Source organism: Harpia harpyja, chromosome 8 (genome assembly GCF_026419915.1).
Source record: "Harpia harpyja isolate bHarHar1 chromosome 8, bHarHar1 primary haplotype, whole genome shotgun sequence".
Taxonomy (NCBI): Eukaryota; Metazoa; Chordata; class Aves; order Accipitriformes; family Accipitridae; genus Harpia; species Harpia harpyja.
Genome location: NC_068947.1, coordinates 15,858,066 through 16,125,238, shown reverse-complemented (window position 1 = coordinate 16,125,238; position 267,173 = coordinate 15,858,066). Strand labels below are relative to the sequence as shown.

The 267,173-nt window shown below is 44.8% G+C and overlaps 2 protein-coding genes and 1 long non-coding RNA gene across 6 annotated transcripts; 2 read left to right on the top strand and 1 right to left on the bottom strand.

Annotated features, from left to right (window-relative positions):
- Positions 1-10,822: 10,822 nt before the first annotated feature.
- Positions 10,823-42,311, top strand: CLIC6 (chloride intracellular channel 6). 3 transcript variants are annotated; one of them, XM_052794832.1, is made up of 7 exons: positions 10,823-11,388; positions 11,419-12,312; positions 36,878-36,987; positions 37,434-37,559; positions 38,794-38,900; positions 39,883-40,064; positions 41,471-42,311. In XM_052794832.1, the coding sequence occupies exons 1-7, from the start codon at positions 10,942-10,944 to the stop codon at positions 41,630-41,632; spliced, it is 2,028 nt and encodes a 675-aa protein (XP_052650792.1). In that variant the 5' UTR covers positions 10,823-10,941; the 3' UTR covers positions 41,633-42,311. The 3 variants fall into 3 exon arrangements, with proteins under 3 accessions (XP_052650792.1, XP_052650793.1, XP_052650791.1); XM_052794833.1 differs by having other exon boundaries at positions 10,823-11,640; positions 11,806-12,312; XM_052794831.1 differs by having other exon boundaries at positions 10,823-12,312.
- Positions 42,312-69,522: 27,211 nt separating this feature from the next.
- RUNX1 (RUNX family transcription factor 1) lies at positions 69,523-244,575 on the bottom strand. Of its 2 annotated transcripts, XM_052795208.1 has the most exons (8): positions 244,383-244,575; positions 244,082-244,195; positions 146,364-146,617; positions 140,967-141,123; positions 123,594-123,698; positions 105,412-105,603; positions 78,633-78,794; positions 69,523-75,073 (listed from the first exon to the last, which is right to left on the bottom strand). In XM_052795208.1, the coding sequence occupies exons 2-8, from the start codon at positions 244,134-244,136 to the stop codon at positions 74,580-74,582; spliced, it is 1,419 nt and encodes a 472-aa protein (XP_052651168.1). In that variant the 5' UTR covers positions 244,137-244,195; positions 244,383-244,575; the 3' UTR covers positions 69,523-74,579. The 2 variants fall into 2 exon arrangements, with proteins under 2 accessions (XP_052651168.1, XP_052651169.1); XM_052795209.1 differs by lacking the exon at positions 105,412-105,603.
- On the top strand, positions 242,485-258,000 carry LOC128145313 (uncharacterized). Its single transcript, XR_008236422.1, has 3 exons — positions 242,485-243,514; positions 256,754-256,909; positions 257,613-258,000. It is a non-coding gene; the product is annotated as an uncharacterized LOC128145313 (long non-coding RNA).
- The last annotated feature ends 9,173 nt before the right edge of the window (positions 258,001-267,173 follow it).

Sequence of the window (267,173 nt, the reverse complement as noted above, 5' to 3'; positions counted from 1 at the left end):
TATCTTTAAACATGAGTGATAATGATTAACGATAATGATTTCTTTACACGCAGGAAAAAAAAAGATTCCTGGGGTAAATCACTAAACGCACGCTAGAACAGTGCCATTCAAATATTTTAAACAACGCACACTACCATCTAGTGGTAGAAAGAAAAGCACGAAGGATCTCAAAAGGGCTACTTTTATTACAAGCATCTGCAACAAAAATCCTCACTTCTCAGGTGAAAAGTAGCTAACCAGAACGAAAAAAAAAAATCAAACTATACAGAACTTGATTATGACTAAATGGGAAATGTTTGGAGAAAGACCAAACATGCGGCCCTATCGGCAACTTTACTTCCTAAACGCTCATTTAAACCACTGGCTTATTTAATATTCCTCAGAATAGATTTTCACTGCACCTATTTAATGGCTACGCATAGGCAGATATAGTTAGCAGTTTAAACACATGGCATTGGTATCAGTGACAATGCTTCAGAAGACTTTGGGTTTTTTCCTGCATAGAAGCCTATTCACAAGACAGTACTGCAATCATTCTTTGGCTGTAGACTGTAACAAAGGATATGTGTATCAAAAAATTGCATATATTAATATTGAAGATTAATTTTAGCTATCAATAACACAGTTTTATTTTCATTAAAATAATTTTTCTTTCATTATTGTCATATCCTGCAAGTACAAAAGCACGTGTCCTCAGTTGCTTTCTTACATTGACAACGAAATGTTTGTACTATCAGTTATTTGTGTATATATGTAACAGAAAATTTTGATTTCTTAAACCTTAACCAAATAACCACCTAGATTTACAATAACAAGTGTCCAACACATTCACAGACTTAAAAGCTCAAAGCAACACAACCATCCAGTTGAATCTAAAAGATGGTCAAAAGAACTTGATCCATACTCATGCATGCTTTCCCCACAGTCAGGTATGGCAAACCAATGTATGATACGGCATTTTAGATAGTTACTTCATTTCTCTTGTTAGATCATACAAACTTCATGAAAGCCTGACTGGTTCAACAACACTGACTTGTGGGGATCTTCTTTATTAAGAAGGTTCACTTGTGGGGATCTTCTTTATTAAGAAGGTTTAAGGGAGGGGTTCTCAAACTCCCATGTGGAAGGGCATACCTTAAGTGTGCCAGTCCCTTTTCAATCCATTTCTTTAGTTGGAGGGGAAATGCCCATCCTTGATTCCTTCCCAGAGCCAGGAGGACCCTTCCACACAGTTGTGGCTCCTTCATGGGCTGCCCAAAGAGCTTTACCTCCTACATTTCTGACAGCCATCCTGAAGGCCTTGTTTTCTAGGAGGTTTCACTAAAAATCCTACTCAGTAAAGTCTTTGATTTACCTCTTTCATGTACTTATTATCTGCTAAGCAGCCCCTCTAGGTTAATTTCTCACAGATAGACTTGTTCCCCTTAAAACAGCCTGCCATAGACAGAGAGAGGTCTGACCCTCTTTAAAGCAAGCCAGTCATCTTAAAGTGAATATATAACGTACACAAAATCTCACTATTTTTACTTTAAACTCAGTTTGAGCAAAATACATGCCCCCAAAAGAAAATAGGTATAAAGAAGATCCCCAGCCTTATTTAACAGTTTGTTCTGATGTTAAATGTTGTTAAAGTTATGTTTTATTTCTAGCTTAAATTTGTCTGGTTCTCATAGCCATTTGTTCTTGTTATGTTTTTCTCCACTGCAATAAAAAATCTCCCAGTGCTTGATGTTTTATGTTGGAGTCCCTCCTCACTATTCTTTTTGTTCAGCTAAGCAGATCCAGTCCTGCAAATTTCTCAAGAGTGTTTTTCCTCTTAGAGCTGCTGGAAGCAGTTTCACACTTGGTCCATACTTCTCCCCATCGTGTTTCCTTTCCTTTCCTTGACTTAATCCAGACATCCCAAGGGATTCCCTTTTCAGAGTATCATCACACTTGCCCTCTGAGGGTCTGGGTGCCATCCAGTGCTGATTGCCAAGCTCCTGCCGTACTTCTGCAGCATCATGCCCCCACCCTGCCTTTCCTCCTGGATGACTGCGATCTTCACAGCTGCTTGCTTAGCTCGGCCTCTGTCTACTGGTAGCTGCAGCAACCACAGTAACCAGGTGTCCTGAGCCCACTTACTCCAGTTCGATAGCATTTCCCAAGCCTTACTAAGGCAAACATACATCTTAAAACACCATTATCACGGGTTTGATTTTTTGTTGGCTTAGAACAATTTGTAGATTACTTTTCTATATATTTTTTATCTTTGTAGCCAACAGCAGTCAAGGAATTGCTACAGCCTGTATCATATCAACCATCTAAATCATTAGCTATTTCCAGCTCATTGACTGAAAATATCTCATGACTGTGGCTCTCATAGCAAAACGTCTTTAACAGCACAACCTTAAAAGTTATTTCTGATAGCAGTTTGGTGCATTGCATTTGCCAGTACAATACGCCATCTTTTTTTTTTTCTTTAACTTGTGCAGACTGATCCTCTTTGTCTCAAAACCACAGTAGTAAGAACAAGAAAGCAGAGTCATAGCTTCTCTGTCCGTTATTGTGTAGATGGGTCTTTTGCAGAAGGACCCAGCACCCACAGGAGACAGGATTAGCTGGAGTGTTTTTCAGTATCTGGAAGAGTAGAAGTTGTCCCAGGGCAGAGAAGAAACATACAAATAAAATGCTGTTAATTAAAATAAATACAGTGAAGCTAAGGTTTCTTTACCTTGGTATTGGTAGGAGGCTAAAAAAAATCTTGAGGTTCAGAAGCTAAGGCTTGTTGGGGAGTCTTTAAAGTGGTAGGTAATGTACAAAGCTCATGTAACTGTTTCAGATCGGTTGCTTTGTTAAATGTCTATCAGCACAATCTCTTCTCTTTTATACATATCTCCCCCTTCTCCCATGGTTCACTGTGCTCCTTCCCTGCTGCTGTTCTCAGACGGTTAAGTTGCTCTGGAATGTGTCTTCCTATATTTGCATTGTGCCTGGCAGGGTTGGACTCCCAAGGTCACTGCCACCGTTGGATGCCACCCCAGATCTCACAACGATACGCTTTTCATTATAGTAATGCAGCAGGTTACCGTATACCTCTTACTCATATTTAAACTATGCTCTGGTAAGTCAGCTCCTAAATTAAGTAGAAAAGAGTAATACATAGTAGAGGTAAAAGAGCCATTTATTTCAGGAGCAATCAGTAATAAGCCTGGTTACTGATTTACTGTAGAGCTCATTTACAAGTGCTGCAGAACAAATGGGTTTTGTCAGTAAGCACTTCTGAAAAGGAACAATAAATATTATACAATTTCAACTAAAACTGTGTCAAAGCTGTTAATAGAAAGAGTAAGGTTGGATTCATAATCCTGAGGAAAAGAAAAAGAAAAATAAATAAAAGAAAAAAGAGAAAGATAAAAAGAGAAAAAGAAAAAAAAGAAAAATTGTGGCATAACCTGCATGCAAATAAAATAAAATGACCATTAGTGAAAAATGGACCTGGGCCCATACAGAACAAACTGTGTGTAATTCTATCCCAAGGCAGATAGTGCTTGTCTTTTTCTACAGTTTCCTACCGTTTATCATCACTTCTAGAGCATTATGCACCAAAACCAGCTTCATGAAACACCCTCACAAAAAAAAAAAAAAAGAAAAAAAGACTCAGGTGCATAGATGTTTTGGGAATTCCACATTTGAATTAAGCAAAAGGAAAGTAGGGCTGAAGAGACCTCTGGAGATCACCTATTCCAGCCTCTCACTACAAGGCTGCAAAAACATTGATTTCTTTGCTGATGATATGAAAAGCTATTTTTAAGGCTATTATTACAGTGTATAAAGTATTTCAGAAAACTCTGCTTAAGTGAAAGCTATATATTAATTTATAGAGAACTACGTAGAGATGTGATCTGTTTTTCTAATGAGTTGAGTAATTTAACAGTAAGTGTAACAGTCAATCTGCAAATACTGCAACACTGGTAATAAAAGACAAATGATCACTGTATCTCTTGATTGCATGTGTAACTTCTATATCAGCTAGGTATTAACTCAAATAATTTTATGACTATTTTGAAATATTCTAAGTTTTATTCTCAAAATCTATTATTATTTTAAAAGCTATAATAATTTAGAAATTTCTCTGAGTTTTGTAAAGAATAATTGTATTAAAAGCCAAGTTCAAGTGGAAATGGTACAAAATGTGACTTTGTTTTACAAGGGGGAAAAAAAAGCTGTTAAGAGCTATGAAAAGTAAACTGAAATTTAAAACACAAGCAAGAGTATGAAAAGATCAAATGAACTGCAATTAGGGAATATATTTTAAGAAATTATTTCAACGTGCTACAGGCACAATAAAATAGGAAACTAATTTAAAATAAATGACAGTTTAATGTAACAGGAATTAAAATAATAGAGGAGTTCAAGAAAATCTAGACACTTTATTAAAAGTGAAGAAAATCTCTTGGACCTTAGAAAAAGCTTTGGGTTATTTCCAGGTTCCACACTAAAATGCCCTGATGGATCTAATTAAGACTTCATACACAATTTTGTAAACCAGGTCAATGTGAGAAAAGCAGCATTTATAACACAGAAAACATGAAACACCATATGTAGTTTATACATTTAGTTTTGAGTATAAATATGTCCTGGGCATTTTGCAAAACAAGTAAAGGCATGTTTTCTTCTCCAAAGAGCTCTTATTTTAAGGGCTAGTTTTCAGATGCCTGGAGCGGATGAAATTCAGCTGAAGTTGGAGCAGTTCATCACTTCTGAAAACTCACGCCCCAAATTCAGTGCCACAGTATGTGTCAGAAAATAGAGGGAGTAACGATGAGGATGACAATAATGAAATCACAGTTACTTAATAAGACCCAGATCCTTGCAAAGACTCTTAGCTTTAAACATATCAGTAATCCTATTGAATCATGTGCAAATCAAGATGGTCCTTTAAATAGTGTTTGTTGTGTGCATGCCCTTCCCTAAGCAATGGTGCATGAGGTCGGAACAGGAATATTTGAAAGGCATTTGAAAGTGATGGAGAGGAGGGAGCTCAGTGAAGTAAGTTTGACAAGGATTTCCCAAGCAGAATCAAAAGTCTGGGCAGAGTCCTGGAGTTGTCCAAAATGAGAGCAGGTCCAGACTTCAAGCCAGACATACTGTTAAGACAAGATTAGTGCTGAGCTGGCCTTATTTAGCTAGGAAATGAGTCCACACGAGGGTCCAGGACAGTCACCAGACATTCTAGGACCTTGATGATTCTGGGGCACTTTCAAGGTTAATTCCAAACCGCTGTTTTATTGAATTAGATATGATACTCGACAATAAAAAACTACATGTAAGGTCTGTTTGTTATCTTGCATGCAGCACATGGAGGTCATTACTGCTTCATTAAAATAGTACTGCTTAACAAAAATAAAAGTAAAAGATAAGAATAGGAAAGTCAAAGACTCTTTTGGAGAATTAACAGATTTTAAGTACTTAAAAAAAATAGTAAGCAGTAAAGAGTTTACTTTTTGGAAAGCTTCTTTATTGATATTCTTCTATTTCTTCACCACACTGCAGAACAATTCATTCAGAATATAAGTGTGGGGTGCTTTGACGCCTGCAGCTTTGTGGGATGCCAGGAATTCGGGGAACTGAGTAACAAACAGAAGGAAGCAAGGGACTGGTGGTACCTGGCAAGAAGGTGTGCCTACTCTTCCTCGCTGCTTTTTCAGCCTTGGTTAGAAGTAGCTTGGCTTTCTGTGCTTCCTAGCCCAGCAACCAGGCTTTTTCCCCTTTGCATGTCTACATACCTACCTTCTTCCCAAGCAGACTGTCTCTAAGCAGCTGGGAAGGGAGCCGATTGCCCCTAATCAGCTTAATGCTGGGAAGCTCAGAACACTAAATACAGATGGCATCACCCCCCCAGCACGCGGCATGCTGCTGTGATTTTCAGCGAGGCATCTCTTCCTCTTAATTTTGTTTGGGTGGACCGAATACCCTCTCAACTGCGAAGCAGCACAATGCCACACTGACTTCTTGACAGAAGTTTAAGAAACCAGGGACAAGCATAGCAAACATACATGTATTTTGAAAGTAGTAAAAATTATAGTTCTCCAATACCATTTTTTCACTTGCAACTTTGTCTTTTCCATAGTTGAAATAACTTATTTTACATGGGAGAATACAGAACTGGCTTACATACAAATGTTAATACAGTTTTGGGTTTCTTTTTTTCCATGACAAAGGACTAGGCAGTCATATTCTTACATGGGATAATGTTTTATACCACAAGTAATTTGTGGAAATTCCAGTTAAACCACCAGCTGCAATAAAAATAATGCAGAGTGGGGGAAAAAGTAATTGGGCTTTGGCCCACATTTTGCTGACTGTCCATTTTCAAATTTCAGACTGTAAGGGAATCACCTGGGACAGGATTCATCTCACATGAGTTTAGATGTGTTCAGCGAAGACATCTCCCCCTGAGCCAGTCACCCTCAGGTCCTTGTACAGCCAGTGTATAGAAATAGGTACTTTTCTGTCAAGGACCATCTGGTCCGCTTTAGACAACTACCTTGAGATGAGAAGAATCATTTCACTGACTGCTCACTGGATCTCATCTGGCTCTAGGGTCTGCAGACATGCAGTTTGTACCTGTCTATGTTTACTCTGACAAATCCCTCCCTCCATCCCATGGTGGGGAACCCAAGCAAATGACACCCAACTTCTGGAGGGTCTGCTTACCCCTATTTCCCACTGAGTTTAGTGCGAAATAGCAGTTACTCAGCATCTGGCAGAAACAAGCAGAATTCAAATTATGTGCAGGCAGCTTTTGGCCTGGGGATATGTAGCTTCACTTCTGAAACGTGGCAAACCCTGGGAAGAGCAGATGCACATGCTTGATGAAACAGCACAACTTCAGCCAGAGCAGGCACCAGGGAATAGGCAGAGCAGGCTTCTGTGGGAGGCAGCAGCTTGCACAGAGAGGCAAAAAAGCCTTGCTGACTCTGTTACCCCAGTTCACTGTTCAGTGTATTAGGATGAATCGTTAAATATTTGGCATTTATGCCTTTGGCACTGCACAGGACTGTGAATTGAAGTTGCAGAGGCATAAACAAATACCCCAGCCTGCTCCTTTTGCAGTGGGGCTGACCTGCCCCAGGAGATAGGCAGGCTGGTGGGGAGGGCTCTCTCCGAGACCTTTGTAATGCAAGACTCATTTTTTCCCTTACCTCGGGCTGCAAAACCTACAACCTTGATCTGCAACTCCCTGTACAGTTAGGGAAGGAAAAGAAGTTACAATAATCCAAGCAAGTACAGCCTAATTGATAACCCCCAGGGATATAACTTGTTCACTAACAGACTATAAGGGGATCTTCATGTTGTCCACTAATGTCTAACATCTGTGATATTTAATTACCTGCACTCATCTTTTAAATGAAGAAGGTGTGCCATAATCCTTCCTGAAGCCAAACTGAGAAAATAATATTTATTAGCTGAGGACCTATTTTAGAAACAGATGGGGTGTAAAGAGCTTGAACATAGTGTACAGGAGGAGTGTGAAGCAAGAGAGATTAATTGTTAAGTAATTGAGATAGAGAGGAAGAATGTTGAAGGCAGACAGCACAGAACAACAAATATCCAAAGCTCTGGGATCTCACTGGGACAGATCTAATTTTAATGGTATATTTCCAAAACTGCCTGTGTGAAACCACGTTGCTGAAGAGTGACAAGAAGCAATGTCGGGCTGACTGGCCAGCTCTCCCGTGAACTGTGCGCACCCTGTCCCTTTTTTCTCTGTCCCCTGGCTCTTTGACTTCCTACTTTGTCTGTCTTGCTTGCACAGGGACCTCATGGCATAAGCAGCAGCAGGGTGACCTGGTAGAGCAGCAACATTAACCCAGTGCCTGCATAGGTCATTGCTAGGTCTCAACTCCAGCAGAATTAGAAAATGTCTGTTCCTATACTTGAGGAAAAACACAGCAAGATCTGTTACAAACTATTCAATCATTACTCCATAAAAATGGTAACTGTATCAAACACTATACCTTAAACTTTTCTTTATCCCACAAAGATAATTAACAATGTGGCTATGTCAGCTGTTAGTGCTTTTCTGCTCTGCCTTTGTCAGTCTTCCATGGGTATTTAAAAAGCTAATCTTCTGTTATGCTTAAACATTGCCCAATGTTAATAATCAGGCAGTGTTTATCACTGAAAGGGGTTTTTTTGCCGGCCTTGAAATCCTTGCCTTGTTTTGTACTAAGAGCTACAGAGCAGGGAATAGGCAAGTAAAGAAAAATAGGATGATGGTGTTAATGAATAAGCTCTCCAGTGAATAAGTATAGGTGAGAGACAATCATCTCTCATGTAGTTCCATCAGCTCAGCAGGTTGCAAGTCCCATGTCAAACTCACAATCTGAGCAAAACCTGAATCTGATACCAAAAGAGGTGTGTAGAGAAGTAGTGCACATCCAAGGGACAGATAAAAAGAAGGAACCCTCCAGAGCGGCCAGCTCCAATGAGCCAGAGGAGGCTGTGCCAAATGGGGCTGCAGAGGGAAGGAAACCCAACTGTTGGGGCCCATCAGCCACCAAAGATGAGCAAAGCTGAGCTCATGGGGACTGGGAGCTGGAGAGAGCTTCTCAAGGGGTGCAGCCAAACACAGCATTCATATGAACATAGCCAGCTGACTTCAGTGGTTGTATCTATAATGTGCAACCATTTCTCCTGCAAAATTCCCATCACTTTTATGCCATGGGTGTTACTTTGCTATTCATTCCCACTGTGAAAACCTGAGGTGAGGCTTCTTCCTTCCAGCCAGTGTCCTATCCACCATTGGACAGGAGACAACATGGCAGTGCTTGTGGATGGTGTGCACAGATGTCTGTGCTCTGTCTCACATCAGAAAGCTTTGTAAAATGGGATTTGTATTGCACCTGGGGGGATGTGGCCTGCCTTCAGGCGAAGGGTTAGGAACCATTCAGCAAGGGTTAGGATGAGTAAACTGATATTATCTTTGTAGAAATAGAAATAGAGATGACTGAAATGTGTCCTTCTACTGATATCAGTATCCATAACAAAGAAGTGAAATAATTGCCTTATGATGGTCCAGCTGGAAGACCTCCATTCCTAAATCTTCAAGAAATATCCCTTCTGACCATGACTGCCCCAGTTCTTTTGTCTCACTGGCAATGCACCTCTGGGCAAGCATAAATTCTATGAAAAATACCTGCAGGATTGTTTATTTATTTGTGTTTGTTTATTTTTATCAGAGCAGGTATTTGACCTGACAGAATGATTTACTCTGTAGTATTTCCTGTCTCATGTTGGCTGCATCTTCTCCCTTCACACCCATTGCAAAACCCTGTGTGCAGTCTCTCCCTGCTCTTTCCACTCTCAAATATAAAAGTGTTTTTATATACACATACATAAAAATGTTCAACTGCATGTTTTTTAAATATGATACCTCACTCCTGTCAGCTTACTTTTCTGCCCACTGTTCTCTCTGCACCTAGAAAACCAGGACTATTTTTCATTCAAATAGCATAAGTAATACTTTCATATAAATCACTTTTGAGAAGAGTGGGCTACTAGAGCAGGCTGCATCTCCTAGAAAATGACTTCTTGCCTACAAGCAAAACTACTGAAGCTTATCCTCACACCACAACCTGCTAATTGTCGTCTTCTCTGTAAAGTGCCTCCATAAGCCAGAGAAATTACTAAAAGTGTGAAAATATGTCTTTCATCTGGAACAGAAGGCAGCCTGCGGGATGAATCTGCAGCCGCCTTACCCAAACTAAAAGTTATCACTTCTTTCACACCAGCTGTCTGCTCTGCACAGAACACGGTATTTCTCATCACATTTAAATGCAAACTCTCGCCGTTTGCACATAGCACTTGACATGGTCACATATGAAGGAAAACTACTTAAAAGTATGCAAATCTAGGTTTTTTTACACAGAGTGTTTCCGTGTTCCCTCTTACAACTCTTGCAAGTTGTTAAGGATACATTTTTCTTCTTAACAATGTTTGGCGCAGCCGGCTTGGGAATACGTTTCAGGTACTATGTAGCTACTGAGATGAGGTATTGGTTCATCTGTACTTTTAAGATACTGTGCAAGACTGTCAGGGCTCTGCCAGTTTCAGTGCATCAGCACCGCTGGGGGTTTTAGTGGTTCCCTTTGTAAGCCTGGGTTTGGAAAATGGCATCCCTCTCCTTGTTCTGGCAGCCAGCAAACCCTCAGCCCCTGGGTGGCTGTCAGCCCCACCTGCCAGCGAGCCCAGGGCTTGTGGGTGCCGGGCTGGTGGCTGGGGAGAGCAGCAGGGCATCTGGGGGGCTGCAAGAGACACTGCACCTGAGGCCCTGAGCAGCAGCGAAGGGGAAAAGCAAGGGCAGAAATGGGGATCGGAGGGCTTTGGGGTGGGAGGCGAGGCCCGGGCAGGGCAGGCAGCAGGTGCTCGGCAGGCCTGCCCAGCGAGCCCCGGTGGGGCTGCTGGAGGTGGGGGGGCAAGCTTTTTGACCACTTTTTGCAAAAGCTCCAGTCCCGCTGAGCACCTGAAAGCAGCCGCTGGGTCGGGAGGAGATGGCCGAGGGGAGGTCTGGCAGCGCATGGTGCCACCACGGTCACGCTCTCGCCACCTCCTCCTGTGCCAGCTGCAGCCAAAATCAGCGGAGAAGAGATTTACCGGGGCGGAGAGGTCTGGGGCGGGCGGAGGGGGAGACGGGGAGGGCGAGGGACTTGCTGGTCTTGCCCCGTGCGGGAGAGGCGCGGGAGGAGGAGCGCGGGCACCCGTGGCTGCCGCCCCCACGCACGCACACACACACGCGCGGCCCCGGGGGCGGCCGTGCGCAGGCGCCGCCGTCCCCCCCGTCGGTGCGCGACGCTGATCCCCGGCGGCGGCGGCTCCGCTGGTCCCCGCTCGTCCCGGCGGCAGGACGCGCCCGCCCTGCTGCGCTCTCGGGCGGCGGCCCCGGGGGAGGCCGGCATGGCGGAGAGCCCGGGGCGGCCTGACGCCCCGCCGCCGGAGGGGAGCGACGTCCCGCGCGAAGGAGGCGACGAGGAAGGGGCGGCGGCGGGGGACCCGCAGCCCGGGGTGTCCCTCGAGGGGTTGGCGGAGCCCCCGGACGGGTCTCCCGCCGGGGAGGCGCCGCGACTGAGCGGGGAGGGGGCGGCTGGGCAGGAGCCGGCCGAGGCGGCGGTGGCCCCCGAGGGCAGCGGCGGGACGGGGAACGGCTCCCCCGAGGGAGCGGCGGAGACCCCGGGTGGGCCGGGCGCGGGGCGGCAGGCTCCGGCGGGGTCTGAGCAGCGAGACCCCGACGGGGGCGGCCCGCGGGGCGAGGGTCTGCCAGGAGGGGAGCCGGTGGCGGCGGCCGCAGGGGTAGACGCGCCCGAGGGCTCCGCGCCGGCGAGGGCAGACCCCGAGGACGCGGCAGTGGCCCCAGCGGGGACGGAGCCCGAGGAGGCAGCCCCGGCGGGAACGGAGCCCGAGGACACGGCCATGGCCCCTACGGGGAGGGAGCCCGAAGAGGCGGAGGCGGCCCTGGCGGTGCCAGACCCCGAGGAGGCAGAGCGGGAGGCAGCCCCGACGGAGACAGACCCCGAGGAAGTGGTGGCGACAGCCCCGGCCGGGACAGACCCCGAGGAGGCGGTGAGGGAGGAAGCCCCGTCGGAGCCAGACCCTGAGGTGGTGGTGAGGGAGGAAGCCCTGTCGGGGCCAGACCCCGAAGAGGCTGTGAGGGAGGAAGACCCTGTGAGGGAGGAAGCCCTGTCAGGGCCAGACCCTGAGGCGGTGGTGAGGGGGGAAGCCCCTGTGAGGGAGGAAGCCCCGTTGGAGCCAGACCCTGAGGAGGTGGTGAGGGAGGAAGCCTCTGTGAGGGAGGAAGCCCCGTCGGGGCCAGACCCCGAGGATGCGGTGCGGGAGGCAGCCACGGCAGGAACAGTCCCCGAGGAGGCGGCGGCACCGGCGAGGGTCGAGGTGGCTCCCGAGAGCCGCGGAGAAGCGGAGGTGGCATTGCCGGCCGGAGGGGAGGCTGACGGCGGATGCCGGTCGCCGGGCGGCCCCGACGGCGAGGACGGAGCAGAGAGGCCAGGGGCGGAGCGGGGAGCCGGTGCCCCGCCGGTGGCAGGAGCGGGGCCCGCGGCCCCAGGGGCAGGGGAAGGCGGCGCAGCGGCAGCGGGGCAGCGCGGCGGGTCCCCGGGCCCTGAGGGCAGCGAGTGGGACGCGGCCGGTCAGAGCCTGAACGGCGTGCGGGGCCGGGCCGAGGACGAGGAGGACGAGACGGGCTCACCAGCCGCCCTGGAGGAAGAAGAGGAGGATGAGGAGAAGCAGGAACACGACATCTCCCTCTTTGTCAAGGTAGGGTGTGAGGGGCTGCTGGGGAAACCTGCGTTCGCGAGCCTCCCCTCCTCCAGGAGCCCCAGGTGGCTTCTGTGATGAGGGGCGTTTAAATCTGGCAGGCAGAAGTCTAGCCTGGCTAAAGTGATTTGGTTATTAATGCCCAAAAGAAACTTGCCTCTGGCTCCTCATTCCTTCAGCAGACGGCAGGCAGGACGGGACAGGGCTTCCCGTGCAGTGGCTGAAGGCCAGCGCTGCCCGTCCCCTCGGCCCTGGGAGCTGGTGGTAACACTCAACACACAAAAGCACAGACCTGACCTGCAAGGTGCTCTCCCCAATAATTTCTCCTGATGGGCCCTATGCTGGGTTACTTGAGGTTTCTCTAGGTTTAAATGAAATGGGTATGCAGGGATCTCGGTTTCCGTGGGCTCAGGTGCCCTTCTCACCATGGGGCTGGGACCCAGGGCAGGAGTGGGAATGTACCCAGCAGCATCTGTTTGGAATCGCTAGCTGTGACTTGTGACATAAGGAGTTCTCAAGGGATTTTAAGATCTTCAGAATGCAGTAAGAAGGGTACACATCACATCATGGGGGCTGAGGTAAAAGAAATTGGAAAATATAATTTAAAATGTGATACTGGGATTTTCCAACATGAACTATGGTCAACATTTAGATAGTTGCCCCAAAGTTTGGGAAGGCTGGATTCAGAGAGTCAGTAAACTGCCCAGCAGTGTAGCATCTCTTGTAGTTGTCCAGTCTGTGTACGTTTGGGCAGGGAAGGTTTTGGTTAGAGTGAAATGGACAAAAAAGAAAAATTTTAATGGTCTTAAAATTAGTTTCTGGTATTTTATAGTTTAGCACTTTAGAGCTGCTTTCTAGCCTATGCCTGGAATCTCACTAAAATCAGTGGGACTTGGTGTGGAAACAGCGTCCGTCCACAGAGATGAAATATCAGATGTGAAATTCTGTGTGTAGAAACCATCCTGAAGTGTTTTTCTTCCCTCTTCTCTTCCCTCCCTCACTAAATTAAGTGTGGAGCAGGGTGGGATATTTTTCTTAGAGTAGACCCAAAACTAAGGAACTAAATCTAGGGAAGCAGAAGGCATTTGGGACCTTCTCCACTACAAGCCATACCTCCCATGCAAATACTGTACCTCCTGAGTTGGCTGAAGCTGCTTCTGTAGCAGACGGAATTAACTGTGAAAGAAAAACTCATTGCCATCTCTCTGGGTGAGGGGGGTTAGGGCTGAAGCAATGTTTATGCCTTGATTTATCCCACCTCAGTGCACACTCCTTTTTTTCAAGGCTGAGCCTCCTTTGAAGTATTGTTACTTGAAAAAGGCTGAGGAATGCTCTGAGGCTTACACACAGTAGTGTCGGATGTGCTGGACGATGCCATACTGGAAAGATGAATGATAATAATGGCTGATTTTGGTGAATGCTCCCCAGCCACTCCCCAGTTTAAGCAATTTCTTAGCACGCAGGCTGGGACAGATTCTGTGGTCTAAAGGCAACTCTGTACATCAGGTTGGTGTACAGTAGCTAGACGGCAACACTGGAGCTGAAATCTGATTTTGTGTCAAACAGCAAGAGCTATTACTGTTAAGCCTGGCAGAGGTGATTTACAGACTTTCTGGCTCACAGATAGACAGCCCCCTTTGCAGGCACACTTTTGTAACTTTTTTTATTCTTGTTTTACACTCTTATATCCATCAGGGAATGCCGGAGAGTGGCAGAGGCTAAAGTCATAAAGGCTACATGTGCATTATGGCACTTGGGTACATGCTTTATGGAAGAACAACATGGCCAAAATAAGAAAGCAGCCTATAATAAGAATAAGAGCATCTGTTGTGACTCTGTAGTCCCCAAATATTAGGATTAAGCATGGTTTTTGAAAATATTTGTGAATTAATAAAGACAGAAGAAAGAGCATTTTTATGATTGACTTAGCATAAGTAACTTAGAAATGCCTAGAAAATAATACAGCTGCTTTTCTAATGATTTCAGTGGAGAAGTATTGCAAAGCTTGAATATTTTACCTCACCTGGAGCATTACACTAGACCTGTCTAACATTAAAGTGCTTCGTAGTCTTTCAGTAATAATGTTTTAAGAATAACAAACAGAAGCATCACCATCAGAAAGAAACTTTTCAGATATAACTCTATGGTGTGTAGTGTTTCTGGTTTTTACTGTTGTTGATCAAGCTTGTTCTTTTTAGAGGGTTTGTTGTTTTCTTTTATCTTCTGCTTCCTGCTGCTTTGCATTGGTTCGTTTAATTTTGCATATATGTATTTGAATGTTGTGAATATCATGTCACCTTGTGTCTCCCAGTGTGAGGTGGGTGGCAAAGTTCCTGCTAGCTCCACAAGCGTGGGTAGCAGCAATTGTGCTTTTGGGCTGATTTGGGTTGCTATGCAGTGCAATTTAGTTTGAACTCAGACACTCAGGGTCCAACGTTGATACCTCATCCTATCTGAGATACTCTAGCACTTAGCAGGGTTAGCAGCATCTATGGGAGATAATGTCCTGGACCAGCAGCTTGATGCCAGACGGGCTATACAAAGGTGTCTCCAGAGACAGCAGACCTCTGTGTTTTGGCAAATGAACTTAATGAAGCTGAACTACATAAGACTCCTTGGCTATAAGAGCAAGACCATATCAGAATTGCTTTAAGAGTTTCATTAGGTGCTAACTTGATTAACATCTATCATATTTCCTTTAGATAGTAATACTTGATGTTTCTGGTGTTTCAAAGTCAAATGTTTGCAAAGGTCATCCAGATATACTTTCCAATTGGTCTTTGGTAATTCAACTAAGTGTATCTGGCACATTGGGTAGGACACCTTGTGGATGTTGAAGCTTGCTAGCTGGTCTTCTAAGGTCAATGGCGTATGTATGCCTTTTTTTTTTTCCTCCCCTTCTGTGGCAAAAGCCCTTTATTTGTCAGAAAACTTGTGTAAATGTCATAAATTTATCTTACCATTTGAATATAGTGGAACTCTCACTAAAATTATTCAGTTAATTTTAAGCAATTTAAACATTTAGGTAAGACTTAAGAGTTTATTTCTAAATTTAAAAAAACCCAAAACCACAAACCTCCAAGGTTACCTACCAATAAATTTTAAATTTTCTTACAGATAGAAGTTAAACACCAGAATCAAAACTGCAGATTTCATCATTCCAAAGATTTCTAGGGATAGTGATTTATCTGTAAGTGCTGAACGCAAACAGTCGGCCAAACAACCCAGCTTGAGCACAAGGCCGCCTCTGAGATTGCTCATCTTCCAAAACATTTCGTGCTTAGTTTCTGGGTTAAATGGTGTACAGTAAAAGCTGACCATGAGCCTAAGGTAATAGATTTTATGTAGTGAAAAGTACTAGGCTTTATTCAGTTTTGTGACATTCTTGGTCTCTAAATCAAAGTAATTTATTTTCACTCAGAGAGTTATTTCATTCCTACCAGGGACCGAGGTTACTTTACTGAAACAGAATTTCCTTGCACCATTCCTGAGATGTGCTTGACTGACTTGACATAATTAGACCTGTGCTGAATTATCAAAAGTGCTAATAAACAAGAAAGTAAAAGCCTTACTGTGAGTAGAGACATAGGCATAAGAAGTGCTTGCATCTGTGCCTCCAAACACCACAGTTAATGTATCCAACTTAAATGGTAATGTGTGTTTCATACTAGAGCACAAAAAACTATCTCCTTTTCTGTGATGTGATGTGTCTGTGGTTTAGATATAACTTACACTTAAAGTATAAACTGAACTTCTGGGCTTTAAGTGCTGTAGGTAAGAAGTCCATGGGCAGCAGGAGCTCAGATCCCTGGAAAAACCTCCTAGCTTTATGCCCATTCAGTGGACTCTGTGCTGTACCTGATGCTTGATGTGTGAAAATAAAGATTTATTATGTGCAGAGTTACACTAGCTTCATATTTATGGATTAAAAGAGGTTTTGGGGGAAGTTTAGTTACTGGGTATTTATGCAAGCAAAGGGAACTACCCAGAGCTTGCCAAAGGTGAGCACATTGGATTTGTGTGATGCTACAGAAGGACAGATGGCCGTGAAATGAGCAGGGGAGCATTTGGTATGGTTTGGGCAATGGTAGAAAACAGTTAGTTTCTCTTTCTCCCATCCAAACCAGCGCTGCTGCATTTCACTTTCTGTCAAAACCATGCTGTATTTTCCCTGAGGCACATGTCTGCTCCTTTCTCCTTACTCTCTGTTTTTATGCTTCTCAAGCTCTGTTTTGTCTACCTTCTTCAGAAAGCATTACCTTTTCTCAGGTGCCACACTGCTGCCACTAAAATCCTATCATTTTTTTGTACGTTGTTTTCCTCCACCATTCTTTTGGATATTCTGTTTTACAGTTGGCTATGAGACTTGTCTGCTTTTGTAACTGAGTAGTTATGAAAGCTACCCCAGAACAAGGAAAAAATCATTCTGGAGAAAGCCCCTCCCCTGGAGTAGAGCACAAGCACTGTGTAGGCTAGATCTGCTGAAACCCGAATCAAACCAAAGCTGGTCAGGACTGAGCCTTGTGGGGCTGCCCAGCCAAACCAGCATAGCCCTGCTTTTCTGGCTGCTGGTTAATTAGCTGTTTGTATGGTGATTTTGATTCTTTCACTACACACAGCTGTACAAAAAGTACCGAATCAGCAGAGGTGTGCTTGTTTGAAGACATTTTGCGGTTCTGTTCCCAAGACTGTTGTACAAAGCAAGAAGCTGGCTCCCTTCCCATGGGTATTTGCCCTTTCTCAGCTACTTTTTTTCAGCTGGAATATGGCAATTTCAGGTTCCCTAATGCAGCTTAAGAGGAACTGGCATTACAAATTCCTTTCATAACTCTACAGGTTATTGTGCGTGCTGGGTGCACCTGCAGCAGTTTTTCTGGGGGTTGAGTGCTCTTCCAGCAGTCTTCAATAAAACTGTGCTTGGGAGACTTTGCTTTGAAAGGCAATGATACCAATCTTTTTCCTGAAAGAGCTATGCAAATTTTTTGAATGTGCAATCTTTTTCATTTTTACTTCTCATGCTTTCCTTTCTGGCCATTCAGGTTGTCACTTTTTTAGAGCTTAGACTGCTAAAAAGAAGCAAGGTTCCTTGGAGCTGCTGACTCCAAGCTTTGAAAACTACACCAAAATCAGTTTTGGTGGGATGCTTAACGGAGCAGCAGTGTGCTCTGTTTGCTTATGCCAGTGTCAGTTCTGACAACTGACAGGCCAAGTCCCATTCCAGAAAGACACAAACCAACAGATAGACATATGCGATCAGAAATATGAAGTTGCATCTAATTTTTTTTTTTTTGGTATGATCTAGTCATACTTCTTGGAGGCATCTTTTTGTCCATGCTTTGGAAGTCCTAAAACTGCATGTGCACATAGGATTGTACAAGCCTTAAGCATCTATTTATTCTCAGTGTGACTGCAGATCTCTGTACTTTGCAGGCTTGTTTTAGGCAAAAAAAAAGTATTGAAATGAAGTAAATGTCTTCAAAGCTACATTCCTAGACCTTTTCCTATTTTTATTTACTCTCAGCTCACTGCTTCCATAAGCACCTCACCATGTGTTTTACTTTAAGCACAAGCTTAAAGTCACGTGCTATTTAAGCCCTTTGCTAAACAGGGGACACTTCCCTGGTTCAGTCCTAGGGAATGGCCTGAATTTCTTGCTGGCTGAAACCAGCAGAAACTTCTGAAGAGATCAGCCTGCTGCTCAAAACTCAACCATACTGCCTCTGCTCCTTGAGTTTTGTCTTCATTAAAAGGCTGATCTTACCTGTGATCATCACAGACGGAGGGCAAGGATGGAAGTTTTCCTTGTTTGCTTTCTGCCTTCAGTCCTTGGTTGTCTGAAGTGAACCTTCATTTCATAAATCCTGTTGGAGAGCTGCAGCCTTCTTCAGAAACATTGATGATTGCTGCATGAGGTGATCATCATGCAGCTGTGCCTGGGAATTTTCATGCTGTCTGTTTAATTTGAGGCTTGATCCATGTTTGTATATAAATAAATAACAAACCAGTCTACAGGACTCACGGCATTCACGAATATAAAACATTAGAGTGTGGTGAATGATTTTCTGGAAGAGGGGAGGAAAGGGATTTGGCCAATTAGTTGAAAAATATAACTGTACTAAAATTACATTATTAATAAATTCAGGTGAAATTTTGCAAATGGTCTTCATTAAATAAAAATTAAGAGCTTTTTTTGAGAAAATATTACATGTCTGTTAGCTCTAGAATCATTCACAAGGGGTTTAGGCACAGTTGCCAAAATGAAGGAGGCAGCAGTAGCTGCATCATTAGCCCTGTACTTAGGATACTGATGTGGGATGCGGGTGATTGAGGTTGTGATGTTGCCTGGAGCATAAGTGGAAGATTAATGTGCATCCCTCTACCAAGTCAGTGCCATAGACACAGAGTTACAGATTTATTCCTGCTTTCTCTTTGACACCATCAACATATAATAATTACCTGCAAAGTAGAGACAGCATCAGAAAGATAAAATGCAAGTAGCCAGGAATATCCAGCAACCTTATGGTTAGGCAATGAATGGCTTATTTGCTGTTATTTCCTATTGTAGCAGTATGTAGATTTTAAATGGTATTCAGTAGCCTCTGGTTCCCATGGATTTTGGGATTGCTTGTGGAATAAGAAATGTGTTATTCACGTGCTTTGAGAAACCAGAATGTGGTAGGCATTAAAAAGATGAAAAGGTATCATGTCCTCTTCCCAGCATGGGTGTAACAAATCATGCCCAGTCCACTTGAGAATCTGGATTTTGGTTTTATTAGCATCCCTAAGAGTAAAAATAAACCATTTTTTGTTGATTAAAAAAAATCTAATTCTATTTATTAGATATCTTTAATACTAACCCAACTTTTTCTTCCATGTCTTTTTCCATTTGAAATCAGTTCTCTCCAGCACTTTGCTACCCTGTTCACAGGAAGAGGATTAGGCAACCTTGTGATCGCTCCACTTCCAGAAACAATTCTGCCTTTTGGGGCTTTTCAGCTTGACGGGTACAAGCCAGGGTTAGCCACCTCAGGGACTTTGCATTTTGGCCTTTCTTACAGTCTCGTATGGATCCATGCAAAATTATATTTATGGCTCTTTTTTAGAAGTTAGTTTAAATATTGTGAAGCAGAAGTGATAATGGAAATTATTAATATGACCACGCTGTTTTAGGATGCTTATCTCTGGTGAAGTCACTTTGATTTGGCAGTGGCTGTATACTTTTCGGCAAGACACAGACCCCTCCTCTTCAGGGGTAGTAAAGGGAGTAAGGTAGTGAAAGGAAATATTATACATATTTTATGGAAGGGGAAGTGAAGCATGGAGACTTACTCCTGTGCCATCGCTGACTGTATTCTCTGTGTGTTCCCTAACAAGTCCTACTGCTTCTTTTAAAAAGTAAGAAATCGCATGTTCCTCGGACTCTGCCCAAGGAGCTTAAGTAAATGCCATCTGAAGGTTACATGATTATTTTCTCGCTCAGATAATAAAATGTCACGCCGTGATAAGGACTTGTATGCATTTCCATTTGCAATGTCTGATTATTTACTGATAAAAGCCTGAACAAGTCGAGTGACTCGGTTCCAGTTGCTTTCAATAACACCTGCCTTGTCAGCACTAAAGGAAAGCATTTTAATTCCTTCATAAAAATATTTAGCTTCTCAAAGCAAACAGTGGCAGCTTGTACAACCTGCCACCGACACCGCTGTCAGAGTTTTTCCCCAGGAGGAGGGCACCGTTGCAGCCTCCTCCCTGCGAGGAGCCTGGGGCTGGCGCGCCAGCCTGCTGCGGGATGTGCCATGCGAAGGAAGATGGTTATTGTGAAGCCTCACAGACAGGCAGAGATGCAAAGGTGGTATTTCCCATCTTGTTCTTTGCCTCTTCATACGCTGCAATTTTAGCACATATATAGACTAGAAATATAATTGTTACAGAACCAAGTAAACTACAGCAGGACTGGAGTCGCAAATGCATGCCCTTTTCCAAGTTATTCAAATGGGGTAGTTACAGAGAAGTTAAACATTTACTCAGATTTCAGAAAAATTCTCATCTGTATCTTGGAGAATCATTGACATTTACCTGGTAGTAATTTCTGAAATTATTTTTAAAAGCTATTGCAGAACCTGAGCGTTTTGTAAAAAATCAAGTCTCTTTCCATAATGGTGGCAGATGAAGCTCGAAACAGGATCCAAATATACCCTAAAGACTTAAAAAATTTGGGGCCTATGCTGCCTGCAGAAACTAGCATGCTACCAACCCCTCAGCAAAACCATTAGCCTCTTTTTTGCCAGGAGCACCGCAGGGGCCAGGGGCTCCCCGGGGGCCGGGACCACAGCAACGGTCCTTGTTTTGAGGAATATCAGTGTTATAGCTGATTGGTTTGCAGTATGTTTTGTGCACTATATCTTTATTTTAAAACTATATTTTAATTGGATATACTGTGTTTCTCATAGTTTACTAAAGCCTGTGAATGGAAGTGAGGTGGTGAGGAGGACAGGATGAAGAATAGCCTTGAATTTGAATTTACACTGGAGAGGGAAGGAATAGAGTTCAGTCCCCCTTCTCTGTCAAGCTAATGGGTTTTTGCTGGTGCTTGTGTCCAGTTTTTAACTGCTCTTTCAGAACACGTCTTTGCCAGTTCCCACTGGAGCTGACAGTTTTTTTTATGTAATACTTTACCTGGTCATTTGAATTATTTTCTATGTGGACCAAAATATCACATACTGTTGGAGGGGAAAAAACCATACACTCTTTTCATCTTTCACTTTCACCTCTTGATTTAAACATCAGAATTAGGAATACCATTGGCAAATTATTTTCTGAAGCCTTCAGCAACCTACTCCCTGAAGCTGCCTGAAGCTGCATAAAATAGCTTATTTATAGGGGTATTTCTTATTTATTTACTTATTAATTTGCAACACATCACAGATATTCTATATATGTGTATAGTTTTTGCATTTAGATTGAAACAGCACAGCTGTGTGTCGCAGGTTAAGTATCATATGGTGAAGTGTAAAACAGGATGTGTCACTGAAATACCAGTTAATCTGTTTTTCCCAGACCTATAACGTGTTCAAGAATATAATGCTCTTTTGTTGAAGTAATTCCCTGTAAGAATTTAAAAAGGGTATAAGATTTTTGTCTCCATGTAGAATGTTCAGCTGGCATCTTGCCATGTTATTAAATACGGATTAGAAATAGCATTGAGGTATTTAAACATAATTCTTGTAACAGGATAAATAGCTAATAGCATTTGGTTTGCTGCTTGTGACCTGGTAATGTTCCCTTTAACACAAACACAGACAGCATGAACTCTGTAGGCAGAATTCACAGCAGAAGGAAATTCAGTTCTTTAACTAGTTGGTATAAGATTAAAGCCAGTGATCTGTAACTGGGTGGCATTTCCCAGCTCTGATTTTCACCTGTGTTCAGTTAAAAGGCTCTCAGTTTTCTTAGACTACTGGCAGGTTTTTGAAAATAATCTTGAATCTTAAAATTAAGAATGGATAAGGATTAGGGGAAGTGATCTTTTTGAGGGCTGTGTATTTTTACTAATTAGCTGGCACATTTCTGTTGTGGTTAAAGTGGACGATGGCATTCCCTCTCCTCACTTCAGGGGGAATGGAGAGGGGGCATCTCTGCAGCCATTTCCCTTTGCCTCTGCTTAAAACCTTCTCTTCTGAATGAACCACTTGATTTTTTTTTTTTTTTTTTACAAGCAATGGAGGTTTTGTCACATCTCCCATTAAAATTAAATGGCTTCCGTTTTGGAGGAGGGGCAATGATTACTTACGCTGCTTTGAAAAGTCTCAGTCACTGTTTGTAATACACATATAATTCATTATAATCCTCTACTAAAAAAGTAAACAAATAGCAATGACTGAAAGTAATGCTATTTTGAGTGAGACATAAAAGAAGTATAATTCATGCAATATGACAATTACTTGTGTAAGAGAACAACATTCCTAAATTGGGCAAGATTAATTTAAACCCTACTAAATTGTAGATGAAGTTTTTCAGTCTTCGCTAGCCACAAGTTAATTTTCCTATTTATTTTTGCATTTCATTTTCTTTGCCTTGCCTCTGTTCTCCTTGCCATGCACAGTTCCTAGAAGCTTGCTTGTCACCATCATCTAAGTAAGCCTTGTAAAATAAGAGATAAAGAAGTAATAATGCATTGGTAATTATGATGGGATAAAGTACTATTTGTTGAAATAATTTTCCAAGCTGTTTTAGGTAAAAGTAAACCATCACAAAGGGTTACTGTATTCATGTATTGGTGCTGGGGGCTAGGCATCCAAAAAAGAGTAGAAAGGACGTTCGCTTTGCTTTAAAGCATTTAGTATCTGGCCAAGAAGAGGCTGTACGTGATTGCTGCACTATGACCCAGAGATAGAAACCAGAGAAAATGCTGAATTTTGCCCAGCTCTCTACCAGGGCTTGCTGGCCCCCCTCCCTCAGTGCCCGGCTGCACGAGATGTGGCACGGGAAGCACCGCAGGTCTCTTCCCAGGTGGGCATCTCTGAGCAACAGGAGCGTGAGACAAAGATCTCCCCTCAAAGCTGAAGCAGCCCCAGGGACACGTCTTTCTGATGCCCCCCAAATGCTGGTGTTACAACAGGAGCATCTGATTTCCCTTTCCCCCTCCCCACAGCGCGGCATGAGAGAATCTGCTCATGCAAGGAGCCTCCATCAGACATCTCTGCTTGGGATGGCCAGGCCTTATTATTTAAACTATTTATTAATTATTTAAGAAAATTATTGTTGAGCTCAGGAAGCAGTGGATTCCTGGTTACTGATTGCTTTTGCATTATTACCACATACTTACTGTGCTGTGGATGACAGGTAGCTAGATGCAAGCATCCTCTGTGTTCAATTAGTTGCCTTCCCATCATGAGAGGCAGCAATGGTTTTGCTCTGAAACCGGGCTCATCACTGTCCCAGGTCATACGAAATACTGTAGCTGCCAGAGTGGTTTTATTTGCAGACCTGGTATAGGTAGCTGTAAGATATCTGAGAAAATAAACCTGTATTTTGCATTTTTCCTTTGTAAACTCATTTGATTTTAGGAATTTTTTTAAGAGCACCTGTTGACTGCCTTTAACTGTCCTGTAGAGAGCTGCAGCTGTAGTTGAAAATACCTGTGAAACCGTGAAGGGCCTGGCCCAAGGCTAGCAACAGCAGTGTGTGTAAAATCACAGAATTGGTTTACTTTTCTCTTTGTAAGAGTGCATACACACATAAGTTTAATCTTTAATCTCTTTAATGTAAATAAGAGTGAATATTAGTAAAACGACAGCCTCTATAAATGTATTACAAGACATTGCACATTTTAATTTTCACCTGTACTGTCTTGTGTTTTGTTCGCTTTACAGAATTATCGTTTAATGGTTCATTTATTTATAATCTTTGTCAGAACTGGAAGGGCACGGTGCGGCAGACCCACTGTTCAGTAGAAGTACTGGTCAGACTGTAATATCAAAATCAAAAGTAAATGGATATTTCATCTAAGTAACAGGAGTGAGTTTGGGCCTTTTGTTTCACATTTATAAAGTAACTGGACACAAGTAAAAAGTTTATTGCCACAAAGTTGCTTCTTAATGAAGGAAAATTTCTTCCTATGCATCCAAAGCATTTAATTACTTACTAAGTAATTAAGTTAATTTCAGCAATAATTACTTACCCAGCAGACCGTGAGTAAGTAAATAATGCAGCGAAAGTTAGAATAAAGGAGACTTTATCTGCTCTGAAATGGCTGCTGGCATGTAGGGGAGAGAGAGAACAGAAACCAGAGGAAATTACAGCTTCAGACTTCTTTTCCTTTCTGTCATCTAGAGAGGATTAGAATTTCCAGATGTATATAACCCCTTTAAGCTGTGACCACTGCTCACTACATAAAAACAGAGTCGAGAGAAATATCCCATAAAGAAACTCCAACACACTGTTAATCCCTCAACAAGAACTGAGGACCAAGAGCATTCAAAGAACCATTTCTAGCAAAGAGCCTTACTGAATATATGAATTATGAAATCTAATAAAACAAAATAATCATAGTAAGTTAATGCAAACACTGCATTAAAGAAAGTATAGTGTAATTTCAGAAACATAACAGAATGAGAAAAGCCTTAATAATGAAATTGTTAGAAGATGATATGAAATGCTAATAGGTGGCCAGTCCAGGAGACGTAAACCTTGCCCAAGCTTCAGATGTTAAAATGTGAGGTAGCAAGGGTTTCGTTATTTCTGCAGGTGGGAGCTCAGCCTGAACTCACATTCAGTACTGGAAGAGCCCTGCTCCAGGACAGACCCCATCTTTTATTATCAGTAATAATAGCTAAATAACTAATAATGAGATAACCACTAATGTACAGCTGCATCATTAAAAACACAGTAGACAGGTACATCTAAATTGTTGTCCTGTTTGTAGGTAGACTCAACCTTTAGCCTACTACCTATAATCCATGGTCACACAAAAACCAGTTTAATGGTGTTCTGTGGTCGGTTGAAGCTGTGCAGGTGAAAAGTTGATTCCTTCTACTGCCTTGCACCTACACTCATTTCCTTTCATTCTCTTTCCCTCGGCATCTCTTTTTGGCCTAGCTTTGGCTAAAAGCCTTAATCTACACAGAGTTTTATAAAAAGACTTCCAAAAATCCTTTGGCATTCCCACATCCCCACTAATGGTCTACATATAAGTTATCTATCTGTTTTTTAAGTTAGGAGCAGTCTTTTCATTCTGTATTTGTCCAGTACTTAATTTATAGTGCCTAGATGCTACTACAAAGGTCTAGATTTTCCTGCCTCTATGAGGAAAAAAGGAAAGCTGGGCTAAGAAATCCTCCTGTCTGAGGATCCCAGCCACAACTTTTCCAAAGGTCTGTATTTGCATCAGTTTGGCAGCTGTATTGTGCCCTGGAGCTCCACATCCTGACAGCACTTTAAGGCAGGACCCCTAAGTTATAATCTTTGTAGCCTGTTTTGTGGATAAGCATTAACATCTGATGGGTACAAACAACTGCTGAAGGGTTTCAGCAGTTGATCTGGCTCTTTGTCAAGAGGATTGGCTATGTGTGGGCTGTGCCCCAGCAGCAGCGTCCTGATGTCTGGTCCAGACACTCAGCGACTTAGACCTGTCTGAAAGTTAACACTCCTTATCACCAATCTTTGGTGGCTCATAATTTTCCAGGTATGCTCATCTTTGAATCAACATCCCACCCTTTGATGGTATTGCTTTTACAGGTGGGAGACTTTCCCCCTATCCATTGCTGCTGCTGTTCTGCCAGGTGACGTTCTGGTACCATGTATGCCTTTACCTTGTTTTGATGATTATCCACAATCAGGCCAGCTGGTGGCTGAGATACCTCCTGAGCCCTCCTGTACTCCATTAGGCCTTGCTGGACATCCTCGAGGATGTCCTCGCTGTCGGAGAGGATGCTGCTGCTGCAGCCATCCTGGGTTGCATTTGGATCCTGTAGCTGCCTCAAGACTTGTGCCCCATTGCAGCTCAGTCTCTGTTGCCTTTTGCCAATGCTGTGTGAGGCTACTGGGCTGAGGAGAGTGTTTTTTCAGTTGCCATCCGTGGGATCCTTGCATTGCTCCTTGTATTCTGCAAGTTGAGCAGTTATACCTGGCCAGTAGATGAATACTAGCCCATACTAGCATGTGTCCACCCCTAGTTGTAAGCATGCATAAAACATACAGCATCAGCAGTTAGATTTGCAGTGATTGGCTGAAGCCACTTTAAATAAAATGCCATTTTGTGCTAACTGCTCTTCTGTTCTTCCTCAGAAGAGGATAATCTCTGGCACCATTTACTTTTTGCTATCTGGCTAATCTTAACACATGGACTCTCTTCATTGCCAACAGCATCCTACCCTGTCTGGTGTCTAGCTGGAGCTCGCTGTCAGAGATACTATAACCACCATCTATTTCCTTTTCCAAGGAATCATTCAATTATTTTAGAGTGTAAACTCTAGGATAGCTGCTGCTGTTTACTGAGCATTACCTTTCCCTTCCATCATTGCCCCGGAGTTTGCTACATGCGTTATTTTCACTTGGACACATTCAGTGGCATGGAATAAAAAAGCATGGCACTTGCCATTGTCTTGTCCTTGGAGTGATGTCCATGTCGTGTGCAAAGAAACAGTGGGCAGCAAGGAACCTTCCAGTGGAGAAGTAAGTCCAAGTTCCTGCTGAAAGGGATCAAATCTCATCTTGAGACAAAAAGGTTTTTTTCCTCTTGTGCTGTCACATATGCACGTACATATTGATGTACCTGCTAATCCTACCAGAAACCTGGTTCCAAACCTCATGCTGTGGTGGTTAGGAACCCTTCTAATTGTCAGCTAGAAACATTCGTGGCCAGTTTGTCCCCGTTTGTTTTTGTTTCAGCATCACCCCCAACTATCAGGGAAAAAATAATATTTGCACTGAGTAATCACACCTTCCCTCAGTCTTTGGTTTCCAATTTTAAACAAGAATAGATTTTCCTGCCCTCTGTTGTAAAATAGGTTCCTCATTTTCATCATCTTAGTAATGCTTGACTGAGTTTGATTTAATCTTTCGTGGGGGCAGAGGACCAGATTTTTGCAGAGACCTCTTCAGGACCATGTACTGTGTCTTGTGCTGTGGCTTGAATGCTGCTCTGCCTCTGTGGAAGAGCCAGCTTTGATGTAACCTAAGGCAACATCACCTTTTCCCTACAGCTCCATCAGGCAGTTGGGTCAGAGACGCTGGGAATAATGCACTCAGGTCTTTTTTTTTTCCAGCAGTTCTCTCTAGCTGATGAGTAGTCTCCAAGGGTGGGATTGAGCTCACTTAAGTTAAAATAGATGCCTAAACTCTATAGGGCTATTTAGCACTGTATTCGGATAAAGCAACATTACCAGAGAGCACATCATCCAAAGTGGATGGGTGGGTGAGACAGGCAAGATGATGAATCCTCAAGGAGTGGCTTGCTCTCTCTCTGTATATATCTGTCTCTACTAACCTGTTTTTTCTGGCTGACTCTATGCGAGGTAGTTTCCAGCTTCACTGTGTAACGTAACAGTTTGTAACCACTTTTATTGCTTTTCCATTATCCCAGCACTCGGGGTTATCAGTTTGTGGGGTATTCAGTCTGTTCCAAAAAGCACTGGTGGTGCTGCTGCTGTTCCTGCCTCCTGGGTTGCAGGCTCCATCTGCAGGTCTGGCTGTCATCATTAGATAATTCTCCAGGATCTCTCTGAAACTTGCCCTTATGTTCTGCTGAAATGCCAGACAGGACCTCCAATGCTCCCTCCTGGACCAGTGCGTGTTTTCATTTTTGTGAGGGGGAGGAAGGGAACAGGAAAGCCAACATACCCAGTGATTTGAACCACTTCCAGCTACCCTGGTGCTCTAGAAGACATACGCTTTTTGGTTAATCACATTCTGTTCTGTGCAGTAGGACTCTCTGCACTGCTGCCTCTCTCTGTAGCACATGGCATCCATTGGCCTGGATGGAGAGGGCTTCATGTTCCCATAACAAAACCAGGCTTTTCCCTCCGGGGTACTAGCAGGTCACAGTCAAGCGAAGTGCACACAAATTGAGTTGTTAATTCCTCCTCCAGGTTTTCTTCCTGCAATTCTGCCTGTACCTGTCTTCAGGTTTTATGCAGCTTGCTAATCTGGACACCTACCCTTTCTAACACACTCTCTTCCCAAAGCACCTCAATTTGCAGATTGGATCATTGAGATGTAAAGTCAACTGATGGTCTAATTTGTCATTTCTCCTCCCCTACTGAGTGCACAGGACTTAAAATGAAAGTCTGCTTTATTCTCACAACAAAATTAAATCCACTTGAGCCAACATAACTAGCTGCATTTCAGGTTGTCATTCAAGAGGATATTTAGCAGATACAAAACTTAAAGGACCTGTCCTTCTATTTGCAGTTGTGAGCCAACTTGCTTGTTTAAAAGTTATAGGCACACATAAATGCATTGACTGATTGTGACGTGAAAGAGAGGTAGGAGAAAGGGGAGAAAGTGGAAGACAGGGCCCATTTTTCAGGTGATCATTCAGATTACTAATTTTGCATGCCCTGTAAGATCTATGGCAACACGTTAGCATGGTTTAGTTTGGATGGGTGGTCATGGGGATCCTTTCAGTCTTGCACTGAATGATCTCACTACTGAGACCGTATCTTGAACCACCCAAACACATGCTCGAGGAGGGGTGTGTAGAGTGAGAACTTGTCTATGATGTAGCTGAAGGCTGGAGCTGTGATAGTCTTTGCAGCCCTAACTTGGTCCTTCTTAGGTATTGGGTGGTGGGTAGAGAAGGGGATCATTCCTGCTCAGGTGGAAAAGGGCCATGCTTCCTACAGGTGTGGAGTTCAACATGGACACTCTTCTGATCAAAGACTCAGCTACTCAACTACTAGAAGCTGTTTGCATTGCAAGGAGAGCACTCAGGGTTTGTCCCCAGTTGCATTTGAGTCAGCAGGGGCAAACTTCCAGCTTCAGCAGGAAAAAGGGGCCTTACAAGTGACATCTTGGGAGAGGACCCCTTCATTCCTTAGAGAAAACATTTTAGTATACTTGCTCCCTTCTTCCCCTGCATGCTTTTTTGTCTTAGCACCTTAAAAAGAGAAAGAAGCTATTTTTAGCAGAAAGTTTGTGGTTACGTACACTGTTGCTTCCATAACCTGAAAGCTTAATTAGGGTTTAGGACAAAAAGTGTGTTATTGAACTTGCGTGTTCAAAGTTGTAATCCTTTAAGTATGTTTGGTGTTCTCTGAACTCTGTAATACTGTTCAAGATAAAAGATAGATGTTATTAATATTTCTAAATATAAGATAAGGTACATTTCTATTTAAAACAAAAATCCTTACAGCACACTTTCAATATCAAGGTGCATATTTTGCTCTTAAAAAAGAGAGAAAGGGAAGGGTAAATTAATTTTTTTTTTACCTGAAGGACTGTCCAATTGCCGTTTAACACAGCTTTCTCATTGAACTTCACTGTTGAGGATGTCACACACAGCAGGAGCCTGGCAAGTACCAAAAATACAATTTATGTGCAGTAATCTCAACTACCGTCCACATTTTAAATATGAATATTTCTGCTATTTAGCTGAGAAATTAAACAGCAGCTGGAAACATCTGTTTTAAGAGTTGGATATTAGCAGATAGGCAGAGCTACATGACTGTTTAGAAGTATTTGAATAGTAAGTGGCAAAATTTTTACTTTGTCCATTAAAATGTATTTTAAATTACAGATGCTTTATCTTGAAACTTAGCCTGGAAGTACAATTTCTGCATCTCAAGTACTCTCAAGAGTGCCATTAGCAAAAGGCAAGGCATCTTGCTCTGGAGGTGGTTCCGAGGCAGAACCTCTCACAGTGAGATGTGCTAACGCCTGCTCGTTGCTCCGAGAGCAGAAGTCAAGAGTTCCATTTCAAGCCCAGTAGGTGGCATCCAAAGAGTTCTCTAAAATTCAGCGTTTGGGTGTTCGTGCCCTAGCTCTAGGCCACAAAATGAAAACAGTGCTTAGAGAGAGAAAATTCCAGGTAATATGTCTCTTCCTCGCAAAAAGCTTTGGTTTGAACGTGATCTGACCCAAATGACATGCCTGCGGTGCTTCTGTGCCTATCACAGAATATCATATGTTATTAAGTGCATTATAGTTGCCTTCAGTGAACCAGGATGACTTGTAACTGTATTTTTATTGCATTCATAACAGAAGTAATATTGCCAATTTTGGGTTTTTTCAGTGTTGTGACACTATAAGAATCTGCATGAATACTGTAGCAGGTATCAAGAATGTAAAACACACTTTGTATCCTCAAGGAGTAGATGCCTTTTTTTAATTAAAACAATATATCTATCACAGCACACTAACAGAACATGGTTATGTCTAGAAAATAGACATTTTCTAGTGTAGCTGCAGTCAAATCCATGTGCTTCTCAGAACCTATTACCAAGGCTGAAGGAGGTCTTTGAGCTAGCGGGAGTACGGGCGTGAAGTCATACTGCTTCCCTCTGTCTTTCTGCCTATGATCTTAAAAAAGTGCTCTTAAAAAAAATGGCTTGGGTACTTCATGGTAAACCAGAGGGCAGTGGGATTTCCTCTCAGGGATGAGGCGGAGAGGGGAGGCACTGGGAGCTCCCCTCCCCTTTCTCCTTGGCCATGGTGCAGCCAAGTTCAGCAGCTGGTCACAGTGGTGCAGCAAGGCAGGAAGCAAAGCTCTCTACCACAGAGGCTTCTCTTGCATTGCCGCTACATGTGCAGAGCTGGTGGTAGCTACTCACAGCAGCTACTGCCATCAGGCTGGCATTGCAGGGCTTAGTTCAGGGCAAGAGTCAGTGCTAGGAATGCAGTGGGCTCAGTTAATCCATGCCAGTGCAGACCAAATGAGTCTCTAGAAGGAATTAAAGCAAAATAGCTGTTGGTCTTGAAAGTCGCACCCAGCCTTAAAGTTGCTTCCCACAGGCGGCCCAAACTTGCGAACTCCTTGTAGTTTTCCAGGCAGTAGTTTTGAGCTGGTTGCTGTGGTTCCTGTTCTTTGACAGGAGATCAAATGCGTTGTGAAAAAGGAGAGGGGAGCTGTTGGTATGGTATGAGAAGGAAAAGCACACAAAAACTGCCTGATAGCTGAGGATCAAGTAAGGAAACTTGGAGGAAAGTCCCAGTTCAGCCTGAGACAGCTAGCTCAGCAGAACAGGCAGGGGCAGATCCACAATGCTGGTCCCAGCTGGACGGTTTGTTGTCTCCCAGTAGGCAGCGGTTCTGCTCCACTTGCCGGATAAACCTGCCTCTTAGCCAGCATAAATATGGGAAAGGAGGTAACTTAGCTCCCTCGTGTCGAAGAAAGAAAATGGAATTGCAGTTCAGCTTTTGGTAAAAAAAGAAAGTTATGCTCCTTGTTCTCCTTTTTATTGTAGCTTCAAAGGGATTATATAATTATATGAAAACAAATAAAAAAGTCTTTTCTGCTCCCTCTGAACTGTTTCTTCCATGCTTAACCTTGAAAAGGAAACAAAAAGTCCAGGAAAAACAAATTCCACTCATCACAGTTTTGAAGGCACAGAACATTTGAGGTCAGTAGAAGAACCTTCAAAAACCTGGTTCCTGATATGTTTGGACAGAAACAGTTACAAAACAAATTCTTACAACAGCTTCAGGGGCAGAGCAACTCCAGCTCAGGGAGGGCCCAAACTACTGGCTTAAGAATGACGTACAGTGTGTGACTCCTGGGTAAAGTCACTATAATTATCCCCTTGCGGTGGATGAGGATGTGGAGGCAAGTAACCTCTTCAAGACCACTCGGGAAAGCAGAGCTGCTGAATCAAGGTGATAGCAGCAGCAGCTCCATGAGGATGTGGAGGCAAGTAACCTCTTCAAGACCACTCGGGAAAGCAGAGCTGCTGAATCAAGGTGGTAGCAGGAGCAGCTCCAGAAACTGAATATAGATCTTTTGGGACCCTCTTTAATATCTTGCTGCCTATTGAAATTAGCCTAAGGCATGGTGGTGCTCCTACCCCTGAGCTTAAGCAGTAGTGGAAAGAAAGGTACGGAGAGCTTTTCCCTTTCCCAGCATCTTTGAGTAAGACCCAGAACAACAGCAACAACAAAAAAAAGATGGAAGAGAGTGTGGAACACTGAAAAATGAATGAAAACAGGGAGTGTAGGCAAATAATCCCATTAAGTAATGGCACATGATTACAGAGAGCTGTCATAAGTTGATACTGTCACAGTATATGATCGCTGCCTAAGGCTCTGAATGAAAGCTTCTATGGACAGCCTGACATTTTTCTCCTCTGCAGCAACAGCTGTCTTAATTGTTTGATTAATGAACTCATTAAATCCCAGTATTACTAGAAAAAGCATATTGCCCTCCTGACCAATCACAATTAAAACGTAAATGCCACCTATTCAAGACACTGGTTAGCCTTCTATTTAAGCAGCAGAAGAGCATAAAAACCAGCTTTGTGTTTTGGGGATTGGCCCACTTCACCCACAAGATCTGGATGTTAATGTCACAACAATTGCAGGTGGAGGCCAACTTGCAGCATTACCTACAATTACAGCAGCATTTGCCTAGTTATTAAGATTATAACCAGTCTGGAAACACAATCATCCATTGAATCAACAGCAAGAGACTCCGACTGACTTCACCTGAGTTAAGATTTCACCCTGCATCATCACTAAGCACAACAGTGAGGAAGTGTAATTAAATTCTGTGCGTGTACCAAGCACAGCTCAAAGTTACACATCCCTGAGTGGTGGTGTGGAGAAAAATGCAGGGAGTTTTGCTCCCAGTCTGCAATGCCCCTAGCTGTGCTGTCTTCCTGGGTGTATTAATATGGGACAGGCAGGTCTTTTCTGGTTCTCTTACTGCTGCATTGTGTCCCTGCAAGGTAAGATGTTGACACACGCTTCTGTAAAATGGCCACCCTTGCTTTGTTGGAAAGTACATTATCATATGATGATGGCATACTTCAGCTATTGTCATGTTGCTCGATACACAGCTATAAAGCTATTTCAGTGTCCCAGCTCATGATCTTTGAGTGGCTGGTGTCATCATGGCAGACACTGTTTGGAAACTTGAACAAACACCTTTGGCATGTGTCATTGATGCTTTTATGTCCAGTAGGAATTGTAGCTCCCCGGATTAGATGAGCTGAGTTAGGAGAACAGAGTTGTCTCCTGTAAGCCAAAATGCAAGTTGACATATCTGAAGGCATTTTATCTAGCTGTATTCACCCTATTTTCTGCAGCAGGCCAAAATATCCATGTTCTGGGCTTTCAGCAAAGGTTATAGGAAACTAGTGTCTTTGAGCTGCCAGGTCAAACTGTGGCAAGGTCTGAATCAGATTTGGTGTGCAAGGTCTTGCAGTCACTTCAGACTACTGGTCACTGTTACAGTAGGGAAAGTTTAATCACTGCTTGTGCTGTTGTGTGGGCTACTGTAATTTGCCTCCAGCTCTGCAGAACTGAAGGAAACCTGGATGTATCCATCACCAGCCCTGGCGTGGCAAGTCTAGAGATTTGTCCTCTTACCCAGAGCTCAAGTCCCTGGGGACTAACTGGCTTTGAGCTTCCTAAAGCTCGATGTGGTTCACCAGCTTCCCAGTTGTCCCTACCTGAATGGCTGCTGCCTCCTTTACCATAGAACCTCAGCAGCCAAGGCTTTTGGCTGAGTAACTCCTGAAGACCTGCCTGTTGTTCTCAGTCCAGGCACAGCAACCCTAGAGGACATGGCCCTGTCTTAGATGTTGGGGTGTACTACACAGCCTGGATAGCGTGGGCTTTTAGAATAGATTTATATTAATAAAGTGCACCAATGATTTCACAAGGAAACTGCTCAGGAGATTAACTCCTTAGCCTGTGCGAAGGATCATGGCCACATCAGAAATGGGGAAACATCCTAGTCTCTGTGAATTTATTTTCTGCTGTAAAAGCTAAGTGCTTACCATAACCACTGGGGACAGCAAAGCTGGGCAAACACTGCAGCTCTTCACTAGAGATTGTGGTACCTGCATTGCACAGAACACAGCTAAGATAGCAGTACACTATTAATGTCCCTTGTAGGCAACATGGGAGGGGAGACAGTACAGTATGTGAAGGTCAGATGCCTTTCAGACTTCATCGGCATGTTTAACACCATCAGAACTAGCTCACAGAAGTAGTCAAAAAAGTCATTACACTTGGCAGAGCATTGCTGTAATCAGCGATGCTTAATCCCCCGTTTTATTCAATTCCTCAGTGTTCAAATGATTTCTTTTAGTCTCTGTGAAAGGTTTCTAGCAGGCCGAGAGGTGTGAAGGTAAAAGGCTGAGAGATTCGCTGTTTGCTATTTTAACCATTGCAAAATAGAAAAACAGTAGTGCTGTAGTAAATTTTCCTCCCAAGTAGGTATGGACATAAAAAGTTTGAACTTAGAAACAAGACAGGAGGTTGCTTCTGTAACATGTCCAGGGCTGCCAGTCCCTTAACTTCCTTGTTGCCTATATGTCATCCCAGTTAAGGACAACCCGGGACTCAGTGCCTGCTTCGTGCCTGTGTTTGTCACAGTAACACGTCTGTCCTGACCTGGATCTCTGACTCTACCTATGGACGTTTCCCCAGAAGAGCAGGCTGGGGCTGCTGCATCTGGCTCTCTGAAATGCACTGTCACCAAGCTGTGGTGGGGGACAAAATGAAGCAACAACCATGTTTCCTTAGCTTCATCAGTAAAAGTTAGAGGAAGCCAAAATTTTAGTATTTAATGCCAGCTGATCAGGAAAAGTTCACCCTGCTGTCACTCTTGATCACATAGCTCTTCTTGACCACAGAGCTATCTGGAATGTTCTCCAAATGGTACATGAACCCTGCTGAGATAACTTATTATTTCCTATCAAAGGCTGAATGAAAATATCAAATGAGTTGTAGGAACTGTTTTTCTTGACACTTCTTTCTTCCCCCAGACCACAGCAGTTAGTGTAGGATTATTTCATCACTGACTTAGCTTAATGGTTGAAATTCCTCTATAATCAACCATTTAAGACACCAAAGCACAGGTTGGTACCAGGTTGGGCTGCTGTCCCCTCAGTGTCCCACTCAAGGGGTTTACCTGAGAGCCCACTTTGGGTGAACAGCTGGCTGTTGGCAGCACAGCTTATGCGAGGGCAGCAGGCTGGGAAGCGGTTGCAGCAGCACCCCCATGGCCAGAGAGCGAGGAGCAGCTGGAAAGGAGACAGCGGGAGCTAAATCATCGCCAGAGATACTGGCCTGCCTCCTCCAGACATGGCACATCTGAAACGATGTCCCCTGGCTGCTGCTTGTCCCCTCAGTGCAGCCTGGCAGAGGGTGGAGGTGCCCATTGCTAGCACCGAGGGTTCATAGTAATACCCTTCACCCCCCTTTTTCCTTGGGGGGTGGGTAAAACTTGACATAAGAGGCAGGTTGAGAAAAAATGGTGGTGTCATGTATTTAGCTCTGTTTTAAGCACATGCTAGCAACATTTGTAGTCTCGTTTTTACAAAATACACAGTAGTTTTCTATCTTGTCGCTGTAAACTGTACAGCACTGGAAAGCAGTGCTCTGAGTAGGAGGAAAAATACAATTGTAGCTTTTGAACAGCTTTCATTTTTGCCCCCTACAAAACAAGACTTTTCTAACACAGCAGTCCAGCTGTTTTGGCATTTCTAAAAGTTTTCATCCCCTGGCAGTTTTTAAGGCAATAGGCTGTTCTGGTTTTCACTACCAAGAAAGCCAGTGGTTGTCACAGTACCAGAGGCAGAAAGCAACAGAGAGTTATCAGAGGAGAATCCTTCAGGTTGATAGGGAGAATAAGACAGTTTATCAAGCCGCAGGAACGTCCCTCCTCATCTGTCCCTTATCTCCATGGCAGAAACCTGCCTGCTCCAGACCAGGTGCTCGTTTCCAGACATAGAGCTCTTTGTGAAGGTGAGCGTTGTAAAGCAATCCAATGGCAATGTTTGTTTATGGAGAGCTTTTTACTATATTTGAGATTCATTTGATAACGTTGAGGAAGGTAAAAGAGCAAGCAGAACTGGTTTCATTAATGTGTGTTGTTTGTATGTAAGGTCTGCAAACCTTAATGAACTAACCTATTAACTAAGTAAATGATACACCTGTTTTTTTCTTCTGCGCCTTTACATATAATCTAAGTTTTAAAACTGTGCTTTAGGAGAATCATATGAAGAGCTTAAGAATTAGACCTCTGATCTCTTCCAACAATGTTGCATGAAGCCTAACTTAACCAATAGCAACTATGCAAGACTTCACCTGATTTTAACTAAGCCTTTTAAGAAAATGCAATACAAAGTACATGAGAGCAACACTTCTGTGGCCACACGTACAGTGAGTTGCACCTATAATGCTTTACACTGACACCTGATGGTTCGTTCAGCCAAAAAGGAAAGACCATCATTACAGGGGCACAGAGAAAGAGAGGTTACGTGACTTGGATACAGCCACACTTCAGTCTTAAAAGTGGGAGCCTTGGGTCTATAACAAGGAGGGATTACCCGGGGGGATGCAGCACTTGTGTTTCATTAGTCCTCAGTTCAGCAAAGCACAGAGATGGGTGGGTTCAGCTGGAGCAAGGCTACTGCCGAACTTCTCTCCTCTGGGGCCCCACAGTTGCTTAGTTTGAAATTCTTAATTATTTGATTTGTTCTGTTTATTCCCTTAAGTGCTTTAGACATTACATCACAATTTATGCTGGTAAATCTTTATTTGTTTCCTGTGATCATAAACTGATTTAACTTGTTTTAATCTTGCAGTGACTTAGGTAGATTTATGTTCACATAGACAAATGAGGTGGAGACTATTTCCTTTGGAAGGACTGCTGTGATTTCAATTTTGTTTTCTAACTTATGGCAATATTCATTATGCATTTTAATGAAAAACTACATCTCCAGGGTGACAGGATTCTTCATCATATCTAACTTTGCATGAAAATACGTATTAGTAGAGATGAGTAACATGCTATATGTACTCGTAGCAGATCTGGGTTTTCTGCTTTCCTACTGCATCTGCTATCAAAATGTGCTATCATCAGAGATGTATGTATGCCTTTTTTTTTTTTTAATTGTAGGCTGGCAGTGATGGGGAAAGTATTGGAAATTGCCCGTTCTCTCAGCGTCTCTTTATGATTCTGTGGCTAAAAGGTGTCATATTTAATGTTACAACCGTGGATTTGAAAAGGTGAGATTGTAACCAGAGTTCTCCTTTCAGAACAACTCTTCCAAAACAGTGATTTTAAAGGGTGACTCTCTTCTGATAGATTTGAAATGTGCACCGTGCCTTGGCATTACATTAACAGTCCGGATGCCTAATTCCTCTTTAGGGTTCACTAGTATAAAGTGGACTAAGTCCTTTGAAGCTGTTGAGATTTTAATCTGTTTTGCAGTAGGTCTCTGTAACATAACACAGAAGTTCTGGGGTTTTTTTTTAAGCATTTCAGAGCATATTCAGCAATGGGCTAGCGAATTCTCACACCACCAGTGTGAGGTAGCTGGCTAAGTTTTATTTTGTAAGAAAGATGTAGAGCAGCCTGCTATTTTAAAGGTGAAACAGTTAGTTGCAATTAAGGATAGAAATTGCAAATGTGGTTCCTGTTGTGATTAACCCCATCTCTTTCCTCCCATCAGAAAGCCTGCTGACCTGCAGAACCTCGCCCCGGGAACAAACCCCCCCTTCATGACATTTGATGGTGAAGTGAAAACCGATGTCAATAAGATCGAGGAGTTCTTGGAAGAAAAGCTAGCTCCACCTCGGTACCGTATTCCTGGCCGCTTCGCTTGCTTTCAGCCCCTCACGGCCCTCGACAGGGGTCAGCGACCAAACCCCTTTGGTTTCGGCGGGTCAGGCTCTCAATGAGCTGCACATGTTATAATTGCATGCAGGAGGCTCGGGAGGGCTGGTCTGGCCGCTGCAGTGGAGCTTGCAGGGAGGGGTAACTTCAACTGGCGTGAAGCAGTGCTGAAGCCTGGCACCGTGCAGGGGGTGTCCCTGGGGTGTCCCCGAGACGCTGGCTGTGCTCCTCCCGCTGCCCTCGCCTTTGCCCTGAGTTCCCTGCTCTGCCACCACAGTCACTCCCAAGGCACGAAATCCACCCCGCTGCAGCAAGCGTGTGCAGAAACCTGCGTGCCGCTGCAGAAACCTGACCTCTTTTCCTCTGCTTGTGTGTGTTTGAGGTTTCTCTCTTCACACTGTACAAATAATTACACTTACTGGGAGCAGGTAGTTGGAAGAAAAAGGGCAGTGAAAGCCTCCCACATGGTAGACATGCTGGGGCTCATTTTGAGTGGCCAGGTGGGCCCATCTTAGCACACAGACTGGTCTGGGTTTCGGACTTGTCGTTCCCCACCCCAGCAGCTCTTCCCACCTCTACTCGAACCCCGCTGTCCCACCATCATGACCAGCAGCATCATGTCCCCCACCCACACACCTTCTCTCCCCTGGGACAGCAGCCCTGCTCCGCAGTGCTCCCTTCTCAAGCAGCCGAACCTGACTTAAATGAGGCAAGCAGCTGCTCCCCTCTACTTTTCCCTTCCTATCTGCCCCTGGCAACAACAGCTGCTGGACTGGCCGCTCCGAGCTTGCTCACGCACAAGCGAGCGGGCCAGGCACGGAGGCTGGGAGGAGCAGCAGCAGCTGTTGCCAATAGGGACTTTCCCTCTGCTCCTTCTCATGGCAGGAGCCACGCTCCACGCGGCCTCGCCTCCAGTGAAGGAGGCCTGGGAGAGGCACTGGGCTGTCTGGGCGGTGTTTGCAGTGTGAACAGTCATTTCCCCATCTCCCTCAGGAAAAGGAGGTCATCCACATGGTTTAACTATGGTTTAAATTTGCACTTGCTAAGTGATTTTTAGTTCAGGATAGTTCCCTTTGAAAGTCCTGTGTGGCTGTATATTGTGACACTGCAGTGTAAATAATGTATATTAAATAATTAGTGGAGATGGAAATAAAGGCTAGTCATATAACTTCTTTTTGTTTCTTTTAACTCCTCAGGTATCCCAAACTTGCACCAAACCACCCGGAGTCTAACTCTGCAGGAAATGATGTCTTCGCAAAATTCTCTGCGTTCATAAAGAACCCGAGAAAAGATGCTAACGAAAGTATGTGCTGCAGTCCTTATGTCAGCCCTGATAGTTAGTGGAAGAAATTAGAGCTGTACAATTCTGGCACACTGTGCTGGAGATATCCCATTTACAGCTTAGGTTAAACAGTCATTTTCCAGAGCATAAAGGCTGTGGAAATCTGTGCCTATTCACTTTCTTCTTTGAGGATTCCCAAAGTTAGTTTACACAGATACCACTGTCAGCAGGGGAGCACCAACTCCAGCTCCTCCTCGTTTCGTCAGCTCTCAAACTCCTAACACTGCACCTTGCCCACAGCTCTGCTAAAAGCACAGCCGACTTGAACTGAGACCTTACCTTTCTACTCTATTTCTGTAAATAATGAGGACTCTAGACCCATGGCACATGTCTCTAGAGCAGAACCCTCACAACCACCATGGATTAGCTCATCTCTGTCCTCCAGCTGTCAGCCCTGTTCTCTTTGCTCTTCCCTTCTCCCCTCTTCACAGTGGCACAGGGGCACCACCAGACCACGAAAAGCCCAGCCAACCTTTGCCAGCCTCTGCTGCCCTGACCCCACTCCTGTGTGCTCAGCCAAAAGCACGGGACTCACGGTCCAGTTTCCTGTACACCCCAAAGTGGCATCCCAGTGGCTTGCTGTTGTAGCTCCCAGCCTTGCTGTCCTGCCTGTGAGCAGGCACTTGCCCCGTGGCTCCCAAGACGAGAGTCAAGGTGAAGGCAGAGCCACTCTGCAAAAACACACTCTGCAAAGTTGTTTGAGGAGCCATTTCTGGTAACACAGCCCCAGTCTGATTTTTCTCAGAACCCCCTTTAGCTACTTAAAGCTCTTATCCCAGCATTAACTTTTAAGCTTAGGATAAAGGAATTGCAGGAGTTGGCATGGCCGGGTGTCTGTGAGCTGGGTTGGTGCCAGGAGACAGGATGCAGGAGTTGCCTTTCTGCTCGGTGTCAGAGAGACCTTGGTACAAGCTTGAATGACCTTTTTATTGTCTTAACCTAGATTTGGAAAAATCTTTGCTTAAAGCCCTGAGGAAGCTGGACAACTATTTAAATAGCCCCTTGCCTGATGAAATTGATGCTTACAGCACTGAGGAGATCACTGTTTCCAGCCGGAAATTCCTGGATGGAGATGAGCTCACCTTAGCAGATTGCAACCTCCTACCAAAGCTCCATATAATCAAGGTTTGCATTTGCTTTTTAGCTTCCTGAAAAGAAGGGTGTCAGAGAAGCTCAAGTCCTTTTCTAAAAGGCAGAGGAATCCTTTATCTATTCTGAGGCCACACAGTAGCTGTGTAGGGACACTGAACACTAATGCACAAGGCCATTTCATTACAGCATGGCTAGGCAGGTCCTCACATTGGTGACTCTGGAGCTGGAATATCTGGTTTCATATCTGGACTGTGACTGCACTCGCTAAGACTCTCACAAGTATGAAATAAGTGCTATGTTCAGTGCTGTAGAGAAGTGTTTTCATTTGCATTTCATATGCAAAGTGCATATGACCATGGACCAGTAAGGTTAAATTATTTTGCCCATGCCAATTCAACAAGCCAGCAAAAGCTGAAATTTGAACCTGTCTCTCCCACCTTTAATCCAAAACTCTTTCTTTGCTGAATACCACCACTAGTACCAATAATGCTGGCAAGGTAGCCACCACCCACTGCCTTCCAGCCAAGGCTCCTAGCCTCTTCTTGCAGGGCTGTGGAGCATCTACACAGACCTAACAGTCCTGGTGACCAAGATGTTTGGGTGTTGTCACAGCCTGTTCCTAGGCTACTCTGGAGCCAACCAGGCTCTGGAAGAGAAATGGCCGTACTGGAAATTCATTGGTTTTCAAACAAACGAGGTGACTTCAGAAAGTTTCCTTTTTGACTACTATTTTGTCAGAGGATGAGTGGATTGAATTGCTTTCTGACACCTCCACAAGTGAAACCTTTCCCCAGAGATGTTCTGGTTGAACCTATTCCAGAGCACAGCAAGGGAATGAGCCCTTTCCCATGCCCATGCAAAGCTCATGCACAGCAAAGCTCGAGAGTTAGCAAGGGTCAGCAGAGCCAATACAGGGAGAATCACCTTATGTCAGGTGAATGTCTGAAGGATGATGAAGGATGAACATCACACCATCCTTGCTGGCCAACACGGAGAGGTTAGGTATTGGCCAATAGTTGTTTTGCCTACCCATTTGAAATTTAGTATTTTAATTCAAGTTTTTCCTTTCTGTTTCAGTCAAAGTATCCAAGTATGGGCCAGTTTATTACTGTAAGATTATTCTGTTAATTCTGGTTTATGCTAGCTCCCTTGCTGTTTTAAGCTGTATCTCTTCCAGGTGTGGTCTACTGGTCCACATAGCTCTGCATAGCTCTAGCAAAATATTTATACCAAATGAATCCTTTTAAGTGAGTTAGCTTCTTAGCTAGCTTTCTTCATCCCATGTCTTCTCTTTTTTTGTCTTTCCTTCTCCTTTCCCCCTACGTTGCATATAATGACAGACTTACGCATTGAAAATTTGAAATGGGCATAAAGAATAGATTTGGGGTTTTTGCAGATCATGTGTGTAATGATATTTTTCTTTTTTCTTTTAATAAAAGGTTGTTGCAAAAAAATATAGAAATTTTGATTTTCCACCTGAAATGACAGGGATTTCAAGATACTTGAACAATGCATATGCAAGAGATGAATTTACAAACACTTGTCCCGCTGATCAAGAAATTGAGTATGCATATTTGGATGTTGCAAAGAGAATGAAGTAAACAGAAGATGCCTCCATTCTTTATTGCTTCTGAGATTTAGATGGGCACGAGCCAAGATGGAAAAAACAAAAGCCAGCATACATTCTGCAGTGTAATTTTAAGTTCTGCTATTGGCCAATCCTTCTTTTATAATGATTGTATAGCATTATTTGCTCATTCTTAAATTATGTATGTATATGTTTGTGTGTCTGTACAGATGTCTGCACACATGAATGTCTGTTGTGCATCCCAAGTTAAAGGCATCAGTCAATATTAAAGCATTTGTTGAAGTTAGGGAAACAGTGTAGGTCACACAATTATAGCAATACTACAGACTAGTGACTTATGCTAAATTGCTGAATTTTGAGACGAAATAGCCCTGTTTCTAACACACATTTAACTTGTCATTATTGCTGCCTCTGATCTCTGTTTCACAGTTGTTGCCAAACTTCACAGTTACTGGGAGGGTGTCTGTTTGCTTCTCTGCAAGCCTCGGAGGGCCACAAGCCAGCAGCTGGTGCCCATGCAGCACCCTGGTTAACCCAGGAGAGAGGCCAGCCTGTTGGTGGGACCACATCTGACGTCCCAGAAGCCCTCTCCTCTGTGCTAGACACCTGCAAGGCAGGTCAATGAAGAACAACTCCTTTTCATTTTGCATGAGTCTTCTTTGGTATTAAAAATAAATAAATAACTTAAAAAATTCCTGCCTTCTCCTCTCTCAGGGCTGCAGAACCCATTGAACTTCCCTCCTGGTGCTCCCAAAGAGAGGAACGCAGACTGTCACTGGCCTATGGACTATCTGATAATAGATATTTGGCAAGGGAGGAGGGAGAGAAATGGGTGAACATCTGTCCCCAGCAAGTGATGTAGGATTTCTTTGTCATCCTTCCATGACTCTCATTTGGTTTTGGAAAGCAAAGAGGAGGAGAGGGTCTAAGAAAGAAACAGTCCTTCTGTACTTCCTTTTCCTGGTTCAGCTCCAGCATACTGGCTTTCCCAGGGCAGCTGTTAGGACTTCATTGCTGAGAGCTTTACAGCTGATCAGGCAGGTATCTATCAGGAATGAGGTAGACCTACCTCCTGCCTTAGGCGGGGCATGGATTAGATGAACCCCTCCAGCCTCGCATGAGTCTGTGTTCAAGACAGTCAGTACTGGTGAGAAACACCCTTTAGCCTGGCATCAGGGAGCACACTATTAGAGCTCTATGGACTACGAAAAGTGATGTCCACAGCTGCTTTCTGCTGAGCAGGCCCTCAGCAAGCACATAGGAGTAGAGGGTGCGATGCTTTAGTCATAGGGTCACCTGGAAGTTTCCTTCTGATGGATTTTGCCTGTGTGTACAAAATAGCTATATCCACAAAAAGACTCTTACAGACTAGTCATTCATCCTTGCCCATGTCAAACATACAATTGAATCCTAACAAAGCATTACTTAACAGTAAGTCAGTGTCAGACATATTGTGTCTGTGGTGTCTTCATCTTACACACTACACAGTTCTGATGCAAACGTGCTATCATCACAATTATTTGCAAGCAGTGTTAAATGTGCAGTTTTAGTTTGCCTTTAGAGAAAACAGACACAATACCTTTCCCCTCCCAGACTCAACTGTGAACTCCCATACACAGGTTGATAGCTGAGCAGTCACTCATCACGTATTACTAACTGTTACTTTGTATTTTCAAATACATACATATATATATATATAAAAAAAATATATAAAAAATGAAATCTGTATACTCTTTTCATATGCCTTACAAATTTAAATAGAAAATATGCAAATTCATAAGTAATTTGAACAGTGTTCTGTCTTTATTTCCTTGGTAATTTCCTGGTAAGCTGCATTGCAACAGTGGCCTAGATTTTAAGGAATACAAGGCAAAATTTAACCCAACTTTCATTTGTTTTGGAGCAATCGTGTATGTCGTAGACCTGCAGTGAGATCTTGGGAGCAATACGTACTGGCTGTGCGCATTACTGACGAATAAAAAAACCAAAGGGCCAGCGTGTAATCCTTGACCTAGACGAGCCACCTACCACAAACTGTCCCACATCCACGCGGGTTTGGTGCTGGACACATTTGTAACTGTTTGGTCTTGGGGAGATCCACTTGGGATGATCCAAAACAGCCAGGGACTGCCCACACTGCTCGGCAGCTCTTGCAGCAATCCAAATGCATGAGATGGCTCCTGGCCCTCTCTTGCTTCTCGCCCTACATACGATTATGGCTGTTTATCATCAATAAAAGAGCCTGGGCTATTCCCTGGCCCTGAGAGCATGTAGCAATGTGTGGTTCACACCTGAACGGCTCTTTTCTACCTCCTGGAAACAGGGTGGCCATGCTGGTTGTGGGGAAGAGTACCTATCTCCAAATCACGCCTGGACGTTGGTGAAAGCAATGCTCTTTGGCACAGGTCAGGGTATTTGTAAAAGAAGTCTTGAGGTTGGTGAAGATGAATGAAAATGTGCGTGTGAAACCACTAAAAGAAACAGAAAAGCAAGGGTTGAAAAAATGAATAGGTTAATCGCTACAGGGCATTGTAGAAGTAAATTCATTCAAAGGATGTGGTAGCAAGAAAGCAAAGAACAAACTGAAGCCTCAAGCCAAGGTAAAGAGATGAGGAGGAGCAGGAGGGCTGCCATAAAACATCCTGATAAAGAAAACAGAACAATGGGAAGCAGGAATTTTGCCTTTGACTTAAAGATCCTGACAGATCCCTAGGGGGTATAAAATGCACCTCCAGAAAACAGTTTGTTGTCACCAGCGAAGAACCCAAGAGCTGTTGCAGGACCCGATAGCTGGTGGCACTGGCCTGCCACCTCACACACAGACTGTCTGGGTGGGTGTCTGGGTGCAGATGGGGACACCGAAAGTGAGTAAAATACGTGCCATTTAGAATAAATATCACCCTTTTATTCCATAAGGTCCCACGCTGGCTTCCTTTCCCTGGCCCCACGGTAACAACCACCCCGTAGCCAGGCCCTGCCTGCTTTCCAAACCCAAACACAGCACCCGTGTCTGTGTCCGGGGTTGGCTGCAGCTCAGGAGAGCTGGTGTGCCAGGGCTCAGCCGCAGCCCATCACCGTTCACCCTTACTGACTGAAAAGGGCAAGAGCCCTATCTGCCTGAAACACCATGCTGCTTTGTGTTATGCCCATGTTTATGGTTTATAGACACCATGAAACTTCTTTTTGCTCCAGATCATTCATTTAACCTCCTCACCCTGTTCTCTTTTTCTAAGGCTTCATCAGAATCATATGCCTGCACTTCTAGTACTGTCAGGTGAAGGGAAAAAAAGCCTCAGACACTTAGCAAACAGAGGTGGGTTTTTTTTCCTTAAAATCTGACATTGCTTGGAAGGATATTTGATTAAATGCTTGTGGCCAGTGATAGTTTTGAAACCTAATGTTTTCTGGTTTCCTTATTCCTCTTAGTCATGCAAAAGAAGTCTATGGCTCCAGCCCTCCGCAATGGATTGTTGGGCACACATGATGCTACCTAAACCAGCATGTTATGGTTGGTGTTTGCATATATCTGGCAACACAGGGAGCAGATGTGGGTAGAGAAGCCATAGAAATGACCCAGTGTATCAGAAAACTGCAGTTACTTCATTTGTCCTGGGATGGGGTGAGCTAAAGTGTCCTCACAATTCCACAGTAAATGAATCTGTATCTTCTACACATATTGAGTGTCTGAGTCTGGCCCTTCTTAAAATACATTATTTTAAGAAAATACCTTTGTCCACATTAGAGTTATTCTATTTTCAAAAGACCATTGAAAGATTTTTTTAAACAATTTACTGGAGAAGAAATTAGATGAGATAAAGGGAGAGAGAAAACAAGCTGTGGTGTTAACAGTATCACCAGCTGTCTGAGTGGCCTTGACATGCAGTAAGATATAATATCTAGACAGAGATTTGTAGTGCTTGATCCCATGCCAGGGCAGGGGTCATATTCCATTATTTAAAGGCATGTTTGCGGAGATAGAGCTACTGATTTCCATGTAGTTATTAGCACAAGTAGTCTTCTGTGTGGTGTTGCTTGTACAAAAAATGTTTTTATTATCATTTTAAATACAATATTTTACATGTCCCTTTTAAACACCTATAATACGCAAGGCAAATATGATTAGACAGTTACTTTATTAATTGCTCTTGTGTAATTCTACTTGTGTAGAAAACTCCTCAAAGTTTGAAGGTTTCTTTCTCAGCTTCAGTATCTTAGTCTTCAGCATGACCCATCAGCTTGAAGGTTAAACACTATTTACGCTCAACACAGTATTTCCAAAAGCAAGCTGAAATAAAATCAAATGCAGGGTAACTAACTAATGCATTTCCCCCAATGCATTTTTAAAAAAAAATAGCTTCAAAGCAATGAAAAAATAAACCTCATGAAAGAAAGTTAGTATTCCTCATCCATATCAACATGCTATTTGTTTAAGTATAAGCAAATATCTAAATTTCACAAGCCCCTTAAAACTGGCTGAAGTTTAGTTTAACAGCCATTTTTTTTCTAGGTTATTAGGAAGGTTATTTCTAAGCTGTCAAGAACCTGTAATCAACTGCTAAGGTGAGGCATGACCCTGAAAGTTCAAGTCAACAGAAACTATCCACAGCATGGTAGAGCCAAAGCTAGGTTAGCAAACATCCCTTTCAACCAGCCACTCCAAGTGCTAGTATCACCCAATCGCTGCCAGCCCCCCAGTTGCCCCCCATGGACCCTTAAAAGCTACTTAAAGGTTCATAGTGGTTCTGTGGACACTCACTGTGACTTTACTGACCACGCATGGGAGCTGCTGCCCTACAAACTGAGTTTCCTAGTGAGAGATCCTGAACACCTGACAGGGCTAGGAGAGCAGAAGTTTGCCACACGGCTCACTGCTATGTTCTCCCGTCAGCAGCCTTAACTAGCATCGTATCCCTGAACTACTCTTAGTTGTCTCATGTGACAAAGACCCAAATGCAGGCCCTGCTCATGAGCGATGGGGTAAAGCAAGCTGGTTGCTAACGCACGGCTCAGACCAGCATTCAGTTTTCCTTCACTAGAAAACTGCAAAGAAGTGAAGGAGCAAGGTTTTTCCAGGTCCTGGTCTAAATTGGACTCCTGCTGATTAAGATGTTTTTATTGATGAGCAGAATGCAAACAGAAAAATCTCTTCTGGAAATGAACTAAAGGAAACAAGAGCCTTATTTCAAAATTTGAAAATTGTTCAACTTTTTGATTAAATCAAACCAGTGAACTGAAATCAAAATAAATGTTCCTTTTCAAAAAACGAGGGCATTTGTTTTTCCTGGGTTTCTTCTTTCTGTGATTCCCTTTCCTTTTATTTTATTTTTTTTCAGTGATGAAAGGGGAAAAATGAGAGGTAGAAGTGCTGGAGAAGAAAAGAAAAAAGACAACAGAATACCAAACCTTGGTTTTCAACTCAAGATTAAAAAGTAAAACAAGACCTAAACTAAACCTGTATCTTCTTTTGTAGAAAAATATTTGAAAAGTTGCTTTCATCCAACTTCTTGTTCTTAATTTTGAAAACATTAGGATCAGCACCAAGCTACTAAAATTTTCACTCCTCTCAAGTGATCTGCAGTGAGGACAAAGGGTCTCTAGAGGTGAAAACTCTGCTGTTCCTTTGCCTATAGGAATGATCACAGAACAGATCTTCCAGCTCACTCTACTGCAGGACACTGAAATAGTTGTAAATTGCTCCAGGTGATGAAGCCATACTCATGTGAGAGGCTACAAGGAGTCGGACCTTACACAGGTTTCAAGGAGGATGCTGCATATCAAATCACTCTGACACAATATACAGGCTCTGTGTGCCTCGCACGTAACTGTACTGTAGCAGGCAGCGTGTTACGAGTCCCTCTGTGCCTAAGGATGCCTGAGCTAACAGGCTGCAAGGCGACGTGTCTATACAGTAAGAGTGTTTGTTATACCTTGTGATGTGGATGGGAAATCCTACCACTGCATCAGTGTGAGCCCTCCTGAAGGTTGCTCCTCTGCTCACATCAGCAAAATCTCCTCTGATAGAGCTCACATCACTGTGGATGTAATTTCAGCTAAACTGAAGGCCTCTTCCCACCTCCTCCCTCCCTCCCTCTCCCATCTCATTCTACGTAAAGCCTGTGCGTTGGGAAATGCGGTAGCAAAGGCATACCCAGATAACTGCATCAATGAACTGATAAAACAGGCAGCCTGCTGAACCACAGCTGCTGCAGGGGTGAGAGCAGCTGTAGCAGCTAACCATGTTCCCGCATCCTCATGAAGACAATTAGTCACCTCGGCTCTGCAGGCTTGTGCGACAGCACTCTAACCTGGTTCAGCTGTCCAAAGTGCCCAAGTTACCCTGATTTCTTCACCAAGATGACACTGTCCAGGTTAGAATACCTGGCTTCACAGTGGAGCGGGGGTATCCACAATAGCCTGCTTGTATCATGTAGGCACACCTCTAATACCACAGCAAGGTGGTTCTCACCGAGTTAAGAGTTGTTTCTAGATAAACGTGGGAAGGCGCTGAAATGCTTTAGTCTCCACCCTCATTTTCCTTATTCAAAGAGCAGGTTTCTTGCCCCTGGCATAAGCAGCACAGAGTCTCTCCCTCAGGCATGCAGAGGAGCTGCTCACTCAGGTCGCATGCCAGCTGGGGCTGAGTGCACACCTTGAGCTAGAAGCTCTCCCAGGGCCCACAGAAGATGGAACAGAGGGGACGCAAATTCAGTTGGCCTTACAGTGTGATAAGCAACGGAGGTGAATGGCTCACGTTATGCTTGAACTCTGCTGTAAGAGGGGCAGAATCAGGAGATCCCACCCAAGGGCAGCTTCAGGCAGCACTGAGGGGTACTCAGTGCAAAAAGAGGGACCAAGATGTTACAAGCTCCAAAATATTACTCTGCCCGCTTTAACTTACACAACTGTTTTTTACTTGTTGCTTGGCTTTTTAAATCTTCCACTACATCAAACATGTTATACAGTGTTGAAGTTCAGCTGAAGTGAAATACATCTACCACTATCAACATTCTCAGCTGCAAAAATCATGAATTAGAACTTTGGAACAATGAACTGACTTAAAAAGTGTGACAGACCAAAGAGGTAAGTATTCCTTCTTCTGTTTTGCCTGCTTTTCTGTACTAGCAGAAGGCTAGTAATTAGTTACAAATCACAAAAAAGAAAAATGTGACTTGGGATTTTCACTGCCAGTCAGGGCTATGAACTGCTAGTTAGGTACTAAATTACTGATTTACATATCTACTGGGAATATAAATCCGAAGTGCAGGAACTAGAAGGGGCAAGAAGAAAAGAGAGAAGTAGAAAAGGAGAAGATGAAAGAAAAAAAAATTTTAAAAGAGGCAAACTGAGACAAGGGAAGGGAGATTTCATTCTGAGTAATAGGCAGTGTTTGTACTGCATGTACCTGGTATAAATAATGTTTTACACACACACACACACACACAGTGCCTTTAAGGTTTTGTGCTCCTTCTCTCAGTCAGAATGCAAACTGCATCTATCCATCTGTATCTCTGAAGAATATGCCTATAAGCATTCAGGAACAATACTTTGTAAGAAATTACATGACCAAAATAGGAGTGGGAGAAGTTGTAAATGGAATACCCTTCTCCTCTGAATTTAAGAACTTGCCATGAAATTATATTATAAAATCCAATGGAGGATCAATCAAAATCATTCATCTGGATTAAAAAGTTGACATTTTAAAAGGTTTGAAAGCCAGTTAAAAATGAGATGTCTTTTAAAAAATAATCCCAACAGATTTCATGCCAAAAAATGTTGAAACACTTAATTTCTAGCCAGCTTCCTATCTCATCCCTATTGCTGTAGTGTTTGAATGCCTCAGAAGTATACTCACTTCCACAACACCCTTTTTAAAAAAGGAAAGCTGTTATTCTCATTTCATACCCACAGAACTGCAGGAGGCACAAAGAAAATGCTTCCAGTCCAGAGACATGAGGCAAACTGTGGCGAATTGAGGTCTTTCACACTCCAACTCCAACCACCGGAGAGCTTTCCTGAGAGGCACTTTGTTACATGGGGACCTGTGCATCTGTTCTCTTTGGCAATATAAGGTCAGATCTGATTCAACTGGATAATGGCTAAAATGTTTACTCTCTGGTTACTGTTCAATGGTTTTCATGGCCCAGACAGATTCCTCTTTGTCGTGGGCCTCATCAACACTTGGCATGATTAGCATGAATCCAGAGTTTGGATGGCCCTAGAAACTGAACTGTTGTCTCACCTGTGAATATATGTCAGGGGAAAGCGTTTCAGTGAGAAAACTATGGTTTACACCAGACATTTTTTTAGTCAGACACTTCTAGCACCTTCTACAACACTAGCTATGGTACCGAAATTACCCAGTAACTAGCTAGACAAGGTACAGCATCACTCTTTAAGTCCTACCTCTCTTAATTTTCCAGGAAGTTGGCAGTGAAGGCTTCCAGAAGTTCTTCCCAGGTAAAGGATTTATTTCCAGGAGGTCCTTGCTCAGTTCAGATGGAGGATCAGATGGACTTTCATTCACACCTTCCTGTCCAAAACCGTACAAATGTAGGACAATGTCAGTGAAGCAGTCTCTAGAAACTGAGAACACCAGCAATCCAGGAAACACAAAACATAGAATTGTGTACTTTACTGAATAATGATGAGAGTTATATGGGTATTAGGCAACAGTAAGAGAAAACACAGAGATGCCTGTTCTCACCGTTTCAACTTTATTTCCATATGTCTTGGCGTAAGCTGAAATGCAGAAAGGGAACACAGTTAGAAGCTGTTCTGGAAGACAATGATTCTGCTTCCTGCACACTTCAGCATGATCTGTCATTTAACATTTACGCATCCATAAGAAAAATTAGGAGAGCTGGCTCTTCCCACAGCTCGGCTTTCCGTAAATGTAGCATTGCCATGTGTCCCTCAAAGGTCAGCTTCACCTCCAGCATCACTTCTATCCCTGATTAGGGTATGAACAACTGAGTTGTTGAAACTTTCTAAAGTGGATAGGAAGCTGCTTTGACTTCTTGACAGTACAATGAACATTTTACTACTGGTATGACGGTTAAGACTGACAGAGATCTTGGTAACTGGATGCTTTTTGGAGATTCACAACACCATTGTGGCTCAGATAAGAGACAGATTTGACCCTGAAAACTCTTTTCTTGAACAAGTGCTGAAACCACTACCCACTGCTACACACAAGCAATGAGAGTCCCCGTGTTTTTTAACCAACAGAAACACCAGGTCTGTAAGTGCCTAGCTGCAGTTAAGGTGTTACAGCTTGATACTGGGGCTCTCATTTGCCTGAGACACCAGCACAGAAGGCTTATTTTCAGTCTGAGGCACTTACTGCTTATGTAGGTAGCTCCCTGCTCACATAAGTTTCCACGCATGTAACTTTTTGCAGGCCTTACAAAGAGCCTGAGCCCTAACTGGGGAGCAGTAGGCAACAGAGTAGCCCAGAGAAAGGCACTGAAGCACGTACATATATTTGAGGCTCTTGGTCAATGGCTATGCTTATGGACAGTGGACCTAAGAAAAGCCGTATCAGGCATGTGCTGGATGAATGCATCCCTACTCCTGCTCTGCCTAGAGAAGCATGGCCACCCAAATCTGGGTTAGCCAGTGTAGTGGATATACACTGTCTTGCCACTTTCAGCCAGAACCAGCAAGATAAGCAGCAGACCACAAAGGACTGAAGGAAACCATATCAGACATGCAGAGGCAAATTTATCTTTAGAGCCTTAAACTCCTTTTTACCCCGTCACAATCATGTAGACACAAAATTACGCACATAGGCACAAAATACAATGCCTTTAAATGACAGGCGGAGGGTAAAAATGATGTTTGCTAGAATAAATGTCTAGCAAAGCCAGTGTAAGCAGTCCCAGAATGTATCTACTTGTTGATGGCTGGGTGGAGAGAGCTCAGACTTGGAAACCTCAGTGGTCCATGCTATATGTGTGCCTAGGAGAGTGATGAGGAGACTTCCAGATCCAACACATGCTTGATATGTTTGAGATTTCAAATTCCAAAGGCACTGAGAGAGAAGAATATTCAGTCTCAGTGCCATGCAGCACCTGTTGAGTTACTTTCACATGACAGTTTCAGGTGGTGCTCCCTGTTTCAGCATGCTCCAGGCTTTACAGAAACTGCACAATTTGAAACAGGATGCTTAGTTTCTACCCCAAAGTTAGTTTAATGACAACATTTTAGCCGAATCCTCAAGGAATCCTTGAGGAGATGGAAATCCCAGTTTAGAAAACAGTTACAACTTTCCCTTTTCCTGAAGATAATTCAAAGGGCACCAAAGCTGGGAACAGGAAGCAAATAATATAATAGTATATAACCATCTTTTGAAATTCACTAGACAGTGGAGTGTACTCACTGTTTACTTACCAGTACCTCACGTGGGAGTAAACAGTCTGTGCAGTGAGCACATGATGGTCCAGTTCCACAAAAAATATTACTTAAAATGCAGCTTTTGAAACAACATAGATGCACCTGACAGAAAACTGCCCACAGTATACTCCAAAGCAAATACTAAATCAGAGGGCAATTAACTGAAGGTAGAGTCAGGGGCAGGGTGGTAACTGTATTATTCTGTGCTGAATCAGTTGTTTTGCAACTGTAAAACCCCACCCATTTTTTCCACTTATGCAAAAGCTGCCTTTCAAGATACACATGGCTGTCTTGAGTCTCCAGGAAGGCAGTTCTATGCTCTGATGGGATCTTTGAAATTGTCCTTGTACAGAAATACCTAGGTCAGACAACCTGGGTCACACAAGCATAAACCCAGATCGATTCAGAGTGAGCTGTCCACTCATGATAAATACCGCTGTTGGAAAACCCTACTGGGCACCATGGCAGCTCTAGCAGTGAAAAGTATCATTGCAGTCTAATTCAGCTGACTGCAGAGTGGACAGCCTTTTTAGACGCCTACAGGCAAGGCATGAAATTCAGACAAAATTATCTTGTGCTGAGACATCTACCAAACTTGACCTGACAAAGCTGCAAATCTCTCTCTTTTTGGTTTGGGTTTAGCTGGGTGGGTTTTTTGCACAGAATTTGTGTTGTTTATGGACTACTAAAATTTAATGCTGGTTCTCATAGCAGGAAGTTCATTCCATGATTTGGAGCAGCATTCAGCGCTCACAGGCTTACGTTCTTCATTTAAACATGTCCAGTTAATAACAAGTTTAACATCAACTGTGCGCATAAATCCTGTTCTTTGTTTCCATTTGCACACTTTTAGGTCTCATTAAGTTAAAATGGATTCCCTGTTACTTTGTGGAAAAGTTTTAGAGAGGACTATGGACAAATATTGAACCTACACTAAGTTTATGATTGAAGTGAGATCCTTGTTTAACAAGGCAGATGGTAGATCTCACACACTAGAATATAGTGAGGAAACTCTCATTTATAGCACAATACTATGGTGTACATGAATCAGGTTATATAGTGTTCACCTTCTGAAGCTGGAACATGACCTAGAAGTGTTAGTAAAAGAATTTAGCCTCTTCTAAGATTTGAAAGCAAAAGATCACTGGTCCAAATAGAAGTCAAGGAAATTCTATGGCTTGTGGGTTTGTTTGTTGTTTAAATCCCTCCACCTCCCTGAGTGAGTTTTGCTTCCAGTTATACTGAAACATGACCTCTGCCCTGCAGATGTGATCATTATCTCTTCAGTATTTGACTCATGCTGTGTCACTAGTGCTGAATGACATGGCAAGTTGTACTACAATTAAAACATACAGAACCACTATTAATGAATGAGGTGCCCTAAAAATACTCAAAAAACATCTGCAGTGACATATTGCTTGCAGTAAGGTTTTTCACATCTTGCTCTCCTCTCCATTTTGGATTTCATCACAGAGAAATATCTCCAACACTCTGAAAACTTGCATGCCTATAAGACGTTTTAGTGGAGACAATTTTCTTGCTTCACCTCTCCTTCCCAGAAAGTCTTCCCATAACACACAGACAAACGTACCAGTACCCCCTTAGAAAAACACATTTAAAAACAACAGTCAAGGAAATAAGGAAGAATCGTACCTCATTCAGAAAGGTGCCTGGCACTTTTTGTTACCCGGCTTTTACATGCATTATAGAAAAAGGCATACACAGAATCAGCTATATAAACCACCTTGACTCTGCAAAACCAGTAGCAGATTTGCAAATTTCCAGACCAATTACTTTTTGGCAGTTACCTTTCATTCCACTGATTTTAGGGTCTGCTATGGGAATGGCACTTTTTTGTGCTTCATCAAACAACGTCAAAAATTTCAGGATCCCTTCTTGTTGATCTGCTACAGGGATCTCCAATGACATCTGCCTCTGAGCTTGGTTGGGGAAAAAAGGAAAAAGAAGCGTTACTATCTTCTTCAATGTCACATGTAAAACTGTATCTACAGTTTGTCTGGATTCACACCTAATTTTTCTTCTTAGGTCTGTTTACTTCAAAAAGGTAGCCTTGCACTTACTGAAAATGCAGATCTCTAGTACAGTTCAGCTCAATGGTAAAGTTTACTGTAAAGTACACAGCTTTAATACACAAAATAAAAATTAATTATTAAATAATAATTAAAATTAAATCTAATTATATAATTAGATTATTAAAGTATAATAAATAATTACATTATTTAATTTAAAAGAAAAATACTAAATAATAAAAAGGATTTATTAAAAGGAATGCAAAATCTTTGGCAAGCCAGTTTCTTCAGTGGGGCTATGAGAGTTACTCCACCTGAGAATATCTTGCTTTGTATCTTAGTAATCCCTACCATAATACAAAAATCTTCTCTTCATTCTTTTTACTTACATCTGTCAACTCATCTTTCCAACCAGCACACTTAGCAATTACACCCATGATAGGAGACTGGTATCCTACTGAGACATACCACAGGACAGCACTGGGATCTTGCACTAAAGCAGACCTTACCTGTTGGATGCTGTGGTTTTGCAGGCATGGCTGAAGAAGCAGCTGCTAGAAAGCTATTTGAAATAACTGCAGTGACAAGAATATTAGCCAACATGTTGGTTGCCATTGTGGTCTAACAGGATCTTCTAGGTGCTGAAGCCTCTATCTACAAACCTTGTCAAAACTCCATGTGCAATTTCTCTCTGCTTGAATGAGCCATCACATCCCCTGCTTTATAAATCCTTGGCCTTTCTTCATTACCTGGAGAAAAAATTCCACACCAAATTTCACTTTAGCGATCTGCATTTTGACATTTGGCGATGCGTCTTTTTCTGGTTTTTGTGGTTTGCTTTGTGCCACGCTAATAATAGAGTCACTAACGTCAGAAGCCTTTTCTCTGCCTGAGTAAAGACATCAACAGCATGCTATCACTGCTTGAACAGGAGAATCTCAAACATGTATGCAAACTTTGGGATTGAGCGCAGTCACTGCTAACAGCAGCACAGGGGTGATCTCCTGGATTCACATTGTCAAGGCACAGAATAAAAACAGGGCTACTACTTCAGGAGCCAAGATTTCAAACACGGCAGTGACGCTAGCTGTCAGCACAGCAAACAGTGAGGAACTGAATAAATAGCAAGGCCTCCAAACTCCGTCATGTGCTCCCGGGGACTAAATGAAAATGTGAGCTAGGGGTGAAACCAGCCTGGTTTCAGATGTAGGGCTGTCTGATGTAGGCATCTGTCAGATGCAGGGCTAAATCACTCGACTGCTGGCAGCCAAAGGTGGAGTGGTAGTGATATACCTCTGGTTCAAGAGCTTGCCTCAGCTTGCAGCGAGTGATAGCCAAGAGCTTTCCTCCTGTGTGTCAGAGGCATTTGGTGTTGGAGGAAAGGCTACAAGGGGCATTCTCAATACCAGAATGGTGGCTGAACTTCACAGTACACCCTAGGCTGTACTTTCCCACCATTGTGGCAGTGTAACACTGGGAAAAGGAGTCCCAGAACCGCGCTGGGGAGAGAGAGGCAGCTTGGAGTGAGCACTGCCATGTGAACGGGCAAAAGGCTGCTTTTTGGTCCTGGCACCAGACTGCACTGCCCACTGCAACGCGGTTTATGTAGCTAACTCCATACGCCCACTTATTGAGCTCCCCCATGGACTAATGGGGCTTCTCTGCTTCACAAACTGCAGCTTTCCTGCAGGGAAAGCCTTGCTGAGACTGGAATCCAAGCGAGGTTGCCCAAGCACAGCAAGAGGGCTGAGAGCAATGCTGGGAACAAAGCAGCTCTCTTCTCCCATACCTTCACTACAAAATTTTTCTTTTTTTCCAGCACATGTACAATGTGTTGCAAGTGCACTGCTGGGGGAGAAGATTGGTCTTCTTACTGAAAGAGAAAATACTAAGCCATTCTGAAAGGATGCACTTGACATCCTCCCTGAGGAGGACACCTGGTAGCTTCGTTCTGAAGAATTCCCCCAGCCCAACACCTCCTCACCCAAAATTCATTCATACTGAGTAAATAGTACCCTATCTGGCCTTGTTCCAAATGCTTCCCATGGCTATTTTGTCAGCCTTTTGTTGGTCACTCGTGGCTGGTCTCAGGTGAGCCGACATTTCAGTGTGACACTGCCTCCTGTTTGTTGGCGGTTCCTTGAAACCAAAGCTTGGGCGAGCAGTCAGAGCTGAGTATGGACAGATTTTTGCTGTGCTTTTGGCTAAGGAAACCACAAGAAAGAGACTAGTGAATTGTTTTGACAGGATCCCACATAGCTTGGATGCAAAAAAGAAGCTGAAACTGCTGTTTGAGGCCTTGGGCGGGGAAAGGACAGATAAACTTCATTTACTTGTATAACCTTTCTGTCAGGATTTGACTGGCAACAAGAGCTGAGTTGAAATCCTAGGGGTCAATTCTAAACCCAGATGCCCATCCAGAAGCTTGGGAAAATTAAAACTAAACTTACTGGTGCTCAGCAAGGTAATTTTCTTCATTTGCAAACATGACTCAGTTGACTTAAACAACAATGTTTTATTAATGGAAGAAAAAGTAGATAAACAGCATAGCAGACAATATTTAACTCCTGGTGTATTACTATTCGACAGTCGTCTTTTTGGGGGAAGCTGGTTAGCTCAGCTTTCAGTTGCTTCCTTACATCCTGCAGTAACGTCCCACTTCTAGCTTGGGTTGGTCAAGTCTTGCTGACCAGCAAGGTCTCATTCAGGCTGTGGGCTCCCTCACCATTCCTTCTTGCCAGTCCTCAAGCTCCAAGCTAGTGTTGGAGACAATATCTGTTTCTCCAGCTCTTCACCAAGACTGCATGCAATGTCTCAGATTACCCCTGTCCCTGTGCATTCAGGAAACCCTTCACCCCATTCCTGTCTCTCCCTTTGGAGAAGACTTCTGAATGGATTCTGCCCTGGTTTACTCTTTAAAGAAAACTTTTAATCAAAGCCTTTTTCTTTTGCCTCTCTGCCATTTTGGTTTTGGTTTTTTGTTTTATTTTTTTGAGGCTATAACTTTTGCATTCCAGTTCTGGAAGCTATTGCCCTGGTGAGGGTGACCAACTCACCCTAGGGACACTGAAGTGTAGCTCCTTGGCCCAGACTTCTATCCCTAGTTACAATTACAAACATTCCTCTGCTTAATTATGCTCCTCTTTTTACCAGAAATGCCTCCCAAACATAATAAAATAATATGTGCAAAGTAAACACGTCTCAGGCCTGCCCATCAGTTCCTTTCATTTATCTCCCCTCTTCTCTACCAGAAGTCAATGGAGTACTCTTTATTTTTTTGCATTTCCTTCGGGTAGTGAGACCACTGCTCTCTTTTAGGCCGCTTGTAAAAGCAAAGCTGACAATTGTCAAAAGGAAAAAAAAAAGTCTCCTGACAACACATTTGCAAACAGGACTGCACAGGCAGGGGCCATTTTCACTACTGGGCAGATAGATAGCTCAGGTCAGCAGCATTTCCATTGTAGAAACCTCAGCACTTCTGGAACCTCCTGAAGAAGAAGCTGCCCAGGCCTGCATCTTGTATGGCTCTGGCCAGTAGTAAGAGTTGCTCCTAGTTATTATGCAGCTGTCTGAACTCACAGCGCTTAAAATTGTGGTTCATGCATATCTAACTTCAGGACAGCAATGAAAATAAATGCATTCATGACTCTGAGATACTTAGTTTAGTATATGTTAAAGACAGGCATATCTAAGCGACTGACAGAAGGAATTTCAGTATGCAGTAGGTATGTAAATCTTTGCCTGTTATTTTTTTTCTACCATAAAAAATACATTCTCCTGTGAAAACATGTGGACTTGAGAAAATGCACTTGTTTTATACTTTATTGCACAGTTTCTTCTTCAAGGCCTGGAACAAGCCAAAGAACACACACCTACTTTCATGCTCCCACAATTAGTCAGACCGTGCCTATGTTTGGAAATGGTTAGTGTTAAAAATTAAGCATGGCAATGAAACACAGCATCCCAGCTTAATGCTACCAAAAGAAATGCAGTCTACCTTATGGTACTGGCTGGCAGGGTACCGGCATGCTGCTGTGGAGGATTAGATGTCCACCAGGGTTTCAGACAAGGGGCATAAGGGATTCAGTAAGAACCTCCACAGTTTTAAATTTTTTTTCTGTAGACAGAAAACCAGGAATATAAGTAGTAGGTCCTGCCTTTCCTTAGTGCAATGCTTATCAGAAACAACACTGATGGCTAGCTCTGAGCATACTTCAAACCAAATGGCAAAGCAAGGCTCTTGGGAAATTGGGTGGCAAGATCTCAGAGTGCTTGTTTTACTTAGGTTGCTCTGAGTACTACAGGCTAACCTCATGGGTCTTTCCACTGCATTATATAAACATTAACACGTAATTTGGGATACGCGGGTATTACCTCCATTTCCCACTCCAACCTGTCAAACCATGTTGTATTAAGATCACAACTTTCTTTCATTACAATGTTATGATTCTCACCGTGTAGCTCTATTAACTTCTTCAGGATTTCATAAATCTTATTTCAAATTGAATTTTAACCCTTGGGAGAGGAAATGCTTGATGACTCTGGAGACAAGCAAGCTCCTGAGAAGAACCTGGTCAACAGCAGCAGAGGCTTCCCTCACTCAGTACCGTTACCCTGCCTCAGAAGGATGTCCCAAGTTATGAACAGTTTAACTTCTACATCTGGTGAGCCGTTGACCTCTCTGCAGAAGCAATCAACAGCAGAGCCTATTAGTGCTAATTGTGGTGCATTTTCAGTGAAAAACTCCCACATATCCATGCCAGGAAAGATAACTTGTCTTGGACACAAATGCCTTTTGTTGACATAACATTGTTTGCTGCTCTTTTTTAACTATTAATTGTGATTTTTGTTATTCAGGGTATCTGTCAGGGTGCAGCAAGGGCTAGGTGATCCCCAAGGAATGCGGAGCCAGGAGAAAAGGGTGACTCAGTGCAGGCAGTGCCCTCACTGACAGGCACCATCCTGCAAGTTCTGAAGGCAGCAAGCAGAGCTAGGGGCTGGTAGCAGGGTCCATCGACAGCCTCTGATATAGTGAGGGAGTGAGCCAAGGCCGGGATCAATGCAGGGCCAGCAGCAGGGCTAGAGATGAGCACACCTACAAGCACAGCTGAGGCAGGACTGGGAGCCCAGGCCAGTACTGAAATGGGGCTCCCAGCCCTTGGGTCAGGGTAGGGGCAGGCCTAGTGGAGGCTGGGCAGGGACACTCAACCCTGTTAGTGCCAGACAGTATCAAAATCAAAATTTCTGATTTTGATCAGCAAAACAATGTGCTCTTCTTTTGAGAATGCTCATCAGAAATAAATATTGTCACTGAGCCTCTCCCTTTGATTAGCCTCTTAGAGAGACAACCCAGCCTCTGTGTCTGAACTTGTAGAATGGGATATGGGATATGTTCAGATCTAGGCCAAAGTTTTATCAAAAAGACTGCTTGCCAGATTGTTTGTAAAAACAGCTTAACATTTACAGATCCTGGTTTTGCCAAAAGGACTACTCCAGTGAACCTCTTTGATACCTGCTATAGTCACAGTGAAGTGGTAACTCATTTACTCTTGAAGTGAAACCAAACATGTAGATGATACAATACCAATAAAGCAGAGAAACACATCTGAACAATCTGTTTTGTTATCTGGTACCTTCTTATGATTTTTGGATCAGTTCAGATTCTACTGAAAAAAGCCATAAATCTCAGGGACAGCTCATCAGATGTGACTGGAAACATGCTGCCACAGGGCTCAAGCCGTCTTGCAGATCCAGGATGACAAAGTATTTGGCACTCCAAAAGTCTGGATGTGAAAGAATGGAAGGCAAGCAATGAGTACTAATATTCTGCATATTGTTGAAGAAGTAGGAATTGGCCTGCCTCGGGAGTCGAAGTCTTCCTATCAGCCAGCCAGGACGCCTGATGCATTGCTGAGATTACAGCCATAATACAATACTGCAGACAACTCAGCCTATTAGCTTTGAACCTCATATTACAGTCAACTTTCAACATTTTCCAAGCTTCCAGGTCTCTGATGTGGCAATGGGAGGTTCTTCTGAACTATTTCCCATCTGGATGCATTTATGGCTCCTGACAGTTTTGATCAAGACTTCTTGAAATTTATTCCCCATAAGCATTTATGGATCTGTCTGGTTGTCTGATCAGTGCATTTGCAGCTAGCCCATCTGTCTGGGAACGTCAGGACTTCTCTCTGAATGGGCCATAATTACAAGGCCCAAGCCCAGAGATAAAATACTCTTTACCTTCCTGCCAGGTTTGGATTTAGTTAATTAGAAAAGCCTCTTATAGGAAAACTGTTAAGAATTTTTTCCTTCAGATTTAGAGGTCTGCAATTGTCAGAAGCTTTAAAATAATTCATCTCATCTCAGCTGTATGCCTCAGCCTTTTCTTCCTCGGATTTCACTGCTCCTACTCCTTGCAATGCTGCACTTCGGGCTGCTCCAGGCCATCCTTCGAGTCGTACTGCTCAAGTCCCCCACGCGGTGACAGAGTGGGTGACAAGACTTCTTCCCTGATGAAGGCAGCGAGGAAAGGATCTGTGGCTAAAACTTGGAAAGAAACACCAGATGGATGTATTCCCTTCATTTTCACAGGAGATATATAGCTACATGCACCCTTGGCACAGCTTTGAAAGTCTCATCCAGCAGCAATGAACATGGTAGGCGAAAATGTCTTGCAGACAAGGTCAACGGCTTTTTAAAATTTCCCTTCTGTCAGGAGGCAAAGCATGATGTTATCCTTCCTACAGCTAATGCTAATGTATATCCATTCCTCCTGGTAGTGCCTGGTTGCAGCCTTGCTGAAGGGCTACACAGGCTCTACTGCGAGACCCAGTGAACGGCAGAGGCCTTTCACTCTCCTGCCTACGGTGCTCCCCTCAAGCCCGGCACCTAGTTACTACTTCATGTAATGACCTTTCCCATTTAAACACAGCAAGCCAGCACCATGTGAACGGAGAAACTATTTGCTAAGCTCACAGATGCCCAACAAATTTTGCAAACACTCCCCTCTCCCTTTATTGGTTTAACAGTGTATCAAACAGCTTTCAGATTCTGGCAAACAGTAGAGCCCTGTTGTGGGGGGCTCAGCCTTCAGGTAGTTAGATTTAATGCCTGACAATTACCTATATTTGTTTAATTCCAGTTTCTTGTTGCTCTGAGGGGCCATCACGCTGCAGCTCCCTGTGGAGGGTGGTAACCCTTCGAAAGCGCAGCCTAAGAATAAATCATAAACCCCGACGCCGCGGTGCCTTCCAGACCCGCTGACCACGGAGTGCTTCCCGGCTGTGCAGGGAGGGAGCGAAGCGTCGGGGAGGTCGGTGGGTACCGGCTTTGGGGAAAATCTCACCTATGGATGCAGGGCTCTGCTAACACCCAGGCTAGACAAGACTCCAGTTTTATAAAGCTTTGTTTCCTCACGCAGCGCACTACTAGGCACGCACAACGCCAGGCTCGGCGAGGAAGGGCTGAGGCACCAGCGCTTGGAGCGGAGCCCCGTCTGCCGGGTACCTTACCCGTCCGCAGCAGACAGGGTGCCCCTGAGGCACTCCTTATCTGCCGCCCTATCCTCATCTCACCCGCCTCGTCGGGGCACCGCGGCACTGGCTTCTCCCCGGAGCAGGCCCCGCTCCCGCCAGGCTGGGAAGCGCTACTGTCAGCCGCCTGCGCCTGGCGGTTCGCTGCCCCCCTGGGCCTGCCCTCTGCTCGCTCAGCCGCCCGGCTGGCCCGCCCCGGCTAGCCCGCCGAGCACCGGGGCTCCTCCGGCCCCTCAGCAGCGCTACGGGACCCTCCCGCCCCCAGCTGCCCGGGGCGGCCCGTCGCCAGCAGCTCCGCCGCCCGCGCTCCCAGCGGCGCCGCCGCGGCCTCGGCTGCCGGCGGGGCCGCCCGCAGTTAGCCGCGGTGGCCCTCTAGCGGCCTCTGCCCCGGCTGCGAGGCGAGGGCTGCCTCGGGCCGGGGCCCGCTGGGGACCCTGATGAGGACGGCGGGAGAGGCGCCTCGGCGCCTGCCGGGCGGCCAGCCCACGCGGGTGCACAGGCGTGGGTCGCGGTGGGGGGAGCTTCCCCCTCGCAGCAAGGGTCTGCCTGCCCCACAACCCCGCGGTCCCAGCTCGGGCCTCCGTCTTTGAGGAGCCTCTCAGGAGCTAGAGGCCTTGCTCTGGCAGGACAACTGAGGCCGGGCACTGACCAACCCCTTGGCACGTCGGAGCCTCTCAAAACCAAAGCGAACAAGAAGCAGCTGTGGTGTTCCTGGTGGGGATCAAGTTCTGTGGGCCCCACCATGATAAACGCACGTGTGTAACTAACCGGAGGCAGTATTAGCTGTGAGTGACCTGCTGCTTTCCAAGAAGCTTCCCTTCCCCTCCCTGCCCTGAAAGGCGGGCATCGCAGCCTCGTAGCTCGTAAAGCTTAGAAGGACCCATTACAATTCTCTGACCCGAACATGTTTAGCACAGGCCATCCGTACAGTTTGCATTTAACATTTCATCAAGAGGCCAAATGGGTGTGGTAACAGCCTAGATTTTTTATGTTCCCAGGGCCCGTGTCCATGAGAGTCATGGCCTCCGCCTCCTTCCCCCGTTAAGTCCCTCCACTCACCAACAGGGAAAAATAATTCCTTCTTCCATCCACCCCTGCTCAGCCATTCTCCAGGAAGACCTGAGTCAGATGTTTGGTACCTAAACCAAATACCTGAGGAAGGTGGGGAAGAAGGAGACAATTGCTGGAGGGAGACACACGGTTACTAAACCAGCCTAATGTAAACAAGATCTAAAGCAAGAGTTCAAAGTTATTAAAACTAGGGGAAAATGCCAAAGAAGGAAATTCTTCTCTGTTCAGTCACCCAGCTCCAGAGCCAATGAAACCTGCTTCACCATCCCTGAAAGATGATTTATGAGCATGTTTTTAAACTGCAGACAACAATAACAACAACCTCCTCTCTGTGGACCTTTTCATCAATGGAGCTCAAAGTGCTTCTCAAAGAAGGTCAGTGACACTACCTATTTGCAGATGAGGAAACCAAGGCACAGGATGGAAGGGATTTTGCTACAGTCATCAGCAAGTGAAGAACCCAAGGCCAGATCCTTAGTCAAGTACATTCTGTGCTAAGACATGTCACTCAGCAAACACAAGTCTAAATTTACAAACGGCACCCAAGATGGGGCACATCTTACTGCAGCAGCAGGGGCTTACCCCCTTCTCATGCTCTCAGGTGTCTGTACAGCCCATGGACTCATCTGAGAGACACATGTGATGAGAATGCACAGGGGTGGATACAAACCAGAGGTGATGGAAGAGTACAGTTGAGCTGGACAAATGGAGAGAGAGACGTTCGGATGGACAGGAAAGGGGGAAAAGTACAGGAATAGCTGCATTTTATATAGCACCGTAACAACCGGCAAGGAGATAAGTAACTTGTGGGAGGCATGTTAGTTTCTAATGGTGGGTTATTACCAGCAGCTGAGAGTACTGGATCATAACGCTCCACAGTGTGTGTGAGTGGTGGTACAAATGAGAAAAGAGACACTTGAGGAATTTAATTCTGAGAGATTCTGAGCAATCACTGTGAGAAGATGAGGTTATTCTCCTCCTTGCAGCATCCATCCCCATTAGCATCACAGAGGAGAACCTGGTTCCTAGGATGGTTTAGCTCTAACATATGTTTGTTTTATCAAGGATAGGAAGAAAAACCTTCAAGTTTTCCTTTTTTTCAGCTATTTACAGCTTCCTGCACTGGAAGGAAAAAAAAAAAAATCACTCTTTCGGGATTGTTCTTGCACCTCTTTAACAGACAATGAAAAACCTCATTCTCTTTAACAGAACTTGTTTTTTCTGCTAGAACTTTTTTCTCTTTCCTAGTTGCAAAATCCAGGTGGGAGGGATAACAGACAGGAAACATAATTTTTGCTTACTTAAAGAATTGGAATTAATTTGACCTCACACTCGCCCCTCTTCTCCCCCACAAGACAGACCAAACACAACTCACTCTTCCGTCATATGTAGCTGTGTTACCAAAACCACCAAGCTTCTTGTGGTAGGCAAATCTCAATATGCCTGTAGATATTGTTGTGAACAGGGCACAAAAATATCCCTCACAGAAGTGACTGAAGGGCTCACTCTCTTCTACCCACTCATGTCTCAGTACACTGTTATACCAAAAGCCTTGAAAAGTGGCAAATTTCACCGCTCCCAAGGAGGGGACTCAGCAATGAGTGACTCCTTTTTCATCTTCAATGGAAACACACTGGCTGAATGGACACTTGGAAACTTCTTGACCATACCACGTAACTGTATATATGCTACAGCAAGGTGTGGATGAATGATGCATCTTAAGACTTTAAAATCTGATAAGCAGACATTGGAGAGTCAAAGAATAGTCACCTCCTGTGAGACAGACAGCAATTGAGACATGGCAACAAAGATTGCCCCAAAGACCGTTGCTTGAGACATGTATGGAGAACAAACATGCTTTGCAAAGTGACTACATACTTGTAGTTATATCTTCCAAATCATGCTCCATGATTTTCATAATTTTTCTTCCTTTCATTCCTCTCCCATCTCCTGTCCTCTCTGGTTGCTGGCTATGGACTGACATAACCTTCTTTGAGGAACGAGTGCAAGCAAACATAAGTGAGAAGAAGCCAGTTCTTTAAGGGTGAGGAAGAACACTGGCAGGTATTTGCTCTGGAGGCAGCAGCTGAAGCCAAATACCAATTCAACTATAGGCTACTCATTGAAACAGAGTAGCCTGCCAGCCTTTAAAGTCTGTTATGTTCTGTTTGTGGCTAAAAGGCACCTCTGCTTTGCTGGATTCACTCCTCATTTATTAACTTTACCCTTGGGAGAACTAAGAGAACTGCAAGCCAAACACTTTGTGTCTTAATGAGAATTAAGGTGCGTGTAAGACTTCAGAAAGCAGAAAATGTCAAGCTTGGTTACAGGAAGCTGAGAAAGGACACAAATATTTTCCAACAGGTGATGTGCTTAAAGACCCAGGGAGGTTAGGAAGTACACAGGGCATTACAAAGTGGTCTTACTAATTAAGTCAAACTAAAGGGATCACATTTGGAAAGGCAGAACTACAAGGCGAAATATCTGCCCCTTTAACACCTTAGGTCTGCAAGGTCACCCAAGTGAGTCCATGGGATCACAGCCACAGTCCTGACAGCACTGAAAAGTAGCCAATATGCCTGTGTAGGAAGAGCTTGCTTTTGGCCACTCATACCTGGGGCTGGTTAGAAATATTTCTGATAAACTGTGGTGCAACATGCTGACTCACCCCAACCATGTCACCGTTGCTGCTGATCAGCAGTGTTGCCTGCTTCCCACAGAGTGAGGAGCCTGGAAGGCCCAGGATTCCCAGCTAAGCTGGCAGGCTCCAACCTTTGGCAACCAAGATCATTTTGGTTTCAGCAGTTTCAGAAGGATACTACTGAACATTATTTCAGGACCACATGGACAGATGTTTGCCGTGTGCAGAAAGTTTTGGAAACATGACTTTCTGTTCCAAAATAGAACAACTGTTCTTCCTTTCATCCAGCCCCAGAATCATAATGCCCATGGGATGGACATGCTGGCATTTGACCGGCTGTGATTATACATCCCCCAAAGTTACATGTGTTGGACTGACATCACCGAGCTCCCAGTTCTGCAGGAGGCTGGAGAAATGTGAGAGACGCGTGTGTTAGAGGAGGGAGCAGAAGAGAAAAAGAAAGGGAGGAGGGCAGTAGCTTTCCCCCTCTGCAAATTTCACTACTGCTTTACACAGCAACAGTGAAACAGGAAACATTCCCCATGTAAAATAACCCATATTGCCTTGTTTCAGAGCAACTCTTTATCACAGACGTTTAAGAGAGGAAGGGTGAAGTTTGCCACAGGGGCTTCATGCAGGGATTTTACTATTTCAGTGAAAATCAGCTGATTTTCAGCCAATTTTGAAGGACTTCCATGCCTGTGATGTGCACCCAGTGCAAAGACATAGTGTAGTTTGACCACTGGGCTCCTTTGAAGAAGGCCATATAAAAAAGCTGAGTGGCTGTTGGTATCAGAGGACACTGCAATAACCCGGGCTGGGCTCTGTGGCATGGGGTTCAGTGCTTCTCAGGCACGCACCTGCTGAGCTGCTAAGGCTGGGAAACCTGCACCCTCATACCTGTGCTATCCCTGCAGGTGGCAACAGAGCTGCCTTCTGAGCTGGGAGGTCTTGGTCCTGAGGGATTCTGGTGTGAGAAAACCAGGGAAATGGGACTAAGCAGCCAGCAGGCATAAGCCTGGTGGCCACATGAAGCACACCCAGATGTCAGAGACCTCCTGAGGAACTTAACTGCAGGCTGCCCTGAATACAGGCTCTCTTCTCTGCTTACAGGACATATCAAGTGTAGCAGCAGATAATGGTAAGATTGCCATCTAAGCTTCCCCAGAAAAGCTACAGATGTTCCTGTGTTTGGGGCATTTGAAAGTAAAACAGCCGGAGGCATTTTTTTACATGCTACAGGAAACAATTCTGCATCAGCAGGGAGCAGGTTCTCTTTCTTTTGACAGCCTTTCTACCCTTAGGAGCCAGTGTTTTATAAAGCCCACAAATCAGACCTAACCCCCTCCCTGCTCTGAAAGCAGGCTATGTTTTAAATCTGTGTATTAGATTTTCTTTCTAAATTGTTTTATCCTCCTCTTGCAAACCCAAACAATTCCCAGACAGTGACTCGTGCTGACTAATCCAGTCTGGGAGACTTCTAGGTGTCCCTGTAACTTAAAACCAGAAAACAAGCTTCCTAATTCAGTAGCTAGACATTCCAATGAAGACCTGCAGGTTCTGAGCTTTTATTTTCCTTCTCCTCAGGGTTAAACATGCTTTTATCTACACTGTGCCTCCCTCCCCCAGCAGGCAAGAGTTGAGATGAGCTGTAATTCGGACATTCCTTCCCTGAGATCCTGCCTATGTTAGAAGTTCTGCTCCACGGGGCATCCCAGTGGCAAAGTTATTGTGAGCCTTCAATGAAGGTAAACAGTGAAAAAAGGTGCTGTCTTCCAGGGAGAAGAATGGGGTGTCTGAAGTAATAGTTGAGACATGTTCCTAAATCATCTTACAGAACTGTAAGAAGCCCAGTGTTGTAAAAAGATATGGGGCCACAGATAAATTGTATTTTTGGCCCATTTACAATGCTGGACTGAGTCACATTTTAGTCATGTCTAGAAACCACAGTGCCATTACAAGGTCTTCTAGTATCGTAGCAGTTGCAGTGGTGATAGGCTTCTAAGCTATGAATGCTGTGAACAAGGTCTGTCTCAGAGCAGATAATACAGAGTTTATTGTCCATTCTGTGACCACACATGCTTTGCCAGTAACCAGCATTTCCATACCTGCTCAGGAAAAGGAATATCACTTCTGGGCACAGTACACTGCACCACTAATCCAAGCCTGTTGTCTTGTGAGACACGCCACTGAAAAGAGGGAAAAAGCCATGTACACCGAAGGTAACACACCTGTGTTGTCTTTCCAGGACATCTGTGTTGAGTTGTATGGTGCCTTGCAGGCTGATAGTATTTAATAAGCTGCTTTTGCTCCGGAGCCTGGCTTACGGCTGTTTCCTCATTGCGCAAGTCAAACAAAGCAGTGTGGGAGAACACCCATGACAATGGCCTTTATAATTAAAGGTCATTAAAACTGTCAGTCAGGGTGTGAGGTGCACCAAGAAGTCAACAACCTTTTGCCTTCACCCTTGCCAGCTCCTCCTCTCACAAACAGCAGCCTCCAGCCTTAGTCTTCATCACCTTCTTTGCCCTTTCCTCTTCCTCCCCCTCAAGCAGCCAGAGGGGGGGGTTGAGCTGGCCTTTCTCAGCTGCCAAAACAGGCATGGCGGGGCCACCTCCAGTGCCCAGGGATCCCAGAGGGCTGCTCTGACCGCACACTGCCTGCTCATCAGCTCTAGGCTCCCCCCTTTGCCAGCTCCCCTGGGCAGGGAGGAGGGCAGAGGGGCAGGAGAGGGCAACTGCCCATGCTTCCTCCCTTCACCCTGCAGAGAGCGGGTGCCACCGATCTGGAATGGCACAACCACTGTGAAAGCTGGCAGGCTTGGGGCTAGGAGGGACTCACCTCAGTCCAGCTGGCCTGTGCAAATGACTGAGCTGCTGCTGTCAAGAAAGAAAGACGTGGCCTTTCTCACAAGGACAGGCAGCCTCATGTGCATCCGGTTAAAATGGCCATGGCAGTCTGATAACTTACCCTCCTACACAAAATGAGAACTCTGCTGGTATGTCCTCTACATAGTCTTCAAAATCTAGCAACAAATATTTCTGTTGAGATGCCCTTGGGTGTAATATTTTTGTTTTTGTTTTGACTGTCGCTATTTGTAGCTTCTTTTCCTGTAGTGTTAAAGTAAGAAACAAAATAAATATGTGCTGTACTTCATCATCCACCCCTAAAGAAGCACTCTTGGGTTTCATAGGGTAAGGAGAAGAATCTGTAGGGTAGACCCTTGCAAAAATATAAGGGCAATATTGTTAGGATAACATGGGATTGTGCCAGAAAGAAATGTCAGATGGTCATACTGAGCAGGGTAACCAGTAACCACATCAGAGGTGTGTGTTAGTGTTTCTAACCTCTAAAGAGGTACCTGGAATTCAGTAACTGTTTTCTTTTAGTGTCTTGGCCCTAATTTTAAAAAGATAATATGAATTATCAGTTGAGAGATGGAGTGCTACCTGACAAGTTGTCAGAAAAAAAATACACCTCTAATAGTTTACTTTGTAGCTTGTTTTTCACTTCGCTGAGAGTAGTAGATGAAAGTTAATCTTTGTATATATACATTAATCTGTAGAAGGATACTACTGAAAGCTTCTTTAATATAATGCAATATGTTGTATAGGGCGAATATTAGAAGATTATATATATATCTACATATGCATAGATACAGAGGCCTTCAGATTGAACTTTCAATATTGACTCTGGGGTTTTTTTTTCATTTTGAAAGCTTGGTTTCCCCCATATTAATGTTTCATTAACACTACTGTTTCATTATTTATTTAAAGAGAAAAACAAACAACATATCTTATAAGAAATATGACCTCAAACTATCTGTTTTGGTGCTTCTGAAGTAAGGTTCAACTCATCAATATCAAAAAGGATCCAATCCAAGGAACAAAAGATTAAGGGAGAAAAATAAGAGCTGTAGATGACCTTGGAATATTGAAATTTAATTGAGAAGCCAGAGATATAATGCAATTACTAGGCTTCTTTATCTGCAAAGTCTCATTTCAGTTCTATTTTGATGATCCTATTGGATTCCCCACCTTTTGCCAGGTCACTCCACAGCAGGAAAATGCCTTTTTTTGTTAAAAAAGAATGAAATCAGTTAAAAAAAAAAAGTATGGAAACATATTTTTGATGTGAGTGATACACGGTCAATACCCTTTTTCTGATGGTTACTTTTTCTCTGAGACAGTTGTTTTCTCCCTGATGAAAGAACACACCAGGCCAATGTGCATACTTGTCAAACATTTTATTTGTCATTCACACTAATTATGATACTGAATTTACAGAGGAAACTGTGGTACAAAGAAAGAAAGAAAGAAAGAAAGAAAGTAAGAAGGAAAGTCTTCATTAGAACTAACGCAGCAGTCCAGCTGCTCTGTGTGCTAGTTGTAATGAATTCTCCCGTGGCGCTGGACACAGCCATCCCTATGTACAGCAAGAGTCTACTCTGACGTGGTATCTAGAGACTTCCTGTAGTGGGGGAAAAAACTACTCTATTCTCTTTTCCCATCTGGTTCCAAAAAAACAGCAGCCCCCTCTCCCTTCCCACCCCCCCAAAAGAAAAATCCCCTGCAATCAAAAACAAAAAAGCAAACTTCCAGAACCTGGTAGTTTCCCCTTCTGGAAATGTTCAGCATGACAGTGTCAAGGGAAAATGTGACTGTTGCAGGATGCTGCAGCATCTGTTTTGTAAACATAGCCAGTAAATGCTGAACAAATACACTTTGATGCCATTCTGATAGGAGTGTGTCTCCCACTGTGTCCTCCTCTCAGACTTGCCATACGGCCACCTCAGACTGAAAGTTTAGTTTTTGTTTTAAAGAAAGATGTAACTGTCAAACCCAGAATACCACAAATAACCCACAGATTTTTGCACATTCATTTCTCCCCTACCACAAAAAAGTGAAGAATGTTGAACAGAGACCATGCTATAACTGTTTACAAAAGTGAATAAAATGTAGTTAATCTTGAAGCCTAAAATAACTAATTCCGAAAGAAACAAGTCTCACTACAGTATTTAAGCAAACACAAAGGTAAGTTCATTAAAAACACAGAAAAATGAAAAAAATGCCGAGTAATTACAAGCACTAAATATTTTGCTATGAAGCTTTTGAAATCTATTTACATACATAAATACAAGTAACTCTGATGATGCAACCCTTTTAGGACAAAGAGAAAAATGCCAAGTGATCGGTACTGACCAAGCAAGGTTAACAAAAATAAAATACGAAAATATTACGATGCAGGAAAACAAGCGTTTTGCTCAAATAGAAGAATGATCCACTTCTCCTGAATCTTCAAATACACCAATGGAAAAGGTCACCCAGAAAGCAGTAATGAATGTTTCAAGAGTGCAGGCAATTCGGAACACTCTGACAAAGACTGTGGGCCATTCGGAGGAAAGGGGTTTTGTCCTTTCCAGCAGATAATTTGGCATAATTCTACAAATCAAATCCTTCGTAGCAGGGATGCACGCTGCATCCGCCTCCCCCTTGTACTAAAGCTCCTGTACATTGCCCTGGAAGCGTAGCAGGAACTCTTGAAGTGAGCATAAATGTTGTTTGAGAGCAAAGTAATGGGCCTTAGAGCAAGTGAGAGCCAGGCCCTATATTTACTTTGAAGTTGTTTGATATGGCTGCATCTGGACAACGAGTTGTGTCTTGTGAAAGGAACACACAAGCTGATAGTAAGGACTGCCATTAACTGTATTTCAGTAGGGGATGATGTCTAAGGCACTCTGCTGACTGCAACTTGTGAACAGAAGCACAACAGTTCTTTTTTTATTCCATTCAGCTACCGGGATGATAAAACTATATAAATATATGTGTATTTTATAGATATATAAAAAAATATACTCATACACTGTAATTTGGAGATGTGTGAATGGGGGGAATGTTTTATCCAAATGTCCTCTTTCTGCGTGCTAATTGCTCTTAAGATACAAGAGGAATAACATGAGAGCATTTTTACAGCCTTGAAGATCTTTGCTGTCCTTAGCGGGACCGGGGATCACTACAAAACTATAGATTTGAGTAAACTGTGGTTTCTTATAAGCACTAGTGTGAATACACTGAAACCTACAGTGATTAAACAGACTAATTACAAGGGACAATGAACTTAGCTTTTCCTCTGTAAAGAGGATGCTGCTGTGTTCTGTGCTTGACATACACAGGGAGGTCAGACTCAGAAGTGCAGTTGCTGGCAATTATCACAAGTGGGACACTGGGAAAGCCCAGGGTTTTGTTACGTGTCAGTAAAGACACAGGGTAAGTGTGGTGACCAGTTCTGCAGTTTCTCATCCTGTTCACACCAGGGAGAGTAAAATTAAACTTCACCTTTAGGACAAGTGTAAAGAAAGTAGATGTATGGACATAACAAATATTCAACGTAGGCTCTAATCTCCAGGCTAAGAAATGCCAACTCCCCGTTCCTGTGAATCCCTGATCTTTAAGTTTCAAAAGTGGGTAGTACAATACTATGGGCTAAAAGGGGCACAGGGCTTTAGCAGAAAGCGGGCTGTGGTGACAGACAGGCCTGGGAGCATACTGCCCACATCAACCTCCCTTCTGCCACTGGGCTGAAGTCACCCAGCCACGGCAGCCCTGCCCTCTGCGGTGAGGCACCTGGCTCCTCTGAGGTCCTCTCCTCTCCCTCACTTCTGGGTTCACACTCACAGTACTATGCACTTGGGTGGTCCAGTCACAAGGCAGATGTGAGAGCTGTAGTAAATGATGATTTAATTGCACAGTGACAGAGAATGTGTAAGATGGATTCTGCAACAGAGCTACTGTTTAGTGATGAAGGACTTTTTTTTAGGCTACTGAAGAGGTGAGATTCCAACTATGTAAATGTCACAATAGGTAGGGTCTCTGTATTTCTGTATTCAGCAAGGTCTCCATACTTCCAAAATATATTTTTAACTGTTCAGATATAACTTTGATGTTTCCTGCCTTTTTTGTTCAGAGCAAACTCTAGAAAATGATAAAGAATATTATACTAAATGAAAAGCACAAGGCCATGCAAGTATTTTAACAGAAACATTTTGAACTTTTGCTGAGATCTCTTGAAACACTCCCTATTTTCTGCACAAAAATGACCTTATTGACAATGTAAATTCTTCAGTTTGTAACTTTTCAATACCAAAGTGCTACTGCATCTGACTTAAACAAAGAAGCAAAATCATATTAAAAAAAAGAAAAATTGAAAAACAAATGGTTTTAAATAAGTCCAGCTGTTTTGCTGCCTGCAGCCAAGGATCTTTTTAACTTGAATCCTTTTAATTTTTTTTAAACATCAAACACTGATCTGAAGTCCTGCTTTCAAATACTCTCTGAGTTGACCTGCAATTGTTTCACTCATTTAAGAGGTACATTAAATAATAATCAGCTAATTTGGAACTCACACGTGTCAACATCAGCAGTTTGTAATTAATGAGTAGTACAACAACTGCATTCAGACCAAACCCTCAAATAAAATAGTGCCATAAACTTTACAGTGACATCTGATATGTTTGTGCTGTAACGATGGGCAACGATGACGACTCTGTATTAAAAATGCTGTTAGTATAAGCCTTGCATATTTGCTACAGGACAGAATATTGTATGCACCAGTTTTAAATACTCTTCCTCTTCTCTCAGAAGACAGTGACAGGAGAACCATTAAGGCCCCTTCTTTGCTAGCCTGCTTTCCAGATGAGCTTGACAAGCCTGTTCAGTTCAAGTTATTTTGTGATGCGTGAACTGATCTATTTTCCAGCGCACTGGAACGTGGCTTTTGTACTGCGCAGAAATCTTGGCTCCGCTGAGCTGGGAGCAAATCTCACACCGATTCCATCGGAGCCAGGGCTTCACCCTTGCCATGCTAACTGTGTGTTGGCTTTCACTTTTGAAAGACTAGGAGGCCTCTACCGGTGCTGTTAGGAAGCCCAGGCAAGCTCAGGAGCAGAATGGGGCCATATAGGGATGTATTTAGTTAGGGAATATTTAGTCTGCCTTACGAAATATGTACATCCTGATTACTGATCCTGAGGGTCACCACTGGTGATGAAGGAAAAGCGAGGAAGGAGTAGGGAGAGATGACTCCACTGGATGGGAAGGCACAGAAATTCACAGGGATTTTGGTGCCTAAATAATTTCAGCGGGAGTTGGGCACCTAAATTCCTTTGAGGATCTGAGCCCAGTTAGCTGAGTAAAATAAGAGTGAGATAATTGTAAACAATATTTCTAGGTAATTAGGATGTCACTTTACCCATCGTTATTCCAGCCTTTTTCAATGTGATAAATTTGACTTTGGCTGCTACCAAAAAAGGCAATTGCTGATCTTTTTTAATATAGGCATATTTAAATAATAATAGTATCAACAAATAAGAAAAGTCTAAATATCAAGCATAAATATCAATGAACTCATCAAAGTAGTACAGTAGTTGAAAATGACCCAAGGCTGTAGCCGTTGTATTAAAAAAAAAGTCCAAGAGGAAAAAGTTAAATTAACTCATTGAAAAAGGGGCTGATTCTTTCAGTTGACAAAGCAAGAAAGAAGCAAGCATGATTAAAACAAAAAAAAGAGCAAAATCTTTTTTTTTTGCAATTTATAAGGTGCCAAGAGAAATAAAACAAATTAGATGCAAAGCAGGATGAGCTGCATCCTAAAAAAAAAACCAAAAAAACAAACCCAAAACAAAACAAAAAAACCCCAGCAATAAAAAATTCCATATTCTTTGGAATATACAACATGGTTAAAAAAAAAAAAAAAGAAAGAATGAAGTCCAACATATAAAACCTCTCATTCACAGCATTGCTAAAACAGAAGCGTTCACAGTTTCCCTCTGGGAATCTTCCTATACTTCCTTACAGTTAATATGTCCATAAGATGCAGTAAACTCACTAAGTTTGTTTTAGATTTTAAGTCTTAAAAATAGAAGTGAACCAAAACTCTCTTTAGGGCTGTGGAGACCTTCAAGCCCAGGCACGTTAGAAAGCCACAGGCCTGGAAACAGACTGGGTACTTTTCTACCCACCCTCGCTACCTCCGGACCACCAACTCAGGCGTCCTCCTTTCCAGAAGCTCAGCCCCCTGCGAGGGATGCTTTGCTGGAGCGACGTCGCTTCGCCAGGGGCTGGCTAATACACGCCACCACTCCTGGGAGCGCTGACTTCTGGAGGGTTTGCTTCTGAAAGTGATGTATGAACATGGCAGGGCCCATAAGCAAGACGGGTGTTTATGGGATACCTATGGGCACCGGGAAACGGAAAGCACATTAGTCCTGACCCATAACTACTTAAAATTCATTCAGTATGGTCGCCACACCGCTTCCTCTAGCCTTGCTGTGGTTGCCATGTTAGTGGGAGAGTTGCTGTGGCTCCCTTCTGCCTCGACCACATCACTTTGGTTGGGTAGGTTGGGGTTGAGGAGTGTCGATCCCGTGGAGGCGTTGGTGCAGGGGGGGTGGATGCGTGGGGGGGACCGGTCTCCCCCCGAGATCATGGAGAACTGATAGGAGCCGGCAGAGGTTCCGTAGTAGAGGTGGTAGGAGGGCGAGGTGGTCTGGAACGGGCTGCCCTGAGCCTGCGATGAGCCGGGGTAGGGAGGTGGGAGGTAAGTGTGGTATCTCGTGGCTGTGGACATGGCAGACATACCGATTCCTATCCCTGAACTGACGGGCGTCGGCGTGTAGGTGAACGCTCCTGGGTAGTGCATCCGAGGGTCAGAGATGGAGGGGAGTGCGGAGAAGGAGCGGTCGATTCCCACCCGGGGGTCACTGAATGCAGTCAAGTCAGAAGCACCTGGGTGGTGGGAAAGGGAGACAGAGAACTGTTGAGCTGGCAGAATGGAGGTTCAACTATTTGAGGCGATAACCAACATCCAAACTCTGGTCTACGGTTAATCGAAGTGGCCAGAACAGAGCTATCCCTCATCAGCTCTCTAATGCAGTCATTGTAATGCTCATAGATCTGGATGTTTTGGATTAATTTCAGTAAAGCAGCAATTAAAGAGGAGTGCCAAGCTCTTGCCCTGTTTTGTATGTGTATGTGTTCGCTCTTAGAGACCTTACAGCACATGCAATTATGTACACTTCTAGAGTGTCCTTGTCCTCAACGGGTGGGTGGGGAAGTGGGACACAGATCTCAAGCTCCTTGCCCAGCATCACTTGACTCACCAGGGACCCTGATGGGACCTAAATATAAATTGTCCAGTTTCTGCCTAATCTCTCCTTGCACCCAGTTTTATTTGCCAACTCAAATGGGAAGCTCTGTGGAGCTGAGATTGTCCTTCGGGTACACGAACGTGCACAGGCAGGGTTTACACACACAGGCTCAGTCCAGCTCTCAGCACTTAGAAGCACAGTTCCCCATTGACTCTCAACACTACCGAAGTCAAGATAAATCAGGTTCACTTAAGGTCTTCCTATCTGTGTCCTCATATAATGTCTACGTAACTGTTACTAACTTCTGAAAATTTTGGCTCTAATCAGTATGTAAAAAAGGACAACAATAGTACTGCCTTTTTAAAGGAGAATGATATATTTAGAGGTTGGCCTTTTTTCTTCCTTTCATGTGTGCTAGAAGCCTTTCTCATCCTGCTAAGTGAAATGTTTTATAGGACAGTCAAATTCTGCTCTGCTTTGGCTGACATCAGTGGAAGTATGCCTGGTCCCATCGCCTCCTTCCCTGATGTGCAAGCAGAGCAGATAATGGCCTCTTTAGGAAGGATCTTCATCATGACTCAGATTAATGGAAGGTGTCAGTCCCTAGAGTTGGCAGCTATGCGTGATTAAAATAACAACAATAATAATTAAGAAAAAATCTTTCCAGAAGACAACTTCTTCTGTCAGACAAGGCGTGGAGTCTGCAGAAGAGGAGCCATGTGCTGAAGGAAATAATCATGAGAAGAAGCAGAGAGAAAACAAAGCTCTTGGCTCTGACTGGATTTAAAGCTAGAGCAGACACACTCCAGCGCCAAGTTGTGAAAGCTCGTCAACGACACAGCCAGCACACTTTGATGAATTTCTATAAATTTCTTAGAAAAGCTCTGACGCATGCTGTATGCTTCCTTTTTGAGTTTGTGTTCCATTTTTTTCTAGAAGATTAATGGGACCCCTGAACATATTTCCTTCCCCTAGACCCCAGCACCTTTAGATTTAACAGGGCAAGATACACTACGATATGGAATGGCAGGAGCTTCAGAGTAGCTAAGCTTGAAGATGGCATCTGACAACCTGCCAGATTTTAAACGGTACTTCCACACCTCATTCCTGAGAAAGTAATCAAACTTCTTGAAACTGCCTGGACACATCACTTACCAGATGAGAGTTTCTTCTGCCCAGTTTGGCAAAAAGCAGAATAATGAGACTTAATGTCAAGGTATTTCAAGGATGTCCCATATCTTTGCTTTTTCTTTTGAGGCACTGTGTCTTTAGATGGTAGGGGGTAAAAAACTCCTCAAATTTGCTCTTTGTTCTGACAAGGAGAAATTTCTTAGATAGACAGCAAGTGTATGTGACAGTAATGGGATTAGGGAGAAAATATTGTGAAAGATTTTTCTGGGAATACTGAATGACGTTTAATATAGAAGTAACATTTTGGAAGCATTATAAAAACCACTTAAGATGGGTAGAGATGAGCCCCCATGTACAGAATTAAGACAGGAAAGAAAGAATGCTGGCATGGGAATGAAGCTCTTCTAGGTTTCTTCACAAGTCATGGAGAAACTATGCCTGCCCCAAGGTAAATCACTTTGACCACAGGCACAAAAAGCACCGACAAGCCCTAGAACCGGTGCTCTACCTCCATGCTCACCATGTGCCACAAAAGAAAGACAGTATGCAGTTACTCCATGCATACGTGGCTATCTTCTGTTAAGACTGTGCACTCTTGGGGGCAGCCACCATGGAAGCCTTTGGTGCTCATACCATGCGCAGCACAGTAAGGGCCCTGGTACACAATGATGACATTTGGGCACTATGGCAATGCAAAAAATATTGCATTTCAATACTGAGTGCATTCACTCATTTGAAGGCAACCTCAGTTGCCATACTGGTAAAGGTAAAATCTGATTAACATCTCCATTCAGCCCGATTCACGTATCTACACCTACAAGTACACATGCAACAGGCACCCCTGTATAGGGTTTGAAAATCAAAATAGCTGGTAAATATTGATTTCAAACAATTCTGTCAAGAAAAATCACTTTTCTAAGTAAAAAACTTGATGAAATTATTTGTTTTATTTGAAATTTTCTGGTTGTTATGAAGATCTTTTTTCACCCTTTTCCGTTTTCTCCGCTTCTGCATTTTGCCAGTGGAAAGGTGTCCAAAGGGAGGGAAACACAGGGGAGAAAGTAAAAAGGAGTCTTTTCATTTTAAAAGAAGAGCGTGTCAAAGAAGAATGAGAATTTTTATAGACTTCTTTTAAAACAAGAAATTGCCTTTTTTATTTTTCTTCTGAAAGGTTTCCTGTATTTTCAGCTATCTCTAAGATGTAATTAGCACCCAGGCCTAACAAAAAATTTACTTTTGGTAGGCATCGTCCCTGTGACTCTTTCAAAGCAGGCTCTACATGACAACAATAGGACAGGCTGGCGCACGTTCAAGTGATTCTCTCTGATCTTAGAAGAAGCTCTGAGTATTCAAATGAGAGCAATATGTGCGGCCAAAGAAGATATTTTTGTAAAAGCCGTGTGCAAATTTGAATTATATGGCTTTCATTCATTTTAAGAAAATTCCTGCTATTGAACACACACATATTGGTTCAATATGTGTGGGTTAGAGTCAGCAGATGGTCAGTTGAGTATGGTGGAAACCAGGGGGGTAGCTTTCACTTCCATGCTATATTTTTATGTTGGCTTGTAAAGCTCTGCAGTACAATTTGACGAAGATGTAACAAGACAATCCAGTGCAACACTTAAAATGTCAAACCCGACCATCCTGCAGTCAGTGTGTCCACCCATAACCTGCTGTGCTCTGGTCTGAATTTAGAGTGAGGGAAGGAAACAGAACTGAAATATCTGTGGCATTCATTTCTTGGCACATACGATAGGTCTTCAGCACTCTATTTTTATAGTTCCATACATCTTCAAAGGGCTGCTTTCTCCTCTTTTTTTTTTTTTTTTTTTCTTTTTTGACAATGATATGTTGGGCCCCTAACCGTATTTCTTTACTCTTTGCACAAATCCCAGCGAAGTGTTGGAGAAGGCTTGCTGCAGAGGGCCTGCAATAGGCTTCCGGGCCTGCAACTGGAGAAAAGCTGCGGCATCACCCTAGGATATTGCAACCAGTTTGCATTGGAGTCAGCCTCGTGGCTTTGGTGAGGCCTGGTGCGGGGGGACTAACTTTTAGATACTTACTTGACAGCCGGCTTGAAAGCTCTGCAGTGAGGGATGTCATGCCACTAGCCCTGCCGGGTGATATTGGCGTGGCGGGGTGCACGGAGGGGGTGGCAATGGAGCCCAGGTACTGGTAGGACTGGTCGTAGGACCATGGTGGAGATGGCTGTACTTGCCTTGTGTCTGCAATGAAAAAGAGACCTATAGGATGTTTTGAATGATAAAACTTTGCAATCAAATATGTGAACCAAACCACATGGTGGAAAGAGAAACTTAAATGCCAAGATAATTACATTTCAGTTCCATAATCCCTTTTGTCAAGAGACCTTCAGATGAATTGCTTTCTAAAATATTATTTGTGCATCTGTGAGTTTTGATCGGTTGATTTTTTCTTGTGAAGCTTTTTGATATTTCACATTGACGGTGGGCAGGGAAAAGCTATCAAGGAAAAGCAGATTAAGCTTTCCAAGGTGAAAGACTATTCACTGCTGAGATGCATCAGTATTTCAGGCTGTGTGTTTCCAGCCGTGTTAGCCAAAAAGGCATGTCTTGCATGGCACCAAGGAGACAAAAATACTGAACTGTGTTTCTTTGCAAGCACGTAAAGAGAGAAAAACAAGATGAACATTTTGTGTGCGGGGGGGGTGGCGGGGAGAGAGAAAGACAGAGATTGAGAGTGAAACTAGTGTCCTCCAGAAGGCAGCCTCCTCAGTGGATGAATAGGACTGGGGAATTTGACTTCCTCAATCTTTTGACAATCCCAGACTTAATGAAATGAACAGGTATTTTGTACATCTATTTTGTATATGCTACAATACAGAAATACAATTCAGAGTGATGGGTACATCTACTAGCAGTGGTTGAACTTCAGAAACAGAAAGCCTTACACAAACTCTATGGCACTGCTAAGCTGAAAATGCAGACACCCTAGGAGTACAGGCTTTCTGTAGAAACTGCTGCTTCTTGGAAGCAAAATCTCAAAATGCACAGATGCATAAAACATTTATGGAAAAACACTAACCTATTATTTTCTAGCCACACGACTAGTTTGGCTGACATTTGAAACCAGAAATGCATGGCAGGGAGTTTGACCAAACCAGTTGCACCAACTCTTTTCTGCTTATTTCATCTTTGCATATGAAGCTGGCATTTTTCAGTGTATAGAAAAGTCTGATTTTTGTGTAAAAAATCAAAGTGAGAAAGATTCCTCCCCCCCTTACCTACCCAGATTTTTTAAACTATTTTTAGTAAAATCTTTTCTATTTTCTTCAGCTCTAAGAGCATTCTCCTGCAGCTTTATCTAGCTAATTGCCTTTTTGAAAAAAGCAAATGTTGGATGAACTGCATTCAGATAAAACTGATACCAGCATGGAAGGGAAATTTCCCAAGTCTGAGATGAAGGACTTTGATCTTCCATCAGAAAGCCCATCTGGAAATTATTATTTTGTTGTGCTTTATGGAGATGAGTTTTACATTTTGTTTGTTTCATGTGTTTAGAAGGGAAGATTTATACAAAACTCCAAGCTTTTAAAAAATAACTAGTGAAATCACTTGCAGAATAAACTAAAGTGTTGTAAAGATTTTTCTGCTGAGTAACATATTCAAATTCAGATATTATTAATATTTAATTTTTTTTCAGGCAGACTACCTTAAAAATAAATTCAGTTGACTCATGCTGTTTTAAAAGCAACATCCAATCAGATTAAATGGACTTCAGCAGAAACAAACAAAAAGACATAGGCACAAAGCCTGTCTTATTCTGAATTACAACATCATCTCATTGTTAATGTATGGTCAGTGTTTATTAAAGATGACAGGGAGACAGATGAGGGAATTCAGTCTCCAGGGATAGCATTAGGATAAATACCACAAAGCATTGGCAGAGCAAGTGTTGCAATGGTACGACGCTGTGTGTTCCAGTTCTAAAATGGGGTTAGTTAAATCATTACTCCCTTATTTCAGTACTCAATCCCATTGATTTCAGTTCAGCAATGCGGCCGAGTACTAGAATCATATGTGCGTTGGAGAGATCCCGGCCCGGGGATGGAAACTCCCTCGGCCGGTCCTCCTGCCTGGGGAGCCCTCGATGTGCTCTGCCAAGGCTGACGCCACTGGTGACAGAGCCTCCCCTCTGTCACCTCTCTCAAGGGCTCTATGCAACACTGTCACTGCAGAAGCCACTGAACCCCTTTGGCTGGAAATGTTTTACCACCTGCTTCCAGGTGCTCTGTCCTTAGGTCAGCACCGCAGAGAAGAAGGGAAAAGTCTGTCTTCAGAGTGATCTGAGTATGTGCGAAGGGGGTGCTGCCACCCATCCTTGTTTTTCAGGCTGAAAGGAGGGAACGTCCTGTCTGTTTTCTCCTCCTACAAACTGTCATTGCGTGGTTGGGCAGCTCTGTCTGCCACTTTTCTCCTGTTTCTTACATTGCTGGCTCTTCAGGACAAGGGACATGGTTTTTGTCCTGTACCTTGCCCAGCATGCATGGGATCCTGGTCCGTAAAACAGTGCCAAGTGCAATAAACAAATAAACAACAGTAAGAAGATGCAGAAAAAGCTGCAGCAGCTGCCTCAGTGGCAGAAGAGGAAGCAAGACGTTGTCACAGATTTGCTAAACACTGACAAGACTAAATTGAAGTACGGTTTCTTCCTTTTAGTGCTACTAGAATTAGCTTTGTGCTGTGTCCCAACTGGAAACCGGATAACGGACCACATATGTGTCTAGTAACATCCGGAAAGAGACTACCAAGGTATCTGACCTGCCTCATCCATTTGCTGTTATTACTGACCTCTGGGGTACTTGAAACAGTGACAGACAGCCCAAGAGACCCCCCATTATTAATCTCCTCATCCCATTAAGTCTTTCGTAAGTGAAAGTTCAAACTACCAATCAATTTTCCATCTTGGTACCTGTATTCCCAATCACTGTATTTGCTCTTAAAGATTGGCTTTTTGACATCGGACTGGTTAGCAAGTTGCAATCTATTCAGTGAAGTTAATATAGCGCATTATATTATATACACATATTAAAGCAAGTTGTGCTGACTAACCCCAGGCATCACCTTCACGGTTTTTTAATAACAAGTGGAGAAAAGTATCACTGTAATAGCATTTTTATGGCATCATTCAGTATCAAGAGGCAGACGCAGCTCCCAGTAAAGGCAAGGTTTGCATTTTCAGCAGCTTCAGTAGGATCTGGATCAGGGGTCTCAAATAGCATTTTTTTTTTTTTTTTTTTGGTGCTATCTGCTTTTCTTCAGCTTTCGGGTTACCCAAAATTAAACTGGAATGGGTTCAAATTTGCCACAGGACTAGGCTACACAAAAAGGCAGCAAACTCTTTCTGAATCCATCTCTTTTCTGCTTTCAAAATAAAGAGGTGCATATCTCAGAAGTTAGTAGCTTGGCGTGGGGAACTGAATGTGTGGCTTTGTGTGGCTGAAGTTAATTTGGTGAAAACATGCTGCAAATAAATGGGAGTTGCTTGCCAACTCAGAATGTCTGTGAAGAGGTTTGCAGGGAGAGCTACTTCAACAAAGGGAAGTAACAGGGTTTTGGGTCCATACAGTTTTAAAACCAAACAGGATTCCAAAATCATTTAGAGGCAGATCAAAATAGCATGAAACCAAGGAAGTTGCTCCAGTTGGTGATCTGTGCTGAATCCTCCCGGTATTTCTCCCATTAGCAAGTACTTTCCATTTCTGCTTTTTATGGTGTGAGAAAATGTATTTAAAACATGAAAACAGTTATTAATTGCAATAAAGCACTCCAGGGCGAGAATTATGGTGCAATAATTCACACCTTGCTGTGTAGTCACGAGCTCTCGGCCTCTAGCTTCATGCCTAACAAGCTATTAAGCAGAAAGTATTGAACCATCTTTCATGCCTCGTCATGTTTTATTGCCGCGAAAAAGGTTGCGTTCGGCTTGTTTTAAAAAGTTGTAATTAAGCTGTACAAATGTTGCATAATGTTTAACAGTTTAATGAAACCAGCTTTGGTTAGAGACTCGGCGAAAAAAGAAAGCCGGTCTCCCCTTTCCACGACGCTCCCTCTGGTCCTAGCATTTAGCATTTTTTCCAGCCATTTTCGCCGTGGAAAATTAAAAGCCTAACCCGAAGGAGGCGGAGGGCGGTGGGTCGCTCCTCTCGCCGAGAGATGCCACGGCCAGCGGGGTCTATCAGTAGGTGGCAGTGGAGACCGTGCAGAAAGCGGCGGCCGCCCGGCTCCGCGCCCCGGGCTCCCCGCGCCGGGCGGGCAGCGCGGCGGCCCCGCTGCCGCCGGGACCCGCGCTGTAAGAGACCCAGCTGGAGCGAGCATCTTCGCGGAGCCGTCGCAGCCCTTCGTGCGACCTTTGCTAACACCTATTAGTCATTAGCCTCGCTGCAGCTCTGCGCTGCGCAGTCACCGCACAGAAGTAGCATCTCTCCTAGGAGCAGCTCGGGGCTCGGTGCTTATCCAAGAGCACGGGAGAGATGTATACGCCCAGACCCGAAGGTACCCTTGCTCAGCAGAACCGGCACGGTTAAGCAGGGCAAACAAACACCTGCCAGGCAATGGAGTTGTCCTACTGTGACACCGGGCATATTTTGGCTTCCAAAGTTGTTACTGATAGTCAAGTACAAAAAGAGAAGAACTCCCTTCGTGCTCAGAGCACAAGAGGATGGGTCAAGACCTCAGTCGAAACCACAGCATATCTCCTGAGCTCGCACACAACATCCTTTCGTCTGTAGAACTGATCCTGAGCATACGGGATGCAGAAATCACTGGGACATAATAAACATGAAGTCCTGGGATGCTGCTTTGACGTGATTCTTTTTCAGTGGGGGCACACGCTTTAAAATGTAAAACAACACGCCCCTTCTCCCTCCAAAAGAAAACACTGTGATGCTGTCAGGGCACTTGGAAGGTACAAATCAGCAAGTTTCAGTGGAAATGCAGTGATTCATAGTACCATGTCAGGACGTTGCTTGAGATGACAGCAAAAATATCTTTCACCTCATCATTTCTATATAACAAATATAACAATCCATACCAGGCTGCCTAAAAGAAAACCCCTGCAAGATTTTATATTCCGATCAGAAAATACTTCAGTTTAGCCATATTAAAAGGTTTAAGCTTCGAATTCAAATCAGATAAGAGGTCCCACTGCACCTATGAGCCGAAAGGGAAAATACTTATGTGGATGCACCTGGCTTGTGCTGAGCTGGATCCCGTGCACCTCTGAATCTGTTTTATGCCCTTGGAGCGCAGAGAGAGACGGTTCTACGTGTGTCACTGCAGGTCAGACATTGCTGCCTGCACCCAGCCAAGAGGCGCTGCGTGGCCAAATCTCAGTATGATACAGCATGTTCCTGGAAGCTTCAGAAAGGAGCAGCAGGATGTGAGTCAGTACGCCGTGGCGCAAGGCGGGATGGCGGTGAAGCCGGCAGCAGCCCGGGAGGGAGCAGGTATGCCTTTGACTCAGCCAGGCTGCCCGCTTTCCACCTTCCCCTTTCTGCTGGACTGCACTTGCACATGGGCTGCCTGCATGTTCTCTCTCCTCCCTCGCCCCTCTGCCTCAGAAATGGCACCTGCCTGCTTGAAAATATGATTACCTGGACAAACTACCTTCTACAAGTGATTTTTCCCAAGGCAGGGTCCGGGGAGACGAAGGAGTCAGCCCCGAGTACTGAGCAGCTAGTTAGCCACTATCCATGTCAGTGAAAATCCCCCCATCCTCAGCATAGCGAGATGAAGATGAATTGCGAAATAGCCGCTGCCGTTGCCAGACTTTTTTTCTCAAGTTGCAAAAATTTCTGTCAGTCATACGCAACAAACCCCAAAAGTCACATAGCATCGAGCTTTGCAATTCCTCTACCATCCTGGCAAGCACTTTAAAGGCAGCAACTGGCAGAAGACATGGGGTGAATGAAAGCTGGGATTAGTTTACTGGTGTCAAACTCGGAGGCAGACAAGGAGAGAGTTGGATCCTTAACTGCTTTGAAAGGCTTTTCCGAGTCTGGAATTTGTCCACCGCCCCCCCCCCCCGCCCCGAGTCTGATTTGCTAATCTTTCCAAAGGGAAACACTTTTTATAGTGTGACTTTCCTTTCCTTTGAGTGTAAGGCAGGAATGGTCTTGATGAGACTTGTTCATTCAGAGAGGTGTCTTGCTTAATAGAGGAAATGGACTATGAGCACAGAAATACTCTGGGTAGTTTTGTGCTCAAGAGAAAGATGCCTAAAAACTTCAACGCAGTCTTTCCTCCTTCCCCGCTTTGCCAACATCTCTTACATGCCTGTCTCTGCCTCTTCTTCCTGCTTGCTTTCTTGCATTACCTCCTACCCCCAGCAGCTGCAGGTGAAGGTGTGAGAAGCACAAGGGACCGTGATATGGTCCTGCATGAGTCTGACCTAGTCTCTCTCTGAAGCAAGGCATCTGAAATGACTCAATCTCCCTCCCTCACTCGGGACCCAGCAAATCCTCAGCCCAATGCAGCACCGTGAAAAGGTGTGTCATCTCCCGGCAGCTGAAGGAATTAGTCAGTAGCTTAAATAAGGGGGACTTTCCAAAGGACAAGTTCATCACTGGCAGTGGCAGCAGCCGCACAAGGCTGGTATTCTCATACCTCTCAGCACTGGAACAGGAGGAGCTGGAAAATTACAGCACAAACTGTAAAATTCCACCAGCAGCTACTTCACCCTGCAGGGTGGTTTCCCTCTGTGTGCCAGGCTGTGGAAACCACTGTCACACCACAGAGCCACCTCCCAGCGCAACAGCTGGGAGACCTGCAGGTTTCACAGAGGTGGGTGCGAGCTCTGATTTGCCTGCGGGGAAAGTTTTTCAAAGTCTTCTAATTTCCACTGGAAATTTATAGGAGATGAGCATTCACTCCACGGCCTTGAAAAGCCCCTTTTAGATTGCTAACAGGTGACAGGACTTATTCTGGTTGAGAACGACAGTGACAGATATGTCGCGTGTCTGGAAATTTTTAAGGTGGGGAGGGGGTGGAAAAGCCACCCAAATCCCCAGCTATTCTCTGGGAGAGAGATCTTTGGCAGCGACCTCCTGCCTCAATGTTTGCTTTCATTTTATTTCAGTATTACTGTGGTTTTGTGGAGCATTGCAAAGGCTAGAGAAGTTCTAGAGGCATTTGAGCCTCTCAAAATCTGCCTGTGAGCTAGAAGAATGAGGCAGTTTCTCCACACTGAGGCATCGCACTCTTGAGAATAAAGAAGAAAAAAATCAGCCTCAAGCAGAAACCTTTCAAAATCCAGTTGCTGAGGCTGTTTGCTCTAGCTGCGGTGCTTAGAGTTGATGCAGAAATTCCTAAAGCATGCTAGGTGCTGCATGGATATACAGGAGGGTACCAGCCCCTGAGAAGGATTGAGCATATAGTAAAGATCATGGCAAACCACAGACAAAGAGTGGTGTGATTAGGTGCTGGGGTGCAGAGCACCATTTCTACTGTTCATTCAGTACTTTGCATTCAGTTTCTGTGCATCATCTACCCCTGACTCATCTTCTGTGTTAGCTCATTTCTTTTCAGCACTGCACTAGAAAGGGTCTTGAGGACAAAAATTATGCAAATCTGCCAGTGCCTCTGAGGATATCAGTCCTCCAGTGCTGAATGTAGTGAAAGACTGAGGTCTTACATGAAGATGTTTTGCTAGCTTTTCTTTAGAAACAGATGGCAGGGAAGGGAGAAAACCAAACAATACATCCTAATGGTTTGTTTGAATTTCTTTCATTCTTTTCATGTCCATGTCAAGAAAGTCAGTGCTCCAATGATAGTAAGATACCTGGAAATGATACCAAAGGCAGCAGGAGAAAGGACCTGTTCTAGCTGTGTATATTTTGGATATAGAAGAAGTGTGTATTCCATCCAGTTTAAAGCTGCCTGAATTAGCTGCCTAGACTAGCAGAACCATATATGCATAATGCTATGTAAATAAACAAGTAGCATTTTAGTTAATGGCAACTGGCTGTGGGGTGGGGGTCGCCTAAAAAAACTCTCAGGTCTCATTGCTAACTTGGTGCCAGAATCAGGATGTGCAGACAACTCCAAATACCAAACTGTGAAAACTCTGATTTCACAATCAACGTTATGTGCTGCCCTAGCAGGTTAGTACATAAGCTGCTCAAATGAAATATAAACCATCTCTCCTCCTGAGTAAGCACACTCCTTCTGGGCTGGCGTCACTGCTGCTTTGAAGAACGTGATGGCATTATGGGCAAACTGCAAAGTCTCTGGGTGCCAGTGACATGCAGGAGTTGGAAAGCTGAGTTTTGCAAATTAAAGATGCATTGTTCTTTGTCTTCAGAGGTATGAGTCACCCCGGAGAGCTGCAGTTATTTGTTCAAGAGGGAGACTCCATTCCACCACCCATCCTCCTCTTCCCTCCCTCTTCGCATCAATAAGGAATGAAGTAAAAGAATTCAACCTTGACCTTCCACTCTTTTGGCTCCCCTGGAGGAGACATGCCGCCAGACTTGATGCTGCTGCAGTGTTCTTCCCTATCTCTAAGCGTACTGCTAAAGCACAAACTGAAACAGTGAGGAAATCAGGGACAGATATCGCGTGGATGTTGGCGGTGAGCAGACTTCACCCTTCATCACATTGTGCCCAGCCTGAGGTGACGCGATGCAGAGAGCCCCATGGCTTGGGCAGAAGGATGCCAGTACAAGCACGTACACACGTGTATGTACACATACACATGTGTACATGCACACACACTTGTCTACTTGCTGCATGGCACTGTGGTTTCCTCTCACTTCTGAGGCACTAGGGAGAGAGCGGGTTGTGTGCTGCTGCTGGGAGGGCATATAATCTATGGTGACCTGTACAGGCACCAGGGGGTGGGACCTATGGGGGGTGTTACTGCTCCCTTGTCCATCTTGGTAAATTCACCTAGAAATCACATCTCTCCAAGTCTGGAGGGGAATCGTATGGGGACTGTGGCAGCTTCCCCTGACCTGCTGCCAGGGTCCGTATGACAAACCCTGCCAGACAACAGAGCACCTCTGTTCCTATCCCACTTGTCCTCTCCCCAGCTTCTCCCTTCTGCTGCTCTAGGTCCCAGCTACTGCTCTCCTCTTCGCCTTTCCCTGAACCACACTAGTACGTGATCGCCTCTCAGCTAATTAATTCCTTGATCCTCACTCTGCCCCCTGAGGAAGGGTGTTATTGCAATCCTCATTTTAGCAGACGGAGAATTGATGCATGCAGAAAGCACGGCTCCAGCTCAGCAGAGCACTCAGGGCACAGAGCTCAGTGCTTGGCTGAGTCAGAGCACATGTGAATTACCTGATGTCACCCCGGCAGGGAAAGTTCACCTATAAAAACAGCTTGGGGTAGATGTATCCACTTTGTCCTAGTTAGCTCACATCTTGAAAGTGGTCTACCTGAAGCGTAGGGCTCAGGTGGGTGCAATGTTCACTGAGAAGCAGGTCAATTAGCCCATCTCACTACCTTGCTGCTGGTGAGAGCAGCTGCTTTCAGCCTGCCTTGGGCAGGTATATCATGCCCTGGAAATGCAAACACAGAACTATGGTGCTAATTGTGTACAAAGTGTAATGCCCTCTCCTGGTGTCCTGGCTCTCGGGGGAGGATTCATCCCACCTGAGAGATCTACAATGTAGGTGTCTACCTCTGAGCTACTTGTCTAGACTCTAGACTTTATTGCCAACAAGGTAAAAGAGACCCTTGTGGGTGCAAGTCATTTCATCCGAAGGGAGACATCTAAGCCAAGGCAGGCGGGTGAATCACACCCGAAGAACAGCTGTTTCTCTCCCCGATCGCAAGGATACCAGATGACTGTGTCACACAGAGACACACGAAACGCGGATGTCTAAAGTTAGGTGAAATGAATCCCAGCCTGGTTATACCTCCAAAGTTTCTCTTTCATGGGGTGGAGCAAGACCAAAGGAAGTGGAGAGATATCTCCTGGGCCAGGACCTGGAAGTCACATTGAGTCACTACTTGCAGACAGGATTATCCGCACCTTCCTCTCTAGGGCAATACCCTCCATGCCTGTGGGCTGGACCTGACCCTGCTGGTCCTGCGAGGGGATTGCTGATACCCTGGTGCCCAGCCCCAGAGCCATTGCCTGAGCGGGACTCTGCCTTAGGATGTTCGAGAAGGCAGTCATGAGGTCATGTTACAGTGAAACATTTCCTAGCTTTGTGTCTACATTTTGAGACAAATATGAGGCTGAAAGTTCCTTGGCTGGATTATTCCCACTGGAAAACCTACGCCATTAAAAAAAGAGCAGAGTTGAATGAGGAAGTCTCTGCAGTCCACTGGGAGCCACAGTGATAAAGGGATGACTACAATGTGGCTTCAAGTATCTTACAGGTTGCTCCTGATGATGTGAACTAATTACTCCATATTAAAGTTCTTTAGCCTACAGATAAACAAAAAGTCCTCATCAATCTCTTCTTTTACACTTTCAGTGCTCCCTCCTCTTTTTCAACATGAAAGTAGTGGAAGAAAAAACTTACTCTCTGGAGCTTACAGTCATTTTATCCACCACAAAACACTGACCTTGATGTGAACTAATTAGGACTGCAATAGATTATTAATACAAGTCGGTAAGGTGGAGTTTTGTCAGTATAAAAGAGGCCTTTGAAGATAACAGTCATTTACACTTTCATGATCTCATCCCAAGTGCTCAGAAGAAAGCCTATAAACTAATAAAGTAGAATTCATCCAGGGGCACTCTGCACACACAGCGGAGTATCACCCTCCAAACCCTTGTTCAGGATGGAAAATGAAATCTGCTTGGATTCTTTTAAATTCCAACACAAATCAGGATTAAAACAACTTTTGGTAATAAGCAGATCTCTGATGATCTAAAGACACACTGGTTCATTTTATTGACTTAGAGAAAGTAAGTGATATATCAAATGCAACCTTCATACTTTAACAACTGAGGTCACCTTGAGAAAAATGATACTGAGCCCAGTGGTATGAAACCTCTCTCCAGAGTGCAGCTTTGATTTACAAGGTGAAATAAGGTCTTCTTCATGTGAACATATATTCGTAAAGTCAGTTTGACTTAGAAAGATGCATGGATTTTTTTTAAAAAGGAGGTAACTAAGAAACTGTTGCTCATTATAGTACTAAACTAAAATGGACTTGTTGAAAACTCTATTAAATGATCCACTCCTCTAAACTGTCAAGCTGGTTTTGAGGAGATCTGCAAAACTGAAATGGAAAATGAGTCAAGCCCAGAAGTATGTGCTGAAAGCCCCAACTCACTGGGTTGTCAGGGGCATTCAGTCCAGAAATACATTTAAAATACCGTTTAAGAAATGCTTTGCTTCCTTTACGAAATCCCTTGGCACTTGCTGTGTAGCCGAGGAATGCAGCATCCTGCCGCGCTGCGGCCATCACCAATTCCACCCAACCTATGGCCCCAGAGGGTGGCAGCAGGACATCTCCCTGACTCCCCCCCTGAATCAGAGAGGCTGGAGAAGTACAGACAGAGGAAGAAGGAATAAAAGGAAGGTAAAGACTCATCTCTGTGTTCAACCCTTTGCCACTCTTGCGGGAGCAGAAGTGCTCAAGACATGCACTAGGTCCAGCTCAGCTTGCATGTTCGTTCTGCTGGCCATATTTAAATGTTACACTGATTGATTTCAGAGCAAGCTAGATCTAAATCTGAAGGGCACAAGATAGAGGCAGCATAAGCTTTGAAGTTAAAAGTGCTTCTCTCTTTAGTGCTACTGAAGATGCCAAGCAGAAACTCAGCAAATCCACACACAGAGAAGCTGTTGCAGGGCTGAAGCCCCTCGGTAGTCCTTCCAAAGCAAGGTGCCAAACCCGAGACCCTTGAATAAGCAGGTGCAGGGCTTTGAACATGCAGGGCTCAGCCAGCAATGTCCTGGACACAGACTCTCCATCAGGGCGGCCGGAGAGGGGTCTGCCCCCAACAGGGAGGATACGCCTGTGCCACCTATCAGGGCAGTGATGCCTGGAGGAGACCTGGGGGGAGCCTGCTGATGCCCCAACTCCCGTACACCACCCTGCCCCTTCTCCTGGAGTTCCTCCTGCAGGGGACCCAGGACAACCAGGCTACTTGGAAGTGTGCGCTGCAGCCCCAAATTTTGTGTACCTACGTCCCAATCATAATTTCTGGTTTGTGTGCACGTAGGTGCTACCAGAATGGGTGGAGTAAGGAATAACAGTGTTGAAGGAAAATTGTAATCCAGTATAGAAAAGAAGTGTCAACACATGTCAAATGTTGCAAAATGTCCCAGTGTGGAAGAAATAAAGTAATTCCCAGTATTAACCAACAAACAGCTGTTGTGTTGCTAGACTGAGGAAGATTTCTTTTTGGAATAGGAAATGTGTGATGTTTTACACAAATAACAGTTTTGTTTCACTTTCTGTATTAAACACCTTAAAAATTAACTTTTAATATACTAAACACTTCTGAACGGCTTGAAAAGTCTAGCTGGCTACAACCTCTTTTCAAATTACACCCTGTGACTAGCCTCTCTGATCAGAAATATGTAAAATTATTGTTGTCTGTTAGCAGTTACAAACCTATGAAACACTGACACATCAAAAACTTTTTAGAAACTTAGCTAAACACAGCTAAACTCCACTGAATGTGCTGAACTGAGCAGTTTTAGACAACTGTGGCATGGAGAGTAAGTTCGCAAGTAATCATTATAAGCAAGAGGAACTTTTTCCCGTTTAAAAAACTATCTCAAAGCTAAACATAATCGTAATATGTAAGCAAATATTAAATAATTATTTAAGTAACAGTAAAAGTAAGACCAAACAAGGCATTTACATTAATGTAAAATTTCAATGTGATGGCAAGAAACAAGGTTATTGTAGGTTACAGATTGTTGGCTTGGTCAGGGGAAAAAAAAACAACTTCAGAAATTGCCCTAATTGAAATATTTTTTGTCTACATTTTCACAATTTAAAAAATTGGCAACATTTTGAAACAATTCATTGAAATTCAACCAGAAATTATATATTTGCTGTTGTTGTTTTGCAGTTGTTGGTATTTTGGGACTGCCAGAGAAATAAAACAAAACCCCCTTCATTTATTTGTGCAGCTCTTTAATCTGTTTAAATTAATATGCTGTATTACTCATTTTTTCCCCAACGTGATCCTAAAATGATCGCTTAGCTGCACTCACATTAGTGTCTCCTGCCAGTGAATTAAATATGAAATGGTTTATTCCCCCATCCTCCAGCAGCTCTTCCCCATCCTCACATGCTCATTTAGCCAGTCTGAATTTACAGATAAGCTGATGATGAGACACTAGAAGGCAAAAACAGACAATTACCTAGGCAAATGTTTGAAGGATTTGGGCCCTGCGGCAAAAATGCTGTTTACTGAAGACTGAAAGCGCCATTTCTACTTAGTACAAGCCAGTGTGTCTGAACTCAGCAGTTCTGGATAGTGGCCACCAGTGGACTCAGAGCAAGGTTTATAGGTGCAAGATAACATCACGCTCCCGTCTACATTTCATCACCGCAGGGCCTTTTTCTGTATTCTTAAACAAAGGCATGCAAGTACCAACAGAAGTATACTTTACCATCTGTCTTTATATTCACTCATTACATAGCTAATCATTTATTTTTATGCTGAAGACCACCCCAACAAGGTGCAAGGGCAGATCCTCAGCTGTCCTAGTTAGTAGAGCAAGGCCAATTTACATTGGCTGAAGAGCTGCCTTTTGGTCTAATTCTGCACCTTTCAAAACTCACTGGATACGAGCAGGGTTGCAGTACCTCACTCTCTCCTTTTTTCCTTCCCATGTTCCTCTTCGAAAGATGTTTTGGGGTAAAGAATGGAGACTGCAAAAGTCAAGATGAGGAGGAACGAGAACACAAGACTGTGTTGCATTTCATGCCGCCCCTTCTACCCAGCCCTCCATCTACCCACTCCCATCTGCACAGCCCTGGTAACGCAACCAGTGATGGGGCTGGCAAAAATGGAGGAGATTGGGCTAGAAAGTGTAGAAAAAGGACATAGGAAAGCCTCTGAACTGCACAACCAGTCTTTCCCCTGGACAGGTGGACCCAGTCACTAACAGCGCTGCAGCAGTTCTGCTGAATCAGCAGGCTCAGTTAGCCTTTCCTGGTACATGACAAACAGGTGTGTGGGGAGAGTCTGGAAGGCCACTCTGCATTTTCAGGCTGTTTCAGCAGTAGGGAGCGAACTCCCACTCCAAGGAAATGCTCAGCCACATGTGTCCTGTCTGAGTTGGTGAAAAATTGCCATTAACATAGTAAATGGAAAAAAACCTGCAAGGGCAGGAAAAGGCTCTAAAACATTACAGTTTCCAGAGGATTGCACATCTAAGACATCTGTGCAACAGAACTGGAGGAGGAAGAGTGGATGAAGGGAGACTACAAGGGCAAAGATGGACAACCAAGACAAAGACAAGACTCCTGCCTTCAACTCAGGAGCGAATGGTGTCTGGACCCAGGCTGATCCTCCACCCAGGCTGAACTGCTTCAGTGCCAGGAAGCAGAGGATCTCACCCACGCTGGCATCCGAGCCCAGCACCTTTCACAACCTCTGAGATGTCAAGAAATTGCCCCCAAATGCTAGGTAAATGGCACAGATGCTAGGAACACTGATAAGAAGCTACTAATAGCACTAACACAGCTGGAAGTAAACTTTCCAGTAAGAGTGTGACAAACTAGGTGCCTATCTCCCATGCTTAATCCACCAGGCAAGGTCCTACAGTGTAAGTCCCTGGACACCAACCCTTAGTCACATTGAACTGCCAGGATTAAGCTATACTTTCCATAAGCACTCCACTGGCTTTGTTTTGTAAATATGTTTTCCCATAAAGAAATGAAGGGCATGCTGCATCCACGCATGGGGAACGTGTCTTGTGAGGAGACAGCATTTCCTCAGTCTTCCCCTTATTTTTTTTTCCTTCTTCTTCAAATGTGAAAAATAAGTTATATGACAGCCTTTGGTGGAGATGTGTGCAACAAGGCCTTCATTGTCTCAGACAGGTGTGAGATTGGAATTGATTCAGTGCCAACAACCCCAGTATCAGAGCCAGCTCTGTGAGCTGAAAACATACACCAACCATCCAGTAATACCACTGCAGCCAGCCAGAGACTCAACAATTTAAGGCTTAACACACACACAACATAAATCAGATGAGGATGTACCAGCCAACCGTCAGCTTCTTGGGCAAATGCCTGCAGACCGTCTGTGCAGATCAGACCTTGCCTGTTTCGGTTATTGGAAACATTTTTTTTTTTTTTTTTCATGTAAAGATGAGAGGCTGGGTGGAGCAGCTAGCTCAGACACATTTACATTTGCCCTATCTTGCCCCAACAGCCCTCCTTTGCTTGCTGTTTGGAGGCAGTCCTTCTTGTAAAGTCACTTTATTCCAAGTGCAGGAGGGAAGGAATTACATCTTGGGGAAATGTTTAATGTACAAATACAAAAATCACATGGACATGCACTCAGTATGCACCACCCTCATGAAACAAAACCGTTCCCTTCCATGGGAGTTTAGGAGGCTCTGAACATGATCAAACAAGCACAAGAATTAGCACAGCTGTTTTTTGTTTCTTTCTTTCTTTCTTTCTTTTTTTCCATGGATATATTTCCTTCCCTTTTCCAGGAAAACCTGTTTTCACACTCTCTCCTCTCTGCCTTTATTTTCTTTCTACCTGCTTCAACCTAGTCCCTGCTCTATGTTTGGCCGCATTAGTCACCACGGTGAGGGCAAGAGAGGGCAATGCTGGTGGCCTCCCGCTCCTCCCCCAGGCTCCGACACATGCATGGGGAGGTCCCATGTGGCACCCTGCCACCTTGGACTCGGTCACCTGTGGGCGACCCACAGATGCGCTAGTGATGGCCAGGCCCTCCAGTGGGCCCGAGGCATCTGGCGAACCCCACTCCACCTGGTTTCTCCCTATGCCCCGGCAGCTCAGTTTTAGCTGCCCTTGACCCCAGCTGCAAGTCCTTTTCCCTTCTCCAGTTCCTCCGTCCTCGGGGAGCACACGGGGCTCTTGCATTTCATAAGGTGGACAGGCAGCGCTCACGGTCCCTTGCTGAGAAAAAAGGGGGACTTGCAGGAGGCTTCCCTGGGCCAGGGCTGGCTCCTGCGGGTCCCAGGCTGGTCCCCTACTGCATCCACCTGCAGGGCTTATCTGCTGGCCGGGCAATAGGAGAGGGCTTGCAAGGGTGGAGGCTGGGGAGCACCATCAGCACAAGAGCCTGGCACAAACACCCAGGTATGTGCTTAAAAGCTGAAGGAAGCTGAAAGAGAGCTTTTCAAAAAAGTATTTGCAGAGGAGGGGTAAAAATGACAATACGCTAGCGATCCATTTGTATCTAGGTGAGCGTTAGCTGGCAAATCTTGGTTTACACTCACTTGAAATGCCTCATTCCCTTTTGTGTGGTTCCTTTTCAAGTTAACACAAGTGTTCACTTTTATAACATATGGCAGAGCAGCACTGTTTTCTGGTGGATGCCTACCATGAACTAATTAATACCGAGTTCGAATTTGCAAATGGTTTTGCATGTAAAATTGCTCATGTATATATAGGTCTCAAGAATATCAAAGAGACTATTCTTTTGAGCAGTTATTCACATGCTTTACTGGAGAATGAGGATCATCATTTGGACCTGGGATTTTTAAAATTAAATATACTTCTGTAACCTTATGCAATGAGAACTGAAATCATCATAAATGCTACACTTGCTCAGCTAGCTGTAAATCATGACTACACTAATAAAACAAAGAATCACTTCTGACAAAACGTTGTCTTTCCTATGGGCCAAAGGATGTAGCAGTTTACAGCAACTTCTCTGGATGCTGGAAACTTATCAATAAATAAAGCGGTGAATATATAACTTTTTGCTATGCAAAGAATTTTTTGTTTCATTGCTTTTTGTTGGTAATTATCACCTGAATTTCATCTGCCAGAAGCTAAGGGAACCTAAACTGGCCAAGTCATATCTAAAAGCTCTGATAATTATAATTATTTAAAAAAGCAAAGGATGCAAACTACAATGGTTTATATTCTAAAGTGCGCCTAGTGATCCAGTTCCATTTTTGGGTACCTAAACAAAGACATTCAAAACACCTCTTTTTGCAGATATCCAGCCTCTGTGATACTGCCTGGCGTTGAACACCAAATCCTGGAAGCTCGCAGAATCACTGATCTTGAACTGAGTATCTTGCCCAACATAGATAAACCCCTGAAACAGACCTGAGCATTTATTCTTGGAAATCAAGCTGACCCTGACAGCGAGCCCACAATTTTTTAATGGATCTATTTCATATGCTTTTGTTTTTCAGTGCTTTTAAGAGAAGAGTTGTACAAATAGAATGGAAATGGTCATACAGAGACGATCGTCTGTTTGACTGTATAATGTGCACTTCCCCACATAATTGATTGCTTTACTGAGCATGTCCAAGCCCATTGTTCTTTGCATGTGAACAATCTCCATTTATAGGGGTCGTAATATACTGAATACACAGGGAAAACTTATAAATAAGTTTGCTAAGGGCGTACTGTGTACTCAGTCATGTAAAAGGAGCCCTGTGAACCCTCTAACCACGTGGGATCATTACAGAAGATCTGCTTGACGCAACATCTTGTTAAAGGCATGGCAGCAGAAGAGATGAGGGCATGTCTGCGCTTGATGCTTCGAAAGGAGCCCCCCGCCCCATGGATAAATCCCCCTGGTGAAGAAAGCAGAGATTGTGCCAGTCCTCCTGAATGCAAAGCCCCTTGGCTGCTATGAGCACAGGTAGCTGCTGCAGCCTCCTGCAGAGCTCGAGGGGTTGATTTCACTCCATCTAAATGTAGCTGTCTGCACCAACCCAGACCATGCGGGCTCTGTATACTGAGGTGGGGTTTTCACCTCAGAAACAAACATTTGAATACTAACTGGTGTGCTGGTCTCCTCGTTTCCTCCTCCTTTGTTTTCTAGATGGCAAATAGTATGGGTGTCTGTGGTCACTCTGCTCTAACCCCTCAGCATTTCAAGTTTGGAGAGGCTCAATTCAGTATTTGAGGGAAAAGAATACATTCAATTACAAAATCGAAGTGGTATCTTTTGGCACATGGGCAGCATCAGCTGCATAATAAGCTGGTTTCAGTGGGTGTTTGTTTTTAGGGTAAGGAGCTGTTATTTATTTTTTGTTTGTTTTATTTACCATGGAAGGTAATTTGAGCTCTGGTATCAAAACATGTCATGTTCTGCCAAGAGGGGATTAAAGAGGAGAATGCTATGGAAAGAAACTGGGTTTGTCAGTAAAGAACTGAGAGAGATTTTATTTACTGGAGTTTTGCAATCAGCGCTTTTAATCTTCCTCACAATTGGGCCATTCAAAGGCCAAGAATATGCTTCAAGGGCCAGTGAGGAATAACCCAAAAACCAAGGAGTAGCTGCCTCAAATGCTGAAATGCTATCAAACACATGGCCATGCGTTGCCATCCAAAGTTCAGGACAGTGGAAGCACCTGCCTCTGGGGCAGGCAGGGATATTTGCTTTGGACATCTCTAGCACGCCAATGCCATAGGTGAGATTTAGTGTGGGGCAAGTGAAGCAGTGAGCCAGAAAAAGGTGTTTCCATGGAAAAGTAAGAGAGCCTAGTGACCCAGCTATTCTCAACAGCAGATAGAAATGTCCCCTGAGGTACACTGCATTTAAGCTGCCATTCTGAAAGATGCTGAGCCTTCTTGGTTGCCCCAGAAATGAGGAAGAGAGAAGAACAGGCAGAGGCTCCACCTTGGAGGGCTGACTCCAGCACTGCTGTACCACGAGAGAGCTAAAGGAGCAAGAAGTGAGCCTGAGCAATTCACTCTTTTCTCTGGCAATCACAGGGACCGCCGAGAGCACTAACACTAGGCTGGTAGCATGAATGCAGGCACAAGATTCCTGCACTGGGTTAGAGAGCAGCTCCACTTTTGCAATGACATAACGGAGAAGGGACTTTGGCATACTCAGTAGCAGATGACAAACCAAAACAAACCAGAGAGGATTGCTGTGCAAGTTAAAAACTGAACCGGGGATACTTGTCCCTACCTGCAAGCTCTGTTTCTCTTAGCAGTATCCATCAGCTCAGTGTTGTTCTCATGTGGTAAAAGACATGGACTGCTTAATGAAAAATAAAACTGTGTCTGGGCACGAGCTGCCACATTTTATAGCTGCCTAAACATTCAGCTAGACAGCTAAAGGGATTTCCAACGGCATCTCCACAGCTGTCACTGATTTCTCTGTGGCTTAGGTGCTTGGGCACTATCAAAAATCTTACTAAGACACCTTTCTGGTGTGCTAAGTTTTCCTAAATACACTGTAAAAAATCAAGCTCTAAATAGCTTGCCAAAAGATAAGCAGAATGACTTTGACAAATCTTAGAAGGAAATACAGATCTCTCAACTTCTTGATTTCTGCTTTAAAACCAAGATTTCCTTTTCTTTAGTTAAAATCATCCTTTAGGATGCTCTGTGTGGAGGACAAAAGGGAAAAAAAAAAAGCAGAAGAAAACTTTGCATAAGTGGAGATGTTGCTTGGGGACTGAGAACATATTTGTTGCCTTATCTTCTGCTTTTTTAATCTCAGGAAGTGCCAGGCAATTGGAATATGAAGATTGGTATCTTTTAAATATATCGACACTTGGAAATCTTCTGGATTAAACACCATTACATAACTCTTTCCATTAGTGCCTTAAGTTGATGAAAAAGCTAAACAATTTCAAGCCCTTTTTTTTCCTAGAGCTGAATGTGAGGAGGCAGGGGAGGCTCTTGAGCAAGGCTTATGCCCTGGAGCTGGGCGTGCTGCCTGCAATGCGGGCAGGTGTTGAGGAACTGGCTTCCTCACCTCGCTCTGCCCCGAGTGGGAACAGAGAGAGGAGGCACAAATCTGTGGCTGAAGGGGAGGAATCCTTGAGGTGCATGGAGGGGGCAGCAGGACGGATTCCTGCCACCCTCAAATGAGAAAAGTCTTCCCCTTAGCAGGCAAAGCACGAGGTCTCCGGCACTGGTGCCAGAGAGATGGCTGAGCCTGCATCCCAGGTGGGATTTATGCAGAGAACTGCTGAAGAGCTGGTGGTCCACGTGGGAGTAAGGAGTGCACTGGGAGTTTGCAGGCAAAGGTTTTATCTTCTCACTGAGAACCGACAGAGCAAAAAGTTGAGAAGATCCCTGAGCATCCTTCTGCCTGTGCCAGAGAATGAAATGTCCCTTGTTTCGCCTTGCTGAAGCCACAGGTGCAGAGAATTGATCAAATGGAAGAAAATATGGGCCCGGAGAGCATCCCCTGGGCCCTGCAGCCCAGCCACATCTTGTGTTCTGCACTTACATAACATAGCAAGATCCATCTTAAATTATGTCTTTCTGTCTCTGATAGCCCCCTGGAAGGCTGCCAGGGCTGCTCTGATACCTAGGAACCATCTGATTTCCAGCCTAAATTCATTGATAGTCAGTTTACAGAATAACCACTTGTTCTTGAGCCAACACTGTCCTTCTGAAAGTTCCTGCTGAACCTCTCTGCTGTGTTTATTGACTGTAATTATCTTCCCTCTCGGCCTCTGTTTTGGCATGCTGAATAAACCCGGCTCTGCTAACCTCTTCTTTAAAGTAAGGTCTTTATTCATCTTATCATACTAACAGCCCCGCTCTGCACCCGCTGCCACTTGAATTAAATTTTTCTTGAACACTGGATTATCGTTACTTCATCTGGACCTCAGATGAGATTTTTCTCAAACTTTCTATGCTGCTACTAATACAGTATCCCACCTATGGTGTCTCAAAATGGCAAAACTAGTGGCCTGCTTCTGGCAGGGGAGGAGGGAAGAGAGGAGATTTCTAACACTGGATGGAGGGAATTCCTCAGGACCGCTCTCGTTCCTGGGCTCCTGCTGGGTATCACCACCCCTCTTGTGTGTCACAGCACAACCAGCCCTGCAGATAAGCAAAGTCTTGGCAGAGATAACGTGTCACAGTAACAAAATCTTATCCCTGTCAAAATTAGAATTTGGAGAGGACCCAAATGGCATTACGAACTTTACAAATCAAATGGGCGACATGCCTCTTGCTTTCAGAAGCCTATTTGCACACGGGATGAAATGACTGAGTAAAAGACGATGTTGAGAGCTGAAGCCAAGAAAAAATGGACACTATGAAGCAGCAGGTTATTTAGTTATATTATGTACATCTTGTGTGTATCTTTACCAGACTGATATTTTCTAGTCTATACAATATATTCTGTATATACTATAGCCTCACAAACATTCTCCAAGATACAAATATGGAGCATGTTATTTTCACAGCAAAATGAGAAGTCTCATTTGGCCAGAAATGCTGCACAACTTAATTTTGTGCTTCTGCAGATGGCAAGAGTCACATTGCTGCTGCTCCCTTTTTGTTTATGCTTTAGAGCAACCTTCCTAAGACATACTCCAGTCTGGTCGACACAAGAAACTCTGGACAAAAATGGGAGCACCTGTGCCTGCAGAGCTACAGGATGGATTCAGACAGCCTTAAATGGGAGGTTTATATATATTTGTTAGTAGGGGGTGTGAAAAAGGAGGGATTTTTCCCAGAGTGGACTTCTATTAGACTGAATGAAAGAAGAATTGTTTTGCACATGCTAATCTGGTTCACATGCTTCTGTGCTCATCTCTTCAGATGCAAGTTGGTTTATGACACAATAAATAGACAGCAGGGTGAGTCTGCTGCTAATGACTCTGTACCCCTTAAAAAGAAAAACTGAGGAGGTTACTCATGGCATTATATAAAAGTACTCTCTGCTGAGCAATAACTGCAAATCAAAGAAACATATTGTACTTTCAGTAAAAAGATATTTCTCTCTGTAAAATTTCCTTTTTGATAGAGCCACTTGGAACCCTTCCACCTAAACAGATTTAGTTTGCAAAATATTTTTGGAAAACATCACTATTTCAACAAACTTCCTGCAACCTCCTGGTGGCTGTGGCACTTGAGCTCTGGGTCCATGTCACCAGGGTGGCTTCACCTCCTTCCTTTTCCCCATGCAGGAGATATTTGGTGGCTGCTGGCACTGAAAAGAGGGGAAAGGAGAAAGACCATCTCTCCCCCTCGCCTGGAGTGGGCTCCCGGCATGCATTCGCCATGTTGGCTGCCCACCCCAGGAGACGTGCGATGGAGGGGAGCTCCCTCGAAGGGGATCTCCCCTGGCTGCTAGCAAAACATTCGCAACCTGGCTCATGGTGGGGAAACTGTACTCTGGGGCTGGGGAGGAGGGCTCCCGCACATCCAGGAGAAGCGCCAGAGCCAGGAAGCTTGGCAGCCCTGGCCACGCTGATTGGAAATGATGTACCCACTGCCAGCTCCCACGCTGCCCGTGCTGCCTGCCGGCGTGCTGGCGCGACTCACTCCCCGCTACTCCACCGGCCGGGGGGAGGCAGGAGTGACGCTGATAGGAAGGGTGCCAAGCTCAGGCGGCAGTCGCTCGACATGCCGGGAGTGTATTTTGGGATGGAGAGGTCAGGTGGTTAATCAAGTGGAAACGGGATGATACGCTGTTAAAGCACCATGTACTCGCTCTGTGAGCACGCTGAGTTAAGGGAAGATGGGGAGACGCAGACGCGTACGGAGAGAGCATAAAAATATCGGCATTTAGCGTATTGCACAACGGAAAGAGTTGGCGAGTCCCTAATCTTGAGAGCCTGTTTATCTGTTTTGGCAGGCAGCTATGAGCACGTCAATCCGGATTCTCAAAAGCGCCTGAAAACTGCATTTTGCAGCAGCAAAACGCAGAGGCAGAATGACAGCCCTGTCGAAGCCCACTCAGAAACGCTGTGCTGTGAATGCTTCTAACTCTATTAACCTACAGCCTATTAAGCTGGTTTAAAAGTGGAAATATTAAAAATCGGGACAGGATACAGCCGTAGTAGGGACAAAGCCATTTTAATTCCCCAGGCTTAAACGTTGCCCTTGACTCCACTCCTGTGTTTCACTGGTTCATGGGAACCCTGATAAACTTGGGCTGTTTTTGGTGGAACAAGATTACGATAGCAAGGACCTTGAAATGTCTCTTAAAACAAAGCGTATTGCACCTGGAGGAAGACAAAAGACTGGCTTGTAACAAAATAATCTCTCAGTCGTTATGTTTCATGCTAATTCAAAGAGCTGATCTTTAAATGATCTCTCTTGCTTTGCTATCGGTGCTAATTCTGCTGCTTCGCTTGAAGATCTGTCAGTAATTTTATTACAGCCTCTTGTTTCCAGGGATTTTAGACTTGGTCATAAAAGCGTGGTCCCAGCTGAAACTTAACATATAAGGTTACAAAATTAAAAAAAAGAAAAAAAAAATATGCGCAACCAAACTCAGATATTTTTAAGGCTATAAAAGCATAAAAAGAACCAGAAGCATGTAGCTTAAAGTGATTACAATGATTATTTGTTTTCCCTAGACAGGAGAAATAGCTTTATTTTATTTATTTTTTTAACCTATGGGTAATTAATAAATCACCAGTTGGAAACATTGTTTGGGCTAATTTGGAAAAAAAAAATTGAAGTTATTTAATTGCACATGGTTTTGGATTATATTCCTTACTCCACTAGTTAGAAATTTATTTATGCAATTTATTAACTCAGCATTAATGCCTGCAAAAGAATACCTTCTTGGCCTGATGACTTACTCATTTAAAATATTTCTATTGGCCCTGAAAAAAATTATACTGTAAAGGAACCATATAAATTTGTATTTATGTAAAACTCTTGAATTACAGATCTACCTACTCTGGTTAACATTAACCACTGTAACATTAGTAATTATGTATTTAGTATCTGGTTCAGGCTGGTGTTAGAAGAAACTCAACCATAATATATAGGTAGATATATTTATAGTTATTATATATAAAAACTTAAATGCTCATCAAGGGTCTTACCTAAACTTTCCTAAACAACACCCCAGCACAGCTCACATGGCTCTATTTTCTTTTTCCCTCTGTACAAAGGAAGGGGTGAGTTAAGGTTGAAGTGTTGGCTGGGTTTGGAGCTTTAACTGAATATCCTTACTCTGTGCGTGTAGGTCAAATCCTCTGACATTATACGCTTGGTACTGGCACAAAGTAATCTTTCAACTTAAACCATGTGTGATGTGGTGGAAGCTTTTTCTCCCCTTCTGTTCCCCTTTGGTCTGTGAATTGGCTATGGTTAGATCTTTTAAAAGAACAGGTGTACTTTCTCCCTCCTTGTGATATGAAAGAAGCATAAAACTCGATTATAGCAATTTATGGTCTCTTAACTTGCTTGGACTTGTATACATGACACAAGCAGCTTTATGCTTAAATTCAAGACTTGGTAAAATAGGAAGTTAAAATTAACCTCAATCCTTTTATAGATGAAAACCTCAACAAATAAACAGTGGTTTAGTGGCATGGCAACCTGCCCCTTTAAATCCAAGAAGTAGTCTGAGATGTCTATTTTGAGTTAGTTTTCTTTTCAAAAAAAGATAATTGGACTTGGATGAACAGAGAAGTAGTCTGTGATTCATACTGGTGTGAGTTAAAGCAAAGTTTAATGCTACTACTTGGAAATTAGCAATGTATGGGGTTTTATGCCTTATTGTATGCCTATACAAAAAGCCCTCCGTGCTCTCTTCAGTGAGAGAGTTTCAACAGAAGTGTTTCAGGATGCAAAGATGTGCGGCTAGGTATAGCAGTACTATGGAGCAGGTCAGAAGTGTTTTGTTTTTGGACGTCTGTGTTCTGAAATGTAGCGCTGTTTATTAAAAATAGAAAACATTTTAAAAATTCCAACTCCCTAGAGGTCACACAGGAGATCAGCCCAAAACCCAGTCATACTTTGAACACAGAGGAAAAAATAATGGTGCTGGAGCTCCTTCCCACCCTAGCCCTTTTCCCCCACTGTGATAGCATGACCTGGAAAAGACGAGCCCTAGAAATTAAAAGGCATCTGCAGCAGAGACAGTCCCAAATGAGGAAGGCTTCAGTTTGGGGCTTATTTTACTGATAGTGACTGCAAGCTTCAACAAGTTGCTCAATGGATAATGCACACATTTTGGAGACAGAGGGAAAGGGGAACTGGGAGAAAGCAGCTCTATAGGTGAAGAGGAGGGTATCAATGAGGAAATGTTAGCAGCTCCATTGCTATCATTTTCTGAGCTACGTCCGCAGGCGAAACGCATTAAAATCTTGTTTGCAAGGAGCAAAGTGGAGCAATGTACTAAAACTATTTCTGGAGAGAGCAGCTGAATCCCTGGCCGAGCGTGAAAAGCCTATCGCTCTGAAGTTGTACAAGCGAGGGACTTTCACAGGGAACCAGGGAAGAGGGATACTTGATGTTAAACCTGATACTCTGCTAAGCATATAGTGTTCCCAAGAAGCTGAAGAATGCAAGTCTGCGACTGATACCTCCACCCACGTAGCCGCTGGCTGCTGAGTAGCCATAATAATATGTGCGTTTTCTTTTATAGGAACGGAGCTGTGCGCAGGAGAAACCCAACGTGGTTTGCTCTGCAAATCAGAAAACTAAGTGAGGGGACTGCCAGGGGCTGGGAGAGGTTCAGGACTGGATCCTTCACCTGAGCTGACCTGGCACGGGTCCAGGGAGGGAAGGAGCTGGGTGGTCCTTCCAGCTGTCTTTTTGCCTGCCTCTTTCTACAGTACGGCACATGACAATGCGTTGATTTATTTCCCATGCTTCTCAAAAATGCCTGCTTCTGCTCACAGCAAAGTCAACAGCAGATTTGCAGTATATTTCACTAAGCCAAAGACCTTCCTAGCCCTGGGAATAAAAGGATGTAACAAGCGTTTGCCTTAGGTAAGCGATAACCTTTTCTGCATGCAACAAAGGGTACCCTGGTTTTAAAAATAAATGCTGAAAAAAGAATTTATTCTGATTCACGGTAACTATTTCTCCCCCAAACCCCAGCAGAGAACCTTGACTAAGGCCATTTCATTCTGGCTGGAAGAATAAAGGAAAACTCCATCAGGAACAGCACTTCCTAAAATTAATACGGTCCCGCACCCTCCCTTTAGGTGCATCTCACTATCAATCTGCATTTTGGTATGAGTTTTGCAGAACACGTATCAGCTGATGGTTTAGTGACCTGATTCACTGCTCACCAAGTTCCAGTTGACACGAGGGACAGAGTTGGTTTCAGCAGGGACAGACTCAGCTCTAGTGGTGGCAGATAAAATTTCAAGCCAGATGACTTCGTTTCACTTGCATCACCTGAGCCTGAGCCTCAGAGGAAATCAGACTCCTGAGTCACCATTTTGCAGGTTTTCATTCAAATAAAATGCACTGGATAACCACTAGCCACAGAAATATGCTCAAACCAGCCTGCCCATAGTAATGTCTTAGCACTGAGAGGTCGTCTTCAGGAGACAAAGCACTTTGCGAAGCTTTCTTTACTGCTGCCTTCCTGGGAAAGGTCAAAGCAAGGCATTGATGGTATTTCTCATTCAAGCACACAATGTAATTGATAAACAGCCATTGAGAAATACACCTACACAAAGAAAAGTGCCTGGCATAATGCATCTTTGCAAGGAAACAACGGCTTTCAAGACGTTATGGTTCTAGCACAGATGAGGTTAACAAACACCATGAGCTGTGCTGACACCAGGAAGACGAGACAGTATGGACCCCTTAAAATCTGTCAGGTCTTTAGAAATACAGACATATGTTAGGAAGCCCCTCCTTTCACTCGTTAAAGGCTCTCACTTGTTAAAGGCTGCCAAGGAGAGTCTAGAAGAGATGGAGGGACAGGGGGTAGTGCCTGCAAGCCCCCATGTTCCACACGCTGGGGGGGTGGAGGTGGGCGAGCGGGGGGAGGATTTCAGGTACTTACCCTGAATCTGACTCTGAGGCTGAGGGTTAAAAGCAGTGGTGTGGTTCAAGGAGGCTCGTGGGTTGGGTGTGGGGGCTGGGTGGTGTGGGCTGACCCTCATGGCTGTACGACGCAACTGCTCCAGTTCACTCAGGCGCTCTGAAAAGGACAAGCTCCCGGGCTTTGTCTGCTCATCTATTTTCTGACGATGTCCTATTGTGGGAGGGGGGGGAAAAAGATCAGAAAATCTCACTGATACATGAGGTCTGTTGACTTATTTTCTTTTTTAATAATTTTTTCTTTTTTTTTTAACCCCTCATCCACTGGCAAAGTACCTAACCAGCTAGTGGCCATCTGAAATTAAACTGAAACCACCTCTCTGCAAGAACAGGAGACACAAGCAAGTCATTCATTGTAACCGTATTGTGGGGCAGCCCGAGACATGGCCTAGTCTGAAGAACCAGGTCCTCTGAAAATTGCAGTGCCTTCTTACAACTTGCACTGGGAGAGAAGACGTTTCTAAAAGGAGGACTGTCTGCAGGGTTGCATAAAATGAGTAAACATTGAGTGGCCCCTGTGCTAAACCTGCACTGGAATAAGTCCTCAAAAATTCAATCCCAGATTGTCATAAGGTACATAATTAGACAAGTACTTTGGGGCTATAAAATAACAAGCTCAAACAAATCCCATTTTTGGACCCTTTTGCAATGGATTTACAGACAGAAATAGGAAAGAAACACCAGAAACTGGCAGAATTGAAACTGGAGTAATGAAGTCTCTCTTAGTGGCATCGGGAGCTTCAGAAACATGAGGTCTCGCCAGACATCCGACCATAAGAGAGTGGATGCTGACATTACAGCATCAGCCAGTGCACAGCGGACACGGTTATGGCCATGTAGGAGTTAGAGGGTGCAGCACTCCCCAGGGCAGCCCTCGGGAGCATGGTCCCCATGAAGCTCCGGTGCTGTGGCCCTGTGGGGCCGCGAGGGGAAAGAGAAGGTGCTGGAGAGGCCCAGCTCCAGTGCAGCATCAGGGCACGTCCAGATTCAGCTGGAAGGGCAGAGACGTATCTCATCACTGGTTTCAAGATAAGCCTTAGCTAGCAGCAGTGAGCGGTACGCAAGGTCTAAGGTAATGCATTTCTAACTGTTGCCTGTGGCTGCTCTCTGCGCTGGGATCCTTTGTGTGTCAACCTGTAACCACAAAGAGAGCACACAGAGCATACAAGAGGGATGCCTCGTCTGCTGGAGCACTTCCTCTGCAGTAGGCAATGACAAAAGCAGAAATTTTAAATTCTTTTTCCACCCTCTTAACAGCTAACCTATTGTCACAACTTTGCAAACCACTTCTGTGTCCATTGGTTTCCAGTCTTATGAGATATCCCTCAAAAGTGGGGTATCTTATCCTGGAAGGCTGCTGACACCACGCTTTGGGGCTGAAATGGAAACCTCCCTAGCAGACTTGTGTTTGTTGAAATGTCTGAAATGGGATAGTTCAGCCATGTTCCCAACCAGGTGGAATCAAAACTTTCCTTTGTAATTTTCCCCCATCCCCCAATAGGTCTTTTTCTTCTTAAAGAGCACAGAAAACAGTCCTTCAGCAGAAAGCCCAAAAGCAGACTGTCTCTGGCACACAAGTTGTCCTTTCAAAGACAGTCTCTCCAAATGGAGGGCAAGATACTGACTGCAATGAGTCTCTGAGGACATACCCTAACCCCACCTGTATTTAGTCAATGGAGTAGGATCCCCAGCTCCAAAAATGTCACTTTCATACCATCTGCTTGGGGACCTTCTTGTGGAGCACTGGATGTCATCGTTCCTCCTTTTCCCCCACACCCAATCCCATTTCAGCATGTTGCATTTGTCTCAGGAAATCAGCTGCCTCGTGAATCTTTGTGGCTTATCCCTTCCCCTTCTTCCCATAGGACACTGTTACCCTGACAGGAATGCATGTCAAATCTCTAGTCCAGAGGTCAAACATCTTTTTTTCTACTTGTTCCCTTGAAGAAGGTGGCATTATCCTTGGTTTCTGCTGAACACCGTAGTTTGCTGTCTATCTGCTCCCGATTTTCATTTTCTTGTCATGAAGAGTTGCCTTCTGCATCTTTCTTTGCATCTCTATCCTCCCCGCGAGGAGGTGGCCCGTGCTGTTCCTATGGTGAGTCCTCTCGCGACTCGGCTACAGCAGTGAAACAGACCGGCACAAACCTCCTCAAAATAATCCACCGTGCCCTATTCCACACATCCCCATAGTATTTAATACATAAACATGCAAAAACATCCAGCTTCCAATTTTGAGTATCAGTGAATAAGCAGCAAAAGATCTCTGAAGAGCTCTGTATGTCCCTTACTCTACAGAGCACTCTTTCAAGCCACCCTAACAGCTCAACCAAGACACAGGACCATTTTATGCACTGGAAGGAAAATGTGCATTTAAAAGCAGTTCCCAGTAGCTGCATTTCTAAAATTAAATTTTATAACTTGTATTATGGTTCCAAATCGCAGTGGCTCTGCATTTCTTCCTGTTGCCAGGTCCTTTGGCACAGCTTGAACTGTCTCAGATTCCACACTGTGCTGTAAATTATCCCAAGGGGGGGGGAAATTAAAATATAAAAAGACATATAGTAGTGGTTTCATCATTAAAGAGATCCATTAGAGCTTCCAAAAAAAAAAAAAAAAAAGGAGGGGAGAAGCAAAGAAAGATGAAAAAGACTTTTATCTGACATTCTGGTTGGTCAAGAGCAAATGCTTCCTTTGTCAGCAGTGCAAAGCTGGATGCTTCCTCAAGCCTTGGGCTCCTGACCCTGGACTTGAACGCAAACACGCGGAGTCATACAAGATGTGTAAAACACCTCATACATTTGGATTTTTTTAAGCTTCAGCAGGCTGAACCCAGGGCTTGCAGAGCCAAGAGCCAGATCCTTCCAAATCCATCCCCCCGATGTTACTTATTCCTAATTTCAAATTCCGCTCAGGTATCTTCTGCTTGTAAGTGAGTGCACCAATGCCAAGTCTGACCCCCTGCTACCCTACCTTCTCCTCCTGCCTCCCTGGTGCTGCCCTCTCAGCATCTGGAGTTTTGCCTGCCTGGCGCGAAACCAAATGTCCCGGCAGCACAAGGCTGTGTGCTAGCAGCATTGCACAGAGGTGAGCAGTTCCTCTGAAGCCAACAGGTCAAGGGCTGCATTAAGGCCGCTGAGGCAGGAATTAACTTCCCTGCTTTGAATCTAGCTCAGGCACTAAATTTGTGTCGAGCTGGCACACGACGCCGGGCAGGGCGGACAAACCTGAGCTCGCTCTGAACAAACCAGCGAGCAGGCGGCGAGCAGAGCAAATTAACTCAGGCACAGCATCCTCCCGAGGTCACCGTGGGGCACCTCGTTCCCAGGCCAGCTCCCTCCAAGCTGATGGGAATATCTCTGCCCGTCTCTGCGCCACACATCCACCAAGTGAAACTCCTGGACCCCACCACCCAGTCCTGCGCTGCTCCAGATCATCCTGCTGAATTTTGGGCATTGAAGGGGGGTGTCTCAGCTAGCAGCCTCCTGCACGGGGCCTCCTCCGTAGCCTAGGGGTACCAGTGGTGCATCGGCACACCCAAGATCTGTCTCATCCCTTGGGCTTGTGGAAATTCCACTCGTTTCAATGCATTCAGGGAAGAAAGACCAGCACCAACAGGTTCCTTCTCAGGGGAACTCTGCTGTTGTTTTGGTCCGTATCTTGTAATTTTTGGTGGGAACTACCTAGAATCAACGCCAGGCAACTGTCACCTCAAGATGTAGCTCCAAAAGCGGCTGTCCTGCCCCCCCCAATCAGAAGAGCTATTTAACCTTTTCTTCCTTGCTGACTGCTGCAGGTAGCAACACAGAACCTGTTTTGCATGAAGGTCTGCAGCAGGAAAGTGAAGAACTGTGTCAGAAAAATGTAACAAATATAAATGGTTTTCCCAAGCCACTATAAATGCAGAGGCAAAGCTTTGCTAGGGTGACTTGTATTTTCGTGTTTATTAGCTTTACTTTGAAGTTACCGTCTAAACACCTTCCTTAAAGAGCAGGCAAGTTATCCTCAGTTCACCCCGTAAAGCCCAGGACTATTATTATCCCCCTTTTATAGGTGGAAAACTGAATGACAGAGAAATGAGGTGACTTGCCCGTGGTCAGGCAGTGACCCTGTGGCAGACGCTTGCCTCCCAGCTCAGCACGGTGACCACAAGCCCAGGCTTCCCCTTTCCAGGAGAGCAGCGTGATGCAGGATGAAAAAGAGTGGCAGAAAGGTGCTTGGAAACTGGTGCAGCTCTGCTGAGCCGGCAGTTTGGCCATGAGGATCTGCCACTTTTGCAAATCAGATGGGACTTTATGGAAGTTAGTCAAACATCCAGCTGTTGAATGAAGACGACCTTGGCCCAGAGCTCACAGAGAGAGCCGGCTTGCCACAAAATGGCATCGCTGTCCTCTTTCCCTCCCTATGTCCCCATAGTTTTTAACAAGCATCAATTTGCAGGTACTAGCACAGGAAAGAAAAGGGCAGCATTTTTTTCCCTTGGGACACTGGAAGAAATAGGACATACAGCCTGCTTGGCTAAACAACAAGGTTTGGGGGCTTTGGGACTTTTTTCCTTATCTGTTTCAAATACTGTCTCAGTGAGGTCAGGTGGATTTTTTTTTACACAGAATATTAAACAAGGAGGGCAGAGAAAACACTACCTTTTCTGATACTTTTACAGCAACACAACATGAAAGTGCTTTCCCTCTTAATGGGAGGGAAATGCAGTTTTACAGACTTTAAGAGACTGTGGAGCACTCAGCTTGGCCTGTGGCCATCTGGTTGGGGCTCTGGATGTGGAAGCAACAAGAACAAAGTGCCTTGGCAACCCCCATTTTTGTGCACATCGGGCACTTGTTGGGAATGGTTGCTCAGTCTGGGTTTCACACCGGAGCCAGCCCCATGCAGATGACAGCAGTGCTCCTGGCTGCCTCCAGGTGCAGAAATAGAAACAGGTCTCCTATTACCTTCCTTTTAACCTCGTTTTTAAAAGTGTCACTAGGTGTCTTTCAGGTTCAGAGGGGGAGAAGCAGGTAAAACAGAGGCTAAGGAAAGGCATCGCTACTCATTCTGCCAGCTGAAGCTACCAAAATTCCTGTGGGTACCCAGGAGCGTTTTACAAGTAAACACTGTTGGAATGGATTAATGGACATGTTTTTTTTTCTCTTTTAATCAAGTCACAGGACAAGTACACTTTTCTGTCTCTTGCTCTCATTCACTCACAAATCTGACTATTTGGAGTTGGTGCATCGGGAGGTACAAATGCCTGCAAAAGGTTTGGGCTTAGGGGACCAGGTGTCTGGCAGAGACTCGCTGGTTCATGCCTGCTGAGCATCCTGGCCAGAGGCAGACCTGAGCAGAAACGCCACAGTTTTTTGTGTGTATTATCCACAAGTTTTCTGCCTCAAATCAGCAGGTTAGACTTGCATGGAGATGGTGTAAGGGGAGTTTAATTAAGTGGAGCCCTTTCTCCCTGAGGGGAGCAGAATACCTCCCCCTCTCTCCTCTTCCACCCCTTTCCCAGGTGGAAATGGAAACTTTTCACAGCCAAAAAGTGGATTATACACAGGAAAATACAGCATCTGGCCAGACTTTGCTGAAGTAGGGAGTGACTGATGAGATGCAACACTTTGGTTTAACGAAAGCTGGCTGCTTTGGAGCCATGTTGGACCTTGATCCAAGCATCTCCTCTTTTCAGGGCTGTTTGTGTTCAGGGCTTTGGTCTGGCTCCAGCTCTAGTGGGGTAGAAAATAAGCCATGTTTCATTGTGTCCGGTTAGTAAAGTGGTAAACATTGTTTTGTGCCATGGAGCTAAAATAAATCCAATTATTTTGTACATAGTGAAGGATGAGAAGAAAATATACTCTTTCATGTTATTGCAGGAAGCGAGCACATTATCTTTAGTGCAAAAATTAATATATTCTTGTAAACAAAAGTGAATTAAAATATAGTGCTTCTATATTACTACCAAGCTGGGAAATGCAAATGCTTGAAAATCAGCTATCCTGCTCACAAAAAAGCATATTTTTTTTTGCTAACAATAGAAATAGTGTCTTAAGTGCATAAACCAGTAATATTTTGCTACATGCCAGGTATCCCAGATATAAAATACTTTGCACACTCTTTTCCCCTGATTTCCTATCTGCACAGAAAGAGCAAGTAGTATAACTTTGCTAGGACACCATTTGCTGTGTTTTCAAACAGACCTGACCTGATCCTGCAGAGATGAATGTACGTGTAGCGTAAGGCACTAACCGTTGTTACATGGCAGCCCATGGGGCTCTAGGAAATCAGGCTTGAAAATAAAACCAATCTGTAGAGTGGTTTCCTCTCTAGCCTCCATCACTTGGAAAAGACTTATACTGCACTCAGGCATTAGAAGGATCAGTATGGGACAGCATCAGAGCTCACCAACATCTTGCACAGTGTTAAAAATATAATGTAGAAAGTTCCTAAAAAAGGAATTAGACACACTGTAGGATATTTTCTCTTTCCTCAGTGAAAAATATTATTGCTGTGGTGAGGAAAAATAATGGTGATACTAGTTAGAACTTCGAGTAGACTCATCAACAATTATGTTTTTTTGCTGTTTTTTCCTAAGCACTGTACAATGCAAGCCTTCTTTCCAGACAGAAGGAACATCGTGGTAGACAGGATGTTATGCTCAACATTTTCATGCCATGTCTGTAATTACCAGCAGAATCAGTGTTGGTCATCAGACCCAACCTGACCGTAGGCACAAGGTGCTGGGAAATGTGTGAATGGGGCTGGATATTACGCAACTCGATGACCAGGCTGACATCCAGCTGCCCTTCAGAAGCAGAATGCTGAGCAATGCCAAGCACAGACAGACTAACACTGGGAAGCCCTTCCAGATGCAAGTCTATCAGCTCGCTGGCAAACCTCACCCTTTCTGTGTCTCTATGGAAAAATCTGCTTGTTACTCCGAGTAACTGCAGACAGACTAGATGTTTCAGGTACGATCCTTTGCTAAGCATTTAATTTTTCCACCAGGTGATCCAATTTGGCTGTATGTTGAACGAGTGTCCAGTGATACCAGCAAAGTGAAAAAAGATTTACACAGCAGGTTCCCTGCTCTCTGGTAACTCCCTAGTTTGCCTGGGGGAAACCCCAGGTACCTTCTTGCACCTCTGTTGGGGGGTTAGTTGCCCTACTGTAACAACATGTACCCTAAGCAGCTGGTGCTTTTTTTTCCTACATGTTTTAACAGTAGTTAAACAATATTTTGGCAATATTTTTTTTCTTACCTCTTCTTTTTTAAATCAATGCTTTTCAAAAAACCCACACAAACAGATGCTATAGGTAGAGAGAATTTGCCATGAGAGGGAGTCCTGCCCTGGAACAAATGAGTGCAGGCAGGAGAGTCCGGATCAAGCCCCTCTTGCCTGGTCTATACTAGAAAACAAACTTTGGTTTCCTGTTTTCCAGATGAGTGCCCTAATTCCAGGCTGAGAGCCCTTTTCATCACCGATTCACTGTCCAGCTGCATCAGGAGAGCTCCAGCAGGGAATGTCCCCAGGAAAAGGGATAAGCGGCGGCTGCTGGTCTCCTTCACTCCAGCCGGCACACTGACTGCGAGACTGCGGGCTCCTCCGGGCTGGGTCCCTCCAGCTCTCTCCCTACCTCCTGACGAACATATGAAAAGCCTCACGTCCACCCTGAGGTACCACAGCCAGAAAAAGCAATCTTGACAATTTTTGTGAGGCAGGAAATATGCTTCCTCTCCCCCCAGCTCTGCTGGTGAGGCCTGTGCTGTACTAACAAATAGCAATGCAGAAACGTATTTCCACTTAAAACACAATTATTTTGCTTGCCATGGATCCACCAAAACTTCCGATGAATCTGACACATGTGTGTTCTCTATTTCTGTCATGGAAGTGCAATTATTCTGTGGGTTCACCTCAGGAATTAGGTCATCACAGCGAAGTAAAAGTAAGGGAACTGAGCATTAGGGATTTGGAGAGAAGTTGTTCATGAAAGTTAAGTTAGTCTGCAAAATTATACCCTTTGCTTTCTTTTCCCTTTCCCCCATGTCAATATATATACTTTAAAATCCTGACTCCTTGACAAAGTTTGAATGACTCCCAACTTAAGCATCGCATTGCCAAAAGCCTCTTTTGTTTCTTTATAGTTTGCATCTTCCCACACGTACAAACCGCCATAAGAATACCCTCTAGCCGTGGGCTGAGACATCATAGTTGAAGATATGTATGAAAGAGTAGGTGCAGAATGAGACACAACCAGCCAACCAACAGCTCAGCAAGCAACCAAGAAAAATACAGGCACAAAAAGACACTTCTGTCCAAAGAAAAGCTGCAGAAACACAAGGCTCGGGCAGCAAGGACTGAGCTGCCATTTGAGCAGCCCTTGGGAGAAAGTTGTCTCTCTGCTGAATACAGGGGACCAGGCTCCTAATTCAGGCACCTTACTCAAATGTGTAAGCTTAGGTGGAGTGAATCTGGACCCCCTCCCTCAGTCTGAGTGGGAAAAGTGAGGGATGATAGCATTTGCCACCTTTGCAGTGCCTCCAAGGGGACAAATGAATGGGAAAGTGAGTTACACAAACATCATGGTATTGGAGGTCAGAGAAATAGCTTAGACAGAAACCTATTTCATCAGTCCACTGAAATAACTCTAGACAGTAAAAGATCTCCATCATTCAGCCTCAGACAGAGTTGAACAAGGGACCTGCAACTTAAAGGTCAAGTCCTGTGGCTCACCGTTTATGTAAACCAGGGGAATTTGGCAACACAAAAGTAAATTTACTCCCCATGGATACTGACCATTCAGACTTTAACGACTTGTAAAAAACTTTGCTCCTGTCCAAAAAAAGTATATAGCTGGGCTACGTGCTTCGCTTGAACTAAAGACTTTTGCTTTTACCAAGTCCGGTGACTGGTGTTTCCACACAATAGTTGAAAATACCTGTTTTTCCAAAGAAATGAGTTTAGATATTGTAATCTGTAGGTTACTAAGCAGTCCCTCCTCTGTACTAATACTCCATTGTGCCTACACAGAACTGGAGTTCACTGAAAGCTTATAAATCTCATCTGGTTCTGCCTAGTCTTTATTTTAGGTTCTTGAACCACTTTTTGCTTTCCTCATTTTCTTTGCAGCTGCAGAGAGATATAGTAAGCTACTGTATAGCATTTTGAAAGCAGGGCCTCTGAGAAGTTTCCAAACTGCATACAAGCAGGTTATTCTTTGGCTTGTTTTCTTTGGCTTGGTGTTAGCAGTACAGAATGAGTCAAACAGTATTAACTTTCAAGAGGGAAGTGGTGTGGTCAACCAAAACTGTTTGCGGCTAGATTGCAAAGATAGGTAGAGCAGGTAATGAAGAACAGCCCATAATGCAGGGTGTAGGTAGCAGAGGCAGACAGACTCAGACAAACAGAATCCTTAATAATTAAATCAACACTGTCGCCTAAATTTTTCTGCAGCTTTATGTGCTAAGGTTATGACACAGCCTGGCTTTTCTGGACTGGTCAGCCTTGAGAAGATGGCCTGGTGCATGTCGTGCTTGATGGGCTGAAACTACAACACTCTGCAAAGGAAGAATAAAGGTCAGGTGCTATTAAAAAAAAAGAGAAATATATCAACTTTTCATTTATGGCTGGTTAAATGCTTTCTTGTGCCTCTTCCCATTTTTACAGGCTGTTTCTTATCTGTTCCATGATTAAAGAAGGCAAGGGAGATGTTTCCATCCTTCCCTCTCTTTAGGATGTGTTTCAGTTATTAACAAGCGTATTGTGCCCTCACACAACAGCCAGCTCCTCTTACGATTCAGAAGCAGAGTCGAGATGGCCTCCTCCAAGCATTGCTCTCCCTCATGCTTTGCACAGACCCATGCAGCCTTGACACAGGACCAGTCTGACCAAGATTTATCATTAACACTAATAGAAAATGCATTTACTCATTACAATTCCCAATTGCAGCGGACGAGCAAAGAGCAACGGCACAAATGGAGATGCAGAGCAAAAGGCCCTTCTGCATTCTTCACATCGGGTGACAGAGAATGAAGCAAAAGCCTGCAGTGGTTTTGTATGGGCCTGCAAGGAGGAAACTGCTGCACCTTCTGATAATCCAGGGCAGGCGGAGCTGGGAGGGACTGCAACACAGATGCATTTTCACCCCTTCCAGTCATATTCCAAGAAGAAAACAGGGCTGTTCACTGAAAGTGCCGCACAGCTTCATCCAGCCTTTCTCTTAAACACGTGCTGTTTTGGTAAACCCGTAAGTAAGGCAACTCCTCAAGAACAGAGGCTTCAGAAAAGGTCCTGCACTGCCAAAAGCTTGTTTGGCAAACGGGAGTGTCTGACCACTCCACGCAGGGTGAAAGTTTCCCTCCCCCTTCTCCCAGCTCCCCTTAGGAGCCTGAGGAGGAGAAGGCCCTCTCTCCAACCTCCTGTGGAGAGCAGGGTGAAGGAAGCAAGTTGCAGAGATTGTGTGCAGTCAGGTCCTGCTGCCTTCCAGTGCATCCCTGAAGGAAACTTTCTTGTCTGCCAGCGGTGCGGTAGGCATTCGGTGGCCAGCCCTGGAGGGACAGCGGGATTGCCGACTGATGCAAGCCCAGCTTTGCTAGCTAACCTCCTTCTAGGAAGGGTAGGGGCTATATGACACCCTTAAAACCACAGTAGGCAGCTCCACTGTGGGGTTTCAACTACAAGTCCACCCTTCCCCAGCTCATTCAAAGCCCCAACAACTGCTTCAAACCTTTCATTTGCTCACGTTTAACGACTGCCGTTCAAAAGCCGTTCTTTCCTGAAGAAACATGATGGATGAAGGACCAGACTCAGAAATCCTTGATTCAGAGCATCACCAACTAACTTCACTGGAAAGACACTTGGCATGTCAGTGAACTAGGGACTTCAGTGGAGACCAGTGTATACTCATATCCCCTACGGCCAACCTACTTGCCAGGGTGCTGCATATTAATGCTTTTCTTTACATATACACACACACACAAAAAATACAAGTGGCATCTATGCAGTCTTTTTTCATATTTCTATGGAAAATGTCCCCCTCCCAAAGACTTGTTCACCAATGTTAACAGCTATAAATTCTTTGTAGGTCTGTGCAGTTGACAGGAGAAAGTCAGACCTACTGACTGCTTAGGAAGCATTTTCAGCAGTAATATACATTCACCAAATTCTGCTTTTGTCACAGTTACAGAGTACTTGCCCACTGATTTCAGCAGAGCTAGACCAAGACTGTATATCCTTTGAAAATCCTACCATGCAAATATAGGTAAACACTTAAAAATATTCACCACACTCTTTGTAGCCATTCAACCACTAGGCAATAAAATAATGAATATTAAGTGCAAAAAAAAATGTTGACAAAGACAAAAAAAGTAAAAGAAATGAAAAATAACTACCTACCTGTTCTCAATTTAAAATCACTCTAATTCAAGGCGGGGTGGAAAAAGAGCTGTGTGGGATTAAGTGACTCAAAAAAGGAGTTGAAATAATTTCTGTAGGACTGGGCCAGTCTTACCGCTGTTCCTAGCCCACACCACAGCAACTCTGGTTTCCTGTTTACCTGCTTTATGCGAGGAAGGAGCTTGTCCTGTCAACACTTCTGTGTATCTTTAAAAAACAGCCACATAACTAGGCAAGCAAATATATATGAGCTACTGCACTGCCAGAAAAGCAGTCTTTACACAAGATTTCGTGTTGTACATATTTGACAATTTTATTGAACTAAAATGACAAATTCCCTGCCTCACGTCACCCAACATCAACGTTTCTAACTGACTCAGCAGCGAGACTGATAAATGCCAGGGAAAATAATCTTGTTCCATCTCCTCCATATAGAAAAGAAGTGTCCGCACCATGAAACTTCAAGGATGCTGGTATTAAAAACCTATTGAGGTCCCACCTATTAAGTAGGACAAAAAGGATCCCTCCCTATCACTATTACACCAGGGAGTGCCAAGCATTCATATGAATTTCATAATCCGTTGCACATCTGATGGAGAACAACCAGCACTCTTTTTAGGAGCTGCTAGCCAGTTAAAGTCCGTATGAGGCAGGTCTTGCCTGGATCTCGTCTGCACTGAGGGATCTTTGCACTGGGTAGTTACACCAACTACTGGTCTTTGCTTTTACTGGTCTTTTCAGCTTGTGGGCAGCATGCCTGCTGGTGTGTCTGTATGATTTCCATTCTGAAACCAACTGCTTGAGAGTATGGGCTTTTCTTCAGGTTCCTGCTGCCTGTGAAAGCTCCCTGGGGTGGCCAGGCGAGGGGACTCCGGGATCTCAGACCAAAGGCTGGTGCTGTGCCAGCCCTGCCAGCTGCTGTGAGGGGGCCAACCCCCGCCTGGAGCTGCCCCTGCCCCAAGGAGGCTGCTCTGCCATCCCCTCACAGAGGAGAAGGGGCTTGCTGAGCAGCCGGGATGTGGGGCGCAGAGAGGTCTTTCTGGGGCACGGGGGACCCGAGAGCTGCAGAGGTGCCCGTGGATGCTCTGCAGAGCTGACTGCATCCAGACATGCGACATCGGGTCCCGTTCTGCAGCCAAACTTTTAACATCCAGTGTCAAGTGGTCCTGTGCTATGTGATGCTCCTGTGCTATGTGATGCTCCTGTGCTATACAGTCCTGTGCTAAGCCAGAAGGCCCAATGCTGTATCACTGGAGTTACTCGGGCTGGTTGTGTGAAAGTGCGTGCATAATGGAAATAGGCCGATTTCCCCCTCACTCTTCACTTTTCTTCAGAAAACACAAGTCACAAAGGGACAAACTGCTCTCTGCTCTTTCGCTCTTTGTGTACTTTCATTATGAAAAATGGGCTGGTGGCATGCACAGCTTTCACAGTGGTGGGAGACGTGCCCAACCGCAGGACGTACATTTTAGGCTGTTGTTCCCTTGCCACCCTGGGGGACTGCAGAGCTGGCCTGGCTTCTGGTGGGCTGCTAGGACTGTCCTGCCTGTTCAGAAACAGCTCCTTCGGTCTGCAAGCATGCCCTTGCAACAATATACCTCTTTATTTAAATGGATTTAATTGCCCTTCTTTGTCCATCCTTTGATGAGACACACACACACAGAAAGGAAAGAAAACCAACAGCGATCCCCTACCTACCAGTAACCATTTAGAGACAGTAACGCATCAAGTCACATTGTGTGAATTTGAGCTAGCTATGTTTTGTAATTTCCCCCAGCTGCTGCATGCTTGCACAGAACCATTGCACAAGCCAACTACAAATGTCCCCAGAGTGCACCCATAATTTAAGCACTAGTCCACCCACGTCAGTGTCACCCAGACAATAGGATGCAGGGACACAAACACACAGGCACAGACCCGGCAGTGCGCAACTGTCAGCTTTTCTTGCAGCCCATCCCTTTCTTTTGTCTGTACACGGTCTATTTAGATTGGAAGCTCTCAGGGGCAAGTACCTTAGCCAAGATTTTTTAAAAAGCAATTAGCAAAGCTGGGTTATGATACTGAGAGGGTGATGTGCTGTGGAGCACGCAGCTCTGTTAGCAGAGGAAGAAAGGGTCCCTGTTGCGTTTCTGTTATACGGACAATCAACTTGTAAGCACCACCTTTTCCTCTACATGTTTTCTGCTAAGTAATTTGTACGCACTGTAAGTCTCTGGATGAATGGAAGTATCTGATAAGCCATCACTGAAATTTATATGGTGGGTCTATTCCAATGACACAATGATTCATTTTTTCATGTTTTCTAAACTGTTCATTGGTAAATGTTAGTCTCAGTTTCCAATGGATGGAGGCACTTGCACCAGAATGCAAGCAAGAAATGAAGGCATTTAATATTATTTCAACTCACTGAGATGAAAAGGTTTTTTGGAGAACGGTTTGGCTTTTCCTTGCATGAAAGGCTGAAGGTGGAAGTGACGTGAAACCCTCAGAGGAATCATCCCTCCCCAGCCTGACATGTGCAGAGTCTTCCTCGCTTCTGCCACGGGACGGGCGATGGCCGGCCCCTCGCAGGCTCTGCTGACTCTCCTCCCAGAAGCTGCTCTGGGAGACTGAGGTCTGTGGACAAAGGTTGGATGGGGCAGGGGAAAGGATAAGCAGATCAGGTGCACTTGCCACCACCAGCCCTTGGGAATTCCCTAAAAAAGACCTAAGGCCGGGCAAGGGGGCTCTTGAAGAATTCCTTCAGAACAGCTACAGGCCATGGCCTTTCCTTGAACCTTACAAGTGAGACGGAATCACTTCAGATCAGGGTCTAAGGGTGTCCTTAACTGTGCTTGACCAAAGTTAACCTCCCCCCCAGCTAGCTTTGCCAGGAGGCAAAAGGAACTTTCCATTCTTAAAAAGGCGCTTCTTGGGCCAGCAGCTTTTTAAGCTCCTTCTCAAATCCTGCTCAGCAATATAATTCTCTCTCTCTCTGGTCCTCAGCATCCTGCCCTTTGATATAAGGATGCCAAAAAAGTATTTGGGAAAACCACATATCCAATACAGGATAATCACATTTAATGCCCAGCTTAACCTTGGACATCTCAGGCCCACTGGGGCTAAATCCATGTAGCCTTTTCATTTTGCACCATTTTCAGGCACCTGGTCCATTAGTGAATTTTTCAGAGCTATGTAGGTTAAACCAATTCAATGAGAAAAACAGAAAGAAGCAGTCAAAAGAAGAAAAACCTAATTTTTCAGCAGACGTACACAGTAGGTCAAATGGCCTAAGGGAAATATTTAATTTAAGAGTCATACTATTTCTACCAAGTTTCCTAACCAAAAGTATTTTCATCAGGAGCACTACTCTTGATCTGGTTACTGCTAATGATTTTCCCCGTGGACTTAGCTCATAAAAACATAAATTGCTTTATGAATCATAGAATCATAGAAGTTGGAGAAGAAAATGATGGGTTAGGTCATCTTGCCCTTCTCCCTGACAGTGCAGTATTATTTCTTTTTATAAAAAAATTTGAAAATAAGCATTTATTCAGAGCCGGAGAATGAAAATGCTAAGTTCAAAAGAGACTTCAAAAATACATAATGAAAGCAGTGGAGGAAGAGCCAGATTCTTAAGTACCTTGGCTCTCTCTACAAGCCATGACAACTTGATGAGAAGTATCATCTGGATAGGCACAGCCAGAAATTCAACGGCAAAAAAAGCACAATAGTGTAAGTCCTGCACACAAGTAATTATCATAGTTGTAAATGCAAATCTGGTAGTTACATAGGCAAATACACTGCTAAGCGAAGACCTGGCCATCACAATAACCATGACCAAAGGTACAATGGGACATGCAAGAACCCAAAGTCTGCAGGCCTTTGTGCAGAGTGAAGGTGGCACGTGTGATAATACACACCATGTTATTGTCACCTGTCGTGACACCTCCACACATCCCAGTAAGCCAAAAAAGTCTGTGCTTTGCATATTTGCTTTTGGAGCCTTTGGTTTGAGTATTTTCCTGTTTTCCAAATATGGTTTCAAATCCTGCTTTGTATTACTTTTTGACGTTTCTTCCCCAAGCATGCCTACTTGAAGAGGCTGTCCTTTTGCGTTAAAAAAAAATCACTTTGAGAACCTGTCTAATTCTGGCTCAGAAACTGCTCTTGATCTGACATTCTCTGAAGACAAAAGAAAATATTTCTGTTATTTCTTAGGTTAATCAATCTTAAAGATTTCACAAAAAAGGTATTTCTATGTCCCATAAAGTTAACTAAAAATCATCCTGGTGTGAAGTTCTGACTTTTGTCTCAAATGGCCTCCATCCTCAGAAATGGCCCCTTACTTTCCAGCATTTTTCACAGAGAATGCAGGCTCTCACTAGAATTCAGACTGTCTGTTATAAAGTAAATGAATCAAAAACTGTTGCTGGAGTTGGTTTTGGACTTCGGCATGTTTTTTATAGATCTCTGTAAGAGAGCAGTATCTAATTTTGTTCCCATTACTGTCTTCCACGGATTTGTTTTGAATCGGGACATCTTAGAAAATACATCTCAGTATTTCTGTAATTCCTTTAGCTGAAGCAAGTGAGTCATGGATCTGTAATCATGAACATTCCCGAATATCAATTACTGAAACTAGAAACACTCTAATCTAGCAATTTTTATTTTGATTCTAGTCTCAATACAAGAAGGCCAATATAATTTTAAATCCCTTCAGTACACAGCATGCATGTTTTGATACGTCTAACCGTGAATCTTGTACATGAGTTTGTGCAGGTAACAGCCCTGCAATCTACTTTTGTACAGGCTACTCATGTAACTGATCTAATTGAACCAATGCAAAATAGAGCGAGAGTATAGAAAAATAAACGTATAGCCCAAACTCGCCAGAACTGTCTCAGAATGGAGAATGAACTTCTTTTTTCCTCCACAGCCTGTGGTGTATCTCGTCAGGCCAGTTTGTATCTCAGTCAAACGTATGAAGAGGAGAAGGGATACCAGACCGATGGCAAGAGCCACTGCGATTCAGAAACCCTTGGTGCGAAGTCAAACTGAAGGACTTTGCAGCCCTCTTAAAAATGAAAGGAGCATAATCCCTTCTATGCCGCATCATGAATGACTTAGCGATAAAAGGAGCTGTACATTCCTACTGAGGGGGGGAGTCTGACCTCTTCTCCTGACACGCATAAAGCCTCCTCCACTATGGAACTAATTTGCCTGCAACAAAGTGAAATTATTTACAAGGAAGCTTTTACATACATTTGAGTCGGGAAGATACGTATGTTGCTTCAGTATGTATTATATCTCTACTTCCTTTTTAAAATGTAGAATCTTATTAAATATTAACTATTATACCAACTGAAGAATTGATTTAAAACAGTAGGTATGCCTGCAGGATGATTTTCTTTCTTACTGTGCTAGCAGTCTCATATTCAAAAAACTGAAGCTTATTTGTTATCTGCAAACTATGAACATGCCCAGGTAATTGCATATTCAAATCTGGAACTTGCATATACAAATACCTTTTTTTATGTGCACAGCTGCCTGGTTCACCGGGGATATTTTTCAGGGACAATTCAACCACAATTTTCAAAAAAACACCAAGCAAACTAAATAAGAAGCCTTACCCCAACAACAGTATTTGTTTTAAAGTCTGGCCTCAAATCCAAAAAATATAGATCAGATTTTTCCACTAAATGCATGCAGCATCATGATGCAACTCAGACAAATGAAGGCTTGAGAAGAAAACTCACAGGCAAGACGTGAGTTTTCTAAGCTACTTTAGTTGAAGTTTCAAACCTTTCTTTTCTCCCTGCCAGTTAAGCAACCCCGAGCTGCGAGTCTCATTCTCTAGTGGGTGTTTGAATCCTGCTGCTCTCTTCTCCCAGGACAATTCCACTTAAACAGCAGCCAGAACTTCTGCCAAGCATGCGGAAGGAGTGCAAGAAACTAACCACAAACCTCAATTTCCATCAGGGCATTTTGATAAAAACATGAAAATGCCCCATTTGGGCTAGTGACTGAGGTTAACAATTGCCTCTGGTAACAGGCAGCGCATGTGCTGCAGAAGCATCTGTACCTGCAGATCTGCTCCACCCTCACTTCACTTCACCCCGCAGACAAAACAGCCTGCCCTCACCACCCGAACAAAACAACCGCCTATGTGAAAGGTGCAGGTATTCCCCTGGAGATATCAAACCATTCCTCTCCTCCGTGTACTTAATTCTTAAAAAAAGGAAGGAAAAAAAAAAGAGGAAAGATTGGCCGTCTGTGAAAATGGGTGCTCCTAAGCTATACGACAGCATGAGGTCCAGTGAACTCCACAAGGCAGCAACCAGGTGTCATCTCTCAGGCATTTATTTATTTTTGCAGGGTGGCTGAGCTTGAAAAGTTAGATCAATGACATATTGGTTTCCAATGCTTTAAAATCCTCTTAACATCTGAAAGGCAAGACTAGCAAGAAATGATGCGTAAGGTATACTCTGCCCACCTTTTACCAGCATCCCTTCTGTCAGCTTTTGGGTATGATCCAAGTCATCCCTGGGTAGATACTTTAGAAATGCAATGCAAGTCATATTCTAGATCAGCTGGACACCCATGAGAAATAAGGCTTCGGGAAGGCATAATTAAAACCATCCGTAGAACAGCCTTGGCTTAAAACATACCCACTGCTCCACATGCATTGGACATTGCTGCGTTTCATGAGGCTGGTGATGATCCCCTATACTAAACCGCCAACTTGGCCTTCTGCAAATGCTGTCATTAGCTCACTTACTTCTGGGTTCACGAGGTCCGTCCACTGTTATCTTGATGGCTCTGTGGTATGTGGCTACTTGTGGCGGATTTGTGAAGACCGTGATAGTCAGTGTGAAGCTCTTCCCTGCAACAGGAAAAAAATGTTACTGAGCATACGTGTTGAGAAAAGGTGTACTCCTCATTTCAGATAGCACTCGAACACACCAAATGGCACTAAAACACTTTAGCTGTCCATATCTGAAGATAGATATGTGCCCAGAGAGCGGGGTGTATAACCTCACAACTGCCTGGTGCTGGATGCATTCCCTCTGTGGCAACTGCTCAAAGCTTTCCGAAAAAAAATTAATTTATATTTAAATGATCTACACTTTGTTTGTAAAAAAAGGAGGTTACCCCTAACAGTTACAGTTTATCTGATCTACATGACTGCTAGTACATTATCTGTACTTTTTAAAGGGTGTTAGTTCAGAGAGGCTTAGAAGTTGTGGCTGACTCTTCCAAAGCTGCCACGGGAATCTGATCAACAGTGCTTGTTAAAATTAAAGAGAACTGGGTGCTCAGATCCCCTAGGCAGATCGTAAAATCCCATGTTTTGTGGTTGAAGCTAGCATTAGATCAATTCCATATTGCAAACCAGAACCCTTTAAAAATAATCTGCTACTGCAATGCCAAGAAACAAGGGAACGGAAAAAATAAAAAAATCCCTACAGCTTGTCCACAGAGAATTAAAACATTTTATGAAGACATAGCAGAGCATTATGCTTAGTTTCTCTATTATTCAGTAAGAAAACCGTGAAGGTCTTTTCAAAATTGTTATGTGCATGCCACGGCTCTAAGTTGGGAAAAGTACTCGTTTTGATGGCTGCTGGGGAGGGTTTCGTATCCCCTTGTGACTGCAATGCCTTCAGATCCTTCTACCCCTAGATTTGCTTTTGGCCAATGCCAGCATTTACTTCAGGCATTTTTTAAACAACAAAAGTAACGTTCTGAATCTTTGATAAGACCTCATATATGCATTCATTATGGCTTTGGCCTGGACAACAATAAAAACATTGCCTGTCAGCAGGTTTAGCATAGTTATCTCAGCATCACGGAGGACTCGGATACTGACAGGAGTCTTCGTTATCAATAAGAGACATCAAGGGACATTACCCCAAGTTAGATAACCAGGAACTGTTGTAAGAAAATTGAGGTTCTCCTCCTCTGGGCACATGCTGTGTGAGCTTTCCCATACAGATCTGCCTGCTTCATTTTACCACTTGGCTTCAGCCCCCCTGAGTGTTGAGTTTCTTCCCTTCTATGACTTCCCATTTTAATTGTTTGCTTCGTTTCTCTATATAAATAAATATAAATTTAAATACAAATGTAAATATAAATGCCTGCCTCTAAGAGCAATATTCTCCCCCTCCCTATGCACATTCACTTGCAATTCAATACTTCTCTTAATGCAGTTTCTACTTTGGTGCTAATGGTCTGCATCAACATCATGGTGAGCACACACACATAGCTGTTACTGGAAACTGTCCTCATCACATCCCTGTGAATTAGGGAGGTATTCTCCCCACTCTACAGATGAGGAACTGTGGGGAGATAAAGTGTGTTGGCCACGATCTCACAGGAAGCCTGTGGCCAGCGATGCTAACCACTTTGGCTGCTGCAACTAAATCCAACTATAATCCTGAATCACAGCCCTGACAAAACAGAAGCTGAAACGCAAGCCTTGCAAATCCCAGGCCAGTGCCTTCCCACCTCCACATCCTTGCTAGAAAGCAGTGCCTGAGATCGAAAGAATTGCAACAGAAGCAAAAGTAATTTCAGATCCCTGTCTCAGGGCCTTTGGCCCTCAACTCTTGAGTCCTACATCTACCCAGACCAAGGATGGCTGTGCTCTTGACATTCTTTACATACCAAATTACATGATAAAGCTTTACAGCTGTGTTACTCTTTCTCTGCCAGCACAACAGATCTTTCTATGAGGCACCAGTAATGAAGTTCAATAAACTTCCTTCCAAAAAACTTTACCAGCCATAGCATTAGACTTACAAATATTAGGGGCACCTGTAGATCTTCCTTCTTTCCAAAACCAGTTTCCCTTTATCATTATATACAACACCTAGATCACTAAGACTGAAAGAGACTTTGAAAATGTACTTTATTCTCTTTACTAATTTGGAGTATTTCCATCTTGCATCCCATTTGTTGGGGTTTTTTTTGACAGCTGTTGATGCCTTAGGTAAGGCACCCCTGCTGTTCTGCTAGAATACATAGTCAATGTGTTTCTTTAGAAGGGTCTTGTGGGTTTTCCAGATGGAAAAGAAACACAGAAAAAAAAAAAATAGTGAAATGGAGTAAAATGTGGCCAGATTACCAGTCTACAAGACCAGAATAAAGAAGAAGAGAGACGTGAAGTTACTTTCAAGATTTTCTACAGACCAGAAGAGATCTCAGAGCCTGTATAGGGTTGTGACACAAGTTGCCAAAAGCAGGAAGATACTTAGCCTACTTCTTGTTGACAGAAGACTATTCATTAACCACATACTGGTTAACCACAGGACTATATAACCATAAACCTACGTGTCACTCATTGCTGCTTACCAATAATTCTGTCTGTGTTTTTTCTCTGGTTATTCTGTGTCATTTACATTTAGCTTTATTAAGTGGTTTTATCACTTTTATTCATAGCTTCTACATTATTCATCATTTATGTGTTTGGTTGACAAAGGTAGATTTAGATTGGAGGTATTGTTAGTGAAATCTGTGTTTTATGAATATTCCTGTTTTGGGATGACAGCAGGACTATAAATGTCTCCTCCTTGCTTTTATGTATTATGATACAGCCATGATACAGATTTTTATTTTCGACATACAATTGCATAATACACTTACACAATACACTTACACACAAGCGCATGCACATACACACACACATACATATGCAACATGCAGCAGACTAAACTGGTAGAAATAATACTAGATTAGTCAGTGGAGGCTGTATTCAGACTCCTTAGCACCGGAGCCTGTATTAGATGCCATGACTTCTGATGCCTAAGTGGACCTCCTAACTATTGGTAGAAGACCTACACTGAGCACTTAGTGTCTCTGCTCAACTTAGAAATGGGTGGGTGCCACCAAAACTGAGTTAGACAGCTTAAGTGATGGACTGAACTCTCTAGTGACAGTAAAGAGGGGCCAAACACCCAAAGAAGGCATTCTGAAACATTGGTTTGGATGCCTCCAATAGTCATGATGACAATTTGATGATGTCCTAGCAGCCACAGCAAGCTGGCACGTAGCCCTTCATTAGCTAACATCAAAATCCGAGACCCTCTGGGTTAAACAGTTCCATAAAACTATAGAAAATCACACTCAAAGTAGCTCAGGTCTATAATGCATGCCTCAGTATACTGAAGCCAATTGCTACTGTGTCATCACGGGAGGCTTTGCCGATGGCGGAAGGGCTGAAGGGTGACGTCAATGTCAAGTTGTGCCTCTCTGGGGTGCAAGAGTAACTTCAGAGACTGTTGCTCTCTCTGTAACTATCCCTGGCAGTTCCTAATATTAGGCACACAGCACCTCATGAGCACAAGGATTAAATTCTCCAGATGCGAGACAGGGCTCTGCCTTTGGAAACCCTTCCCACAGACACCAGGCAGACCCTCATGTGCGTAAGAGCACAAGAGTCACTGCTTCCACCAAGTCTTCCCTCACAACTAGGGTAGGAAAAATTGCTTGGTAATGATTGTTTTTGCAAGAGCATTAAGGCCAGAACCCTTCTACGAAAAATAATGGAAACAGTAGCATTTCTGGCCAAAATACAATACAGACTTTTGAAATTATACCTAGAGGCTCTGTTGATGGGTTTGCTAGAGACTGTACTACCAAAAGTGCCCTCAAGAGTCACTGCTGATTTGACAGCCAAAGTCAGATGGATTAAACCGGTTGCTTGTGAGATCCCCTGACGCTGTGCAAAGCTGCGAGAACTTAAGAAGAAGCACAAAGCTTAATATTGTCCACCAGCCCCTGCTCAGCAATACCGTTCCTGGACCAGCAAAAGGTGAAGATCAGCCTCCAAGACCCAAGCATGTGAAGGTGGTGTGCCCGTGCTCTACACTGCAATACAGGAACTTGAAGTCTGCATCCCACCTGACAGAGGCTGGAAGCAAAATGAGCAGTGAGCTCACATCTAGCATGATGAGAGATTATTTAAGTGGTCCCCCAGAACAGCACTGAAGGGCTCTAGAGGGAGCAATAGGCTTGTAAGCTACAGCCCCTGGGAATGTTTGAGAGGAACCAAGGGGGAAAAAATGAATCCCAAGTGACAACATGGTCACATGAAGCTCCTGTGTGCTGCTTTACTCATCTCTGAGCAGTGTCATGACCAGATGGGTCTGGAGGTGGGAAGGCAGACTTAAAATGTAAGTTGCTGCATGGGCAGATGCAAAGGGGAATGAGAGCAGACACAGGGAAGAGAGGCCACATCTTGAACCTATCACTTCATTTTAATCCACCTCTTTCTCAGGCAAAAAGAGCCGTTGATTCCATTGATGAAGGTTCATCCAAATAAGGACATAAAAAAAATGGAGTTAAAGCCCAGAAGTTTGCCTGTGGTGGAGGAGGAGGAAAGGGAGGCCAACGGATGATGTGGTTACAATTACTATCTTTTGCTTTTGGGATTTATTCTGATGATCACAGATGTGTCATTACAGTTTTGTGGTTTTTTTTTTAATTGTTACAGTAAGTTATTAGATAAAAAGAAGAAGAAAAAAGGGAAAGGAGTCAAGAATGGTTGTGCTGACAAGGACAAAAGGTATAGATGGAAAAATATGAAATGTAATACACAAATGCAATACAAATTATATTACAAACATTTCTATTATATTAGTGGGAGACTTCCAGGTTCTAGCAAGAAAGATTGTGATACTTTTTTTTTTATCCAGCTTCTACTTTTTAGTGCTTATGTACTTACTTTTATTAAACCATGCTAAATGATCAATTTTATACATCTTTACAATTTCTCACAACATCTTGCTGGGTATCTGCCAAAGTGAAGATGTCTACTGCATTTTAATAACATATCTGACTGTATCTCTGGGCAGCATGTAATACACACACACACACTCACGTATTCATTCTCAAATGTTGACTATTATACACCGGGGCCAAATTTTGCCATTCTTATCACTTAAGTGCCTGAGTACTCCCAGTGTAAACAATGGGATGAGAAGGGCCAACATAATATGACCCTTCATTAGTTAACTGCTGCTTATTAAACAAGTGAAATATTTTTGTAGGTGTTCAAGTCGCATGTCCAATTGCAAAAAACCTGCACAAGTCCAAATTCTGTGCTCAGATGGTGACTCTTTTCTCCTGCCTCTGGTGACAGTTTCACACAGTCAGAATATAATTTTGCCTGTTATGTTTGGTCCAGTGGTTATTTCATCAGAAAAAAGCTGCAGCTGAAGTAAGCGGCATCAAAAAAATAACATAATTTGTTTATCATCAGCACCACGGTACCACTGAATTTAAATACAAGAAAAAACTGTTATTCACCTCATCTGCTACCATGCTGTAAATGGTTTACAAAGTCTGACTGCCACAGACCAACGGTCCAAACAGATAAATGCGAACATGGGGAGATGTCAGCAAGTCGGGGTGATTGCCCAACGAAATGCAAGAACTGCCCATGCAAATCAGTTGCACGGGCAACGGATCTGTTTGTGTATTTATATGGATGTTTTGTGGGTGTAAGTGTGTGTCAAGTTGGAGATTTGGGAAATACACCCACTTGTCTCCTGCCAAATCAGCCTGGGTCAGCATAAAGGTATACTTTTGAACATTTCTGTTGAGTGTCTCACTCCAGGAAGTTCTTACATCTGTGTTTACATAGTATCTACTTACCCAGAATGAAATCTCCATCGCATTAAATCAATAGGTGTTTTGTTCTGGATTTATATGGGTCCAAGTTGCCATGCAAATGGCCAAAAATGGCCTTGCTGCAAACTTGGACCCAGCTATGAACTATTGAATTTGCTTTGCAATAAGTTGTGGAAAAGCAACTCGCTGCTGCGGGAGCGTGGCTGGCGCTGGCTTCTCCCCGTCCCTTTCCTTCCCAGCTCCCTGAAGCACCACCGAGTGCTTAACCAAGACGTGCACCTCACTCTCTTTTCCTCCCTGCCCATTCTCCAAGCTTTTTTCTGGCTAACAAGTCAAATGCTGTGGTGGAGAGCAGCAGAGCCACCTGCCTCTCCTGCCGCGGCTCTGGGGATTCCAGGAGTGAGAAGGCTAGAAGAAGGTTGTGTCTGGGGTGGAATTGTTTCAAGGTGTTATTTTGGTGAAGTGTATGTACATTTAACCTAAGGCAACACAGGAACTGTATTAAGCAACCAAAATTACATAACTGAAATCAAGTAACATTAATAGAGACACTGTCAACCTAAGCAGGCACTAAAATTAATTTTTACCTTAAGCCCATTATCTGGGTGATAAGGATAGTCCCTGACACTCTTCTGGAAATTGTCCCTGACAATCTTCTTATTTCGTAAGTCAAAAACATAACCCAAAGTCTGCAAGCTGTGGACATGAAATATTTAAGTAAAAACAGATGCAGATGCTGGTTCTATACTTGGTGTAACTTACAGCTGTTAAAACACAGCTCTCTCGGGCCCTCAGCAGCTATTCCAGCAGACACATATTGGTGTCGCACAGCAATGTTTTGTGCATGCCCCTTGTCATCAGGTGTACCAGGCATGCTACAAGACCTGTCCCCTACACTACACATTTCTCTTTGCACTAGAGAATGTCCATGCAGGTAGCAGGTCCTAAAGTCGTTTTCCCCTGCTTTGCTGTGCTACAGTGGTACCAATACTCAAATCCCTTTCCTCAGGAAAAAGGACATCTTCCTGCTGGCATAAACAAAAAAATGCTAACACGCTGCATCCCAGAAACGTGTCACCATCAACTCAAAAATCACATCTTTGGCTGAACGCTGCTTTTTATCCATTATTGTAGCAACTAACACCTTTAGTATTTGATCTGAAACCCCCAGAAGAGTGATTCTCCACTGCACAAACAGGGATCGCTCAGATTTTCAAGTGTTGCAAGGGTGGGACTCAGCTCACTAAAACAGCCACAATTTTTCTCTCTTTTTTTGGCCAGATGTTTACATTTTAATTTGACAAGAGTTTGTGCGCAGCCAGTTTCACTTCTGCGCTGATGAGCGGTTTCACTTCCCAGTCCAATGTGCTGTCATGATGATACCATCCACCGCCTCCTCCAGCCTTGCAGGGGCCTCTGTGCTAATCCCTTCCCTGTCAGCCTGACAATGTGTGTAAAAGTGCAGCCGCCGCTGCCGCTGCTGCTCCACTCTTTGCCTGCGAGGCACCCGATGGCCCTTCTCTGCTTAAGAAACTTGGATTTGAAATGCACTCATTTGAAATGTTCATGTCGAAAACGTTAGACGCAAGGCATCAGTCTCAATTGGATTCCTTCAGGTTCCTTCCCTCAGGTTACTACTTCTACTACTTTCATGTTATTTTTCCTGTGAATGTGCTTCAGCAGAGATGCCACAAAAGCACAACTTATTCTGTTTAGAGCAGTTGAGTAGCAGGAGATACCAGGTGTGGGTATTAATGGTCATGGCCATATATCAGGAAGGGAGCTGCAGGAGGGGACAAGTAGGAGAATAACTCTGAGCTTATGGGAAAGGACATAAATGAACTGAGGAGAAGAGGCATAGGGTCAAGAGATTTGGGACCGAGGTGGCAAGAAGGAGGTCTCTGAAGACAGGGTGTCCTACAATAGTCAGCTTAGGGTGACACCCAGTAGTTAACATAGACATTAGTCACTTTTCTATGCCAACGTCAACAATCCACAAACACACAAAACCACCAGGAATCCCCTATATTGTGATGTTGCCTAAGTTCAGAAGAGAGACTATTTCAAGCTGTGGTAGGAATTTGGCTGGCAGGAGCATTATTTGCACTTTAGCATCCTTAGGTCTAAGTCCTATGTAAATACCAGCTTTTAGGCTTTGTGATGGAGGTGGTATATTCATATGTGTGTGTGAGCGTGTGCACCAGAGCTGCAAAAATATTTGACAACATAAAAAAAAAGTGTTTTTCCATTCTGTTCTGAAAGACAACCCAAGTGACCTGTTTTAACTGAATTTTTTGGGTGGGATGCCTTCTTAGCCTGAAAGCCTGCAGATCAAGTTTGCAAAGTGGATTAAAGCATTAAAAGACCTGGATGGGGGGAAGACCTTTTAATGGAAAAGCCAAGCAGCCTCTAACTATAAGTGGAGTTGCTGCAGTAACCACTATAAAACTCTTATGAACTTGGGTGGAGACAATAATTACAGCACAGGAAGAATGAGATGCTATGGGGTGCCCAGCCTCCGCAGCAGAGTGGCAGCACAAGGAGATTACAGTTTGCGTCTTAAAATGCAATCCTTACTGTTAAAATATTTTAAAGACTTGAAAAGTATATATGCAATTTATACAAATGTACATGTCACTAATGTTTGAACACAGATTTTTGAGTGGGTGGAATTATTTTTTCCCCAAAGATGACTCCAATGGAAATCTCTGATGCTCCTGTGAGTGGCCTACCCCAAAACCTGAACCTCTGCTGTCAAGCTGTGACCTACTACGTATCAGGAATTTTTGATTTTTTTTCCTCAGGGCAATATCATTTTAGTTTTAAATTAAGTGCTTCTCTATACCAGAGCTTGGGCTGTTTGTGAATAAGTGTTCAGAAATGACTTAGCCTCCACGAAGTGCATCCGGCTCTAGGGTAGAACGAAGAAACGATCGTTCAGCAGACTGCTGTGTCACTGCTGAATGGTTCAGAGAAAGGGAAAAACAGCAACAGGAACACCAGATGGCAAGGACAGTTCGAAACGAAATGGCTTAAATGCAAAGCTACCACCTTCTCACAGAAAATGCCTTGGGATCCTTAAGCCTAATAATAGTCCTTAACCAGCTATAATTTCAAACCATTAATAGGCTTTTTGAGGTAGAAATTATCACCTTCACTTTATAGGCGATGAGAGAGACATGAAAATGTTAAGGCCCAGATTCACAAGAGGATTTAGCTGCCTGAAGTGGGATTCAGGTTTGATTTAAACGCTTAAGTCCAAAATTACATCCCACACCCCTCCCACCCCCCCCCATCCAGGTGGTGCCTAGCAGCAGCCCTGGTGGATATATGAGGGGGCTTCCCCTGCCAAACAGCCCCGTGCCCTCAAGGCTGCAAGCTCAGCCTCCAGGAAGGAGCATCTCAGCGTGGTCAGCTGGCCCCAACCCACAACCTGAGCCCTCCTCTGCCCCTTGTCCTCAGGGAGGTTTGGCTCGGGAGCTGCTGCTCAGGGCTCACCCACTGACAGCCTCTCATGGAGGCCCCTATCCCCGCTTTAAGCATTATGGCACTTCCCCAGGGAAGGTCCCTGCTTCGTAGGATGCACCTCAGACGTACACCTCACACCTCCCTGAAGGGCACTGTGGCCAGATGGCTGCGGTGGGGTGGCAGAGTCCTCAATGCTGGTGGCTCCAGCGGCTGGAGGTCCTCTGGGAGAAGAGGTCCTTCAGGCAGAGGGGTGGTGCACGCATGGCTCTTGGGGCTGGTAGCTGCAGCGTTTGGGGTGAGCGGAGCACCTCGTTCCACTCTCTTCTCCAAGGACTGCTTTTGTATTTGAACCCATGATTTCTTCACCCCTCAAAGCCCTGTTCTCATCCTTTGCCTAATCGTCAGACTGGGAAAACCTCGGTATAATGGGTGTTGTGGCTTTTGGCAGATCCTATTCTGAGGCACCTTCATTTCATGGTGCATTGTCCTGTGAACCTAGAAAAAGCCCTTTGAGACGTGGATTTTGTCTCAGTCCCTCTCCCTTTTTCCAGCATTGGCTTTCATTTGGGACCAGCCCAAGTCTGGCTACCTGTCCGGCCAGATGCTGACATACCTCAGTGCTCTGGCACGGTGCAGGAGCTGGGGACAAACATGTTCCTTGCCCTGTGGAACGATGAAGATGATGGCCTCTCGGCATGGCTGCAGGCAGAGGCACCAGGTACAGGGAACAAGGAAGGTGTGGGTTCACTGGGAGAGCAACGCGTTGCTCTGAATATGAAAGGCAAGGAGCATCAGCACCATTTTAGCAAGCGATGGACTTCCGCCTGCAGTGGCCTAAAGCAGGTGAACGCCGAAAGACAACCTGACAAGTCACTTCTTCAGTAGCTAGCTAAGCATGGGAGTGTGCACTGGGACTGTTTACTCTTGAGTTCATTTTCTTAGAGGAAGGACTCCTCTGTGCTGTCATTACACTAATGCAATGTGCATTGATTTCAGAGCTTGGAAGAGGTCTGGGGTCACTCGATGGATATCCATGCAGTCAGTGATGGGGGAGATAACACTGCCATTATGAACTTGGAACCTGCCAAGTTCCACCAGAGACAACTTTCAAACGTAGAGCAACCTCTGTGGCCTTAGATACGGACACAGCTTTGCTAGCGTTGTGGTGCATAAAGTCTAGCCTGTGGAAACTTTGTGGCCTTGCCAAAGCGTTTCCTTCAGTTCCTCCCTAAACTTCAGGGAACTGATGTGCATACACATCGCTCCAAGCACCGCCCCAAGCACCGCCCCACTGAAGAGCTCTTAGGGCACCAAGCCTTCAGAGCAGCTGCTGCCCTCCTCCTCGCCTCGGTCTCTAGAACTTCCTCCCTCTGCCCCACGTGCTGCCTGCTCTGTCCCCGCGCCACACAGCAGGTAGCTCCTCGTCCTCGGAGGGAATGGTAGGAAAGGGTGGAAGGACTTTAGGATAGTTCCTAGCAGCACACTTTGAGGCCAAAACCTGCTCCTGTGATAAAGGCTCACACAGGAATCCCAACCTGTGCTGAGAGGCAGCAGCTCTCAGAGGGGACGGGCAGGAGGAGAATCAATAGAGGAAGGAGGACAAGAGGCAGAGATTGACGCAGGACAGAGATGAAGGGAATGAGGTTGATTTGGAGAGGCTGAGAAAGCGGCGTTGAAATAATATAATTGGAAAAACAGGGGAGAAGTAGGATGGGAGCAAAAGAGGTGGGGAGTCACATGGCATTCAGGTAATAGAAAAAGAATGTCTATCTTTTTACTGCTGCTAAAGGTTTTTTAGAAGGGAACAGAGACTGATTCAGACTGATGAGTGTTTATGCACATGACTATGCTGGAAAAGACTCTCCTGACAGCAGTTGTAAGCCACTGATTTGCAGCATCCTCACTCCTGCTAATCCTGAGTGAGCTGACAAGAACTGCATGCCATAGGCTAGTTAGCTGAAGTTCACTAGCCAGCCCTGAAGCCAGGGTCCTAATTTGTCTCTCAGAATGATTCTATTTTGATGACAAAATAGCAGCTGTTATTTAAGTTGTAATACAGGTACATACATATATAGCTATATAGGTACACACAAAAATAAGTATTTCTTTACCAGAACTCAAGCAGCCTCTGACGGAGGGCACACTAAAATAAAAAGCAAAATAAAAACAAAGAAAAAAAAAAAAGGGCAAACAGATCTCTTGAAACTATGTAACCTTTTCATCTAGAGAGGTACTTTGTTTTCCCTAAGTAGTATCCTGGTAAGCCCAACTCCTTTTATCACGGCAAAAAAAATAAGAAAATGCTCAGAGGATAGCGTCTGCCTCATCCTCATCATTAGCCCGAGTTTCAAAAATGTACAAGCAGAGCTCTGCAGAACCAAAAAATAGATTTATTGTTATTGGACTGAGGGCAGTGGTTCAGCACTTGGCATGGCCACTGTTTACAGCAGTAATGCTCCCGGAGACAGGAAGTTCTCCAAATCGCTCTGCCATTATTTTTCTCCTGTTGACGCTTTCTGATCGAGAGTTTTTTTGCCCAGACGAAATTTTAAGTAACCCAGCAGAGAGTATTTGGGAGCTGGCAAAGCCAGCCGCAGTCATGCTCAGCCTCACGGACCACATGATGTTTTCCGAGTCAAACCCCCGCGCAGAGCTGCATCATACATATACTTTCTTACACAATCAGCGATTCATGCAAACCCGGCTGCACGTAGCGAGTGTGTGCCGAAGACGACTCGGGCGGCACTGGCGTAATGAGAAAGTCTTCTCCCCTCCCCTCCTCCTGCCACTACGGCCCTGCCAAAGGCCAGCACAGAGGCAGCCGTCGTCCTGAAAGGGCTGGGTTTGCTGATCAATCTAACGTCGACACAGGCTATTTGGCTTGAAATAGGCATCAGCTCCTCTGTACCAGTGCGGGGACTCTGCACGCTGAATTCTTCCACGGCTACTTGGTTTACACAGAAATCTCAATTAAAAGTAATGACACGACTAAGCAACCCTAAGTCACTTAAAAATAAAATTACTGCTCCTGGCCTCTGTCTTTTAGAGAAAAAATCATCATTCAGGCCAGACTGGAGGGAGGAGAGTCCTGTGATAAACACTGACCCCCTAATACACACTCAGGGTGAGGACCAGCGGTGTGGCCCCTTCCTTCAGCCGCTGCCCACGGACAGCAGGACCAGCAGCAGCAGCCCCGGGCAAGCAGCGCTGCAGATGCCCAGTTGTCCCACCCCAAAGGCCATGCCAGCCTTGGTGGTGCCCGACGCGATGGCAGGGCTGCAGGACATCTCAAAGGGGCTACCCATTTCTCTACGGCCAAACCACCCACCCGCTGGCCATAGCATCCTGCTAGTGCTGCATACTTATCAATCCAAAGTATAAATAAGTGGTTGTTTTTAAACTCTATCAATTGACTCTTTTTTTTTCAGTTTTCATTGCTGTTGGATTTCTTCTATTTTTGTCCAGTCTGGCAAGCGCGGCTCATTGTTACTCCAGTATCTGATACCGCATCCCCTGAAGCATTCCAATGGCTTGGACCAGGACCCAGCCAGCTGCTTAATACTGATTTTACAATCCTGTTGAATAGCATCCTCCTCTGTTTTGCACATACTTTTATAATTTTGAATGCGTTTCAGTAAAAAATAAAACAAATTTTAACAAAGTGCTCAAATAATGCAACCACAAGCTGAAGCTGCACAGAAGGAGCAAAATTCTGACTTCAGAAGACCAATAAAAGTAATTGGACTCAGAATCCAGGCCAGTAATTTCTGGGTTTGAAGTATTTTTGAGATTCCAGCTTAAACTGATTTTTCTTCCCCAAAATTATATCCAGAAGGAAGAGTTCTGATGGCAGAAATTTCTGATTATGCTTGGTAATATCTCTCTCTTGTGTTCTCCTACCAGCTACACCTGTGAAAAAGGAGTACTTCTTTGGCTCTGTGGAAATTGAAAACTATTGCAAAACTTATTTGTGACTCTAATCCTGATAGCTAGTAGGAAATACATACGTAGGCTTAATTTTCAGTCCTTTCCAAGATGCAGTTTTTAAAAAGGCCTTGCTGGAAAGCTATCACGAAGCTCCAGCTCCAGCTCTCAGCTTTAGATTGAGATCTTATGCAGCAAGCCAAGACACTTCCCCATTAGCTACTATTATGATAACCTATTAATAATTATTTTCATCTGGAAAACATGTTTATTTGTTGGGGTTTTTTTAATGTTACGTTCTACAAAGAAGATAGTTACTGGGATTAATGATTCCATGAGGAAAATATGTAATGCTTACCGAGCCACGAAGCTTTCCCTCTCCAAAATAACTATTTATTTTTAATTTTATCCAATGAACTTCTATGGTGTCAGGCTTTTTGCATCAGATTTATTTCATCATAGTAACCTAAACCAGTTCATTATGCATTAAGAAAACAGGGTACTTTGCAGTAGTAGCATTTTGAAGTTTGAAGTGTTTATGAAGAGAGGGGGAAAAATAAAGATTAATTTTTTTTTAACCAGGTAATCAGGCAAGGGGGGCTGAGATTGGCTGAAGTTTTAAACTACATTTTTCTTTCAGAAATTACTTATTTGAGCTTACAAGCCAGACAGGCAGGTTTTCCCAGTAGCATTCTCAAACTAGGGTGAGGAATAGTAACTCTGGAGCCCAGCCAATTCCAATGTAAATCTGTTTTGTTCAGGAAAGCGAGCCAAATTGCTTTTATACAACATCTCGATGTTTTGGGCGACCTGTAATATTCTCAGCTCCCATTCCGGGTGTCAAGAAAATCAAGTGCTTTTTTTTTTTTGTAATTCTGAATGACAGGCACAGGCAGAGCAACATGGGGCAACCGCTTGCTGTTAGATACGAAACGAACGCTGAAACACAGTTTAGTTCTTTAAGCTTTGGCCAATGTTTGGTTGGCGCATCGGCTCTGACCAACAGGCAGGATGAGACCTCCGAATGGGGGGAATTGCTGTAACTCTCCCACGGTCAGCACAGAGACACTTATTCACTGAGATGAAAATGTGGGCAATAATCTTACATTTGAAACAGCCATCAGACTGTCTTGCTAGATTTCATTTAAAGCCCACAGAAGAAAATTTAAACTATTTATTAGGAATGCCAGGAATGACAATTTCCTGCTCTCTTAGAAGGGAGAGAGCGGTGGCTTGCCATCAGTTCGGCAAGGCTTTTAATGGGGATGGTCACACCTGGGCGATAATCAATGCGCAGGGAACTGTCACTGGTTGAAGCCGTTCCTTATTCTCCGGCAGGGATTTTAAATCACCCGAGGTACACAAAGAGCGTCCACTCTCACTGTAACCAACGTGAACTTTCAATCACTGTTCACATAATACTCCTGGCATTGCATTATCACTGGTGGCAACTGAACTTACTCAAACTCAAATATTACACAGCAAACAAAGTTTCGGTTAATTTTCCTCTAGTGAAGTATCAAAGGAAGCAATGCCCTTTGAAGCAGCTACCTTATGCTTTAGGCTTTATACAAATTCAACAGAACAGCACCTCAGAAATCCTGTACCAAATGCAAACAATCCCCACCTTTGGAAAACAATCCCCTGTTCAAGAAGTAAACAAAAGCATACATTAGTCACTTGCTCCAAAGATGGGCAGCCAATCGAGGTGATGAGATTTAACCTCGAAGACTGACTAATAGCATGCAGCGTTCCTAAATCACTCCATCGCTTAAAGGATCCCGAGCACCCGAATATCATACGACATACAAGGTTTATGTCTGTGCACGAGTGACTGGCCAGTAGCAACCGCTTATAGCAGGGTAAGGGGCTCAATGACGCTCCCCACCAAGCTTTTTGTATGAATAGGGACTATTCTCTCTCAGCCACTGGATTTTGACCTTGAAACTCACACACTTCACTGTTATGATTTCTAGCTTCATTACCATGGCCAGGAACTGAACTACAGGTTTGTTTTTATTAGCTTCTCTGCCACTTTGCCAGCTATTCATTTGAATCTTCTAAACAGTCATCTCTGAATCATAATGCAAATTCCATTTACTGAAAAGGTGGTACCTTTAATATAACAAATGAACATGTTTAATGACTGATACTTTTAGACATTACAGCATCTCTCATGTTTTCAGTAAATGGATATAATTTTCTCTGCATTACCCTATTATTATTCTTTGCTAGCATTACGAAGCTACGTTCTCAGCTGCGGGTGTTTTCCACCAAGTGCATTTTGAAGACAGCCCAAACAACATGATTTAAAAGACATCTCCCTCTGTATCCTCAGCTAAAAATGCTGCAGGATACAGAGGGACTGGATTGGTATTTTATTCTTAAAACATATTTACTGCTTGCACGTATGTTTCAACAGGGCCATGCTCTTCCACAATTGCTGACTGTATTTATACTGGAAGAATATCTACAGATGCATTTCACTTCAAAGGCAAATAAAGGCCGTTGTGTATAATCAGGGTAACTTCCTCGGTCTGAAGCCTGACCCATCTCCCGTTTGGAATAAAACATTTTGAGAGTGAGCGAGTGAGTGAGCAGAAGTGGCTCAGCTTTGTAACTCTCCCGAAGCATGCTCATAACTCTGTTCATGTTCGTAAGAACCATGCATGCAACCACGCATCAGGAGATGGCTCGGATGCTCACATGGGGAGAGGGGGAGGGGAAAATGGTGAGGAGGGGTCAGCGAGCCCTGCGTACTCAATTTGGTTCAGAGAGACACCATTGCACAAATTGTTCAAAAAGGTCGTAAATGGAAACCTACTTAAGTGCAGTAGACACTATCATTTTGATTTGCGAGTGTTACAGCACTGAATCGTTCCTAAATAACGCTGCTGTGTTTGGAACACCGTAATGTTACGTTCCGATTTTACTTAAGGATATGAACGAAACAGAAAAAAAATACATAAGTTAAGTAAATATCACATGAAGTCACATGGAAGATGCCACCGCTTTTCATTCTTGACCTTAAAAGAGAGAGGCTGATCTTTTTTCCGAGCTTTTTCTAAGCAACAGTTCACCGGCTTCTCTTCTGTGGGTTTTACTGAACCTCCCCGAACCACGCAAAGGGACTCCACTCACAGCAGCAAGGGTAGTAATGCAAAAGGAGTGCTTAAAATAATCTTATAATAGAAAGGTAAACATGATTGCTTGGAATTTATGGGGTTTAAGATTATGGACTGGAGCCAAAGAGTGAAGTTGTGAAGGGTCCTTCTGTTGATTTTAGGGGCTTTTGGATCAAGCTTTGTACACCTGCCCACTCACATGCGACGTGAGCTGCACGTGTCAGGTACTACTTGCAGGTTCCTAAGAACATTTTTATATAGGTCTAGTCTAAGTCAACTTTGACTCTTATTTGTTATTTACACTCATAAGGCCTTTTTATTTACATACTAGTAATTACTGGTTAGCACAGAGATACAGCAAGTCAGATATTAAGCTCATCTGTTCTGTTCTGGTCTATTCTATCCACTTTGCAGGAGCACATTAAATAACAGGACTATTGCATATTGTTCTACATCTATTTCAGAGAAAGAAAGGTCAGAAAAAGTGCCCTGTGCCTTCACCAGGTCATGATGAACCCGGAAAATTTTTAGATCTATGCAGGAATTACTTGTAATTTCAGGTTGACTCGCTCTGTTACAGGGACCAACTCTTGCCGAGAGCCCTGGGAGCTCCAAGACGGTCATGAGTCTTTACACAAGCTGAAAATTCTCATTTTAAATTGAAAATATGCTATTTAAACTTAAATGTGGGTAATATTGTGCTGCTATAAATTTGATGGGGCAGCTTCCAGAGTCAAAATGTGACTTGCTGTCTATGTGATTTTTTTTTTAAAATGAGATTTTACTGTTTAAAAACTGAAGTAACAGGGAGGACGGGCTAGGATAAAACAAGGAAAAACATATAGCTAATCCTGTGCCTTTGGAATCGGCCTACGCCAGTTTTTGCAGCATTCCCTGCTGCAGAAAACTTGATAGATGTTGTCTTCAAATTCCCTTCACGCAACCAGAACTTGACATAACTGGTGAACGTGACCAAAGTGTAGTTGAGAACAAACACATACCTCTTCCACTTCTACCCACGAATCGGAGGTCGTTGAACCTTGCTACTTGGTTTTTCATGGCAGCTGTGGCGTTTCTGAGTTCTGCAGAGTAGTTTTCATCGTTCCCAGCCATCACTGTTACCAGCGTCCCATCGGGCACGTCTCCCAAGGCCACCACCTATGAAATCAAGGAGCAGAAGCCTTAGCTTCCTTAGGTGGCATTTAATTTGGGGCACAGAAGATCAACAAGTAATGTGATAAAATAGGAAAAAGCAGCAACAGCAAAAATCTATGTAGACTAAGAAGCTGTTTGGGGAAAACAGGAATTGCTTCCATTCCTAGTTTGCAGAGCGACAGAAAAATTTTTACATGGATGCACCTCTGAAATACACAGCATAATGTGTACTCTGACATGAAAAATACATGAAATAAGCTTTCCAAAATATACTTCTGTATTTGTCAATAAATAAATTCAAATAACAGGAACTGATTCTGGCCTGATGTACATCAGTAGCATTATGTTTAAGCTACAGTGGTGTCAGCACAATGATGGAAATGTAAAATTCAAGAGAAAACAAAACCGAGCCAATCATCTCATGGACGCAGAGGGTCAGAGTCCCCACAGCTGCACCAGTTCCCTATCTTTTCCTCCCACCGCTCCACACAGAGCTGTCCCAGCATAAATTCAGAGTAAGTCCATGGAAAAGCAGGCCTCAATCGAATGTTTAATCACAACTTACTGAACAATTTCTTTTTTTCCTTTAGAAGCACGGAAGCAAATCATTGACTTAAGACCTCACCCGCAACCTGATGGATGGAAATTGTGATCTGAACTAATGAAATCTGCAATCGCTCAGACAAAGCCTTCACCTGGTCCGAAATGTTTGCGCTGTAGCTCCTTGGTGCCAGCATCTACCAAACAAATATTTAGGAACACAGGATCGCTGCGTTTTTGATGCAAAGTGCTGAGAGTTACATAGATTTCTAACCTTAAATTTTCTGACTCGTATCTACAATGTTCACACTGGTTAAATGACAAAAAAATTCATTTTATCTTATCTTCTTGAGCAGGACTGAATTCTCAAAGCAATTTTACCCTGCTACAATCGAATGGATGTCTGCTGTGTCTCTTGGCTTACTCTGGAAAAAGTAAGATCTTGAATTAGGTCCCCTATTATGCTTTTTTAGATCCCGTTGCTGTTCCCCCAATCGAGTCTACAGTAGCAACCTCAGGACTACTACCAAAGAGAAAGAAAAGAGAGAAAAAAAAAAAATCTAGCTAGTTTTTATTTCCTCTTTTACACATTCTAAGAGGAAGTAGTCCTGCATCATGTCCTCTGAGTTGCAGCTCGCTATTTTTCCTTCCTGTTAGCATTTTCTAGCTTATGTCCATGCAGTTATAATTGTCTGAAACTTGTCACAGCCCAGTCTTATTTCTATTAGTTCCTAATCACATTTGTTCTTTCCAAACAGGATCAGTGGCTCCTTTATTTGATCTGTCTCTGATGCTTATTCCCCAGCCATAGCTGCCTCCCATAATATGAGAGAGGTCTCTTGTCTCAGGTATTTCACAGCCTTTCCTTCTATAGGAGGCTGCGTTTCTCACTTCAGTCCTCTCCCGTTTGTCACTGATAACCCTTATTTTCACTTCCACATGCAAAGTTAAGATCACTGTGTCAAAATTCCCTCTTTACGTATCTTTTTCAACTTCCTCTTTCCCACTCCTCTGCGGCCCAGGCTTTTGGTTTTTTGTTCTCCTCTGTGTGCCGTAATGCATTTCTGTGGCCTGCGCTACGCTCAGCATTGCACTTTTCAAATTTCCCTGATCTTGGCATAAATTAGTCCCTGCTTGAAACATTTAAGCTAGGAAGTCTTCTTGCACAGCTTTGTGTCATGAGGCACGCTGGCTCACAAGATCAACAACTGTGAACCCAGCACGCTCACCCAGTTCTTAAAAAGTTACCGTAAAACCTTAATGCATGCAGATAAATTAAAGGCACAAGAAAAGGAAAGGGGAAAATTGGGGCATTACCCTCCCCTCCCTGCGATGCAAATGTTTGCACGTTCATTTAAGGAAATACATGCTAGCATTTTAAGGGATGAAAAACCTTTGTGAATCCAGGGTCAGTTGTCTCTTACAGGACAAATATTTTAAATCACCATTTTCAAATTACACTGAAGGTAACCTCAGTGATAAGACAGGTGAAGAAAATATTAGAAACAAGTATAAAAATTACACAGCCCAGAAAAGAAACTAGAGTTAAAAGTCACACACAATAGAAACAGAAATACAAACATTTACATTAGAAAAAAGACTAAACAGATAAGTTGGGACTTGCTGACTAGAGTTATCTAGTACTTTGTTGTACTCTTCAGCTCTTAAAAATATGTATTTCCAGAGAAGTGGGAAGAGTATCAGAGTGCAGTGCTGCCAGGTATCTAAATTACCTACTTCTGCTGCATCAATCAAACAAAATTGGCCTTTTAAATTAAGATCTAGATCCTTTCTTAACAGCGTTTCGACAACGAATCTATACGGCACCTTATTAGAGTTATTAGGTATTATTTTCTAAGTTTCTCCGAATCATTCTTTATTTTAGAAAAGAAAAAATGCATGGAAATGACAATTTTGGTTTGAAACAATATCCTGGTCCTAAAGATCAAACATCATGAGTAAATTTTTCTAAGGAAACATGAAGAGAAAACTCTCTGTCTCTCTCTTTTTATTGATGCAACGGTTGTTAGCAAATACTTGCTAAAACTCCACTCTTTTTTGTCAGATGCAAATAAAATATTGGCAGCATAGGAATGATCTGAACTGAAATTTCTAGCTCCTGGTCCAAATGATCTTAAAAATTATGACTTTAAAAAATGCCTTTGCGAATATTCAATATTTAGTATAAAACCAGTGAGATTGTTCTATAGGTAGCAAGCTATTTCAGGACTCATTTCTAAGCAGTCCACAGAGGGACTGTTTGGGGGGGGACGAGGAGCACCGAGCCCCCCGGCAAGCAGGTGCCTCCCAGCACAACATTTCAGGAGCTCATCAGGAAACCCTCTCCTGGTTTGTGGTTTGGGTTTTTGGGGGTTTGGTTTTTTTTTTTTTTTCTGCTCGCGTATTTCTAGGTTAAACTATCTCAGTGTTACAAACACTTGCTTTCGTCTGTTTGGAGAACCTGACCCTTTACTCTGTTTGCAGAAGTTGGGAGAGGGCTTGCTCGTTAAAACGGAGGGCTGCTCTACCTGCGGCCGGGGGGGCCGGGGGGGACCGGGGAACGAGAGCGGCGTTGGGTATCTCTCGAAACCAGCCCCCGGGGTTTGTTTTCCGCGGGCGGTTTTCACATAACCAGGACAGCCGCCTGCCGCCAGAAGCCCCCCCTGCCCGGGGAGGCGAGGGGGGAGCGGGGCCCCGGTCGCTGCCGGACCCCGCGGCTGCCGGCGTCTCGGCACCGGGGCGAGCCGGGGCCGGGCGGCGGCACCGCTCTCTGCCGGCGGCTTGGGCGGCCGGGCAGGAGCGGGAAGAGCCGCCTCTTGTCGTGTGGTGCCCCCCCCCCCCGCCCTCCCGCCGCTCCCCGCCGGGAGATGAGCGGGGCTGAGAGCACGCCCCGGGCACGGTCACGCGTGGCACGGCGGGGAGCCGCCGCGGTGGCCACCGGCCGCAGGGGACCCCCAGGAGAAACACCGGCCGCGTTTGGGGACTCCGCTTATCTCCCTTGCCGGCGGGGCGGAGCGGGTTTTCACGCCTGTTCCACACCGTAACTCTGCCTTCCAGGAGAGCTTCCCGAGTAATTAGCAGCAGTTGCCTAGTGCGTGGGTGACAGTATAATAATTAATCTAAATGTGCGAATTTAGGAACTGACCCCGCCGATTAGTTCCTCCTTTTCCCCAGACTCATATATGCGTAAATCAAGACGACTCTCCAGACATCATAAAACTTTTCCCTAAAGCCGCCTCCTCGGCAGGATTTCCCAAAGCTCTGGGAGCTGAACTGATTCCCTTCTCCCTCTTTTCTCTTCCCCCAAAAAGCCATCGGAAAGACTCGGGTCTGGTCGCCTTCCAAAAAGTTGTACTGAGGCCGTCGGACTCTAGCAGTGACCGAACTTTACAGATCCCGATCCTGAATCTAACCCCGGGGCTCCTAGGGAGCCGCATGTCTCCGCGGCTCCCGCCTCGGAGAAGAGGATAACGAGAATAATTACCTTTTCCTTTCCTTTCCCTGCTCGGAAGCGTATCTACATCAGTAGCAAGAAAAACCAGCGCATTCAAGAAGTCAGCGACAGACCCAGGTCAAAAAAGAGCGTGCCCAAGGCGGGGGGGATGAATTTCGCTTGAACCCGGGTAACGGGAAGGTAGGCCGGCTAAGGGAGAAAAGCGCAGCTTGCTTTCTGCAGGGCTCTGGAAACAGGACAAGTCCAAGCGGCCGCAGGGTCTGCCCAGGGTAGGCCCCGACATTTACTATTATCAAAAACAGCCCCCCAAAAAGGAAAAATGTGGGGTTTTTTCCGAAGAGCCCCTGGCAGCCTGGCGGGGGGAAGCCCGACACCTCCGGAGCGGGGCCGGCCGGTGCCGCCGGGCGCTGGCTGCGGCGGGTTCGCGGCGGCGGGCGGGTGTTCCCCGGACGTGGCAGCCCCGGCGGGGCGCTCCGCCGCGGGGCTGCCTGCAGAGGGACTCGCTCTGGGCGGCTTCTGGGGGAGCCCGGGGCTCCTGCGGTGCCGGGACGCCTGCATCCGTCTGCAACGGGCTGCGCCGGCATCTGGTCCCCAGGGCAGCCAAACTCCTCGGGTCTGGCCTTTTTTTTTTCCTCTTTCTTTTTTTTTCCTCTTTCTTTTTTTTCTTTTTTTTTTTTTTTTCCCTTGAGCAGAGCCGCCTCTCACTACCAGAGTTCTGAACGGGCCGAAGAGGGAGGCAGCGGCTGGAGGGAGCCTGCCCGGCCCATCGCATGCCCCAGCTGCCGCCGCTCGCTCCTGCCCGGAGCCCGGGCGAGAGCCGCGCCCGCTCGCCCCGCGCCCTCCCACGCCGTCGCCAGTGGCAGCGACCGCGGAGGGAAGGATGGAAGGAGGGACGGAAGGAGGCGCGGGGTCGGCTGCGACGCACCGCCGGCCCCGACGCGGCCTCCCCGCCGGGGCGAGCCGGGGCCCGGTCCGGGCGCGGGTCGGAGCCCGGGGGTCGGCGCCCCGTTCCCCCCCCGCCCCCCTCCGCCGGCGGCGGGGCGCGCAGCCCGCCCTCCCTTCCCTTCCCTTCCCTTCCCTTCCCTTCCCTTCCCTTCCCTTCCCTTCCCTTCCCTTCCCTTCCCTTCCCTTCCCTTCCCTTCCCTTCCCTTCCCTTCCCCTCCCCTCCCCTTCCCTTGCCCTGCCTGCCGGGCCAGCCCGCCGCCCCTGCCCCCCAAGAAGCGCGATTTTCGGGAGCCGGCAGACGTACCTTGAAGGCGATGGGCAGCGTCTTGTTGCAGCGCCAGTGGGTGGGCAGCACGGAGCAGAGGAAGTTGGGGCTGTCGGTGCGCACCAGCTCCCCGGGGTGATCCGCCAGGACCTCCACCATGCTGCGGTCGGCGCTGCGCAGCTTCCCCGGCAGGGCGCCGCTGTGCTCGGCGCCGGGCAGCGGCAGCGGCTCGGTCATCTTCCCCGGGCTCAGCGTGGTGGAGGGCGGCGTGAAGCGGCGGCTGGTGCTGGTATCTACGGGGATACGCATCACAACAAGCCTTTTGAGTGAAAGACCTCCACAGAGTTTTTACAAAACAGCGAAACGAGCGTAACTCTTCAGCGATCTGCTCTCTGGGGACCAACATAAACGGATACAGGCTGAGGACCCGGGGGAAACTTGTTTCTACGCCAGTCCCCAAAGTTAATTTTTTGCTGAAGGCGGCTGAGATAGCGAGCACGCCGAGACTTAACTCTTGGCTTCCTGGCGCGGCGGAACAGATCACGTTAATCCGATAAGCGAAAGGGTCGTCCGTGCGGGGCTTTACCGCGACGCCTGTGCATCTAGTCTGCGGCCGTGACGCCAAAAGTTACCGGGGGGGAAAGCTCCTTCCAAACTCCCAAGCACGGTGTCAAAAATTAGGCAAATCAAATACAAGACGCGGTCAGAAACGCATGCAAAGCCTGGGCTTCCCAGAGAGTCAGTTGCCTATCAGTTTCTTCCAGGTGATTTCTCTACAGTCCCAAGAGAAAACAAAATACATCAGCGTCTTCCGTAGGCAAAAATCGCTCTTTAAGAGAGGGAAATTCGGGGTCAGTCTTCAGAGAAGGCAGTACGCGAGCTAGACTTTCTGATCAAAGGTCAGCTGGCTACAACTGTATATATATATTCACGTACACACACGCACGCACACACACATATACTGTACTTCATAAAATATTTACAATATAATCTGTAGAGAATTTAAACACAACAGGAATCCATTAATGTTCTCTGCGAGATTTTTTTTAAGCAGCCTTGAAAATCAGCTTCAGTAGTTTGGTTCGCGTTGCTCTAAGTACTCGTGTCATGACCTTTCAATCATTCTTGCGCAAAAAGAAAAAAAGAAAAGAAAAAAGAAAAGCTCAGTGCATGGCATTCAAGCTTTAAACCTCTATCTTTGTACTTGTCTTTGGTATAACGTCTTTCATCAACTTAGAGAAAGGTCACAGCCGATCGCAAGCTCTGAGGCTAAGAGGTCCACAGCTGAAAACTTGGGTTTGGGGATGTTGGTTAAATTGTGGGTTCTCTCTGTGGTTTTGCGTGTGCAACAGCGCTCTCTCTCTCTCACTCACGTCCTCCTCAGCAGTCAAACCAACAGTCTGCAACAACTTCGGCAGTCATTGCCAATTCTTTTTTTTTTTTTTTTTTTTTCGGTATCTGAGGCAGTCTTCCTCTAATTCGGCCACAGGAACCGGCTGCTTAACAATATTTTAACCGCAGCAGGTGGAAGCCTGCTTTCGGAAACATGACTTTTCTCTCGGCCGCCTCCAGCCAGCGGGATGGATACTGCCAGCCTGTGCGGAGAGCCCCCACGCACACGCACACACTGAAAACCAAAAGCAACCAACCAGCATCAATAAAAAAAAAACGATTAAGAAAAAAAAAACCCACAACCCAAAACCCACTACTTTTGAACGAGTGAAAGCTTTCCTTCCGCAAAAGAGGAGGTGGCGGCGGGCGCGGGTGGAGGAGCCGCTGACCCCCACGGAGAGAGACGGAAAGGACCGGGGAAGATCAAACCCCCGAAGTTGCCAGCCAGGGTTAGAAGTGACAGCCTCCAGCCCAGACGACCGCTCAGAGACAGCGCATTTCCACAGCGGAGAGCTCTCCGGTCTTCACGTGAGCCGCGGGGAACGTAGGCTTCCTGCCGGCCGGCCGCCCACGGCGCCGGGGCTCCACCGGGCCGGGCCGGGCCAGGCCCTGCCGCTCCGCTCCGCGCCCCGCCGCGCCGCGCTGGGCTGGGCTGGGGTCCGCGCCGCCCGTCCGGCGCCCCGCCGCCCCGCGCCCGCCGCCGCCGCCGCCGCCGGGATGAATGGAGGTGGCCGGGAGCGGGTTGGCTGCGGCGGGCGGAGTGCGGAGGAATGTCATTCCCCCGGCTGCTTTGCATACGGGGAGGGCGCCGGCCAATCACAGCCCTTTCCGGGAGCAGCCAGGGCGCGGCCGCGGGCCAGGGGCTCCTGGAATTGGCGCGCCCGCCGCCGCCGCCGCTACTGTGGGGCGCGGGGGGTGAGCGCCGGGTCGGCGGGACGCCGCGGACACCGCAACCGCGCACAGGCGCACCCAGGGGAGGACCGCGGGCTGCCGCTGCCCGAGCCCACCGCAAAGGCGCTGGCGGCGGGGCCCGCCGCAGCCATGTGCAGGGCGCTCCGCGCCTGCGGTTTGCCGGGGGGTGGTTAGGGCAGACCGAGCGGCGCGACCCCCGGCTCTGCCTGCCTCCGGTGCAGGTCCCGCTTGCCCTTCACTTAGGGACCGCCCGCCCCCGAGGAGCGGCTGGTGCCCGCAAGGTGACCGCAGCGCCGCGGACGCCGCCCCGGCACACACCGGCGGCCTCCCCCCCCTCCCCCAATCCCCTCCCCGGGGCGAGCTCCCGGCGGCGTTCGCTCCGGGGCGTTTCCTCCCTGCAGAGGGGGTCGCAGCCGTACAGCCGGCCGCCGCCCGGACCGGCAGCCCCCGAGGCAACCGCCGCCGGGCTAGCGTCTCCCGCCTGCCCGCCCCGCTGCTTCCCGCCCCCGCGGACAAGGACGAGGCCCCGAGGGGCGCCCATCGCCGCTCGACAGGTCGGGGCGGCCGCCGGGACCCCAGCCGGGGGACATTGCCACCCCCCCGCCCCCGGCACAGCCCGGCCACCGGCCGGGCCTGCCGGCAGCACCGCCGGGGTCAAGGCCGGGCCGGCGGGCGGGCAGCGCCGCACGGGCAGCCGCGGGCCGCCGGCGCCTGCCCCGCCAGCCGGCCTGGGCCCGCGGAGCCGGTAGCGAGAATGCTGGGTGGAGGCGTGGCTGTCTTTTCGGGCTGGGTTGGGGTTGGTTTTTTTGGGTTTGGTGGTTTTCTTTCTTTTTTCTTTTATTTTTTTGGTGCTGGTCGCGAATGTCGTGGGCTCGCCGCTGGCGTAACCCAGGCTGGGAACGTGGCGATCACGACTCGCTGCCGCCGTCGCGGCGGAGCCGCCGCCCGTCCCCGCCGCGCTCTCGGCACGGGCTTGGGGTTCCTCCGTGAAATTTCACCCCCCTCGTTCGCCCGTGTCTCCTCTCCCGGCCGCGGTCCCGCCGTGTGCCCGCCGCCTCCCCGCCGGCACGGCCGCTCCTCCCCACGGCCATCCGCGGGACGCCGCCTCCTCCGCCGCCCCCGCCAGCTCAGCAGCCGCGGCGGCGGCCGGCCGCGCTCCCCCGGGGCCGGGCGGGCTTTGAAGGGGAGCGACAGCAGCTGCGGCGGGCTGGGTGGGAGTGCGTGCGTGGGGTGGGCGCGGCCGCGGAGGGGACACCAACCGGGACCGCCTCCCGCCGCAGGCAGCCGGGCTCGGGAAGGGCCGCGGGGAGCGGGCCGGAGCCGCTGCCCGCCGCCGGGCCTTACGCAAGGCGGCGGCGGCGGCCCCGGGGGCGGCCCTCGGTGCAGCTCCGCGGCGGGGCCGGCAGAGGGGGCCCGCCGCCCGCCGTCGGCCCGGCGGAGGGGAGCCGGGGCGGGCGGAGGGGCCGCGGGGCGACCCCCGGGGAGGACGGCAGCTGCCTGCTAGGCCCGCGGCGGCCAGCGCCGCCCGTCCCTGCCAGAGCGCACGGGGGGCTGCGGTCCCGCGGGGGACGCGACCCGCCGCATCCCCTGGGACGCGGTTCCGCGGGAAGAGCCGCCTTGCGCGGCCGCTGGCCGGGAGCCCCCGGCACCCACCCCCCGCCGCCGGCGACTTTCCCCCACCCCGGGACGCCCAGGGCGGGGAGCGAGGACAGGACAGAGAGGATCCTCGGTTTTGCCGACACCCGCTTTGGAAGCGCTCCGGAGTTGGGAAAGTAACTGTCGGTACGCGTTCGGGCACACCGCGACCTGCGGGGACCGGAGCAGAGCGCGAGCTCCCGCCACTGAACGCTACCTGCTTTACACGCAATTAAACCGAAAGCAGGCTGAGTGCCCTGGGTGGGAGAAACCGGCTTTTGCCTCCCCGGAGCCTGCTGCCGGGGAGAGAGACGCGCCGGGTGCCCCGCGGGGCAGGGCTCCTTGCGCGGGGAGCCGCGCAGCGCAACTGAGTTCAGGAACCTGCCACCACATTCACGATACAAGCGCCGGGTGTGGGTTTCCTCGCACCCCTCCAGTGCGGGGCAGGAGCGCCTTCCCCTCTGGGGGGGGTGGGTTGCAAGGCTCCGGCTGCGCCCCTTTGCCCCTCCGTCCCTTTGCCGGGGGGGACCGGTGAGGCTGCCTACCCCGGGGTTGCCCATCCGCGCCCGGGGCTGCCCCGGGGCGCGTCCCCGCCGGAGGGTTACGGCTTCATCTTCGCATGACCTGCCCCCTTGCCTCCTTCCCCTCCTTCCCCTCTGCCAAAGGAGGTTTTCCGTGCCCCGCCACCCCGCCCCCCCCCGCCAAAGCGCTGCGGTGGGAGCGCAGCCCGGGCAGGGGGGCTCCGCGGGGGCGGCAGCGGCAGGGCGCGGCTCAGCCCGCCCTCCCGCCGCGCTTGCAACAGGTCCCTCTTTTAAGCAGGCGAGTTTGGTGCAGCAAGCTCTCTATTTCGCACCAAGTTTCTATGGTTTGCGTGTGGTTCCCCCCCCCTTTTTTTTTAATTCCGACTTTTACACGGTTACTTCTTTCTTGTATGAAATTATCCCGAATTTAAATTATTAGGGAGAGGTTTCCTTCTGTTTTAAGGAAAAAAAAATTATACAGGCAAATGGCTGTTAAACTACAGCTTAAAAGCCATCTGGGGTGTATTATGGCTGATAACTTTTTACGGGCATTGCAGAGATAAGAAGAGTTATTTTACTGATGTACATACATCTACATCCATCGCCTAAAATGTGAAAATATGCATGTAGCGTTTGGGGGTTTTTGTAGTCGAGAGGAAGGGAGTATTTTATATTGAAATTGATGAATATGTTGAGCTGAATTTCACTCGCTGCTTTGCATCCCGTCTTAATCTGAACTCCTTATTATAAATACAAAATAAACCTGATCTATTACACACGTGGACAGTCAGATACAAAATGCCACGATTTAAGAGAAGACGCAAAAATACTAGATGCTTACAGTTTTATATAACTTAGCGGCATTATCAATGCTGAGATGAGGGACATTAATGTACACTAAAGGTGACAGTATTCTTTTTTAACTGCACAGAAGCCAAGCTTTTGCAAGGTAGGCTGAGGAGTTAAGTAAGAGAGGGTAGATAGGGAAAATACTGTAGTGAGGGTATTTTGATACAGATCGAGCTATATATTTTACATGCCCATTAACACTAACTACACAAGAGTTGTTTGGTTTTTGTTTCAGGGTTTTTTTTTTTTAGTTTGTTTAGCTAATTTAATTTATCGTCTTCCTTATAATTTTATTTTTGCATGACAAGGAGAGGAACTCATAGGAATTTACTGTCCCCTTAGTATATCTCGTGCGGGTAGTCTGGAAGAATAAGAATTAATGAGTCAAGCAGCTTGCGGGAATATCACTGACAAGGCAAAGTAAGGAAACGATGCAGGGTATTTAAAGCTGATGTTTCTTCTCACATGGTAAGACTTTTTAGCATCCCTAATGCTAAGACTTGCGCTCGGACAGTCAGTCTTTTGTGCAGGAATTCTTTTGAAGCGGGAAGCGCAACTGGTGTTATAACTTTACCAATTCACATTCAGCACTGCTTACATTTGTATTTTGACATCAATTTATTACAGCCGTAAACAAACCACAAGTGAATCTCTATCTACCATGCCTTGCCTTTGTCGTACAGGATTACTCGACCACAAAGCACCGAGCTTTTTACATAATACAGTTAAGTAAAAGCTTCGGAAATACGAGAGAGGGAGCAACAATTTAGGGATGAATTTTAAACAGCCAAAATTGCGAAGGGTGAATTAGAGCCTGAATGCAATGCAAGTTCCCACTGCACAGGTAAATATCGCCTGGCCAAACAGGCAGCAATGGACACTTGTTTGCAAAGGTTTGGATTTGTGCGGGACAGGAGAAAACTTGGTCAAGGCAGCCAACAAAACATTTTGTGAAAGGACAAAAAAAATGCACACCTTAACAGAGCTGGCATACGTATCATATGAGCACAAACTGAGAGAACTGGCTCCAGACCCTCATCTTGCCAACACTTAGAAACATGCCCAACCTCATTCTTAGTGGCGTTTCTGCCGAATGAAATAAAAATCTCTTTGGGGAATGCAATTACACATGCACTTAATTCTTTGGAGCGTGTGGGCTTAACGTGGCATTATTCAGTGGGTCACCTCCTACCACTTGCACCTGAATTCATTTAATATATGTATTAAGACCTTCTTAAAGACGTTTATAATGGTGTAAGCGTGCCTTGCTTCTACTAGTGATGAATCAGTGGGTTAATGCCTGTGAAGGAAATTTGTAGGATCAGGCTTCTGAATTGCTCCTGCAAATATTTATTGCATAGCAGTTACCATCATGGGTGATTTACTGACTGACCTGAAAAAAATTGCTAGTGATATATTAAATTATTTTTGGGCTATGGGAATAATGAAACATTGCACAGAGAAAAGCAGCAGCCAGTAAAGAAAAAGTCAGGATTCTCCTTACTTCCTGCAGTGATCTCTCACACACAATGAAATATGCATATTTCATCCTGGCATGTAAACTGCGCACATGATGCCACCAAGAATGAGATGTGAGATGGCCAGCATGATGCAGGGGAAATGTGGCCAGGACTACACAGGTGTATGGTGTCTAACTTTTCTCTGTTTCAGGGAGGGGAAAGTGCCTAAACCCTTCCACCTTGCCTTTGATCTCTGTTAACTGATACAAGGTTATTCACTCTGGAAGCAGGGAAACTGGCTGCAGCTCAGTTTATGCAAAGAAGAGGGGTTGTGAGGAAAGATGGAATAACACATATTCATTCAATATCTTTACCCCAGACATCTAATTACTTGTGACCCGACTTTACCGCTGCAAAAGTTCCCAAGGACCTCCGTCCACTTTAGGACCTCCAGGTCATAACGGTGGCCAAAAGCCTGTCTTGTTCTTCCGGGGCGGAAGCTGAGAGCCTTTTTCTTTTCAAATAGGGCAGACCAATCCATGTTCTTGTCACTCAAAATATTATAGAAGGTAGGCATGACTCCTGTTTTGAGGATGTGGGGAATGATTCACCTGAATAGTTGGCATGTTTTCAAAGACATAGATGGCAAGGACACGGACCTACATACGAAGGGAGCTACCTTTTACCATTTCACCTCCTTCATTGTTCAGAAACTGCAACCCAGAGAGTTGCATCTCTCTTGACTCAAACTATCAACTGGTGGCAGCGATGGGCAGGGAGTGGGGTACACCCAGGAAAGGACAATTTTCAGGAGAGGTTAAACTGTGCATTTGCATCCAGCGTTAACCCCAGCTTTGCAGGTCCTCCTCGGGCTTTACCAGCTGAAGGAGTGAGTCAAACCAACAGCCAAAGGAGGAGTTCAGACTGGGCAGAGCCCTGAAAGAATGGGTGGTGAAACGCGATTTGGCTGACCCTTCCTACTGGCATGGATGCAATCGCAATGCCCAGCAACGCAGTGCATCCAACTGTGTGACCAATGCAGCACCTCACCAGTGCCACCACCCCTGGAGACATTTGTCCATGGCACTCTTCCTCCCCATCTCAAGGGGGAGATTTAATAGTCATGAAGTTCCTGCAGCAGCAGCCTGTGTTGATGCCCCCCTTCCCTTATCCAGCTTAGTCAGGCCGGCTCAGCTTTGCTGGGAGGTTTGTTAAGGGCCAAAGCCAGGGCTGGGCTCATTCTTGTGCTCACCTGCTGCAGGTGTGTGTCAGTGTGCAGGTGTGCGGCGTGTGCTTGCTGCTAGCGCCTGGAGCCAGGGGCAGCAGGGCCAGGCAGAGGGCAGGGGGTGCCTCTCTCCTCTCTACTTCACAAGAAGCATCCCAACCTGGCTCTAAAAATACTCACTAGAATATCACCAGTGAGACACTTTTCTCCTTGGTCTTACACAGCTGTTGATAAATGTGTGAGTAGGAGTGGAGACTGGGTTAAAGTTTCCACTGCAAAAATACCTTTTGGTGGTTTGTCTTGTGTACGCTCCTCATACCTCTGAACCAGACATGTGAAATGCATCACTGTGCAATTTTGATGCAATGCATTTTGCCTTCCTCAAAGTGGAATTCGGGTAATTGGTGCACGATAAGCAGGGATAGGCTATCTGGAGGTGCAGAAGCAGTGGGGTCACGTCTAGAGCCGAGGGAGCATCCAGTCTTGTTTTCCCAGCACTCAAATCCCAGGGAGAGCAACGGGTTTACTCCTGGCCACTGTGTTACTGGCTATGTATCAGTGAATGAGAGATTACAGAGAAGGGCAACTACAGTGATTAAAGGTCTGGAAGGAACTACCTATAAGGAAAGATTAAAGGAATTAAATACATACATATAATTTGGGGCAAAAGGGATGCCAAGGGGACAGCGTGACTGCGGTTTACAAGTACATAAAAGACAACTATGAAGAGGAAGGGGAGGGACTGTTTTCATTAGTTAAAAATGATAAGACAAGAAATAACAGATGCCAACTGAAGTAAAACGAGTTCAGTTTTAAGAGCAGGGGCAACGTTGATCCTAAGATCAAATAGGCAGGAGAATACGCTCCCAGGGAAGATGCAGATTCAACATCACTTGAACTTTTCAAGTCAGAGCTTGACAAGCACCTTGGAGGGGAAAGTTTAAGAAATAGTAGAAGTGAAGCCAAAAATCACCGGGATGTACCACATGACCTAGGAGCCCAGATGATTTTGAGGCCATTCTAGAGGGCTGTGGAAAACAAACACGTGCAAACACTTGGAGCTTTTGGATGATTTCTTTCTCTGCGCAGTTCAAAATTGAAAGGCGGTTGGGGGAAGGCTAAGGGAGGAAAATCAGTCATTTAGTATGATCCTACTGTGGCTAATCCCTAGAGGAGAAGCCAGTTACTTGAAATACTGGGGAGTGTGGGGTGGAGAAGGGAATGGAAATTGTTGAAAAGCTGCCATCTGGTATAAGTACTTGCTGGTTTGGAAACTTAAAAAAATACGCATTGTGTGCCATTATACTATGCTCATTACATGCCTAGATTAATGCAGATAACATCACCCACACCTAGTATTTTCTGTGGCATTTATGTACTCAGGTTCACATCATAACAACCTCCAGGACTAATTGTAACATTTGGGCTTTTGATCTTCTGCTCTGGTAGGAACACTATGGATGCCTTGTACCAGCAAGAGGAGTGGGGAGGGGAAGAAAAAGGTTCGGCTCCTTTGGTTCCAGGACATTTAAAGGGAGAAGTAAATCTGACCCACCTGGACAGCAGGGAACAACTCTGGTATAAGGAGGATTCTGCAGATGGCACAGAATTAATATAACTACTTTATTCCCCCCTCAAGCCCCTCTGAGGGCAAGGGCATGCTGGCAGAGCAGGAACTGCAGCTCAGCTGTCAGCTGGCCCTGAGTGCTCAGTGAGCTCAATTCATATTGGAGAAGCCCTGATAATATTTTGATTTATGCTAGGAGCTGTGCAGGTAGATTTCTCTCCTGTGCCCCAGACTTTGCTCCTGCAGTTAGCAGGACTGATGGGACAGAGATTCAGGTCACTGAATGTACTCCGTTGAGGAAAAATAATTCACTATAGCCATGGTGCTAATAGGCAAAATGTAACGGTAGCATTCACACTGCATCATACCAAATTACTTGGTATGGGTTTGCCTTTCTCAGGGTTGTTTTGCTTGGTTTTCAGTCAAAATTAAGTATGAATTATAAATGATTGCAAAAGTTCCTATAGGGTCATAAGCAGGAGATTGAAAGCCTCAGTGTATTCTTGGGACAGAGCTCCTTCCCTAGGCACCCCCATTGCACTTTACTGCTGACCTGGGAAGTTGTAGGACATCATCCATGGCCTCTTGACTGGGAGACTTTCACTCTGCCAGTAAAAAAACCTCAATTACAGGGGAGTTTTATGACATAAGTGTTGTTTTTCAGCAAATAAATAAGAGATATCAAAACTTTCTACAGAAGCCTAAATCAGTACTAACTTTAGCCCAAATTTGAGACAGTGAAATTAGGACAGAAAGATTTCTAAATCCCAAAATATCCTTCCATTATCCCTCTACATAAGGGATTCATTGTTCAGGTCAACAAGATGCGGAGATACTTCAATCCTAAGGAAAAGGAGCTCCTGACAGCATAACAGAAAGGAAGACAGACGGTTTCCAGAGGAGGCTCCCTCCCTCCCTCCCAGGCTTGCCAGAAGGAAAGTTGTGGTCTTGCAATGCTTTGGACTGGAGTTAACAGCTGGGAGAAATAAGGATGCTAACTGCATCCTTTTTCTTCTTCCTGTGTTACTTTCACCATTTAGAAACTCTGACAGACTAGAATGATGAAACAGGAAGTGTTCAGAAGAAAATGATGACGTTATTCCCAGTATGACATTGTGATGCTCATATCAATAGGTGATATTATTAGGAAAGGCACTCAGTGAATGGATGGCTTCTCTGCTCCTTCTGTCCCTTCCTGCCCTTCATCTCCTGTTTTTAAGAGTCAGGACGGGTTTTATTTCTCTCACTCCATTTCCCCTTGTTCCATCACCCATTCAAGCGTGATGGGGTAAATGATGGTAGCTTGTTCATTGCCCATGTGGGGGTGCTCCACGCAGTGAGTTTGCAGAGCTACCCAACAAACTGGCAGCAAAGGAACGACTGGGGTCTCTTTCTCAGCGGGCTTGCAGAGGGGACACAGCGAGAGGCTATTGCAGCTGGAGCTTTGTGTTTAATTTGACTGGATGAGACAGGAACTGCCTTTCAGTCTCGAATCCAGTCCAGTTTGCTACTTCAAATACATCACATGGCATGAAATAGAACTAGTTTACTTTCATATTTTTGCAGCCCTCCAGGAAAAGCAGGCAGTACCCTTGCCATGTGAGCCTCAGCAGGAATTGCTTTGGTTAGAGAGGGATTCTCGGGGGGCACACAGACACTGCTGTCCCAGAGAGCCCCCTTACTCTCGGCTAACATGAAACCTCTCCTGGTGTGTGAATCTCAGTGAGATTAGGAGTAGTAAATCCCAGATACTTCATTTCTGTAGGAGGCACAGACAGAGATTTGGTTAGAAGCTGTTCCTCGCCCTGAAGTAGGCTTCTCCCAGTGTCTGTCTCAGATGATAGGGCTGGTCTCAGCTGCACGAGGCCCTGCAAGTGCCTTCAGCCAGCAGCTGAGCCTGTTCCACATCTGTCTGCTCTCCACTGCCCAGCACACTTTATATTTAACCCTCCTCAGCACAGCAATGATTTCGTGCACACAGCAATGATTTAATGCACAAAAGGGTTTTGCTTCTGAGCTGTTAGGGGGATCATGCTTGGGACTTTCACCGCAACATCCTTTGATCGAACTGGGGATGGAGGAAGAAAAGCCTGACTGAGATGCGAAGGCGCTATTAACCACGCTCGGCACCACTAATGCGTTCTCACAGCCACAGACGAAGCCACAAGTTAATCTCCTAAATTGTTTCTTCTCCACTTAACATCCCACCTGTGCCTGACTCTGCCTGAGCAGGTCTGAGCCTGGGTATGCTGGTGTCAGCCTTGTGCCAGCCACCCTGTACTCACCAGGGAGCATCCTCCCTGTACAGGCCAGCTCATCAGCTGTGGGATGCGTGGGCTAGCAATTAGAGAAGTTTCAGGAAGACATGTTGTCAAACTCTCTAGATATAGGCCTTAATGGCAGTAATATGAGGAGAAAAATATTTGGATAATTTTGATCCTGATTAATAATAAAAACTCTAGCTAAAAAGCCACTTACTTCTACGGTAGCACCAGCATTTGCCACAGACACATATAATCTTCTGCTGAACTTCACCCAGTAAGACGCATTTGCAGTTTTAGGCTGAGCATGTGCTTAAGGGACAAAGCCTAGGAAAGCGCAGGATGTACTAGGACTAGTCTTATCTCTGTGTAAGGTTATAATTCTTCTTTTGCTTTGATAATAAGAATTTACTAGAAAAATCTAGTACAAGTGTGTGTGTGTGTGACATGCTTTATGTAGGATACACACATCCAGTGTTGTAAGACCTCTCCATGTTAATGATGCTTCAGTATCAGCTGCTCAGGACTGTATGTAGATGCTGCCGGTTACTTGCTTTTAGTGATTCTGCAGTGAGAGGACCTGATGCTCAGCTGGTCTCATTGGCAAAGCAATGCCTGTGCCGACCAACTGACAGTGACGCCTGTGTATAATAGATGAAATTCTGTACTGGGATCTTTCCGTGTATGTCTTCCCCGGGATGTCCTGGGGTTTGTAAATGACAGGTACAGCTAGATATATTGCCCTTCACTAAAATCTTAGGTGACTAATCCCACAGTGGCACAAGCAGGGGAATCAGGAGGTCCGCAGGCCGGATTCTGCACTCCTTTCAAAACGTGCCCCTCCCCGAGTCAAAAGGCACCAAAGTTACTCAGAAGGTTTATTCTTTGTGGTACTCTCCATGGCATGTTGCTTTCCCCTGGGTTTTATTTTTGTTAGTCTAAGGACAAGTATATTTTCCAAATTGTTTCATTCCTTTTTATATGTTTTTTTTCAGTGTTACTTTCTTTTGATGCTACAATTACAGTTTAACCTATAAAACTGTTTTACACTTTGATTATTTTAGGGGACTTCCACAATTTGATTATTTTGGGGGGACTCCTAAGCTGATGCAAATGTTTACAGGAACCGTCTGTGTCAGTCGGTTAAACAAGGACTTTCCAAGACATTCGTGTCCATGACAGGCTATTCTGAGCTCTTAAATTTTGCCCTTTCACAGGCCAATTTGAGGATCTTCTGGTGGCACTGGACCTACCCTCAATTTCCCAAGAATAACTCAAAACAGGTCCAGATACCTTAGCACAGCGGTACTAGAGATGGGCTCATTTTTAGTTTTTAGGAAAGGCAGCAAATTCTTTAGTCTCAGTGTCACTCTCGGTGTCACTCTTCGTCTCAGTGTCACTCTCACTGGGACTGAAGAGTTATCTGTTTTCAGCACTGTCTCTGCTTAAGGTGTGACAAACCCTTCAGCTCTCCATAGACTAAATCCTCATTTAACTGCAGTGCAAATTTCTGCTTTAAAAAATAGCCTCCGGGCAAGGTATGACAGTACATCTCCACTCAGACTGGTGGGCCCACACCAATCCACACTGGGCAAACCCCAGTCCATTTCCAGTGTTGATCAATACTATGCCAAGGCTTCACTCTATGTCAGCACCTTTTGTGGGACACAGGAGGTTCACAGCATTTGGGGGCATGGGGCAAAATGACTGCTTAACTTGTAGGGGAAAAAAAGGTGAGGGCAGGGGAGGTGGGGAAAGGCTTCCTGGAGAAGACCTGGGGCTCCCTCCTACAAGTCCTAGGATGTGGCTGGACTGAGCTCATGCATGGCTGGTGTAGGGTACCTGGGCTCTGCTGGGCACGGAGGAATGGCCTCTGTTCATTAATCATGAAGATCTTCCCTCTGGCAGCCACTAAAACAGAGGGGACGTCAGAGGCCACCCCTGAACTGTGTGGCCTGCAAGCACTGCAGGTGTGACAGGGATGTGACAGGGATGTGACAGGGCGCGAACCACCTCCCTCCCCATGCTTTGCCTTCCCTTGGAACAAAACCAGTGTGCAAGCGCACAGAGGCAGGTCTGCGGGGTGTTGCGACAGTCCCAACCGCCTGTGTGACCCAGGGAGCAGGTCATCGTGAGCGTCAGGTTGGGCAAAGCCAGACCCCCTGGATCTGCCCTGGGGACCCGTGGGTGGTCCTGGAGCAGCGTGCAGGATGGCCGTGCACCGGCACTGCTGCTCCCGCGGAGGCAGAAGGTAGCACTTCCAGGGCTGTCAGTTTGGCATCCCTCACCACCAGCAATTGGACTTAAAACACGTAAATAATTGCTACAAAAGTGTTACTTTGTTTTAATGGAAATCATCGCTACTCCTCTTGGGTGGTTTTTTCTTAAGTGTTTTTAATTTACCAGGTATGTCATCTATTATCTTTGATCTCAACCACAGATCTCCCCCAGGTCATAATGAGGCACAACTTCGTATCAAAGCCTCCGCCCTCATTTGTCCAAGATGAGATCTGTGTGTGTGCCAGCAAGGGAACAGAGTGTGGTCCAGGGAGAGGGAGGGAGCAGGCGAGATGAGTCAGGTCCCCCTGCACATTCCGAGTGGGGTTGCTGAGGCAGCCTGCCGTCCCTTGCCTCTTCCTTTCTGATGCCTCCTTGTCTCTGGACAGTGATGCTGGGCTTGGACCACCTTAGGACTGTCCTCCTGTGGCCTGGAAATGCCATGCAGTAGGATGACAATCTAGCAAGGCTTAACAAAACCCAATGACTCCCATCTCCCCCGAGCAACAAAGTCCTCCACGGGCCTGGTTCTCTGCTTACTCCATTCTAATTGTGAGGCCCTGATTTGTGTCAGGGTAGGTGAGAAGAAAAGCTGTAATTCCAGACCTTTAACTTCAGTCTTGCTACAAATCTGCTCTGAAATATACCCTAACCTTATAGAATATTCAAGAGCATGAAATACTCTTGTCAGCAAGTCATAATAAATGGCTCCCTGAATACCAACTACAATACACAACTCTTTTAAAAGGAAATTTGCTGTAGAGTGAACAAAGCTTAGCAAGATTAGCTCAAGATCATATTCACCTACTGCTTTCCAGTTACAGATGTTGCACACAATACCCAGTGGCACAATGTGCTGTCTATAAATTGGCAAGTTCATTTTAAAAGGCAACAGGATGTTTTAATCTGTTTTTCCTCTAGCTCATTTGCACAATTATGAAATTAGGGACTGCAAATGCCTTAGTTTTAGCTTTGTTAGGCAACAGACATATGTAGCAATATGTTTTAGCCTTTCTTAGCCAACACACAGCATCCTTGCATGATTTTTAGGTGTGAATTATCACCACCATATCAAACCTACACAGGACAATATTAAACAAAGGTAGTTGCTCATTTGGTTTATGCACTACGCAAACCATCTCTTGTGACAGCCACTAAACATTCTATTTATCTACAGTATCTTCAGTGTCTTGCAGAGCAAGAATTACGTGCATCTGCTAAAACCAGAATCTAAAATACAACAAATGTTTCTAACTTGATGCTCACATTTGTCCTGGGCAACCAGCTCTAGGTGGCCCTTCTTGAGCAGAGGGGCTGGACCAGATGCCCTCCAGAGGTCCCTTCCAACCTTAACCCTTCTGGGATTCTGTGGTCCTTCTTTAAATTGCTTCTTATTCCACACTCTAAAGTGAGCATGAAATTAAGAGGCTAATTTCTCAGATGCTATGAAAAAGATAACTACCAAGAATCCTCATACCTTACAAAGCAGAAAGCATCCCACAAACACCAAGATTTATTCTAGGCATGGGTCATAATACCCCGGACAAGTCAGAAAAATAATGTCTCACTGGTTTGCCTGCTTTTGAAAAACCTAATAAATCACCCAGCTGCGTGGCAGGCTTTTTCAGCACTTGCACTGTGTGTGAAGCTCTGTGGAAGCAAACCAGGGAAAGGCCAGACTTGTCCCAGGGGCATGGCACACGGCTGCTCCTCTGGCAGTCACAGCTTGCACATCACCTTTTAGCGCTGGGATGGCAAGTCCTTAGTGTCAGGCTTTATCTAGCACTTAGGTATATTGCAAAATGACTCAATGCCATCTTCTCAAGTGCTCTGCAACAGAAACAAATGGTGATCCTCTCAATTTGGCACTGATTTAGAATGAATGGAATTCAGAGTTCAAGGGATTCATGGTCTATAAATCAGAAGAATATTTGTCCCCTTGTCTAACTGCAAACAGAAACTTTGCTGCAGTTGATGTTAACAGCAGCCCCCTAAGGAAGGTGCCATATAGACTTGATAAAACACGGGGTGGGAGAGGAAAAGTGAAGGAATCTTTGAGTGGGAATGAAAAATAATAGATTTTCCTTTCTTCATTCCCAACTTTCATTCCTTTGTCTTGATGGGATCTTTTAAAACAAAAACCATAAAAATATTTAAAATCTTGCTATAAAACCCTTTTGCACACAGATATCCACTTGTTTAGTTCAGTAAATATTTAGCAGAAAAATAGTCACTAAGAACAAAACTAGCCCCAGGATTATAGAAAAGAAACAAATTTTGCAGTATGCCAAATATTAAACAAAACGCATGATGTCTTTCTGGCACACTGCCTGGCAAGAGGTACCGGTGACGCTGGAAAAGGCAGTCTTATTCTCTACAGATACACAGCAAAATGGACCATGGCAGGGTCTACATAATTTGTCAATGTTTTCTTAAAATTTTTATTATTTTATCTAAAATATCATGGTGATAAAAAGTTATCTTTGGTGCTCTGATGGGAGAATTTTTACTCCATTGTCATTTTTGAGGGATTAAAAACTCATCAAGCATATAGGCTGAGCCTTTAGCTTGTATAAGACAGCATCATTAGTGATCATAACCCTGGGACTCAAATCAACTGACAACGACCATTTGCACTACCTGGTCCTCTGTGATCACTTTGCTATTGCAAAGTTGCAAACCATCAAACATTAAGTGCCATCGGACGGACATCGCCTTCCACTGCCACGCTCAGCAGCACAATTCCCTGCGGCTTCAGTGGCACCCCTGTCCCAAGCATTTGAAATAATAAAAACTATTTTGAAGTATTTCCTCTGAAGAAACTGATTCAGTTAAAAAGGCTTGCAACACGCTTAACAGATTAGCGAAAGCCCCCATATGTATTCAACTGTCTTGTGGAAGTTAACGCACACACATGCACAGAGTGAGAGATTTCCTTATTTTGCTCCAACAGAAATTATATTACTTTAAAGAGTTTTTTAACCCAATACTTTCTATTACTTTACAGTCAAGATTTCTATTTCATGACAATGCAAACAAAAACTTTTAAAAAGGAAGATAAAGAAGTCTTTACCAAAAAAGCCAGTGGCTGCTCTGTTTTTCCTCATCAGGTACATGGTCCAGGATAGAGGAGAAGACATGCCAAACTGCCCGTGGTTCATGTTTAAGTTTATATGATAGCCAGGCAATGGCCAGACACTGCAAAAGACCAGCAGAAACTAAACAAGATGAGGGGAGAGCTCTTCCTTTTCACTCCACTCTTTCTCTGCCCTAGAGATCATTATTTAACATGAGCAAATTGAAAAATGACATGCAGCCATACTTAGTACGTGTTTTTTTTTTTTTTTTCCACTAACCAAACTCACATGAGACTTCCCATCTTTCTCTCTCTCCTCTCCCTCCCTCTCGCTTTTTTTTTTTTTTTTTGCCTCAGGCATTTATAGGCTAGTAATTTTCATTTAGCTTCTCAGATGATTTTTCTCTGCCCGATTAGAGTGGAAGTGGATGAAGATTTAAGTTCAGAGTTTTGCTGTTAGAAACCAGGTTGTTGTTCCTGTTGTTTCAGCTGATGCACTGTTTCGACAGTGCAAGGGTCTACTACCAGTAAATAGAGTAATGATACAGATAACGATTCTTTCTGCAGACTTCCCCTGCTCAGAGTATTTTATAGTCACTAACACCAGACAGTGGTATCATGAGAATGCCTCTGACTATGAAGAGGAGATTTTTTTTTCCAGTAGATACACAGGACAGTTTAAGACCAACTCTTTCCCCCTGTACATCGGAATAATTCCAGTGACGTCCCTGGGATGGGAATTTTGTATGAGAAACAGTAACAGAAGTTGGCCACTGTGTTCTGATAAATCCATAAATATGAATCAGTATCTGCAAAACTTGAAATTTCTTCTGCAGGCGAAGTGATCTATATCTCAGTTCTCTGGTGTTTAAGAGGAAATAATCCTTCCTAGAAGTGTACAAGTGTCCAAGTGCTGCCCCAGAGGCTGTCACATTTGTCATCAAGTGTGAAATTCAGCAATTTCATAGGAATTCATAGATTAATAGGTACATAGATGAATGGAGGAAAGGATAGATAGACAGGTAGAGAGATTTTCAAAAGTGTTAAACCAGACTCCAAGGTTCAGTCCAGCTGTTTTGCAAAGCATGCCAAAATGCTGCAGTCACTGAAAGAGTGCAAAAGGCAGTTGGAGGACAACCAGAACCTAGCTTGCAAGGGAGATTTACAGAGCATCTCTTGTACCACAGCAGCATAAAACCCCTGTGCAGTTAGTGGCTCACATGATGATCCCCTCCCTCTCTTTGTTTTTAACTTAAGGAGGGGAATGTTGGCTTGGATACCAAATGTATTCCCTGTACTTTTTCACCTTATCTTTTGTAATCCATTTCTCCTCCTAGAAAATGGAGAGATGGCCATAGACAGTGATAAGAAGAAACAAAATCGAGTAGGAACAGTTGCATCTGGGTAGACAGAAAGAAACGTTACCAAATGCATAGCTGATATGGGTTTTTTTGTTTGGGTTTTTTTGGTTTGTGTTTTCCAGATTCCAGGATGGGATGTTTCTAATGAAATCAGGGAATGCGTGTGGAAACAAAAGGCTGTAAGATCTACTAGGGATTTGCTGCTGGCCGAATTTCACATTTCGAGTTGAGACCACTGTTAGCATTTTAAATATTATATTCTATAAAAATGCTAAAATCTCACTTGTCAGCATATGGCCACAAACCTATAGGCCCTACAAACACTTCAACACATGCAACGTTGCCTATGAGGAAAATTGTGCATGTGCTTGAGCTATTCCAGGAATGGCCGAAGCTGTCGGTCTGTGAGAGCAGGTTCCAATTCCCGTGGAGTCACAGGAACTCTTGCCCCACAGCCAGTATAAAAGGGACAATGAAATAAATGTACTTCTGGGAAAGGCTAATACTGAAACTTTTGGGGGCTGTTTGGCTGTTGTTCTTGTACTGAACAGGAAAACAAGAAGTGGTACATTGTTTTCCTTTCTTTTGAACTTTGTCTTAACACTGTCTGAGTAAAGGAGAGACCTGCACAAGAAACATACTCCCTTTCCCAAGGAAAAGAATGGAAAGAGGAAAAAAAAGGAGAACCCAACAGAAAGCCCAGTGACATGAAATGAAACAGCAGAATCTCTACCACTCTAGCAACTCTTACACAATCCTGGCTTATGACATTATTCAACTGCCACAGGAGGACTGTGAGAGACCTCAGGCAAATGTTTCATCAACTGCACAGCAAGATGTTTCCTGGGCTTTGCCGACAGTGGTTCGGCAAAGATGCAATAGCCCCTCTGTTACAGGGCAGATAAAGTACCCCCTGCTAGCTGCTATCTTCAGATGCTAACTCTACAGAAAAGGTTCCTTCTTTCCATCCCTGTGTATAGTGTTAGGTTTGAGCTTTTGAAAGGTACAGACCTTTAGTCCTCGGCGCTCTCATGGTTTTTTTTATTATCAGTTTTCACCTTCCTTTTCCTATTGCTTGTTGCCCATCTATCAGAGTGTGAGCACCTTCTGGACATTTACATAAAGATAAGGAATGATGGGGCTATGCAAGATACATGTATGTTGACATCAGAGAGGATGGATCTCCAGGGAAAACTAAACTACAGACCTGGGATGGATTTGGGTTTCATACTTTTCTTCCCTAATATAAAGCCTTAGTTGATAGAGGATTGAAGAGATTGTAAAAGACTTTCTTTACCACTTATTTTAGTCTGGTTATTTTGGGATCCTAGGAAAAAGCTATCAGTCCTTTCTGATGAATGCTTTTTACTTACAGTGCATGTGTTCAACAGTGCAAAGGAACGTGCAAGTGAAACCGCAGCTAAATTTTTATTGCATCAGCTGCACCCACTGTCCCACTGGCTACTTTTCACCTGTGACACTTTTCAGCCTGGAGGTGGTAGGGGGCAGAGAGGAGGATATGAGAGCCAAGAAAAGAGGTATTCTTAATGTATATATATATACTGCAAGCATTGCTCCAGCAGCAGGTTTTGACCCAATACTTATTGAAGGAAGACATACATTTTGGCAAGGCATTAGCTTAAAAAATGGAAATCTGTTTTTCTGGAGGTGCTAAAGACCTGCAACTCTCATGGACTTTCAGTGAAGCTCTTGGTGTTCAGATCATCTGGAAGTCAGGACTGTGATAACTTTTTAATCTCAGTAATCTGGAGCATTGCACAAATTTTAAGATTAGTCCCTGCGGAACTTTATAATCTGTTTTGTAAAGCAAAAGTAAACATCAGTCTGAAATAAAATGGAAGTAGCTGGGAACACTGTGCCATTTGATGGTGTCCCATTAGCAGGTAATATGAAAAGTGAAAGTGGATTAATGGCTTCTCTTTTCAGACTGAAGGGACATTAGCCATGCAGATTTCCAAAACTATAAAAATAGCCCTGTTACCAAAAGCAAGTTTCCTCAATTTATGCAGCATTTTGTCTTCTTATATATGGCTCTTAATATCCCCGCACATACTGCAGGACACCTGTCCAAACCAGCTTTATGTTGACGATAAAACCTTTACTTCACTGAATATGCACGATGGGAACACTGTGAAATGACTGGGTTCCCACACGCATCCCTTTATGTACCTTGCAATGTTTTGATAAACTTAAATTTCTCAAACACAAGGGTCTGGGCTCCCTATACAAACGATGGGCTTCTGTGGCCTGTGCTATACAAAAAAAACATGCAAGGAAAGGAATGTAATCTGATGTTCCTTTCCCTTCTTAACATCCAGCCTCTGTCAATCTTTTTTTAAAGACTGTGCAGAGATTACCCAATAAAGCACAGAGAGTTTCATTTTATGAACAGAAGTATTCTTAGGGTTCTCTGAACTGAGCTAAATGACTGACATATTTTAAAAAAGCATAATGCAAACCAAAAAAACCCAAAGAGGCAAGTAAGAATGAAACAGGATGGAGCACACGTCCTGTTTTTGACATGCAACACCATCTTTAACTAGCTTTGAAGCACTACATCCTCTTTGCAGAGCATTTAGCAACCCTCTTCTGAAGCAGGTTGTTTTTCTGGAAGCGGGATGTCACGGGCATTTGCCCACGTCTCTGAGAGGATTGCCAAACTTGTGGATGAGGGTGGATTTCACTGAAAAATACACATGGCTACTGGGAAAATTCAAATGCCAGGGCTTTTTTGGATAGGGATAATATTTATGTGCACTTTCACCATGGTGAAGCTGGATGCATTCTCCAGTGAAACCGAACTCTGTGAGACATTTGCAGCAACAGCTAAAATTTCATTTGTTTTGGAGCTGCCTACTAGACATTTGAAAGCGATCAAAAGCATGTTTATCCTTTTTTTTTTTTTGACATGACCTGTCCTTCCATCACTATCTCCTTTAAATAAAGTCAAAGAATTGTGAAATGGTTACTTTTAGAAAAAGACGGAGCCTTGCAACCTAGGAATAGGTTTGCTGACTTGCCGCTCTGCCAGCATCGACGTCTGCGTCTCTCAGAGGAGGTAGCGACGCACACCCTACACAGCGCTTGGGGTTTTTCTGCATTGCGGCCATCCCTGTGCTGAGCTCTGCTGCAGGTTTGCAGGCTCAGGGAAGCACAAGGTCTCAGATTGGTGCTGGCCAGGAGAGGGAGCTTTGCAATGACCTGGCCAAGCAACGATGCCAACCCAGCTAGCCTGTGCCATAGCCAAATGCCAATTCTCTGTCCACCCCCAGTGCCAGGGTCTCTGCCCTGCTACATCTGCAGCAGCTGTATCTGCACTGATGAGCAGTTTTCATCTCTCTCTCCTCTGCTGAGAGCCACTCCAGCCTGTAATTACATGGCCACAGGGAAGAGGTGAGAGTGCCCATTACCTCCCCCACCTCAAGCCACCCACCCACGTGCTTTAGGCAAAATTTAAGTTCATTACTGCTAGACGCAGTCAGAGTCACTGCAGAACCGACACATTTTCTGTCAGCTTAGCTTGCCTCCTCTCCCTGGCCTTGTACCAGCACAGAAGCTAGCCCATGGACCCAGACTGGTGTAGACTAACCTGGTTTGAAATACATGACTGGAAACAACATCAGGCAGATGTGTCGCCGTACAGCTAAAATGCCAAAATGCCAAACAAAACCACACCTAGAAGCCTGGCAGAGCTCTTCCCATGCAGATTTCAACAAGCCACCAACATCTGTGTCACCATCTTGACAACCTTGCACTTCTTGGTTGCTTGAGGTTTGCCAAGAGACCTGACGCAGGGCTAGCTGGGAGCTCGTGTCCTGTCTGAGTGTGAAACTTCAGAAAGTTTTCCTCTTGTGTGGGGCTTCAAACCTTCCCAGAGGGTAGGGGGCTTGCCTGCATGGCCAGGGTGAGCCATACTCAGGAGGTGAAGCTTGCAGAGCGCTAGCTTCCAAGTGCCTGGCTCTCCCAGCTTCTCCTGTTGGAGCGGGTCAGGAATAGCTGAGTACAACTGGAGTAGGGACAGGACTGGGGCCTCCCACATCCAGGCAGCTCTGCAGAGGCAGTCTCTAGTTTGACCCGACATCCCATCCCAGGAGCTGAAGGATGTTTTCCGGTCAAAACCAGTACATATGTTTTTGTGAAAAGCTTTAGTTTTGATGAACTGACATTTTCTGACAAAAAAAAAAAAAAGTATGTGTGTGCAAAATTACCTATCATTTCTCTTCTTAGCCAGAAGGACAGATGTGAGCCAAAGAAGCACTATCAGAGAGGGCCCTGACAAGCATGGGACATGAATTTGAGTCATTTATTAGACTTTTCCAGTGCCGGGCAGCTGCGTGGAAAGCACCAAACCCGGCACCTCTGTATCTGAACCCTGCAAAGCCAGAATTCCTACACGCCACACAGACAAGAAAAAACAGGCACCACAGATACACCATGACTCATTAGCTTTTGGAGCAAAATCTTTCCCAGATCTTCATTTAGCAATCTGTCAGGCCTCAAGCGCTGTTGGAGATTTGGTGAGTAGTTTAAAGGTAGGACTGAAACCCCCAGGAAGCAAACCACAGTGTCTGCTCTACAGCTGCTGCTGCAATGACGTGGAGCCTGAACCCACCATGAGCTGAGGTATTTGGGTAGTGGTAGCACCCCAGCACTACAGACACATTGCTCTATCCTCCCCTCCAGCATGCCACCCAACGGGAGCTCCCTGGCTATGGTGATGGAGAGGACAAACCCCAGAAAACCAGGCTGAGCATGGGGTAGCTCTTTGCCCCTACTCCAATCCTTCTCACAGCTCCTGGCAGAAAGAAGAAGAGAAGGCTGGGAGGGAGAAGAGTGAAGGCCATCTTTCACAGACCTGGATGGGACACTTCTGCTTGTGGCCAAGCTGAACCAGGAGCATCACATTTTTTCCAGATGTGAAAGGAATGCCACAACAAATACTATCAACTTTCCGTTACCCCAGGGCATGCTCCCACCCTGCAGAGCAGGGACCATGACACAGCCTGCCCAGCCTCACTGGTGCTGGCACTGATGGGATAACTTTCCAGATGCACTCACTCTAACAAGACCTACTTGAGCCCTCCAGACTCTACTCCATGAAGCTTTCCCACCACAAGAAGAGAAAAAATCAGAAGCCCAAGCCAAATCCCACCTCACGGTCACCTCTCCACCTTCACTCATTTATTCACCCATGTAGCACCTCCAACAGACTAAGGCATGAAGAAAGCAGACAGCTTCATGACGATGATGTCCCACTAAGGCTATGTTTCCCTTCAGCATGCCAGGGGAGAGTCCCAGGCGAAAATCTATAACAGACAGTGACAGGGGGTGCTCAAAGTCTGAGCAGGTCCCTTGGTGAAGCTATAGAAGGATACAGAACATCCTTTCTGCCCTTCTCCTGCTGCTCTGCTCGCTAGTCTCTCAGAGCCATGTCTGCCATTATTCCCATTTGGAGGTTGTTGTACCTCCGAAGAAGGGAAGGTTTATCATTCAGGCTTCTTAAGAGCTGTAGCCATTACAGATTGCTGGTGCCTTTGCTTTTGGAGGCAGCATCCTTCCTGTTTTGTACCCTCCACCACTCTTTTGGTTCCTGTTGCCTGCCCTGTAATGTTGATCAGGCTTCAGGGCAGAAGCAGCATTTTGCACTTTCTTCTAAGGCAGGGTTTCAATTGCGGAGAAAACTCAACCTTGCTTTCTTTAATAATTCACATAGCAGTATTGTGTGGATACTCTTAACTGCTACTTAAAAGTAATTAATTGATTTTCTGACATATCAGTTAACAATGTATTGCACTGACATGAAGTTGTGATTCTGCTGTTGATTGGGCTGGATGACAAGATGCATCATACTCAGTTCAGGAGCTGAGCTTAAAAGACTCTAAATATATTCTGCTATAAAAGGAAAGGGATTTTACATGTAGTGTTGTCTAAAACTTGAATCCATATGCTGCCTCCAATGCTGTCAGAGTAAAGTATTTCATTGTTATTTACAGTAGAGCAATAGTATTTAAATTTAGAACATCCGGTAGGTATGAAAACACAATTTCTGTCAGCTGGAGACAATAGCACATGTTGAACTGCAGAAAGAAGGGAGTCTGCAGAAGGTCTTTATGTGTGTATATATAGCCGAACTGGGAGAGGTCACTGGAGCATCTCCTTTCTCCATACTAAGTTGCCTACCCTGTTTGAAACCCAGGAGCCCTACAGATGTATATATGGATGATTCTGAAGCAGGAAGACAAAAAGACAGAACCCGTTTCTGGAGATTAAGGGTGGTTTACACAGCTTTTTATCTTTACAGTAAGTCACCAGTTCTAATAAACTCCAGGGCTGGGTGGCAACAGCAGGTTAAATAAATTACTGTGGTCAAAATGTTCAAACCAGCCATATTCTGTTAGATAACTAAATAAAAGAAGACCATCTTTTTCTGGCTTTAATGAAATTATCTGAGGAACTTATGAGCATTTATTATGCTCCACAATCACAAATTCAGAAATCTACTGTTTAATTACTTAAGCTTGAAAACTCTGACCTGTATAGTGTGTGTGGATCACTACTGGAAATATTTTCATTCATTACAGAGGATATGAGCTTACTTGCTTGTGATCTCCGCTTTGATATAGGTAATCCCATCATGGATAACTTAGAAGGTCAAATCCCCAACTTTTATGCGTTCCAGAATACTTCACATGTTGAACACTGTTTTGCTTCTGTTCTCAAAGAGTCTTTTTTCTCCTTCCTTCCCTTGCTATGAAACACCACAGAAACATAAGTTGAGGAACAGACCAATTCTCCTCTAAAAGTGTTTTTTTTAATAGATATTTTATAGATATTTTATGGATATTTTATGTTAAAGTGTTTCTGGGGAGAAGTAAGTACTTTTATTGTATCAGCTGTAAAAACAGGGAAAAAACCAAGAAGCTTTCTGGTGCACAAACCCTTCTTCAGCTATTTATATCCATATTTACCTCAAGAAAGCCTGCCATTTTTATCTTTCATGTGTCAAGAACATGAGAACATTTCTTATACACACTCAGCCTTGTCACAAAATCTAGAAGCCGCTACAGGAAATTAACTTCACCAAGACCATCCTGTTTATGCAGTTACAGTATTAGCTGACTTGACTGTGCGTACATGGCACAGAACATAGTCCCACACTGCGAAACAATCTCCACCCTCAGAATTATTTATTGCCAACCCTCTCCTGAGATTTGGCCATTAAAAATACCTGCAACCCTGTTATGACTTATTTTAACTTCAGAAGAAGAGCAATAGAAGAACGGTGGCAGATTCAGCAATGAGCATTTTGTGGGGTGTTTAGCCTCAGAATAAATGAGTTTTGAAAAAGAAGAGAGGTCATGAATTATTAACGGTCCCCTCTGTAGATGGGAGAAAGTGTCAAGATTTTGCTGAAGTCATGGATTGATTTTCTGACACAACAATTGAAAAGACGTGAAAGCAGCCACTTGGACGGTAGTGTCAGATATATAATCCATCGGTAAATGGGATTCCTCCTCTCACTTACCAGCGCTGCTCATGCGCCATTAATTATGCCGTATTATATAGCCCCCAATAATACTTATGGGGAAGAAAGAGTGGGAAAAGTAGGCAACAAATTGTAGGGAGGATGGATGAGTAAAGGAAAACAGAGTAAAGAAATCTTGCTTTATAGAGCTGGATAAAATGTTATGGCCAAAATATTTTTTTGCCCACTGAAGTAATGTAGATTTAGGCTAAAATGACATTCCATGAATTTATGCCTATTTTTTTAATGTATTTTACTCAAAGAGGAGTGAAAAATATAAAACCAAAATACTTTACAACTGTTAGCACAATGAAATTTTTAAGCAAATGTTTTTTCTGGAAATAATACTTTGCATTTACTTTTATTTTGAAATTGTTCTAAAAGCCTTGGCAGCTGAAAACATTACTCTTAGGGGTGTTTTTTTGGTTCTAGATTAATTTTTAAAGTATTTTGCCAAAATTCTTAATGATTTGCTTTGAGTCAACTCAAAACAGAGTATTTCCTGAGGTTTTCTACAATTTTTCTTTTTTTCTTTTTTTTTTTTTTTACACAGCTAGCACTGACAGAACAGTTACAGTCATTCTATCTAGAAACAATTCACCTTTCTGAAATACCTGATTTTGTATGTCTCTCTGACCATTCCTGTCAGCCAGAACAGGGATGTTGGACACCACTGGTCTCATCTTTTCCAAGTGCCACTTTATTCTCTCCTCTTAAATTATAAATGTAGATGCAGAAGAAACAGCATAAACTGAAGGGCTTCCTCACCAGCCTGACCAAAAGTCAGAATGAAACCCAAGCATCTTTCAAGCCTCTACCTCAGTTCTTTTAAAAAAACCCCAACCATATTATTTGTCATCTTCTTGGTGATCTTCCACTTTATGATTCAGTAACAGTTTGAAGTTACTTTTAGTGGATACAGTGGGAATGATGATCCATACTGCAGTCAGTTGTCAATTTTTCAATGCAATACATTTTTCACATGCTGATTTATCAAGTTTGATCTTTTCATGACAAAAAGGACCTGCTTCAAACAATTTTTTTGAAAATATTTTGCAAATAGTCTGAAATTTTGTTTTAGTAGTTGACATTGTGTTTCCTTATTTCACAAGGGAAAACAACACTTTCTGGTTTGAAATATTTTGAAATTGAGTTCATGATGGTATTTTCTGTGGTTTAAGTTTAAACACAGTATGTAAGTATGAGTGGCATTTTATATTTATTTTTGTTTTATGAAATATTTCACTGGGAATTTTGTTTCACTGGAAACTGTGTGCCTATGCATGTGTGTGAGGAGGAAGATCTTTTCACCCAGCTGTGCCCTAAACACCTTGACTGCCTTCAGAATCATGTTAAAATGGTTCCTGGCATTAGACGGTGCAAACCACTGTCATAATTTGCCTTGAATTAGATCAGGTGAGAACAGCAAGGAATAGCATCCCTTTGCTTACGCTGCCATTTCTCTTGAGGACTGATTATTGCTTTTCTTCCACCCAGAGTGTGAAGCAGAAAATTATACAAGGACATATATAGGCTATACTAGTAGCGTTTCAGCACTGCAGGTTTGGTGAAGAAGGATCCACAAATTCGGTGAGTTTGTTCCTGAGCAATGGTGAGAAGAAACCCAGGATGCGAGGTGGCAGCACGCTGTGGCTGGCAATGGGAAGGTGAGGCACCAGCTCCTGCAGCCAAGACCCCTGCCCGTAGCGGGGAGGGCCCCCCGGGAAGCCATTTCCCAGCCCAGCCAAGTGCCGGGGCTCCCTTCTGCAAAGCCTCAAGCAGGGACAGTGCTGACCTCTTTGTGTAAAAAGGGATTTGCGGATCCAGGCGCCGGGACAGGGGTTTAAAACAATGGTGAGCTTATCTGCAACACAGAAAGCCAAAGAGTTTAGCATGGTTCTGATGGCAGATAAAAGCAAGGCAGAGCCTGGCAATAAAAGGTGACATGAAGAGATGGTCAAGAAAAATTTAGTGCACATTGGAAGGATTGATTAATACCAATTTTACAAGGAAATCTGCTGTATAAGAGCAAGGCAATGATAGGTACCTTAGCACTGAGTGGAAGATGAGGAACCCAGTGCAGTATTGTTCAAATTGTGTTGCTGAATGCCAGCAACAGTTTCACGTTGCGGGGAAGGCAGCCTGCTTTGTGTTTTTGTATGTTGCTGATGCGTTGCCTGTAGAAGAGTGTATCTGGTGGCCTTTGTTGAGTTCTTAGTGGTTTGTATCCCACTACACATCTGGCTCCTGTCCAGTGGAGCCTGAGTACTGAAAAAAATCATTTAACCATTAGCATGGAGATAACAAGATTTCCTTCTCCAATTGGGTGGTCTATTTTATAGCCAAAATGAAATTAGATCCAGGAAGTTACAGGTATTTCTAAGCCTAAAGCTTGGTAGCGCTGAACAGAAAATTCAGAAGGATGTGTCACACAGTTCCCAGGAAGACAGACGCTAGAAGTTTGCAAACACATGCAAAGTAATGAAGGGAGTAGCACAGAGGAGTATTGTAGCTCTGGAGAAAACACAGGGTGCTGATGTGTATTTCCATAGCATTTCTGCCAATTTTCATTTCCCCAGTACAAGGTGTAACCTGGACATAAATATGTATTGCACACATGCAGAAAAGATGCAGGGAAAACCTAATACCAGAATATGAAAGATACATATTTCAAATTGCTTAACTACCTCCATAACCATGAAACACACCATGAAATCCACAGTCATCAAGAACTGCACTGATACTTCTTTTCAAATAAGGGAACCAGGCAGTATAGAGGCTATACTGCTGCCTGACGCGAGGACAGTTGTACGCAAGCACGCAGAAGGATGCACTCTGGTGTCAAGTATGCCACGGACCTGAATTCTGCCTCCGGACATTGTCACTGTTTGGTACCTGCTACACAGGTATAACCACTCGGAGCAACAAAGTGTTACAAAAGCTACATAAGTCTCAGAAAAGAATACTTCCCTGCCTCTAGCCCCTCTCCTTTCCCTGCTGCACTAGACGCAGGCAGTGCAGCCCCTGTTCAGAAGCTGGTGCACATTTTGATGGTAATTCTTCATTAGGCAGCTGGCACTCTGCAATACAGGTGATGCTCCACGCAGAACAACAATTAGTATTGCTAGATGTTTAAAGAGCGCCTGCTAAGGGAGACTGAAGATGACTCCCCTCCACTAAAAGCCCTTGCCCCTGAAATCTTGGAGTCTTTCAGCAAAGTCTAAGTGATGGCGGAAGGCAGATGGTTAAAGCTGTTGAATCCCTGAAGAATCAGTGAAACTTAAAAGTAAAAAAAAAAAAAAAAAAGTGTGCAGGCTACAAGTGCACAGAGCACATGATCCTTTCTTGTCAAAACAGTAGTAATGGTATTAAGAAAAAGACCACCAAGCAAGTGACCCAGTGGCAGCACTGATCTTTACAGAGTTTCACAGGCCCCAGAAATGCACCTCCTGGGCTGTGGCCTCCTGAAACTCCCCTGAATAACTAAAAGGCCCCGCATTTGGGCACTGGGCTTGATATCCCCGTCTGCAGCGGCTGAGTGCTGGGGGAGCTGTGTGCACGGGCATCAGTGGGAATCCTGCGCCCGAGTCAGGGTCACCTCTGAGCCACCTGTCAGGGAGAACTCCAGCACGGCGAGATCCTGCCATGAGTCACAGGAGGGACACAAAGCGTTAGCTGCCATTTTGATGAGCTTTCCCCTGGCTCTTTTGCTTCAAGCAAATTTAGCCCTCCCTTTTTTTTCTTTTATTCTTACCTCTCCTCATGAGCTTGCTGGGAACATTTGTGCAAAATCCAGCATGAGTGGGAAAACACAGTGCCAAGATCCAGCACGACCCTGCCTGCTTTTCACATGCTGCATTTTGCTGTTGCTGTGACCACCTTAAGGGTTTTGCTTTCTCCAGCAAACGAGGGGAGGCCGTGTTCGGTATGCTCAGGGCCCAAGAGGCACATCTTTCTCTGCTAGTTCATGTAAATGCCACACAATTTTTCTGAGCTCCTTCCTTGCTAGGAGGCGGTGGGACGTCCTGCAGAGCAGCAGCAGCAAGGTAACAGCTGCTGCACTGCCATGCAAACCTAGCAGGGTGGTTGTTTGGTTTCCCTTATGGGGAAGCACCCCATGCTCAGTGTGAGGTAGAGCAGTCCAGAAATCTATGGATACCAAACCAGGTAGCCAGATACAACCTCCCTGCCATTATGCATGGGACGGCGGCAGGAAGATCCACACTGGCTGAGCACAGCTCCTCCTCCATGCAGGGTTTTCAGGTTATACGTAGCCGTGAGCTTCCCACAGTTTTCCATGCAAACACTCCCCATTTATGTTTTGCTGGAGGTCGGTATGAAAAGCACATGAAGATTGGTAATGAGAGTACTTGAGTTTCTGCTTCTTGAACGTAGCGCTGTGTGGTCTGACCAACAAGGCAGTAGTTCAATCAAAGGGAGTGTAAGGAGGAAGAAATGGCACCTTGATGGAGCTGAAGTACAGGGAAGCACATTTCATTTGCTAAAAGTGGTTGCTGTCCATTTCATCATCCTAGAGATGATGGAGGCATTAAATTGTATCTATACACAGAGGGAAAAATGAAAAGATATAAAATATATAGGAGTCAGCTTAAGATACAGATGCTGAACGTTTGGAAAAGCTGGCGACCTGTTTTATGCATACTCACTACAGACTGATTTCTCAGCAGTTTCTTGTAAACAGACTCTATCTTTTGGTTTGATAAAAGTTGAGGGGCAGATAAGTAAGACTGCCAGCGTTCTTGGCAATATTTTATACGTTTGTCCCTGCATTTCATGTCCCTATGGTAAACGGGTATGTTTTGGCTGAAATCCTGACACCACTCGAATGAATGGCAAAACTCCTCCCTCCCTTAGGTGATCCTCTGGCATCAGAGATGTGCTGTGTATGTTCAGGATTGCTCTGCCCACTCTGATTAGTGTCTCCCACTCCGCTGGCACTGCTCCGTGCCCAGCAGCTACCGGGATGCACTCCAGGGTGCACACAAAGCATACAGGTGGCTGCAAGACAGCAGCAAACCCTCGCTACAGCAGAGATCAGCTGTGCAATCTCCCGTACAGGATATTTCCATGGACTAGTTTCAAAAACACTCCTCAGCAATAATATAGATGAGGCTGATCTTTCTAGGGACAGGGAATGGATGGAGTGACCTCTTGAGGTCTCTTCCAGCCCTGCTCTTTGAAGATATTAGAAATTTTCTTATAAATCCCATCAGCTGGGTTGTGATCCCTCTCTTTGAGCTCAGAGAATCAGGGACCGGTTGCTGCCAGCCGCATATAAACCACTGTGTGTGTGTGTGCGCGCGTGTCCATTCGCGTGTGTGTGAGTGTACTAGTACATACGTGTATGTGTAGTAGGCTACTTGAACTCCATTTATAACAGCCTTTGCCCATACTCATCAAAGATGGAGTGGTGAACAGGGATACGATGTAAAGGGGACTGTGCTCACTTATTTTATATATTTGTAATCTCTACCCAGAATGCTTTTTTTAACAACACTGTCATTTCCATAAAATGTTTCAGATTAGAGAAGATCTTGGCTAAATTTAGCTTTTATGGAAGAAAGAATAAAACATAATTAACTGTTTAAAGAACAAAACACAAACCACATGAAGCAATGAAACTTGTTGGCGAGAAATCTAACAGTAGTGCTTGGTAGCAAACCCATCTCCTGTGAAACAGATGTTTGGGATTTTACACAAAAATAGAAACTACACCAATGTCAAATGCTTTACTGCCTGAAAAACTGACAAACACTGAGTGTTGCAGTTTGGGCACCACAAATTTCCAGGTTGTACAGAGACACCACAGAAAATGGAATGAAATTAAAGCAAAACAGCAGCAAAGAAATATTGATGGATTTTTTTTTTAAAGCAACTCCCCAAACTAGCAATGTCTCTCCGCCTTCAGGCAGCTTTTAGTGCAGTCTGAATGGCTAATTATTGCCAGCAGTGGTGGAAAAGCTGGTTTGCAGGCACTTGATTACCCTTGAAGTATCAGGCTCTGTTTTCAGCATAGCTGTGTACAACTTTCTATAAATTCTGCTTAAATAGGCTTTTTAGCCCCCCGCCACCTTATTTTATAAACAAATATTGGGACTGTTAATATGGAGACAGTAGAAACAGCAACAACAACAAATCCCTTGGGTTGTTGTCTCATTTCTCATCATGAGAAGAGAAGATCCGTGGCCTGATTTCCAGGGGTGACTCAAACGAGGAGCTGTAAGATGGCAGTGCCTCTGCCAATCACTCATGTCACGGCTTTTAGGGTAAGTAGCAGACTGGGATAGGAAGCTACATTAACTGGAGGACCATCCTTTGATGCCTGTTGTAATATTTATTCAGAGCCTGGATGAATGTGTTCGGATGGATTCATCATAAAGAAGCTTTAAAAAAATCCCACAGTTTTGGACCATTGATTCACAAGACATCACCGGTGTAAAGCTTTCTTAGACATTATATTGACTATGAAAAAAACTTTGTGCATGTGCCCTGTGAGTTAAACCCACCAGAATAGAGATTAAATACCCCAACAGACTCTGCATGAATTTTCTAAGTGGGTGTTCATGTTTTATATCACCATATGAAACAGTGCAGCTTCATACAAAAAAAGACATCAGTCCCCGCCACACACACGCACACACACACGGACATGTACACACTCCCCAAAGCTAAACAGATGACACACCAAGCCCACATCTCACCAAAATTTTCCAACAGTCAAAATAGAAAACATCAGGCCAAACTTAGCCTTCTCCGATGTGCACACACACACCACTTTCACTTTGATTCAGTCTTCTTGACATATGGTTTCCTCTCTCCTCCCGCCTCATCTCTCCTTCATGTTTTAAACTTGAGAAGATATAATAAACTGAATTTAAATATTACGTCTGCAGTGGACACCAAGGGAAGGCGGGAAACCCAAAACCAGAGCTACGAAGTTTCGAAGGGCTGACCCAGAACCCAGAACCTGAGGTGAGCAGGAGTTTCCCAGGGCTGGGAGGCAGCGTGGGAGCCGTGGTGTACACCAAGCCCCGCGCTGTGCCGTGGTCTGACGCTGGACCCGGGTGAGGGGGACGAGGTCCAGATGCACACCTCTCTCCTGGGCAGCTCCTGCCCGCAGAGGCTGTCGCTTCGCTTCTCTTTGCCAGGCTTGCACAGCGTGCCGCGCTTGCGAAGTCTACACTGAACTGAGGTTTCCTCTCCTCCTTCCTATTCTTCTGTTTGGGATGCTCTTTTAATGCTATTTGGGTAAACGTTTGCAAAAAAACCCAGCACCCCCCATGCCCCCGAAAGTCAAAGACTTTTTTTTTAATAGAATTGAAGTGGAGGATTAATTTAGGGCACTGGTTTACTTATTCACATGACCAGGGTGCTTTCATGGGTGCTATCACACACACTGATATCTTTTCCTTTGTTTACCTGGACACCTGGAACAGCAAAGAGAGCCACAGGCACGATGCCCGTTACCCCAGAAATCCCTGAGACCTCCGTGGAGGGCAAACGCCGTGCGCTTTCCAGGAGACATTCAGCATTTTATCATGCTTTATAGGATTACAGCGTAGGAACCAAACAAAAAGCTGAGGCACTTTTGAAAGTAAATGCTTCTTGAGTGTATGAAGGGAAGTAGGATTTGTTCACATTGCAAAGCTGAAACTCTCTTACTGCTGCTTTCGGGCTAGGAGATGTTTTTTGAAAAGCGCCATTCTCAGCCCTTTTTAAGCCTGGAGAAGAACCAGGCAAAAATTGGGAATTTGCCTCTCACTAGCTTAGTGTAGCTTTTCAGATTCACTCCACACCAGCTTTTAATATTATGATGGGGGAAAAAAAGTGCAGCCAAACCCAGCCCTTTCAGCAAGTAGGTAGAATTAATGAAGGCAAGTTTGTACATACCAAGGCTGAATTTGGTTCATGTTCTGTCTAATATCTAAGCAATTAGATTTTATTATTAAATCATTTAGGATTCAATTTCTGTTTGGAAAATTATTCTTATTTAGCTGTACGAGTGAAAAAAAAAAAAAAAAAAAAAAGAAAAGCCAGGAGCCAATAATCTATTTTGCACTCATATTCCACTTTGGATCCAGCAGATTTTTGTTGAATGGAGAAAAAAAAAAGTGATTCCTTCATAGTCTGAGTTCTCATTTCCTTAGCCTGGAATGAAGCTGTGCATGTCCATCTTCTTTCCCAAATTAATGAATAAATTAAAAAAAGCTGACAGTGCTAAACTGTACTTCTCTGGAACTGCATCTTATAATAATATTGGCTCCAAAACACTGCTGTAAATTCTTGCATATTTTGTTCAACTTTGCTTCTTCCCATATGCAAATTTTATACTGGTATGCAAGTTTGTTATTGCTTTATGTCCCATGAACACACAATCAAAAGAAAAAACTTAGGCCAATATAAGTGGGATTTTCAACACCTCATTTGTAAATGTAAAGATCCTTTGTCCCCTATTTTAGCAGTATACACAATACTATTTTTCCTTTACGTAGCTCTTTTCATCCCAAAGAATTTTGTGGAGTGTTTCTGATCACAGACGATTTGGAAGCACCAAATAGGTGCAACCACATCTGAGGTAGAACGTGGGAGCTTTTTAACTTGAAGAGGAATAAATTACCTGGCAGCCTGCAGGGACAAGCCAGGAGCAGGGACCCTATGAGCCCAGTGCGATGTCCCATTGCAGATTTATGGTTTCTCCACAATCTGTGTTGAAGCACTAGCAAAACGTCATGCCGCACGTCTAACCCTGAGGACTCTTCCATGGGTACAGTCTTTGCCTGGCTTATGTGAATGGATGAAATCTTGGTTGCATGTAACAAAACCATCTACCCGCCACGGTGTGTGTATGCTAAACCTTCTCAGTCACGTTCATGTACGCCACTGTTTCTGCAGTGTCCCCCCCAGCTCGAGGCGATGGACAGCAGAGCATTCCCATCTAGGGAGTCCCCCGCAGAAGACTCCTCTTGGCTTTCACTGCTATCCCCCCAACACCAAATAGCTGGGTGCACCCAGGGTAGCGTGGGTGTCTGGAAAGGATGTCTGAGAAAGCCAATGAATTGGGAGTGCTCAATGGACTTTAATGATCTGGGCTATAATTAATAATAGTAGGATCCACTCTAGCTTAAGCTCCAAATACTTCAGATGAAAGGAAAAAATAACTTGTGGTCTGCCATGTGCTAAGTATTCGCCTGTCCTTGAATGTCCTTGTTAAATGTGTTCCGAATTAGAGATATCTAAACACCACAAATAACTGTATTTTATTGTATATATCCATTAGTAACTAAAAATAATCAGAAGCACCAAGTAATAAAGTTAGAAATAAAACCAAGGGCAGCCCAGTGGAAGTTGTTTGCGCTAAGTTCAGACGTGCTGATGTACCCTGCCTGGGGCCTTTCAGAGGGACTGGGTCCAGCCACCCTCCTGCTCAGGGTCTGTGGGCTTTGCTGTCGCCCTTGGGCACAGGGGTGGCACGCCTGCCCCCTCCTCGGCGTTCTCCTCGCCACCCGTCCTCCTGGGGGCCAAACCAAGGTGATTACAAGAGGGAAGAGCCACCTCCACAGCAGCCGTGTGGCTTTTTAAGACTTTCCACTTTCCTGGCAGCACAGGCTGTTGTCCAAGTGTGGCACCTGAGCCCCTTGGGGTTGCTGCTGGCTTCTCAGTGAGGGCGACGAGAGCTGATGCACGGGCTCTGCCTCACTGCCGCACGCTCCTTTGCCCCTTTGCCATTGGATAAATGATTCCTCTTTCCCCACCCTGCAGCATCTCCAGCCAGAAGTAGCTCCTTTTTGTATTTTAAACATTTCACTTGGGAAAATCCTCAGAGCCTGTTTCCTGCAGGTGACTTGTAAAGGAATTATTTTTATTCACAGAGCTCTACCTGTATGCTCTTCACATATCAATTTTGCCAATATGCTTTTATTTGGTGACTTCCCTGTCTTAAGATGATCCTATATGGTTTCCATTACAGTCTGGACATTTTCTAAAATGTTTTCAAGGTCTTTCCCTTAAGCAACAGACCTTTTTATCTCCCAGACTTAGTTTTAAAGTCATTGCTTCTGCATGTGTGATGTTATGTTGATTACAGTAAAACTGGAGAATTCTCTTAAATGTCAGGCTGTCTGCTCCACTGCAAATGCCTTACTGCTTTATTCACCCCAACTCTTTTTGAAGGTCCCGTTACTAAAACCAAATAACAGTAAGATTAATGTAGGGATTCTCATTTTGTAATGGTCTAGAAAGCTAATGATAATTTTATTGTTTGATGTTTTCTTATAGACAACGATTTTTGGTGGTTTTTCAAGAAGATCAGGGATTGGATTCTTTAATGAAAAACATATGCTGTAACTTAAGCTTAGTAAGCTAAGACTGTCTCTGTGTCCTACAAAACTATGCTAAATCCTTTGATTTATGTTTGGTATTTTGAACCACACAATACAATTATCTTTTATCCATTCTAGAGATACCAGAAGGAGAGAGAGAAAAGCTTTAGACTTCATACACCAAATAGACTCAAATATTTTCCTTACAAGTATGACCAAGCCTTCACTCCTTGCATTATTGTTAGGGAGATTTGCAAACTTTCCTTCTAAGGGTGACAAAAACGTGAACTAATTACCATGGTAACCACACTCCATTCACTTGTCCATACTGCTTTTACCATAAATGAAGCAATTTCACCTTCACCATCTCATTCGCTTGCTTTCTGTTTTAGTGAAGAGAAACTCCTCAGTATTGAAGACCTATGATCTAAGCAGAGCAAGTGGAGACTGAAAGTAGGGGCTTAGGGCTACATAGGGAGTGAAAGCTTAGTAACCAGGACTGTTATTATGCAGAAAATACAGTAGGATTGAATTACATGAGTTATATTTTCAAATGAGTTTATTAACGTGAAATAGATGAGGTGTATATGTATCGATGTAATTTTTTTCAGCCATAGTTTTAGCGTATTCATTTTAAATGCTGTGCATGTGGCATGCTTAGTGTATATACATTTTCCTGATAAAGCCTGGACTGTCTGGCTGGATTCCACAGTTCAGTTTAATCTGTAGGATGTGTTTTTTCTGGCATCAAAAATCAACCAGATTTTTATTACATTACCTTTCTGAATAGAAATACTTCCTCTTTTTGTTTCTATCGAAATATATGTTAGTGTTAAGATTACTGATTTACAGAAAATTAGAGATTGCAGAAAATTTGTGCAGAAGAAAAAAGAACAGAATAAATAACTGAAGTAAAAAATGTTTGAGGGAATAACAGTAAATACTATTCTGTAATTATTCAATGCAAAAAAACCCTACCCAAGTCTTTAAAAATTGCAAATGCACCTATAATCAGAGCAGAATAAAAATGCTGACTGCAGCAGAAAATGCACAAAACCACATTAGCCAAATTACTGCAAGTTCAAACTTCAACTTCATTGGCAAAAGCCTCAGCTTCCACTACCCTCGTTAGGAGTGTTTGCAGTTTGTCACTTGTGGTACATTCTTTCTTATTTTTAGGCTTGATCCAAAGCCCATTAACATCAATCAAAATTTTCCTGTTTACATCCATGGGTTTCTTTGGGCCATATTTAGCATACTGAAGCACAAGACCGTGTTTTAAGCTATCACTTACAGGAATGACACCAAAGGAGCAAAACATTAGCAGTACACGCTCCCTATATTTCTGTATATTTTGTTAAACCTTAAGCAGTAAGGGCTTTTGATTGCCTCTGTCTACAATGTTAACTTTCCTAACTAACTGCACCCAGGAATAATAATAATAACAGTCTAATAAGTCCTCTCTTATGGAGAGTGGTTCATAAGGTTGTGGTTCACACCTCAAGACTTGCAGAGAAACTGGCAGGGGCTCTGGCTGAAACATAGCAAAGCACTTAAATGTGAAAATTAATAAGGTGCTAAGGTTTTGCAGAGGTGATATGGCTCAAGAACGTGCTTAAAATCTGGAAAGTTCTTAAGTGCTGAGCTGGAAGGTGCTGTCCTGTGAAGGAGAACCCAGGCGAGAATGTACACGCATGATGCTACCCTTGGGTCGCTCTGGTTTCTGGCAGCTCCTCCGTCATTTCAGGAGTGTGTGCTGGTGAAAGCCTGGGAGCCTAGCACAGGGGGTCTGGGAAGAATAACTCACTGCTGGTGACCTTTCCTTTCAGGACACGTCACTGTGCGGGGGCATTTTTTTCTGCCTGACACTGCAGCTATGTTTCCGCTCCGTCTCCAAAAGCACCGTACCGCTCCATCGCTGGGAAGCCGCAGGACTGTGCGACACATGAACCCTCACCGTGCTCAGACCCTGCCCAGAAGCCCTCCCTCTTTGATGTCTTTTTTTTTTTCTTTTTTTTTTCTTCTTTTTTTAAGTTCTGGTTTAGAAGGTGGTAAGTTTCTAATGTTTGAAAAGCAATTGTCACACCGCCGTGCACGTGAGAGGAAACAGCGCAGACCACCCGAGTCCAATCCTTTATGTGGACATTTAATCTCCTCCGTCAACATCAAAGTCCTTGCTCTGACATCCAATTGCATTGCCTCATGTGAGCTTTCCAGTTTGTTTTCTCTCCCCTCTCCCCCCTATTCTTTCTCTCCTCACTTGCTCCACTTAATAATGCTACCCAAAGGGATAGATTTTTTTCTCCTTCCTCCTCCTCAAATGGCAATCCCCCTCCTAGAGATATATATATATACAGTAGAGCAGCCTGAGCTGGGGAGAGCACCCAGCCTCCCCTAGCCCGGTGGCCGTGGCGGGGCGAGGAGGTGCAGGGGGGCTACAGGGGATGTGGGGGGACAGGGCGGCTGAGGAAGAGGCAGGGGGATGCCAACACTTGAGGCCAGCGGTGTGCTGGCCACCCTCACCCGGGTTTCTTGGAGGCATCAGGGCAGGCAGCGGGGGCAGCCGGAGGAGGTGTGCACCCCGTGGTCCGTGTTTGGAGATACCCCCATGTGCCCACTGGTTAAAAGGCGGCGGTTAAAGCCGCCTAAATGGGAATGGGCTGGGCGCACCAGGCGCAGCACTTCAAAAGCATCGATCGCACCGTGGGCTGCCTGGGGAGGAGAGGTCTCCCCGCACAGCCACTGCCCGCAGCAGGGGACCAGGCAGACGTAACGGAGCCAAACGGCACTGCCCCAAAGACCCCCAGCTTCAGAAACTGAGGGGCTGTTCCTTCAGAAAAATATCATTTAAAAAAAACCCCAAAAGCATATTTTTGTTCACAAAAGGAATAGTTTTCCACCTTACAACCAGCTTTATATTCCAGTGCTTCTAATGCTCTGTCACTGTGCTGTTGCAATGTGTAGTATCTAGGTATGGGACTTGGAAAGTAAGCATCTCTCCTCACATTTGCTACCATGACACACTTCATATTTGCAGTTGAAATGGCTGAGAAAGTATGTAAGATACAGAAATGTGGAATTCAGGCTCCCAGGGTATAGTTTCCTCTTACACAAAATAAGAATCCTTGTGGCGGTTGTGTTTTATCATTTCAGATGAAAAAGGGATTGCGTTGCGCACAGTTAGTTTTGTGTACACAAACTTACACAAGCACACGTTAAATATATATGTATTTATACACAAAAACACGCATATATACGGATATGCACACACCCAGAAAGATAGAAAAAGAAACACTGAAGCCTATGATAACACTGTAGAACTTCTAAAAAGATTAAGAGGAAAAAATATCACACAAGCTTAAACTCCCTGCTGGTTTCATATGAAGTGTGGCACTCAGTGATGAATGCAAGATAGGAGTTTGATATCATAAAAATCTACATATGAGAGCAAACTCGGAGAAATTACTCATGCAAGTAAATTACTTGCAGGTCCAGGAACTGGACAGATAAAAAACGAGACACTTTGCTACCAACGCAATATCTGACTCTGGAGTATCAAATGCAAGGGCTACTATCCAGTCTCAGCAGGCCACTCAGCTCAGTGCAGTAGCATTTTGTAGCCAGAACTGCAATTACAAACATGACTTTTCTAGAGAAATGAGTGCTGTGTTAATTTGTTTGCAAACTGCTACAAACACACAGAATTTTTCTCAGCTATAGGTCGCAAGCATTACTGTTGTATACATGTGTGTAAGGGCTGCAGCCTGAAAATGCAAACAATAAATACAGGATCTTTTTTTCCTTTTGATCTATGCTCAGGATCAGAAAGGAGAGAGAATTTTGCCCTCGATACACCAAGTAGGAGAATGAACAACACATCAAGGAAAGCACTTCTGGATTCTGTTTCTCCCCAACTATGGTAATACATACGCTCAAATTCCTTTTGAAGTAAAATTAGAAAGCAACTCCTGTGTGTGGTAAGGTAACGGGTGCGTGTGCTGGGCCACACCAGAGGCTGACTGGGGGCTGAGCAGTTACAATGGTGGGGATTTTCCTTCTGTTCCCGCAGAGGGGATTTTGCCTTTCCATGTCTAACCGTTGCACAACCACCCCCCCCCCCCCCACTCATTAGCACCTGCTCTGTCAGCACGCTGAACGCAACAGAGCTGCTCCCGATTTCCTTGTGTCATGCTGGATCTGAACCCAATTTGTAATAATTCAGTCGCTGATAAAAGAGAGGCAGGAGAATGAAAAGCAGGGGCAGAGAAATCAGCTGTAGTACCACCAACTCTCTGCTGATGGATGCTGGCTTCCTGCATGCAGCTGCATGCTAACAATCTTACAAACTAGGTTAGCAAGTGTATTACCAATAATCTGTGAACAGATGCCTTCTCAATTTCACATCTCTCTAAAATGCATGAAGTAGTCCTAACATTGAAAACCTCCCAGTTCTTAGCAAAAGCTAAACTGTATCGTGTACATTGGCTTGGCCAAGAAAAGCTCTACTTTAAAAGTATCTAAAGGGGAGTTGACTCAAAACCTCAATACCTGAGAGACATGGCAAAGGGAAAAAAATTGATCTCAGTGTAGACGTGCAGCAGGATGCAGGAAATGCCCCCAATTCTGAAATCATCATAGAAAAGTTCTGAGCACAGCTGAAGATTTTTTTTTCAGTGAAAGTTGATATTTCAGGGGAATGAACTTTGTTCAGGAATTTGAATAAAATCTGCATATAGATCCACTCCAGAAAAATGGGGAAATTGTTTTGAAGCAGTTAATTTCATTTTGACATTTTCAAAATGAGATTTTTTTTTTTTTTTAAATTGCACTAAGGTACTTTTAAAATGAATATTTTGATGCCTCATTTTGGTAATTTTTGTTTGCTTGTTTGTTTGAAGACTGGTCTACATTTAAAAAATAGAAATAAAAAATTATAAAACAATGCTAAACCAAACCCAAAGTGAAACAGTGAAACACTTACATTCAGGTTGAACAAAAATATTTTGCACCAACTTAAATTGATATTTTTTAAAGGTTTATTTTTCCACAATATTTTTTCTCTCTTTTTTTGGGGGGGGAGGCAGGGGTCGGGTTTTGGTTTTTTTTTTTTTTACACATGGAAATTAACCCCCAAATTCATAAGTCATCCAGCTGCTTTGGATGAATGACTTCAGTTGTGATAGAGTTCAGCAAGGTGGAGAGTTTACAGCAGAGCTGGCTATTTCCTCCTGCATCGTGTGACCTGGAGCTTGAGAGGGGATGAGGAAAAACCTGCCTTTAATTCTGTCCCATCCTCTCAATAAATTCATGCATCATGTATCACTCAAGTCAGGAACTAGCCCCCTAAAAGGAAGCATTATTATTTATACCATAAATGAGTTTAAAGGTGTGAATATAAAGCTGAGGAATGACAACGTGGCAGACAATATTTATGTACAACAGAACACTATGAGTTCACACTTACAATTTTGAACACATGGTCAAGACGTCTCCTTTAGTAACACAGAATGTATTTATAAATATGACTGAAGTAAGACTGATGAACGAGGGAAACTATTCCACCTTTTATGGAAACAAAAATGCTCCTGCCTTTCAGGCTATGGACTACACAGCCCTGCCACCCCATAGTTGCCTATGAAGCCTGGTTTTAAGCAAAGCGATGTCACCATTTTCATGTGTGCATGTTTTTGTAGGCACATGGACTTTGGCTCTTCACAGCACAGATGACCCTAACTGTGGGGCTACCAGCACCTAGCTCTGGTGCTGGATTGGGCTGCACATGCTGTGACTGAAAGAAAAGTGGGGAGCATTTTTACTGTGGCCCACCACCATACACTGCTCCAGCAGCTCTTGAACTTGGGAGGCATACACTCTGGCTGTGCTCGCAGTACAAGTAGTGCTGAGCAACAGGGGCAGGTCTGCAGAGAGAAACCACTAGTGCTGTAAACCTCACAGCCACACTATTTGTGTTTGAGACGTGCTTTCTTGAGGCTAGCCTGGGCTCTTCAGTGGCCAGGGCATGTACCTGAACCCCCTGGCCCCTGCCTTTCAGTTTTATTTCAGCAGAAAGGGAGCCAGCATGGTGGGGGCTGGCTGGGAGATGCCCTTCAGAGGTGCAATCCTGATCACATTAAAATGCAAAGAAAGACCCAGTCTTGCCCACTAGTAGACATTACGGGGGATGAGAAGCTGTCTTTTTGGGATGGAGTCAGTTTTGCCCTCAGAACTGTATAAGTGAGTCGGGAATGGATCAACATTGCCCCAGGAGCTGAGCACCATGCCGTCTGATTGACCACCACCTCTCCCTTTGTCACTGGCTGCAACTTTAGTCACAGAAAAGACAAATCCCTCTTATCCTGACAGAATATATATTTTGTACAAGCACTACCACCTACAACATCTTGCAGCCCATTGATGGTGCTTTCTGCGAGGGAACCACCCCATTTACACATCAACCCTTTAATGCAAAAGGCAGCCAAGATCATAGGCTGTCTCAAAATAACATGATACGACTTAAATGGAGGATTGATGTAAAACATTATGATGTGCTGCATATTCAGTAATGAAAAACATCCTGGAAACTGATGAAGGAAAAGGTCATTCGCATACTGCTGAAATCCCTTAAGAATCTTAAGGCTTTGCTGGGTGCATTGATGGACATGTGTTAATGACCATGCAAAGATGTGGTCTAAGGCTGACCACCAGCCCTCACCCCTCACTGCAAAATTATTGACAGCTATATTGCTTATTCTTGTAGCGGTTAGGAAATGAAATGCCTTTCTCTAATCAAGTAATTGCATTAAGCAACTGCTGGGAACATTTTGCTGCTCTTGTTTAATAGCCTAGAAGTCAAGTGTATTTCATATTTGTTAACTGTCAGGAGTAGTTTTGTTCACATTTATTTTTGAACTGAAACAACACTGCTTCTGCCCTTTCAAGTAAAACTTTTTTTTTTTAAAGTCAACTAGTAAACAGAGGCAAGTGAAAAGTTTGGGCAATCTTCAGCCAGTGTGCAAGAAGGAACCAAACAAAGGAAGTTCTGGGTAGAATTAAATGCTGAACCAGTGAATCTGGAATAATAATAATAATTAAAAAAAAGATAGGAAAAACCCCCAACACCACAAACTGGTTATAATTGAAGCCGTGTAATTCCTGGCAGACTTCGTACGGCTAAGACTTTTTGTTGTCTCTCTTCCTTTCTCTCTCTGCGGCCGCTGGTGGAGTGGTTGCAGCCCAGCCGACTGCTGCTGGATGGAAGGAGCCACAGCGGTGTTGCCCCTCTGGCTCACCACCCAGGCACTTTTCATTTCAGTGAACACCGGGAGAGACTGTGGGCTTGAGCGATCGATATCCATGTGACAGAGGGAGAAGCCACTGTCCGGCTCCAGCCCATGGTATCCTCAAAGGCTCCCTTGAGCCACAAAGCCCCGCGACGTGGTCACAGAGAAAAAAAGCAAGCAGCTGATGCTTAGGCACAAGTGGCTCTGGGCATCCCACACAACTCCTGGGGAGCTGTGCTGCAAAGAGAGGGGAGCATGTCCTGAGGAAAGCAGCTCCCCAAAGGGTTGTTCTGGTCTACAGCATTGGCCTTGGTGCTTGAGGATCACTGGGGTCGCCTGCTGGGTCTGGCCTGAGCTCACCAGTGACGTTCCTTGCCTATAAGTGCGTGCTGCTCTTAGTACAGATCTGTTTGCTTTGGCAATATGCTGCTCTTCTTGCCAATAATGTTACAGCTATTTTAACCTGAAGCAGTTCTCTCTAAATTGAGGAGACATTAATAATAGAGCAATAACCCCAAATGACAAAAGACAAGATAATTGTCAAAGATAAGGACACAGGAATTTGCAAAGCAGCACAAGCATCTTTTGCCACCCTCATGAATTCATTCATTTCTCATAGAGGCCTATTTGGAAACGTTCAGTTTGTAAAATGACTACAAAGGCACACTTGTTATCGGTATACACATGGCTCATCACTTGAATTGTACGCTACTTTAGATGGGATGTGAAGTAATTAATGACAATAAAAGTAGGAATGGAAACAACTTAGGGTGTAAAATAGGGGCCAATAAAGACACATAATGTACATGACATCTGACCGCCCCGTCCCTGTTCAGTAGTGTGCGAGGCTGAGGTTTGACGGTGGATCAACACAGCTGCCTGTCATGCTGATACATGAGGAAAATTGACACTGTTAGCTGGCCCCTGGCTCAAATATTCAAACCGGCAAAAGGTCTAAGTCATCACACAAAACAGACTAGGAGGCAAGCCCTCTTATGTCTGCCAAAAATAAAAATAACCCAGAAGCCCTGCTGACAGTCCTTGCTTGTGTTCTTATCGCCTCGCTGTATGAGTTTGTTTAATCTTCTCCAAACGAGAAATGCAGGAAAAAAATGTTTTGGGAACAAGTTAAAATTACTCTGAACCCCTTGCATTATTGTTCTGCTACCTTATTTAACAACTGCAAAACCTGATATTCTTCCTGAGTTCCAATTTCAGCACGTATCTTGAGGGTGCCTTACAGCTTTTTAATTTTATTTTTCTGCTCACGTATTCTGTACTTGCTGGCTCTGATGTTTTCTTCTATGAAATTGCCCAGCTGCTCAAGTGTCCGTACTACAGACCAAGATGCAGTATTTAAGGCTGAACTTGGAATGCACAGTGAAAATGTAGCACGGCTGATCTTTGCTAAAAATATCGTCTTCCAATACACATTATTTAGTACATGTTTTCTAAAGGGTTTTGCTTTGTTTTGTGGGTTGGGTTTTTTTATCAGCTAAGTTTCTGTCCTGAGCAAGGAGTTACTTAAGAATTCTCAACCAGCAAGCCAATTTGGTTTGTAAGGACTCCAGGTGGGCAACTGCTCCCATAAACACACCAGCCAGGATGCAGTTTTGAGAGTAGGCACAGCTATACCTGTAAAACCTCTCCTGCTCTGTACCTAACTGGCTAGAGTCAAACAGCTTTTGAAGTATTGTTCCTCATCATAGCTGGGGAGCTTCTGTGTTTGTCGTCAATACTTGAGGAGAAAAATATCTATTTTGGTCCTTCACCAAACATCAAATCTGTTTTCTGCCTTGAGAACTCCCAAGCCTCCCAGAGGGGAGATGTGGAGGAAAGTCATGGGTCCAAGAGCGTAGTAAATTTGAACGAGAGTTCGTATTGTAGTAAACCTGATCATTTTCATAGGTCTGGGAGCCCTGCTGGGCTTCCTGTGTGCTAAGCGTGCTACAGCTGGGGCGTAGCAATCAATTAAAATGCTCTTAGTCACTCCTGGCCAACAACTGCCAGCTCCTGCAACCCTCTCCCGTGTGATCTAAAAGCCCTTCTGCAGCAGTCGTGCCAGGCTGATGGATCCGCAGCCCCGGCCACTCGGCAGATGAAGCTGCAGGCAGAGCCCTCACGTGCTGGCTGCCTGCTTGCTGCAGAGGTGGGGGTTGCAGGCGTTCAGTTGCTTCAGAAGCTCGAGGGCTTTTTCAAAGTGTGTAGGCTGATTTTTCAAAATTCAGATTTCATATTTTTTGAGGAAATTTAGGCAAAATCATGGGGGGAAAGTACAGCCAAACTAATTACATGGGCAACCATCAAGTATCTAATTCTATTAATTAAACCGACCATGAAATGTTCCTGCTGTGCTATTCCTAGCAGAGAACAGAAGAAGCAGAGAAGCAGCTATTGCTGCTTAAAAAATCACTCAGCTGAGTGAGTGCTCAGGTCTTAGCTTATATTATGGAGACATTCAGTTTGCAAAGAAAGTTCCGTATCTATTTAGCTTGTGTACCCTTGGGAGTACAAACCTCTGCCTTTGTTAAAAATATCATGAAAGAGATTCCTAGCTGAAAAAGATGATTTTTGTTTTAAAGAGGTGATGATTTTGGAAAATGTTTACCACGCATTCAACAATTCAGGTTTTGTAAAGACTGAGATATTTCTGAGAAAACATTCAAAGCAACTCCAGGAGAGCAAGAGAATCCACTGGCAGAACAGCGTATGCTGAAGGCTGACAGACGGAAAGGGATTTTGGGGAGAAGATGAAATTCCATAAGCCGAGCTCCACTGCTAACCCTTTTGCTAACAGCTGATTCCAGCTCCTCGGACCAACCAAGAAAGGGAGAAAGAAAAGATGAAAAGAGGAAATATAGGAAAAGGAAATGAAAAGAGCTTTATTAGTAAGGTTCTTCTCCTGCCTGACCCAATTATCAGATTTTGCATTTAAGTTTAAGACAGTAGATCAAACAACAAGAGCCACTTTGTACTTTTGCCAGGAGACCATATGATATCTCTCAGTGACTCTCCTGCATGCCAGGAATAAGAAACTGTGCCTCTAAGTTAGTTTGTCTTACATATGGTGCAATGTGCAAAAAATAGCAAAATTCATAAATGACTGCACTCATGGATGATTTCCAGGATTTATGGCACTTTATCAGCTGGGGTGGGGGGAGAAGGAGGAAAAGGAAAATCTAATTATAAGTTTCCACAAATAAGCTAAAAAGGAATGAGAACTGAAAGAAAGTCCAAAGGTTGGTGTCATGCTAAGTTAGCAAAAGCAATCCATTAGAGTTATTTTGAATGGGCAGTTTACAATGTTCAGATCCAAATCTACTCTGGATATTTGGATATTTTTGCAGGGATGAACAATCTGTTACAGAAATTAATCTGAAAAAACCTAAGATGAACTATAGCAGCTATAGCACTGTGATATCTTACAAATGCTGAGGCCTGCATCCTCACCTCCTTGAGACCCTTTCTCTAGGTTGCAGCATTTCAGGTTCTGGGTACTTTAAGGAGAATGACATAAGAGATGCCTTGAAAGGTGGTTGTCCTTCCCTTTATCTTTTTTTCAGCAGTACTTTTGGTAACACTGGTAAGCACTGGAACCCCTTCCACTCCACACCGTGGGGATAGAGCTCGTTTCTCTGCCATGATGTCTGGCAGTTCATAAAATAACATATGTTGCTTTCACTTGTGCAAACAAAAGCAAAGAACTGTAAGTTAACTGTGCTTAAGCATATCCCTTTAAACAAAACCAGAGGCAAATGTTTCTGAGAGATTTTATGTTAGGCTCTTCTGAAGATGAGGTTACTCGCTTACCTCCCGCAAGAAATGCACTTGATTTTAATGCCTGTACTTATTTTTCACCAGCTGATTCTGACACTTTGGCACATTTGTTTCTATGATATTTTTAGTTTTGATGCATTTCATTAACACCTGTGTTTCTGAGTGCAGTACCAGCTTTGTTTTCAGGAGACAACTGTACCCTGGCATTTATTATCCCGTTTGGGCTGAAAGCCACTTCTAATGGACTTTATTATTATCCACCACATTCCTCAGTAGGAAACATCTAGTCCAAACTTGGCCGTCTTGGTCCTAAACTTGTTCCACAGCTAGCCTTTTTGGAAATAGAGGCTAGGACTTTTTGTCCTCCTGTTTTGCCTACATAGTCTCACTGGAGTTTAAATATATTGTTTCTTTGCTCTGTCTTCATTAACCACAAAGATAACAGAGCCTTCTTATTTTTATAATTTCCCTTTACACAGATGCATACACAAATATTTATGGACAACCATCTTGCTTTAACTAGATGGCATGTAGCCACTCGTATTCCAGATGTTTTTGCATTCCATTTTCTCCTCCTCTTGGTGACCAGAAAAGATTCAGCATGTGTTTGTGTTGGTAGAAAAAGTATGAAAGAGGTCTATAAAATCATAAATAGAGTGAAGAAGGTGAAGGCAACACTTATTCACTATTTCTTGCCGCACGAGAACAAAAAATTATCAGGTAACATTTTTGTAACGAGCTGAGGAAGGACTTTTTCACCTGGCTTTTAATTAAATCATGGAACTTATGCCACAGGATGCTGTAGAGGCCAAATTAGAAATTAGTTCAAAGAGGTTTAAACATGTTCACAAAGCACAAGTTTGATGAACCCATGGAAGTAAAGGTCTGTTACTGTCTACTAAGCACAATAGTCTATATGCAATTTCCAGGCCAGGAAATCCCTATGCTGCTGACTGCTAGAAGCTGTGAAGGGCTATGAGTGCCAAGTCCTGCATACCTTCCTTAACCATATGCTACTGACCATTGCTGGAGACAAGATGACCTTTTGGTATCATCCCCACATGCCTATTTTTACAACCTTGGGCAGTGAAGAAGTGACAAGGCAGATGTGATGTACAGAACAAGACAACCTCTCATGCATCAGTGAAGCTATAAAGAGCAATCTCGCTTTTTAGCTTAGGCTCTGAGCTTGCCCAAGGAGGGCAAACCTTTCTTTTCCTTTTCAGTAATCAAAAAGTCTGCCTCTGCACATTGGCTTTTGCATGATCCCTTTCAGTTTCACCCTTGCTGGGGCAAAGACAATCATCTTACCGCAGTAGGGAAACCTTCCCGTTAGCTCACATCAGCTAAACTAATGGGGAGAAGTTTTGTATCCCAGTGACTGATCTTGAAGAAGTCTTCTGGAGGAGTCTTCACACTTCTTGGCAGATGGGCTGGCATTTAGCTTTGAAGGGAAATGGCACGTGGACTCTGGTGACTGGGATAGCCTCTGCAAGCAGAGATGATGCTCACAGCCATAGCTCCCCTTCCCACCACAGCTTTCCTGAGCTGGCTGCAGATGTCTGGGGGAAGGTGTATGCATGCATGGGTGAGAGTACTGCAAATCACTGCCCTGAAACCAAGCTCAGGTCTAGAGGTGAGATCTGGGAGCTGCTGTTTAAAGATGAATGCTCCCTGGAATGACCTGGAATGCTGTTTCTCTCCATTCACCCTGTGAATGTGGGGCTGTTACTTCTCTGTCAGGATGACTGACTGATAACTAATAGTGTTTGATTCTTTGCAAGTCAATATGGATTATAGCCTTTGCTCTTATTCCAGTTCCAACCTGTTCTGTTTTCTTTCCACCTCATCCACAGTGGCATCAACACTGATGTGGGTCTGGGAAGGAAATAATTTTTCTTGGAAAGATTTTGGCTAGTCCATGACAGCTTCTTGTGTTGCACAGTTTTGTGTTTCTTGGTTAAAAGCATGCTCATCATTTGCTTTTTTTTTTTCTTCTTTTTTTCATAAGCCACGTTTGAATAAGGAAACACAAATATATAAAAAACAGCTGTTGAAATGTAATTAAAGAACAGACGGGGCCTTCTGCCAGGTCTTCTGAGAGAAATGAGAGCTTGCTCATTACTTGAACCCTCCTCTGTACCACGCCCAAGCGCTAGGATGCCTCGCTACTGAAAGCAATCTCTGCTTGCCTAGTGGGAATAGACAAAAGCAGATACACAGTGTGCGTTAGCAGCGCTCCTGTCATGTGACTGGCTTCAGTTTGATCAAAGGAGAAGTAAATTACATTTTCTTTTATACTAAACAACAAGATTGTTTTCTTCCAAAGCAAATATTTAGGAATCAGTTGCATAAAGGAAGCTGTACAGTGCCCTCTCTATGTTGTTTGATATTTCGCAGTGACTTCAGAGCTGCAGAGAGCAAAGCTGTTCTGAAACAGCATGAAATGTCCCATGATATCTGGAGAAGTAAGGATGGCTGGCATTTTCTTATGCCACAAACCCCATTCTTGGGTGATTTACCACAGAAATGTTCCTTTGCTTGAGGACAGCTCTTTCTTTGAATCTTGTATCTCTAGAAAGTCTTTGGCTGAGAGCAGTTATTTGTGGTGGACTACTAGGAGTGGATTCAGATACCCCTACTAGGTATCTAGTGCCCTTTGAGATGCCTTAAGGAGTCCAGGATGTCCACTTGGTGACAGTAGACATCCTAGGTGACTCATGGAGGACCCATGACACAGGGGAGCCATGCCAAGGAGCAGCTGGAGGCCATCTGGAAAATGCCAGGGCATCTCAAATGGCACCAGATGTCTATGCATGGGCAACAGAATCAAGACCCTGGTGTCATTAGGAAAACTTATTTAGGGACACCTATTCCCAAGAGTAATTTGTAACCCTGTCAGTCCTTGTAAGAATGTAGGCTTCAGCATTTATTCAGTTAGCAGGTAGTCACTGATAGCTACACATCACTGCCTGTTTATCAGAACAGAAACTTTTGCCCGCAGCTCAGGGATCAAGGAAATTAGGGTTAGTCTTAAGAAAGATCAGAATGTAATTTGCAGAATCATTGAAAAGAAATCTGAATGAATATGGCTGAACTACATATTATGGACGTAGGAGCAGAGTTCAGAAAATGTAGGGAGAACATAGGCTCATCCAAACCATGAAAGTGGCAGAGAACTTACATGAAACTTTTCTAAATATGTCTCACAAGTTATCTGCAAAACACCTTTCTGCAAGAATCCCAATCCTCTCTTGGTCAAAGCAAAACAACTGAGAGGGAAAGCCAGTGTTGCAACATTTCAAGACTGCTTTGCGTTTATAGCAGCACAACAAAGTTTTATGTCGTGTATAACACACACATGTATATTTATCTATTGACAGATGCTGTACATTTCTCTTGTCTGCTGCATATCCAAAAGGCTTGGCTACTACAGTCAATGCACTAAACTTGAAAAGGCCAAGAAAATTTAAAAAACAAGGTGTTTTCTGGAAACAATAACCCCTCCAAAGAAACAGGGCTGAAATTCAAAATGAAGCAATCTGGAATTTTATTTCTGTTTAATGTTGTCTTCCAAGCTTACCTCTAATATTCCAGAGGGAAGAGTTTTTCTCATGACTGATGGAAACTCAAGTCTCCTCATAGAAAGGGTTTCCCTTCCAGAAATTTAAAACTCAAAAAAAAAGTATCAGACAACACAACACTGTGCCAAAGAACAGAATTTTCCAAAGATTTGGATGGAATAATCACTTTGTTTTACATGGCAGACAAAATCTCCGCTGAAAAGAAAACACAAAGATGTGGAAAATGCAGAAAGTGGACTTACAGGTTTCAGAGTCTACCAACGTTATATCTGCAGGGTTGGAAACCCAGAATTATCCCCATGCTAATAATTGAAGACTCAAAAATAGAGAGTAAAACATGAATACATCAGAAACTTTTGGATTAAATTTAGCCAAAAAGTTAAACAATACGATGTGGGTGTCACTAGAAAGATGCGAAACTGAATTTTGCTGGGAAATGTCAACAGCCTACTCATGAGACCACATAGAGGCAATGTCACCCTTCCAACACCATTTTTACAATATACTTCACAGGTAGCTTTTCCTTTTACTTAAAATCTTTACAATTAAATGTAAAGAGTTAGATCCTTAGCTGGGACAAGTCAAAGTGTTTCTATCCTATCAGCTGACATCTGACACAATGTCATCCTACTTCATTCAAGTGAAGGTAGAAAATACCTTCAACTGCCTCCAAGTCACCAGGAAATCCAGATCTTATGTGCAGAGATCTGCCTCCAGGAGTGGCAGGAATGTTATCCCTTACAGATTTTATTCTCCTAGGAAAAGGTGTGTCACAAGCATAAAAGTTTCTTTTTTACAGCAAGCCTAATTTTTGCTACTTAGGCACCTTGTAATAGCTTTAACATGTATGCACATAGGGAGAATAACCTATTTCCGTAAGGCTGTGACTCTTGTACTGAAAGATACGCTGCCTCTCTCCAGTCTTCTCATGAAAAGATTGCTTACAGCTGAGAGCTGGCAACTGCATAAAACCAAAAAATAACTTCCCAGCCCCGATTCTGCATTCACCAGTGTAAGAATATGTTAATATTGATTTATTCAGAGCAACATACAGAACCTTTCTCTTACGGAGTGAATTCTCAGTAAATCTTTAAGTGTTCTGCAAACAAGGCAAGTATCATTATCTCTACTTTACACATGGGAAATTGAGTTATAGGAAGGGGGATCTTATTTGCTCAAAGTCATCCACCGATTGATTAAACCCAGACTATCTGTGAATGTGTGCTATTTAACAGTAGCAGAGCTTGATCCTTTAGAGCGTGTTTTCAGGAACGTGACTTATGCAGGCAAGAAAAGATCATTATGGGCTCGCTCCTGCGAGGTGTTGAGCTCTCTGACTCCAGCCCTCAACAGTGCTTAAGAACAAGCCTGACTTTAAGAAAGTGAGTCGTCCCGTTGACTTCTGTGAGGTATAATAACGTGCTGAAAGTTAAACATGTGCTTAAACATGTGCTTTTGCAGGACAGCCCTTTATGAGTCACCAATGCACTGCTACATGTTCTGCAGATTGAGATAAACCCACTACAAACCACGGCAAGCTCACTGATGGATGCACGGGCTGGAGGGATTCTCGAGACCGCTGAAGGAATAAACAAATCCAAAACGGCAGGATGTTAAACTGCACACAGCAGAGTTCAACTCAGAGACTACTCCAGCATATCAAATAAAAATCATTTCAAAGCACAGTTGCTGCCTACCTTGTCAAATGCAGTGAGACCTGAAACCACAAGGAAGAGCAAGAATTAAGAAGGTATTAAGAAAATAAGAACAGTCCGCTCTTTCCGAGGGCTTGGAGCTCCTGTTTGTTTGTGCCAGAGACACAGGGCTTAAATTAGGTTTCTTCCGGCGCAGATGTGCTAGGAGGGGGAGAAGGAGGCAGGAAACTCAGCCTTTCCAGCGTATTTATTTAGACCAGACATCATCTACCCTCTGGACATGATTTGGAGAGCTAGGTGAGGACAAAGAGCAATGCTGGCAGAATTAATGCGCACAGACGGGTGGCTGCACAGCCCAGAGCCTCCAGGACCTGACCCTTGTGGGCGGCCCTGCTGCTCAGCTGCAGTGGGAAGACCCCGTTGGTGACCACTGGCTTGGCACCAGCCTCCGGAGGGGATGCCTTGGGAGGAGCTGAGGTCCCCTCCGTCACTGTGACCACACATTCTCCAAAGCCCTGGTCCGCTCTACGCGATGCCCTCCGGAGCACGGCACAAGTCACAGAGGATACCAAACTGGAATTGTATGGGGTCTGCTAACCGTTGACCTCAACACCCAAAATAAAATGTCCCCCCCCGCTGCTTGCTGTCCCTCCTTCCCCCAGCCCAGAGGAGGGCTGCTGGAGGGAGCGGGTCCTGCAGTGCAGCCCCAGGCCAGCACATCTGGTCCCTGGCAAATGCACTGCCAACGGCACCAGCCAGGGCCCCTGGCTGGGACGGGATTGCGCTGTAATCGAGCACAGACAATGCTTTTGCACATTAATAGAGCTCCGGCAGCAAGTGCTGACACCATTATTAGAGTGCATAATTCTCCCCAGTGTGGTTGTTGCCATTCATTTAGTTTTATTTTCTCTTGTGACTGACTGACTGACTGCTTAAATGCTCTTAACGAGGCTCACATGTGATGCAGCCCGGGTGGGGAGGATTCAGGATTCAATCCGGTTACTCATCCCGATGTTGTGGAGCAGCACGACATTTAAACAGGGGGTAGCTAGTGTCTTAAATTTCATATATTCCACAGCACGAGGCTAAGATACATGCACAGAATAAAACTAGTCTGATTAGCAGGCAAGGAAATGCGTAGTTCTATGCCACTGATTAGTCTTTTCTACCAAGAGCCTGCGTGTTGAAACAATGTTGGCTACCAGCTGGCAGTGAGCACTGAGCCTCAGATTTTGGGTAGAAAATGCCTGGCTGTGGAGGATCCTTTTGGCCAGCTTGCTGCAAGGCAGCCACAATACATTCATAGAAAGGAGGAGGAAAAAATGCAGGAAGAGAAGAAAAAGCCTAAAGAGAGGAAAAATTTACAGGCATAGCTTTGTAGCAACAGAGTTTATTTGCTCTACTACCTTGTAAGTACAAGCAAGCTCTGTGCAGAAGTCCACTCCGGCCCATGCAAAGACTCCTTCAGGGCACCACATCCAGAGGCAAAGGTCAGAAAGCCAGCATAGCCTCATCAGAGCCCGCACCAGGGAGATGGGAAAACCAGGAGTGGCCCCAATACCTTGGTGGCTATAGCACGGGCACATGGACTCCTTTCTCCTCCTGCCCCTAGCACTGTCCCCAGCATGCAGAGAAGGAGCTTGCAACTGGTAGCAAATGATGTGTGTGAAGTCCCCAGACTGGCTGCCTTGCGCCCCGTCGCCTTTTGTTCTGTTTGTGCCCAGGGGCACAGCAGGTGGGTTCAGCACTCCCGGCTCGGAAATATGCCATTCTCCTGGTGGAAGAAGTGAAAGAAATGTAGGTGTCCTCCAGGTGCAGCCAGTGCTGCTCTGTCCCCTGTCAGGGACGGTGCTGGGAGGCACACCAGGCGTGGGGAGATATACTGCAACTGGGCACCCCATGAGAAGGGGCTGCAGCTGCTCAGCCAACCCCACAAGCTGTCAGAAATCATAGGCATTTAAACCCCCCCCCCCCCCCCCAAAAAAAATCTAAAAACCTGTAAAACCCTGGGTTACTTTTAGGATAGTCACAGGCAAGGCAGACTGAAGGCAGTGAAAACCAGTGGGTTGAGGCAATGATAGATGATGGGTGATTTCTTTGCATTGGGAATAACCTGCAGTAAGCTGCAAGCTACTTGCCACATTTTTGGTTGGCCAAGTGTGTTTAGAAGGGATGCAATTGTTCCTACAGAATTAACATTTTCTGAAGTGCAGTGCCTACAGCAGGTAAACCAGGCTCAATGGCAGAGGTCCCACAGCATTTGCCCTACTGCCCCACTACAGCAAAGTGACCCTGCTCCTGGCCTTCGAGGGGCTTTGAGCTTCAATCACTGCCAGACTGGCAAATTTTGTTTAGTCCGGGCTGACTGTCCTGCAGGCTCCCCACTGAGGGAGGGCCAGGCCAGGCACAGTCAGGTCTTTGTTCAGTGAGCTGCCGCCTCAAGATTGAATTAAATCCCATTTAGTCTGCTCTGCGGCTGCAGCCCGTGTCCCTACCGTTTCAGACGGCAGCCTTTGTGTGGGGCAGGGAGGGCTGGCGTGCCGGACAGCAGCCCCTGCGACCTGCCGGATGGCTTAGCTGCTCCCAAGGTTGTCCTGCTGTGGGCTCCCAAAGGAAAAAGCAAAGGACAGTAAAAAAACACACCCCAAAACAGCAACGTTGAAACCAACCCTCGTCTAAAACTTCTGTTAAACCTCAGCAATATTGGAGCTGCAGAGAGAGGGGGCAGGGGAAAAAGCTGGAGGTTGAGGTTGCTGTGATTTAGTTCATGGGGTTTGAGGTTATCCTCCCAGAAAATGAGTGCTAGCAGCTGACACCGAGCACCTCTGCTCTCATCGGTCTCACTGACACCCTGCTGGGCTGCACGATGTGATGCTGCTCGGACGACAGCCCCATGCCGCAATCCCTCTCCGCTTTTCATGGGGGAGTTGTAAATGTCGCGCTTTGTCAGGCCAAAGAGCTGGAAGGCGCTGATTTGATGTCATAGGAATGTGCTTTGGATACAGATCAATATAAATGTTTATTCCTGGATGTGGGAACTCAGGTTAGGAGCTGACTCCATCCAAAAAAATACCGAGTTCTGACTTCCAGCCTGGCGGGTGCATCGCCAGCTGATGACCAAGAGGTGGGGGATTGCCTTTGGAAACTCCCACACTGGAGGAGGGAATCCCCACTCCCTTTCTTCGAAAGAGGTGACTCTAAAAAAGATTTGGGGACCCAGTTCAGCTGAGTATGTGTTGCTTTAACAGCAAGCTGAAACTTTCTGCTGAACCCTCCCCTCAAAGCAAATCAAAACCAAACCAAAGCAAACAGTGCTTGCACTCTAACACATGCTGTAACCACTGCTCCCGTTTGCTTATAAAACTATGACTTTTTGCTAGAATTTTGCTCTTGATTTAGTCTTCCCACCATGCTTTGGATTTTTGCTTTCCAGCTTGTTAGGGTCTTGCTGGTCTCAATCTCTATCAGAGCCTTTGGAAGAGTCTCTTGCACGACCCCTAGTTGAAGACCTTATTTCTGGGTCATTTCTTGCTGCTTTTAAAACTGGCACTGGCTGCCACCAGTAAATGCTGCTTGACATAGGTTACACTACATTTCTATGCTAGCTAAGAGAAAAAAAAACCAACATAACCACAGCCTTTAGGATACTTTTCTATTCTGATTTCCTGGAGAATGAGTAGGTAGCAGTCGAGTTAGGCATTTCATTTCAGAAACCAGTATTTTGTGTGGAGTTTCAGTGAGACACATGCCCAGTACTTGCTCAAACCATGAGCTCAGTGTCAGGCTTGTAAAGGACCAATTGTTAAAGACAATGTCAGGGAATAACTGAAATGTGAATTATGTCTGATTCCTGAACAGACTCTATGAACTGCAGCTCAGCAGCTCCTGAGAGCAGCACAGTGAGATGCTGGGTGGGAGATCCACCTTCAAACATGTGAGGAGGGGAATATCCTTCAGGGACCACTGGGGCAGCTTTCTGGTGCTAAACTAAGACCAGATTTCAGTCTGACTGGCATGCAGTCTTTGGGAAAGCAGTAGAGAAGAGGGAAGAAACAACCATTTTACAGAAAGTTTAGGGCTTGTTTGCGTAATATAATAGTTTAACAATAATAAAGTGTGGCTCTACATCAACATGGCCATTCAGTTTTTGTTCTCCAAACCTAGGTCAGCCTGTGAGGTTCCTGCTGTAGTGCTTGGATGTGGAAAGCAAAGCTTTTTGGACAATAAATGACTGCCTCAGAAGGAACACAGTGTGCAGTACATGTGCAGGCACTTGAACAAAAATGCAAATACAACTCTACAGTCTCCAGCTATTCCGGTCTGAAATAATTGCCAGAAAATAACTCCATTTAGTGAAAACAAAAAAGACGCTGCTGCTCAAGAAATTCTCTTAACAAGTTGTTTGCAAAATCCCTTGCTTTTTGGCATAACTAAGGAGAACATCTACACGACCCATATACAGACAGATCCTGTTCCTCTGCCCCTGCTCGGGGCAGCCCAGACATGAACCTGCTCCAGCCCAGAAGGATGTGAGAGGCATCCTCAGCCCCTTGGTGGGACATATAGCCCCAGGCCAGTTAATGTGGACCTATGGCTCCCCTGGCCAGGGCTGACTTCAGCTAGCTGCGAGGAGGGAAAAGCCAACATGGGGCTGTGCAGCGGCAGGTCTGAGCAGGGCATGGCAACCCAACAGTCAAGATCTTTGTTCCCCAAAGAGCTTGGGAATAACCTTTCGTTCAGGATAAATGTGAAGACGGCAGTCAATTCCCTTAGGGTTGAAATAATAGGAGGCCAAAGCCAACAGCGGAGGGATAGCATGGTGCTGCAAACTAAAAACTCATGAGAGCTTTAAACACCGGTTGGGCTGAGAGAGGCTTGGAGCCACCATCAAAGAAACCGTCGTCTGTTTGATTCTTGCTGCATTCAGGGAAACAAGGCTTTGCACGGTGTTTGTAAACAAACAGGATTACAGCAAGCAAATACCTGGCTCCAACACCAGCATCTACTCCTAGCAGAAACCCCCTCAAGGCCCCCGGCTGCCATCCTTCCCACTTGGTTCAGAAAGAAGGAAAGGTGTTGCATCTTTGCACCACCAATGTCGTCTCAGTCGCGCTCAGCAAAAGTGATCCTCAGCAGGTGAAGCACCATGAGGATCAAGGCTGTTCTCAACAGAGAAGCCACAGAGCTGTCTTCACATCACCCCACTTACCAAACACTAAAACCTCCCACAGAGTCTTCTCTCAATCTGTAAAACTGCATTAAAACATTGAACAGAGATGTCCAGAAGGGAGCCTCTTTCCCGACTAAGAAACTCAATATCCCCATCCCACACATGCCACTGTCCCTACACACTTCTCTGCTCATGGCAAGACTGGCCAAGTAGGCAGGCTCACTTATAAATCAGGACGTCCAGCAGCTGTCAGAGACACTGAAAGCCTTCTCCTGCCAGCATTTAATTCGGGAAACAGTCAGTCTGAGCGTTTCACCTCTCTCTAGCTGCTGGGATATCATGTAAGGACAGAGGCAGCAGCTAAGGGAGAGTGATTTAGCTCGTAAGGGCACAGCAAAACCCTTCACCTTGACTTGGAAAGCAAGTGGAACTTCAGCCAAAAGCTTGTTCTGATGTATCTGGGTAAAAGCTGAGTAAATTCCACTGATTTCCTATAACAAAGGAGGGTGCATCCAAAAGCCTTTTAATCATTTTCAAAAGTGTTAAGAAAGCTTTATCTACTCTCATTAAGCATTAAAGGATTTTTTATTTTTATAAATAAAAAGAAAATCCAAAACATCTGGAATCTAAAATAATTATTTAACACAGACTGGTTTGGGTATGAAATCCATAACTTTACAAAATTCGCCCTGTACTACTCACTGAGGTGGACTGATCAAGGAAATCCAGATGACTCAGACTTCTTCCTTTCCTTCTAAAGAAATGGCTGGCCACAAAAAATCTTCTGTTTTCTATGGACAGGCACAATTGGTTGGTCAGTCTCCCAGGTAGCCAGTAGGCTATTAATATATACACTGTAGTCACCCTGCTAATGAGCTTGCACTAATGGAAATGCATTTTGGGTCTGGTTTATGAGAGATGATATCACAAAGCACAAGGGTAAACTGGAAAGCACCAAAAAATTGTAGATAACTGCGTGATTATCTTTATATACCTCTGCCATTGGCTCGCTTTAAACATGCCTCAGACTTTGTATAAGATCTTCAATATAACCAAGAATGTGCACTGACAGTGCGTAAGTTATTTCAGACTAATTACTTCTTGTGGATACTCTCAGTGGACATGAGGGCAAGGTAGTTTTCTTCACTTTCAAAATGCGGTGTAAATTCATTCTTTAGTTACCCCTCTGATATTTCCTCTGAAAAGAGGATTTGGCATGGGGGGAGAGGCGCTAAAGCTATTAAAGGATGAGAGAATGAATAAAACAACTAGGCAGTTTCCAGGTCAGCACTGGTCTCTCATACCTATGTGACTGGAGAAAATACGGTGATTTCAGACAGTACTTTGTAGCAAATGGCTGACTCCTCAAATAGCTATCACAATCATCTCAACATGCACATAAAAATAAATTTCAGTTTATGCTATATCTCTTCCTATTACAATGTCAAAGCTAAAAGAATAGCCACCAACCAACTACAGAAATAATTTTAAAAAATTTAGAGTGAAAATACATAGTTTCCAGAGTGGTGTGTTTAATTGCTATAGTCCACCAATTATATAGATATGTCTAACTGACTAGACATTTTTATAGCGTGCTGATTAATTGATGGTAAATCCATTCCTTTTTTTCTAGGGTTTCTTAAAACTAGCATCTTAAAAATGACAATGCCTGTTTATGAGAATTCAGATAATACTACTTTTGGATTGGTTGTACATATATTTCATTGCTAGAAATGCTGACATCTTATAAATAGTTCTGGACTTCCTTTGATCTAAAAAGTCCTGCAATTCCCACCATGCAATGAAAGTTTTGTTTCGTTCTGTAACATTTCAAAAATAGCAAGTGCAGAGAAATGGTTTTCTGTGTGAATGCGCCTATCACACTAAGCTGATTTACAAGTTGATTGTACTGTTTGCACAATTCTGGATGGGGAGCTCTGGCCAGGGTTTAAGATGGAGTTGCCAAATCCTTCGACACAGGCCGTTCTCATGACATGTCCAGCCCTCGCGATGTGGGAAGCACTGGGGAGCTCACGGGCAATCCCAGTCTTGTGACGACTCTAGCCCAGTTGTGGACGCCCAAGAATTGTGTTCATTTCAGACAAGCATTTTGGCAGACATGGATGACAACATGCTGACAGCTCACTCTTCATCTACCAGTGATGCTCCTGCTGATGGCAGCTGCTCTATGAAAGCAGGGGAAAGAAGTATCCAAACAAGATGCTCTCTAGGACTATTGGCACTGAACGGGACACATTTCCAATGTCACTTTTTTGTTTGTAAAACAAACTGTGCAAATTGTAACCAAAGTTACATGCTGACAGCAATTCTGCAATTCAGAAGGGCACCAATCCAAAAGATAGTAGCCAGTAATGAGGGGACAAAAGTCAGAAAGCCAAGCAGTGGACAGAGATAGGTTTCCTGGAAGCATGCTTACAGAAACTGGCAAGTTTTTTGCTGCCCAGCTATACTCCTGGGGGGTTTAGCACTCCAACTCTATCTCCTTGGAGTAGTGGAAGTGAGTCAATTATAAAGTGATTGAGCTAATTAAGTACTTTCCTAGAACTAAGGAGGAACCGTCAGCCTGTGGAATCCCATGCATTTTGCCTGCAGGGCAGAAGAGGTAGATAAGATTACAGAGAAAGAAGGTGGACCAGTCTTCAAGGGTTTTGCATCCTTGCCAAAGTTTCCTTTTTTTAAAAGCCAGGGGAAAGTGCTGGTAAAAATCCTTATGATCATCCTATTCAAATCCTGTTTTCCCACATTTCATATTTTTCCCAGCTGAAAGAACAATTACATGTGTAACTTATCAAGGAGCACCGTAGGCTCAATTAAAATTTAGTTAAGCGTCCCGTGACCCCCATGGGGTAGGGCTTTCTCTCTGAGACAGCAAGATGGTAGCCCAGGGAGGACAGAGCACAGAAACTAAATGGTCAGCAATCCTAATCTACTTGTCTCAGATTCCCCAGTCATGCTGTTGCAGAGCAATTTGTCTGGGTGCAAAGCTTAGGGTGGGATATGTCTCACCTAATTTTAGCTTTGTCTTGTCTAAGCCAGTCTGAACTATCCTCCCTTTATAGTCACTGGAGGTTAGAAAGGCACTGCCAGAGGGTGATTCAAACTACTTATCTTAGAGACTTATCTTGTGATGGGAACAAACCCTATATGGAGGTGCCTCTCTCCCTCTCTCTCCACATTAACTAGAGAAGAGAGAACAGACTAACTTGAGCTAGATAGTTAGGTGAGTTGCACCTCATCGGATACTTCTTACTTTACAAGTCTCCCAGGGCAGCAGCCACCTTTTCCTTTGCATTTTTTGGAACTTGCAGTCTTCTGGCATGCAGATCCAGAGCACAACTTCCAGACATGCAGGACTGACATAAATCTGAAATACTTACTATCCTATCATACATGCAAAGTTTTTTTCAACAGCTGTACAAACTGATCTAACAGCATTAGTGTAATGACTAGAACACATTTGTTTTCTGACCTTCTTTTTCTAAGGCGTAACTTCATTATGGTGATTATGGCTACCAGTAAAACAATAACATAACCTCTCAACCAGTAGACAATGTAATGAATTCCCCTAAAACTTCCAAAGCAATTGCACAAGGCTTTAGATATGAACCCTCCACTAGAGTCAAAAGGAACTGCACGGCTCATGCTCCACACACTTCTTTGGAAATGTGTGTCCTAATTATTTTTCCAGCCTGCAAAAGCAGTTACTGCACCCAAGTTTAATATTAAAAAGAGTGAAATCTCAATGGGCTGAGGTGTATCCTAGGTTATGCACACAATGCCAAAATGGCAGCGAGATAGATATCTAATTCAGGGAATGTGTACATATATCCCATTTTAGACCTTTTGGAGCAGTGAGACAGCTGGTAGTGAAATCACTGGTACACATGCAAGTGAGTCAGAGAGGAGAAAGAGTAATGGGAGACTCCCACAAGTGGGAAACTCAGTGGATCTAGACATAACTATGCCAAACCAATCTACAAATGCACATAGTTAAGCCATGATTTGCACTTTGATGATGAGTGAACAAGAAGGGAAAGAGCTGCCTGTAAGACATGACTCATCCATTTCTTTTTCTTGAAAAAAAAAAAAAAAGAAAAAAAAAAAACCACCCTTGTGAAACAGTGCTGCTGCATGACATCACTGATGGTAGGAATATACATGAAAACGTTTCTTGTAAGTTCCAGGGCCACAGCTCTGCCATTAGCTGCACCCAAAGCAACATGGCCAGCTTAGGAGGGGAACTGGCGGATGCTGAACTCTAGGCACATCCTATTTATAGGACATAGACGGACGTGGAAATAACGGAGGGCCTAATTTGGTATGTTAACATACCTGAGAAGAAATCAAACTTTTTTTTTTTTTTTGACGTGTGGAAAGAATGCCCTAAAGTGTTCAGGAAATCCTCCCCAGCTTTGCTTTGGACAATGTTTCTGTCCTAAATAATCTGAGAGCCTTGGAAAAGTGATTGCAAAGGGAAAAGCACACCTTCCTCCTGAAAGCACAAGCAGTGTTTCAGAGAGTAACTGCAAAGCCAGAAGAGATGTCCTGTACTGAAACAGAGGAACTGACAAGTTCATTTGAAATACCGTAAGTGGCTGCACTTACTTAAACAAGCATTTAGGGGCAGACTCGTAAATACAGCCAAAATTCCAAAAAAATCTTTGGGACAGTTTCCTAAACGCCTTTGCAAACTCAGGCTTCAGGTGCCAGCAAGTTCAGCTGGGCCACTGCATGCTGCTGCTGCTCCTTGCTTCGGGGCTTTCTGAACGGGGGGGGTTCTGCCAGGTCTTATGGCTGGACACGGGCACGCGTGCTATGGCCAGTTACGTACCAGACAGCTGCTGTGGCCACCTGGGGAAATGCCCGCTTTCTGGCAGGAGCCGGTGGCCCGCTGCCAGGATGGGGCATCCTGTGGGGCATCCCATCCCTTGCCGCATCCCATCCCTTGCATGGTGGCAGCTTCTCCCCCAGCCCCGGGGTACTCATACCCTTTCCTGGTGCTGCTCACCAGAGGGCAGGAGGTGACCACGCACAGCCCCAGGGCCAGGGCTGCTGTCCCCTGGCCTTGTCTGGGTTTAGCATGGATTTGAAAGCGATCCAGGCAGCACGTCCCTGCACCTTTACCTCGTGCATCCTCGATCCAGCTCGTAAAAACCTGACTCACAGCTGATTAAGGCTGCAGGGTGACCCAGGTCACCAGCTCTGTCCTCCTTTACAGCAGCACCCACAGGGCCTCCTGGGAAATAATTCCTTTTCTGGCTTTTTTCCCCAAACCTTCTCATCTTGAGTGAAAGCTGACAGAGGGCCACTCCGATGGCCCTGGGTTGAACTAGGTACACCGCGCTGCGCAAGGCCAGGCATACGCTTACATGGAATGCCCCAAGCCCATACGAACAATGCCAGTAGTGTGACCTTGTGATGGCTCTCTGTACCCTAGGCCAGTAGATGGGATTTTCAGCATCAGTTGGGAGGAGTTTGGTGAAAACAGCAAACACGGGTTCTGGTTTATCTACAGTCATTTTCCATCCCCCAGCCTCACGGTGGTGGCCTTTTTATTCTACAGGGTTTTATGCTGTCAGACCGCATGGTAATGAGATCTTTTTAGCAGGGGTAATTTCAACTGGAAACTAAAACGAATTTTATGACAGGTCCACATCCGTGTGTATAGTCTATTCTTCTCTAAATGTGTTCTCTCTTGCCAAAGAGTGGTGTACTGTATTCATGAAAGTAAAATGAAACCCCTTACAGTATGGTTGGGATTTCTATTTCCAGGCACAAAACCAAGGCAAGCCGCACTTGACACTTGATACTCTGACAGTGTAGGTACTCTAAGAGATGTGTGTATAATCAGACCAGACCTGCTGGATAATCACTGTGGACTAAAAGGGAGGAGGGTGTGGAGTGGTGGTGAAAGGGTAAGAAGGAGGTCAGAAAGGACCATGGGCCGGACACCCAGCAAGGTACACCGTGGTGTAACAGGCAGCACATGGCTGGGGAGGTCTAGAGCCATCCTTGCTTGGGAGCCAGCTGCAAGACCTAAAGATCCCCTTGTGCCATGGGACACACACCAGAGCATGAGGCAGCACAAAGGACAATATTTCAGGTACCACTTTGGAGCATCCTCTGTAGACTAAATTCTTACCATAATCTCAAGGACAATGCATGGGACATACCTGAGATCAGAATGAGGTGGTGGGTTACTTCTATGTCATAGAGACTCTCTCTCCCCCACACCCCCTTGGAGTTTAATGATGATGACCAGCAAAGAATTACAGCCAAGACCAAATCTGCTTCAGAAAATATAGAAAGCCAGAAGTGTAAGATAGTTGCTCTAGGGCTGGGTTTTGGGTTTTTTGGTGTTTTGTTTTTTTTTTTTTTAAATTAAAGATGGAGCCTCTAGGTTCATTCTGGCAATTTTCTTCTTATCTTAAATATTTTCCATCATCTGGCTTGGAAGCTCCCATGTTAGTATGAATGTTTGTGGTGTTGGCACAGGTTGCAGTAAGAAATCATCAACAATGGCACCAAAGCATTAATATAAAGCAGCATTTTTGTGGCTGTGTGAATTTATTGCTTGTGAAGGGTGACTCACTGATAGCTGTGGAGACTAAGATCCTCAGTTAATCCATAAAAGAGAGAAAGCAAAGAATTCTCCCACTCGCCATTCCCCACAATGCATCTCCTTTCACAACGTCCAGCTTCAGAGGTAAGAGGAGACACTGCAGAACACACAGGCAGCCCAGTCTCCGCTGGGACTGTCAGCAAACAAATTCACAATTAGGGTATGAAGCAGTCCACTCATTCCACAAAGGAGCTCCCTGATCTAGCAGGCGGTTTGTGGCAGTTGGTCATTCCTAAAACATTTGCTGGATTGGGGTAGGGTGCCTTAGACCATTCACATAGGAGCCATGATGGCTTCTCCTCCTTGTCCAGTGTGGGCTCTCTATTTGTTTGGGAATGGCTGCTGGACAGACAGGTAGCAGTCACCTTCTAAAGCCTCTGGGAGAGTGAGCCATATTAATGTACAGAGAAGTTTTTCTTGGTTATATTACTACGTGCACAAGCAAATGTCCTAGGGCTTGTGTGTTTGCAGTGGCAACTAATTCCATCACCCTCTCAGGGAATAACATCTTTATTTTTAAGTGCGCTGAAAGCTTATGGCAAAGTGCTCTGTTGTTGGGCTTCCCCGGATGCAAACCCACTATTGTTATCATGTAGCTCCCATTTCTGCACATCGCCAGAGCTTTCCCTTCACCCACTTCATGTAAAGATGCAGGCTTGCAGGGGCAGGATCTGTACCTTTGAAGTGACTCTCACAGGACATTACAAATCTCCCTGGAAATCTGCCACAAACTCTAGTTTATTTTTAAAGGTTTTACTTTTTGTCTTAAGAGCAACAGCTTGTCTGCAGTCCTGGAAACACCATTAGGGGTCTGTGTGACTCAATTTATGACTCAGGAAACTGCTTATTCTGTCTTTCAAAGCACCACATTTTTAGTTCCAGACTTCAGTCAAATTGAAGTCAGATCAAACTGATTTTTCCCCCCTCTCTAAGTAATTTAATTAGTCTGCACATCTGGAAAAAAAAAAGGAAGAAAATAAAGTAAATGCTCACATTTTACAATAAATACTCACTGGGTTACTTACTGGACATCAAGATAACGTGGTTATTTATCCCATGTCTCACTTCTAAAAGGCAGTTCCTCTTCACACTGCTTGTCTGGTACCTGTGGGCATTTTAGGGGTGCATGTGTCCACAAATATGTTGTGCAGCTGGGTCCTGACATCATGCTCAGAAGTCCTGCCTTGACACTGGCAACACCTCCTGGAATGAAGCTACTGCACAACCTCAGCACTTCTAGCTGTGTAAATCCTTCCCTAGACCAGTGAACTCGCTTTGGTACAAGAAACATGTCATTGCACAGCCTCCAGTTTGTAAAGCAGCTCAAAAAACGTGGTTTTGTTTTAGCAGGTTACTCTCCCTCCCCTTGACCCACATTCTCCCTTCAACACAGCTGAACTAGCTGAACTAGTTGAACACAACTTTGTAGCTTTCATCTTTCCGTTTCTACCTAAGACAATTTCCACAACGTTAAGCTCTTGAAACAGAATACTCCTCTCCAGCAGAAGATGTCCAAAGTTAAAATCCTGATTTTACTGCCTGTTCCAGCTTGGGCTTTGCACTGAGACTCTCACCGGCGACCAGGATGACTTCTTTTCTCTTATGGGCACAAGGGCAGAATGGTTTCTCATGCTCTGTGCCCTCCTCGGTCCACTTCCATGCTCTTGCAAAAAAAAAGGGCAGAAAAACAAAAGCCCATTTGTTCACCTAGTGATTTAGGAGGATTCCAGAAAACCCCTATCAGTTCTAGGATTTCAAGTCCTCAGCTCTCCTCCACATCCCTCTGCAAGGGGCTGCTGCCTCTGTGCCAGGGCTGGGGAGATAGGCAGGCACCAGGAGCCGCAGCCAGCCAATTTCTATGACAGTCAGCGCTGGCACGAGGTGGGGCGGGCAGCCGGAGGCGGTTATGCCATAGCACAAAGCCATAGACAGCCCGCAGTGCATTTACCCAAACCACAGGCACGTGAGCATGCACTCTGAAAGGTGGACCTTGCTCTTCCCTCACAGCTGGGGAGCTCAGCAACGAGAAGCTTGCTCTTCAGGGTATGTGTTCCCCTGCACGGCAATTTGCAAAGACCTCTGTGAAGTCTTTACATAGGTCCCTCGAGTTTTTACATCAGTCCCTCGGAGGGGACCCTGAGAGCTGTAGCTCCCCTGGCAGCCTCTCAGAGACGGGCAAGCTCAGGGCTGTATGATCTGGCTGCAGCCATGTACCTATGCAGTCAGTTCCCTCCCTTCCTACCCCATGGCCGTTGGGCTTTGTCTGTCACCAGCACGGGAAAACCAGGCCTGAGAGTTTAATTTGAGATGGGGGTAGGGGGTGTAGCTTCTTTCCTTGCTATGTAATAGCAACATGTAAATATAATATATGCATACAAATTCTAATATATTACATATGAAATGAAATTAACTGCTGATTGTTGAAAAACTTGCATTACTCATGAGTGGCAAAGCCATTGACTGAGGTCATCTCCATCCAATACCAATAACACCTTTATACCACACCGACACGCTTTCGGCACAGAACACACAATTTGCAGGAAACCTACTTTAAAACTACCGTTTTTAGAACCACCTCTAAGCAAGATTTCCCCCTCCCCCTTTCAGTTGAGACAGCTTCTCTCTCTCCTTTTTTTTTTAAACCAGAAATCTGCCAAGTACAGAAATGAAGGAAGAGAAACCCTTTCCTTTCCCTTCCCCCAGGCTAAAATATTTTAGAAACCTGTACAAGTGACCTAGACTAACTTTTTTCTATTATTAAAGCAGAATGCACAGTTTAGGGAAAGGATTAGGTGATGTGCTTGAGAGGACAGAGGACAGGGTGATGCTGTGATTGAAATGGTGAGGAATGAGAAACCTCTTCATGGTAGGAAGGCAATTTAAAACAGGAGGTCGGTGCACACCACAGATCTGAAGTTACTTCCCTTTGCCTGTCTGCAGGAAAAGAAACTGTTGGAAGGAGAGGAAGTAAGACTGTGGTAGGGAAAGCCCTGGCTTTGCTCCACATTACTTTCTTACGATGATGCTGGAGAGGGTAACAGAGGGGTTTGGCTTTTGCTGGCTCTCCAACACTCGGTCACAGCCCTCAGTAGCCAGGAGCAGCCCAGGACCTATCATCGCACCCAAGTAATGCACCTGCGTTACGAAAAGCAGTCACACTTTCCATCACCAAGGGGTGCCGCCGCAAGTCCTGCCAGCTCTTCTGGCTGCTTCCCCCTGCTTCAACAACATTGCCTCTGTCTGGAATAGGCATTACGGGATGAAACCGAGGGGAAAGAAATTAAGCTGAATAGGAGGAAAATTTGCTACCATATAGCCTATTTAGACTGCAAACTTGTCTCCCAAGGGAAGTGGTAGAAAGCACCATAGCTTGAGTCATTTAAAACTACACAGGACAAAATGATCAAGAGGGCAGAGTAGGAAACTATCCTGCACTGGCAGCAGGGGAGCTTGGATCACTGCAGATGATGATAGTGCTGAGTTTCCAAGTGGCTATGAAAACATGACAAGGCCAAGAGGTAAACATCCACTTCAGGCTTTTAAAAACAGAGCAACTGAAGCCTCTTGATAATTCCCAATGATTAATTTTTTTTCTGGCTAACCTTGCATATGCAGACTGCTGCCTACACCTCAGCTGCTCATTGGAAAACCAAACAAAAACACAAGTGTGAAATACTGAGCTGTACACTTAATTCCTGACGGGGCAGGAGTGATCCAGCCATTGAGTCAGGGTTTGCAATAAGTATTTTCTGGGTCTTGTGCATGAGTCTGCAGCCCTGGCCTCCAGAGGACAGACCCCGTATTAACCCCTGCTCTGCTGCTCTGTCAACAGCACCTGGGTCCCAGTAACGCTTTGTGTCACTGAAAATATGAGGGAAGGTTTGGGATCCAGTTAAAAGTTTCATTGAAGGCCAAGCATTTTTTTTTTCTGCTTTGGTGGAAAGAAATAAATATGATATTAAACTGTATATAAAATACAGGGATTTTTGTTACAGTTTGGGTTAACCTGAAATGGAAATAAAAAGAAGAGTTGGACTTGACCACTTACGCTGTTTTTTCGGAGAGCCCTCCTCCTGCAGCTTGGCTTTAACTCTCTGCTTTGCATGAACTTCCTGTATGACTACGCACAAGACGGTTATTCCCTCTGTCTCACTTCCCCTTCAGTGAAATAGGAGGTGGCAGGCCCCCACTTGCCACTCTTTGTCTGTCCATCTTGCTTGGGGTTACCAGCACTGTGAGATAAGGTCTGCCTTACAGCCCTTTTAAACGCTTTCAAGTTGCATAGGAGGCAGTTTCTTAAGCTCATTGGTCCCCATCACCAAAGCAGCGGGGGGAAAAGGAGTGAATCCCCTTGCACAGAAATAAGCGGATCATTGGCTGTTTCTCACCCTGCTCTAACATCCACCTCCACCACATCTCTGCCAGAGCAACTTGCCCACAGACCCAGCTGCCACAAGCCAGTGGTGCCTTGCCACAGCCTTTGCAATCCCTACTCCTCCTGGACTCCACCTTTTCCCATGTATCCCCTTGGAGACCCAGCACAGACTCGCTCCATCTATCCCAGTACCTGCTCTTGACAAAGTAATAACATAATTAGTGTATACTCTAAATAGCAAGTGAGCACATGCTGTTCAACCAAATGAACAAGCTCTAGTGATTATGGCATGATAATTAATGGCTTTGAACAGGACAGACTTAGAGGGCAAGATGAAATTTCACTGTCGCAGACATCAAATAGACATGTACATAAAAAGAGCCACTGGTCCAAAAAAAAAATAAATCTCATAGTGGTAATGGAGAGGCAGATGCGTGGCTCTCAGAGGGAAAGTTGGTCGTGTGTGCATTGAATAACAGGCAATTATTGGTGGTTTTACTGTTTGCCCTAAAGAATGTAGAAGAGCGTCAAATGGAAACTTGATCTATGGGAGGGGAAAATAGTACGGCATCCTTAACCCTACACCAGTGTGGCTGGACCAGGGTCCAGTTTGTTTCCACAGTTAAGTTTGTTGTGAAAAGTCAAAGAAAGTTTTGCTCTTCCACCTCTGTGCATGTACAGTTAGCTATTGCAGATCCATTTTGAGCAGTCAGGAACTCAAGGGAGAAACACCAGGACTGAGGTACCAGGGAGGAAGCATCTGTATGTCCCTGCTCGCCAAACTGCTGTCCCCAGCAGGACTTGTCCCCATGCTAGGGAGCAACACGCACCGGCCTAGCCAGAAGAAAGCATGGGAACGTTTTCCAGACAGACCTTTCCACCTCTCCTGGTGGGTCCCACACCAACACGGCTTCGTTACCCGACAGCCTGTGCAAAAAAAACATCCTTTGGCCTCAAGCTGTGAGATGTGAAGTTATTTGCCATATCTGGCAGCTGCGCTCTCTACCCTAGAGGAAGACCAAGGTATGAAAGCCACGATTATTCATGTTTAAGCATTGGCCTGTGAAATAAATGTAAAGTGTGTTTACCATGAATTGTTACAACAAATAAAATATTTAAAGAAACATACTTCTCAGCCAAGTGATTTTGTTGCTCCCTTTGGTATTTGCTGTACTCACTTTTGAAGTTCAGATTAATATTTATATTCAACCTATGAGCACAAATAGAAATCAATCCATCTTCTTCTATGTTTTCTACAGAATATGGTGCCATTATGCTGACCGTGTCTCTGGCCAGAGTTATCATTCCTATTAAAGTTACCAGGTGCTCAGCAATGGGAATTACAGACTGAAATGGTGCCTCTACTAAAAACTCCAAGGAGAACATGTACTGGGATTCATTTGCTTCTAACCTCAGGCAAACCATTTTCATTGGGATGTTTTAGTAATCTTTCCTTGAAACTTTTCCCCCTTCTTTTTAGTGCAATTGGTAGATTAGTTGTTTTTTTGTTTTTTTTTTTTTTAAACATACTTCAAGTGGTTTAAATTGGGTGTATCCTTTCACTGAAGAACATACTGATTTTCAGGGGATTACAAGTGGTCAAAAATAGAGAAAAGTTTCACGAAACATCTGAAATATGTTGAAACAGAACATCTGGGCACTCTCAACACTAGCTTAAAAATCAATTTCTATCTTAAAGTTTTGCTTTCCCTTTCCAGTTTTCTCCCCTCTCTGTTGAGTGCAACATACTGAATGAGTTCTTAATTCTCTTCTCCCTTTTGCCTTTTTTTTTCTTTTAGTATTCTGCCAGTTTGCTAAACTTCCACGATTTTGAAGAGTTACAGATTGATTAAAGCAAACATGCATCTCTGTCTCTGGGACTATAGCTTTCTAAACTTCTTCAGTGTAAAGTCTGAGGCAAAAAGGAGAAAAAGAGAAGCTGGCAACCTCCAATCATTGAATTTGGGGTGTGTGTGAGGAAGGAATTAAGTGGAAGAAAAATAGTTATTTAGACTTCCACAGAAAATTAAAAGACCTCCTGTAAGCCTATGACTTGTCATTTCTCTTTTAAAAAGAACACTTCATTAAAGACACATAATGAAAAAATTGAATACGTATATTCAGTATAGTTTTAGCATTATATTTTCACAGAAGACAATCACTTGGGTGTTTATTTGAAGCTAGAGAGTCTTTAGGCTCCTTAAAACCTCCATTTCTTATGCAGCTACCATTTCTAAGCAGCTAGTCTCCAAATAGGAGGCTTTTCTACTAAACAAATGGATTAATTTTTTTCATTGCCTTACATAAAAAGCCATTATGTATTCATATCTCCAAAGAGGACACATCCATCCAAGCTCTCTTCAATTTATTTGAGGAATGAAACCTTAAATACCTTAAGAAAAATGATGGAGGACCGATAGAGCTGAAGAACCCTACCAGCTATTTAATCTACCCATGTAAATCCTGAGCACCACCTAACGTCGGGGTCTATATTTTTCACACAATGTATAATTTAAGTTACAGTCAGCTGGGGATGTCAAAAGTTTTGAAAGCAACTATGCAAGTTTATGGCAGAAAAAGCCCCTATCCAAGTCAGGGAAAGCATGTCACGCTTGCTATGTTTCTTACGTTTTCCTTAAGTACCTGTGGGTTGCCTTCCTTGGGGAGAAGATATGGGACCAGAGGGATTTTTGGCTGGACCTGGTGTGGTCATGCTTCCACGTTATGAGGCACTTGCTTTTTTAATCAGAGACTACACAAAATACTTCCAGCCCTATTGTATCTGCAATTGTGGCTAAAATCTGAAGCAGTCAAAGCCACACTTGTTTCAAGCTGGGATCTAACAAGAAGAATAAGAGATTTTTCTCATAAAATTGTCTTCTGCTTTCCTTGCACAGCACTTCCACTGATATTGGGTGGGTTGGCTCCTCTGTAGGCAGGTGGCCGTGCAGGGTCCTTCTGGAGCTGAGACCCCCTCCCAGCCTTGGATTCAGAAAGGACGTGGAGCAAGCTTGGCACCTAAGACCCATTAAAAGTAAGTGGAAGATGGACTTCTAATTCCCTTGGGAACCTCTGGAAATGTGGAGTTTTGCCCCTAAGCAGACCAGATACTGTGTACCACTTCAGAGCTGCACCATAACCTCCGACCACAGTCAGCTGTAGCCTGTTTCCTATGGAAGGACGAATTGTACGTAGTGAATAAATACTACCTAACATTTAAAACCTCATGCTAACACCAATGATCGAGATGCATAAAATCAAAGTCTAGACATTCTTCTCAGCTAGCTTATAAACTAGCTCTTCTTCTTCAGCACTTAAACATACAGTTTCTGCCGCACCCCCCCCCCCCCCCCGCCCCCAGCTTTTAAATAAACTCCGTTGAAAGCCACAAAAGCGATCTGGACCCTTCTTCCTCCAGAAGCCTAACGATCCTGGCAAGCAGCTGGCCTGTAACATGAGTCCTGCGCCCCACGGTCTCTTTTGTGTGTGCCCTCCCAGCTAAAGAGTGGGTTATTGGATGTCCTTTGGCAGGTGCTGCTGGATTAAGGGGGCCATGAACAAGTTCTGAATTGGGGCTTTTTTGCGCTACTTAAGTAAACATCATCGACTGTGTAAACCTCCTTATCTCCTACAAGGCATTTGGGATTTTGTAGCAGAAAGGGGTTTTTTTTGTGTACGTATTTCATTAAAAATTATGTAATAGTTTTGTTTTCTTGAATGCAATTGTGAAATAACATGCTCTCATTCTGAATACCTTCCGTGACACTATACTGTCAATTCACCCCTGAAGACTGAGCAAAAACATCCCCAAACTTGAACCAGCACAACAGTTGCTTTTGACAGGAGTCATCCCAACCCACGCTCAAAGGAGTGCTACAGCAAGGGTCAGCACATTCAGATTTATTTCTGCTGCCCTGTGCCTTGGGAAATGGACTCAGAACTGTAGCTAATCTCTTTGTCTAATACAGCATACCAGGTTTTTGTACTAAGAAGCCGTGGCATCAGAGCAGTAAAATAATAGGAACCAGTCTCCTGCCAGTGTAAACATGCAAACCCCATAGCCAGGGTCTTAGGCTTTAAAGCTCACTGAGAGTCACATATTCACAGAAAAGACCAAGCTTTCCATGTAGCAGCAGAGCTGCAGTAAGAGGAAACTTGTGGGAGACCCTTTTCCCTGCTGTTGGGGAGCACACGAACCTGCTTTGCACTTCAAAGAAGCAAAAGCCTCCAGGGGGATTTTTGTGTTGGAGATACGGAGGGGAAAGGTGTGCCCCGACTCCCTGCCTGTCTCAGGGGGTCCTTCTTCAGCAGCTTCTCCTCTCCTTTCCTCTCCACCTTTTCCATTTCTATTTCCCCTCTTCTGCTGACATCCCCTTTCTTCTTTTTCCTCCTACCCTCCATGGTTCCTCCTTGCCCCTACAAACACCTCTGATTCTCTTTGCGTTTTTCTTTCCCCACAATCATCTCTGCAGCATTTGCCCCAAGCAGGAACTCATCCAGAGGAGAAGCTTTGCCCAAGCCCCCTTGTCAAGACACTATCACTTGCTTTTTTTATAGGTCTGGTTTCATAGCTTGTTTTTTTCTGCTCTAAATGCAGAATCTGAAAAGCTGAATTTGAACACTTGACCTGAAGAGGCAGGGGCAAATTCATAAAGAGAGGAGTCATGTCAGTATTGCTGATCCTCCAGAAATTTCTACAGTGTGAGCTTCACAGCCATTTGTTGTTCTTATGGCAAGCATATTGTTTGCATTAGGGAGGGAATTATTTCATACCGATAAGAAAAGATAGCTAATTCAGCATAGTGGGAAAACTGTTTCATAGAGGTCAGAGAGATTTTTTGTGTGTTTGTTTTAAACTAGGAATAATAGCAGTTGCTTTTACAGCTATCTGTCTTCACATCTTCTATGCCTTTTTTCCATCTACAAACATTGACCCTCCTCTGTGTCAGCTGCCCCATTTTGCTTTGGAGTGAAGGCACATGAAAAGGAGAGCTCACAACAGCATGTCCCGCACAAAGCCAATGCACCTGTCCTCAAGGCAAATGAGGCTGCTCACTGGCAGCCTCCTCTTATACAATAGGAGAAATTTTCATCTACTCAAGCCATGCCATCATATCAACATATCAATGCCTAGCTGCCCCCTGCTTCTAAGCCTCCGTAAGGCATATCCTGACAGCAGCAGGGAGAGCTCCAAAACCCCCTTGGTGGAGCTGCCCTCGGTGCCCGCGTGAGTCGCTTGCAACGTACCACAAAGCCCAAAGCACACAGGCAGGCTGTACAACACCATGTGTTTCCTGATTTACTAGGCAGCAAGCTTACTGGAGGCTGATTCATGGTAATTCATAGAATTCAGGCACTTGCATTTCAGGGACTTTTTAAAAGATATGCTCTAGCACTGCATAAAAAGCTCCCGACTACCCAGAGATGTTCACCAAGCACACAATAAGCAGCCTTTGCCTTGTGGTTTCTAGGAAGCTGTGCATCCAGGCCACCAGCACCAACCACATAACGCATCTAGAGTAAGCAACCCGGCTTTGCAAACCAGGTAAGGACAGCATGAGCAGCTGTACCCTCCTGTGGCACTGAAAGCTGACGAGGATGTGAGAAAGGTTTGATCCCTTAGTAGATGCCTTTGTCTGCCATGGGTTTTCTGTGCCTACTGGGCAGCTCAGCTCAAGGCTCATCCAGCAACTGCCTCCTCTCAAGATCCTTCCTGGCTCCTCTCTCACCCACAGCCTTCTCTTAAAATGACAAGGAACAGGTACATGAATTGCCCTCTCTCCTTTAAAGACATGTCAGGTATTAGCCAGGCTCTCTAAGGAGGGATGTACTTTTGCTGCTTCTGCTTCACCTGATCTGTGCACAGAGGGTTTAGACTTCAAGTTTGCCAACACTGGCACAGTCTTCATGGCTTCCCAAGCAATGCAATGAACTTCAACTATTGTAAGAAAAGAGGGGGGCCCATTCATTTGAGCCCTGGCCTTTACCAAAAGAGCTGATTTAGAATTGCTGACTGTAGCAGCTGTCAAATACCCTTCATCCTAAAACACTGGTGGCTTTGCATCTAGAAAACCAGAGAGAGACACCCACAAGTAGTCTAGGAAGGATTTATCTTCATTTAAAGGGATGGTCTGAAACTGCCACAAAGGGTCTCTGACAAATTCTCCAGAAGAGGGGATACCTCTCAGATTTAATGAAATCCCTGTGGAATTGCTCTGTCAGGCAAGTCATTAACACAAGCTGTCTTCTGTATGGCTTTATGTTAAGAAAACAAAATATTCTGAGACAGCAACACATTATAGAAGTGTTTAATAGTGACACATCCTTTAGTTAGTCCTGTAAGGGAAATGGACCTATTTTTGACAGTAGCTCGAGTTAACAATTAATGGCTTTTGTGGGCATCTGAGTGGAAAACCCTTATCAGGAGAAAGCCATTTGTATTGCAAATCAGATGGTAGGGAATAGACAATGAACCACCATACAGTCTGTTTTAAAACCTACTGATAGAAGTTCAGAGTTCACACCTAAGCAACTCTTCTACTGAGGGTCAGAAATGTAAAACACAAGCTGTAAGTTTTCCCCTACAGCTTAAACTGGAAGCTCTGATCGGAGCTTGCCAACTTGAAATCATGAAGCTGAACTCCCTTGGAGTATGAGAGTTTCTGCTGAATCAGGAGAGGCAGAGCTTTGCAGAGACCTCTGAGTGAGGATGGTGGAGGCAGAGCCCCCTCAGGAGACTGCAGATATGTGGTTAGATCTGGTAATCCTTTTAGGATTATATTTTTATATGAAACAAATCTGCAGTCCGAACTGCACACCTCGGCCAAAACAAAGGACAGCCAACTCATGCCTACAGCAGGCTTTGGTTGAACTTCAACATTTTAAGCTTTGTCATGCTTCTTACCCACCCCAGCGCTGCTACTGCATTGATGTAAAGAAATGCTTTCTAGGAAGAAGATTAAAAACAGTAAATAAACAAGTGCTCCATCCAGGGAAGGCCCAGCCACAAGGGCAGACAAAGGTTTTTCCCACGCACCATCAGCTCTCTAGTCCAGCCTCCTGCACCATGCTACTCTCCCCCAGCATGGCTGCTAATTTTGGGAGGTGAGGGGTGGCACCACTGCACTTCTCTGCTGTTCTATCAAGTGCAAAAGATACGTGTTGGGAAGAAGGCAAAACAAATGTGAAATGCTGTTGGGAAAACTGAGGTCAGCTAGCCCTATCTGTGGCCCAGCAGAGTACCCCATTTACCTCCAGCCTGCCTATCATCAGCAACCAAGGAATGATTGTGGTGGAATTAGTGGTGTACGTGGCTTTTGCCTTCCCACAAGAGAAAACCTAATACTTTTTGCAGCTTCACTTTCTATGAAACTCATCGGGGCAAACGGCATCGCATTCACACTTCTGGTAACTACAAGATGAAATCAAAGCTAATCACGGCACCATAAAGTCAAAGCCGCTGACTACAGTTGTCTTCTAAGGACCAGCTTCTTCCACTGATAGAAGAGAAAGGTTAAATAAAAGCAAACCAAACTGATGCTGGCAACAGATAAAGATACCAGCAGGTTCCTTTGGAGACCCATGCAGGGAGGTACCAAGCGCTGACTCGTAGCAGCCAGGAAGGACGGCTCTGCACTGCATCCTCTGGGGAAGAGCCAGCGACTATTCACAGCACCCACCCGCTTGGGAGGACTGCAATTCACAGGCACACTTGCAGGTTCATCACTGAGGGCATGGCCCAGGATTACCCCGGTGCCAGTGGGGGAACGGGGAGAGAAACACTTGCACTGCCTGTTAGCTCTGCAGCGCCCGGCGCACCGCACTCTTCCTCTGATCCCCACGCAGGCACGGCAGCAAGCAGTGCAGCCGCATACCTGTGGTGCTCTCTTGACAGAATAAAGACAGGCTCGCAGCCCGCCCCACCCTGCTTATCACCTGCCTTTTAGGATCAAAGGGCCGAACGCACCACTCTTCAGCTTGTGGTGCCCCGTGCTGTTACCTAACCACGTAGGAGATTTTTCAAACAAATGCCTCTACCCTTCCCTTTTGCTGCCCTCACTTTGTGGCACACCTGTAATACTGTCCCACTATCCCCCTCCAATTCCTCCTTTGCTGTGGCACCTACAAAAACTTGGCATGAGCTGCTGCCATGTCAGAGCTCTGGCTAACCTGCCAGTCTGTGTTGCTGCCTGCATGTCCATTTGTTGTCTCTGGCTTTTTTTTTTTTTTTAAGCTGAGAAACTGAGGCAGGGATGCTTTCTTTCATCTGCTCTTACGCAGAACCCAGCTCAGTGAGGAGAACTAGTCTCAGTTCAGAAAAAAGAGATTATTACCTACTCCGATTTTGGGAGGGTAGCTGTGAATTGAAAGGAGGGGATGAAGGGAAGAGGTATGTAAAACAGAATATTTGGGGCTCTATTTGGGCTGGATGATGATGGTTCTTCCCACAGGGCAGTCCCCTGTGAGTGCTCTGTGCTCTGTCTCAGACCTTTCCCTCCCACCTCCTGTCCCTGCCTCCTCCTCACCCTCATGCATGCTCCCTCCCAGCGCTTGGAGCAGGTGCTCTGGACATCTTGCTCCATCCCTGTCCACCTAGCAGATCCACACAGAGGAGTAAGCACCCAAACCAGAGGATTCACAACACTTCAGAGGATGCCCTGAGCCAGCCCCAGGAGAGAGGCGTCTCCCCCAGAGCAGGTCCTGTTTGGGGTTTTATACAGAGGACCGCTGAAAGGCTTGTTGTAGGCTGATTCGGGCCAGTCTTCAAGGTCCAAGTGGTGATGTAAAATATCAGTGTTGAGGCTCCCTGCTCACGTAGCTGTCATTGTGGGGCTACAGAAGGAGCCACTTTCTCCCCGTCCCCGTCCCCCCCGCAGCCATGCACTGCAAAACCACCGCTTCACTGCGCCTCTGCGCACTCCCCCCGCATGTGGCGTGGTGCGGCACTGTCACACGCGTCAGCGAGAGATGGTGCGAGAGATGTGAGCGGGGCCTCAGCTGCAGCCGCCGTCCTGGCGGGCACAGGGGATGGGCTGCGGGGCTGCTGCGCTTGCCACGGTCCCTCGGTGCAGAGCGAGTGGGTGATTTGAGGAGAGTGTAGCTAGTAGGCTTGAGGAACACGTTTATGAGGACAGCTTGGAGAGCCTGTCCTTGGACAAGGAATGAGTACGTGGCATGGTCAGCACATCCTGCAAACACTTAGAGGGTGTAAAACACAGAAGATGTATTATTTATGGTGTAAAGTAAATAAAATACAATGTGCATACACACAGTGTATGGACATACCTATACATACACACACGTGTATGTGTACCTCTATGTTGCATACTGCAAACACACATTCATAAGCTACAACAGTCTACAGTAACTAGGCTACTTAGATGAAAAGAAGAGAAACTTGCTGAATGCTAAGGAAAAATCCCTAACCATAAATTCTCCCAGTGAATGGCCTAAGGGAAAGGATGGAAAGAATCCTTACTACTACAGCATTCAAAACCCATCAGAGCAAGTACCCTGCAACCCTTAAACTCTGCCTTGTAAAAGCTTTGTCTGGATAGCCTGGAAGTTTCTCCACCCTTTATCTTTGAGGGGGCACAAAAGGCTTCAGCAAAAGCAAGGCACACACCCAAAAGGCTATCTTTTCATGCCAGCAAAATAAAAAGCTACTACAACTTATAAAGCAAGAGTGTCTTTACTAAGCGAAGGCAGCAATGCTGTTGCCCTGGTCACTGGCTGGCTGGAGCACCTGGGACAGGGGCCCAGTGCACGCGCAGCAGCCGGGCTATGGTCCCTGTGGGACCCTGGTCTCTGCAGGATCCTCTGTCACCTCAGGGTGCATGGGGTGGGAAGGGGGATGAGAGTGGTGAGCTGCCAGCTTGTTTTTCACCTCCTGACTCCATATTCAAAGACAAGGAAAACAAGCCCTGGAAAACAGCCACACTGGCTAGAGCAGCTGTTTGTAGCAACTTTTGCTAATTGGCTCCAACAGCTAAAGAGGCAGCTCCCTATTTGCCCTGTTCTTCAGGTATGCTCTGTGGCAAGGAAAGGAAAGTCTGAAAAAGGAAAAAAGATTTTGTACCCTAAACCAATCTTTTTAAAAGAGAAGCCAATGCAGATGGGTTACTAAATACTGAAGGTCGTGTATGTTTCCCTTACCAATAAATACAGGCAAGTACACTTGCTTCATTTTCTGTCACTTAAAAAATAGCCTGAAGCACTACACAAATAAGCTGAAGTCCATAAGTTTGATCCAGCAGCAGTGTCTCATGAATCCCAATTCCACTTTCTCATCACAACTTGCTACGCTGAGAGATGCCACAGCAAGCCCTGAGACTTAGAGTGACTGAGGGAGTGGGATGTGCAAGTTACTCTGAAGCCTATCAGTGGTGGCTTGCCTAGATTCCTTTGAAGATCCCAGTCTAAATGCTTGCTAGCATGTGAATATCAATGCCTTTCTAATGTCTGAGCTCTGCAGAAAGATTTCTTGGGGGTTTCCCACTTACAAGGCAAAGAAAATTTGCAAGCATTCCCGTGGTCCGGGCAGGGAGGAAGATAGGGCGTACTGCAGTCCCAGAAAATGTGTAACCAGATTGGAGGGGGAGGGGAAGCGACCGAAGGGCAGTGCTGCTGTGGCACCTCTCTGGTGGGATAACAGAGCAGGCGATGGGGCAGGAGGCGGCCTCGGAGGGGGACATGTTGTGATGCCCCCACTGAGATTGGGGCTCTTGCAAGGAGCCGGGGCCAGGAAGGTCTTGCACTGGGAAGGAGCAGAGGGGAGAGGAGCATGCACGTGTCTGGGGAGGGAGCCCACCCAGCACAGAGCCCTGGGAGGACCTGAGACATCCCAGTATTTGGGCTGAAACGAGACAGGCTGCAACAGGGACAGAAACAACAAAAAAATCCCAATCATTTGAGCAATTTTGTTGCAGCTAGGAGAGAAGCAAAAACATGGGCAGAGAGTAATTTGTGGAGAGCGAGGTGACTTCAGACAGACTTGCCTTACAGAGGGCTCTCTAACTTCCTCCACACACTTGTGCGACTGATGTTAGCTCTTGCCAAAACCATTTTTATCTTTTTGTTTCATTTCATACTTCTCACAAACCAAGTTTCAACAGTACTGGTCCAGTAAGCCCATACCCTTTGCCTATCTTCGATTTGGTTTCTTGGTTGTAAATTCTTCAGGGTGCTTTCCCATACATTTGTAGGGCTCCTAGCATAGCAGTGGAGTGCGTTAGTAAAAAGAAAGAGGGCAAAGTCACAGGGAAAACTGTGAAACTCAAAAGCTAGTGGTTTTGGCAGCATTTGAAATTAAAATGCTGTCCACTTTTTTATTATTATTATTTTTTTTTTTTATAAGAACAAAGTGAATCAACATTTTACTGAAGCAATTTTCCAACGTATTTTTTCCTGAAAATCGAATTCCTTACTAGAAGCCCATCTTTCAGCAAATTATTTCTTTTCATTATTTTAAATCATTATGTAGCTGATGCCGATAAGAATGCCAGTCAAGCTGTTTTAAACAAGCATGTCCTGAGATATCTTTCTGGAGAAAGAGCACTCTGATAATATTGATGAGTTTTATGCAAAGCTCAAGAAAAATAACATTCTTGGTTGAAGAAAAACCCCTTTCCTGCTAGCCCCAGCATTCTGATCAGAGAGAAAGAATGGAAAGCCATTTATGTTAACACATGGCTGAACCTTAAGGTGAGACACTCAAAACCGAGTAAATCTAAGTCATGGGAAGCCCAGTGAATGTCCTGGCTTCCCACAGAGGGAGTTACACATGTCCAACACCTTTGTAGCTGGTGCATCTGTAAGCTTGAGCTTTCTAAGCCTTACACGTGTGCTTAGCTTTGAAGAGGTGAGTAGCACCATTTACATAGTTGTACGCAAAGTCAAGGCTCGTGCTGCAAACAGAAACCACACACGCATGCACACACTTCACCACCGCAGAAGGGTTCCCATCAGACCCAAGGGAGCCAGCAATAGCCACAGCAATAAAGTCATGCACAGCTGCAGAACGGGGGTCTAGGTCTGCATCGTGCTGAGATTTAAATACAGATCTGTTTGCCTAACTGCAGGCTTCTGGGCCCGAAAATGCTTTTCCCTTTGCATTACCAGTTCTGGTCTCCTCCAAAAGTGCTCTGAATATGGGGTTAGGTGAAACCTCATAAAGTGCTTTGAGATCTCAGGCTGAGGAGCGCCGGCAGGGAGGCAGGCGTGGGTGCAAGCTTACGAAACCCCAAGCCACGACAGGTACACACTTTTAACAGCACTTATTTGCAGCCGCCTTCTTGAAAGCTTGGCCCTGTCCCCCCGCTCAGCCCCACGGACGCCTGCGGCCCCCCCTCGGACAGCGCAGGCGTGCCGTTTATAGCAGGGGAGGGCCCTTTTGAGAAACCGGTGAGTAACTGAAGAAATGTGGCAGAACTCAACAGCAAGAAACGGCAGCGGGAAAAAGCGCGAAACAGGAAAGCGCCGGCGAGGCTCGTGCCGTCCCCCCCGCCGGCGCTCGGCGGGGACGGAACTGCTGCAAAAGCGGCGCAGGGCTGTTATCAGGCCCGCGCAGGGCCTGCGGTTTGCTCGCTCTCGCAACCCTTCTTCAACTGTCACTTGTTTTTCAACAAACAGGATGCCTCCGCTCAGGCTGGCAGCCTCCCCGCACGTTCGGGCCGCGGGGCGGTGTGCGTCCCTCTGGCCGCCCCGGGGCCGCTGGGCCCTCTCCCCTGGGGAGGGCAGCTTCAGGTGCACCCCGGGCAGGGTGCCGCGGAGGGGGCAGACCTATCTCCTTCCTGCAGCCCTCCGCTGATGAGCAAAACAAGAAGCGTGCGGTACAGGCTTGGCCGCGTCGGAGAGGAAAGGCTGAGCTTCCACCTTGCTCGCTTTTTATTATTCCACCTAAACGCAGTTATTAAGGAAGTGCTTGTGCTACTTTTAGGCACGAAGGGCACATCCCAGCTGCTCACCTCCCCGCGGGTCTGTGCAGCAGCCACTGACATCCCACGGAATGACGGCCGCAGGGATGTGGCTAGCACGATTTCTTTGCTGTGCCGTCCCCCTGCACGGGCTGGAGCGAAAGCACAAGGCAGGACTGGATGAATGGAGATGCCACCAGAGGAGGCAAAGGAGTGGCTGCCCTCACAGCCAGCAGCACCAGAGCCTGTGGCAGAGCCAGGGCTCCTGACAGCGTTGCTGGGCAGCTCCTACTGCCCATTTTCACCCCAGTGTTAGAAAAAACCCTGCACCAAGCTTTGCTGCTCAGGCTCCTCAAGAAGCACAGTCCGTTTTTCAAGGTCGCTTGGGCTATCCTATGGAGAAGCCTGTTGTCTCTGCAAACAAGCGAGGTACCAGCCTGGGTTTCTACTCAGAAGTTAGATATGGAAAAAGCAAAACACGCTCTGCCCCTGGTCTGATAATTGCCTGGCCGAAGGTTAGCCTCTGTCAGCAGAGATGAAGCCCATGCCAATGGCAGCACAGGCTTTGCAGCAGAGCTGCAGCAGGGCTCTCTAACTTGCAAGCTTTCTGGCACTGCCCAGTGCTGTGGCAAATCAACACTAGAGAAAGCAGAAAAAAAATACAGCTGTAGAATGAAATTTCCAGGAAAATGAAGCTTTCCTTTTGAAATATTTTCTGAAAAAAAAAAAGGAGAAACACCTCTAAATGGATGCATAGTTTCTTCTCACAGTTCCCTGTCCCACAACACCAACCTCCAGCTTTGCTGGACCCCGGGAGGTTTTTAGGGAGTCTCCAAGCAGTGATGTTTGGTAGGACTGAACTGCACCCTGCTTGTGCTATCCCTGCCCATGGCTGCCCCCCTACTCTGCTGGCACAGGGAGGTGCAAAGCATTACCTACTGCCAAGATGGTGCTAAGCCAGGCTGGAGAAAACCCTAATGCACCAGTCCTCCTGGATCTGAAATTCTAATGAGCTAAATGAGTCTTGTATTGCATATCATTTGTCAGCTAGTCTTATTTCTTTTCCTGTTCCCATATTGTCCACAAACAACTCATAATATTTTCAAGTTCGCCTGCTGCTCAAAAGTAATTGGAAAACTTTTTTTTCCTGGATTTTCTTTATGGTTTGCTATTTGAACTGGATTGCCCAGTTGCAGCTGGAGATGTACAATAGTCAGGCCCTGAAATAATGAGTGTAATGCTAAGGTAACTTTCTGATGAAAACATCGACTTGATCAGATTTGAAATTCAAAGTAAACAAGAGATCATTTTGTAGATAGTTGCGCTCAGGACTGTAAGTCAAAAAAATTGAGGTTCTGTTTCCACTTCTCTCTCCCACAGACTTCTGATATGACTACTCTTTCCCGGTTCTTCATCCATGAAGATGAGGAACATCCTATTCCCAGAGTAGTTTAAGCACCTTCTGAATGTATTTGACTATCTTTGTGTATCACTTTGGGCCAGTGCACACCAAACAGAACTACAAAGCTCCTTTATCAGCCTGCTTTTCTGTGGAGGCAGTGCTTATGTGATTGCTACCATTCTCTCTGTACTTCCCCTAGCTTTTCTGGTTTGTGGGCCAACTTTAACTAAACTTGATAGAGCAGAAGTGGTCTTAAGTTCCTATGGCTTTCGCGAAACATGGCAGTAGCAGAGAGGCTCTGTCAGTTCTCCCAGCTGAAGGGCGCCCAACAGAGATTTTAAAGATTCCTCAAGAAGAGAAAAACCTTCAATCAGATTAAAGCCTTATCGGATGTTAGAGATGCAGCCACAAGACCCATGTCTGTAGGAAATCAGCCTTTGCTAGTTCTGCCTAGGACAGCATGTCTTGGCTTTTTAAATGCAGCAAACTAGACTTGCCTTGAATTCAGAACACAGGCTGCTTCCATCTGAAATTTTACCATAAGCCCAACATTTCCATGGAGAAGATTTTTAGTGGTTTTGCACGCTTTCAATCAAACAACCCAAATTAGCTTTTTGAAATTTCCCAGTGAAGCAAGGCTTACCCAGAAAAGAACACGACAAATTCTCATGAGAAGTTTCCCACAGCCCCAGCAGCATGAGAGCTTTTTACCACATTACACTGGTCGTGGGGAAGGCCCACATTAACAACATGATGAGAGCATTTGGATTTAATAGAGTTAATATACACAGCATAATTACGCATAGTGTTTGGTGCAGATCTCAAGCCATCCCTATCCTAAGTGCTTCCCCAACAATTCTTTAAAAACACAACTAGAACATTTATGATGTCACTGATCACATCATCAGCATCCGCTGTGGCTCGAGACAGGTCTTGCTATGCTCCAGTTCCAACTATGTTCCAAATAACAACACTAAAAAAGCCTCATGTTAGCATCCTAAAGTTGCATGAGGCTCAGGCATAGTAACACAGAGGTCCAACACTAAGTCTCACAAAGAAAGTAATTAATAATGCTGCAAAGGGCTTCTGGTTTGGTGGAGGACGTACCCCGTGCTGTGCTGATATCCCCTGCAGGATGCAAGCCAGCATGATTAGTACTATTTATTTATTGTAAGGCACACTGAAAGGTAATGCTACAGTAGGATTAAAAAAGAAAAAAAAAAATCCTGCAGGTATAATCTTTAGTACTTGAACCAACCCTTTAGCTTAATACCCTCATCGCTTTTTATCTACCACATCGTAACTTGCACCAGAACTCTGACACAAGCTGCCTACCAAGTTTCACATCTATTAGTGTATGCTAAACATGAAAATGTAAGAGGCTAAGAAACTAGTCTAGAAATAGTTCTCTTTTTCCTACCTCTGTTCTCTCTCCCACACCCAGCACACACCACCTTTGAGCTTTGCATTGATTTCATTGCATTACCAAAATTAAACTAACAGGCTAAGTCTCGTGCAGAAAGTTTCTAGGAGAGGCTGGAAAAAAGAAAGCAAGAACCCACAGAAACACACACTTGTTGATCCTATAGCACCCTATGCACAGCCTACTAAACTTGAGATTTTGGAAACAAAATGAGAAACCTCTTAGGTGCATTCACCACTCACATAGAAAGAACCAAATACACAACGTGTTGTCTCAGGACTATCTGCAAGCTTAGAAATTAAAGAGTAGGATTGCATACCAGCACCACAAGGAGCCAGTCCTTCCATCCCTTTCTGACTTTCTGTCTCAACTAGAAAGGGAAGAGGCTGCATGATCAAAGGGGGCTGGTACCAGGTGCTAGGCACAGAAGCGTGGTTCTTTTGGCCACCTGTATCCATCTAATTCTAACCAAAGTGGGAAAATACCGGTGAAGAAAAGGTCGATAATTTAATAAGCCCGTAGGATGACATTATGAACAACAGGGGACTTAGCTCAAACACCGAGCTTCTAAAAAAACCCAAACAAATGCCAGTGGATTATTCTCAGAGCACAACCTGTGGGAGTTGCCTATATTGCATTACTCCGGCTCTGGCTGGCAAAGGCAGCTCCAAGCATCTGTGTCTCAAATGTCAGCAGCTGGGGCTGGTGTCTCCATCACCCACCAATTCCCCGAAATCGTGTCAGCTACAATTGGTTGGGAGTATGCCCTATTCAAGCTGGAAAATGCAGTACCCAATGGAAATAGTACTACGTCCCAGAGGTTTGCTGAGGAAAAGTACCTTTGCTATTACAAGGGCTAAATCAGGCACGCTACTTCTGCCACACAATAAAATACTTCTTTCCCTTCTTGCTCTCTTCCTGACTCTCTCAGCCTCCCTTCTGCACTTCATTCTAGAAAGAAATGCTTGGTATGGATTTTTTTCATACATATTCCTTAGCAGTCAAATATATGATCCACATTTTTTTTTCCCCTTCACTGTGTGATAACTGAAGGCATTTTGGTCTCCAAATGCAGAAATGAATACTAGCAGCAAAATTAGCAATGTAAGTCATACACTAGAAATGTTTGGGTTAATTTGTTCATGGCAAATGTTGCAAACAGCAGCATTTTATAAAAACCTCAATGACAAGGTAGTTTGTTTTCTCACCAAGGAAAAATAAGTGAGGGAAACTTTGCTACAGCTAATTATCTCCTAAAATAGGACAGCTAATATTTTTATATGGGTTATTTTTCTAATTCTGATTTCAATCTCTCTTTGAACTGCAGTTTAAAATAAGGGATACCTTAATGTTGCTTGTATTTCCTGCAGAAAAAAAAAAAATTCAACAAGACCTTGCAAGAAAGGGGGCTGAGATGTTAACAAGTGAGGTACTCCAGACAGAAAGGAATATGAGGAACAGTGAAAAGATTTTCCTTGAAGACAAGTTGGAATCTGACAACAAATTTCTGTTAAATCATGTTTTGGATGCTTTTTTACCAAGATGGCTGTGTGAACAAGTTGTATTAGCCTAAACCTTCAGAGGACACTACAGTTCTAGGCAATAATGCTCAGTTACTTGCCTAAGTCATGTACGTGGGAGAAAACCTACCAAGCCAGCACCTCGTGTTGCCTTGATGAGCTGTGCGTGCCGCTCGGTCAGCAGCTGCACGACTCATGCAGGGAAGTCTCTCCTGCAGGGACTGCCAGGTATACCAGGATTTGTTTGTGAACAAACTGGAGACTGAGCAGTATTTGCTGAAGAAATTAGCAAAGAATAAATGAGAGCATGTCTGACAGTGAGAGAATAATTCATAAGCTGAAGATGAAAACTGGGTTGAAAAACTGTTTACCAAGAAAGGCCCTTTCTCCTCCCTCTACTTGCTTTAGCTGATCCAGGGTTGTGAAGCCAAATCCCGCCGCTGCCGTGAAGGAGCTCCTATCTACCCATAGGTACTGTGGAGCAAAACGTGAGGTTTTGCTCTTACTTCTGACCATAGTGGAGGGCGGGTGGAGGTTCCCGAAGGGGAAGCCATCTCCCAGCCCTGAGGCAGGACGCTCTGACCCTGGGTGGGGAGCAGGGACAGCCCTGGCTCCCTGATGCCCTTTGCAGGACTTCACAAAAGCAGCAGGCAGACCAAGGGCATTCTCTTGGTCCAGCCACTGCCCTGAGCTTGTACGACACCATCTAATCCCCTCGGATGCAGCGGGGGTCTGTTGTATTTCCTAATCCCTCTGGCTAGAGCGGGCTTTTCTGAAGGCTGAAAGGGGAGATGAGACAGCCTGAAAAACCTCCAACCGCTTCTGTTTAAATAGAGCTTTTGATCTCCAACTGGTGCGGTTTAGTCAAAGCAGCAACACACCAAAACCTGGAGGACGCGGGCCTATGGAGCTGCTTTGCGCCTTTCTCCATGCATGCTGGGGACGTGCCCAAAGCATGGAGCTGTTAGAGGGAGGGAAGGAGCGGGAGGGGGCTGCCCTAATGAGCCTGTAAAAAGGAGTCGGACCCTCAGCAGGTGGCTGGAAATGTGATCTTTAACTCAGCAGCTCTTGTGAGCATGGCAAAAAGGGCAGAAAGTGCCAGGACACCACTCCAAAAGAAAAGGCAGGTTGTGGCACAGAAGCGGAGCCAGCCTCACCCCTCTGTATTTCATGTGTGCGAGGGTGTAAGGACAGCTGTGAGAAAAGGGACTGCTGACCCAGGCCATCAGTGATGTGACTTCAGGTTGTTAACACCTTTATCTGGAGGAGAACAGCCATCATAGGTCTCATCCAATGCCCAAGGGTGTCAGCCAGGTCTTTCCACTGGTTTCATTGGCTCTTGAACCAGGTGCCATGTACACAAAATACTGGGCTGCTTTAACTGCCCAGTAAAATGTGAACCTAAATCATCTTTCCTCATATACACACCTGTTTAATGACATAACTTCACCCCACAGGGGAGCTGTAAATCCCTCTTCATGTTGGTACATGTCTAGTTACAGCAGAGCCCTCTCCCAAATGGGAATGGACTTATAGAGGTACAAAAGTGTTCATACTGGCAAAGATTATTCGTACATAGTAAAGGAAAGAAACTGTTTGGGGCTAATGTAGCTTTTCTGCTGCATAGTGTAAAACAGATGCACCTAAAAACATCAGTACAAAATAATATCACTCCTCAAAAATAGTATTCAAAGTTGTTTGGACTGTGTATGAAACTGTAAAAAAATTTACTATTTGCATTTCAATCACTATTAGGAAAAAAAAAAACCCCACAACAATAAAAATTCTGATTGTTACACTAAAATTTAAGTGGTTCACCACTTTTGAACTCAAGAGGTTTATCTTATCACTTCTTCTTTTTACCTAGGCAAGCCATTCACATTCTTTAGTTTCCACAATAGCCCAACATACTGTACTTGAAACACCCTGTTTCATTTAGAAAAGGAAATAATTTTCCCCAATGCAGTGAGGTACAGCCAGAACAAGTTCCCGTTTGTACATTAGACCTGAATCTTGGTTTCAATATGCAAGCTACTTTATGCTTAGTGTAAAAAATGTGTGGGTGTTTAGCACCATACATTATCACTTTTTACAGGCGTGGTGCAGAAGCTAAAGAGAGAATTGGTGCAGAGACTAAGGTGTCTTTTTTCCTTTCAGAGGTGGCCATCTCTCCAGGTTGCATTAGTGGAGGTCCTTAGAAAGCACGTGTGTGGCAAACCACACGGCGGCTCTCTGTGCTGTCCTTTCTTTAGCAAGAGGGCAACCTACCTGATGAATCTCCAGGCTCACTCCATCTCTCTAGTTGGAGTCATAAGCAGAATGCTTTCCACATGCTCTCTGCCCCCCCAAACTTGGATTCAGATGAAATGGTGGCAGTAAAACAGGAATCAGGTTGGTGTAGAAGCATGCTCAGTGGATGTAGGTCTACTTAGGACCCTGCATGCAGTAACCTCCGCAGCTCCCTGCCTCTGAGTCCACAGAGATGTGATGGCAAAGTGGTACTGAATTTCTTTGCAAAGTGTTTGGACAATGTATATAGGAGCAATTAAACCACCCTATATTGCAGTAACTGATTCGCCGACCCCTGTGCAAATGGGGTTAACAAAGTGTTAACTTGAATGTGTCTTCCAGATATGAATTCTGTTACACCCAACCTATGCAAAACCCAAAGCTCATTTACATATACGTCCTGAAAAACAGAAGCATTTTACAGAAGTCTGATATTATCTAGTAACTGTATTGTAAAGTAAATTGCACTTCCTATGAACTGGGCGTAGCATGTAGTCTCATATCAGTAGCCTGCTCTGGATGATGTGCAACATGGACAGATGCTTAGCAGCCATGGCAGCCTTGCCGCGTGGAGACTGACCGCTCAGGTGAGGCCTCCTCCTTATTGCCTCTTACTTGGGAAGTGCTTTTAAGGTTGCTTTCCAGAGCTGCGATTGCACTCACGGAAGTCCTGTCCCTTTCTGTCCTTCTATGTAAGACCAGGAGATGGCACATGCTAAAGAGTGCTTCTTTCAGAGTCTCTCCTCACTGCTTAGTGAGGAAATACACCTCACCTGTCCACTGGGTGAGGTGTACAGCCTTGATGTATAAGCTAAGTACAAATCAACAACTACCAACCAGAGAAAAAATCCCAGCCAACTCAAAGCTCCTTCTACAACTGTGCATAATATGCCATAAATAATTGTTCCACACCAATATTTCCTAGGTAAAAGACAAAAACTTTGATTCTCAAGCCATAGTTCTGATACTTGGCATTACATGAATTACACTTGCACCTTAATGCTATGTTTCTTTCAGTCCCCATGTCAATACTGGCATTCAGAGTTCATCTCCTGTCTTACAACTTCATGTTTTTCTTGCAGGTTTCTTTGTTCTTAAAGGACAGACTCAGCCCCACTGCAGTTGATGGCCATTTTGTCCCTGTCTGGGTGGAGCTAGGATATTATCCTAAGGATTGGCTCTGGGTCATGCTTTCTGCTCCTGGTCATGTCTACAGAGAAAAGGGGAAGCCTGCCTACAGGCATGTGAGAATAAAGCAGTGCTAGCTTAAATCTACCCAGCCCGTATAACAACAGTAGTGAAAACCCAGAGGTACATCTCCCGCCCCCGCTCACCACCACGATGTGTACCGACGTCTTCCAGCGGTTGGCTGGCGGTGACTTACACCCATGCGATTGCATCTGTCTACATTATCCTTGCTAGACAGATGAAAGCCTTCATTTTGCTGTGCCAGCTTGCCTTCCACTACCCTTTGATACTATGGCAAGTATAAATAGAGACCTGAGCACTGACAGGCAAGGAGCCTGGTCTGCCCACTACAGAGGCTGTGACGCCCCACTCTCAGCCCCTGCTCAGCACGCTTGCAGCGCTTGCCTTTGCCAAAGCAGGCAACTGCAGGGTGCTTTAGCAATGCTTAGGCATCCTTTGGTGCTTGTTCAAGGCTTCTGTAAATGCCCCGACACCTCCGAGGCACGCGTCTGGCCAGCACAGCTCAGGTGTATGCCATAAAACCGGCTAGAAAATGGACTTATGAGAGATGCAGGTGGTGCTGGGGCTGAGAAGGTGCAGACATTTGTCACAAAGGAAACAGATGCTCAGCCCCACGCTGTGCTGCTTCGCCCTGAACATGCAAGGTATTTCGCAAACGGTCATCCTTCTCTTTTAAAGATGAGAAAAAGGCACTTGAAGGGCTGGGTCAATGCCTTCTGAGGTTGCTGATTTGACAAGGATCACAGGGCTTGCCCTAAGTACAGCCGAGTGAAATGCTTATAGCAAATCACATAAAACTTGACAGGTTTCAAGTTTCCTCACACTGCATTCATGGAAAGATTTGTAAGCGAGGTAAGCCTTTCAACTTACAGTCAAAACCCTACCTAAGGGCAGTTTCTGAGCACATCTCAAAATCACAGCTTCAGCGTGAAACCAGACAACAGAAAAAACACTGCAAGACAAAATACTCAGAAGGCAAAATAAAAAGCCCCAAGCCCCTGACTCGGACTGCTTTTGGGTTCACTGGAATCAGAAACTCAAAACAAAAAGCACAGGCTGAAAAAAAACCAGTTAGATCAAAGCCAGGGAAAATGTTCTCACAGATCTTCGTGAAGGGGAACTACCCGATTTCACAGAGTTTCACTTGCAAGCAGAAGTGGTGAGCCCTGCGGATAGTATTAAGGATGAATTGGAAAATCTACCAGGTAGCAGCTACCGTCACTCTCTACTGCCCTGCTTTCACAGTCAGTTCTATGCCCTTTTTTTTCCTATTTCAATTGTCTGAATACATCTTTATAGAGAATTTGATGTTTTGTACTAAAATGTATCTTGGTCGTAAGCCCAGGCCTTACTTTGCTAGGACCTAAGTGGAAGAAAAGGCATTTCTTCTGAAAATTGATTACATTGGGAATCTGTATATGTAATTTCTAGTCTCCTTTCCACTGGCAGAAAGAATGATGTGTCTTGCATTCAGTATCACTGTGGATATGCTGGTGTATGCATGGACTTACTTACCAACATACTGTAGACCTTTGTAGGTGCTCTACTGCTCCAAACACCACCACTGTTGTCACCCTGTACAGTTCATTAATACACTGCAGAGAGCAGATATCCTTACTACTCATCGACTGTTTGGGAAGCTGACTCAAGTCTATACAAATATTATCCATTCTCTTAAGATGACAGAAGAGGTAATGAGGTAGTGTAATGTTTTCTTGTCCTTCTCTCAGACCAGTGATTCACCTAGCCAGTGGCCTGTCTCTCTCCATGGCCAGTACCAGATGTCATGGAGGAAGCCACAATTCATTCTGCAGATGACAGACCTGCTTACATGGGAAGCTTTCTTTCCAAGCTTTAACAGAGATCAGCTTGTGCTCTGAAATAAGGCAGTGAGAGATGAAGGGAGAACTTAACCCTTCCAAAGCTTCTTTTTTCTTTACCTGGCTGGTACATATTAAGAAACTGTTATGTATATACAGACCCAGCTGTTTTAAGAATCCTGCTAAACTCTTGGTTTCAAAGGTATTTTATGGCAATGAGTTCTAGGCTGTAATCACCCACTGTTTAGAAAAATTTCCACCATACCTTGCCCTGTTGACTAAGCACAGAGAAAGGAATAGGAGTGAGTGGGTGAGCTATCATCAGAGCTGTTTTAGGAAAAAAACAAACAGAAAACCCAAGTAAATAAATAAAAATTGAAAAAAATCTGAGCAAACATCCTTGCACACTGCAATCTGCAGGAACACAGAAAATCTGTCACACTCATGCCTCTGCAGTGAAGGGGTTGCGTGGCCTGTCCTGGGCTCCCCCACTGCACACCGGAGTGCTTCACCTCTGTGTGCAGCCTGATGCTCATGGCAGCCACCCCACCCAAAACGCCGCCCGCCCCAATTTAAACTCACACCCTGCATCTGGGAGGCCTGAGCTGGCACAGGGAAGACAGAGATGCCAGGCGGGATTTGGATTTAAAGAGCGGGTTGTCCCTCTCCAGCCAGCCTCAATCCATTCTCTTACCCAGAGCCAGAGCTACTTCTTCCTTGCCGTCCTGCTGGGGCTGCTGGATCCGTACTGCTGGCCTCACCCAGCAGCCCATGAGGCACCCACGCATTCCGACACAAGCAGCCCAAGCCTCTGATGGAGGCTGTCACAGCTGCGTGGTGCAGCCCTCCTCCTCCACTGAGCTACCAGGGCCAGCCAGGTACTCTGTGGCAGCCTTCTATGCGCAAACCCTTGCACCACGCATGCAGGAGGAAGACAGGTTTCCCTGTCTTGTCGCAAGGGTGATCAACCTCAAATTATCACTTAGTGAGGCACTGCAGCCGGCAGTTTCTGCAGAGCATTAGACCACCCTGACTTTTTCCTGCCAGTGGCATTCCCCCTTAGCTCCTGAGCCCACTCTGCATTTCACCCTTGCTCTCCACAACAGCACGAGGGGCTAACAACCCTGCCCGGCCCCCCAGGCACCGCTTCGGAGGTGCAGCAGAGACTGCTGGGACGCAGCACATCCCCTCTGCATGTGGCAGGGTGTCAAAGTTGGATGAGCTTCTTCTGTTGGCGGAACCACCTCATAGTTTTACAGAGAAATGCCTTTGCTGTTCCCTTAGAAATGCTTCTGCGTAGCTTTTAAAAGCAAGTATGTCTATTTCTAAATCCAAGAACAGTGATTTCTTTGCCATTCTTGGTTTAGGTATAGGCTCTCCCCATTTGAAAAATAGGATGATGCAGTTACTCATTCTATGTTCTGAAGTAAAATTCTTCAGGAGTTCATAAATTACTTTCATAAACTTGCCAATATCACTGGCCTTCACATGCATTTAAAGATAAGCAGACTGTTCTTTTAGGGTCATGCCTTAGCAGTCAAACTAAACCATGATTATCTTCTAGTCATGAAAAAAAAGCGGTTTATTTTCTATTCGTATTGCATACACCGGCAGTGTGGGGAAGATACTTTTATTTCCCACCAGAGAGCTGCCTCAGAGCTGCAGTTTGGCTCTCGTGGTAAAACACGGTCCAAGGCAGAGCTGCCATCGTCCAACAATCTCTTATTAATGGCCACATGATAAAGGGCAAGCCAATCTGGGGGATCTGCAAGCCAGCCATAACCCTAAATCCTTGCTAAGACTGTCATCACAATCCATCACTATGCTGAATGTGGCTGGTTAAACACTCAGTCTAATATTTAGCCTAGGATAACATCTCTTGATCTTACCAAAGCACTGTATTCATCTCTGTCAGATATTTCACCCCTTGCTTCACAAGAATTCCTGTGTTCAGGTCTCGCAATGTTTCTCAAGGCTTTTAAATGAAAAAAAGGCTCAAACAGAGAGAAGACTGTGTAAATCAGACATTGTGAAAGTTTTTTCTTCTAGTAAGCCAAGGTTTTTATGGGCTTTAGTTCAATTTCCTATTCACAAGATGAAGTTAGTATTTTATAATGCTGACACAAATTAACTCTTTGTTCAGGCAGTCTGCAAAAGTGCTGGAAAATGTTCTCTCCCCTATGCAGTGACAGCATAGTTTATGCTACTGTGAGAAGATAGGTTTCTTCTACTGGGCAAGTGAATGAAAATACATGGCAGCGTTGGGTACCGTGCATCTCCCAGAGAAACTTGGTTTTGGCAGAGTTACTTCTAGTATACGATCACTTCTTTTAATGTCACCAATTCTAGAGGGCTGAAATCATTACCAACTTGCTACCCTGCTCCTCACGCAGCACCCTCTGCAGACAAACAATTACTCCTAGGGAGGCCTCGTAGGCTGAGAGTGTGAGACTGCAGATGTAGACTTTGATAACAGTGAGCCTCCGATCACTTCACCCCTCTGCTCACATACAGCACCAGGGACTTAGGAGTCTACTAACTTAAATCCCATCACAAGGCAAGCCAGAGTCACTAACATTCAATGAGAAGCAGTATGCTTAAGTATAGGTGTCCATAGGTCCAGGCAGGGAAGCCCTTCAGAGCAGGTGAAGCAAGAGCTTCTTGCTACAGTTTTATTTAGCATTTGCAAAGGAAGAAACCCACAATGGCTGGGCACTACTCGGCACATTAGAACTAAGAAGAAAGTATGCACAGTGTATTTTTCCATGTTGTAAAAGTGCTCTGCTGGAGTTCATTTCCATTTGATAAGAAACCAACAAAATGTTGCACCATGAGTCTTCATTGCCTTGATTAATTAATTAAAAAAACAACAAAGGCAAAACCAGGATTAACCTTCTTTGTATATTGAAATAATTAGACCTTGCAGCAAAAGGGAAAATGAGGAAAAAGTACCCTCCTGGAAAATATTATGCTTCATGCTATTTAGAGCTCCATAAAAACCCTGCAAAAAGATTAGTTATTCTGTCTTCCTTTGTAGGCAAAATTATTAGGAAACCTTACAGGACAGTCTAACACCCTTAGGAAGTTAAAAGAAGTTGTGGGGTGGGGTGTTATCATGTAATTATCTAGGCACCCTTTAAAAACTATATGTGCATTCTTTAATACAAGACTCTCCAACAGGTTTCATTTTGGTGCCCCTGCCCAAAAGGTATCATTGTGTTGACCTGGCCAATACACATGAACCTGTGTCGAGCCCTCACTATAACCAGCAAATCCATCCTTATACTATGAATCTTGCTAGAATAAAAGTTTAAACTGCAGCCTTGCTGATGCAGTCCTAGATCTGAGGAAGAGATGGAGCGATGTTTTTCTGCGGGTTGCACTGCAGCAAGGCACTTAGAAGTGCTCCTACCCTGTACTCCTAACACCAAGCCCAGATCATAAACTGAAAGATGCCATTAGGAAAATGAGGCCATCATTAAAAGCAGAGCCGGTAAACATTTGAATGTGTTCAGCATGCAGAGCACACCACTGGAGGTTTCAGTATAATCCTCATTTCTTTACCTAGTGGCAGAAGCGAGGACCTGGTGTGGTGTGATAGAAAAAGGGCCATATCCTTTGTGGTGTACCACATTCAATTAATATGTCAGGCTTTCTACGTCTGTCACTGCTTGCAGGGGCTGGAACAATGGTTCTGCTTCCCCACTCCCCTCTTTTTTCCCAATTTTCACATAGTATCAGGCTAAAAAAGAGTTATGGATTTCCTTCTCAGAGAACTGCATGGACTGATAAAGTGAAATCCATGGCAGAAAACAACTTGTTATTTTTCCCTTTACCTCACGATTTCAGTTAAGAGAGAAAGTGCAATAAATTTTGGCGGGAAAAAAAGAAAAGAGACGGTTTTGGACATTTCAAATGACTGGTCTATGTAAACACTATTGAGAAATATGGGTGAGAACAACCGACCCTAGGGGTGATTATTTTTCTTGCTCTGAGGCCCAAGCGTTACTTTTGTTGCGCCCAGGATTTTGAAACTGTGCGAAGTTCATTTCAGTAAAGAAAGGAGCAAAAAGGGAACTGCTGGAAAACCGTCACAGGCTTCCACGTTCAAACACAATATTCTTTCGCAATTTTTGAAACATTTGCTTTATAACTCAACCGAAGTGCTGTTGCCCAAGCTTTTCTAGCACTGTACAGCAGAAGTTTGACCTTGCGTGTGCTGGATACGTACCAGGATCTGTACCTGCATTGCCCAAACTGGATGAATATCTTAAGGTATCTAGCGCGACTTCTAGCCTAGCAAGACTTCTAGCCTAGTCTGCGAAGAAATACAAAATACTGGTACGATAGTAACATTAACTACAATAATGAGAACAGTAACAAGGAGGATAATAAAACCCATTCTGGAGTGTTGAGCTAAATCACTTGCTGGATTAACCAGCTTTAATGAAACTCTTCCTTTTCTTCGTCTCCAACCAACTGCTCTCAGGCTCTCTGGGCTCCTGCCTGCACCATGGCCTCTGCCATCCCCATCCCATCCCATGGACTGGCTGTGCTCTGACACTCGCTGCAAGCACTGCCCTGTGAGGTTCACTCTGTTATTTTATCAGAAGCACAAAATTTCCTCAATAAGTCTTCCTGTGCTACAGATTAAACAGTAAACAGTTGGGTGAGATAAAAAAAAAAAAAAGAAAAAAAAAGAAAAAAAAAAGGCTGACGAAATGCAGGAAGATCCTTCTTGTTATTCTAGCAGTATTGCTTCCTTTGCTTGGTAGGGGTGCTGAGGAAATATCAGCCGCGAGCGCTGCAGAGCAGTTAGCCACTTCTTGCTCACGCTTCAGCATCTCCCCTGCCCAGGCTAGAAGGTGCTGCGAGCCCGAGTGACTCATGCAGCTTGTTGCGATTCAGCTCTCCTCTGGTGCCAGGAAAGACAGATGTAGAAAAACTTTTGACACGGGTGGGGAAAAAAAAAGACCTGAAGCAAGGCAGGAGAGCAGGCTAGCATTTCAGCGGGCTGCCCTCCGCCCGCGTCCCACTCGGGGAGCGCTGAGCCGCAGGAGCGGCAGGGTGCCGGCGGAGCTGCTGCTTGTTGTGACACAGCAGCTGGGACGAGCCTTCCGCATTCCCCAGCCCGCTTATTAATACGAATAACTCATGACTCACACCGACACTGCCAGCGAGGCCGGGAAACTGTAGTCCGTAACTATAAAGAGCTATGAAGGGCTGCTCTCCGGCAGCACCCCAGCCAAGCTTGACGAGTGGTCTGCGACAGGCTTTGTGCGCCTTGTCATCTGCACGGGTGCAACCCTGCTGCAAAAAGGGCTTGAGCGGTCAGAGGGCTTGGGTGGAAAGGGGAAAAGTTCAGCCGTAGCATGAGCTATTTAGGAAGGTAGTTATGAGGAAGCGGACAAGTTTCTCGTGCCAGCCCCTGGCTTACTCGTATGAATAACCCATGACTAAACCATTAGCTCCACAGGGGGTTGTGAGAATGTTAGAAGGAACCTCTGAGCACGCTTGGTCACTGGTGAAAAAAGACAAATTGCTGGGTGAAGCCCTTCAATTCCACCCCCCCTAACCCCCCCAGCCCTTACAGGACTGCTTCATTTCTCTAAGGGCAGCTGCAGCTGATAGTTCACAGTCATCTGAGACCTACATGGCATCAACAGAAACTCTGAATTTATCCACTCCGCTTCTTTTCCTGAGCCACGTGAGTTGCAGCTAACTTTAAGCAGGTTTCTAAGCTTTTTCGGACTTCTCCCCGGTGAACATGCCTTCACCCAGGCTGACGGTCTAGTATAAGTGAGACAGCATCACGCTCTGCTGGCTGTACGCACTAGCTTGCTGCTCACTCCCCATGCTTCAGACTGTAACATGTGTCGTATGCTGTTGGCTGTCATTTTTTGTGGCAGTGGCTCAAAAAGTCATAATTCTGCCCAAAAGAATCAAAAGGGGCTTGTGCTACTGCTGTTGTATCTGCAGTAATTCATGTGAGTTATTCTAGCACACTTTGATTTATGGAGAGAAAATTCACAAGCATGCAATGACTGTTTGAACAGCTTAAATGAGTCCTTGTTATAATCTCTTTAACGGACTGATAAGTAATGAGATGGTATTCCTGCAAGCTCAGATATTAGCTTCGATGAGAGCGCCTCAAAGAAAACTGAAGTGGGAAAAAGCATGTACTACAAGAATGTCCCCAGATACTCTCCAAACATGCATTTTCTTAAGTATGGGAAAGTAAAAAGTATATTTAGAAAGTCTGAATGGCACTTACCTCTCAAGAAGTGCTGGTAAGAAGGAAGTGACTCAAATATGCTGTTTGAAGCCATTGTTTCCTCTTTAAAACTCACTCTCTCTTTACAGTGAAGGAATATATGATTTCTTCTACCTTGGGGAGCAAAAAATGAAGAATGGTCATTGCTACCACCCTCCTCCCAGCCATCACGCTCAGTTTTAGCCCAGTGCCTCAGGAGCAGCACAAAGCGGATTATAGGTTCTTTTGCTAAAAGAACTCTGAAATTGTTTCTTAAAAAGAAAAAAAAAATAGCGGATCGGTTGTGGTTGATGATGCTTACCACTCTACGAAACTCTGTGGTTTGCAGTCAAAACGATTCGCCCTGCCTGCTGACCAATATCCCGGACCCGCTCTTGTGTGACTGCCTCTGTACCCAACTTGTGGTTCTGTGGTTGTTTATGAGGCCCAAAGAAGTGTTTCACACAACCAAAATTACAAATTTAACTGTTCCCCTTTCCAGAACCTGCCTCCATTGGTCCCTTTGCATCACGTGACCCGAGTGATGTCGACTTTCTTTTTTTTTTTTTTAACTTTCTGAAGTCATGCCCTACCCACTCCACCTGCCCTCCCCGGGGCTGCGCGAGGCAGCGATGGAGGCTGCTGAGGGAGGGAAAAGAAAAATGACTCACTGTCCCTGATGCTACAAATGGTCTTGCTGAGTTAGTTCAGCTCCGCTTGTTTTGTTGTTTGTGGTTTTTGGAACTACTGATTATTTTGATAGAGATTTCATTGCTGCTTATTCAATAGTAATTCAAACCCCGGTATTAGTTTGCTGCTAAGGCAGGATGTGTAAGTCATCCTGTAAAACATTAGGAATCAGCTGTAGGAAAGACCACTGGCTGGGGAAAGAACACTGTAAAGAGGTTTTTAAAAAAAAAAATCAAAAACAAAGAAAAAGAACCTGTCAGGGGAGACAAAAAAAGCCCCAACATTATTTTGAACCTGTATGATGGTACCCTCTAAGGACTGCTTGAAGGTCACTAGTCTCTGAGCCCACTGGAAAGGTTTGTTAGTTACTTCCATAGAGTCAAATCCAGTAGTCCTTCTTTACCACAATTCCTGTTCCCATCAGAAGGATCCCTACCCAAGAGAAAACCTGAGTAAAATCTTCAGGATTTAGCTCAGCACCTCTTGAGGTGATAATAGGTCTGTCCTCTCCGCAATTCTTCCCTTTCCTTCTCCGTCCACAAAAGAAGAAAAAAAAAAGAAAAAAAAAAAGGGTCTTAAACCTGATAATCAATTGGCAGTTCTGGCTCTGGCTGTGACAGTGCAAAAAGAGGGGAGAAAAGTCACTTACTACAGCACAGAGAAGTTGCTGCTGTGCCACCTTTTGTCTCCTTTTCCTCTCTTCTGAACAGTGGGCAGCAGCCCTTTCCCACCTTGCTGCAAACCACAGGACAGCTCACACCTGTACAGCCTGGGGTTCAGGACGCTGAAACCCATGAAACCTTTGCCAAAAAACCTGTGGCAATGAAAGGACTGCACCGACAGCAGGGCTGAAGCAGAACGAGCCTTTCCCCGCACCTTCTGAGTGACTACCACAGTGAGAGATCTCCCTTGGAAGAAAAGCAAGAAGCCTTTGCAATATTATCAAAAATACTGGTAGGTGGAGCACAAATACGTAACAACACACAGTTCTTCCCGCGAGGAGCTCGCAGTCAAACCCCCTGGCACACAGATACCGCTTGCACAGACTGATGCCAGACTTCTGTGGGGCTCTGCAGAAGCACCTCCCGCATTGAGGAGCAGGGATCCCCAGACAAAATCAGGTGCTTAATGCATTTGGATTTTTTCTGCTTGCTGCAACTATGGAAGTAGAATGCCTTTTCCTGACGCTGCCTGCATTTCTAGTGCAAAGGCACTCTACCCAAGCATCCTGGCTTCCTTTTAGGGTTAGCGGGGAGCTGCGTGTGCATGTGCGGTATGTTTTCCTCAGAAAAAGCCAATCTGCTGAAACAGAAGCTTCTCGTGATGCAAAAGGATGTGTCAGTTCTAGCGACACGTATTATCTAGGAAATGGGGAAATTTTCCCAAATGAATTTCCAGAACACAAACAGAGCGATCCTGAGCAGCAAGAACAGGAAGGTTAGGACACTTTGCTACCATGCGCTGAGACCGGCTCAAGCCCCTGCTGCGCTTGAATTGAGCCAGTAACGCAAAGCCTGGCTTTTTTTGCTTTCCAGCTCTTCCCGAGCCTACCGCAACCAGACCAACTTTTTGGCTGGTCCGGGATAAACCTCTCCCGGCTCCCAGAGCTGGACTCCTTCCACTCCCATGTAAACAATTCAACAAGCATCCGCCAAAGACGCAACCTGACCGCAACGCCGACTCCCTTAGGGCGCTTGCCTGGGGGGGGATGCTCCCGGGGGGGAGGGAGCACACCCCGCCGCCCTGCCCGGCCCGGCCCGGCCCGGCCCCGGGGGGGGATGCGTGCCCGCGGGCGGGCGCTGCGGGGCCGGGGCCGGCAGAGGGAGCTCGGGCCGGCGGGACGAGCCCGCAGCCCGGGGAGCGGGGCTGCCTCGGAAGGGGAGAAAGCCCGAAGCCAGGCCGCCAAGTTTGGAGTGTTAAGTGACCCGGCAACGTACCGGCCGGTGGCCGAGCCGGGAGTGGATGTCGGCTCCAATTTTCCCCCGACTGCCTGTGTGGTTGGGTCGTGCCGTACGGTACGACGCGGGTGGAAGTCAGGCAACTGGCTGTACGTTCGGCCAGCACATAAGCTAATTTTGGCTTCACTTTCTCAGGGTAACTGCCCCAGAAACCCAATTATACAAGTTTAACTCGGCTGGTCAGAGAGCAGAACCAGGACCTTATGGCACATTCACCCGAGTGTAAGCCAAGCCCTCAGATTTCAGACAGATCTGTCACCATATAAAAAAAGAGATTTTTAAATCAGGGACACAGAAGAGATATATAATGTGCTGAGCTACCTGTGACTATATATCTGCTCTGTCCCAAAAGGCAGGATGTGTTACGAAGATTTTTAAATGACTTCAGAGGTTTGAGATGAGGCCGACAGGAGTGTATTTCAGCAAGCCTGAGGAACGAGGCTGCTGCAGGGGTGTGCTTGGGCAAGCTCACTGTTGTGGTAGGGAAAAACCAGACCCCCTTCTTTCTGACCCTTTGTCTTGGCATCCAGGAAAGAGACCCTTCCTGCAGGAGCTCTAGTCCCTGGCTGCTTCAGAAGGCAGCAGTGATCACAGCCTTAAATCACTATTTGTGCTGCATGTTATTTCTCTTTTTCTAGTACTCAACGGGCTGGGGCAGGAGAGCTGCCAGGGCTGGGACAGACACCCAGACAGCTAGAGCATGTGCCATGAGCATCCGCAGCGCTCTGGGCAGCAGCCGGCAGCACAGCATGCCAGCGCACAGCGAATGTCAGCTATGTTAATACCTTCACCTCAGTCATCTGCCATGAAGGCTGTGGCATAGCTATGCTATGCGACAAGCAACAGTTGGGCTGGTTTTGTCATCTCATAGCTAGGGCAGATGATGCAAGGGAAAAGCTTGAGTGTTTCGACATGTAGCCTGCCACTCCAGTCTCTGCTCTGCCAACAGTCAGCTGCAAATAGTACATGGGAATATGCTTTATTAAGGTGTAACCACCCTGAATTTTCAAGGAAAGGACTGTGCTACGTGGGTCTGTGCTACATTCAAGCAGGGGGATGGACAACTCTTCTCCCAGGCCACTACTACACCCACCAGAGAAGCCATGAATCCTAAAAAAGCAGGCAAGGGTTGCTGGCAATGCTCAATGCACCATGGTAGCATTTTATGCTGGGTGCACATCAGCTGTTCCTACAGCCTTACAATAAATCTATGTCAAAATGTACTGTTAGCATAGCTGGCATTGCTCAGAGGAGAGGAATAAACGGGATCATTTCACAATTCATGCCCCAGGGAGGGCATCCAAATGTTGCCATGTGAGCTGCGCCACCGTTAATGCCAGTCTCATTTTTTTTTAAAGCTGTCCTGTAGTTACTGTAAACAGAGGCCCTTAGAAAACTCACATCACTGGTACTTAGACATCCTTTGCTTTCTAATGAATAAAAACTAAGATAAAGTTTAACCTTCAGGGAGTAATATCAGTCTTAGATCTAGAAGCTGACACATCATGAAACAAATTAACAAGCGACCACATGACAACAGAAAGATCAAATTATCGTGCCATTTGTTTAATTTGGTGTATAGGGTAGGACTCAAAGATTTAGGTGTGCTGAGGAATATATTTCCTGCATTAATACTGCAGAGCATGGCCCTTTTGGCTGGGGTTGTTGGCTGGAACACGACCTCCAGTGAACAAGCCCTGACATCAGACATGTACATACTCTGAAGTCTTGGTCAACAGATCCCATTTGGAATCTCATAAGGTTGCCAAAATTTGGGAAAAACTGCCACCATTCCCTTCCTCAAACCCTCAACAGAAGTCCAGTTTTTTAACAGCAAATACTTAAGGTCTCACAGGTAGGACTGACAAATTAACACAGGGAAAGCTCTGAGCACTAAGATTTATCAGTTTCTACATCTAAACTGACTTTTTCCCCTTGCAGAGCACAGTGATCACCCGACCCCACCAAGGTGTGCCCCAGACGCCAGCCACCTTGCAGGCTGCAAAATCGCACAAGCTACTGAGAGGCCCAAACCAGAATGATTTAGGGATTATTTTGGCTGCTCTCAGGAGGTGTTGGGAGGTAAGGTTTACAGTTTGAGGTTTGACACAACAATGTAGGGAGGCACATAGTCTCTTCATCTGCCCTACAAGTGACCGGCTGTACATAAACAACGGCTTCCTTCCCTCCACTGATAGCAGCCTCTCAGTTTTCATCCTCCTTTCAATTTAGACTGCCTTTAATCCCTTGAGATCTTCCAGACAGACACCGTATGTCTCAATGCAGCAGGATGTGTTCGACCCTGGGGCATAATCTGTGTGTTAGATGCACTCCGCTGCTCTACTCCATCACAAGCAAAGCCTGGACTTCAGAGTGAAATGCGTGGTGTGCCTGGCCAGCCTTGGACAAAGCTGGTTGGGTTCAAACATGAGCAGTGATGGAAAGTGCTAAATGGACCTAGGCGAGCCAGAGCAGGAGAATACCAGGAGAATGCCATTCCTTCACATCCACTTGACCCATCCACAGGACAGAGCAAGATTAAAGCAAAGCAAATGGTCACAGTGAGAGGACCAAAAATCTCCTTGAGGCTAGCGGACAAGGGCAAACTCCAAATCTTGCACACTCCAGTCTGGGTAAAGGCCCTAGTCAGCCAAGGCACACCACGCTGCTCTTCACAGCACTTTCTCACCAACCCGCAATGTACCCAAAAGAAACACGACCCAGATTCTCTCTGTCACAACTTTGCGTGCTAAGGCTTTTGGCACAGATCTTGCAGAGAGGAAACTGAGAGGATGTTAGAAGCTGCCTGTGTATTTTGCTCAATACATAATGTATAATTTCCCTCAACACTGTCCCTTGCTTCCTACTTTTCTGGAAGCCAAAGTGAAGGCTGCAGGCTTCCAACACCTGCATGAGTCTCCCTTTATCCAGCAGTGTCAGAAAGAGACCTCAAATTTTCAGCCTTTCTAAAAGAAAAAAAATGCCAGCTGCCAACCTAAACCCTCGCCGTGTGTCAAAGGTGAATGCTATTGAATGGCAGCGTTAGAAACCCTGACTCTGAACCACTTATGGAGTTAGTGCTGAGAGGCTGGGAACATCATGGGCCAGGCAGTCCTGCAAAATCACTGTGGAATAGCAGAGCGTGAGTTACAGAACAGCAAACTGGTATTGTAGTAAACTGGAGCTGCTAGCACTCATTTGCCATCAGCAGGGAGCTCTGGCTTATGATGGCCTCTCATAACCTTCTGAATGAAGTGTAAGGGTTATGAAAATAATAATTAAAACAAATGCAGAGGAGAAAATTCACCAAAAGATGCCATTTCAGAGAAATTGGATCTGCCTGTGAATTGAGGCTGTCAGTCAACACAGCAGAGGACAGCATGGAAACATTTTAAAACAACACCCCAACGTCTCACTCTGGCAGTTTCAAAATAAAATGCTTTAGCTTTTCATTTCAAAATTGACCCAGATTAAATAACTAAGCTAAAAAAAGGACTGACCTAAATGAACTGTTTCCTTCTGGTCTTCCTGTTTTGCAGCCATACCAAAAATGCTACATCAGTGTTGCTGCGGAGTACGCTGGTACAGAAACATGACCACTATCACTCCACCACTTTTGGTCCTTTTTCTCCCTGGATACAAGAGCTGTTTCATTTATTTCCAATAACTTATTTTCAGTAATAAAGTTTGGAGGGTTTTTCATCAGCCTTTTTCTGGTGGATTGAAATGAGTCAAATGTTTGTGGCCAGTGGGGAAAAAAGCAGAAAAGAGGGGAAAAAAAAGGAATAACAAGAAACTTGTGGGGAAGGAGGCCAAAAGGAAAGGTCTTAAAAATCCAGATAAGCACCTGAAGATGTTTGCACATAGTAGCTCACATAAAGCTTCCGAGCATTTTTAATTTTCTGGCAAACATTACAAAGGTTGCAGGCCGTCCCCAGTTCAGATCTGTCCTTCACATCCCTAAACTCCCTGTGAAAATCAGTGAGTTCCAGGGATGTGCTACCCCTGGGGACAGACACATCTGTGTCTAATTAGAGCTGATGCACACTGGTAAAAACAAACGACTCCCCACCCTATTGACTTTTTTCTTTTTTTCCTCACTTACTGGGGAGCAAATTCCAGCCAGAGTCCCAGCCCACTCTTTACATTGACAAGTGCCACTACTTCACCCTGTCTCAATATCTGCACCGGCAAAACCCCATTTGGATGAAAATAAAATACAGAAACAGCTTGAGGCAGCTAAATAGTATCCTGACGCTAACCAGCGGCAAGAATTGAACTTGGATTAAATCTGTAAGGACTGAATTTGAACTTTTGTCAGTAAAGTCACAAAGCAAACACAGTGAAACAGGTAATTCATGCTTACATTTCTTCATGTGAGTTATTTTACTGGAATCAGTGGGATTACTCACAAGTGGGGGAAAATTTGCAGGGTTTGCCTTCTCTTCTGTTTTGTATTTTTAGGCACATCGGTAAGATTGTCTAGATATTGTAATGAGCTATTGTTCCACTGTTTACTTTTTAGGATGAACTTGGTGATATTTTTCAAAGCAACTCATTGTTTTCCTATAAGTGTAGAAAATGAGAAATTAAATAACTACTTAGTAAGAAGTAGCTACTTTATAAAGAGAAGTAATCCAGGTAATTTAGTCATAAAACTTCAAATTACTTATCTGCTACTTCTCTCTGGGCTTAGAGAATAGTGCTTGGCATCTGTATTTCACAAATGATTCTAGCAAAACTACCTCCTTCTGTCTAATTGCTCAGAAAACTCTTTAACATTTATGACAGGGCTTTCTCGCTGTACGAATATCAGCACGTTGAGTGACGGATACATTAAATCTTGTCGTGGTTTAACCCCAGCCAGCAACTAAGCACCATGCAGCCGCTCACTCACTCCCCCCCTACCCAGTGGGATGGGGGAGAATATCGGGAAAAGAAGTAAAACTTGTGGGTTGAGATAAGAACGGTTTAATAGAACAGAAAAGAAGAAACTAATAAAGATAATGATAACACTAATAAAATGACAACAGCAATAATAAAAGGATTGGAATGTATAAATGATGCGCAGTGCAATTGCTCACCACCCATCGACCGACACCCAGCTAGTGCCTGAGCTGCGATTCCCCACCCCCACTCCCCAGTTCCTATACTGGATGCAATGTCACATGGTATGGAATACCCCGTTGGCCAGTTTGGGTCAGCTGCCCTGGCTGTGTCCTGTGCCAACTCCAGGTTTCTCGCTGGCTGGGCATGAGAAGCTGAAAAATCCTTGACTTTAGACTAAACACTACTTCGCAACTGAAAACATCAGTGTTATCAACATTCTTCACATACTGAACTCAAAACATAGCACCGTACCAGCTACTAGGAAGACAGTTAACTCTATCCCAGCTGAAACCAGGACAAATCTGAAGTTGGTAACAAGTTCTCAGGGAAGGCTGCTGTTTTTGTGGCTACGCCAACCTCTTCCCAGTATGGTGCCATGACATGAGTTGGCTCTGGGTGAACTAGCTGGTGGCCTGGGAGTTGCACCTGGTTATTCCCTCTGCCAAAATAGTCTGCGACTGCCTCTGCACAGAGCTCTGGTCCGATCCAGTATGAAAGATGGATGGATGCCCACCCAGTGCAGCCCCTGTAAACAGAAGATTCCTGGGCAAGATTTTCCAAATGCTGTACAAAGGATTCAGGCACCCAGCTGCTAAAGGAACCTGGCTGAAATATGCCTACCAAATTTCTTTATATGTGTTTAATAAAAGTCACTCCTGACAAGCTTTAACTGTTCCCCCTGCCCCATCTGATCATGATTAGTACATTAATTTTGTGTAGTCATGATTAGGAGCAGGGAAGATGCCTAATAAACAGGATCTGGAAGGGCCTTTTGGGTGTAAGAGGCAGCATAGAGGAAAGATAGCTGTGATGTAAAAAAGTGAACAAGAAATTGAGGAGCATCCATTTGCAATAGCAATTTCACAACATGAGAAAAGTCAAGAGGGGAAGGAAAGAGAGAGAGGGAGAAGTTAGAAGAAAATGAAAAGTCAGAGATAAATTCAAAGAGGGAAGAATGTGATCAGGGATATGGACAAGTCTTGCAGGAATTGCAATGAGGGCAGGTGGACTCTGTTAGAGAAAATAGAGCCAGACATTCACGAAAAAGAAATGTAGCATCATATAAATGAACCTTTACCACTAAATAAAGCAGAGGAGTGCTGTTGTTCATCCAGCCTTAAATGAAAGAGAGTGGAAGTGACAATTTGCCCTGAACCAGTGCAAAAACGTTATTGTCAAACTTTTTGAAGGAAAGGTTTAATGCTGTGACTGCATCCTGAGAAACAGCTTAACAAAAGAAAGAGTGGTCAAATGGGTAGTTTACCTCATTTTTCCATGCTGGATTTACTTGCCTTTTCTTCCATATGTGATCCTTATGGCACTGTCTGGGTTTTTTCCCCTTTTCTCAACATGAAATGCTTGGATGTCTCAATTGCTGGCTTGGAGATGTACTAAGTTGAAGTGGAGGGCAGCTGCGAGTTGGGTACATCCTGCAAAACAATGTGTGAGTTTCTCTTGTTGTCAGCCACAGCACATCTCCACCATTACATCTGCTATAAACATCCTGATGGGCCCTGTCAGGGGGGCTGGGGAAAAAAACCATCCCAAACCTATACCGTCTTTTGATTACAGTAAAATTTGTTGTGGCTATGAGAGTATCTGTATCTTATGACCTTCACCTACAGACCAGCAAACAGCCTGGCCCCTATATATGTGTGGTCGTTCAGTGATAAGCATGACTGGGTCTGATCCAGCCCCCACTGAAAGTGAATGAAGGCTTTCCTAAACAGCCAGTGGCTGCTGCATTGGGCACATTTTTGTGATGAGAAAAATCTGAGCAGGCAAAGAATGCATTTGTTTTCCCAGAGACTACAGTCTTCCCGCCCACAAAGCATCCACACCTTTACTCATACAACAGATAAAAGGGCTGAAAGCAAGATGGGGTGTAGTCAGGTTGCTCCATAAAGAAGAGTTTCAGTCTTGCTTTTTGTGTAGAACATCCTATATTGGGCCACTATTTCACCCAATACCAGTATATCTGGTAATGCAGATGTGCTGGTGCTGGCACAATCAACATACTATTTCTCTTAGTCTTTAAAAAAATGTGTTAAGTGGATGCATGTTCATCAGTGGGATGAGGTACCCTGTAGAAAGTTAATGAAAGTTAACTGTAATGTGACGTTCATTTAAGACTTGCTCCTAAAGGAAAGAAGTGCTGGTGAGTCATAGGAGTGTGAGTTGATGAGAGGTCCAGTCATTAGCAGCAGAGCGCTGTTCACATCACTTAATAAGCTTGTCATGTGTTGGCCAACCTACAAAGCTGGAATGACAGCTGTACAAGATTCCCTGTAGCTTCAAGGTAGTGCATAGCAATAAACAGGCAGACACCAGAATGGAAGGGAAACTTGCAAATGAAAAGTCTTCTTTCTGTTTTTACATGCACTGAATCATGTTCAGCCTTCTCTGTTAAATTTTACTCTTTGTTCAGTAGCTAAATACAGGAAAATACCACAGTTTTCAGTGGAAATGCATTGTTACAAGCTTAGAGGTTACTGAGAAAAGAATTTCACCTTTATATTTGCAACCTTTTATGCAGTAGTCCTAGAAATTATGAGGAAAACCTTCCCTGAAATACCATACCAGAGTCTCCTTACCCCAGGCTGCAAGCATATACATAAAAAAGATCATACCACAACACAGAAAGCAACAATATGCAAAACTGCTTTTTGTGTTGACAGAAGTTTAACACTGTGAACTTAGTACATCTGTAGGAAAAAAAGCAGCTCTCTTCAGTTTGGGAGGGAAGGAGATCTTATTGAAATAATCCTTCAGTTAGAAAGTCTCCTGTAGACTTGATGGTGAAAATTGTTGGTAGCACCTAACGATTTTCCATACTCCCACCGTAAGCTTGTGGAAAGATTTGGCAATAGGAATTCTAGTCCTTTCTGTAAATTAAGTCCCTTTAATTTGGTTCATAGAAGCTATCAGAAGACAGGGGCACTCTGTACCATTAGCTACTTCTGAAACTCTTGGTCATAGTGTATACTCACCTATCAATTTTTTTGGAAGTCCCTGTTCCCAAAGTTTCAGTGCCCAATAGCACAGAAATATAAATCATGGCAACAGTGTATGCTTTCCCAATAACTACTGCAGATATTTCTATTTAATCAGTAGAATCATAGAATGGTTTGGGTTGGAAGGGACCTTAAAGATTATCTAGTTCCAACCCCCCTGCCATGGGCAGGGACACCTTCCACTAGACCAGGTTGCTCAAAGTCCCCTGGTCTTGAACACTGCCAGAGATGGGGCACACATGTGATGGTTCCTCCTGGTTTAGATTCAGTGAACATTCAAAGCCATCAGGGAAAGCTGGTGCAGGTTTCCATTTTGCTGGAGGGATTATGATGTCTGCCAGCCTGCCAGGACCTCACTGAAAAAAATGATGTGGAACAAAGACCTGGAATGAAAGGTGGGATCCCTGGGGAGAAATCTTTCCAAATCCTCCTGCAATCAGTAGCTTGACTGCTGGAAACTTTTGGATACCCTGGAGCTCTGTTTCTCTTTGCTCCACATTACTTGCCATCAACAGCAGAGTGATGTTGCTCTTTCCAGGAGCAAATCCCTTGAAACAAGCTGGCATTATCATCTTTCTGGGCCAGTTTGCCAGTGGATCAATGATAAAATACATTTCACTGTCAATTGATATCATATGAGTTTCTTGCCCCGCAGTGTAACTGAACAGCCCTTAGCCGGACGTGTGTGGGAGTCTGTTTGAGAAACTGCAGTGAACGGGGCAGGGATATGTTTCCCAGACTGAACCTCTGAATGCTACTTGCTGCCTGTTCATCTCTGAAAACATACAACCGAACAGTGTTCAAAGGTGCTTCTTCCCTGGCAAAGTCTCATGCCAAGTGCCCTCAGGGGAAAGCATTTGGGGAATCCTTGGATCTCCTCTGATTGCAGCAGCACAGCACATCAAGCTTCAGAATAGACCACACAGATGGATAAAATGCCAGCAGAAGGAAACCCATGAAAGGAGACTGCTTACTGAGATATCGACAGAAATCACGGTTTCAAACATCAGAAGGCCTGCTCTAATGCCTACTGAACTCAGTGGAAATAATGTCACTGGAAGGGTGCCCCTGGTTTTTGAACCATAGTCTTAAAATAAGCACATTTTGTTTAGGTTTATTTATTTTGTCTTTGAGAGCTGGCAACGGCTTATTTGCTTAAAGCTAGCTATGTAAAGTTTGTGAGATTGTACGCAGCTTCAGGCATGCTGGGGCTGCAACTCAATCCCCTCACAGATCTGTCCTGCTAGGAGAGTACGCTACATGTCCTTTATTTTGCTCTGTCCCTTTAAAAAACAGAACTCTCTCCTTATCTGTACATTTATCTGACTTGAAGGTCTTATGACTGTGAACACTGCTAAGAACAAAAGAAGTGTTAACATGCACATTCAAGGGAAGGGAGCCTTTGTGCCTTGCAGTGAATCCTAGGACTTCCATTGAAAGCGGTTGTAGCTTATTTCGATTCCTTTAGAATCTGAAGAGCGGCTGTCACCTGGTTTGGTTTCGTTTCTTCCTCTGTGGAGTCTGAGAAAGGGTAATGTGCCAGCTAATCAGGAGAACATCAGCTCTTACGTACTATTTCCTTTTGTGCCCGTTTAGGGCCGTTAATGAAAACCACTGAAAAGTTATGTCTGAATAACCTCTCTCTCACTGGGGGTACTAGAAATCTTCCATTTACCCAGGCGGGCCAAGGAGAGGGCAGTCTCTGGATGTGGCAGGCTTGGTAGTATTGTAGCTAAACTTCCCTTCTGAGCTCTCTGAAAGTCCTTCCCTGTACTCATCACAAAGCTTTGCCTAGAGTCCTTTCTAACTGGCTTACCCGTGGTGCAGATGTTGGCTTTTACTGTCTGATACACTTCAGCAAAGTTACATAATTACAAAGTTACAAAGTTATATGTCATATATATATATATATTCTTGTCCAGCAAGTAAATAACTCGCTGTGCAAACCCATCACTCTTCAGCAGTATGATAACAGAAGCTGCTCCGGAGGCGGTGTCCGCTCCCAATGGGGGATCTCTCATGTTCCCAATCACTTCTGAGCTCCTGGAACAGTTTAGGAGCTCCAGATGCATATGAAGGTATGACTTTATGAGATGGAGACCAAATATATTCAACCCAAAAGCCATGCTGCTTTTAGGAGGAGAGCATGACAGAGTGGTTAGTGTTGCCTTCTGATCTGCGTGTGATAGAGTGCAGAAAATAGTGTCAAGACATGTAGAAATGTACAGTCATGCACATGCAAGAGGTCACAGGTGGGGGACAACAGAGACACAGAGCTCAAGGAACGCACCTCAGAGCCAGACTAGGTAAGGGAATAAAAAAGGGGGAACACCAGTGAAGTGGCAGTGGCGCGCTTCTGTAACTTCCTAGAAACTGTATTGTCAGCCTCTGGGGTTTAGACACTCTACAGCTGTTTAGCAAGTTTTTGCTACTGATCTGAACAGTTTACAATTTAAACGGTATACATAAGACATTACTGATCCTCCCTTCAGGCTTGGACAATGGCACAGAAAGTGGCAGTAATTTGCCGAGGAAGACTGCGAGAGGGCAGAGTACTCAACGTCGAAGTGGCTAAGTTCTAGCTGCTCTGAGAATAGACCAGCTTTCTAGAGCTTGACTATGGCTGAATGGGCCAAATATATGCCAGCTCTGTTTCTTTAAGTTTCCTTTCTCTGCCTGCTCTTAATAAATGTCTGAGTTTGTTTTCTTTTCTATTTAGACCTTTTGAGACTTTTATGATTTTAAGCTAAAGGGCACTTCAATTCTGTCTTCTTCCAAAAGGTGGTACAGGATGAGCTGATGCACATCCTTGAAGATCAAATGTGAAGTGCAATGAAAACCCTGCCTCAGTTCCTGGGCAGCCAGCAGAGTGAAGAATGACTACAAACAGAAGTTCCCCCTAACTGCAAATTGATCTGTGGCGCTACAAAGTAGGAAGCAATTGCTGTAAAAGACTGGAATTGTATCTATTAATTTACTTTTGTTTGCTTGTACAAAGTAGGTTGTTTCTTTATTCCTTTTTATTCCCTTTCAAGCCAGAGAACGAATTTATTGCAAGGTTGAACAAATGAGCCTTTGAAAAAAGCCCTCATACCTAACAGAACAACTCTACCTTATACACGCATGCAAAATAGAAGATATTCCACTGCTTTAGCTTCATTTTTCTTTTGTTCAGACATTTCTGTGGCAGTCAGTGGAAAGACAGCTGTTGTATGGGGGGTACAGTAAACACTAATTAAATAAAATATTAAAACAATCTGCAACAAAGTTGAGTAGAAGTGATCAACAACAGATTTCCTTCTGTATTACTCAGAACTTTGTGCATTTCTATATCACTTGGTAATAATGCATAACGCACGTACTTTATGTGGTATTGAAATAATATGCCATGGACAATGACATAAGATCATAAGAAAAACCTCAAACAGCATTTCCACAGGGTAGCAGTTAGCCAGTTATGTCTTGATATCAGAGCCTGGACAGCAGCCCTGAAATTGTCTAAGTTGAGGAATATGTGAGAAAACCCACTTTGGTCAGCATCCTAAATAGAAGTCAATATTCGTTTATATATTTTTAATCAGTTACGGTCTGCTTTAAGTTACTTCCTCAGCCTACCTAATTCAGCACTGTTTAACATTAGTCACCAGATGAGAATGACTTTCCTGGGAATGGAGGTGTGGTTTTAGCAAGCCTGCGCTCACTTCTATGTCAGTGCAGGAAAAGATATTTTTGTCCTTTCTGAACCCTTTAAGTAACACATGCAAATGATGACTCTTTCAGATATGTTCAGACTCCCTGTATTTAATGATGGAAAGAGGGAAGAGGGGATTTTTCGTAGGGTTAAACCATACCTTAATCACAGCCAGATGCCTGGCTGCAATGGGTGTTTGAGGAGTGGTACCCCAGGGTCATTTTCACAGTTGCGTGGAGATTGTACCCACGTGCACGTCTATGTCAAATAAGGAGTAATCTAACAGTCGCCCTCCAAGGAAGGAGCCAGTCTGCTGTTCACTGGAAAGGAAACCTGATAACATGTCCCAACAGAAACCACAGGGTATATAACATCTTTCATGTAGGTGTTTACGGAAATGGGCAGCTACGAGGACCTGGCTTACACAGTCCTGTTGTTGACAGGGACGCAAGCTTTCAAGCTTACATAGAAAAGAACTGCAAGAAGTAATAGTGCCAGGGAACGGCAGGTGCTGAGGACTTGACCTCTATATCATATGTGTGTCGGGGAGTTTTACCTCAAAGTAGCACTAGTCTGGCCCATACACTGAGTGGGGCCAGAGTGCACCTTGCATTTTAGTTTCATCTGAAAGTCACCCTGTTCTTGTGTCCTGTGAGTGCTCCATGGTGTGAGCCAAAGCTCCGCCGTGGGAATGGGCCGGAGGTTTTCTTCAAAAGCACACTCCTGATTCATGCTGAAGTACCAGTGGGGATGTGCCCTTGGGCATTTCGACATCAGATACGCTGGATGGAATCAAACCCTAGGATAGTTTGGCAACTGGCTGAAGCTATTGCAGGGCTGTTAGCAACTACCCTTGGGAACCTGAGGTAACAGGTAAGTTCCCAGAGGACTGGAAAAGAGGAAAGCCAGCTCCAGGATCTCTGATGCTTTCCTGGTCCATTTGCCTATCAGCGGGTAGAAGGTAAGATGGTTTGGAGGAGCAGCTAACAAGGACAAAGAAAACAAGCATCAGGTGTGATCCCCCTGTATTAGCTCCTTGGGAAAGGAAAGACACTGCACTCTTACTGATGCTACTGGAAGACTGGAAACCACAAACACTTTGGATGACAAGCCTAAAATCCTAAAAGATCTTGACCCAATGAGCAACGGTGTGAATAAAGAGGGTGAAATTCAGTCAATGCAAGGTAAAGGTCATATATTTAGCAATAACCAGATACACAAACACTGTCTGTAGAAACACTGGCTCGGCAGAAGTTCTGCAGAGGAAGATATGGGGCTTGTAGTCCACATGGTGTGAACATGTTACGTGGCTACAGAAAAAAGCAAGTGCTGAGTGTCACAGGCAAGTCACACAACATAGTCTTTCTGTTCGAGTCAGTACTGACAAAAACCCAGAGGGAGTGCAGAGACCTCCACAGTTCACCGTAGCTCAAGAATGTGGGCAAACTGGAGAGGCCAATGGAGAAGTCCTTGAAAAATGTGGTCTGTAGGACAGATTCAGATGGGGTTGTTTCCCAGTCTCTCAAGGAAGAGCTGATACTTGTCTTCAAAGCTGTCACAGGCTAACAAGTAGGAAGGAAGTATGCCGTGCTCTGTATTCACTGTAGGTAGACAGGAGTGATGGTCTTCAACTGCAGGTAGGGAGACACAGGCTAAACATGAGGAAAAACTTTCTATAGTTTAGGATAATCAAGCACTAGAATAAACTGTCTAGGGAGGCTGCAAACTCACCACCACTGGAAGTTCTGAAGAGCAGGAATGCTTGAAATACTGGTCCTGCCCATTGATATAGCTGGTCCTGCTTATATTTTAGGGATGGAAGTGATGACCTCCTAGCTCTATGTATGGAGCTCCTAGCTCCAGCTCTCTAGCTCTGTGTTTCTATCAGGAGACACAAGCCAGCCAGCCCTTCTTTCCACATTGCCAGTCTGTGGTGTTGGCCAACCTACACCCAGGGAACCAGTTACCATGACTGGGTGTCGTGGTTTAACCCCAGCCAGCAACTAAGCACCACGCAGCCGCTCACTCACTTCCCTCCCACCCAGTGGGATGGGGGAGAAAATCGGGAAAAGAAGTAAAACTCGTGGGTTGAGGTAAGAACGGTTTAATAGAACAGAAAAGAAGAAACTAATAAAGATAATGATAACACTAATAAAATGACAGCAGTAATAATAAAAGGATTGGAATATACAAATGATGCGCAGTGCGATTGCTCACCACCCGCTGACCGACACCCAGTTAATCCCCGAGTGGTGAATCCCCCACCCCCCTCTCTCCCCCCCCAGTTTATATACTGGGCATGACATCACATGGTATGGAATACCCCATTGGCTAGTTCGGGTCAGCTGCCCTGGCTGTGTCCCGCCCCAACTTCTTGTGCCCCTCCAGCCTTCTTGCTGGCTGGGCACGAGAAGCTGAAAAATCCTTGACTTCAGACTAAACATTACTTAGCAACAACTGAAAACATCAGTGTTATCAACATTCTTCTCCTACTGATCTCAAAACATAGCACTGCACCAGCTACTAGGAAGACAATCAACTCTATCCCAGCCGAAACCAGGACACTGGGTGTCCTGGCTTCAAGAAAAAAACAGTCATTCTCCACTTTGGAAGGCAGGACATTGCTCTACAGCCCATGTCAGACTGCAGTTCTTGCTGTGGTGTTGGTATCACATCTGAAATCTTCAGATATCAAAAGACAGCCACCAAAAACCACAGGACAGGCTTTGAAGCATGCCTGGAGAGAAAAATCTTTTAAAGCCATCCTCCATCATGATGCAAGAAAAATAAATCATTGATCATTCTTTGAAAAAATAATAATTTTCTCTTCTTCATAATGTGGCGCTTCCAGTGGAACACGAAACTGTTACTTTTACAACAGGGTCACAAAACCTGAAATGCTCTGTCAGCTACATAACATCAAAAAAAAACCCCCCAAAAACCCAGAAATAAAAATGTGAATTACAAGCTGCCTGTACCTTAGAAAGAGCAACTCACTGTGTTCAGAGTAGTGATTGCGCTTGCATCTCTCAGCTATTGCAGGATATTCCTGCCAAGGTGTAGCAACTTAGAAGGAGCCTTTGATAATCTAATCTCTCTTCTTCCCTGCCCACCACAGTCTTGCAAGTGCACACCGTGTGGTGCAATTTAATGGCTCCTGCAGCAGCATCCACCTCCGGCATGACATATTGCCGCAATATTTTATCCATTTAATTTGTCTACTTTATCCGTTTAATTTTTATTCGTCTCCACTCAATGCTCACAAGACCTTCAAAGGGAAAAAAAGTTTGATGTGAATGATTTCTGCAAACTGCAGCTCAGGTAATAGTTTGGAAAAGGCCAACAGTATGCTTGTGTTCATGGGTCCAAGCCAGATGCAAACAGTAACCTATCAGCAGATCTGATATGTAAAGAATAAGGGTCAAAAGAGCTTAATGGATAGATCCTAGCAGCAATTTTTCATGACATTTTTGCACAATTATTTTCTCCTTACAGAAGAGGATCTGGCCTTTTTAAAGGTTGCACTTAGGGCATGGCATTCTTGTATTGAGTTGTATTTAGCCTGACGCGACAAGCAGTGCACGCCTCAAAACAGAGGCAAACCAAACGTTCCCCATAGTAAAAAATTAATGAATATGTTAGGAAAGCCCATTGCCAAATAGTCAGAAAAACTTCCTGATGAGCACCTGCACACAGAGTTCGTGAGACAAGCTGGGTGCTCCTGTGAGCTGAGAGCAGCATGCAGGCTGTCGTACTGCTTTCTAGCAGTGACCGCTCTTCCCTTTCACCTGGCAATGCCGAAGTCCCCTGATCCGGTGGGAGCTGAGTCAGGTTCTTTCCAGGGACTGAGCAAGTTGCAGCAGACTATGCCTGCAAATCGTCTTCCTCCTTCCCCCCTCCTCACCTTTCCCCTTCCCTTTGCTCCCTCCCAGGTGCTGTGTTTCCGCTGCGGTCCATGGGCGCAGGCTGCGCTCCTGCCTCCTGACACCTCGCATCACTTACCTCTCCCCGGACACTAACCTTCGTAACCTGGAGGGAGGGAAAGGGCAGGGCTACGCATCCCTCTGTGGCACTGCCAGCTCCACAGCTGTGCCAGAGGCCGTGTCGGTATGTAAGCAGCAACCGGCTTTTCCGACATGACACGCAGCTACGCTGGCTACAGCCGCACAAGGCTGGGAAGGGTAGAGCTATCCCTTTTTTCATTAAGCGTATTTATAAACATACAGTACACAAGCATTTTTCCTTTCTTCACAGTGACGGATGATTATATGTCTATGAAATGTTTTCATTTATTTGGCGCCAGAGTAATCAAAATCAGTTGAAACTGTGGCAATGAAGGGAAGGAAAACAAGTAGGCGTGGGATTGACTGTGCCTCTAGCTCCCTGGGCCATCCAAGGGTAGTAGCTGGCAAAAATGCACCCCTTGCAGATGAACATCTTATTCAGCTGGTAATTGTTCCCAGTCGTGCTCATGGCCTCTGTCCATTAAGGATGTAGCCCTGCATAACTTTAAAAGCAATTGACTCTGCTCTGGAAATGCTGTGGGAGCATCTGAGCCAGCATGTGCGTGACTCCACTTAGGCAGAAGAGAACTGGTCCCAGAAAACCTTTGTGAATGAAATTTTCATGCTTTCATGTCTGCCCCAGTGCAGATTCTGGGTCAGTCCTTCTGATCTCAAACATCCGGTCTAAACGGGTGTTTTCCACTACATAGATACAAAAATATTTCCATTATAAGCCTGTAATGGCTCTGCATAGGCAAGCAAGGGCGACGAGGTAGGACAAGGGAGTTTAGGAGACTGTGTCAAAGACACCAATGTAAAAAGAAAAAAAAAACCCTCAGAAACAAAAAAAAGCCCAAGTTTCTCTGCTTGTCAGTTAAAAAAACAACAACATTGTATTTTTGTCTTCTCAAAGCCAGATGGTAAAGATTTCAGCAATGATGTTTCTGTTTGCATTTCACCCCTCCTCCTTCCCCACATTTTCACAGTCAGCAAGGACCAGAGCTGGCTGCATGTCTGCAGATGGCTGCAGAGGTGGCCCATGCTGCTCCTTCCACAGGAGCTTCCCAGGGCATTCCCCGCTTCCTCCAGAAAAAGACGCCGTCCAAGTACTCCACCTCTGACATTATGCACAAGCTGGTCACTGGCCACATTTGCAAATAATGTGCCTGCAAACCACAGGCTTGATTTAACACCAAAAAAGCTCTGCTTCGGCTGGTGTCCGGGGCATGCGTGAAGCTGCATAGAGCAAGCAGCAGGGCACAGCGGCTGGTTGCAATGCGATGGGTGGTTAAAGGGGGCTCCAGGTACTGCTTGCCTTTTCTCCCATCAGAGACTAAGCAGTTTATCACCTCTGAAATGTGCCTGGTCTTTGGCGGTCAAAAGTGAAAGCTAAACAGCAGCTTCACATACACCACCATGATTACTTGAACCGCATGGGATCAGCACAGAAGAGCTGGAAATTCATTGTTCACCTACATTAAAAAGAAAACAAACCAGAACCAGCAATTCAACCACTTAGGTCAAAAAGGTTTGAGGAAAACACTTATTCTCTCACTCCCGGTCAGCTTTTTTTTTACTAGGCCCTGTTGAAAACAACTCCAACTTGCCCTCCTCAAAACCGTCATTCCTCTGCCTCTTCTCATTAAAATTATATATAAATATATATATATATATATAAAAAAATCAAACCCCCAACCCCCCTGAACTGGCTCTTGTCTACTGTGCTTACACCTCACTCTGCGTTAGTAGACATCATTGAGCATTTCCATATTTTTTTATTAATGGAACAAAACCACATCCCTGAAAAGCAGCAAAAGCTCAGTGTTCACAGCCATCACTGCCAGTGCAATGGAAACCATCCTTCTGGACAGACCAGCTGCCCTGAGGCCATTCCCTGGATAAGCCCGGCTGCCCTTGCAGGGAGCAGGTCTCCGAGCGCATCCCCAGGGTAGCGAGATGGACCCACTGCAGGCGGGTGGCTCTGAAACCGGCCGGGGTCCAGGCTTCCCCCAGGACGGCTGTGCACGTTGGAAGCCGGCAGGCTGTGGAGTCTGCTGTATGTGAGCATGCCTGCTCACAAAACACTCCAGAAAAATCATGCTTTTTTTTAAAGGGGTAGAGGGGGAAGAGGGGGAAAAATGGCTTTTGAGACCAGTTGTCTTCTCACTTCAGGGGAATTCAGTAAACGATCTTAATTTCTGGGTAAAACTTGCTTCCCCAGAACATGTCATGTCATCTCACTGTGGCCACTGCACTGTTTAAGGCCGATTATGTGGAAGTTGCTGCTGCTCAGGGAAACTTGTTAAAACAGCTGGCAAACATCCTGCTCTTTTACTGGCCAGTCTAAGAGATGGCTAAATAATATGGGATAATTTATATGGAGGGACTTTTTCAGCACCTGATACTACTGGCTAGTAGGACAGATGACCATTTGCAGGAGTTGACTATACTTCCTCTTCAAGGATATATTAGACAGCATATGCACTCCAGAGGCTCCAGCCCAAGATGTTTTTCATTTTGATAGACTGCCTCTTGGCAGACGAGCAGGAGCACGGACTTCTGGGGACTCCAACCGCTGTCCTCACAGCTTTCAAAAATGATTCAGGGTGACAAAACTGTAGGACACACAAGCAGTATCCTTATTGATTCCACTTGTGTCTATCTTGTCAGTCTGCAAGGCTGAGCTATCTGCAGACATCAAAAGAAAATGAATGTTACCCATCTGGTAATCTACAGGTAAATTATCTGTCTATCTCTGTAACAGTAACTGGTTAACTTAAGGTGCCCAAGATCTAAAAGAAGTTTCAGTTTGTCTATTGTGCAGCCAAATATAGTGCCTGCTTGGTTAGATCAGTTTTAAAATGTGAATGAGTCTTTATGTGTGTGTGTGAGACAGAGGGAGAGAGAAAGTAAAAGTGGGAAACCAGGCAGGCTCCTAAATCTGTCAAAATACAGTATGATCATGTCAACACATTTAACAGACCACTTGTCACTGGACTGCCAAGTTCGTTCATATGTTTACAGACATACATTCCACTTATTTACATTCCTCTAAATCCCTTCTCTGACTAAATATAGATGGAATAAAAAAGACCACAACAGTAAAAATTAAGACACAGGAAAGAGGACTCCTCTGGTGAGTCTGGTATTCAAAACAGCAAGATTTCAGTCTTCACCAGGACATGTTAAAGCACAGAAACATCTGTTTCACTCTCCCCATGTTGGAGCTGGAGCAATTGCTTGGGACAAGTCCCCCGCACAGCTAAGAGCAGACGCTGGCTCTCCCAACGTCTGCACCAAAGCCTTCTCTGCTCACCCGAAAATTGCCCAGGCTTGCTCATCTGCTGGGAGTTTGAGACCTACCGAGGTAAGCAGCATTTATTCCTAGGTGCTCAGGGAAGAAACAGCTGAAAAAAAGCCTACGCGACTTTACTGCAGAGTTCAAAAAGACTCAAGGACTAGACTGCAGGCAGAAAACACGCCGCAAACGCTGCATGCAACTTGTTTTGAATATCACTAAAAAATTGCACTCTCTATTTCTGCTTTTTGATCTGCTCTGCATTTCCTTACATGGCCTGCGAACAGGCCAGCTCTCCACCAGCTGCCATTCCCTGCAGCCCTCAGCAAACTTTGGGGTAGACTCAAAGGATGCCTGTGTGCAAGACAATGGTTAAAATTTGGGGGTTTGTGTCTCATCTGCATTTTTTACCAGATGGTCAGAAAACAGCACCCGCTGTGCTGACCTGCAAGTGTTTTAACTGCTCTGCCTTGGTTTCTCCACAACTTAGATAAGGACAGCAGAATGCTTCTGCCTTGTACAGGAAATACATTCATATTCATCTGGAACGTGCTACAGGTGTCAAGTATTACCTGTCAAGTAATTAATTTTAAATGTTACATATGTAATGTTTACAGCAGAGGAAAATACTGTGGGGGCAGAATTAACTGCAAAGAGTTATCACAGCTCTATTGGCAGTATAACAAATTATTTCAGCTATGGAGCTGCGTGGGTATGTTTCTTCTGTGGTGCACTAGAGATCTGTAAAGTCAGGTTAAAAGCGCACAGATTAACCTTGATACTTTAAGTATTTAATTAAAACCTGCATTTATAAGCATCTAATTAAAACTGCACCTTCAATATATTCCATCAGTATTATGGACATGAATTACTTCTCCAACAGCAACCTACCTCTTCCTTACCCAGCCTCTCATGCAGGGGTAGGTAGATGTCTGTCAGAGACCCAGGAACATGTACTGTTGGAAGACCTGGAACATCTTAACATTTATAGATAATTCTGTGTGTATCAGAAGACAAATGGCTCCCAACCTGATGGTCTGAAGGAATGCAAATACATCTTAACTTTCAGGACACTGCCTAGTGGGAAAAGGATGAAATCTGAATCAGAACTTTTAAACTGCCTTGTCTTGTGGACCTAGTCAGATATTTAATGTTACTTGGACATGACTGCTGTGACTAAACTTCTTTCTTACGGTGGGTCTTAGGAAGAGAGTGTTACAGAGTAAGCATCTCCCGCAGCACTGCCTGCTCTCAGCACACAGAAAGCGTAGTGTCCAGAGGTGGCCACAGACAGCACACAACAATCCTAACAGCTAATGGTTGCACGTGACTTTGAATGTTTTACCAAA

Coding starts and splice junctions, on each gene's coding strand:
- CLIC6 (XM_052794831.1), top strand. CDS start 10,942: ATGGCGGAGAGCCCGGGGCGGCCTGACGCCCCGCCGCCGGAGGGGAGC. Junction 12,313..36,877: donor ACATCTCCCTCTTTGTCAAG/GTAGGGTGTGAG, acceptor TTTTAATTGTAG/GCTGGCAGTGATGGGGAAAG. Junction 36,988..37,433: donor ACAACCGTGGATTTGAAAAG/GTGAGATTGTAA, acceptor TCCTCCCATCAG/AAAGCCTGCTGACCTGCAGA.
- RUNX1 (XM_052795208.1), bottom strand. CDS start 244,136: ATGGCTTCAAACAGCATATTTGAGTCACTTCCTTCTTACCAGCACTTC. Junction 141,124..146,363: donor CGCTGCCCATCGCCTTCAAG/GTACGTCTGCCG, acceptor TTGATTTCATAG/GTGGTGGCCTTGGGAGACGT. Junction 75,074..78,632: donor GCTTTCAAGCCGGCTGTCAA/GTAAGTATCTAA, acceptor CCCACCACCCAG/GTGCTTCTGACTTGACTGCA.